Source organism: Sander lucioperca, chromosome 13 (genome assembly GCF_008315115.2).
Source record: "Sander lucioperca isolate FBNREF2018 chromosome 13, SLUC_FBN_1.2, whole genome shotgun sequence".
Lineage (NCBI taxonomy): Eukaryota > Metazoa > Chordata > Actinopteri > Perciformes > Percidae > Sander > Sander lucioperca.
In genome coordinates this window covers 33,230,227-33,500,841 of record NC_050185.1, presented here as the reverse complement: position 1 = coordinate 33,500,841, position 270,615 = coordinate 33,230,227, and the positions used below count along the sequence as shown (strand labels likewise).

Below are 270,615 nucleotides of genomic sequence, written 5' to 3'. Positions count from 1 at the left end.
ACGAGGTGCTCAGACTGAAAACCACCCTAAGTACAATGAAGAAAAAGAAAAAACTCAGCATGAGTCTTTTCTGTAGGTGCCCCCAAATGACATATAGCCCCTTTCACACATGCACTGCAACCCTGAAATTATAGACAATACCCGGAGCTGTATGAGAACACAAATGACCAAATCAGTTGGACCAGACATTAAACAGACTTAACCCTCCCGGCTCCATAGTACAAAGGAGGTGCAATGTCCGATTGCCCATTTATGAATAGAGCAGCTCATTGTGGGGAAAGTTAGGGTGCTTTTAAACAACCACAGTGGAATTCACGCTCAATGATACAGGTATTATCAGGATCACAACGCATTTTTTACCTATCGCGTGTCATTACACGCATTTAGACGCGTGTCATTTCACACCTTTTAGTCTCTACTGACTTATTTTATGACAAAGTAAAAAGTTCCCATGTAAGCGGTTGCTGGTTAGCTCACCTGGTTGAGCGCGTGCCCCATGTACAGAGGCTCAGTCCTTGTTGCAGCGGCCGCAGGTTCGGTTCCGATCTGCAGCCCTTTGCTGCATGTCATTCCTCCTCTCCCTCCCATTTTCCTGTCTTAATCTGTCCTATAAATAAAGGCAATAAAAGCCCAAAAAAAATCTTTTAAATAAAGTTCGGGGTGGATCAATGGGTCAGACAAACACAGGACTTTCACACAGGAGACCGCTGTTCGTGTCCTGTGCGAAAGCAAAAGCACGAAAAATTGTGCATACCTTTATCATATAAACCGTTGAGGATGAGGATATGTTGATGCTATGAGGTTTTTACATTGACTCCTAAACTTACATACGTTACTTACTAACGTCACAAACATACTTATTTTAACCCCAACCTTGATCTTATTCTTTTCCTAAATGTAACTAAGTGTTTTTGTTGAATGTACAACTTTAACCACGTGTTTATAACTGACGAGTTGGATATGAAATCGGGCGACGTTATATGACACGTGAAAAGCTTAAAATGTGTAGACATGACACGCAAAATGTCTTAGTTTATACGCCTTCCCATGAGATCACGTTGAGGTTTCTTTCCTTCTTGTGTTTCAATGGGCAGAATTACCACTGTTGCTAAAACTGCAAGCCTCCAACAGAACCTGTTGGAATAATACTCAACAGCAACATTTGGTCACGGTGGCCATCATCATGTTGTGGAGGTTCTGTGGATGAAAAACCTCCAAAAGAAAAATTAACTCACAGACATACGTAGGGCTGGGTATCGAATTCAATACTTTTTAGGCACCGACCGAATTGCCTCTAAAGTATCAAGTATCGAAAAATGCCTCGTCATTCAATACCCAATTTCAATACTTTAGGAGTTAATCTCATCAGCGTCAGTGAGCCAATAATAATAATAATAATAATAATAAACTGAATTTGTATAGCGCTTTTCATGGACTCAAAGTCGCTTGAACTCAAAGTCGCTTAATAATAAGCATGCAGCATGCTTCTACCAAGATCTTATAATGTTTGTGATTGGCTGTCTAACGTTACATATCGTAGAGCCACGCAGGAAAAACTCTACGTTACACAGAGACGGGCTCACGTAGTAGGAGCTGAAAAATCAATAAAAAGATTTGTGCCCTAATGTTGTCATTTCTTTTTGTTTTATAAAATTGGTGTCAAAAAAGTATTGTTTAGGAACCGGTATCAAAGTCACAGTATTGGTATCGGTACCTAGACATACTTGGCTCAGAGCTCATGAACAGGGCTGGATGCATATGGCTGTATGGCTTTCACATACTGCATTTGGTGTAGCAGAGAAACCATTGTCATGACTGAAATCTATATTTATCTCCTACTGTGAATGGACGGCAAGCAGGGGACTGATGAAGGGGAAGCCAGGAGAAGAAGAAATGCCAGAGAACATGGACTGGACAGAAAGGGAAGAGACATGAGCTATTATAAACCACAGTCGTAACAAAGCTGTGCTTTCTGAAGCAGCAGCAGCTCATATGACAAACTGCCAGCAGCTTTATGACCTTCAGATAAACTTTGTTCCTAGTTTTAGAGCTGCTATTGTTTCATCCACAAGACTTAGGGCGTCAACTCCACAAACCGCAACCACGGGCTCCATTAACAGTCATGAAACAGGCCACCACCCTGCAAACCAGCTTGCCAACAGTAATGATAAACACTTACAGGGTGGCTCAATCTAGATACTTCCAGGAGTACACTTACATAGTAGTGCGCTGTATACACTATGTACTCACTTGTGTAGTGCTTACATTTCAACAGGATAGTGTGGTCTCAAATCGCGCACAGCCGTTATGAACTAACCCAAAATTACTCTTCTTCTTCTTCTACTGTTTAATCATAAATTGCAGCCGGACGAGGCACTATCGCCACCTATTGTCATCCGCTGGGCTTGTTTTCTCACTAACGGACGGCAGTATTGTAGTAGTTATCCGCCCCCCCCCAAAAAAAACATGTCTAAATTACATTTGTATAGTCTGTGTTTCGCCGTTTCAATAGTTAACGCTGCAGCTTCCTCGCCCCCCACATTCACAAGTTTGAAAATACGTGGGTGGCACCGTAGCTTCCACTCCGTAGCAAAGATGACGACCGTTTTGAGTGCGATTAGTGTCCAGCGTTCCACACTCAACATTTTGACCGCTTTCAGTGCAGCATCCGGGTACTCGTAGTGCACTGCAGTTGGCCATTATTGTTAGCAGCACGGACATCACCTCCCTTGTCACGAGGTCAGAAATCTCAATCTCAAAGCCCGTAGCAAATAAAAATAGAAAGAAATCCACCTCAGTGAATCTTCAGTGTAAAAACACAACAACAGTTGTGGGCCGTGGGTCTTGTGTGAGCTCACCGTTAGTCACAGGTTGGTCTATATCGATGACGTTCCACTTCCGGGATTGTTCAGGTGCCGCTGGAAATTCCTCCGTCACCTTCCGCTTTCTTTGTGTTGGCATTTTAAACTCCGGTCGATTCATGAGGACTATGGTTAACTGCTCCTCAGATCTCTGCAGGGTAAATCCAGACAGCTAGCTAGACTATCTGTCCAATCTGAGTTTTCTGTTTTGCATGACTAAAACAACTTTTGAACGTGCACATGTTCCACCAAAACAAGTTCCTTCCCGAGGCTATTTTGCAGCGGCACCGTCATTGTGTCTGAGGCTTAGCGCCGCCCAAGACGATTGTGACTGGTTTAAGGAAATGCCAATAAACCAGAGCATGTTTTTCTCCCATCCCGGAATGCTATGTGGACAAGGCGAGACTAGTCACAGGTAAATACTGTGACCAACAGTCTGGTGTTAAGGGTCAAACACATGCTGAATATGTGCTCCTTATCCCTCGTCATGCATGGAATGTCTGTGTAAAAGTGCACTTTCACACAGTCAGCCAGTAAACTAGGAACTCAGTCAGACACTGTACTAGTAAACAGGCCAAAGAGCTAACTGATAGTCATTTAACAAGTCTGCTAATCAAACGGCTGAACAAGGCAGTCAGTTAATGACTAACAGCCAACAAGTCAATACAATTGCCAGAAAACGATGATTGAACCAGCAGGTCAATTTAATCTAATCTCTCCCTCCATGAAGAGCCAGTTAACAGTAATGATGCTGATGCTGGGATGGAGCAACGAGGACCAGACAATGAGAAACCATGACCCAACCTTACATACAGTCTATGGACCCAACAGAGAGGAGGAGGAAGGGGAACAAGAACAAGAGTAAAGAAACGGACAAGTCTTTCCAAAACAAAAATGAAGCCTTTAAAGTTTTGTTAGACAGAAAAAAACACTAGTCTATATCCGCGACATTCCACTTCCGGGTTGGAAATTGTTCCAAATGACATATTTCATCCTTTTTGTTTTGCTGAATTTTTTGTTACCCCCGCCAAGCAGGTAATGTTTTGGCTCGGTTTGTCTGTTTGTTTTTCTGTCCGTCAGCACGATTACGGAAAAACTACTTTCCCAATTTTCATTAAACTTGTTGCAAGGGTGTAGCACGGGCCAGGGAAGAACCCATAACCCACTACATAATGATTATATCTCCTTGGTTCTCTAAATACATCCATAAGCATGTAAACGATCAGGAACAACGAAAACACAATGTTTAACGTTAGTGGGAAAAAAATGAAACGTTGAGTTCATGAGTTAAGAGAATGACGTATATACTTGTAAAAGACACAAGAGAGAAGCTCAAGAACGCACAGTGTTGCTACGACAACACAAACAAACTGTTGCTAGTGCGCATGTCCATCGTGACGTCATGACGTCAACGCGGAAGATCGAGCTCCATGACTGCGGAAGATCTGGCTATTTTCAAGCTCCATGACTGCTTTAATGCGCTTTTGAGCACTCTCATTGGAATGAACGGGGCTTCGCACCTACGCTGTATCCAGTTCTCTTAATACATCCATGGTTTAGACGCTCTGAGCAATAAAATACTACACATCTTCTTTGTAGCGTCAATGTTGTTTCCACATTACGACTTAAAGCTCATGAACACATCGGGAAATGGAACCATCCTTGGAGCACATGAATGCACCATGGGCATTGGCGGAGGTCTCTGCTCTCTGAGTGCCATTCTAGTTTTAATTAGTGTTTTAGTGCACACTTAATTTTAACAAACATTTTAAATACTTTTTTTGTAATTTTATATTTATTAAATATCATTTTGCAACTTCAACTCCCCAAGGTTTTTTTAAGAACACAATTTCATTACACCTGTATACTAAGAAAACAATAGATTCTACCTTGAACCTTGAAAAACTCATGGTCTGGTAGCTCCCTCATATAAAAACTCTAGGAAATGATGTGTTCCAGGTTTGTTTGGAATAAACAGGACAACTGGAGAGCTAACATGTTGCCAGAATCACCAGGAAACATACAAGTATGACAGATTAGCACATTAAGACAGACATAGTTAAACTGTTACTTCAATGTATAATCAACACAGATGGCTACTGGGCCAGCCAAGCTGTTGCAAGGAACTCTGTGTGTTTGGACCTGTGTGTGTGTGTGTGTGTGTGTGTGTGTGTGTGTGTGTGTGTGTGTGTGTGTGTGTGTGTGTGTGTGTGTAAACAACAGCGTTTTTTTTGTTTTTTTTTCCATCTCTACCACCACCTTCTTCAGTCTCTCTTCTGCATCTCAATATTTCAACCGACCTTCTGCTTTTCTTGTCATGTTGGTGATTGACGGACCAGTTAAAGAGACAGACAGTCTGGGTGTGTATTATTCACAATCAGCTGCCACTTACATGCCTGTCAACAGCTTTTGTCCAAACAAGCCAGCCATCTATTCAGGTTAGCCTGGCAGTAAACTCCAAACCAAATCAAATTTAGGGTTTCCATGGGCAAAATGGCAAAACCACAACCAAAACACACACTGCATGTGGCTTTGCCTGCTACAGTGTCACAAGCTGGCAGCTTGAGCTTTGCCACATCTTCAGTTTTCCAACGGTCTCATGTGTCAGTGCTTTTCCAGACTTTCCCCATCTCAGACTTTTTCAACAATTCAAATAGGCGTTAACCCTATCAACAACAAAACGCTAACCATTCTGTTATTTCTCAAGCTCAAATTCCAAACATTTGCTGGTTCCAGGTTTTCAAATGTGAAGATATGCTGCTTTTCTCTTTTCTCTTTCTATCTTATCTTTGTAAATTGAATATCTTTGTGTTATGGATATTTAATCTGACAAAAATTGCAATTTGCAATTTAAAGACGACACCTCGAAATCATAATGCGCTATTTTCACAATTTCTTGACAGTTTATAGTCTAAGGTTTAGATTCTAAACGATTAATCAATAAATAGTAAAACGAAGTGACAGATCCATCGATGATATGTCCAGTATGTATTTATTATATGCATATCATTGGACTTTGTACATCCATTCGTTGTTCCAGCTTTCTTTTTATCTTTGTGATTGTAGCACAGGAATTATCTATGTGGGATTATCTATTTTAAATCTTATCTTATTGAAATGGATAAAAACATGAAGTTGGTTTTGTGTGGAGTTTATATCTGACAGTCAGTTAGTAAGACTATAAATGATTTTTACATAATATTACAAACATAGTATTTTTTTTGAGGCAGACATTTTATTATTTTCAATGTCACCTCCAGATGGTGTCAATGGTAGACTGTAGTAGTGAAAAATAAGTAGGAGGAGACCTGTAATAGACAGAGCTGCAGTCTGCCTCTTATCCGTGTACCGCAGCAGTGCATCTTGTAACAGATAGTCTATCACGACTTCAACGACCAGTTCCACCTAAACTGGTTGATAAAACTAGTGCCAGGAGTCGAACAGGGAATTATTTTGTGTACAGATATGACAAATACTGAACCACTCCGCTCCTATTTATCTTATAATATAACTTAAAAAAATAAGGCAAACAAGTCCAGCAGATTAATTGTACTAATAGAATCCAACCCACATTTCCGAGGCTAGCTGTGATTTGTTTCTCCATCACTTTCACTGCATTCACTGTACACACTGGTGACAAGATGACACCTTTTAGTTTGTTTTTTTTGCATAGAGTCCAGGTCTGAATCCTTTTTAAAAGGTGATGAAAAAGATGAGACTCTTTATAGAGAAATCAAGGTCAGATCAACAGCTCAGTATAGACACTCTGTCTTAGGCTGGCTCTACACACATGCTTGCTCTTGTTCACTGCGATATGATATTTGTAGTAGGCAAGTTTAAAATGTTAGTAGTAATGGTGTTCAGGGTCAAATTTTGGTATTGTAAAAAAGAGAATCAGCCAGCTCTGTTCTGCTCTGCCTTCCACCATATAAATGGTGCTGCGTCTCTATAAATAGCGCTAAAGCCCGGGGGCAGGCCAGCCTGAGAAAGGCCGCCCAGCAAACAGAGAAAAAAAAAAAGACACCGTGACACCACCAACAACTCCACCCCCCCACCCTGCTCTGCTGAATCCAGGGCAACAAAGTCTCTTAAACCCTCCTCCAGACCCTGCAAGCAATAGTGCAGAACATTGGCAACAAGTTACCATGTTGTCTTACCTGAATAATGCAGACACTGTGGGCACCAATCTGTATCAAGATGTATCATGCCCCAGATTTGAGCAAAATCAGACCAATTCTTAATGCAACATATTTCTAGTTGAAACAGGAAGTTCTGCCCTCTCCTTTTTTTACACTAAATGTAAAAAAAAAAAGTATGTGAACACCCAAACATTACACCCATATGTGATCAAACCATGGGTATTAATATGCTGCTCTAGCAGCCTCCACTCCTCTGGTTTCAGGTTCTGCCCAAGACGTTTAAACCTAGCTGCAGGGATTTGCTCCCATTCAGCCACACTGATTGTGGCAATAAGGTCTGGCTCCCAGTCGGTTCCACTTCATCCCAAAGGTGTTGGATGGGGTTGAGCTCAGGGCTTTGTGTATGCCAGTCAAGTTCTTCCACACCAAACAGGTACAACTATTTCTTTATGGAGCTGGCTTTGGGTACGGAGACATTGTCATATTGAAAGAGTTTCCTTTCCAGGCTATATCTTCCTTAGATTCTTTTTAAATGTATTGCTAGATAATTGTATATTATGACATGACATATTATTTAACAATGTCTTTAACATAAATTGAGTCCCTAAGAAGATATAAAAAATTGCATTTCTATGCAGCTCTGTACAGCTCTATAGCGGTATTCAGACTAATGAAAAGCACAGATCTGACATTTATCTCCCCTCTGCTCTCCAGACTTCCTGCTTCCCATTAATTCTCAGTGATTCAGCTGACTGAATGACCCGACCAAAGCGCCACCCGTCAGCAATGACCCTTGTGATGGCCCTAACGCACTCAGTCCATTCCTCACACAATGTCTACCTCGCTCTCATTTATCTCTTCTGTGGTACATGCGCTTAGAGACACCCCCCCCCCCACACACCCACACACACACACACACATGGGTTGCACGATATTGACAAAACGTGATATTGCGATATTGATTATGAATATTGCAATCTCGATATTAATTTTAATATTTTTAAACATGTAAAATTATAAAAGTTACGGGAAAACGCATCAAAATAGATTCATAAAAAATTAATTGTGTTGTATTTTCTTTCAACACAAGGTTTATTTCAACTGACAGTCATATTGGACTGGTACAACATGAATAAATAAATAAGGACCATGTCTACAGAACAGGACATGTTTTACTGGTTGGACAGTATAAAATATATAAATAAAGAGAACAGGACACAACTTTTCTTTCTCTTCTCTGATTCGTTCCGTTTTGTTGTCTCTATCTATTTCTTCACTTACACTGTCACTCTGTCGAAATATGCACACACGGTAGTGGTACGCTCCATAGGGTTCGTCACGTAGTGGACCCGTGCGCTGACGTGCACTAACATGTGCAAGTGGCACGGTAACTGGCCAATGAAACGTGATTATTATAGCGTTTCAAGCGGGCTCTAAATCAAACACAACTTAGCCACACAGCCAACGGACGGGACGCAGCGCTCCACAATATAAACTAAATATTGCATACTTATCGATATACTGCGATAATGATATTGAGTCAATATATCTTGCACCCCTAGATATAATATTGCACAACGTGATATTGCGATAACGATATTGAGTCGATATATCTTGCACCCCTAACACACACCCACACCTACACACACACACACTACCACACACAGACAGTCAGGAAACCAGCTGGCCAACTAACCAGTCACCCACTCAGCTGGGTTGCTTCCCCACTTGATACACAAACACATATGCATGCACAGGATGCAGAGAAGTGACAAAAACTCTCCATCTCATCTGGTGGCCACAGAAACATTTCTGTCAGCACACCTGTCATCTGTCATTCTGGCATCCAACCCTTTGCACTCGTCCCTGCCACTAGCCTTTAATGTTGGCGATCAAGGAACTGAAGCTTATTGTACTGCTGCACACGTTGTAAATTGCTCTGAATAAGAGCATCACATTAAATGGAAAATGGAAAAGGGCAGTGAGCCAGTTAGCTCCTCGCCACCTGGAAAACACTTACAGTACGTGTATTAGAGCGCCCTTAGCTCAGCCAGTGAAGCATGAGACTCCTGATCTCCAGGTCACAAGTGCCTCTAAATTACAAATGCACCCCTGGATACTTCTAAATCATTAAAAGAATCAATCTTTGACACATGCCAAGTTCTTCTTCGTGATCAGGTGTTGTAATGTGTTTTTCAGTGCACCTACTTTCCCTCAAACTACCTCACCTACTTCTACAGTACTTCATTTAGGGTCTTTCTACATTTCCCTAAATCCTGTCACACACTTATGGAAACTTATTCAACCAGAGACACGTTGCAAACCAGTGCAAAACATTTTCACATTGAACACACCCCTGCTGTGAACTACTTTCATTCAGAAACAGAAAATTATATATATGCTGTGTGTGTATATATATATATATATATATATGTGTGTGTGTGTGTGTGTGTGTGTGTGTGTGTGTGTGTGTGTGTGTGTATGTGTGTGGTTGGACTTTTTCCAGTGAAGAAACAGTGACAGTTGCATGCTGCAAAACTCACTGTTTTGCATCATGCATGTGTTTGTGTCTCTTCTGACAGATTTCTTGCTTTATTTTTTTTCTTCATTTTTCTAAAGAAAGCCATTTGAGAAAGATGCCCCTGATTCTACTGTACTGACACTAAAACATTACATATACATTGATATTTTAGATCCCTAAAAAAATGTCTGGTATGAAACTCCATGTACTCCCACAAATCCAATTCATTTAAATGGAATAATTTAATCATGAAGGCGAAGTAAGCCTGCAAAACTTTCACATCACGATTAAAATGCAGGGAGCTAGCATTGTAGCTAAATCATTATTCAATTTAAAAACTTTCCTTGGAGGCACATTCAAGGATGCTCCAACATTTGAGAACTGTAACTTGTTCTCTAAAAAGCACCAATTTGATGAGTTGCATAGTTAAAAAAATAAAACCCGCAGGACAGGACAAATAAGCAAATATGAATGTTGAGGCTAATTGGAGTTAAGTCAATTCTTGCACTTAGAATGTTTCAATTTTAACTGTCCTGCATTGCCATGCAACAATAACAACCCTAGACAAATGGTGACTAATGGTTCATTATAATGGATTGTCTATGCATAGCAGTTTCTACAAGTCTCATCAAGTTGGTTTTTATTGATGTGCAGAAATGTATTGAAACCAATGGCTGTATTGAAGCTACAAAATCATTCAGCAAACATACGGTACTAAATGAAAAAGGCATACTGCAGTCAGCAACGCTGTAAAGTATGCAAAACAAAGTGTACATAATGAGCTGAAACATGCAAAATCACCAGCACAGCTGTGTCATTTATCATACAATTTAAAAAAAGTTCACAGCAGTTAAAAAATGTTCCTGATGTTGATGGCAGATTATTATTTTCCCACCATTTCATGCAACTGAGATAACCAGGAGAGTAAATCTGGGTTAATCAGGGAACTGCTGCCCGGTTAACTGATTGGGGTGACAATGCTAGCAACAAGTGTGTGTGTGTGTGTGTGTGTGTGTGTGTGTGTGTGTGTGTGTGTGTGTGTGTGTGTGTGTGTGTGTGTGTGTGTGTGTGTGTGTGTGTGTTACACTTATACACAATAGCCACTATCTCAGTAGTTTGATCAAACTTTGTTCAGCATAGTTAATCATTGCCTACTGTGAGGCATCAGCTCTCTCTCTCTCACGCATGCACGCACGCACGCATTAACACACACACACACACACACACACACATCATCTCTCACACACACAGGCAGACTTTGTATTCAAGGGCCCTTTCCTGCTGATGCCCTGCCCCGGAATGTACAGCTGACCCTGCTCTCACTCTACAGCCCAGCTGATCCGTGACACACACACACACACACACACACACACACACACACACACACACACACACCCACATATACACATAATGCACAGCCATAAGTGTGACGGGAGGAAATGGATTTCCGCTCTCACAGCGTCAAAATCAGTTATCTGGGTCAAAGGTTAAAGTCAAAAGAGAAAGAGAAAGAATAGAAATAAAGTAAGAGCTTCATGAGTGTTTCTGCACATTCAACTAGAGCAAGCAATAAGAAAACAAACACTTATCTTACGACACTAATGTCTACAGTTACTGTGTGGTCTATTATATTCATCTTACTTGCTATTATTTGTACAATATTACACTGATTTATTGTGTCTAAACAAGTGATGGTGCACCACATCATTTAAAGTAATAACCCACAATATTTAGAGTGTGTAAATAAATGTCTGGTTTGCCACTATCGACTGACTGCTGTAACATTAAAATGTGTTTCACTGGTCTCATTATAGTTCATTAAAGCGCTTAGAGTTACTGTTGTACCTGTTGTCTCACTTTTTATGAGGGAAACATTTTCCAGCCTATAGGAAGTGATGTGTTTTATGTTTCTTGTTTGTTTGGAGGAGACAATTATAGAAACTCAAACTCTTTCAACTTAAAAAAGACAACCCAGCAGTTAAAGTCTGGGGATAGACCTGAGGATAATTAAACCCAATAAGACCAAAATAGAGAAAGAACACCAACACAAACACGCACCACATGATTACAGCTAATAAGGAGTCAGCTCGGATCCACTTGGGTTTTATGACACATATCCGAAACCCAAACAATAAAAGGAGACACTAGCCTTCTTGATTAGACAGAAAATAGCAATTTGGTCCGGTATTGGATCTCTGATAACTGGAATCCACAGTACAACTGAAGACCTCTACATTACAATCCCACCTGATGAAGATGCAGTCAGTGCAGAAAAACCATAGCAATGACCTCATAGCATCAACATTCCAATGCTGTTGCTTTGACTTTTGGTCTTAAATGGGTTTCAGCTTTAAATGTCTGCACGTAGCATTATAAGCAAAGATAGCTATCAAAAAAGCGCTATCATGTAAATACAATTATGCCAGTGCTCTGCTTGCACCCTTTTCACCTTATTTGAGACCTGAGGATACATGTTGCCCTTTCAGTGCAATGTTGGCTTCAAATTCCTGCAGATTTACTGTATTTGGCAAATAAAGTGCTTGTGACTCTGATGCTGTTGTTCATGCACATTTCCTGGGTTGCTGACATGCTGCAGTGGATTTATTAGGCCTAATTATAAATGTACAGGGGGAGTCATGACAACACCTTACTAAGTTTATTGCAGGCTGAAAGCTATTTACTGTGGTTACTACTTTTAAAATGGAAGGGGTAAAAGCAGTCTTCAGTCACAAGGCCACAGACGATCTATTAATTTCCCCTTTCACTTAAAAGCCCTTCATTGAGTTAAGCAGTCACATATTTGCCCTGGAGCCCAAAGTGTTTTGACCTTTCATACAGATTTTACACAAGTCACACTCAAACACGGTACTGCTAACTAGCTAGCTTTGCTAATCTACCTTTACCTGGAGGCGGCGCGGCTCTACTGAAGCTCAGTGAAAAAAAAGGTGACGGCTAGAGAGGAGAAAATGCAATGCTATGAAGACTAGCATTCTTGTTATTAATTGAAGAAATGCTTCTTATCAATGTCTATGTTAGGATAGAGGAGCTAACTAAGTTCAAAACCAGCACTAATAGCCTGTAATATTAGCTATGAAGATGCATTTGTGGTTTTCGCACCACTAATGAGATTATTTCAACTAGTAGCTCTACCTCTGAGTAATTCTTTTTTTTACTACACTTCCCCTTAGCTGTCTTACCGTTTTTCCACTGCATGGTACAGCTTGACCTTAGCCTGACGTCGTCATACTCAGATTTTAGTCAGAATATGAGTCTGATACTGCTCCATTGGGCTGTGATAATGGGGCGTGTTTCAACCGAACCAGGAAAAAAAAATGCCTCTGCACTCAATTGGATAGACCAACGTGGCGAAATTAAATACTTTTATTATCATCACCAGGAGGTGAAACTGAGATATAAGGTTGATTGTAGGCGATAATACTGTCGTGGTTAGCTCGCCGAAACTCTACTGCCGAAGCTGCTGGCTGGCTCAGCAATGTTAGCTAATGTCTGCTAGCATACGTACAGGCTAACTATAGCCAATTAGCTTTGTATGTAACGTAACAAAAACCCACCCATCTCGTAGGAGCCAAGCTTAATATTTCATTCAATAAAATTATGGTACAAAAGGAGCACTAACGCCACAGGTCTTATGTTCGGACTTGAGTCCAAGACCGGACTCGAGTACTACAGCCCTGGTTACCGTTCTCTTAATACAACCATGCTAGCTACTAGCTACCGCTGATGTTAGCTACTAGCCGATAGCCCCGGCAGTTGTGCAATTGAACACATGGTGAATTACAGCCATTAGCTATATCCATTATTACAGCTACAGACCTCGGGAGAACCGTCATATGTCCTGCGGGTCTGCTCCATGGATGTATTAAGAGAACAGTTGGGGGGCAGCCTCTAGCTCACCCAGTAAAAGCGTTCGCCCCATGTTGGCTGAGTCCTGCAGCGTTGCGGGTTCGATTCTGACCTGCTACCCTTTGCTGCGTGTCATCCCCCATCTCTCTCCCCCTTTCTAGCCTGTCCACTGTCACTGTATAATAAAGGGAAAAGCCCCAAAAAAATAATCTTGAAAAAAAAAGAGAACGGTTGGAACCATGGATGTAGGCTATTAAGAGAACGGTTGGAATGCGACATTCAAAGGAATTCAACACAAGCGCTCTTTGGTGACATGATTGATTACGTTACTGTTGATCATCTGTCCATCAAGCCCGCCCTGACAATTTGATTGGTGCAAACAGCTCTTGTTCGAGCATAGTTGCTCCACAACGGATCAAGTCCAGACCGAACTTCCCGACCTCAAATGTTGTGGGCGGGGCTAAGGTCGGCTGGTATCCAGGCTAGCTTGACCTGACTCTACTTGCTCTTTTTTGGTTTTCCATTAGCAAAAGTTGTGGATCCTTTCTTTGGTACCACCTTGGTCAAGCTTCAAACCGATACTAGAAGGTGGAGTTAAAACACTGCAGAGCACTGATTGGTCAGAGAGAACTGTCACTAGTGCGACACGGCACATCCTGCACAAACCCGCCATTTTTAAATACCTAAGCAATAGCGATTGTTATATTCACTCAACCCAGTTTTTTTTTTTAAATGACAGCCCGCAAAACTATGCCGTACACTAAGCTGTACAATTGACAAAGTGAAGACGTTCCTCTAAGTTTGGTTGCTGATGAAAGGATTCAGCAAGTGTCACGTTGAACATTATGTCCCGGCAGTTTTCATGCGGCGTTGCTAAGGCGATCAGCTGAGAATCAGGCCTACACTGTGGGGGTACTATGCACAGTGGTAACAAAGTAGAGAAAAGTGCTGCTACCAAAAAATGTAGTCGAGTTCAGCAGAGCCGAACCATACAATACTTTTTTAACAGTCTACATAACACTCGTCAACTTTACGTGTGTACATTTGAACATAGACTACTCTAAAAGAATAGAGATTGGACAGTGAAAAGTGTTGCTCATAGGTGTGAAATACAGCATTGGCACAAGGCAGTGCTTCATCAAAAAAATAATCAACAGACTATAATTAATTAATAAATAATCAATAGAGAAAATAATTGTTAATTGTATCCCTAGTAGAGTTAAGATGTGTCAAGTCTCCAATGCTGGTAATTATAAAATATTGAACAGAGCAAAAATGAAGTCAAAATTAAAATAAAATAAAAACAACAGAGCAAGAGTGATACTGCCACAGTCCATAAAACAAGCCATGTTCAAACACAATACACATCAACTGGTCAGCCATGCAAATTTGCAGGTCGAAATTCACTTCTTTATTGAGGAACTTTAAAGTTGTGACCCAAACTGTAACTTGTTTCCTGCATCTTTCTTACAAACCATCAATATCCAATAACCATCATAAACATCTGGAGCTGCAGTGAAGAAACTGGTGTTTGCTCTCAGCTCTGTGTCCCATAACAGCGTAAGACTGAATTTGCTTTTGAGTCTACTGCCAGCCTAACTGACACATATACATACTATGCTAAAGCAAGACTCATTTAAAGACACAAGGGCCCATGCAGTGCAGCTGGAGGCAGTGCACCTGGCTGCTTCCCAGGGTTTTGCGTTTCTGTAGAGGCTGCTGGCCCTTTAAAAGCTAAGATGGTGTCCTACAAGCTGCAGTTTCTGCCTTCCGTTTCCTTCCTGCCTCTCAGAGATCACAGAGCATTTAAAATTGAACCTGAACTAACCTCGCACAGAGAGAGACTGAGAGGTTTTCGTATTAACCGTGCGAATGACAGCGCTTTGAACATGCTCTAAACATAATGTTCTACAATGCAATGAGGTCGCTGTTACAAAACTCTTACACTAATTGCAAAATAAACTGCCCGCCTGCAAGGATGTACTTGTAATTAACTGTTATAAGACATGAGCCTAGTCACTGACATTCCTATTTGGCACATGTACAGCTGACAATGTCAACTCATCTACACATATAGATGTTTCTTTTTTTCTCATTGACCAGGGCAAAGTCAATAACGTACACTTACTTTCTTGTTACGGGTCTCCGTGTGCATCTCGGTTGCCGGAGCGGTGCAGCGGCGGAGGGGTGGAGCAGCAGGAGCAGGAGGGGTTCGGTCGGGGCTTTGGGTAGCGCTATCTGAATAAGAACGGGTAGGGAGATAGGGGGTTTGGGGGGGGGGGCTAGTTTCCACCTTTACAGTGAATATTCGGGATATAGGAACACGAACCCTGTGTTCTTTTTCAGTTCATATCCGCAGCGTCGAAGGCTCCCTTTGCTCCCCCAAAATACAGCGAGTCTCTCTGTGTCTCTCCCTCTCTCTGTGACGGCGTGTTGTTGCCGTGTATTCAAGGGCTGGGCTCTCTCTCTGCCTTTTCCTCCTCCGCCTCTCCCTGCTTGTGACCCCACCCTGCGTCCCCACCCCTCATCTCTCTGTCAGTCAGGAGCTGCGCAGCCCTGCAGAGGAGCGGAGCTGAGCTGCCGGCGACCCGACACCGGCAGCAGGCAGGCGGGCATGAGGAGAGGAGCTGCAGCAGAACCGCGCAGTAATGCATCGGGAAATTTGAATTGCATGCAACACGCTGCTCGCATCGGTGTACAACTATCTATTAATGTCATCTATGTTGCAGCAGCCAGCTGCTTATTTCCCAGAGATGGTGAAGTGAAACATCCATGCCCCCTTACTGACGTCAGCCAGCAGACTAATTGAGGACACTTCTACTAGGTAGGGAGGGTATGAGTGGTTTAGACTAGAGTATATATCTAGCAAGGCTTTGCAGCATTACATTTGATAAATATGACACCACCGTAGAGCAAGGGAAGGCAGCCAAGTCGGATGATTGGCATGGGGTAAATAGCATAACCACACCCCTTCTGATGAAGTAGGGTGTGGTATCCTACATGCAAATATTTGTATGTGCTTTTTTCTTTATAAGATATTTCGCAACATTAAAAATGCATGGAACATGTTGGGTCTGTTGTGGATATTCAAACCGTCTGCCAAACAGCTGAAAAAACACATTACATCATATAGACTTTTTCTTTCATTTGTTATATTTTTCTACTAAATACAATGCACGTGGCTCTCTTTTCAACCCAAAACGCCATAAATATATGTTGTGACATTATTTTCCTCAAGTGTAACCATGAAACATATCTTATAGTTCATTATTGTTTATGTGGGGATTTTACTACATTTCCCATGATTCCAAATGCCGGAACTGGAAGCACAAGGCGGAAGCATGCGAAGGTAAACACAACATTCAGTTATCAGTATCATTATACCAATCATTTTAAAAGAATTGTGGCATTTTAAACAGAAGTATTTGGTTCAACACCTAGTTGACAGAAAATACCGGTTTTAAGCTCTTACGTAGCTCTTACTTGTAGCTTTTACGTCGACCATTCGCCCTACTTTAGGCTGGAGGTCTCAAATGATCGCGTAAGGGTACAAGCGTGTACTTGCCAGTTAAGGCGGTTTGTAAACCTCTACTAGGGGAAGGCACAGTCATAATATCAGAGTGCCTGAAAAAACACATGTAACGTTAGCTAGTAACGTTAGCTATAACGTTAACTATGTATTTTCGCTGCCCGCTTTTTATTTGACACCATAAAGTTCACCGTTAGGGGCGGGAGAAATCGATACAATTTTACATTACGTAGCATGTAATTTGATGATATAAATATATATATGTTGTTATTCAGTGAATTATCTGGAAATTCAATGGAGAAAATGTTTATAAATGAAATAAAAGATGGGAATGTATGCCTTTGACAGAACATTGATGAACACATTCAAAAATCCTGTGAATCCAATGTTATTAACCAATCCTGCTTGATCATTTAACTGTATGTCTTTTATTTATATTTATATATATATATATATATATATATTAAATATTCATTAGTTCCAGCTTCTCAAAGATGACCAGTCTTGTTTAAAGTACTTGAAAGCAATACTTGAGTAAAAGTACAAGTATCTTATCAGAAAATTAAAAAAGTTAAAGTCACCTTTTAGAATATTACTTGAGTATTAGTCTCAAAGTATCTGATGTTTACTGTACTTAATTTAATTTAATTTTAATGTTATACTTTGTATTGATCCCCAGTGGGGAAATTATTATATTATAACATAATATAAGACAACACAGAGGGCTTTATGAAATTGGGATGGCCATTTTTTCACAATTTCTCTATTTTATAAACCAAACAATAATTAGATTTATCGAGAAAATAATCAGGATATTAATCAATAATGAAAATAATTGTTAGTTGCAGCCCTGATTCTATGGTCCATCCTTAGACAAAACGTATTCACTTCTGTGAGTTAAGACGCATGAACAGTTTAGTTGTGGTACTGTAAGCCTATACTGTGAGTGTCCTGTGTGTCCACCAAATGGCAGAATACTGTCATACTGTTACCTGAAAGACTTAGTGGTGACGGTGGATGTGTCCTTTACCTACTGTTGTATAAGCATCCACTGAGTTTTTGAACTTATGTGTCTGTGTTGTGTTGGTTAGAGTGAGCCGGCAATCCTGTGAAGACGGCCCGCTGCTTGAGGAGCAGGAGACGGAGGGCCAGCGGCAGCTGCACAGCCTCCTGCTGCAGCAGCTCCACACTGAAGTTGACATCGACCGGTCAGAAACTTTCTGTTTGTATCATCAAAATATGGCATTGTATTGTGTAAAGAAAGTGTGACGTGTGTGTGTGTGTGTGTGTGTTGGCTGCAGTGATGCATGTGTGACTAATACTACTAAATAATATTTGTGGTACTTATCATTATGATTACAGGATGTGCAATGCCTGATAGAGTACTGTTGCAATATTTATATGCTATTTTATATTTCATATGGTATTATGCAATTGGGCATTGTGCAATACAGAAGTTATTGACCACAGCATGAGTTAACAGGAAATGTGCAATCATTGTCAAAATGAAGTGCAATACGAGGGGGAGGATGTGTTGTGGGTTCTCTTCTGTTCTTCTGTGATTATTAGGAAAGGTAGGGGGGTATTGTGTGAGGTTTATTAGATGTTCATTGAAGCATTGGATGAGATCATGTATGAGTATGTTTCTATGTAGGTAAATTGTATGTTTATTGTGTGTTTATGCACGATGTGTCGCCATTTCGTTCTCTCGAATGCCCAAGATGAATTTCTCCTATAGGAGACAGTAAAGGCTTATCTTATCTTAAGTTCAATCCAAACATCCACGGACATTACTTGATAATAAACTTTGGAAAGATTTTTGTTTCCATATGGATTTACAGTCCAGCGCAATTTAGCCCTATATTATATCCTATGGCCAAATTTTTTGTACTTCCAACAAACTAGATTTTTCTTACAGTGTTGCAGACACCCACTGGGCTTGGGACAAATTTGAGATACAAAAATATACCACAATTCAATCCCTTGTCTAATGTTATCAGTACAATGGCACCAATGTAGCAAAACATTCTGCAACACATCCCCCACTACTAACAAGCAAAATATCCTGTAGTGATATATGCAGGAATTGATAGCAGATCTTGACAGTGCAAATTACGGTTAACCTCTCTCTAGATGAATTTACTGCCACACAGTAACAGTAAAGAAAGACAATGAATTGTGTCAATAAAAGCTTTCTGTGTAGAATTGTGTTAATAAAACTTGCCTGTGTAGCTCAGTGGGAAAAATAAGCAGTGTCTGCAGTTGTATTCTCACCGGAGCTCTCTGTGCTCCCACGCTCTTGTTACTGTGATGTGCTTTTGGATAAAAGCATCCATCAAATGCTCTGTTACGTTTCCTCCGCAGTGGCCCACAGAGCATCCTGGAGGATTTTCTTTTATACAACCCCCGGGGCTACATATTCTTACTCACTCAGCCATGTTTTTATCAGTAAATACGTTTAGGATATGTGACTTTGTATGATATGTGTCTGCAGCTGCGTCTGCTGGAGCACAAAAAGTCTTTGTGTTATTTTGAAATAACTTCTGTCCTACAGATGTGTAGCCAAGAGGCAGTGCTTCGCCCCGGCGGCGCTCTATCTGCCGTTTGGGGAACAGGCAGCTGGAGTGAGAAGCCTCCCCCAGTTCCAGGCCCTACAGGATGGGGAGAAGGAGCTGGCCAGCTTGCGGGAGCTGGGCCTAACCGACACTGAGATCCAGCAGTGGCAGAGCAGAGACGTACCGGAGGCAGCAGAGAAGGTGAAACCTGCCAGAGAGACAGAAGGAGCTGGGTTTAATTCCCGGCCCTACATATGTGGAGTTTGCATGTTCTCCTCATATTTTCTCTGGTTTTCTTAATACAAACACATTCAGGTCGCATGGATTAGAAACTCTAAATCTGCTTTAAATGATGAGTTTCCTTTTTTCCCATCTTCTACTAGATTGCATGCTTGGAAGTATAAGGCATCAACAAATGTTTAATACCTTTTTGTTTTAGATCCATTATATTTAGTTTTTATTCCATTCACAGCTGGTGAAAAATGTACACCACATACATACATATATAAATATTCCAAATTACTTTCCATTTGGGGAGAAGTGGCAGCTGATTTTTATGCTTAAAGGACAATTCTGGCGCAAAATGAACCTAGGGGTTAATAACATATGTGTACCGAGTCATCCGTTCTCTGGGACATGTTTTCATGTTAATCTAATGCGTCTCTAGCTTCAAACAAGCTAGCACAAACCGGTGATTAGCTTCTAACGCTAGCCTTCGGAGGGTAAATCGCTATTTCTACACCACTAACAAGGCTCAAAATAGCACCACACTTCCACGGTAGCATAATGAGGGTCCCTACATGTAAACCGAAGCATTGAGAACTTTGTAAGTGTACAGACAGTTCATTAAAAAGAGCGCCATCCAGGCGCCATCTTGGGAAAACAGTCATGACCAGTCGAACCAAGAAACCCGTGCAACCAGTAACATAGCTGATGCAGGGTGTTCGTGGTTCGACTGGTCGTGACTGTTTTCCCAAGATGGCGCCTGGCTGTGTAGTGAACCACAAACAAATAAAACATACAAATGTATAACTATTTATGTAAATCAGATTAAGCATTAAAAATACTTGTATAATCGTGTCCAAATGTGGGCCAAATCTAACTTGTTAAGCTCTGTGGTAGCACTGACATATATATATATATATAAACCTCATCCCACCAACTAACATCTGACCCCCGACTTTGTGCCCACACAGTCCCATGGTGTGTGCGCAGCTCCAGGTGCGAAGCAGCAGCGCCTGCAGGTGATCAGAGACAAGATTGAAGCCAGGGCAGAGCTCCTGTCCCGCCCACAGCGCTTTGCCGCCAGCCGGCCGCTGTCACGCCGGGAGATGGAGATCGAACGAGCGCTTTTCCAGGGAACTGACCGCCTGGGTTTCCTCACTGCACTCTACCATAGAGGTACGGAGTGCCAGAGCGCCGTCAACTAAACAGTGTTATATGTCTTCCGACCAGTATGAGGGACATGCTGAACTTGTTTTTGAAATGACAAAACAGAAAGGTGAAGATGAAATAATAAAAGTGTTGCATGTGAGATTGGGTAATCCCAAGAATTGTTCAAAAACATCTCACCTCCAAACAGGAGACACATTGACAGAGACAGTTACTAACACATTTCTGTGGCTTAACAGATTGTCTAACCCAGAGCAGCTTAGAAAATCTTAAAGGGATAGTTCACACCAAAATCAAAAAATACATATTTTTCCTCTTACCTGTAGTGCTATTTATCAATCGAGATTGTTTTGGTGTGAGTTGCCCAGTGTTGGAGATATACCGGAGTATAAATAAAATCTGTAATTTTAAAAAATTTTCTGTTGGCCTATATTTTGATTGGCAACAGTGCTTTCATTTTCCAACTTTTGCAATGATGTTATTGATCAAAGTTTTCAGCAGAAATCCATCCTGCGATCTTGGAATGAATTTTGTTTTCAAAAGAAATTAGAATGAGTAAAGTAGGAAAATGTAAAAACAGGACGATAAATAAAACTGTTCAAAACAACAGATCAGAGAGATACAGTTAAACAGTAACTGTCATGTCCCATAAGTCCATGTCAGAAGATCTCACCTGTGTTGTTGTTGTTGTTGTTGTGGTTGTTGTTGTGTTTCCCCTCACAGATGAAGATAACCCAGAGGGCAAGGAGGGGGCGTCGTCCTCTGACCCGATGGATTCTCTCTACAGAGACGTTCTCAGCAAGGAGAGAAAACAGGTTTCACTACAGGAGAGAGAAACGACCGAAGCATCACACCTGTCTACACACAGAAACATACCTGACCAATTACAGGACTCGCAGAGAGGCAACAAACAATCAGAAGAAGCCTCTGACCATCAATCAGAACTGCAGGGTGAAAAAAGTAGCTTGTCAGTACAGTCAGAGTCAAGTTCAGACCCTGCAGAGCAGCAGCTTGTTCCGGACAGACCGGGGCCCCCACCAACGGCTGCTCCACCACAGATAAATATAAGCCAGCCAATCGGCAGTCTCTGTGGGGCGGCGAAGGCCAGGTCAGGGGGACCACTGACTGTCAGAGGGGAGATTGAGACAATCTCAGATGAAGAAATCCTGAAAAACCGTGACTCTGAAGAAGGGATCCAGAGCATCCCGAGGTTCCGAAGCTACCAGCCGGGAATACCCTCCAAGGTATCAACAGCTGCATCTACAAGCCACAAAGTGTTTATTGTTACTGTGTAAACCAGATGATCCTGATGGATAGCTCAGACGTTTGTTTTAGGCTAGCTACAATGCTAATGGTTTCCAACACATCTAAAAAAAAACCTAATTTATCGTTGGAGAAATAGTTTTTACCAGTGAAAACCAGTCCAGAGTTAAAAAAAAAAATCTGATTAGTTAGTTTAGAAAGTATGTCTGAAAACAACAGTCTGGCGCCCATATGAACATTGAAACAGGCTGTGCTTGCTGTAATCATTACTTTTATTCATACTGGCCGTTAAAGTATTTTTTTCATAATCTGCTTCCAATGTAAGTGATGGGGGACAAAATCCATTGTCGTGGAAGTTTACCCGAGGCTAGTCTGGCGTTGCCGGACCTACCTCCACACGCTGCGGAGCGAAGGAGGGTCTGGCTAGTCCACACAGCATTCCGGGATGGGAGGAAAACGTGCTCTAGTTTAATGGCATTTCTTTAAACCAATCACAATCGTCATGGGCGGCGCTTAGCTCCACACGGAGCCGCTGTAAAACAGTCGTGCGAGAGAAAACTCAGATTGGACAGAGAGTCTAGTTAGCTGTCTGGATTTACCCTGCAGAGATCTGAGGAGCAGTCAACCATAGTCCTCATAAATCCACCGGAGTTTAAAATTACAACACAAAGAAATAGGAAGGAAACGGACATACATGCATCCGGTGGAATTTCCTGCGACATCGGAGCAATCCCGGAAGTGGAACATCAAGGATCTAGACTAACCTGAGGCTAATATGACACTTTAGCAGTCTAACTTAAAAATAAGTGAATATCCTCTAAAGTCTTTTTAATACAAATTTCACTCATTGTGTTGGTGTCCCTCCTAAGCAGCACAACAAGGAAACACTGTCCTAGGATACACAAAGAGAGAATGTTGTGCTAAAAACGCTAACTTTGGAATATATCCACTTGATTTGTTTTATTCAAACTGCTGAAGCCTCATATTACCTTCAGAGAAACTTTGGAATATATGACATAATGTTTTTGCACGGAAGGAGAGCTGTGGATATTGTCCCCCATCACTTGAAATTGCTTTTGGGAATGGATCTCTTGGCGGCCAGTATGAGCAGGAGAAATGATTACAGCAAGCAAAAACTGTTTCAATGTTGATAGGGGCACTTAAAGCAACACTATGTAACATTTAGCACGAGCTCTAGTTCCAATGAGACAACCTTGGTGGGGGGGGGGGGGGTTACATAGTGTTGCTTTAACGCTCCTAAAATTAATCGTTAAAATTAAATAAATCATCTCACAGCCATTTAAAACCTCCGAGATCCACAGGTTGAGGAAGTTCGACTTGTTAAAAGAAAAAGATGATTGTTGTAAACTTCAGTTGTATCTCCCTACGCCACATCAAAAAGCTGCAGTTGTAAACAGAACGCTACACCACATGCACACTGAACACAGTAGGACAGTGGTATGACAACAGTGGTGTTGTGTATTTGATAATGCATACAGCTGTCAAAATGCAGTGACTATATATATATAGATACATAACCAACTCCACTAAGCATCTGCAGAGACTTAATGAGGATTTGTTTTGTTTTTGTGCGTCTCAATGTAGGTGTTGTGTGTAAAGAACCTGAGTGCACAGGCCTCAGTGGCCCAGCTGGTGGCGCTGTTCTCCAGGTTCGAACAGGAGAACGGGCCGCCAGTACTTTACCGCCTGCTGACTGGAAGGATGAAGGGTCAGGCCTTCATCACTCTGCCAGGTGACATCTCATTAAGGTGGTGGATGTGGTGCAGTGTTCTGCCTCTGTAACCAGGGAATTGTTGGTCATGATGTTTTTTTAACCAGAATTGACAACAATCCATTTCACTCTGGACCAAAGTGACAGACACACTGACCAACCATAAATACACTGAGCTGTGTACTTTCCATTATACATTACAAATCAGATCTGTTAGTAGCTGTATTTGTTTTCTTTTGGCAGATGCTGAAACAGCCAAGAAAGCCTTGCAGTTGGTCCATGGATACCGGTTGCTAGGGAAACCTTTGGTGGTTGAGTTTGGCCGCGAGCGACAGGAAGAAGAGAAACAGAAGGAGAAGCAGAAGGAGACGAAATAACATTAAAAAGAAAAAATGTATTCCTGACAACAACATGGATACTCCAGAGTTATGAATAACTGAGATGGAGGGGATTGTATATATTGTGTATATGTATATTATTTGTTCTAGATAAATTAAGTGGTCATCTTTGCATTTTAATAAATGTCTGTTTTGCATCAAACTGCAGTTTGTTATGAGAGTTTCAGAAACTTTTGTTAACCTTTTTATCTTAAAGTATGACAATGTCAGCAAGCAGGCTTAAAAATGACATGTCATAAAAACAAAAATGATATATATATAAAACTAACAAATGGAGACAAAACTAAAGAGGATAAACAAGACGTTGGTGGCAAAAGTGCATTAATACAAATCACTTCATGGGACATGCTATACCTACAGTACCTATTAAACAAGTTCACAACAATTCCCCTTCTTAACTTCAATGCAGTTTGCTCTATGGTTGGATTTTGCCTATAATCCCAGTTTTGATTGAATGAATGGCATTTCTGTAACCATTATGCAGTTATAAGCCTCAGGCCTTAGAGCCATATCATTTACAGTAAATATAAACTTAGCACAAAAAATAAGGAAATTTGTGTTTGGTAGATTATTTCTCTGTGGTAACAATGCTTTTTGGCAATACATCTCATACCGCTGGAAAGCCTGTTTAGTTCCCTTTTAAATGGTGCCACATTTGTAAGGAACATGCATTTGTGGGATGAGCAGCAGCGCTGAGTATGTGGGTTGCGCCCATGAAAAATTTGCCAAATCTTCACTGACAATGCCAAACAGCTTATTCTGCCATTGACTCGTTTGGTGGATTGGATGATTGAAGTTTGAAATAACAAGACATATTGGCAATTTAACAATTTATTCATTTAACAAACAGGAGCCTCAGTAGCGTGTGGAAGAACCATACACAGCCACAACAGCCTGGCACCTCCTCCTCATGCTGGTCACCAGCCTGGTCACATACTGCTGTGTGATGGCATCCCATTCTTCAACCAGCATTTGTCGCAAGTCAGCCAACGTGGTTGTCTTGGTCACTCTGGCACGAACAGCACGCCCAAGCTGATCCCACAAGTGTTCAATGGGGTTGAGGTCAGGACTGCTAGCAGGCCATTCCATCCTCTCCACTCCCAAATTCTGGAGGGGGCGAGCGTTGTCATCTTGGAGGATAGAGTTTGGTCCCAGACTGTGGAGATATGGGATTGCCACTGGTTGCAGAATCTCATCTCTATATCTCTCTGCATAGAGATTGCCTCCAATGATGACAAGCCTCGTTTTTCCAGTGAGGGAGATGCCGCCTCACACCATCACACTGCCTCCACCAAAAGGTGTTACTCTATTGGTGCAGCAATCAGCATAGCGTTCTCCGCGTCTTCTCCACACTTTGACCCTACGATAACTGTCGTTTTCATGGGCGCAACCCACATACTCAGTGCTGCTGCTCATCCCACAAATTCATGTTCCTTACAAATGGGACACCATTTGAAAGGGAACTAAACAGGCTTTCCAACGGTATAAGATTTATTGCCAAAAAGCATTGTTACCACAGAGAAATAATCTACCAAACACAAATTTCCTTACTTTTTGTGCTAAGTTTATGTCATTTTAAAAGGAGATTCTGTAGGAATTGTGCCAACTAATAATCGTAGATCAAAATAAAAAGGTAAAACATGTTTTTTTTTTTGTTTTTTGATTACTCTCAACTAAAATATCTTCATAATTATGCAAATTGTGTCTAAAATTAGGCCAGATTTTTACCACTTTGTCTCCAACATTTTTGAAGACACCGACAAAGCTTTTCACTCTAAAATTGACTGACCAGGCAGTTCAGACAGACACTAAACCCTCTGACATTAATAAATCCAGACATCTACTTGTTCAGTCAAAGTACTTACAGCATGTGGTATCGTGAATGAATGTGGTTAGATTTTACTTATTTGATTCTATAAAGATATATACACACTACAAACAAGACGCAATGTTCAGTTTTCATTTGGGTTGATACACAATGACTTATAATCAGTCTTCATGTTAACCAATCCAACTGCAGCGAAATCTACTGTATTTAGGTGACTCCTGTTTAAACTCAATGCTATTCTTCTTGTGGACACTAGATGGAGCCATTCAGCCATTACAGGTTAGTCTGCTCTTTACAGAGTAATGGCCAAAACAACTGCATCCATAGAGGTTAGTTTGTTTAAAAGACATAACAAACATAATCCCTACAGTGTCTCTTCTTATCTTCTTTCCTACCCTCACACTGATATCATTGATGTACTGCAGCACTGAGTGCTGCGTTGTCAGGCAAGAAATCTAAGCTTGCATGCACTTTATGTCTCTCATGCATTGAAACGCTGATGTCAAAAGTTTAACTCTTAAAGACCAAACTGGTCTTGTTTTTGAGGAAACTAAAATCTTCACTGAAATAGAAACTCTTGGTTGTATTAGTTTTGACATAGTTCCTGCTGCAGAAAATGAGATTTTATTTAGGTCATGTTGACTTTTTCTAACAGCCTAATATGATTTGTCATGCAATTTTATGTTTCATATTTCTTTAAATCCTCAGATATCAAAGAGCCATTGCTTATTTACAGACGACAAATGCTGAAAACTGGTATACAACCTAATATCATGATTGTAACAAATTACTGCAGAGTTGTCATTTGGTGTTTACCTTATTTGTCTAACCCCTATATGTTGGTTACACAGACTGTATCTGTGACAAAAGGTGCTCAGGATCATCTACTGCATGTTTAGGGGATTGTGTGTCTTTCCCACAGGCTCTGTATGTATGTGTGTGTGTGTGTGTGTGTGTGTGTGTGTGTGTGTGTGTGTGTGTGTGTGTGTGTGTGTGTGTGTGTGTGTGTGTGTGTGTGTGTGTGTGTGTGTCCAGTCTACTTATCTCTAACGTTCTCTCGGTCAAATGTGTGTGTTGGTTGAACCAGTTCAGTTCCTGGCAGGATTCCAGTTGCCCTTTGGGTTTGACCACCAGGAATCGTGGTCTGCAGGATTTTATGTTTGAATTGAGGTATTCCCTGGTCTAAAGAACTGCACCCTTACCTATCACCCCACAGTAGGCTTGTTCACTGAGAAGAACACTGTATATACACAGACTTCAAGAGGCCCAACAGTAATAAAATAAATGTGGTGCCTCTAATTTATCATAAGCTCACACAGACTGCATTGCATTTTTGCAATGCATTTGCATTTGGGAAAATCACACAATGAAATTAAACTTGGAGTTAACTGGTACCCTACATTCAAAACAGCCATTTCTGTATGAAAGAAAAGTAACCTTACTCTCATTTGTTGTTTTTCTGTGACAGCAATGCACATAAAAACCACATCTATGTACATACAGTCTTATATGGAGTCTTTCAATGCTGAACTCTGATATGATGGAGCCTTAAGACAATGCATAATCTACTGCTCATTTAATAGACTGTTGGCAAGTCCTCTCAGAACCAATAAAAGGTTAGCACAGACCCAAGACCTGCTCTAGTTCAAGTGGAACCTGTGCCACAGATAGCTAGTTGAAATAGAAATCATCAACAGCCTTTCAAGCCACAAATCTCAAACGTGATACACAGTTTTGTGACTGTACTGTAAGCTGAAGCAGTAAACATGAGGATTTGGTCTCACGGTCCACCGGTGAGTCATACAGGCGCTGCATATTGATCGGACTAAACTAGTGGCTGTGTTTGTTTTGGTTTGTTTGTGTCGATCTTCTGTTTGCCTTCAGTTCAGGGCTGTGATCTTTTCCCCATTCTAGACTGTGAAAACACTAGCAGAATCTCACCTCTAACAACAACACTCTTTAATTATTACCAGCTGCTCTATAAAAGAGCCTTCATGTGCCAGTTATTCTATGTAAGCCTACATACTTTAAAGTTGTGTTTTCTAAGAGCAATACTTTTATATAATACACCACCAATCTGATTGGTGTTGTGCTAACCCGGAAATAACGAGCGGGATGAGTGACTAACGCCTCTCAAAATCTGACAAAAATCTTTTAAACTGACCTTTGTCGATCGGAAATGAAGACAGATTCAGCAGCTGTATGGCCAATTTCTCGCTTAAAATGTTTTCAGAAACACGTTACAGTGAACTATTTTCGTAAAATACGAGATTGTATTTTGAAGCCGCCATTACTATCGGCTGGAGAAGCCAGACCCACGTGACGCGTTGTCATTTCCGGTTTTCTTTTTTTTGTATTACATCTTCCGCACGTGCAGAACGTACACTCAAGACAGCGTCGCTTCGGTGTGTTCCAAGGCACGTTTTGGACCTCAGGGAGCCGACTAATCAGTCCGAATGCCTTTTCTGCCGACGGTCAGCCGTCCGGTTGGTATGTCAGGGACGATTCTAGGATCAGACCATTAGGGGGGCTCAGAGGGGGGGCTAATGAGAATGTGACACAGATACAGTGCCTTGTAAAAGTGTGTTTGCCCTCTGTAACAGACAAGTTCGCAAACTCTAACTTGAAGCACTAAAATTGATTAAATAATAATTTGTTTTTTATTATTATAATTTTTTGGGGGGCTGAGATGAAATTTAGGGGGGTTTGAGCCCCCCTAAAAAGGGTCTAAAATCGCCACTGGCCGTGACTCAGAGAAATAAAACATGTTTTTGCCGATTCATCACTACAAGTGTTAATGTAGCAAGCATCTCACTATCACTAACGTTATCTACATTTATATTTAGACGCAACAAATGATATATCCAGCTACAAACAGCCTGGAAGTCGGAAGAAGAACGGAAGTACAACGAGGCATTGTCATGGAGATGTTACACTGTCTAAAAAAACAGCCAGAAAAAATCTTACCGTGGTCCTCAAAGCGTCCACTTCCAAGATATTGACAGGAGACAGAAAAAGGTAATGATGGGATGCCCATTACCAGAGTCATTCAGCTGAAGGCCTTGGAAATATTTAATAATATTTTATTTAAAAGATGTTAAAAACAACAGCCTACCTTGTGTTTCTATTAAAATGTTTTCAAATAAAATTATTTTCTTTATGAAAAAGGGGGGGGGTCGTCTTATAATCAGGGTCATCTTATATTCGGACCAATACAGTATATAAAATAGTGATTTGGGGGCAAAAATTCAACAAATGACAATAAGAAAAGTTAGTGTTTATTTCCAAATCAAAAAACAAGTTTTGTGGTGCTTTGTTTGAATCAGTTGAAAAAAGTTGTTTTATGTTCTGTAAATACATCCCTGATAATCAGCAGGAAACATCAGATATCATGAACAATCAACTGAGGGAAAATGAAACTACCAGACCAAACCTGGCTTCATTATTATTATACAATTATACAATGTATCCATGTCGTGAAACACATTTTGCATCATGACTCAGGAAGCAGGTGCGTTGACCCTCAGACTGGTAACAAAAAAATGAACAAGTGATCTTCGTACTACTGACAATATGTATAAATATACCTCCAAGATGTGCCAAGTGCAGGCCTGCCCCCACCGCTGAGGAAAATCCTGCCAACACCCAGCAAACATTTTTCGGTTACACTTTACTTGAAGGTATCTACATAAGAGTGACATGACACTGTTATGAACGTGTCATAAACATTATAAACAAGTCATAAACGTTTATGACATGACGCTTCTTTTAGTAAGTGTCATTAAATTTTTGTAATGACAAGTTATGGTTAGGGTTCATGTCATGTGTTCATGACAGTGTCATGTCACTCTTATGTAGATACCTTCAAGTAAAGTGTTACCCATTTTTCTTATTTCAGCCTGCAAATACCAAACTGAATGTCAGACCAAATACACATGACATTTTTACACTATAATAGTGATAATAAGGCACAATATTTATTAATATGAAAACAGCATTATAAAAATGTCTTTCTCAACTGTACTTAACAAGACAATTACATTTTGATTTAGTAACACTTCCAGTGTCCTGTAACTAATTAACAATGAATGGACTGTAATGTGTCAATAACATGTTTGAGCTTTAGATGATACAGTACTGTGAGAAGTGTATATAAATATCAGGGTTGGGTTCAGGTTTTACATTGAAAACAAGGGTGAATATTTAAACACATGCAGCAAATAGTTATCAACATTGAACTGTCCAAATAATAAAGTCACCAAAAACCAAGTGAAAGTCAAAATGTTCCCTAGATATTACTTACATGTTCAAACAGTCCAAGAGACCAAATCAATGTATGTATGTTTCCATAACCCATTCAATTTTACAAAGTACATTTGCCTTTTTATTTCACACAAACATTTAATGCATTTGTTGGCTCTATATATAGAAAAGAACAGGTGTATGTCTATAGCAAATTTCTGCAATGTAACATGGATCTTTGGAAATGTATTTGTGAAAGTGTAGAGCTGTGTCCCTCCAATCCAATTCATCAATGGGCACCAAACCATTAGGCACCGATGTTTTCATAAAAAGCATTTTAAAATGGGAATAATATGAGCGGAAGGACTCTCAACTGTGTTTACTGTTGCAGCAGTGAGGCAGTGAAGACTCTTGACTTGTTGTCAACTAACTTTTGAACAAGCAAGATTCTTGTGATACAGTTGACTCGTTTGTATTTCAATTGTCCTCTTGCTCTGTCAAGTATATATAGTGAAAACATTCAATTAAATACATTACATAAATACATGTAATTGAAAGTAAGTTGTCAGGGGGCCGTATTTAACAGTGTGATGTAGTTACAGTAACCTCACACGTATCCTGTGATGTCATATCCTGCCGCAGTGGGCTTCTTGGCTCCCTGGATTCCATGTGCACTCGACTCGGAGCTGTGACTGGTACCGCGGAGCAACGTCTGCCCCCTGCTGGCTGCGTTGATGCCGCCCACCTGCAGGGTGGGGTTGTGGTAGGTCTGTGAGGTTGTCCGTACCCCTGTGCCCGCCACGCCGCCTCCCACTGGATATGGATACCCTCCGCCGTGCCGTCTCCCACGACCACCATCCTGCTCCTCACAGCATGACACAGACAGCATCCCCCCTCCCAGCATGGAGATAAGCGCAGAGGCCAGACCAATGAAGAGACACTCCCCCAGCTCAAACTTCATACTTGAATGCAAGTTGGGTTGGTAGAAGGTCTGGACCACCTCGTGTGTGGTCCATGCCACCGGAATGAGTGAAAGGAAGCCGGAAGCAAGGAATAAGCCCCCGCTGGCGCCTGCCACACGACTCTTAACTGAACCTGTGCCCTCCAAACAGAGAGTGCACTGCATCCCCAGGGCCGCCATGGCAATGGCGAGTACAGATAGCACAATGGAGATGACCATGAGGGCGCGAGAGGCCTGCAGGTTGGAGGGTAGGGACAGCATAGAGTTGTAGGTCTCACACTGAAAGGCCCCTGTGCTCTGGTAGACGCACTCCATCCACAGGCCCCTCATGTTGGCCACAGCCGTGACAATGTTGGAGCCGATGTGGGCGGAAATCTGCCAGTAGGGTAGCACTGTGGCGACCATGGTGCCCAGCATCCCCAGCAGGCCCAGGAAGAAGCCCATCAGCTCTAGAGCTGCTGACGCCATGGCAACAGCTGTGATGGAGGAGACCCAAAAGCAAACACAGAGAAGAGATGAATAAACTGACCCAGAAACTACAGTAGTTAGCTTGCTGACAAACATTTTCCTCTTTTATGTTCTCAATTATTTTAGCCATTCCATTCATGAGATCATTGATTCATTCCATTTTGATAATATGGTATGGTCCTCCATACTGGAGTTTATGCTGCATTCACACACAGTCTGCAGAACAGAAAAACCTTCCTTCACACACCTTCTCCCACTCCAGACATGTTTTTAAGTATGTAAAATACTCTTCTGTGATAATTATTTTGTTTAACATGTTTTTTTTTCTCCTTGGAAGCACATCTACTCTTTCTCCCTTATTGCCCCTACTGATAAATTCTGTATCTCGCCTCGCTCGTCTCACTTCGCCCTCCACCGTCAGCCAGGTTGACCGGTGAAAGGGCAGTGAAGATAAAAAGTTAAGATGGCTAGAAACATCGGAGAGATTCGGCCATACAAGTTTGAGCCACAGTCATAATCAGACTCAAATGAGGAGGTCTGTTGTGCACCAAAAGTTGACGTATCAAAATGGTAAGTGTAGTTAGCATTGTTTATTTGTTAATGTTGTTTTTTAGCTTGTTAGCTTGTTCGCTTGTAAGTGGCGGTGGATGACAGCTACAATGACAGTGTGTCTTTCCGGCTTTTGCATATTAGACAGCGATTGGCTTTTGAATCTGTGACGTACCAAATCTAGCTGGCGCAATTTGAATCTCAGATTCAGAAGTCAGTATTGTAAGGGTCGGACATTTTAGGGGACATGAACATAACAGAAACACATTTTGAGTGGAGGGGATCTTTAGGTCAATTATCGTTATTGGTTAAACAAACCAATACAGTTATTAGCACACAGTAACATTACTTTTAGTACATTTTAGCTATAACTAGCAGTTTGTTAACAAGTGAAATCACATACACACAGTATAACAGGTACTGTAGCTCCTTTTTAAGGCTCCTTTGTATTAGTGTTGATATACAATTGTATTAAGGTGTAAATGCCAGCAAAGGCGTTTTTCATCAATTTTGCCACTGGTTTGTTGATATTTCTGTAATTCTTTTCACCAAGAGAGCGATATTGCAGCTGTCAGAAATTTCTCTTATCTCTCACTCAAAATTACTATTTACAACTAGGAGGCTGACGTAAAAGGTCTTTACTTGACTGCTCGTAATTACAGTTTGTAAGATAATAACGTTAAGGTGGCGTTACCTGTGTCTGGGAAACTGTCTCGTTCTATGTGGCAAAGTCCAGCCAGCTGGCACAGACTGAGTTGACATTAAGCTAAAACAACCCCAACAAACAGTGATATGACTAACACGTTTCAAGTCAGACCACATACTACTTATAAAGAAGATAGGGTGGACAAACTAATGAAACAGAAAAACATCAACACATAAACATCAACACCTTATGACAAATGTTAGTTAACAGCATTTATGTACAGTATAGATACTGTATTACGTTTGTCATATCACTTATTGGTTACCTTAATTTTGTTCTTAGTTGGTGCAGGTTGTGTTTGGTGAAAGATTACAATATTTTTTTCAGATTGTTCTCCAAATTATGCATTGCTTTTGACCAGTTTAGCTGCTGCCGATGATTTGGCTCTTTTGAAACTCCACTAGTAGTCTCGTGTTGATCTGCAAACTCGAGTGCTGATTGCCAGACATCATTTAAATGCTGACTAATACATCCATATTTCTAATGGTGTAACTGTATTCATTCAAATGTAAAACCCTTGTGTCCACTTGCTTGTACCTTTATACAGTCAAAACATCTCGCCACCTTAAAATACAGTAATATGTGCCACACACACAAACATGCAGTCCACTTCCATGCATTACCTGAGACTGCTGCAGATTGTGGAAGAGCCAGACGCTGGACTAGTTGAGGATTTGATTATGTTGGTTTGCTACAGGAGCTGAAGTTGCAGCTGGAGCAGAAGATGAGGAGGTAGAGGATGAAGACACAGTAGAGCCCGCAGCCTGGTACAGATTGTATTCACCTAGTATTTTCTGTTGAACCTACTCCTGCTTCTACTTGCTGTATCAGACTCTGACTGCTTCCTCAGACCTTGACATAGTCGCAGCTATTGTGCCGCTGCTGTACTTTTAATAAGCACTTACTCCGCTGGCTGCTTTGGACCAAGGGAGCCAACAAACAATTTTTGGGCTCTTGAAGATGAAATACAATCCTTTGAGTTTGATATACTGCCTGTTGCAAAACACTTTCCACTTAAAACACCAATAATGCAGGACAATTAGGCACAGTTTCTGTCCGCACTCCTGCACATTGTCTCTCGTCTTGGTCAGATGCTCTGCTGTCTTTGTTAAAGTCTGTGATCTCTGTCCCTCATCGAGACCATCACCTACTGTCATGTATACACACCCTGACAGTGACACAGACACACACACATACACACACATGCATCATCATTGCCAGCCAGGTTAATCATTCTCTCATCGGTCAAAACCGGTGGTACACTATCGTCAGCAGCTCGCTCCAAACATTAAACGTTCAGCAGACCCCTGTAAGAGTATGAATATTTCAGGATATTAGTTCTCTGTGTAGTCGGGTGAAAAATGTTTTATTCAGCAAAAGATTTAAGTGTCATATTACTTTAATGAAAAGAGCTAAAAAAAAAAAAAAAAACTGTTATCCTTTCATGTTACAGGGAAAGAGCCTCTGTTCAGTATAATCCCCAAAATTGCTTGTGAATTTTTTTTGTATTTTTAATTAAAATCAGCTATGGAATAAACTAGCCTAAAGCAAGAAAAATGAGGAGTGATTATAACACTTTTGAAATAATTAATTTAGTTTTTTGTTTTATTTCGGGGGGGGGGGGGTTCTCAAAAGAGACATTTCCCTCTGTGTGACACGTGATGGTGAAGAAAGGCTAAACGTAAATAATGTGTTAGTCTGGGCCTTACTTTTATTTTCATTTTATGTTCCCTTTATTGCTTCTTCCTTCCTTCCTATATTGCTTCCTTCTCTCTTATTCATTTGTTCGCTCAGTCAGTGAATTCATGACTTTGTTCATTGATCAGTCCATATTCATCTGTCCATTCACTCATTGTTGTTCTATTTCAAATGATAGAGTGAACCCTAACCATTGGAGGTTTTTTTTATCCATTTCCAATGACTCAACAATACATTTTTGGCACTTTAAAACAATATTCAGCAGGGTGTTCTTCAGGAATTACAAACTGATTTCTTTTTATATAATCAGTGTATTTTAAATTCATTTCATTCATTCAATCATTTTTACCATAATTGATTTTAATTAAACACCGTACATGTCTACAATTATTTTTGATGCCACTTTCCAGACTCCATACAAAAACCTGCCATAACATATTGTAAATTTACTGCTCATTTAAGCTAACACCAAACTTGGCTGCCTGCTTTACGTCATCATCCATCAACTGTTTGCTGGGTTGTCCATTTGACTGCTGATACTGAGAGCTACAAAAACAGCAACGCAGAACAATAAATAATACATACCATGCCAGTGTATCTTCATGAATATGCCCTTTACTTGTTTGGTTAGTGGCAGTGTCATCTAAACTGTTTACATGTGCCATTAGTGTCTTTATCAATGTTAGTAGCTACAGTCACCCAGTTTGCTGCTGATCCTGTCCTGAAGCTCGAGCCTTTAGTTTCTAATCCCTCCAACCGGCCCTCACATTGCGGCAGCATCATAATGGGATTAACGCGTAATCTGGTCACTTCCCCTACGAAGCAGAATGAGAGGGCAACGTCCACACACTCAGAAACACTGAGCCATTCTTATAAATCACAGAGGGGCATTATCTGGACACACTGCATACTAATGAGGCAGCTCAGGTCGGCCTGTGACCATTTGTCATATTGTTGTGACTGACTGGTGGTCAGTTACTGTGGATGGACGTGAGGAACATAGAATATAATGGTGCGTAATGCTACCATTCAATCAGACATACTTTTGGTGGTGTAACTTTGTAAAGTAGTCTAAAGCATGCACGATATGGCCGGAAATATGTAAACATCTGAACATTACACCCCTATTTCATTGTTAAAAATGTCATTCCAAAGCCATGGGCATTGATCTGCTGCTTTAACAGCCTCAACTCTTCTGGGAAGGCTTACTACAAGATTTTGGAACCTGGCTGCAGGGATTTTTGGGAACACTTTATAATAATGGTACATGAATTATCATGAATTCATGCATGAAAAGCATGGATTCATTCATGTAGTACTTCATGAACATGAACATCAGTAATGTATAAGAATTAATAGTATATCATGCAGGAACAATTTGTTAATTAATGCATCAATTAAGTTGTTTGAATCATCATGATTTCTGATTTATTAATGATGTTCATGTCTTCTTAAAAAAAATGACCAGTCAGAGCAGTGTACATATATTCTGAAGAATTGTAGTGTTGTAATCATGGTTAACTAAACATTACTTCTTCATTACTTTGTCGTGTTTGTGGCCCTTCAAATAAAGTGCTGACCTGTTCCATCTTTAACATTGATAAATAAGATATGAATTTTATTAATTATGGGTCCTTCCATTCCCCTACGTACACACAGAATGCAGGCTATCTAACTATCTCCAAGATTAATAAGCACTAAACTGGCAGCAGAGCATTTTAATTCCGAGCTCCAGACTTGATCAGAGAGGCAAACACCATGAAAAATTCAAATTCAATTCAAATTCAAATTTATTTGTCACATACACAATAATACACAGTACAATGTGCAGGGAAATCCGTTGTATACCTTGTTCCAGCTCAATAAAAACAATAACAATAAAATCCATAAGAAATAAAGTAAGAGAATAGAAAAGACCTGGGAATCTAGACTGAAATTCTCTTTTCACATGCTTGAATAATTTAACCCTGACTGTAAGACCTATACCTTCCTAAGCATTGTTTTCTGTTCTGTCCTGAGTGTCTAGTATATTGTTTTTTATGTGCTACAATGTATTTATTTGTACTGAGACACTTGTAATGTTATACATTAAATAATCTTACTTACTGATAATAGGATTCCCCTTCATTAGAACTAAAGGTACTAGCCCATGACTAAACCATGAAAAACAATCCTCAGACCAAAACTCCACTAACGTATGTGGGCAGGAGCTTCCACATACTTTTGGTTATTGTACTAACTACGGGCCACCAGGGGGCCCCAAACTTACACATCAGTCATCAATGTTTTCACTTTTTGGGAAGTAAAAAAAACAAACATTTATTACTGTTGTAGTAGGCATTTGAGAGGGGTTAAAGACCCTCAAAAACCTCAAACCAAAGAAAGGCATGTAATACTTTAAATTAACTGAAAACATTAAAATGACCAACACCAGGAAAACAGTCTAACCACTGAGTTTTATTATATTTAAGCAAAGGAGTGAGCAACTTTAAGACGGATGAATATGAAAGAAAAACAACAACAATGAACAATTTTAACTGCTCTGAGACAGTGTTTGGCTACTTAAAGGTCCCATGGCATGACATTTTCACTTTATGAGTTTTTTTTTACATTAATATGCGTTCCCCCAGCCTGCCTATGGTCCCCCATTGGCTAAAAATGGCGATAGATGTAAACTGAGCCCTGGGTATCCTGCTCTGCCTTTGAGAAAATGAAAGCTCAGATGGGCCGATCTGGAATCTTGCTCCTTATGAGGTCACAAGGACCAAGGTTACCTCCCCTTTCTCTGCTTTGCCCACCCAGAGAATTTGGCCCGCCCATGAGAGAGAGGCATCATGGCTTTCAAACGAGCAAAGTGGCAGTTGGTCAAGGCCACACCCCCACTCTCCACCTTGCCCCCCCCCCTCTCTTCTCCTCAATAGCTACAGACACAGAAATGGCACATCCTAAGTAAAGCTCATTGTGGGACTGGCTCTAGTGGCTGTAATTCTGCACCAAGGCTGAATTTCGGGAAAGAGACTTCAGATACAGTATTAGGGGACCACTAAGGTCTATATAAAAGAGACTTCAGATACAGTATTAGGGGACCACTAAGGTCTATATAAAAGAGACTTCAGATACAGTATTAGGGGACCACTAAGGTCTATATAAAAGAGATTTCAGATACAGTATTAGGGGACCACTAAGGTCTGTATAAAAGCATCCAAAGAGCTCCATGTCATGGGACCTTTAAACAGCGGTACATGTCGATTATCTTCGCTCTTTGGTAGCTGCTTCAGCTACCTTCCTGAAAAAATGAACCGGCAGGCTAACTGCTAAGCCATCACCGGTCTATTGCTGACACCGTGCAGTTGTTGCCATCATCCACTGATCCACGCTGACTCTCTCTTTCATCTAATTACTACATTAACTTCAGGTGTGCCAAAACACATATTCTGATGTGGTTTAGCGCATACACAGAAATCCTGTCCATAAGGCTCACACAGTAGACTCAATATAGAACTGGAGAACCCTCTAGTGGCCAATAGAAAAAACTGCAACATTTCATCAATTACCAGCTGCTTGAGAGTTATTTTCTAACAACCTCCATACATTTGGTTTACAAGCTCCTTCACTCTCATTGACCTTCCTACAAATCTGTTCATTTATTTGTCCAGAAGTGTATTGTTTCCAAGTACCAAGATTGCAACTGTAGTCATCCCTGCTACATTTGAGAGTGGAGTATAATGTATATTGCTGTATAATGTATGAGGTTGTGGTGGGACATTGTTAGAAGGCCTCTGTGTTCCCTCCTCCGGCAGCCAAATGGACTTTATGGGCATGACCAGCAATAAGTGCCAAGTTTCTGTCAATAACCATAACAATGCAGTGTACCAGCTGTACAATGTACTTCACTGTACACTATTAAATATGTTTAGTACTGGATACCATATCTAGCAGACATTAGCATGCATGTTATTGTGTCTCTGAATGTAGGCATACAGTTATAGTTGCTAATTTTCTTGCTGAAAATAGCAAACTCCTGTGGCTGGAAATGGGGTTTATAAGAGCAGTGAGACTGAACCAAATGAGCTGAAAAATGCTTAATTCCTCTGTAGAGCTATGGGAACTGCATAGTTTGATTATCTGTGGGTTCACCTTTAACACTTCATAGACCTACACTTTGGTTTTTGTACGAATGAAATAAACAACATAGACAATGTATTTTAATAAGCTTAAGATGTGCTGGTAGGTGGATTTTGTCCCTTTTGGAGAGATCCATTCTAGCTGTTTCAAGTTTGTACCATATGCTAAATCATAGCTAAGCTAAGCTAACTGGCTGCTGGCTAAAACTTCATTTTCAACTGCCAGTGATGGAGTAGTAGCTATCTTTTATCTAACTCTCAGCAAGAAAGCAAATTCATATTTCTAAAAAATTTGGAAATGTCCCTTTACTTAAAATAAGAAGATGAATAACAACATAGGCTACAAAGCTAGAACAAATGTGCAAAGCATATTGTAAGGCAAAGAACCCAAGAATAAAACGTTTTTATATAAAAAAGTGAAGAATAAGGTACTAGAAAACTGTGTGCAGCCAAGCAGTAGAGGTCTCTATTTCGCGGTAGAGCTGTCAAACTGGGGCAGTGGCACTCCCAGTAGAAGACAAGCTGACCAATCCCACGTGTTTCTCAGTGTGGACTTTTTCACTCCACTGACCAATCCGAACGTTTTAAAATGAGCCGGAAAAGGCGATGTGATCCATACATGGACTGGATCCATATGAAGGTTTTGACCCCACCCACCACAGACACATCAGAGAAATATGAGAATGAATCGCCCACGCGTTTAAATGGATTCACGTGTTGACAGTGGACATTGAGTGTAAACCGCTAAATTGGCTCTAACATTCTTCCATAGATTCATTAGGTTTCAGATATCTTCTCAAATATGCCTGTTAGCTGTCAGTTTGCCTGTGCTCGAGCTCAAAGAGAACCCTACACCAAACTTGAATTAGAAGTTTCGCTAGTTAAGGTTTCATTACTTATTAACGAATGTACGAGGACTTTTTGTGAATTAAGATCTTATAATGAAACATTAGTAACCAGTTTTCAGTTCGGCATACGCAAGATTTTTCAAACAGCACTGCATTCGTGTAAAATGTTAACTTGAATTACTGGCACGACAGATGTTTTCCATTTGAAGATGCATTGTCAAAGGCGGATAAAGAACACTGGGAGCCGTGTCATGAATGTGGTATATTATGGCGAAAAACGTTATTTTGTAGATTGTATTGATGCCGAACAACAAACGTAGTACCAATGATTGTAAATGGCATTGAGTCATGCGTTTTGAGTCATGTATATTGAACCGATAAAGACGGGCCAATTTAAATCCCCCTCCTTTTAAACGGAGAACGTCACGGAGATGAGCTAGACTGTAGTTTACTCTCATCTTTCCCCCAGGAGGCTCTGCTTCCCAGCCCCTTTGTTCAGTCTAGCCGGTGGGTTGAGTCAGAGGGAGGCTGTGCTAACCCAGCATATCCATACCACTGTGGGAACACCGACAAGAGTGAGAACGGGCCGAAAAAAATAGCTGATTATCCGGGAGACCAGACTGAGACTGTTAGCTTGTTTAATCAGAGCCAGACAAGAGAAAAGTTGATTTAGAGTGTTGCTGATGCTGCGTTTCGTTTCGGGAACCGTCAGGACCTGTGTGCCAGTGGTCGGCTACTTAAACAGCGGTGTACATGTCGATTATCTTCGCTATTTGGTAGCTGCTTCAGCTATCTTCCTGAAAAAATGAACCGGCAAGCTAACTGCTAAGCCATCACCGGTCTATTGCTGACACCGTGCAGTTGTTGCCATCATCCACTGATCCACGCTGACTCTCCCTTTCAGTTTCTGCTCAGCATCCATATTTGCATCCCAGGGAGTGGCAACCACTAGTCCCTCTCTTCTGGCAAGAAAATTGAAAGTTGGCCGGTTGTCGGACACCCTTCGGACGCTCCAATTTCGCATAGAAATGTGAGTATTTTCCTGTATTGATGTGCTTTTATGTCATTTTTGCTGGGAGGAACTCGGGGTTTAAGTGAAGGGCAGTCTGGACCACGTTGCCGCAGTAGCTACAACAATGGATCAAACTGGCGTTGTGTTACATTTTGTTGAGGTGCGCATTGTCATCCCAACGCTTTCATCCTGTTTTCCCTCAAATCAGGTGTCGATTGGAAAATGAATTCAGGCCCATATGAATAAAAGCCTCGGATAGGATATGAAAATCCCAGCAGTCGACACTCAAGGGCCTTATTTTTGACTTCACTTACAGGAAAAACATCATTCTCGACAGGTTTATTGAATTGATTGCTCTACAATGAAAATGCCTTTTTTTATCATCTGGATGAGAGTGTAAATATTAGGCCTATGTAGGATTTAGCTATGCCTGGAATCTGCTTGTTTTTCCCCCTGTGTAGTTTAAAACCTCAACCAGATGTGTGTTGTTTATTGTAGCTATAACAGCATTATATCTTCTTAATGGCCTTTGGGCCAAGATTTGTAGGCCATGCTGCACTTGGGCACCGGCCTACATTAACTATCAGGCATATTATTAAATTGATAAGTTGACCATGAACGAATGTATGAAGCAATGGGGTGTTATTATTAATGCTGAATTTACTGCGACATAGGTAACGATTATCACAATACTAATAGGCTTATTGTAAATAGGCTACTTTTAAATGTTACTGTTAGATTGCCAGGTGTTGAATAGATAACCTGGACAAAACTTATATAAAAACTGTCAAAAACAGACATTGACAGAGGTAGCCTAAATATAACTAGAACAAAGAACAACTGAACTTAAAACATGTCAGCTTCTTGATCTGTAAGTGTTTCGCTGTGCCACTACAGGGTTTGGTTGTTCATTAAGGAGGTCCTCCAGCTGAGGGGCACTACAGCAGTAGTGTAGTAGTGGTATTACAATTTGGGAATAGTGCCTACATCTCATTTATTTCTACATATACATAGTTTTGTCATAATGAGCAGCCAACAACACAAATGTGAACATACTTGTAGCCAGAAATAAGGCCAAAGTGCTTGGATATTTTTCTGTCACCGTTACCAGTGAAGCTTCTGACATTATTGGTGCCACTTAAGCATGGTATATTGGAGCATTTCAGACTCCGAAATGTACACAAATCCCAATATGATTCTTTGTTTCCTTTTTGTCATTATATTTGAGTGTAAAGTAGGACGAAGACCAGAAATATAAATAAAAGCTCCGTACTGTAAACAAAACAAAAAAATCACACCACAGGTCCAGGTCTGCGGCTCCCAATATTTTCCTATGACTGGCAACACCTTGTCACGGTTTATGGCCTATATTGTGACACGAGAAGCCTGAAAAGGAAGAAGTACCAAGAATTCCACAAGAAAAGAGGAAGAAAAAAATTAGAATACAAGTCAGAAGAAATATACTTTTTCTTTCTTTTTTATCGATTATGACCCCTCAGATTTATCTAGTGACTCCTCAGTGGGTCCTGACCCCCATGTTGCTGCACTAAACCATGAATCCCTGAATCTAAAGTATGCACAAAATATTCAAGTCATGGTAAGATAAGAAATTTCAACAAATGTTTGAACACCTTTTGGAAAAATAACTTGCATTGTTCTGCTGTACAAACAGCTACACATTTCCTGCTCCCTGTCATCTTGTATACTCCTGTTCCTGTGAAAACCAGTTTTGAGTTGTTCTCCTTCAACAGTCTGGGTCCATTCATACAGATTTGGAGGCTGGGCGAAACACATAAGCATGCCCTTGTGCTTATTTACCTATTATTTCTCTTAACTGTTCCTGTATTTATCCCAACAGCTAAACATGGAGAGCGACAGCCACCACTCCCACATCTAGTGCCTGATCCACAAGCCTTCATCACCCAGGGAGGAGCTCTCAGGTCCTGGCTGTCTCCTTGCTTCTGTAGAATGAATATGCTCAAGTCCAGTGGACTGAAAATCCCTGGCCGGGGAACCAAGCATTCCAGCCCAGTGGGAAGGACCTCAGCGGGAGGAACCTCCAGCCCTCTTGTCCCTAGAGACAGTAAGTATCACCGGAAGTGTCTTAGACCATTTATTTGTGTTAATGACTCAGTAGAGCACAGCTGCATCAGATTACACGCACACGGAAGCTGGGAAGTGTTTTCTTAAGCTTAATCTTCCAGCGTATTTATTGGAAGATCTCCCAATGTAACTTTTTTTTCTTGTTAGCTTTCGGCAGTTTGAATGGGTGCCACACTCTCTCCGTTTAAAATAATGTATATTAATATATATGTATATGTATTTATATATTTGCCAGAGACTTTAGACTCAAACTTCATCCAACTTGGCCAGTGAAAAATGCCCCTGTTATGTGTGCCGATCGTTAATTTCATACTTTGTGGTTCTATACAGTTTTTCTCTTGTGTAGGGATTTTAAAGCTGCACTAACCATTTTTTAAATATTAAAACATGGATTAAATGTTCGTGAAATGTAACAAACCCACACTGAATCGTCACCTGACTCTTCAGCTCCCCACTGGGTGGGTGAATATTGGACTTACGTGAGGTGGCCAGAAACACTACTCCAAATAAATGCTAATGTTGCTCTGTCTACTGGATGTGTAAATAAGCATGTTTCCTAACATGTTGCGTGGCATATTAAGTTAAGATGATAATATATCAGAGTTGTGTTTACAGCTTGTTGCAGCTTTAAAGGGGACATATTTAAAAACTCAGTTTTTCAGTGCTAGTGCATATACATTTGAGTAGCTGGAGTGGCTACTAACCCACAAACTGTGAAATAAGACAACCCACTCAGTTTTTTTTTGTGGGCTGCCTGAATCAGAAAACATGGGATTCAACAAGCAATTCAGATTTGGCTCCCCTTCCTATGTCACATGCAGGCTCATGAGAGCGCCCTCCCCCCCTCCAGTCTGAGTACCCCCCCCCACAGCTTGAGAACAACCTTTGCAAAGGTGTGCCATATTTTTCTCGCAAGCCAATCAGAGCAGAATGGGCTTTTTCAGGAGGGGGGCTTAAAGAGACGGGCGCTAAAACGGAGCGTTTCAGACCGAGGTATATTCAGACAGACAGTATGGGAAAAATAATGTGTACCAACGTGTAAATATGTTCTAGTAGAAACCCCAAATACAGGTATGAACCTGAAAATGATCATGATATGTCTCCTTTAACAAATTTTAGAATGCATTTGCTAAAAAGCTGATTAATTATATTCAGATAGCACTTTTTGTGGGAAATGGAAGAAGACATAAAGAAAAATACCATTTCAATAAGGATTTTTCATAACATTTAGGGAAATATGTTTTATGATCCACAGCACCAAAACACAGCATTTGATTTTATGTGGATCCATGTTTTGATATAGCTTGTTATATATGTTAGAGCTCCATCATTGTCCAAAAACTATTAAAAACACATCAATGAGCCCCACTGTTGCACTGGCTGACATCTTCCTTTTATTAGGAAAGCTGTAAAGTATTGAGAGACCAGGTAGTAGCTTAATAGTATTTATTGCCAATAACAAAAATATAGAATATCGCTAGCCTTATCCTTAATCAGAAATCTAAAAATGAAAAGGTGAAATGTGGACTTTTACAACTTTGACATTACAGCTACTGAAAACTGACTACTCACGAAAATTAGACCTCTCTGAAAAACACTCATCAAAACAACAACCCCTGCCTGCAAAACGTAATCACAGCTGTTCTCACTCTTAAATGCAGCCACACTGTTTATCCTCTCCGGTTTTAGCTCACACGACAGCCCCATCCCACAAGCTTCACATGCATATGTTAAAGCTGTAATTAAGCAGAAACAGAACTAAGTGTACACAACAGAAGAATAGCCAGCCCTCTTTGGCTGATAGTACGCTTGTTTCTCATTAGCGTCAGCGGTACGGGAGGCAGCTACAAGTGTGTCATGGTTCATGTTAACTGTGGAATGTCATGGGAGCGAGGGAAGAAGTTGCTATGTAAGTTGTTCCAACACAGGAAGGCTTTCATTTACTGAAACTTACACTGTTTATAATTACTCCAGTGCACTGTCAGCATTTTATTTAATATTATGTTAATGGTGCTTTTAGTTTTAACTATCAAAGTGGCCAACCTAAGCTGGATAGAATAGCATTAAACTCATTGACTTCTATCCTACTCCAGTTCATAATTGTTCATGCGTAGATAGAAAGTTCTAAAGATAAGAAGGAGCTTTAACTTCTTTTAAAAAAATATTTCTGCCTTCCAGAAATTAGTTAAAAAAATACAATTTATTACAAGCTGTATTATTACTTTGACAATTGAATCATTTTTGTTTCTCTCTGTGTGAAAGGCAGAACAGCTCAAATTGTATCTTGAATTATCCTGAACTCGGCCATTACCAGCTAATCCCTTAATGCTGCCCGTCAGCTGTTAGGTAGCTGCCCTAATTTGAAGTGCTCGTCTAAATTCCTGCCTGTGGTTTAAACAGTTTGTTTCTACCACATATAAACTCATTAGTTTGCTCACATCCTGTTTATCCACACAAATAAAATACATACAATCATGATGCATGTAGCATGTTTTCCTTTCCCAATGTTGTGCTTTCTGCATGTTATTTCAATTTTTGAGATATCTACAATGATATCATATACATCATCGCACTGTTGTATTAGACTAATGAGATTCACATTTCAGATATTCACAATTTACTTATTACTAATGGCAATTTATTTGTAGATAGCCAGAATGCAATTGCAGATATCGTTTCTAATCTTTCTCATTTCAATTCTCACTGGTCACGTTGTAGTTATGACTAGTCAAAATGTATTTGTAGATATATCAAACGTAAGTTGTGATAGTCACTCAAACCTTTACAGTTTGGAATGGCTTCCCTAAATAACTTTTTAAATCATATCCAAATATCTTTCTAGATATTTTAAAAGAAATTAGGACTGTTATTAACTTCAAGATCAAGATTAAATTCAAGATATGTCAAACTCCATTTTCAGATATCTTCTCAGACTACACTTTTAGATATAAAAATATAATTAAGATATCTTGTATCTAAATGTGCTGAATGAAAGTTATCGAATAGACATTTTGTCTAGTCAGAACTACATTGAAGATATCTTGACTCTTTAAAGAATTGAGTCAAGTCTGAATTATAGGTTCATTGTTACTAGTCAAAATATAATTAGAGATATCTTAAAGGAAGAGTGTAAAATCTGCGTATTCGCTTTCTTGCGAATTAGATAAGTATATTGGTATCACTCTCATGAATGCACTTTAAATATAACGCTGGAGCCAGCAGCTGGTTAGCATAGTGGAAAAAAGACTGGAAAACAGGGGGAAACTGCAAGCCTGGCTTTGTCCAGGTTGAAAACATCCTCCTACCAGTACCTCCTAAAGCTTAATTAACATGTCAGTCTTTTTAAATTAAAGGTTTGACTAGTCATGAATAGGGTTGGGTACCGAAACGCGGTGCCAATAGGGCACCGGTTCCGACGTAAATGGTAGTAACGAGACCGAATAAGAACGAAATTTTGTTTCTTGTTTTTGTCGTTTACCAGCAATTTACTGGTGAAATAAGTCATTGTTATAAGTTATTGTCATTACATTATTAATCAATCATTTAATTGTGACCATATGGCCTTAGCAATAAACAAGCCGTTCTTTAATGTCGCCAACTGTCGTTTTGTGCTACTTTTTTATATTTTATATTATATACATTATAAATATATTATATATATTTCGGTTCAGGCACTGTTTAGGCACCAGCGCCGTTTTCAAAGTATTGTTTTAGCACCGGTATCGGAAAAAACCCAAACGATACCCAACCCTAGTCATGCATGCATGCATTGCAGATATATTTATTGTAAATTATGTTAATATTTAATATGTTCACTTGCCATACATTTAAAACAAACCTTACAATTTGTGGCAGTCCATCAATCTGCACTTCAGAAATCATGTAGGGTAGCTGAGAACAGGTCTGTCCAATATTCAAAGAGCACCTAGATCACACAGGAGCCTTTTTTGAACACTAGTTAATTTCATAGGTGACAATTCTGGTGTCTCTGTCAGCTGGTCAGTCAGTCAACCTTCCTGTTTTTAATAGGAGGATGCCTTGTACCCCTGATTATCATGATTGGTGTATTATTTGCAGTTATATCCCTCTTGTTAACTCAAGTTGGCTATTAACACTAATAAGATGTCGGTGGGACAATACCGATTCCTCAGATAGTAGATGGAGGGATTAGTTTCCTGCCCCAGATAGTCTAAACACTGACCTGGCTTCGTACTCCAGATCTCAACCCTCTGTTTGTTGGTTTTATCTGGGAAGATTGTGAGAAGGGGCCACTATGTCGGAATTTGGCAGAGTTTACTTTGCTGAATTTAAAGATCTGTTTCACCCTTTGGAAGAAGCCGTTGTCAATGAGCGAATAGAGGAACGTATCTGAGCCTTCCTTCTATGCTTTTGATGTGAAAATAACAGAGCTGTGCCACCGCTCCTGATGCCACGTCTCCTGGGACCACGGAAGCAGGTTTCTCAACAGGAATATTTTAGTCACAGTCGTAGGCTGGGCGTTTTTGGAGACATACAGCTTCTGCCATTTGTTTGACTCTGTGGAGTACCCAGTCCTCAGACAGTATACACTTACTGCATCTCAAATGCCATCAATCGTGTGTGTTTGTCATTTGTGCTTTAAACCTGCATTAATTTATAAAAAAAAAAATGTCATTGATGTCAATGTCAATGATCATTGGGATATTAACACCCTATATAGATGTAATGTGTTAGCAAATAGTTGCCTATTTACACATCCAGTAGACATTGAGCAAATTAGCATTTATTTTGGGTCGTGTTTCCAGCCACTAGATGAATTTCCAACATTCACTCTCCTTTCAGCTCTGTTTTGTTTTCCACTAACTCTAACATCTGGCTCTTTAGCGGCTAAATGCTGAAGTATGCTTACCAGCTAGCTTAACTTTTTCAGTGAAAACAGCTGCCTGCTGGTAACAGGGGCGTTGAGGGCGGTGAGATTGAACTAAGACAGAAAGTTGCAGCTGTAAAACCAAAACAATGACCTGAAAGATGCTAAAACTCTCCATAGTGATGAGGGGAACAGTAGAGTTGGGTTTTATTTCTCTGTATAAGAATATTGATTAGTGCAGCTTTACTATGAACTTTAACAAGATAAAAAAAGATCAACACGTTTGCTATACTGTACTTAAAGGGATACTTATATTTCAATCCAGCTCTGTGTCATCTTTGTGTGGGCGTTTCGCGGCATCTGGCGGATTTCAGCAGACCTGTTTCAAGCTCCGTGCATTGGCACCATGGAGGAAAGACACACACCGTTCATCTAAACGCACTGGCAACACTGCCATGACACAGAGCTGGATTAAAATCAGCAAATTATCTCTTTAATGAGGGGTTATATGTATTGATCAGAGCAACTTTAGATGAAAGCTTACAGGGAAATAACAGTAAGAGCCTGGAAAGGTGGCAGAGAGGTAGATGACATGCATAGTTATCATGTTATATTGAATTGTATTTCAAGATTTAAATTTGAATATTCTGAATTTTGGGGCATGAAAAATCAAAAGAAGGAAATATCTGCTTTAGGCTAACCGAGCAAATTAAATACCTACCAAAGCATGGGACTTCATCACAGTGATGCAACAGTCCTGTAAATCCAACATGGACATTGCGTTGTTCAGTTCTGCTCCTTTATTTGCAGCATTGCTCACAATGATCTGACACACCCAGTGATATTAAAGGGAGAGCAAGCTCATTAGACACACCCAAATCCACAATTGATTTTCACATCTGATGTTTTCAGTCCTTTGGGTGGATCCCATAATAGTTATTTTACATCAGTTGTTAAATGGTGGATTACCAGGTAAGACCGTACAGTGCAGTACAGTCCTTCTAAATAATGTTACTAATGGCAAATTCACTCACAGAATAGTGGAGCTATTTATCTGAAGCACCAAACTACTGAAAACACTGGTTTCTGTCCTCTTTCAAGACAGCCATGGCATGCTTTGTTAGAAAACACTGTACCCCAAAAGCGAGGTTAACTGGTTATAGAGTAACTAACCCCTTAACTGAGTGTCAAAGAAGGTAAATAATGACACAGAGCTCATGCCTATGAAGTGACAAATCTCCTCCTGTAACTTGGCAGCATTAAGCTAAATCAACCAAATACTGAAGGTTTGCCCTCAAGATGATAAATTGGTCATTTGAAGAGATAATAACACCACAGAAAAAACTGTTTGTGCTCATAGGAAACATCTTAAAGGTTTGGATCTTTTCTCTTAAATGTAGGACATGGCACTTTGGTCAAAAACAGTAACCAACAGTCAAAACCCTTCAAGCTCAACCCCCTCCATCTGTTAGTGTCTGTGCTGCTCGGCCTTGCACAGCTGCCACGAGCACTGCTGAAGACAGCAACACAATATCAGTCTTGATAAGTCCAATTTAAAACAAAAAGAACAAGATGATAGCCATTGTGGGAAATGATCATAAATAGGCAGAGTTAAAGAGGCCAAAGAAAGAGGTGTGTGTATGTGTGTAACCAAAGTAGGGAGAGATGGGGGGATAATTGGGGGGTGGAGGAGGAGGGCCGAGAGGAAGCTGTGGAGGTTTCATTGTGCAGAGCTGATGAATAGTTGGATTCAGATGGTGGTGGGAGGTGGCCAAGCACAATGGTGAAAGTAAGGGCTGTGTTTCCAGTCTTCCTTCTGCCGAGGATCCTTTTGCCTTCACTCTGCTGTTGCCTCAGCAACCCAAAATCATGGGTTAGCTCAGGTTTGAAACGCTGGCCAGGATCACATGTTGCATCGGTTGATCATGTGTAAAAAAGAAAAAATGTATTCTGCCATCACTGTGCATGCAGAAATGTGCACAGATGTGCAGTAAGAGAAAACACACAAATGTTGAAGATGACAGATTTCCTTTGAGCAGCGGGCCCATATACAGAGGCTTAGTCCTTTCCGCAGCGGCTGCGGGTTCGGTTCCGACCTGTGGCCCTTTGCTGCATGTCATTCCCCCTCTCTCTCCTTTCATGTCTAACATGTCCTATCAAATAAAAGGCCTGAACATGCCACATTCTTTATTTTGTTTATAATAATCTTAAAAAGAAACTGTGAAAACAGAATTGGACAAGAAATTAAATTATATTTAGTAAAAACAAGAAAGCAATGAGATTCTATAAACAAGAGTTAGACCAGCAATTATTGTAAAACATTAACTAGTACAGTAACAAGAAAACTGGATTGAAAAAAATTAACTGTCAAATTAGTTACATTGTGCTTCATGTCGGGAAGAAACAAGGTATTGTCAGTAAATGATACATAAAGTCCTCATAGAAGTACAGCATTGAATTAATCTGGTAAACATTCACATAGAGTCCATGAGAATAAAGGTAAAAAGAGGAAATACAGTCAGTACTCCTACCTGCTTCTCCAAACTGTGTGCCAACCACCATCTACTGTAGGTGATACACTGACTATGGATAAGTACCTCATATAACCCCACTTCAAAAGATCAGAACTATACCTTTAATTTCAAATGTGTTTGATATTTGTGTGGATGTGTGAACCTAGGAGGAGGAAAGACAGGGATTTGAAGTTGATCTAAAGACTGATTTACAGTATTCCAATATATTCTCAATATTTGCTGTTTAAGGGTATTTTTTTAATAAAATCCCCAAAAAAATCAAACTGAATTCTGGCAAAAATGTTGGACCATTACCTTGTTGGCAGGAAGGTTTCATTTCCAAACCATCTCTGGTGCTTTGGATGGAGTGCATAATCCAGCTGTGAATCCAGCTGCAGATATGGGTCAAACACAAAGTGACTTATGGCTGATGTTAATGCTGCATGTCAGTCTGCTCTGGGCGATATTCATTTTGACACATTACAGATCAGTGAGGGACCTGAATACTCCCACAATATGTTCTGATTGTCAATATCTTTTGGTCAGTTGATATGTATGATGTTTAACAGTACAAGAACAGCAGCAAAGAACAAACATGTCACCTGATTCAGACAAAAGCAATTGGACTACCTTTTCAAATGTCTCTCCTAAAAGCCTGCAGCATACTGTAGTTGTGCAGTTCATCTTTAAGATAATCACTTGGGACCAAGCAAAATTGTCAGCAAAAGTTTTCCCCTACTCTTTCTACTGGAAGCAGCACATTCCTAAAAACTTTCAAACTGTATCATCAAGTCAAAACCCCTTTTGAAGTTGTACCCATTTGCATTTGTGCCGAATGTGTCTCACATCACAACATATGGGAGCAATTGAGGCATAAAGCACAACCATTGGGGCCCACAAAGCCCCAGGCCCTCTCTCAGGGTGTCGGGGAGACAGCCCTGGCACCAACTATTCCTACGCACACATACACACACACACACACACAGAGATAAACACAGACTTTTACTGGCAGTGCAGTGCAGTAGACCGCGTGCTAATAGTGCCCTGCTCAGTTTACAGGCTGCTGTGGAAAGAAACAGAGAACCAGCTCATCTATGCATGTCAAACAGGCGATATCACAGGGCTGCATGGCCGGGTTATTCACCAGCACATTACAGATACCGTTTCTCTGACCCACTTTTCAGGAGGAATTAGAGAAACGCCTAATCTTGCACAAACTGCACTGTTGTGCTGGATGCTGCCACACAAGCAGTTTTCTTTTTGCCGGCATGCCACGGTCAAATGGGATGAATAGTGTAAAGGCAATTCTGCTGGACCTTGAATGAGGATGATCTCACAATGTATGTAGTGTTTACTACTTGACGCTCCAATAAGAAATGTTGTAGTGAAGAGAATGTGATTACAATAAGACATACTGATAATTTCCATGCACGTTTTACATTAGTTTGATTTCAGTAGTGTTCATGTTTTTTGCTACGCTTACCTGCTTTTGTTGTTTTTGTTATATGAAAGCTTTTCCTGCTCTACAACATTTAATATAATATGTAATGTTTTTCTTTTTCTCTAGACGCTCCACTCAAGCCCACCACACCAACTAAAATCTCTGAAGAGGGCGACGAGGTTTTGGGGGATTACACAGTGGGTGAACAGGTCTGGGTCAACGGTGTCAAACTGGGAGTTATTGCCTACCTAGGGGAGACCCAGTTTGCCCCGGGACAGTGGGCAGGCGTGATACTGAATGACCTAGTTGGAAAAAATGACGGCTCAGTGGGCGGCGTGCGCTACTTTGAGTGCCAGCCCCTCCAGGGCATCTTCACGCGACCCTCGAAGCTCACCCCACAGCCGGTCGGAGAGGGAAGTGACAGCCACTCCACTGACTCGCTCTCTGCCCAGAATCTGACTCAGCAGGGCGGCAATGGCGCCCCCCACGGCCAGCGGGTGGTGGTGCCACTGAGAGAGGGCCTGGCCCTGCTCAACAGCGCAGTGAAAACGGGCAACGAGTCGGGGTCCAACATGTCTGACAGCGGTTCGGTTAAGAAAGGTGGGGATAAGGATCTTCGAGTTGGAGATCGAGTTTTGGTGAGTAATTCTGTGGCATTCTGTTGCATGACAAATGGTCTGTTAGACAGGGTTTCCTCTAGTGATGCGATTTCATCAATGAATTAAAAAAATTTAATTCCCAACAGAAAAATCGGAGAAGTTAAAATAAAACGTTTCTCACAACTGACGCTTGTGGGAAAGTCATGGAAATTTACGCATGTGCTATGATGGAAACCTTGAGTATCATCCGTCTGTCACTGTCTATATGTGCTTATCCTGTGCAGGTATGCTGTTTCTCCCTGTTTCCTAGTCTTTATGCTAAGCTAAGCTAACCGGCTGCTGGCTGTACCCTCATACTTCACAAACATTAGAGTGGTATTGATCTTCTCAACGAGTCTGCGACAGAAAGTGAATGATTAAATATCAATAATTTCACTATTCGTGCCAATCTGACAAATACAATTTAATATGTTTGAAAGTGGACCTATTATGCTCATTTTCAGGTTCATTTTTGTATTTTGTGTTTCTACTAGAACATGTTTACATGCTTTAATGTTGAAAAAACATTATTATTATTATATTTTTCTCATACTGTCCATGGCTGCAGCACCTGTATTCACCCTCTGTCTGAGATGTAGGAGCGCCTGTGTCTTTAAGCCCGCCTCCCGAAAAAGCTCAGAAATCGGGCATGGGTTGACATCAGCTTGAGCTGAGACTAGAAAACAGTTGGAAGCGGAGTGTTCAGAATGGTCTGAAATCTGAGGTTTTGCTGACAGGGATTTCTTTAACATGTGTTTACCTCATTATTTTAAGCTTTGGCCAGGTTTAATATGAACATCTGACATTGTAACATTATATACATATATGACAGAAAATAAGGAACGGCATAATAGGTCCTCTTTAACTTGATTTTCTGTAAATATTTGAGACTAACAAAATCCATAGGAGATGAAAGTAATTAGGTGAGAGTCCCAGTGGATGGCTAATTACAGTGTTATGAAGCCCTCAGTAAAGATGGATTAATGCAGTGTAATGTGATACGTGGTTGATCCCCACAGGAACGTTCTGCTTTTCCTCATTCTGCCTATGAGTAGAATGCAGCCTTCATCCATTGTACATTTTATCCTTTAGTCTACCCTTACCCAACAAAAGAAATAAATGTCTGTGGCGATTATATAAAATGTCAAAGAAAACCTCTGAGGGAAGAACATTTCTATCTGCATTTTGCTTATTTTCTTATTGACCCCTATTAGTGTACAATGTTCACTTCATGGAATTATTGGCCCTGGGTCACATTGCTTTCCATTTACTGATGGGCACAGGGGATAGTTACATCAGATCCTGTGCAGTTTGAAACTGGGAGCTCGAGAAGCCTTCCTCCTGGTCAATATCGTAAATCACTCCGGATTACTTTCAGCACTTAAGAGAGGAGAGACCACTGCTGACACATTGATCAGTGAATCCATCTATTTCCTAAGCCTCTCCCGTGTAATCTATCTCACTGCGATGGCCATCCAGTTGTGTCACGCCCCTCCTCTGCTGTTGGAAATGAAACCCTGCCTCCAAAATTTTGTGAAACGAGCACAAAGTGTGAAACTCAGATTACGCATTGTGGACATGAAGCAAAGACTATTTTCGTTTTTAGTTGAACCGGAGGCATCTTTGGCACCACAGTCCTGCTTTTTTGCAGAGGAGTTATCTTGAACTAAGGTCAAACTTTGGCAATGTTTGTGTGTCAGTGACTAAATAGCAGCCATCTAGACATTGCCTAAAGAGGTACTCAGAATATTTTAACTGCAGAAATGTTTCCCCACAGAGAGACAACCTCAGAGGCTAAACACATGATGACTGTCTCCATTTGCCTTGGCACCCTTGATGTCTGAGTACCCACAGGAAGCACAGAACTGCCTCTCCTCTGCTGGCTTTAGTATTTCACCAGAGGCCGTCTCTCTCTGCTACTGTAGAGTTTGGTAAAGGTTAAATGAGAGTTCCCTTTCAGAGTGGCTGCATGCAATGTGACTGGTGTTTATTTGGATAGTTTGAAAGCCACTCCAATGGCCGCTAGTCGATGAACTTGTCACATAACACAAACATACCACGGTTTAAGTAGCATCATTTGGGTGCAAATGGAGTCTAAATGACTTTATTAAACAGGATAAACGAATAAATGTTTCCTTTCCATATCTGATTTCATGTGGTATGAGCCGTATAAACAACCATGTTAACAACCAACCAGGATTTTACAGGCTTATCCTGTTTCATTATATGCTCATTCACTTACAATAACATGCTTTTTTCTAAGTAACAAGACCAAGAGTCTACATTGATGCTAGTGGCTCTGTGAGGGTGTACTGAGACACAGCGGTGCTTTGAGCTACATGCTAACAGGCTCACAATGACAGGTATAATGTTCTTAAGATAGCAGAAGCCAAGATGGGGCTTGTGCTGACTGGCTGTCTTAGCACTGCTGGCACTTTGACACTGAGTCACTGAGACATCACACAGTCATGCTGATGGCCAACCATCTCAGTTTAATATCTTTTGACACCACACTGCTTCTTCTTATTTGGCCTCAGTGGTTTAGGAGCTGGACAAAGTCAGAGGAGTGGAATATTAATTTGACAATAGAAAGATGAAGAGTGACTCACCATGCCTTTTTTGTCCTTGTGGTCAGTTCCATCCGCTACTAACTCCAGTAGTGAGGAGTATGTATTTATATATGGGGCCTTTTTATGCCTCTGTGCTGACGACAGCCGTGGCCAGAGGCATTATGTTTTTGGGTCTCTCTGTTCGTCCTATTCTCATGAACGCAATATCTTGGGAATGCCTTGAGGGAATTTCTTTACATTTGGCACCAACGTCCACTTGGACTTAAAGCATTAGTGCGTAAGTTTTTGATATTAATGTACGTCCGTTACATTCAAGCCTCTGCCAAATGAGTTGCTACAAAGCTAATTAAGACTATCGGCTCCACACAACTCTCTCTGTATTTCTCAGTATGGCTATATTCAGAAGATTGTGGCGTCCGGTGACTTAGATAGAGATAAATAGATAGTTAAAGATAATCACTAGTGCTGTCAAATGATTACAATATTTAATTGCGATTAATCGCATAAATGTCATAGTTAACTCGCAATTAATCGCACATTTTTATCTGTTCTAAATGTCCTTTGATTTCTTTTTGTCCCATTATTTTTTTTCTCATTTTAATGCTCTTATCAACATGGAAAAGTGGATCGGCTTGCTTTGTGCTTTTGTCGCCTGGCTTTGACGAGGGGGCGGAGAATTTGCATCAGCTGTGTGCTTGGCCATCAAGTGGTATTTCAGACTGGACGTGCTGCGATGATAGCTCAGTTCACAACGACAAAACCCACAGATCACTTTGGTCTTGTCAATAGAACCATTTGTCAACTTTTTAAAAGTAAACTTTCCATTCAGAATCTTATTGGCATCCATTTCGTCTCGAGCTCGCCATCTAATCAAAACGTAACGTTAGCCTACTACTCTTTGGCCGGCTCGCGAGCCCAAACAAGTGTGTGCGGCGTGCCTGTTGTTTTGTTTCCGGTCTAGCTAGATCCGGTGTGGTGTCGTAGTTTTCCTAACGTTACTAGTTGTTGCAACAGCATGTGAAAAAAAACTACAAAGTTTGCTAGGACAAAAAGAACGTTAATCTTGCAATAAAAAAAATTGACGCCGTTAAAATGGGTTTGTGTTAACGCCGTTAATAACGTGTTTAACTGACAGCACTAATAATTACCTCTTCTGAAGAGTCCATCATGTTTTTTTAGTCCTCCGTGTCCTCCTTGGCTACTAGCAACTGCAACGGTCTAGTAGGATAAGATGATGAATTGACATTTTATACCCATAAGGTCAAAGGTCAACTTCACAGTGACATCATAATGTCCTGCAAAAACACTTTTCTGGCCATTATTCAACGCCATAACTCAGAAACAGAAGGGGAGACATTTGGTTGGTTACTGAATTGTTGTAAAAAAGATTGTTTATATACAGTATATATGTGTGTGTATATATATATACATAAATTCCTTCATAGTCTACATATATTATATGAATTTGGACAGACCTGGATGGAAACTGCAACTTGACTGGTTGGCGGAGGCATACAACCGCGAGGCTGTAATTCTAGTTTTGGAAGGTCATGGTTCTTATATGTTAAATGGATGTTTAGAATTATTAAATGTTTATTGTATGGAAAAAAAAGATGAAACATATGCTCTGCTCTGTGGACTTTCCCACATTGTGTACATTCTGTGCATATTAATTTGACTGCTGCCAGAGAACGGGATTACAGTCATGTAATTAGAGAACACCCTGTTACAGGTAGAGATGCTGGTGATAAAAGTAGAGCTTTAATGATAAGTCAGCAAGTGGCCCGCGATTTTCAAGTGTGAAGTTTTGCGGCTTTTTATTGTTATGTAATTGTAAATTTTATATTTTTTTGGAAAATAATTTTTTGGAAATTGATCGGATGAAACAAGACAAAAAAAAAATGAAACAAAGAAGGACACAATGTTGTTTGGAGGAAAACACAATTTGAACAAGTGATCAGTGAAGTCAAATGTAATTAAAGCTTATTTGTTCTGGCTGTAGTGTGATGTCCTTGGATTGGTATTGTATTTCTGTTATAATAGATGTTTCTCTTAGACATTTAAGGATATTGTGACCAGTGGGATGTTTGTACATGTCAATGAGCTTTTGTGTCTCATACATGTGGTCACCATGTGTGAAAGACATTCAGCAGCTGTACTAGTCAGTTTTGCATGTTGGCTGACCCCAGGGCCAGTGGGCGTGGATTTCTAACTAACAGGAAACCAGTGTTCCTGACTGGGAAGCACAGTGCTGTAAGATGTGGCTATGTGGCACCCTAGATATGTCACCAAGGGAAAATGATTTCCCCTTCAGTCATAGTTCACATTTCTTAAAACCTAAAAAGTTAAGGCATTACAACTTAAACTTTTTATCTGTAGTTACTGCTCTCTGCCTTTGTAGGGCAGCACAAGTGTCTGAAATGTCATTTATTGCGTCTGTATACTGAGTGTGTATTATACTGGGAGAAATGAACGAGGTAGTGATTTCATACACAGCCCTGGAGAAATAGTATGCTATGCTCTAACATTTTGGGGGGAGAGTTAGATGAGAGGATCAACATCATTCTCATATCTCTCGGTTAAATATAAGGCTACAGGCACCAGCTGGTTATCTTAGCTTAGCACAAATACTGGAAACGGAGACAACGAGCTTGCCTTTGTCGAATGTTAACAAATACCAACACAAAAACTAATGTGCAAAAAGGAGGTTTTATTGGGGGTTGTGTGCTGGACTATATCTTAGATGGGAGCAGTAACAGGCTAGCTGTTACCCCCTGTTTCCAGTTTTTGTGCTAAGCTAAGACAAGCTAAGCTAACCGGCTGCTAGCTGTAGTTTCATGTTAACTATACAGATAGTCTCGCATTGCCAGACCTTCCATTGTCTTCGCATTGCTAGTCCACACAGCATTCCGGGATAGGAGAAAAAAACGTGCTTTGGTTTATTGGCATGGCTTTAAACCAATCACAATCGTCGCACGGAGCCACGATGCCGCTGCAAAATAGTGTCGGGAAGGAACTTGTTTTGGTGGAACATGTTTACGTTCAAAAGTTGTTTTTGTCGTGCGAGAGAAAACTCAGATTGGACAGATAGTCTAGCTAGCTGTCTGGATTTACCCTGCAGAGATCTAAATCGACCGGAGTTCCGGAAAATTCCAACACAAACAAAAGGGAAGGTAACGGACCTCCGGCCAAAAAGAAGGACATACGGCGGAATTTCCGGCGGCAACGGAGCAATCCCGGAACTAGAACGTCATGGATATAGACTACCATACAGATATTAAAGTGATGTTGAGCTCATCTCTTCTCCAGAAAGCGAAGAAGTGCATTTAACAAAATGACAAACTCTTTGTTTATTCCAACTAAATAAACTATATTAAGGTTTATTAAGACAAGTAATAACCAGCAATGGTAATTCTTCTACAATCACTTCCTGAACTTCTTTCTTTCTGCATGTTGTTTTTATAATTGAAAGACCTTTTACTCTGTTGTAGGTGGGAGGCTCTAAGATGGGAGTCATACGCTACATGGGAGAGACAGACTTCGCCAAGGGTGAATGGTGTGGGGTCGAGCTGGATGAGCCCCTGGGGAAGAATGATGGTGCAGTGGCTGGTACAAGGTAGACACACACACACACACACACACACACACACACACATTATGTATGCATCAAGCTCCCCAAATTCCTTTGCTTTTTCCCCTAAAGGGACATTGAGGGGAAGACTGTGGCGCCATCTGTTCAGTTGTTTGTTCTTTGTTCTATCATCTGTTTGTCCATGAAATTACACTGTCTGACCCGTTAGCCCAGAGCTGGTCTGCACTGTTGGTCTGGCATTTTTTATGCTTCATATTTATCACATTTATTAAATGTAGGGTTTGCATTTGCTCACCTCCAGTAATGGAAAATGTTTTAAATAGCATTAATACAAAATCCCTAACCTCATGCCCCTCTCCCTGCAGGTACTTTCAGTGTCTTCACAAGTTTGGCCTGTTTGCTCCGATCCACAAGGTGATTCGCATCGGCTTCCCTTCCACCAGCCCGGCCAAGGCTAAGAAGAGCAAGCGGATGGCCATGGGGGTTTCCTCTCTGGCCCACAGCCCCAGCAGCTCCTCCATCAGTTCAGTCAGCTCGGTGGCCTCCTCCGTGGGTGGACGACCGAGCCGAACTGGGCTGGTAAGATGACGGCAGTGTGCCTCAAATACATACTGAGAGAAAAGGGGCTGTTCATACAGTGTAATGTTGCTGCTTAAAGGAATTGTTCGACAGTTTGGGAATTACACTTACTCGCTTTCTTGCAGAGAGTTAGATGAGAAGAGTGATACCACTGTCAGACATTAGAGTGGTGTCAATCTTCTCATCTAACTCTCTCCAATAAAGCAGATAGTATTATAGTAGAAAGTATTCCTTTAAAGTAAATAGGTGAGTAAGTAAACTACAGTTTACAAAATTTCAATACAGAGTTACAAGGCACAATACCATAGCATTTCAGTGAAATTGAGGTAGATGTCAGCTATGGTAGGGAGAAAGACACCTTTCCGCAGTTTCCACTAATTTCTGCAGGGACCTGTGATTTGAGAATTTCCGTACCAGATAGAGATAGTTTATTTTTGTCTTATTTGTGCAGGTTTAGCGGCCGCAAAAGCCACGCAATCCTTTTGTGAAATCGCCTGTCAGTGTCTTTTAAGACTAATAACCTCAGGAATGGTTGGCAACAAACTAAAATGAATGGAACATCAGGGTATCTCACATTGATTTCAGCTTCTGGTTGCAAGCCAGATCTTGGATGGAGAACCCTTGCCTTTACTTTACTTAATTGTTGGCACCAGTGTCAGACGGCGCTGCAAGCAGCCATTCTGAATTGTCAAGCTGATCACCCTGCACAAACTATTCACTGTTATTTATAAAGATCTTTGGTGTACCACGTTCATGTTGTTAAATGTTAGGAAAGTATGCTCTGTCCCTACAGAAACTTCTTATACCACACATGAACGCAGTGTTAAAACCTCAGTCAGTCGCTGCATTATTGGCAGTGAAATATTCATAACATCCATAAAAGTATACATGACTTTTTCTGCAGTCGTTGCTGTAGTACATAATAGATGTGTCCACACAAAAGCAAGAATTCATGACCTTTGCAACATCCAGTAACCATGTATTTGACATTTCAGCTGTTAGGGTCTTCAATGTTTCTGTATCAGAAATGCTGCAGACAAAAGAATGCAGGGTTATTTGTGACATGTTAATGATTTTATGTACAATATAGTATCATTAACAACTACTTTGGTTTTCAACTAGAATGTCCTTGTTGAAGAAAACTCCATTATCATTATTATTCTGTTCTAAACGAAAGGCTACTGAATTGAACTGATTTCAGGCAGGAATCCTTTCAAAGAGCACACTCTAGTGGTCAAAGGAAATGTTGCATCTTTCAGGACTTAATATTTCAGAAACAACATGACATCATGACTTCGTGTAAACATACACGCCACTTTCCTAAAGCCAAGTGGCGTGTTATCTGTACACACTTTTAGCTATCCGCGTGTATATCTACGCTGTATACAGCAGACGGCAGTCTACTGTATCACAGCGTAAACATACACGCCACTTTCTAAAGCCACGTGGCGTGTTATCGCGAGGCTACGTGTTATCGCGAGGCTACGGTTGGTTTTAACGTCACACGTGGGGGTAAAAGAAAAACCGGTTGGAATTAGGTAAAGAAGAACTGGGTTGGGTTTAGGAAAAGAAAAACGTGGTAAGGAAACAACACACGCAGAAAACGAAGGAAACATCACACACGGGACGCAATCCCCAATCTCCTGGGTGAAAGTCCTGTGTTTTACCCATCTTCCACCCCGACCAACCTCCCTACGCGGATTTTCGCCCTTTCATACTACTCGCTACGGCGTCAATTCACACGCGAACGCAAGGTAATGTATGTCAGTGGAGGACAAACGGCGTTGATAAACACGCTAAAAAGCGAGTGTGCGTCTTCATAACACGCCAATAACGCCATACCAATTGGCGTGTCATACATACGCCACTTCATTAGAACAGTCTGTTAGAAAATAGTTTAAAAAGTTTAAAATGGTCGGGCGCCCAGATAGCTCAGTTGGTAGAGCGGGCGCCCATATGTAGAGGTTCACTCCTCGACGCAGCGGGCTCGGGTTTAACTCCGACCTGCGGCCCTTTGCTGCATGTCATTCCCCCTCTCTCTCCCCTTTCATGTCTTCATCTGTCCTGTCAAATAAAGGACTAAAAATGCCCAAAACATAATCTTAAAAAAAAAAGAAAAAGTTTACAATGTTTATGTCTAAGTTCACTTCAGTTTTACACAAGATCTTACTCTTGTCAGGATGAGAAGGCTAGATATACAGAAGGCTGGGTATTTGTAATTTTTTTTCTTCTTAGGGATAACAAGCTTTGCCTTTTCATAATCGTGAAATAATTAACCTGTGATTACATGAAAGCAGTCGTTATGTCAGGTTTACTAAGTCATTTTTTCCATGATCATGTTGTAAGTCATGAAACTGGTTTTGACTAGATGTTTTCACGTAATAATGAAATATTAAATAGAGATCCCAAGGAAGCAAAGCATATTACGTCGAGATCAAAGAATAGCTGCTTTCCCGTGATCATTAAATAACTATATTATATGAGCTCAGTGAAAGAAGAAAGGTTGATGTACAGTAAGAGAAATAGATATTTCGATCTCAACCAGATGTGTTCTGAGGGAATCCGTACTCATTCCTACCTCATTATTTTCTCTCCTAGCACTTTGATTGCCCCTGTCTCTCCACACTTCCCTACATTTTTAAACCTTTCGTCCAACCTCTCTTCCCACTTCCTCGCTGTTCCCTTGCATTCTTTTCTTTCCTGCACACCCTTCATTCTGCTCAACTTTCTTAATGTTTTATGTCCTTTTTGTTTTTCAGCTGACTGAGACATCTTCGCGCTACGCCCGTAAGATCTCGGGCACCACCGCGCTCCAGGAAGCCCTGAAGGAGAAGCAGCAGCACATCGAGCAGCTGCTGGCCGAGAGGGACCAGGAGCGAGCCGACATGGCCAAAGCCACCAGCCACATCTGTGAGGTGGAGAAGGAGCTTAGCGTCCTCAAGGTGCAGCACATGCAGGTACCCAATATTATACATTTCTGCATTACTGTTGTTGTGTTCGGGATACACCAGTCCGCCCAATACCTTATGTAACAATAAATCTGTTGTAGGTCTCATAAATGCCTTCCTTCTTACTATCCACAGTATGTAACGGAGAATGAGAGCACCCTCCAGCAAATCAAAGCCATGTTGGCCAGCACACAGAAAGATAAACTGGAACTGTCCAATCAGCTCGAAGAAGAGAAAAGGTAATGACAGAGTTGTGCTACTTTCACTCTCTCATGCAACAGTGCTGGTACATAAATCTAAATGCGAGTCATTGTTCTGTGTTATATGTTGAAGTGTCCACAGGCCTTTACAAAAATATCATTTCAAATCATCGTACATTGAATTTTACTTTTGTTCCTCTCATCTTGTACTTCAAACTTGGTTTTACGCATCATCACATTTTTACATTATCATTATTTGAAAACAAAACATTTTGTCTGAAATGTTGATCTCTCTTTAGACTTATTTCATGAATTAATTCCACTGTAGTTTCTATAGAATGTCTCTTAAAGGAATACTTCATCCCCAAAATGATCATTTGCATATCAACTTGTGTCTGTGCATAAGAAAACGCACGTGTCTGGGAAGTACTGAGCATACGACTGGATAAACGAGATTTGGATTATACTGCACGAGTTGTTTGAGAATTTGTAAACGGATGTTTTGATAGTTTCGCTGTTGTTAAACATGGCCCCCTGTTACTTCAATTTAACAAGAATGTTCTCCGTATTGGGATTTTTTTATTCACCATTGAGGCATGTGACAAAAACAAAGTTTTCTCAAAGAATTCACAGGGTGAGGAATAAATAAACAAATGATCATTTTGGGGTTGGAATATTCCTGTAAAGAAATAGTTCAACATCTTGGGAAATAAACGTATTTGTATTCTTTCTGAGGGAGATTAGAAGATTGGTATGAATCTCATGTGGGTGCATTATGTACAGAGCTGGAGTAAGGACATGGTTAGCCTAGCTTAGCATACAAACTGGAAACAGGGGAAAACAGCCAGTCGGGGCTCTGTCCACAGTGAAAAAAAGCCAAGCAACACATCTAAAGCTAATTAATGAACACATATCTTGACATGTGCAATACCCAGCGAGGCTACACAGAAGTACTAGGTGGATGGATAAATTGTCGGGTTTTTACGTTTCTGTTTGTGTACGGATTAAACAAATGAGACCCGTTGTGTAAACGAGACAGTTATAGAGTTATTGGTGGGTTTGTTTTTTCACTTATGATAGAGCCAAAAAACAGTCTTTGCTTCAGCTCCATACTTAACGCACAGAACTGATTTATCCATCTTCTAATCTCGCTCTCGCTAAAAAAGCAAAGAAGCAGATACGGTTAATGCCGACAGTTACGTTTTCTCTCATGACTGTTGGGACAAAAGTTGTGATTTCTACAAAAACAGACGGATCACAAGACAGTGTGAAATGTGAGGTTTAGAAATAGATGTATGTGACCATGTTTACACACAGTCTTATTATTCTTAGTGATTTAACAGTCCATGATGCTTTGACGTTTTCATCCTCTGTGCCACATCTCGCACAACTTTTTTGTTTAACAGGAAAGTGGAGGACCTCCAGTTCAGAGTAGAGGAGGAATCCATCACCAAGGGAGACCTGGAGGTATTTATCAGCTTTATTTATACCTATAAACTGTATCAATCATGGAATATATGTGCTTCCTCATGCTAAAATACAGTGTATCCTTTAATATCGTGGGACCTGAGAAGGTAAAAGAAAGACGTATAAGGGGTTCAAACATCCAGTAAAGATGATAATGTCTTTGGGAGGATGGCTTGGATGCACAAAAGCAAATGTGTGCACCTCAATATTTTCTGTAGACCACATAAAAAACCCCATTTTAAATTGGTTTCATGAGAGGATGATCTGGACCTGAACCCCTCTCAACTGTTGATTGACAGCTTCCCCAGTCACTATGCTTACCCCAGCAATACAGATATTTTCATGAAAGGAGAGCAGTGGTTTTCAGTGGCAGCATGTTTTGGGGGCAAAAGTCAAGCAAAAAAAATGTGAGGATTTAAAAACCACGAATAAATAGCTGACTTCAATGAAGGTGTTACTTGCACCTCATTTTAAGTTATGTGGAGCTGAAGTCTGAAATCCATTAGATAAGGTACAGCTATCTGTCCTCTCTCCTGTATGTCCCTTGAGAAAGAGCCTGAATGTAAGGTGAATGGAATTTTTTCACTTCAAATATGCTCTTGGCTTTCCCTGCATTTAGCCTCCAAATATATAATATATACACCGAGAAACACATTTGTCATTGCGCAGTCAAGTATTCTACATTTCTTTAGAAAAAAAGGCTAGAGACTATTTGAGAATACAGATGATTTTTTTTTAAAACTTTACTATAACTACAACTTTTGCCTTCTTTACAATAGAGCAAAATGTTCCAACACTGCATGGAAGCCATCTTTTAAACAAGGATGTGGATAAAGCACAGTAGGCTGGACTGATAACGGATTAGACTAGTGATGTTTTTATAATTTATTTTTTGTAAACAAGTCGCAGAAAAAGACAACGCTTTCTGACTTCCCTACCTTGTCTGTAGCACTCAACCTCAAGCTTGCAAGGTTCCTATCAAAGACTAAAATCTTTGAAAAAATGGTTACAAATATATACTTTAAATTAAAAAAAAGCATAAATTATATTATAGAGAAGCAGAGCACTGTAGTTTTTTTTTTTTAGCAACAACGTGACTCAAACAGGAGTAAATCGGGCATTTATTGGGGACTATTTTCAGCCGTGGATTAATACACATTTTGTGCTGTAAGGAGTATGTACAGCAGCAGGATGGTGTATGTGGGTTTGAATCAATATAAACTACACTGCACATAGTCATGTAGTTGAAAGAACAACAGTGTGGCTCATTGATGTGTTTTTTTGTTATTTAAGTTTTTATTGAGTTTTTTTTTAAGGAACATTAACACAAATGAGCAAGTACAAAATACAAAAAAAATAACATCTTACATGCAAAATGAACTTCACCTCAGAGCCTAAAGTTTAACTGACCTCAATCTCCAGCCTCTCCTCGTCGACTCTCCTCATCATACGATCAACTCTTTTCAGAGTCTCTATCATTCCCCTTGGATCTGTATGGGTCTCTTTCCCTTGGAGTCTTTTCTTCGTTTTCTTCTTTTCTATCAGTCTTTTGTTCCTTCCTGTCTTTCTCTTTGTTTCTTTCTGTAGACTCAGAGGAAAATGGAACGTGCCCATATCCGTCAGCTTGAGCAGAGCCTGCTCCTCGAAAAGTCGAGAGCAGAGGTGCTTCAGAAAGACTTAGAGAAGAGGAGGGTAAAAAAAGCACGAGCCCTCTGCCTGTAGCCTGTGTGCTTCTGCACCTGTTTGCTTCTTTGTTGATAGTAACACAACTCATAAACTGCACAGGTCATACAAGTCATACTCCACCTGTCTTTGGTGTCCAAATTTACATCGAATCAAACCACAGATATATGAATAATAATTTCAAATCAATACACATACTATAAAAAAGATCACTACTGTTATTTTTTGTATGATTTGCTGAAATAATATAAAAATACAGAACATTTCCAGCCTTTTCTTTTAAAGTATGTCTGATATACGAATCGCCCACTTTATTAGGTACACTGGTTGAATTGCTCCTTAACGCAAATGTTTAATTAGCCAATCATGTGGCAGCAAGTCAATTAAGATTAAGATATACTTGATGATGATGATCCGGTAAGGGGAAATCTCTTTTCTTTTTTTTTTTGGAAGAGGCATGTAGTGTACTTGGTCATGAGGAAGTTTAAACCAAGCATCAGAAACTGCTGATCGATTGGGATTTTTACGCGCAACAATCTCTAGGGCTTACAGAGAATGGTCCGAAGAAGAGAAAACATCCAGGGAGCAGCAGGTCTCGGGCCAATATGCCTAGTTGATGGCAGAGGTCAGAGGAGAATGGCCAGACTGCTTCGAGCTGATAGAAAGGCAACAGTAATTAGTTGTTACAACCGCGGTATGCAGAAGAGAATCTCTGAACGCTGATCTTTGAAGCCGATGGGCTACAGCCGCAGAAGACCACACCGGGTTAAACTCCTGTCAGCAAAGAACAGGGAAACGGAGGCTACATTTGGCACAGGCTCTCCAAAATTGGACAACAAAAGATTGGAAAAATGTTGCCTGGTCAGATGAGTCTCGATTTCAGGGCGGCGTCTAGCTCATCCAGTAAGAGCGTTCGCCCCATGTTGGCCGAGTCCTGCAGCGGTGCAGGGTTCGAATCCGACCTGCTGCCCTTTGCTGCGTGTCATCCCCCCTCTCTTTCCCCCTTTCATGTCTAGCCACTTTCAAATAAAGGGAAAAGCCCCAAAAAATAATCTTTAAAAAGATGAGTCTCGATTTCTGCTGCCACATTCAGATTTTAAGGTCAGAATTTGACGTAAACATTTGGCGTAACAACATGAAAGCATGGATCCATCCTGCCTTTTATCAAAAGTTCAGGCTGGTGGTGTTGTAATGGTGTTGGGGATACTTGGCACACTTTGGGCCCCTTAGTACCAATTGATTGATGCCCATCCCTTTGTGACCACAGTGTACCCATCTTCTAATGGCTACTTCCCGCAGTATAAAGCACTGTGTCACAAAGCTTGAATCATCTCAAACTGTTTTTCTTAAATATGGCGATGAGTTCACTGCACTCAAATGGCCTTCACAGTCACCAGATATCAATCCAATAGAGCACCTTTGGGATGCAGTGGAGCGGGAGATTCGCATCGTGAATGTGCAGCCGACAAATCTGCAGCAACTGCGTGATGCTATAATGTCAACATGGACCAATCTCTAAGGAATGTTTCCAGCACCTCGTTGAATCTATGACACCAAGAATTAAGGCAGTTCTGAAGGCAAAAGGGGAGTTCCGACCCAGTACTAGCAAGGTGTACCTGACAAAGTGGCCGGTGATTGTATGTTGGTATGTTTTTTTTATATATATATATATATATATATATATATATATATATATATATATATATATATATATATATATATATATATATATATATATATTCTTTTACAAAGTAATCAAACAAAGACTAAACAAAGTCAGAAAAAAAGCCTGAATGTCAGTAGTGAGTCCAGATATCCAACGTGCCACAGATTATGTTTGTATGTTTATGTACCTTATATAATATTACATTATCACATAGACATATATGCAGACTGACTTCATCCGTCTTCTCCTTCATTCCTACACTATCATATCATGAATCGCATTGACCATGCTCCTCACTGTTGACCCAGAGCTTCCCCTGAGACATCCGTCAGCTGCTTCAGCTTCACACACACACGTCTTCTGTTGCAGTAGCTGCTGTTCATGTTTTTTTAAATTGCGATTTATCTTTTTTATTTAAAGGGTGGCTTTCAGATCAGTTGCCAGCTGCATTTTTGAGATGCCGGGATGTGACATTTATGACGTACTTCCATTTTAGCTCTGGGGAATTTAGTGGATGAAGCTCCATACTAATGTTTTGAGTAGTTACATAATTAGCAACACATGAGAAATGGCTAAATTGTTAATGGGATTCTTCACTGATTCTTAGATGAATGTTTCAAGACAAATCGTTTTGGCAGTGCCCATTTATATCACTGGTTGAGTGTGTACACCACTTTGACATGCAGCGCTGAACTTCAGAGAGAAAGCCTCTTCAATAATAGACAACAGTGGTATCACAAATCAAAAAAGCTTGTGCTTTCGATTTTCAGGCATCAAAAGATAACAAAACTCTTTCAAAACGCTACATTTCTATATGCAGTAAGGTCTGCTTCTGCCAACAGGGAAGATGCTCTCATGACGCAGTATCCTTGAGGTTGGGTAAGAGAACCAAGGTGAAAAAAAAAAAATTTGAACTTGTTTTGGCTTTGATCCGCTGCTGAGCTATCTCAATTCTTGACTTCAAATTGACATCAGATGCTGACATCGACGTCCGATGCTATCAAGGACATTAACCTGGCATATTCTCTTTTTTACTCTTCTACTCCTGTGTGATGTGCCATAATCTGAATGCTATTCAGGCAACTTCTTTGATATGAATCAACTAGTCACTCTGATGTCTGGTAGATTGTTTTTCCCAGATGGTTGAAATTAACATCCGTGCACTGTGCAGCAGGTCCTCTTTCTTAATCTCCTTTTTTATTTTATTTTTTTCTTGGGTGTTAAGTGTGTGGAGGATGTTTGCAGTTGTGTGTATGCGGTGTCACTGTGTGGAGGTTTGCTGCTGGCTTTATTATATTTGCTTGGCTGCTTCTAGATGGTCAGAGAATGGCTGTGCTCTCCTCTCATCTTCCACTTCTTTGCATATACAGTGAGCTTGACAAATATTTGGACATTGACACATTGACCCCTTGGCTCCTTGGTTTTATGTCTTTGGGTGAAAATGATACAACGAATGATCGGCTGCCAACTTTAATATGGGACAGCAGTATCATAAAATGAGGATAATAGTTTGTTTGGACTTTTTAATCTGTTTGGGAAATGCAACCCCCCCCCCCAAGCGGAACGTGGTAAGTGAACTGTCACAAAGATCATAGATAACATTGAGTGCCTCTGTTACATTCACGTTGCAAGAGTGGACAATACCCATCATCCTGTGCATTATACAGCTGTCGGCTCCAATGCTCTGAGCTGGACAGCGACTTCGTTGTGTCTCTCACACCAGAAGCAGTCCTGTCCCAAACAAATCGGTTTTCTGGGCGCCTACCAGCTCCTCTAATGGTCACAAATAAACACGTACAAACCGAAAAAGTAAAAATGGACAGTTTGTAGTTTTAGGGGGGTTACGTGTTTCTGATTTAAAACACATTAAACACTGAAGTGCACTCTGAAATCTGGGTACTAGGAGTACAGTCAGTCTTTGTATCATCTTGTATCTAAAGAGTACACCAAGGAGCCAAAATGTTTGTCACTGTCCACATGCTTAATGTTATTTATTTGTACCTTATATTCACTGGAATGCACTTGACTGTCTCTAATCCTTGCAAGGGGTCTTCAGGGGTCTCCCTCTGATTTCTGCTCTCAAAGTCGGTGTCCCCTTTTCTTTGGAATGACATTGTTCAGTTGCAGAGTCACCTGTTAACTTCATAATGTCATTCTTTTGAAAGGCTGACATCTTTCTGCTATGGTAATCACCAGAAAAGAAAACTTTCAGTAGCAGTGATGGATGTTGTTTTATTTCTCTTTCAGCAAACCACAGTTGAAGAGCATAGTCGTATCATGCTGCTGGAGGAGGAGCTCAGCCTCAGGAGGGCTGAGATGGAGAACCTCCAGGCCAAACTCCGAGGATCTGACACAAGCTCGCAGCAAGCCACCGACAGCGACGACGCCCCGGGGTCCGACACCCAGCCGGAGGCCCTCGCCCTTCGCACGCAGCTGGTGTTGGCGGGCCGCGAGCACCACAAGGAGAGCAGCGAGCTTAAAGAGAAGTACGAGGCAGCATTAGCAGCGAGCCAGCAGGAGATAGACTCGCTGAAGGCAGTGGTGGAGGACAAGAGCCAGGAGGTCAGTAGGATGAAGCAGAAAGTCCAGCAGGCCAACAAGGAAAACATGGAAATGATGGACACCTGGAAGGTATTCTGTTATATTTGTTTTAACCCAATGCAAACTGTTCAAATAACTTTAGCAAGAGCAGTAGGGTCACTTCAGTGGAGCTCCGTGAATCACTCAGTCATGAAAGTATGTACAGTATGCTGAACTGGTAAGAGGTTTAAAGGCAGAGAGAATAGAATAGATCTTTGTTGTCATTGTTTTCAACAACAAAACACAGTTTAGCAGCTCTCAGTATGACAGAAATAGAAAATTGAAATAGTAAAATATAACAATCAAGATAAATAAAAACGACGAGGTGGCACTATATACGTAATGTTATTAGAGCAATACGTTTTGATGAATCTGTTCAAATTTGATGATTTCCATGCTGAAATAGTCTGTGAGCATTGTGAAGTTTCAGTGTTTCCAACAAAATTTGCGGAAAAGCATAGCAAACTTGAAAAGCAAGGATAACAATAATTGAATGAATGGTTTCCCAAATACTACAACCAGTATAATATAATAATTCTTCTCACTTCCCCTCTGCAGGTTAAATTTGACAGTTTAGTAATTGACCACCAGCGTTCCTTGGAGGAACTGAAGGCCTCATTGAGTGGTGATCGTCCTACTCCAGCAGGCACGGAGCAGGACGCCCAGGAGCTGAGAGCCGCTCTAGAGAGCCTGAAGACGGAGCACCAGCTGGAGATGGAGAATCTCAAGGCCAAACACAAGATCGAAGCCGCCATTCTGACCATGGAACGCGAAGACCTCTGCACTCGTCTTCAGGAGGCCAAAGACCAGCTGGCTGAGGGCAGCCAGACGTGGAGGGCCGAGGTACACACCAAAGGCGGCAAGCAGGCCCTGGAGGAGGCTACCGAGAAGCTACAGAAGGCGGAGCAGCGGCTGGCGGAAGTGGAGAAGCTTCAGACGGAGCAGGACCAAAGCACAGAGGAGCTGAGAGAGAGACTGGAGCTGTCAGAGAAGAAGATGACAGACTATCAGGCTCTGCAGAAGGCCCAGGCGGAGAGCCAAGAGGAGATCCAGAAGCTGGAGGAAAAGCTGAGGGTGACGGCGAACCAGCTCCAGGCCATCCAATCAGACCGCTACACATCCCATGATGCAAATGTGAGTGGCTGAGGAGAACTGATAAGTAACAAATCAGAAAGCCAGTACCAATTATTGATATGTTGTCATTGCTTTGATTTTAAGTCCAACTCTTAACTTACTTTATCCTTTTCCAGGTGATAGAAGATAATGAAATTTCAGATGAGAAGATGAAGCTGAAACAGAATATCGAAGGTATCACTGTCCATCTATTTTAATACTAAGTACAATTTCATAAAAACAAACCATTCATATAATATAAAAAAAAAAGAAAAAAAGTTGAAGAAGAATTAAAACCACTTTACTTTTCAGTATAGATTTTACATATAGTTTCTGATGATAATGATAATGCATGTGAAGAATGGAAAGAAATGCACTATTCTGTTTGAGCCTGGACTATTTCTTGGATTTCCTTGAAGGAAAAGTTTGACATTTTAAGAAGTATGTTATTCACGTTCTGGCGCATTTTGTGAAATTCGGTATCACTTTCATATCCATCTGTTCAATATAAGGCCACAGGTTACCTTAGCTTAGAAACAAGACCAGAAACAGGGGAAAACAGCTAGCCTGACCCTATCTTAATGTACCTGCACCTGTAAAGGACTACTTTTTGTTTCATTTGTCAGGCAAACCGCTCTGATTCCAGGAAGTTACTGTGCTTGGCCAGGAAATAGTCTGGTACATAACCCCTTTAAAACAGCAAATTCGTTTTCACTGTTTTATTTTGTATGGATTAAACAACATGTTCATCACCAAGCTTTAGGATATAACCGTATTTCCCAACTGTTTTTTTAAGGGAAACCAAAGCATTTGGAATAAAGACTCCACAAGCTTTAATCTCTATTTCATAAATCAAACATAATGTTCATGGTCTAATGGCTGAAATCACCACTGAAATCACAATTCCTCGGCCCAAAAGAAGTTCTGTCCACCACATATCATGTTGTCATAAGATTTTATGATATCCTGCAGTAACATTAGGAAATAATATGTAACTTTAAACCTACAGCATGCCCCTTACCGACTTTGTTAAATAGCCCAAGAGCCTGTGTCAGTGCACTTGAACATTGCATTCTCCAAGCAAGACACTTACTGTTGTTTTTGTTTTTGTTCAGAAACTATGGAGAAGTTGTTGAAAAGGGAAAAAGAGGTCTCGACTCTCACTTCCCAGGTTGAAGTCCTCAAGTCCCAGATGGGAGGTAAATGTTATCTTCCAGAGCATGTCCAAGAGCAGTCAGCGGCCTTTTCCAAGCTCTCATGTCTTTTTCTCTAAGGTTTTTCATGACAAAAAATACATAAAAGAAAAAAAGAAACCTTATGTCTTTTCACACGCAATAGCAGTGCAAAGAAAAACTGTAATTTTTGTGTAGACTGTAGAGAAATGGCATCGGTAAACAGGTAATGTTTGCTATGGGCTAAAGCATTTCCTCATCAGCCAATTTGGGTTTTGGTTTGGAAAAAATATGACATATTTTGGTATATATAAACTCGTTATCTGTGTCATATTTACATAATGGCCTTCATTAGTGTCATTCTATCATTGTTGCCCTGTATATGCAGTGACTGCTGAGTTCACTGTGCAATGGATTGTGTTCATCTTCACAGTTCTATTCTTTGAACATCGCAGAGAAATCTGTCAACCGGCTGTCTTTTGAAAACATAAAGTTCCATCACATCAAAAGGACCCAAAAAAAGATAATCAAATTGACACACTTTGAAGAATAGATTGTGAATAATTTAAACAATATGAGACACAAAGTGAAGAATAGTTTTATTATTCTATTCTGTAAACCTCAGCCGCATGGTTCAAGTTAGGGATCCCTTCCTAACATGCTTCCAGCATCAGTTATGTGAGTGCCTTGGAGGCAGCGGTCGCAGCGCTGCCTGGAAGGAGCTGTTGGGGGCAAAAAACACCATTGAGCAACTCTTAATGGCCAGTATGGACAGGACAATGATTACATGCAAGCAAAACCTATTTCAATGTCCATGTAGGCACCTAAATATTGTGATACTTTCAAGATACTAATTGGAAAAAGTGTTAGTGTATAAGTTAATTTTTTTAGTGTTAATTTGGAACCTTTCCATATCGCATTGTACGTTACATATTGGACCACACAACAGTTGTGATGTCACAAAATCCTGCTTGTACATTTTTGTAATTTAAATTTTCATTTGCAAATATGACAAACAACCGCTCATACGGTACAGCTGACAGAAGACAAATAAGATGAGAAGGTCAGATAGTGAAATAACATTTCAGTCAAAGCACAAGTTATCCTGGTCACAAGGAATGTGAAAAATGTAGAAGCTGAGTAGACAAAAGGTACAGTAGTGTTAGTTAAATAAAACAATCAAACAAAATATCAGTAAATTAAATAAATATGGCATAAAACAAAATCTGGTTACAATCTCATACTCAGGCTACTAGTTAGAGACCAATGGTGGACCATAAAGTAATCCTAAATCCCCAGTGTCCCAGGCTCTTTGCCCCTTATTCTAGCCAGCATAACCTCATATGATGCTGTCTGACTCATGAGGAGTTTCCACTCCAGCATTGTTGGGTTTATGGGTGATTTCCAGTGTCTCAATATAATTCTGGCAGCAGAAGCTATCCCAACCTTCAGGACTGAATATGTGCTTTTTTTTTTTAGGGTGGGTGTTTCTGTTTCATCTCCCAAAAGGCATAGTCTTGGAGATACTGGCATGGTTTCTCCTGCCCATGTCCCTAAGAATTCCAGTATGTTATGCCAACATGGTTTGACCATAGAGCATTCCCAAATGAGATACAAAAAGGTGCCCATCTCTGTTTTACATTTCCAACATGTGTTGGTACTTATTAGTCCTATTTTGAAAAACCTATTTGGTGTCCAGTAGTACCGGTGCAATATTTTATACTGAATAAATTTCCCTACACACACTCATTTTTAAGACGAGACACCACACGCAGAAACATCGCTTTTTCATGCAATTTTGAGATTTAAAATGTTTGGAATGTTACAATCCATATCTTTAAAGGTTTTGTTCTCATACTCTGAGCCAGAAATCTCCACTTCAGTAGCACTTACATACACCAAACGTTCCAGTATCATTCCTACCTATATTCTAAAGGTTATTACAGAGGGCAGACCCGTCGCCAGACCTCAGTCTTAAGGGGGGCATATGAAATGCATGGGAGGGCACAGTTATTATTAGCCTACAGTACGTATATTTATAATAATCGTATACTCTATTCGCGCAGCACGTAATCATCAAGTTAAACATAACCAACAGCAATATGACCAGGTAGCCTATAGCCCACATCACATTACATAGAAGCAATGTTATGAATATCCATAAAACACTTGACTATACAACATATTAGATGTAACACCAGAAGCATCTCTCAAACATTGCATTTTAAAGCAGTCAACAGAGGGATATGCATTGCCATGAGACACACACACACACACACACACACGCACATACATACACACGCACAGAGACTTTGAACCTTTTGACTTTGAGTGGAGGCAGCGCTGTCCTCTCTCCAGTCCCTCCTGTCAGTAGAGCGGGAGGCGGCGTTTCTACGAGCAGAACCTCCCCATCAAAGTATCTTTCCACTCTGACTTTTCAACCACTTACGGATATCCCTGACGAACTGAAGCAAGTAAGCCAGCGAAAACTCATTCAGCTTTTAAAAATGCACGGTAACTGTTGAGCGGCTACACTGATGTAGGCTACGTCACGTGCGTAGCCTAACTTTCTTTTTAGTAAGGCCGTGACAGGCTGTTGCAGTGTAGATTCCCATCAATCAAACAAAATCACACCATTGTTTCTTTATATTTTTTAATGTTTTAATGATAAAGAATGCAACATTAATGCAACACAAACTTAGCAACTATGATAATATAAAATTAAAATGAAAGTAATTTTTTTAAGAGATCTGTGCCTCAAGTGGGGGGGGCACAAGCATTTTTGGGGGCGGGCCCGGCCCCCTATGGCCCGCCCATAGCGACGGGTGTGACAGAGGGGTTTGTTCATAATGTATATAATTCACAGCCTGATTTCTACATTTTATTCTGCACAGTGAAGCTCAAACATCCGGATGTTATTATTTCACTGTTTATTCTGATGTACAAATCATTCACAGGTGGGCTAAACATATAAAACGTGTTCAAAACTAATGAAGACATGATGAGCTTCAAAGTTTAATCTTGATCACGGATCACACGTTTTTAACTCTATAATATATTATAATAACTCACGGTCCTTCCTAGAGTTCCTTCAGCACTCTAAGCCTTTATCAGCGGATGGATTTGCTCTTTTTTATTGGCAAGTGAAGTATTTATGCATAGATAAATACTTGATCAAGAAGTATAATTATCATCATTATTATCATATTGTGTACAGCTTATTCTTGCATTTTTAAGTATTACATTTTTCCTTTATTGTGTTACTGTATTACTCTACGTGCCTCTCCAAATTGCCCCCCAAGGACAATTGAAGTGTTTGAATTGGATAATAAGAACTCCATTAATAAATATAAGAATAAATAAAAACACATAAAAACGTAATATTTCATATGCGATTACAACTGTAGGAGGAGTTGCTGGAAGACACAAACACTTAAAAATGCGGTTACTACATTATACAGTATAATAATACACCCATTATAAATGCTGAATAAAAATTCAAATCAAATTCGCAGCGAAAATTTGGTTCTTATTTCTCTTCCACCAGCACTGGAGGGCAAAGTTCGCTCAGCAGAAAAGAAAGCCGAAGCCCTGGCCAAGGAGAAGATGCGTGTGGAGGTAGAGCTGGAGTCCATGACCAAGAAGTCCCATGATGCCTCGGGGCAGCTGGTCAATATCAGCCAGGAGCTGCTGAAGAAAGAGAGGTATGGAGACAAGGCTGTATTGAATTTATAATCTCCCTCAGCACTTACAGGGAAAAATGATATCTCTGCATGTGCAGGGATGATGCACAAAAATACATCATATTATCAATTTGATAATTGACAGATACTTGGAGCCCACAGGCAATGTATTGATTATTATTGGATTGGATTTCATTTAAATGACACTATTTCATTTTGTAATGTTTTATCTGGATAAAACCCAGTTGCATTACTATCAACATAAACAGCATTTATCTTTTAGCATTCTTTTAGCATTTATCCAGCTGTGTGTGTGTGTGTGTGTGTGTGTGTGTGTGTGTGTGTGTGTGTGTGTGTGTGTGTGTGTGTGTGTGTGAATAAAAGCACTATAAAAATGTAGGCAATTACTATTTACTATGCAGTCCTGCTAAATGATATAACACATCTCCTTCTGCCCTCATGACACACGTTAGGCATGATCTACAAACTTTTATAAATATTTGTTTGCCGCTATACTAATGTTCTTAATGTCGAGTACATAATCTTTAATGTTATTCATTGTATTAATAGTATGATATTTGTAAATGCTACAAGGCACTTAAAAATAAGTGCTTCTGGCTATAACAGACTATTTTCATGTGCATCATCACTGCAGCGATTATGTTGTATGCAATAAAAATATATACCATCCATCGAGAAATTCAGTGGGTGGTGGCCCTTTGAGTTAGTATTATCGGATGGTAGCATCATTGGCTTCTTTAATGGTCCTGCTGCTATTTCAGTCTGTGACATCCTTTTAGCAAAACAAACTTTAGTGCATTGCCACTTGGAACATTGTTACACATTTTTATCTTTGGAAGTTGACAAGATTATTCAAGAAAGCCAATTACTAGTGCGGTAGAAGAAGTTGTGAGGTAGAAGAAATAATGATGTTCAGAAGAAAACAATAATACAGTCCAATGTAACTATGCATGTCACTGAAAAAAAGTCTGTTACTGAGCACACAGGCTGTGGTGACTACGTTTGGTAATGGTCAGAAGTGTGTCTTGGGCCCTGGAGGCAACAGTGATGGAAAAGGAGGAATACATTATTAGTAAGGTGGAGGACATTTCTTTAATAATGAAAAATCAAACAACCTTTTAACTTTTATTAAACCTGCATTTTCTTCTTTTTTGTCCACTTGAGGGCAGCAGAAACAAGCTGTGAACACGACTTTGGCATATTATCACCTTATAAACTTCACATGTCAAACCTGCTAGCAAACACTTGCTTATTTAAACGTTCTACAGCCCCTTTACTGTGTTGTGAGAGGGAACAAAATATTGAATAGAGCAGCTTGAAAAGGTGCTTTAACAATTTCAGCACAAAGAAACAAATCTAGCCGTAAAGATTTTTTATAAAAAAAAAGAAAATGATGCTGTCATTTGTGAGCTGCACAGATGAACATACAGCACCTAAGGGCATATGTTAAAGGAGCTTAGCCCTTTTGGGCAACATGTGGTGCCCAGTGTAAATGTGTTTCACTGATATTAGTATGCGGGCAACCAGCCAAATATGCACAGACATTTTGACTATGGGAATGGGGCATCAAGCCACCAGCCAATCTGACATGTACAGAGATAAGGCCGCCTCCACAATCCCCACTGGCCAGACTGGCTAATATGTTATTCACATCAAGGGCTGGTAAGCTTTTAAGCTTTGTGCAAGGTCTTAGCAGATGTACCACTCATATAATTCTTGACAGCTTCTTTATCATTATTGCTCTAGGAGCGGTCAAGTTCATAGCAACACTTAAGTATTGCCAAAACGTTTTCTTTTCTTTCATTTGCTCCGGGGGCCATTATTGTATCAAAACTATTTGCAAATGTGTGTGGACAGTTGTGCAACTGAATTTCAATCTGTGTGTGCGTAATCAGATTTGTAAATGTGTAAAATGAATGAATGAATGAATGAATGAATGAATGAATGAAGAAATTTATTTCAGACATATCAAAAATGAACCAAACAAAACATCAAAGAAATGTACAAATAAGTTAAATAAGCAAAACAGTCAATAAACAATAAGAAACATTAACCAACAGAGACATGTCTGAAAAGGAGTAGGAAGAAGTATACACTTATTTAATCCTACCCCTTTTCCATAGCTCAGTAATTCATTATTATTATTATTATTATTGTTTTTAACTTCCCTTCCTGACCCTTAGTACTTTGGAACACTCCCATGTAACTATATACAGTTTGGTGTTTTGAATGTACAATCCATATACAGATATATATATATATATATATATATATATATATATATATATATATATATATATATATATATATATATATATACACAAAAGAATCTCTAAATGTGTACTGGGATATGTGAATGTGTACAGGAATCTGCAAATTGTGTATTCACAATCCATGTGTGTGTAATCAGATTTGTAAATGTGTAGACAAATCTGTAAATGTGTACACATTAAGATATTATTTTACACATTTACAAATCTGATTACGCACACAAAGATGAAAATACAGTTGCACAACTCTCCACACACATTTGCAAATAGTTTTGCTACAATAATGGCTCTCTATAGGTTTCTTTGTTTGTTGTGTGTTGATGTTTTGTCTTTTTTTTTTAATTCCAGGAGTCTGAATGAACTGAGGGTGTTACTCCTGGAGTCACATCGCCATTCACGGGACATGGAGAAAGACCTGAACCGAGAAGTGCACAAGGCTGAGTGGAAGGTCAAGGAGCAGAAACTTCAGGATGACATCAAGACCCTGCGTGAAAAATTGCTTCTACTGGTGAGAAGGAAGAACTTTATGATGATAAGATAATGCTGCTTTTGGACTGAATCAACCGCAACAGTTAATCTTTATCAATTTTTGAGACATTTGCCCTTGTTCTGTCCCTGTTCTAGAACATCGTTGCTAATTCCCCAGCAAGTATAGTGTAACATCCATAAAAGGTTTGCGCTATATCCCCTAGAAATCTATTATTTGCTTACCAAGGGGTGATTGTAATCAAGAAAGCATACTGTATATCAATTGGGAAACAAGAAAATATACAGGTCTTACTGGACACGGACAAAATTCAGCTGCCATCAAGCTTTGTGACTTTATCTGGCCACTCCGTTCAGTAGGAAATAAATATAAATCTGGTGGCTTTTTGATTGGCTCCAGCTTCATATTATACTGACAAAGAGTGATATTGATCTTCTCATCTTGCAGCACATCCTTTTAAAATGTACTGCCAAAACAATTTGTATGTCAAATCATATTGATTTCTGGACAACGATTAAGCCACCCAATACTGCATTAGTTGAATACCTCATTCAGATTTGTTCATAGTTGTAATGGGACCTTATCCAGGTTATAGATATAATTCTACTGCTAGTCAGTCTATGTTTAGACAGACTGCTAAAAGGGATACTCGCCGCATAATGTGTGCCAACAGATGATGCCTGAGAGGAAATGTGTTATGTTTGAATATGAAAATGTGCTCCTTATGAAATAATCTTTTTTCCAGATGTTAATCACACAAATACTGTAGCATGATGATTTAACAGCAGGCGTTGGCTGATGTCTTGCTGCCATGTGTGTGTTTTAGGGTCGGGAACACTCTTCACCTGACCACCGGCGGTACTCCATGCTGGACCCCTCTGTCCTGGACTCAGAGGTGATCCGCCTCCGCCAACGGCTGCTCAGCACTGAGGACGCCCTGAGGAACGCCATGGAACACAACCAGCAGGTCGACCAGCTGGTCCAGGCCATGCGCAGGCATCCAGATAAAAGCCCGGTAAAACAATACTTTCACAGATTCAACTAGGAAAAGCATGAAGAATGATTTTGATGTGAGGCAGCACTTGGGAAGAAGTACCCATATCAGAATGGATGAAAGGGGCGTCTGGGTAGCTCACCTGGTAGAGCGTGCGCCCCATGTACAGGGGCTCAGTCAAGGCTGCAGCGGCCGTGGGTTCAATTCCGACCTGCAGCCCTTTGCTGCATGTCATCCCCTCTCTCTCTCCCCTTCCATGTCTAAGTTGTCCTATCAAATAAAGGCCTAACATGCCCCCAAAAAATCTTTAAAAAACAAATGGATGACAGGATGCTTGTGCATTTGGAAAAACTAAGATGAGTGGGTTTAATGTCAGCTTTAAATTACATTTACATTACAAAAGAAGTGATGTGTGCAGTAACGTGTGTTATCGTACAGAGAAAATGGATTTTAATGTTTGCGGTATATCATAGACAATTTTGAAAGAATAGAAAATATGCTTATTCGCTTTCTTGCGGAAAGTTACATGAGAAAATGTATACCACTCTCATGTCTGTACAGTAAATACAGTATGAACCTAGTCTGACTCACAGGATGTAAACTGTGCATGTAAGCCTGCCATGAGCTGCCTAAACAAAAACAAAAAAACTCTGAGCTAGCAAACGGCAAGTTTTGATGAAGATTTAAATCCTGCAATAGTGGCATGTGCCAGTGACATTGACCAATGTATCGATAGTTAAATCCGATATCTGTTTAATAATGTTCTGCAAGAGACACATACAGCTAGAAAATTGTCCAGTGAGCTCCTAGAGCTAAACTCTAGTCAGGCTTCATCTCTAGGGCATGAATGATCAAATGATGTTTGTCTTTTTTAATAACCCTTAAATTTACCCTCTGTCTGAAATGCTCTGTTTTAGAGCTGAAGATCTTTGCCCCGACAGGTTCGGTCGGCGGGTTTGGTCTTAATTTCTATAATTTTACACGGTTTACACGGGCTCGGGCTTGCGCTCTGGGTTGCGTGGTAAATGAGTGGTCAGGTGATGCGTTTCGATTAGCACGAAAATGGATGCTGAGGAGGTGAAACAGAGGCTGGCCTCTGGAGGACTTATTTTATTTTTTTGTTCCAACTTCCAAGTGGCCTATAGCCTACGTTAGTCATGAATAAATGATGTTAAAAAATGTATAAATGACTCATTCTTGACAAAAGGCAAAAGAGCTGTGTGCGTGCGCACATTTGAATAATGTCGGGCTGTAAACGGGTTCGGGCTTTTAAAAAGCTGTCAATCAAAATGTACTTGTCGGGCTCGGGCTGAATTCTGTCGGGCTCGGGCCTTGTCGGGCCTAACTTTTAAGGCCGATTACAGCTCTACTCTGTTTTAGTGCCTGTCACTTTAAGCTCCCCCTCCCGAAAAAGCCCTCCCATCAAGAAAGCGAATAAGTGAATTTCCTAAAATGTCGAAATAGTTCTTTAATTACCCTTAAAACACAGCTGAATCATGTCCAGAAGGGGGCTACATTGACGATCGGTGACTGTGTTTTTCAGGTGCATGGTGCAAATTCAGCCAATGGAATTCATCATCAGGAGTCAGGAGGCACTCAAGATGTTGGTATTATTTCATTATATTTAAACAATTAACATGGATGTGGTGATGTCATTAATGCCTTCCAGTGCTAAGACATCTTGTTTTTTTGGGCTTTTCAGGAACAACACTGATATGAGCAGAAGGGATAAGACTGAACTGGGACATGCAGAAGTCCATCTTAAAGAAAAGCTCATCCAACGTTTCTCCTGATCCTGCGATGGATGCCTGAAGAAGATTTCAGTTTGCAGTTAATACCAAAACAGCGAATCTCTATCTTGAGTGAATTTATGTGTTGTTGCAGAAAGCACCTATTAGCCAATCATGAAGACCGCTTAAAGTACTATAAAATAATAAACAGGAAATGGCACATGGACATGAAGAGATATTATCGGTATAACTCCTGAGAACGTACAGTATGGCAACTTTTGATGCTTTACAGTAGTTAGAAAATTTCAATCTACAAGTTGCTGGGAACTCTGTGACAATTCTTAATTTTGAACCAGAAGGAAAAAACAGCTGATTGACAACGATGTGAAGAACTGAAGAACTGGGTCTCAGTCGCTTTGTTTGTTTAATTTATTACTTTGACTTTGCTCCTCAGCCACTTGGCCAGTGATACTCTTCATGATGACTGATTTTTTACTGAGTTTGGCTCATTTGTCACTTTACCTGATGAGAGAATTGGTTGCAAAACTCATTACAGTCAGCTCTGTCCAGTGTTTACGCTCCCGCTTTAGTGTACAATATGATAATAATTGTGGGTGACTGGTGTTAATGGAAGTATTAAAAAGAACCTTTTTAAAGTAATACTCCACCCATAAGTCTTTTGATTAAAAAATACAAACACAGTAGGCTTGCAAAATAGCTGTAAAAAGATTTGTATTATCCTTCATTGTTATCAGGCTGCTTACATTTGTGTTACATTGGATTCCAATTTTGTTTTTAACTGTCCACAAAACCTTCTTAACCACTTCCTACAACATAATCCACTTCCCCAGGCTCCATTAATGTGCTGAGTCTGTTCCAAACTTTTTCTTTTTTTTCCCGCCAGGACACAGCTAAATACTCTGCTTCTGTCTCAATCCTAATGCACCTTTGATACTTAAAAGTACTTTTTAAGCAGTCCAAATTTGTTTTTTGTCTGTTACGAAAAGTTTGCAAAACCCTGCGCTGTCTCGGTAACATCAAAAGCAAGTTACAGTACTCTCGAAGTATCCTGAATGAATATTGTTTAACTCTGTGAAAACCGTTCCATGTTTAGATTTGGGTCTTTACGTAAGCAATCCAGCATAGCATGATGAAGAAGGTGGAGGCACAACACAAAGCAGAGTGGTATTCCCTCTGGCATCCTGTGAGAGCATTATCACACTTCTATTATGGTCACTTATCAAAGACAACATTATAGGAAAATCTAATTTTGTTTATTTTTAGCTAACATATGTAAAATAGTTGGTTTAATCCTTAGTGAACTTAACTATTAACATGCTCTAAAGCAGCATTACTGTTGCTACTGTACTGTATGATTACTATTATCAGAACCTGTTGAACTATGTTTGAGGTGTTGGAATCCAACAAATTACTATTATTTCTGTGCCAATGACATAACGTGACTGGTCCAGCCTTATTAAAGCTGCCACAAGTTCTTGTGAATCACCAACAACTGCCTATTATGATGTATTCTAAATCATACATGTGAATACACTACTGTATAAGAGAGAGTTATCTGTTGCAGGACTGACAGACATGATTTCAACCACCAATCCTCTCTTCAGGTATCGGTTAAGGTGGCTATTGGGCCAATCTTCCTAAAAAGTAGTCCTTTTTAGCCATTGCACATCAGTGGACCCCCTGCTAGGACTTAATGAAACTGGGAGGCCTCCTGAATTCAGCTCTGAGTAATGTTACAGTATATTTATAGAATTAATAATACAGTTAATTATTACAGACTTTTGCGTTCTCTTAAACTCTGTCCGACCCCGTACCAATACACCTTATCAGTAATTATCAGCTATTTTATTTACTGTGGACTATGTATCAGTGCAGACTCCATCCATATAATTTACTTATATATGGTACAGCATAGCAGTCCTATTTTATGCCCATTTTAATGCTGTATCTAAATGTCCCTGGATTACTTTACTGACATTTTCTTATGTAGGGCTACTGAAGGGCTGTCACAGGAGCTAAAAACTCAAACAATGGATGTAAAATGTTACACTCAACCTACCCCAGGTTGACAACTTTTGGATTTCATTTGCAAAAATGTTATCGACACATATGGAACTTATACTGTAAGTTTTCAGAATATTGTTTTATCCATAACTAAACTATGAGATCCTGTTTGTAGTTGGTCATAGGTTGCTATTGCTGCACAAGATACATTACACAGAGGTGAGTGGTGTGTAAAGTTTGGAGAAGTGTCTCCTAAGCAAAACATGTAGGGCAGGCGCTGGTCAGCAAAGATAAAACCTAAATTTTCCATTGGATATTGTACATGGTCTTTTCAGCTGGAGGGTTCATACCCTTTTATTATTGCTGCAATGGTTTCGGAGATTGAGTCATTAAATATTAACAATGTGGGCAAGGGCTGGTGGTGTTTTATTTCACACTCTTTCATACTTGTGTCACTTCTGTATGTTTGTTTTTGAGGGTAAAGCACACAGAAAATAGGTATATTTCTCCAGAGTTGACTCAAAGTGGTGTCAGATTTCATACCACTAAGACGTTGGTGGTTTGGGAAATTCTGCCAGTAACCATAACCATTTATCCATTATACACACACACACACACACACAAATAAATCCTGCTGTAAATCTCTCATCTCAGGCAAATATTTGGTGTTAGAATGACTTGTTGAAAAGAGGAGGCAATAATTCATTAATGTGAAAAAAGGACCAAGCTCCTGACACCCAGACAAATGTGTATTTACAATCTCTGGATTTCTAACCTCCACACCTTTTACTTGTTAGCCTTGGCAAATGTCAGGTTTTATCCACACGTCCCAGTTTTTTTGCTAGAGGGCAGATTGATTATGCCGGTGACATTTGAATAAATAAATAATTACTTATTTGCAGAAGCAATCAAACAGTAAAACATATTATGTGAAGCACAGCACAAATCAAATTTTTGGTGTTGGTGAAAGAGTTCAACTTAATATTTTATAGTGGTTTAGGGGTACATTTATGCAAAAGTAACTGAAACTAACCAGATTACAGTGATGTAGTGGATTATATACATGGTTCTTATAAATGGTTTCTGACTAAATTTATTGTAAGAGAACGTGTTCCTTTCCCCTAGGATATGAACTTTACCCTATATTAAACTGACAAGCTATTTTAGGCAATCACAAGAGCTATGGCATAACTGCCATGGCCAGAAAATCCATGTAGCTATATACTATGTGTCCACGTTGGACAAATCCTAAAAATAATTTGGATACTCAACATCAAACCACCTTCATGCAGTCTATGAGGGATTTAAAAAAAAAAAAAAAAAAAAGCAAATCTGACAGTGTGAAGTTGCAGGCAAGTGGCAGACAGTGATATAAAGAGTCACAGTCCTGATATAATAAGAATAAGAATAATAACAATAATATATTTTCCTTTCCATGTAAATTTTGTACCCTGAGGGTATTTCCAGAGGTTAATCCTGTATGTAAATCGCAGCCAATAGATGCTGTTGTTGAGTTGGGCTGGGATTAGCAGGAGGCGAATGAGTTTCAATTTTACTGGATTACAGAACAAAGAAAGGGGAAAGGGACACCCTGCTCTGTTAAGGGAAAAAGAGAAATAAACTAAGAAAAAATACACAAATAATAGACTGTAATACGTGCGATCAACATTGTGATGTTCCGGATTACGATGTTTTAGCAGACGCTACGGCTACATTGTGGATGTGAATTGTGAGCGTTTGTGATGGATTAAAACGGGGGAATAAACCTATTCCGGGATTGACAGCAGCAACAAGGCTATTTAATCGCTAATTAAGGTGAGATTTCGCTGCCCCTTTTAATATTCATTAGCAGTTACATAGTTTGCTTTTATGTAATGGGTTGCTTTTGGGAACTGTACATTTAGAAAGTGCAGATTATAACCTAATTTCTGGACTGGGGAAGGAGATGAAAGGAAAGTGCTAGCGCTAGCTGTAGAGCTAACGAGTGTAAGCTAGCTTGTTAGCTAGCCCAACGTTATTATAATACCGTAATTAGCCAGTGTTGATTAGTTAGCTAGACATAACGTGACGGTAAGCAGCGAAGACAGGTTATTGTTGGTTAGCAGTGAAATCAGCCTAGACGGACGTCTCCCTGTAACCTTGCGAGTACTAGCCCGTATTTATGATAAGGATACAGCGTATGTCTGCTTGCTAAATTATCCCCCCATATATTGCTATCACTGATACGGTTACCGAGCTAGCGTTAGTACAACAAAGCCAGCTACTGTAGCTAACGTAGCAAGTGTAAACGAGAAAGGAAACAAGACATTTGAACTTCAGCAAAACAATATTAATATTGAAAGCTCAAAGCTGTTAGTTAAAGTTTAAGGTTAGTGACCGTATTATTAAACTGCAGTACATTTAAACAATGGCTTACTAATTGCCTTATCGTTAATTACAATGAGCACGGTTAGAGGAGTGTTTCTCAAACTAGGAATTTCGATAAAGCCAACGCTTGTGTGCGTTATTCTTAATCCAGACAACGTTAGTTAGAGTGCTGTTATTCTTATTTTTGACCTTAGCTGACTGGTTGTAGTTGGTATGAGAAACGTCAAAGTTTATAAAAAGCTGTCTGGGATAAAACTTCTGTCAGCTGAAACTGTCTGGCGGATTGAAATCACAAGACGAGAAAGAAATAAGAAAGATTTGTACACACACACACACACACACACACACACACACACACACACACACACACACACACACACACACACACACACACACACGTATTTCCTTTGGAAGAACAGACCTTGACTTTATTTATTGCACCCAGGTCTCATACCCTGTGGTTTAAAGCTATTTTCTCCTGGGTCCAGCTTTTCAAAGTAATTCCTCTCATGCAATGTGAACTCAATAGTAGTCCTGCCAGCATTTTCCAGTACAAGAAGCTCTCACCACAACTCCTGGGTTAGGGTTAGGTCCCATATTGTAAAAAGTGAGATTTACATGTCTTTTTTTATTATAAAGCAGGTTAAGGTGCTATATAAATACTATGAAAGTATCAAAACGCTCAATCCACAGAGAAATGCACACAACCCGTTTTCAGAATCTGTGTCTTTTAAACGAGCCGTCATGACTTTGGTACAGTTGTGATGTCACTGTGTATAAATGTGCATACCATGTGTATATACTATATATTGGTAGAGAGTGCTGCTACAGTGCCGTTACAGTCATTCCTTGGCTGCAATGACAGTTCAGAGACATCAAGAGCATAGATGTGGAAGACCCGGAAATGCGGACCAATCAGAGCAGACTGGGCTTTTCCGGGAGCGGGGCTTAAAGAGACTGGTGCTAATACGGAGCATTTCAGACAGATGTGAATACAGGTATTATTCAGACAGACAGTATGAGAAAATTATGTTTTTGAACATTAAACCATGAAAACATACAAGTGTGAACCTATAAAAAAAATAGCATAATATAGACTAAAATATCTTTTATGAATACAATTTCACGCAGACTACCCTTTTGTAAATATACATAATGGTTACAATAAGTCATATGACCAATTATGTATCAGTTTTCTATATATCATAATATCCAATGATCCCAAGTACAACAAATCAACTGTTACTCCTATTTGTTACTGATGAATGAATTGACCGTTTTATGGTTATATTAACCATGTCATAAATCCACTGAATTGTTTATATGTTATAACACAATTACCTTATAAATATAACATGTTTAAAGCATTGTGAAATGTGTGGTCCTTATATATTGCTTGCTCGTTTCCAGACAGTTAAAGGTTTAAGGCCTCAGGCACAGGGTGTAAACAAAGCGGGATTATGTTGTTTGCTGTATAATAAATTAGACAGTAACTGTCAAACTACATCCTGACTTACTGTTTAAATTAATAAAAAGTTAAGACTGATGCTCAATGTGATTTTTCCAGGTGGATGAAATTTAAGTCATTCAGTTATTTTAGCCATCTACTAAAACAGGCCACAGACCTCTAAAAGGTGAGCAAGGTTTTTGTTCCAAACATTTGTCTTAAGGACCCACACATAATCCCGCCTAATTGGATGTCTTCTGAGGACTGTGTGGGCATGTACAGACTACACTTTATTGACATCTCTTTGACCCTCCTATTAGTTTTCTTGCAGCTGTTAGTTTCACTACAGAACCCGAATGACACAGTGCCAGTTTGGGCCAGTTGGGCGTAGTTTTTCCAGTCCATTTCAAAACGGCATGCTGACCTGAATCTATCTAGCACTGTGCAAACGTGTACCAACAGCATGATAAACAACACAGACAATTAAAAACATACAGTACGTTCACATGGCTTGTCGTGGCTGAATCCAAATAAAAAGTATACTCTACAGTCTCTGCCATGCCAACACAAAAAAGATTAAATGTGGAGTTATTTTGTCAAAGTTTCTGACATTCAGTGCTTCTCACCCAAATGGATTGTGTGTATCCTTGAGGCACCACAAAGGTGTTGAATGCATGTCCTTTCTCATGAATAATTAGCAATGCCATTTCTTGGTGTCTTACTGCCAACTGTACAGAGGAATAGTGCAAAACCATTGGCAGGAATGTGTATTGTGTCACCTGTGTGCATCCTCACTCCTCATTCACATGCACAATATACAGACAATACAGGGATCCACTCATAAAAGTCTCTAAAGCTTACCACAGTATCTCCACTACCTGCTGCTGTTTGAATACCAGCTGATAGAGATTTACCATCACACAGCAGCACAGCCAAATGGAGTGCAGCCAGACATGTATAAAGTACTAGAGACCCATACTTGAGTAAAAGTACAAGTGCTCTATCAAAAAAGTGACTTGAGTAGAAGTTGAAGTGCTCTTTAAGCACCACACTTAAGTAGAAGTACTAAAGTATTCAACATTTTTTGTACTTAAGTATTGCAAGTAGTTTATTTTAAAATTTACTACTCAAGTACTGAAAGTAAAAGTACAAGTATTGTGTTATGTAGTTATTAAAGAAAGCAGTCAAAAGTTTGAATATCATATTGTTTATATTATTTGAAATGTTTAGCCAAGGCTGTAGCCAAAGGAAGTAACAAATATAAAATATATTATATAGTAGTTAGTATAGTAGAAGTAAAATGAACATCCTATCCAGCACAGTAACAATTAAAGCCCCAAAAAACGTATCACACACTAGCTAGTAACGTGTGATAAACAGGAAAGTTAGCAAGCTAGCAAAATACAGATAAACTAACAGCTTCACATCACAGGGTAAAACGGTTAACATTCAGTACTCATTGCAGACTGAAACAACTCAGGAATAGCTTAACAATAGCTAAATAGAAGAGAGTACAAACTTACATAATTAGCGTACGTAACTAACGTAGCCGTAAGTACACACACTGTAACCTACACGGTCTCCGTAACGTGAGGAATTCACAACAGTAACGAGTAATGATGCAGCACATAACAAATTTATCGGAGTAGAAATATTAAACTCATCGAAAATATGTACTCAAGTAAAAGTGGAAGTAGGAGAAAAAAATAATACTCCAGTAGAGTACAGATACAGCCTTTTAGTACTTAAGTACAGTAGTGAAGTAGTATTTCGTTACTATACATCTCTGAGTACGGCTATTGATTTTGGGTCTTGAAGTTTGTGACTTCACCTGATTTTAGCTTTGCCCTGCCCAACAGCAACATGAGCAGATGTCTAATTAGCCAGACTAATTGAAAACACCTGTGCAGGTGTGCAAGGTGTTTAAAGTCCCAATAATTGGAATCTTGGTATACTGTAACATCCTGTGAAACCATGTATAGGCAATGGTGACCTTGTGTGTTAACCACATTATCCCCGTTTTAAAAGATATACAGTTATGTATACTACCAGCACATCTTGTCTGCAGCAGTCAGAAATGTTTGTCCATCCGAAACACAGAATTCAGAGATTGACAGATGACTCCCATACCAGGCCAGCAGTCATTTTTTGTAATTTGACTAAGAAAGCAAAGTTAGAGCTTTTTTTTTTTCTTTTTTTTTTACTTATTTAAAGAAAATTACTATTATGTAAAGTGTAAATGTAAAAAAAAAAAAAAAAAAATAGCTTAAGTAAAAACCTTTGTTGATTGCTGGTGTAAATGTACCCTTTTTTAATCTATGTGGTCATGTTTTGCCCCACTTCAGAACTCCAAAGACCCAGTCCCTAAATGTTGTTGTTGTTTTAAAGACATCTGACATAAAGCTGTGCTAGCTACCTGTTTTATTTTTCTGTTTTATGATTTTCATTATTTAACATTAATTATTATTAACAGCTTCATCTTATCACAGATCGCAGTGCGTTAAAAATATCAGTCCCTCCAGGATTTCGCGGCCTTTTTTTGAGATTGTTGCGGCCCAAAATGCCTGATTTCGCGGGAGCTTTTTTAAAAAATTGCGATAAAAGTTGCGATGTCTTTTGTATGTTTGTTGCAATGAAGTTGCGGGAGACAGTGAAAGTTGCAAAAAAGTTGCGATTTTTTTTCTTCTAGTTCTTTAAAAATAAAAAGTAAACGTATTTTGGGGAGAACAAAACTACTCTGGGCTGAGATTTCCTAGTAACCTTACCAAAAAGGCTCAGGTGCTGCAAATGTTGGTATAATATGAAAATGGCTGGTGGATTTAAGACAAAAAATAATAATTTATTGAATTAATCAAATTTGAACATATATGTCAGTGGCTTGTTGATCTTTATATTGTTCATTTCCTAACCTGACCTGGGACACACATTCATACGGTTTGATAAAGTACTGACTTTAACTTATCATTAACGTAGAATAACGAGTGCAGCTGTCCTCAATTTAGGTCATTGTGTCGTCTCACCTCCTTTTTTCCTGCATCCACCGTGTGTGTTGTTTGTGTGTGTGTGTGTCTGTCTGTGTGTGTGTGCAAGCGTCAGTCGCGGGGGGAACGGAGCAGCAGCCCCACCCGCTGCAGAGAGCCGTCAGCCAGGATTGAAACGGCAGCAACTTCAGCGACTTTTAAATCATTACAGTCTACATTGATGTTAAAATGTATACAGGTTGGCAGTACGGTCTGATATGTTTTGCACGTCTTTCGCTGTATGTTTTGTTGGTAAATGTGAGATGTTCGAGTCACACACACGTCTCGTCTTCATATCACAAACAGGGAAATGATCAACCCGTTCTCACTCCCGCTTGGTCATTGGCTCTCAGAGTGCACGTGGGACTGCTGTGATTGGTTGAAGTCGCAGGAAACTTCAGGTTATTGGTCAAATTTGCAGAAAAGTTGCGGTGATTGGTCAAAATCGCGAGTCGCACCAAATTCACGGTGATTGGTTGAATTTGCGTAAATTGGCACGATCGCGACATTGCGAAATCCTGGAGGAACTGATATATACTGTAGTATATTACCACTGTATGCATGTGATGTGATTGCTTTATTTTATTATCTAGTTTGACAGGATTATTTTTCAGTCATAACTGAAAAATAATGTAAATAAATAAATCTAGAAATAAATAATTCCCAAAAACAGCTACTCTTAACCCTTGTATTGTCTTCGGGTCAAATTTGACCCGTTTTCTAAATGTCTAGCCTATATCAGAAATATGGGTTTCTTTTTAACGACCTCATTTTGATGCGATTACCCAAAAATAACACGGACAGATGATTCCACACAACGCGCTTCACAATACAACAGAAGATCGGATCTCTACTTATATTGAATTTGGGGTGTTTTGTTACATTTTTTAGCATTTGAAAAAGACATTGAAATGTTTTGAAACAGTATCCTGACTGAACATTGACCCTTCTGTGATTGTCCTTCCTTTATTAGTCTAAATAATTCATAATTTCAGCCTTTCTAACTCAAGGATTAGGTATCATTTCCTTAATAAATTAAGTTTATTGACCATGAAATCCAAAAAGTGTAAAACTAGTAATGAGATGGTGTTAGTGGTGTTTATACATGGTAGTGAAAAGAAGTGTAAAACGGCAAAAAAACGGCAAAAACATTGTAAAAAGTGCCTAGAAAATAGGGACAAAAGCGTCGACAAGTGCATGGTCCAATGGAAGACAACACAAAACACAGGTAAAACAGGTTTTATACCGTTTCTGAGCAAATTTAAATTCACTTAGGTAACAGGTAAAAAAAAAAATAGTTTAAAAAAGTGGAAGCTGTTTCTAGTTTGTTGGTTTCTACTAATCATATTTTTAGCAAACAATTCTTAAAAGCTACCTCAGTGCGTTTTACATGCTCATAAAGTTACCAATCTGAATGTGTCTTGATATTATACTGAACAGTTTCTGAAAGACAGAATCCAAAGGAAGTTCCAAAACCTGTAGCTCCCACTAAAAAGCCCTGCTGGCTGGTTTTTGTGGGCTCATAGAATAAGTGAGCTTTTGTCAAAGCGATGTTTTGGATGCAATCACAGTGAATAGTGTTGGTATGTCCACAAAGTTTGCGTCAATCATGAGAGCAACTGCAGGATTTGCATCTAATAATCTTTGGTTTCTTTGGTAATAATCTCATGGTTTCGTTTTCTTTAGCTTCATAGTAGACTCATAGTTATACTCAGTTGCTTTATTTATTAATTGTCATTCCACACTGAATAGTTCAAAACTCACAGAGAACCATAACAGGACCGTGACATTGTGCTTGTGCTTCCTCTTGCAAAGCAATTGACATTGCATTATTCTGAGCCTGTGCTTATCCCCACCTTTCTCGTCCTCGCTACTTTCCTTTTAAATATGTGAGGGAAAGAGGCCATCTATTTTGAGGCAGTAATAATTTAGGGAGTGGGGGGGCTAATGTTTGCTGTGGCCTCAGGGGAGGCAGATTTAGATGGCCAATAGACTTGGCATGTTCAGACTGGTGCAGCTAAACCCCACCACACCCACCCTCCTCTTTCTCTTCCTGTCTCTGTCTATCTCTCTCTGCCTTTATGTCCTCTCTCTATTGAGTCAGTGGTTTGGGCTTGCCAGAGGCTAGTATAATGGTTCCCAGTGTCTGGAGAGATTAAAGGCCAGAGCTGCATTGTTCAAATGCCCCGAGATTAGTTTCCAAGGAGACTGGTTTTAGTTGCCATGAGAACATAGTGTCTGGCGTTTGCTGAGCAGAGTTTTTTTTTTTAAACAATTCCTATCTGTTTGCCTCTTTACTTTGATTTCCAAATGTCTATTTTGTCATTTGGAGTTTAGGGGAAGTTTCTGTTCAAATGTGTTACACTATGGTATTCTACTTGCAGTGGTTGTGGAAACTTAAGGACTTATCTTAAATCAGTATCTCTTTTTCCTGCGCCATCTGTCAAGGAGAGAAAATAGAGTATAAAGAGGCTCACATGACATCATGCAAGCGCTCTAATTAGCCCCAAATGACAAACATAAGACCATTAAATCATAACTTGCTGAATTCAGATGGATTAGCCTTTTAGCCATGCTAGCAGTGCGGCTCTAGGGATGTTCGTCGTTCGACCACTTCGGTCCAGACTTGAATATCTCAACAACAGTTTCTTTTTCTGGAGCAGCACCGTTTTTTTTAATTGCCTTGAATATGCATCACCCCCCTCCCCCAGAATGATTTGTAATCAACTTTGATGAACCCTTTTTTTTTTCGTTCTCGTGCCACAATTAGGTCATATTTGTCTAACACTTTGGTTTACGACCAAACACCTGCAAAACTAATGATGAGTCCCATCAACCACAGCTGTGCTTTGAGTTTAGTGCTAATTAGCAAATGTTAGCATTGGAAATATTACCTGCTAAACATCACCATGTTAACATGTTATTGTGAGCATGTTAACATGATGATGTTAGCATTTAGTCCAAAGCACAGCTGTGCCTAAATAAAGCCTCACAGAGCCGTTAGTATATGAAATATGCATCTTTGAGGTAAGAAAAAGCTTGTACCCTTTCTTACTTCATTCATCTCCCAGCCTCCAGTATCAGAACAATGACCTGGACGCACACTTGTATTTGCTTAAAGTCAAACCAAATGATGTCAGCAGAAACTGCTTTGAATGTGTCAGTCACTGCTGCAGTGTGTACATGAATGCATGCTCATGTACGGGTTTTGTCTGTGTCGCACTGTGGCTTCCTGCATAAACTGTGTTCGTCTGGTCCCTGCAGAGGCATGGCTCAGATGAGGAAGCTGGCATGTGACGGCATCAGGACGAACTCCCGGGGGGACTCGCAGGCCCCACTGGTGTCGGCCAGACAGGAGATCCTCACCAGCCTGGTGTCCGCCCTCGACTCAGTGGTATGTCCCAGATCAAGCCTCGTCGTATTCTGTGGCGTCAAGATTTTTGACTGCTCTTGGCAAATGTTTGAAAATCCACCCTCAAACATGTTCCTAAACAGCTACATTGCATTTATGAACCAGTTTCGTGGTGAAATGTTCTTGTTAATGTGAATATACATTAGGGCTGCACGATATGACCTAAAATCAAAATCACGAGGAATTGCACATTTTATCTCGATAACGATAAATGAACAATAATTAATTTTTTTGTGTTTCGACGACGGACACTGCGTTTTTTAAATTTTTTTGTATTAAGTTTCAAAAAACGTCTTTTGCATGATAAAAAATGTAAATAGCCTATACAATCTATTTCTTAAAGGTCCAGTGTGTAACGTGTTTAGTTGTTCATTATCAAAATCGGTGTTGCCCGTTCACAAACTTGTCCTTTTTCATGAATATTTACCACCACCGTTAATTCCAAGTATTCATTTTGGCTTGAAATTTTACATTGGCATTTGCATGAACTGGGGTAGATGCTCCGTATTCATGCGCCATCTTGAAATACGTTAGCCAGTAAGGGACATACAGGACATACTGATAAACTCACAGGTGCTGGCAATGCTGCTAATGGGTATCGTAGCTTCCCGGCCCCCGGCAAGTTTGAAGAAGGAAACATGGAGGACCACACGTATTCAAAATCCAAATTTCAGGAACAGGAGTCTTCTTCTTCGTCCAGTGAAAGAAAAAGGATGTTGAAAAGAGCAAGAGACCGGCTTTTTGATGCGTGAAGGCTACCGTAGCTGTAATACGTACTTTGAACTGCGTGGTGCGAGAGAGTTGATTGCGATATATGATCTCAACGCTAGATGGGACAAATTCCTACACATTGGACCTTTAACCGCTAATTAACTTGTTAGTCCTAACTTTGAACCAGCAAGTAGCGTTTTAAGCTCCTCTTTTTTCTACTTGTGGAGAGCTGCGTGACACATTAAACTATATTGATGAGGGCTGGCGAGTTAAATTGGCCGTCCGAGAGTATACCAGGCAGACACACAGCTGACAACCTGCAGGTGGAGGCGCTGGAGACAGGCTCGGACATACACACCGCGGGCCACTGTGGACTTGTGTCAGTCCCGCAAGCGGTTTCAGGACAGTGGCCGCATGTGTCCGACAATGCACAAAACATCAACACCGGATGAAATTTACTCGCCAAATGGAAAACGTACCCACATTTGGCGACTGGCGAGTGTTGATTTCGGACCCTGCACACGTGGTAGAATGTTTTTAAGAAGAAAGTAGGCCTATCAACAGAAATAAATTATCGAAATTATCGTCATGGGAAAAATACGTCGGTAACAGCTTCAGAATTTCGATGTCGATACATTTTCAATTAATCGTCAAGCCCTAATATACATTCAACACTAGAGTATCTGAGGGTGGAATTAAAGTGGCTATATGTAACTTTCAGTCTGTGTAGATTCTAGCGGCCACTTTGGACAAAAGCGGTAGTGTTTTTACCACACCTGCCATCGTAAAGGTCTTTTCTTTATGGTGCTTTATTACCCACTGTATATTACTGAGTTAGCGTTACCGGGAGGTCATATCGTCGCGATGAACATTTTGCTCAGACAGAAAATCATTCATTTACAATAAGAGAATAAGTTACAGATGCATCGTTGCATTTCAAGTGTTGCATACGGTGACTTAGCCTACTCTGGATGTATCGTGAGCTAAACTGGGTATCCTTGTCACTGTGTCACGAGCCAAAGCGTTAAGAGATTGTTGTAGCAACCAATGTAATAACAACTTATAAAGCGCATTCATTTGATGAAACCCACGGACGCTTTACACAGGTATAGGGGGACAAGGGAAATGAAAATAGTAGGCCAACACAAACTGACTGAAAATAAATAAAAACCAGGCGCTAAATGGAAGGAGGACGTAATTTAATGTAGGCTACTGCCTACAACCACATTGCACATTGTAAAGTTATTTTATGAATGAAATAGACATACATACCTGAGGGCCAATTCGGGGTCGATTTTGAATCATTTACAATCCCGTAATTGTCTCCATCTGTTGAAAGCCCGACCGAGAGTGACTCGGTTTCGCCCGGTGTCTTTCACTTTCCCTTTTAGCTTTTGGTTGTTCTTCGTTTAATTTCCTTCTTTTCTGTGATGGCCCTTCCCCCAGTATCAACCATAACTACAGCAGATAACTTTTTAAATAAAATTTAAATACAATTAGGCCTATATAAAGATATCTCCTGCTACCTTTTACCTGGCTGGATACACTAACACTTTGCGGGAAAAATCTAACCTGGGCAGAGGCATTAATAAAAACTATATAAAAATAGCATTTTTTTCAGTGTTCGGGCCCTATTTTAACGATCTAAGCGCACGGCGTGAAGCACGTGGCGCAGGTGCGTTTGGGGCATGTCCAAATCCACTTTTGCTAGTTTGACGGCGGAAAAAAGGTTCCGTGCACCGGGCACATGGTTCACAAGGGTTGTATTTAGTGTCTTCATTAATTCATAGTTGTGTTTTGGGAGTAACGTGCAATAAACCAATCCTCCCATTCCCTTTAAAAGCCAGGCACATTTACACCTTGGCGCATTGCTATTATGGTGGCAGATTTGCACCGTCATATTTTTATTTGTAATCTTTTGCATGTTTGTGTGCTGCTGTGCGTCCCTGTATGTGTAACAAGCATAGTGTGCGCGCCCTGTGCATAAGCCTAGGTGCATTTTACTAATGTGCTGTTAAAATAACAATGAAATGCTGCGCTATTGACTTTAGACCAGGTTTTTGTTGGTTAATGGCGCGATCACTTGTATGACCAGCACGCCCATGGGCGTAAAGATGGGCACAGGTGCATTTGCTATTTAAATGACGTGGGCGCTGGACGGGAAACTGACAACTGCGTCGGTCTTAAACTAGCAAAGACACTTGGGTGCAAGATTAAGGGTGCCTTAAGTCTCGTTTGCTGTTGCAGGTCATTTATGATCATCAGATGAAAAATTGCACAGTTTCAGAAACATTTAAAAGTTACAAATAGTAACTTTAAGTATCTTGTTTCATCAGAAGAGAATCAGCATGCAGCTCTTCTAGTTCCTAGGTTTTCTCAACGAACTCATGAGTTGCACATGTCTTCCATGGAGTTCATGCTAATAACTTTGTATTGTTTTGCAGTGCATGGCGATGTCTAAGCTCAATGCTGAGGTGGCGTGTGTCACTGTACACGAGGACAGCGTGATTGCTGTCGGCACAGAGAAGGGCAGAGTGTTCCTCAACTCCAGGAGGGAAATCCAAACAGACTTCTACAAGTATTGCCGTAAGTTCTGCTCTCCTGTGCAATTGTGAATGTTGCTTTCCACTGTTCATTCTTGATAGAGCATTGATCATCTTATTATAGCTACAGCTGTGAGGCAGTTACATAAAATGCACTTGTGTGAGGCTTGTCCCTGTAGGATTTTGCAGTTTTTGTGATCGAACAAATGCAGATTCAGCCAAAAGCTTCAGTAACTGCAGCAGCTGGCAGTTTTTCCTCAGTGTCGGATTACTTCGTAGTTGCAGTTTCACACATTTTATCACACTCTATTAGATAGAACGATATATCAACAAACTGTCTTGTCACATCTCATTTAGCAAAAACATTTAATGTGCTACATTTGCAAACTAAAAGACATCAAAATTAACAGACTTCACGCCTTACAACTCTTGTTCTTTTCTGAACAGTAAGCGTATGAGAGGCTTGTTTAGGAGGTTTAAAAAGGTTCAAGTTAAAGTGCCCATATTATGCTAATTTCAGGTTCATAATTGTATTTTGAGGTTGTACCAGAATAGGTATACATGGTTTAATTTTCAAAAAACACTGCACATTGCTGCAGATCCTCTTTTCACCCTGTGTGTTGAGCTCTCTGTTTTAGCTCCAGAGTGAGGCATCTCACTTCTATCCCATCTTTGTTGGGAGGCACACATGAGGAGTAGCTAGGTAAGGATCACATCATCTAGCTGTTTGTTTCTACAACTTCAGTTAGTTAGTACAAGGCCGGATTAGGAGACTTCTTCTAAACGAGGGCGCACTTCCAATTTTGCGTGGAATACCTGCAGAACAGGGACATGTAAGTAGTTCTTTTGTAGATTATGGTGAACTAGTGTGTGTTTTGCCATTGAGAACGAGCTAGCATGCTACGGTTAGCCACCTCGTCTCGGCTAGTGACGTAGAAAACCCTGCAGATTTTGAACAGCTCACCCGGAGACTGAAGGCAGAAGACATTCAGAAACCCGTATCTCACTCAAAACAGCATGGATGTTTTTTTTTTTCCCAAGTTTGTATGTGTGTGGAAGCACCAGAGACACAAAATAACACCCCAAATCCCAGAAAAAGTGATTTTTTTCATAATATGGGCACTTTAATGTTGCAATTCCTACTTGTCACTAATAGAGGTTAAAATCAAGGTAAATGGACTGCACTTCTATGGCGATTTTCTTCCTTCAACGTACAAAGTTCTTTACAATTTTCCTCTCGTTCACCCATTAACACACACTCACACTGATGGTGACGGAGCTGCCTTGGGAAAAATGATTTCAGTATACCTCTTACCTAAATTGTAAGTCTTCATTTCCAATAAACAAACAAGTATGGAAGTTTGTAAGCTGAGCCATATTTCAGAAATAAGCGTTGGGACATTAAGCTCCACCTGTTGACCTTGAGCGCTGAAGTAGAACAGCAAATATTATTCTAAGACTCAACAATGTTCCCCTACTAATAACACCAATTTGATGGCTTGGGACCTCCCATCACAGAGTTTAATTTTATCAGGCATGTTATTCAAACTGAAATTAGCTTTTCCTGCCACTTAGAGGGAACAGTAGCTCCAGTTTGCTTTGTTTAGTAAAGAAATAGAATAGAAATTAACCATTTTTAGGTTTCAGGTAGTTGCATAGCATAGTAGCAGTAATACATTTTAAGCGTTACCTTTTTTTCTCAGTGCCCATACACTTTGGTCATTTCTTAGTTGTTAACATGAATAGAGATACAGATAAATGTACTCTTAAAGTCAAGATACTGACTCTGTTAAGAAAACAAAGTAGTAAGGAAAGCTAAATTGACTTTCTCCAAAATATTGCAGGTCACTTGGACATACAAGCATCTGAAATGTTTTTTGCACTTTTTTTTTATGTTTCCGGAATTTGCAAGATGTGACTTTTGTCATTTGGCTTTAGGGGGGCCATGTCTGCAGAATTTGACCACAGCAAATGCCCATACCAAAGACCAGGAAGGTGATCTCAGTAAACTGAGTAAGGATGTTGAGCATGGGAAACCGAGAGCGCCATCAGATGCTCAATCTAACATCTTTGTTCTGAGGAAGATGGTCGAGGAAGTCTTCACTGTACTTTACAGTAAGGAGTCACCAAGGCAACATGTTTTCCTGAGTATTCCTTTTTATGCCATAAAACTCTTACCCTAATTCATGAACCCTATTCATGACATTTATCATCCTAAACACTATCTATATATGGAAAAAATAATCATTAGCCTAACTGATCAAAGCAAAGATTTATCTTACCCAATTCTAATTATTATTATTAGTTATCCAAGAGCAGAGCAGACGCTTTTTAATTTTCTGCCAGTGGTTATTTTTGAAGATATATTGCACAGTATTCACACTGCCTCGTGCAATACACAGGTGAGGCTGTGGGGAAGAGCAGCCTGGTCCCTGTGCCTTATGAGTGGATCCAGAAGGACCCCGGCTGTGTGGTGGCCCATGGTTTGCCTGAGGGAGCCACCCTGAAGAAGCCCTCTGAGTATGACACCAAGACACTGATGAAGATTCTGGAGCAGAGCCACCGTATCCAGTTCATAGTAAAAAGGTAAATCTGGAAAGTGCAAACGTCTGTTGTCTGATATTCTTGAATGCACTACTGTTTGAACGCTTGTATAAGATTATGAAAACCAGCTTTTTAACATCTGATTACTAAATAATGAAGTTTGGCATTTCAGCTTAGCCTCTAATGCTTTGCAGAAATAGATACCCGTGTATAACGGATAGCACTTAGCTGTCCTGGCTTATTTTTGTAGCTCGTTATTGGTAGCAGACAGGCTGTCGTGTATTAGTCTGTATATGTCTCCAGAACATGTTTGGAGTAAGATTCATGTTGACATGTGGGTGCCAACGCAGAGTGATCCAGCAACAAAGTTGAACCTGGCAAGTGAACAAGCTGTGATGTCTTTATGTACAAAGCCTAAGCCTGGCTAGTGCTACTTGTCTTCAAGTTATGTCAAAAACCATAAGCTTATAAACAGAACATAATAAACAGGTGGCAGCAAGGACAGTTGGAATGTCATGCTGGGATAGTTGGTGTGGATTTTGAGTCTACTGACAGCCAGACTGCTCTGATTATATGTAGTTTGTGGTAGAGCTGGGCAATATATCGATATTATATCAATATCGTGATATGAGACTAGATATCGTCTTAGATTTTGGATATCGTAATATCGTGATATGACATAAGTTTTGTCTTTTCCTGGTTTTAAAGGCTGTATTACAGTAAAGTGATGTCATTTTCTGAACTTACCAGACTGTTCTAGCTGTTCTATTATTTGCCTTTTCCCCACTTAGACATTATATCCACATTACTGATGATTATTTATCTAAAATCTAAGTGTGAAGATATTTTGTTAAAGCCCCAATAGTCAACCCTAGAATATCAATAGCAGAAAACATTTCTCCTTAAAATATGAACCAGTTTCACCAAAATCAGTGACCTAGTGCCGTAAAGTGTTGCACACTTCTCCCTACATAGTGCAAGAACACGCGACCGGTGCACAGAGGGGGAATGACAGAGGCACCATTAATTTGAACAGTTATTGGCTTCCTTTCAGTTTTACCTACTCTGTTTTGGGGCATAACAGTTGTTTAAAAACCCTCTTTTCTGTGTTTGCTTCATTAACAACAATTTGTACCTGCCTTTGCAAGTGAGTGAGGGTTTCCTGTGTCTACAACTTTATAATGAAAGTTGAATATAAACAGTCTGAAAATACATGCAATACTGTGTAAATTTGTGTTTGGTCTGTTTGCCACTTTTTCTTGGAAAAGCACATAACTAGAGGTAGGGAGAACAAAACAGTAGAAGTGAAGGGAAAGGTAAAGAGTTAAAATACCAAATATGCCTTGTCATCTCATTGCATTTATCTTTTAATCACTTACACAGGGGATGTTGGAATAGATAAATTGGTCCTACTCAAAATGAGTTGTTGCTGCAGCAAATCTTGATCTAAGCCAAGAGGCACTTGGCAAGTGATGCAGTTTGCAAACAAAAAGCTCAATGTCATGCTGTGATGTATGGAACCCTCTTAATTGCTTTCTTCTTGATTTTGTGTCTGTGTGCAGGCCATCAGAAGATTTGTCTCGAGAAGCCAAGTCCAGCACTGATGTCAATCACAACTCTTCCACCGCCGCCATGACACCGAGCAGCCACGGCCCAGGGAAGACTGCTGGCCAGGTAGTCACGTCATCAAGTCCCGCCTCTTCCAGCAACTCTGTTCTGTCAAACTTCCTGTACGGCATGCCCATGTCCTCCAAACCTCACCCGGATGGCAAGCTCGATTTCAAACCCATGTCCCTCCTCAACCTGGGCAAGGACAGACTGGCCAACTGGACAGCAGGGACGGACAAGATAAGCACGTCTGTCAAGGACTGTGCAAACAATGGTAAGATGTACATGTGCGGAGGGGGGGGGGGGTTAACAGTGGAATATGATGTTGGGTGAGTGTTCCACAATCATAGCATTAACAGTGAATAATAATAATAATAATACATTTTATTTATATAGCGCTTTACATGGTACTCAGAGACACGTCACAGTAAAACCAGCACATATAGCATATTAAAAACAGATAAGCAATAAAAGCAACACATAAAACAAGCATATTAAAAGAAAACAAAAACAATAAAACCAGTAACTATCAGGTGAGAAATGTAAGCCTATTGTATGTGGAAAGCTAATCTGAAGAGGTGTGTTTTGATTAGTGTTTTGAATGTGTCCAGGTCAGTACAGTCACGGATGTGTATGGGTAGGGAGTTCCAGAAGGAGGGAGCTGCAATGGTGAAAGCTCGGTCACCCCAGGTACGGTGCTTGGTCCTGAGTGGTGGGGAGAGGAGGTTTGCGTCAGAGGTTATGGGGTGTTGTGGCAGTGGAGCAGGTCTGTGAGGTAGGAAGGAGCCTTGTTATGGAGGGCTTTGTGGGTGAGGAAGAGGACTTTAAACTGGATGCGATAAACAGGGAGCCAGTGGAGGTTCTGAAGGACAGGAGTGATGTGATCACGGGAACGGGTGTGGGTGAGGAGACGGGCAGCAGAGTTTTGGATGTATTGGAGTTCATTTAAGGCTTTTGCAGGTGAACCATAGAGGATGCTGTTGCAGTAGTCAATTCTGGAAGTGATGAAGGCGTGAATCAAAGTTTCGGCAGCAGAGAAGGTGAGTGAGGCAATGTGTTTGAGGTGAAAGAAGGCAGTTCTGGTTATTTGGTTGATGTGGTTTTCAAAAGAGAGGTTGCTGTTGAAGATGACTCCCAGGTTACGGATGTGTGGGGATGGAGATAGGGTGGATTTGTTGACAGTGAGACCAAAGTTATGGGTGTTCTTCGTGAGGGATTTCAGGCCGATGAGCATCAAGTCGGATTTATTGTAGTTGAGTTGGAGGAAATTGGTTTTGTAAAGCAGCCAGAGCTCGACCGCAAGCGAAACACTCAGATAATATAGTGGGTGCATTTGAAAAGATTTGTTTTATGAATAGAGGCAACATTCAAGATTGACATAACATTCACAACTATGATCATATTGATAATGACAAGTAAAATCTTTATATGAAAAATGTAATTGAAACTAAGTGCTTCATGCTATGCCCCCAGTGTGCCTAGAAAAGCAGTACATTTGCAGTGTGCTTTTAAAGTCTGATTATTATACCGCTCATTATTTCATTCAAAGCAGCACTTTACTTTTATAGCACATTTTCCTGTTATACTCATATTTTTAAATGACTCACTTAACTCACAGCCACCAGTAGTCAGGTGGACTTCCTTATCTATATATGAAAATGTAGAAAACACTGCAAAGAAGACCCACACAGAATGATTTCATTCTTTATCCTTTTGCTTTTGCATTTTGGCAGTTGTTTAGATCATTTAGCCTAGTATCTATCTGGGTGCTAATTGAACATCTCTGACTGAAATTAAAGTGAATTGAACCGAATAGATCTAACTTGTCTGGCACTTTCAGACGAGACAACAAGACTACCTGGTGAGCAGGGCCAGAGCCCTACTGGAATCCACATCTCCAAGAGGCTACTCTTCTCCATAGTGCATGAAAAATCAGGTAAGGGTGAACATATTACCTAGAAGATAAACTATTGGCAGTAATGGCCTCATTTCGAATGCATTCTTTAGAGACAAGTTAGACAGACTGAGCAAGTTCACCCCGATCAGCCAACAATTGTATATTTAGATGTATAACTAAGTGAGATAAATTGATTGACAGATTATTTTGTCCTTGCTTTGAAAGTCATCACTAAAGAGCAGCATTTCAATCATATTTAAAGATGACAAAGATTTTAACTGCACAATCCCTATGGTTCCCAATATTTCCCTTAGCTTTCCTTTTAATAAGCTTCAAAGTTAAATGCCAGTGCTTCACGTGCTTGCAACCATTAACACGTTATATCTTGTAACATGTGTGGACTTGGTAGGAGGATTTTGTGCCCTTTGGACAGCTTTATATTTACAGCCATGAGAGGGGTATCAATCTTCTCATCTATCTCTCAGTAAGAAAGTCAAAATGTGGATCTATTCCTTTCAAACGTGTGCCATGAGATTTGAGATCCAGATAGTCTAAAATGTTTCAGTGCTATATGGTGTTAGGTCTTTAACTATATGTACATGTAGAGTATTATTATAATTTGGTATTAACTTATCACAGACATATTGGTATCAGCGTTTATGTCGGCTGTTAAGTATTAAGAAATTGCTGCACAGAAAGATGTTTGAGGTAGTTTATAATCTGTGACACCAAAATAGTTGGTCCTCCACCAAGTTTATTTGTCAACAGTAAAGTTCAGCTCATAGTGTCTTGATCACAATTCTTGATAACCAAATTTAAGGAATCTTCATCAAAAAAGAATGTAGGATTTCTTATTTTTTTACTCTCAAATATCGATAGCAGAATCTGCCTCAAGAATTCCACATCAGTTGGGCTATAATATGTTGTCAGAAAAGAATATTCTAAATAATGATAATAGTTGAAATCTCCTATCCCAGAGGAGGTTTTTGTGCATTTAGTTTTCCCTCTTTCCTTATGTTCTCCTGTGCTCTGCTTGGATTTGCAGACTCATACAGTAGCCAAGCATTGTTTACTGAACAAACGCTAAATTATACTAAACCTGAACCATTTGAGGGCTAAACTACTAAGACGTCAAGAGTAATCCTGTAAGAAGTTTGCACTTATTTCCCAAGTTGACATTGAGTAGATGGAGAAGGTGAATTTTAGGTCTTTGAGACATGAAAACAGCTCATTTGAATGTTAAAGCTCCGATAAACTTTAATAAAAGAAGCGGGTTTCTGTTTCATTTTACGTAAAGCATTGACAGGAGTTGTTTCTTTTACTTCTTCTCTTGCAGAAAAATGGGATTCTTTCATTCGGGAAACTGAAGACATCAACACGTTGAGAGAGTGTGTTCAGATCTTGTTCAACAGCAGATACGGTAAGGACAGGCTCTCTCTTTGCATTTTGATTTTGTAGGGCCTCAGTATATAGGCAGCAATTTTCAAAGGTATCCCTGCCTCCTCAAGCAATTGTTCATGCACAGTGATGATTCCGTGTGTGTCTATGGATGTTGATGGATTGGGGTCAGTGTTTTGGTTTGATCGTCTTTTCCTCAAAGATACAGAAGACATGTATTTGTACACTGATAATACCTACAAAAATGTGTGAAGCTTGAGCCAGAGGAAAAATACAGCTGATTACTAAATCACTTCTTGAAATATTTGCATTGTATGTCACTTATTTGAAAGTATTCAAAAGATGCTTGCAAGCAATCCGACCGCAGTGTACTTGTTATTCAGTGGTTACTTTGCGTCTACAAGCAGTCTCTACAAATTAAGGGAACATTACAGCTCATGGGATCTGTTTTCAGAATTTTCCAAGCCAACAACAGCGATTATCATTCCCTTTAAAGTTTAATTTGTCATTTAGCTGGAATTATCTCCACTTCTGTAAACCTTCACATGGGGTGTGTATTGCACTGGAGGCTGATTTTTCTTAATGTTTCTAGTAGGGGTGTGCACAAAAATCAATTTGAATTTGAATCGAGATTCAAGCTCTACAGATTCAAAATCGATTCATAGAATTCCAAAAATTGATTCATATTTTGTTTTCTTCGTTTTGACACTATTGTCCTGAAATGACATTACCTCGCCATTCCCATAGATGGCGCTGCGCCGAATTCACACGCCTGGGCACTCTTGTCATAATCAGAAGAAGAACGAGTGCAGCGGAGATAGTTTAGTCGGCACAAACAATGGCAAACCTCACAGAAAGAATTATTCAACCTGCTCCATCCCATGGGTGTATTAAGAGAACGCTCCATCCTCATTGAAGGCGAGAGTTTGGACACATTTCGGCTTTTATAACCTCGAGGGGAAGACGGAACTTGATAGGAATCATGCTATATGCAGGCTTTGCAAAGCGAAAGTTAAGTATTTTGGAAACACCACAAACTTGAGAACTCACATGGTACGCCATCACCCAGAGCTTAACATTAAAGACGTGGACGAACAACAACCTAAAGTACCTAACATGCCAGTCAACCAACGCACTCTTTCAATGCTCTAAACTCCCACCGTTGCGTCAGAGAGAGTGTTCTCAACTGCCGGAGACATCGTAACTGCACAGCGGAGCATGCTCACTCCAAAACACGTAGACCAGCTTCTGTTTCTGCAAAAGAATGTACAGATTCCAGCCAGTGGTGGACTATGAACTGGTTACACACACTCACACACACACACACACACACACACACACACACACACACACACACACACACACACACACACATACACCTAAATGTGTATCCATTATGTGATTCTGACACATCACAAAAGTTCTGTTGAATGGACTGTAGTTGCCACAGTTCTAAAAAGAAAGGGCCTAATTTTAGGAAGTTCAGTGTGCCCAGTCGAGTTCACATTTCAACAGTCAACCTGGTAGCTGAAGTACTCCTTAAACCACATTAAGCAGTATTTTTTGTTTGATCTGAGTACAGCACTTTAAAGCTAAATGTAAAAGATATTTTTATTTAACAGTTTTATACTTGAATTAAATGATATTTGAAAGCTGGCCAAAGCTTTGCACTTTTGCAGTTTTTAGTCGCAAAAGTTTTTATTTTTGTATGAAGACATATAAAGTAATATCAAACTACATTTAATTAGTTGTGTTTCTTTTCTTTTAAATTGTATGTCTACTGCAATCACATGGGAAAAGTAACTACATTTACATACTGTGAATGTTTTTTTTGAATCGTGAATCGTTTTTGAATCGAAAATCGATATCGAATCGTGAGCCTAAAAATCGGAATCGAATCGTGATATTTTCTGAATCGTACACCCCTAGTTTCTAGCTTAGCAAATGAATTAAAAATGAATAAACCACTATTACTTATAGTTAAAGTGCATCTTAAAATATCTAAATTATATTCCTAGTAGCATCACATTGCTTTTCTAGAAATCCTGGTTGCTTATTGTGTTCTACCTCCAGCTGAGGCCCTGGGTCTAGATCACATGGTGCCTGTCCCCTACCGCAAAATAGCCTGCGACCCAGGGGCCGTGGAGATCATTGGCATTCCTGACCAGATCCCCTTCAAGAGACCCTGCACCTATGGAGTTCCCAAGCTCAAACGCATCCTGGACGAGCGCCACGGAATCCGCTTCATTGTCAAACGGTAACCAATGCCTCAAAGGGAAACACCACCTAAATTAAGACTTCCAATAGGTCATTCCCATGACCTAGGACATCATTATTATTTTTTTAACATGAGCTGCTCTCTCTTAAAGCCAAACATCTGTGATATCATTAAGTATAAAGTCTATCAAGATAATCCACAGTCCTGGTTGTGAGCAGTTTCCCTTTAGTTTCCTGACTACAGAACTACACCCGGAAACCGTATCACCGTACAGAAGGGAGCATACTCATGGACGAGAGACTCCTGCTCTTTGGCTGAGCTGCTAACTGTAGCTGACAGAGACTGCTAGCTCACCTGAGGCTACAGCTCAGCTGAAGGGGACACCATTAATGTTTACATCTAAGCACAAGCCTCTCGTTCATGAGTACTTCCTTCTGTGCGGTGATACGGTTGCCGGGTGTAGTTCAGAGAAAGAAATGATATCTGGTAAGAGACATTGCTCTTGAGTTTTTCAAATGTATGTTTTTGCTTTGAGCTTTGATTGATACATGTCACTGCAGGTAGGAAAAAAAAATTGTATTTTTTGATTTTGGGGTGAACTGTCCCTTTACGATCAGATGTACTATTTTCTGAATGTTTATTAGCATGCTGTACCTTTTTGGGCAGACATGAATAGAAATTCAAAGTTTTAGGCTGATTTTCAAGGGAACGCTTTCTTCTGTGTCTAATGAAGTCTTATTTAGTCACTGAGTGCCAATCATAGTTTACCCACTTGGCACTTAATTATCGTCCACAAAAGCACAGTATGGAACTGCCTCTGAAACTTTTATTTTGAAGAGATTTTTAATAAGCAGCCACCAAGGAAGCCAGCCTATACCATCTGTCTGTTAAATGTCTGTGTTCTTCAGCACACTACGTCCTGCTGACTGGTAAACCATTTCCATTCGTGTCCCAAATGACTGTCCCTTTCCAGCATATTGCGCTTACGGTTGCTCTTCCCTCCATTTGTTTAAGCTAATTTAAATGAGCCACCATGCCTTGTTTGCGATAACACATCTTTTTACCAGTCCTGCAGGCAGCTCATTAGTGTTAATAGAATTAGGAAAGATTGAAAATGTGATTGATTCAGAATTACATCACATTCCCATTGTCAGTGAGAAATGTTCCAGATGCAGGCCCTGATGCTTTTTTTTTTTGGCAGGCTCTTTGTTGACAGACGATGTCTATTTTTAAACTAAATGATCGTTAATCAAAATGGTCGTCTGCACTAACTGGAACCAAATCTTTATTCTCATTTAAAGCTGCAGCCTCGTATTAATTATGCCCAGATAATATCACATGTAATAACAACCTAATTATAAATCCATGTTATGAACAGTTCAATTTCAAAATGATAGGCCAATAGATCATCACTCGCTGGCTTTTGTTAATAATGAAAATCTCATAGAGTTTAAAAAAAAAAAAAAAACATACTAGAGGTGTGGCTCGAGGGAAAGTGATGTGGTTGGCAAGTTTGTTTTTTGGCCCAATGCATGAACACACTTTGTCTCGAGTGAAATAGCTTGACAGCAAATGAATGGATTACATTTGGCACAGTGTGGATTTTTATCAAGTGACAGCAACTTCAGAATTGCCACTTTTCTAACACTTTATGTCATCACAAGACATCCTATTAGCCTCAGCTATACTTTGAGGTAAATGCTAGCATACTGTAGAACACTAACATGCTAAAGTTAACATGCTAACAAGGTAACAATGCTAAAGAATAAGAGTGACGGTATTGTATATTTTTCTTTTTGTCAACAACTCCCATGAAAAGGCTAAAATGAGCTATTTGTTACTCCGTCTCTCTGTATTTTCCTACTCCCCTATCGTGACTGTGTCACTCAGCCCCAAGCCCATTCATTCCTACTGAAGATGTAAATCTTCAAAAGCAAGTCAAAAAGATATATATATATATAGTTTCTACTTAAAGAAGGCTCAGTAATTTCCTAAAACAGCTGAACATTGTTTTTAGCTCTAAGAGTAAACAGTAAATTTGTCTGGGACAATTTTAAGCTGCACATTACTCCACATTTTGTGCTCTATTCTTCTGCTACATGTAGCTACGTGCTGATGCCAGAGAAAGCTGTAATCGATAACATGTAACATGGTAACTGTAAGCAGTAGTTTAGTCTACAATGTCTGACATGTCCTAACATGGCCATTGTACAGAACATAAACCCTTTCGATTTTGGTCCGGGACCCTTAGGTGGTCCTCAGAGTCAATACAGGGGGGCCTCCAAATTCATTTTTTAAATTTTTTTTAAAAAACTGAAAAGTCTTAACATGAATCCATCATATTATCAGCAAATATAAATCCCCACTGCTTACTGGCCTGTAGGTAAGGTAAGGTATATCCTAAGGATTCAGTTTGCCTGTGCATGTATGTTTAACATTAAAACATGATTTATAAAATCATGCCAACAATTATTAGGCATTTTAATAGCTTAGTATTCTACGCACTAAAAAGGTATTTATAAAGGCGTTAGGCCGCCCACACATAATTGTAGGCCCAGTTTAATGTTACCCTGAGACCAAACCTATTTACCCCACTAGTAGACTCGCTTTGCCAGAACCTCCTCCACAGCGCACTGCAGGAGGGTCTGGCTACTCCACAAAGCATTCGGGGATGGGAGGAAAACGTGCGCTGGTTTAATGGCATTTCTTCAAACCAATCAGAATCGTCATGGGCGGTGCTAAACTCCGCACAGAGCCGCTGCAAAATAGTCGTGCGAGAGAAAACTCAGATTGAACAGATAGTCTAGCTAGCTGTCTCAATTTACCCTGCAGAGATCTGAGGAGCAGTCAACAATAGTCCACCGAATTTAAAATTCCAACACAAACAAAGCGGAAGGAAACGGAAACTACATGCATCCGGCGAATTTTCTGCAGCACCGGAGCAATCCTGGAAGTGGAACGCGAAGGATATAGACTACCCCACTAGTGACAAAGAACTGACAACAGCAATGTTGTTTCTCAGTGTGTTGTTCTGTGGTGTTATGCTCAACACCAAGACCCAACACCAGCCCCTGCCCCGCCCCGCTCCGCCCCCTCTCCTTTTGCACATGGACTATGGACTGTCTGATAATAAATCAGGTAGTTTATTAATTATAGAAGAAAGTAGTACCCATAAACAGTACTATTCTTCACCAGCTTGCTTCAGTTTCCGAAGTTTAATCTTAATCTCAAACAGTTTTACAAATAGATGTGAATAAACACGACTTAAAGAAATAGTTGTGTCTAAAGATGAATTATGATCACAGCAGGAGAGGGTTGTCTCGGTGGCAGACAGAGCAGTAGCATGTGGCAGGAGGAGGGGGAAGCACTCCAGAAGTATAGTTCACATCCACAGCGTTATTGTTAGTCTGAGGGAGTCACTGATAACAAAGGAATGACTCATTTACTTGATTGTTTAATGAGCAGTTAATATGTTTAAAAAGCAGTTAATGATGATGATGTGCTGCACAGTGTTTGCATCCCTGAGAGCAGCTGAAACACTCTTTGATCTCTGTGACTAACGGCCCATTTTTTCTTTTTTTTTATATTCCAGAATGTTTGATGAAAGGATTTTCACTGGTAAGAGTGTGATTAATACTGTTTTTGTTTCAATGCCATTTTCTCACGCATATGAGCAGTGATTTGGTTATGGATTTATTATTGAACCACTGCTGATCTTTCTCTTAATGACTTATCACGACACTGTCTCTAATTATAATTTATAATGTGTCTTTCTAGAATTGCAAGGTTTCTGTTCTGTGCAAGCTGGGAGGAGAGATGTCATAGTTTACCAACCTTTTCTAGACTAAATGTTATGCCTTTATATATACAGTGTGTATATATATATATATATATATATATATATATATATATATATATATATACTGTATATATAAATATATTATTTTCACTGGCTAAATTCATCATATAAGTACACTTGTGTCTATATTGCAGGATATATCCCTCAGTTTCCAGTTAATTATGTAGCTGATAGAAGTGCATTCTTTTGAGACAAAATCAGAGCTAATTTGGCTCATTGCCCAAGTGTAGCCTGCATTTTCATTCAAATGAAAAATTATCTACATCTTTGCAAATGTAATTATTTGGGGTAGGATTATATGTGTGCTTTGGGTGGAACTTGAGCCAGGCATTTAGCTGAACAAAATTGGTGAGAATCTTTACAATTAATTACAGTAACTGGCTAGCAGAAAATGGTTCTGTCATGTCTTTATTTATATATTTACGCCGCACAGATGTTCTTGGCTAATGGGACGCAGTGTTTGTTTATCTTCTGTGTCTTGTTTGTTGAAGCTGCTGGCAAGATTGCAAGAGAGGAGGGCAAGCATGACCTGGGCTCCATGCCTGAAGACGGCTTCCTTGACAATCTGAGCATCCCGCCCACCACAGCTGAGCTGGTCAGCAATCCTCACAGCAGCAGGTCAGAGCACAGCCCACACACACATTTAGCATTACCTTGCACACTTTGTTTATATAGTGGAAATATGAGATAGTGGCATGGGCCAAATTATAGTGCATTTAATACCGACATTATTCATAGTGTGGACTGAATTAAACAGTTTAAATATACTGTTTTACGGAATTATTAATTATTAATTAATCATTGACAATTCTACCATGACACTAGCTGTAAAAAAGCGACAGCCCTTAATTCATATATATATATTAGGGCTGTCAAAATAACGCGTTAATTTCGATTAATTAATCTGAGAAAAAATAACGCGTTAAAAAAAATAACACAGATTAATCTATTCCATATTGACGTTTGACCCGGAGCCGTTCTAGCCACCATTAGACTGTAAAATGAAGGAGGGAGACGAGAATGTGCTGCCTGGATCATTGATTGGAACATTTACTTGTAAAAATCTTCTTCCTGCCAACCCTGGCTACCGAAATCTGGTGCCACTGATATGTCTGCTCTTCTCTCTGATGCTCTTAAACAGACGGCAACACAAACACCGCTGCATGTGACGCTAGTTAACACTACACTCGACAGCAGCTAACGTTAGCCTACCGCTAGCTAGTAGCTGGATTAAAAACGGTTAAAATGCTGACAGCTAATGCTAAACGGTGTAAAGTTTGACTGTGTTTTACTGTAGAGGATTCAACACCAGTATGTAACAATCTGCAGCTGCTGTTGTCGGAAAAACACAGACGGTGCATTCAATGAAACTGGTAAACTACACCCTCGTGGTGCATTCGAAGTTATTGTTAAATGTCCTTTTCCCATCTGGTGGTTGTTTTTGTCGTTCAACAGCAATTTACTATTGAAATAAGTTATTGTTATACATTATTATTAAATCATTTCATTTTGACCATATGGCCTTAGCAATAAACAAGCCATTCTTTAATGTTGCCAACTGTTGTTTAGTACCTTTCTTTTTTTTTTAAACTTTCTTAAAAAGTATCGGTTCAGGCACCGTTAATTATGTATGCGATTAATTTCGATTAATTAATCACAGAGTATGTAATCAATTAGATTACATTTTTTAATTGATTGACAGCCCTAATATATATATATATATATATATATATATATATATATAGGGATTTTAGAAAATCAGTGCAGGTTACCTCAAATCTAATCTGAGTAGTCGTCATATAGCCTTTGGTGCTTAGTTTACTTGGTTTTTCAGACGAAAACTTAAGCCATATCTGCACAATTTCACAACTCTCAATAATTGTAAGTGTCTTCGTACAGTAAGTAGCCAGCTTTGGACCCATGAGCAATTCTGTGTCCCACCACAACATTGCTTATGTATTTTTAATGAATCAGTTTTGTAATTTGGTAGTCACCTGAGTGTGTTTTATTTAATCTCACAGATCAGCAAGTGCATGCGTGAGTCCCTTGGCTGACTGTGAAGCAGGTATGTGCAAATAATAGCATTTCTGCATTATTAAAACTTCTTCTTAAGATTTTTTTGCCATCTGAAGTAACAAAAGATCCAAGCCCCAAGTATCAAATTAAAAGTTTTAAAGCAATGTTAACGGTCCTTGGAAGTCTCTCAAGAAAATTTCCCATCATGTTTTACAGTCCAGTCAGTTCAAACACATTCTATTACCTACTTAAATCTGTTTAACACAGCCATAAAACACAGTGCCAAACACTGATAGGAACTCATGCAGAATAAACTGTTCAATCCCTGCAGGTCCTTCAGGAGATTGCATTCCTTTGAAAAGGATTAAAACAGAGCCTCCAGATGGGGAAATCATTCAAGTAACAGTGCCAGGTAGGTGTGCACATGCTTTGCAGCTATTAGTTTTGAAAATTGTTCACTTAAAATATAAACACAGTATCTGGCGATGTAGTTTACATAGATTATGACGTACATATCACAGGTGTGTGATACAGTGTCACTAGTCCAAAATGTAAACATATAATGTCCTCTGCAATAGAGATGTTCCGATACCGATACCAGTATCGGTATCGGCTCCGATACTGCCTAAAACGCTGGTATCGGTATCGGGAAGTACTGGAGTTTATGCACCGATCCGATACCACGTAATAAAGCCCTAAAGAAAGTAGTTTATTTATGTTCTTTTTCCGTTATAACTGACTGTCAAACTGCATAATAAAAGAACGTTCTGTGGCATTCATGTTTCACAAAGAGTTTAACCTGAGCCAGACCGACAACAAAGATAGAAATAATATCACATCCATACAGGGATAGTAGTATACAGTTCTTAAAACATAATCAAATGTATGACACACTGGTATCGGATCGGTACTCGGTATCGGCCGATACGCAAGTTCAGGTATCGGAATCGGTATCGGGAAGCAAAAAATGGTATCGGACCATCTCTACTCTGCAAGACTTTAATATGGTATATTAGACTTCTGCTGAGAGCCGCAGTTGCAGCGGATACCCCATCGGTGGCAGCTAGGCGTATAAGAAAGCAGGAAAGAAGGCGACACACTCAAAAGCATACTTGGACAGGCCACACAAATAGTTCTTTTACACTACAGGGACCTAATGTCTCCCTTTTAGAGGCGCGTTCCTGAAACTACATTTCGGCACTGCTCAGGAGGTGGTACAAAAATTCAAGGGCCAGGTAGTCTCAGTATTTAAATGTTAACAAATGAGTCTTTCATATGTAACGTTTTAATTCTCCTGGACTTGGCGATACAACAATCTGAACTCTTCAGGCCTCTGCTCTAACTAGCTTGGTTTGAGGGCGTGCCACACTAGTAGCTAGACGAGTATTATAACGTGTGTTACAAAGTGACGCACGTTTGTCACGGAAGTAAAGGCTGGACTACAATAGAGCTGTCTGGAGCAGTTTGTGAACAGTGTTTTCTGTTGGAGATGGTAAGTCCCTTTGGGGTGGACTTTGGGCTTTTTACTTTGTAAACCTATTACATGCACAAAATATATATAACACAATACAGGAAAGGGCAAAAGCCAAAAAGCATAATATGAGCACTTTAACCATTGATCTACTGCGTCTGCTGCAACCAGAACCAAATCGTTTTAAAAGAACGATCAATCCTTCTTGTTGGCCCAACGATGATGTCCAAGCCCTCATCGGTGTTTGAGGAGAGGCTGACGATCAGTTGAGCTCTCTGTTTGTATTTTAAGTCGATGGCGTATATCTTAAAACATAGTGGAAACACACAACAGAACCCAGAACCAAAAGCCTTACCGGTTCTTACAAAGTTCAGGTTATGGGAAGCTCCAGGTTACGGGTCGTTAAGTTTCCATGCCATTGGAGCTCGGTGCCAGGTTTATGGTTACGGAACATTATGTTTTTGCTTTTACAAGATTAAAAACTTCAAGGATGAGGACTAACTGATTGTTTTGGCAAATGTACGTCAGGTAAACTTCCCCAATATCCTTCCTGAAATTTTACAATGGGATACGTTGGACGTATTTTATGTTTTATCTTTCACACAGTCGATGAAATAGTCCAACACGGGGCTGGTTCTGGGTTTGTGTAAAACCTGTGTTATAATTACAAGCTAAAACCAGCAATACAGGAAATATCAAAATGTCACAGGAAATATCAGCAACCAGTTATTTCCTGTTTATAGTGAAAAAGTTTGTTTTCCCCAGATGCTGGTACAAGTGGGGAGGAGCCCAGCGAGTCTGTGGCCGAGCCGGTCGCTGCCGCAGCGTGTCCAGCCACAGCCTCGCCCTCTGCTCCCTCTGCGTCCTCTGCTCCCTCTGCTCCCCATCACCAAATGGAAAACCACGCAGGTAACCTCAGCCCCGTCAGCCCCCACCTCCATTTCATCTACCTCCTTCTCACCGCAGCCCCTGGAATGACCGCTCCACCCACAGCCCTTACAGCCACCGTGGTGCCACCCAGCACCCACCACTGCCGCCCCATACTCTTGGCTGTTTTTTTAGGGAGCTAAAAAAAAGCTGCCACACGTATGAAAACACTTTTCTCACGTACTTTTTTCTTCCACTCTCCCACTTCCCCACGACCAAACCTCTCCAGCCACTAGTAGTTACAACCCCAACCTTAACAATCCCTACTCCCCGACTCTTGGCCTACTGTAGCTTGTCTCTTCTCCCAGTCTTACAAATACTAGCTCTCATCTGTGAAAGGCACCATGTATCAGCTGCAGCTGTTTGACTCACTCTGACTTTCCCTTTGGGTCTCTGAGTCACCTTTGTCATTATGTCAGTTTTATAAACTGAAACGTTTACCTTTTGGTCATTTTTGCCCTGTAAGTTAAGACGCATTGTGCATATTTCCAGATTTTGAGTTACATTATCCTGTAGTCCTACTTCCCAGTATAATTAGAGATAGTTAATGTATTTCTATTAGAGAGACAAAACTGCTCCTTAAAGATCCTTTCTATTCTCCCAAATCCTACCTCTATCTAACATGGAACTGTTCGTCTTGAAAACAAAAGTCACTAGAGTAAGGTTAACAAGACATTTGAGTAGACTACTCGCTCTTTCTCAACCGCACCGGCCTCATTTATCAAGTGTTATTAAACATGGTTTGCAGACAGTGATTTATTTATTCATTTTTCACTGTAAAGGATTGGTTCACCCAAATTACAAACACATTGTCTTCGCTATCTCTACTGGTATCTAGCCAAGCAGATACTTTTGGTTTTATTTGTCTTAAGTTTTGAGATACAGCGTCTGTCACTGAGATTACTGTCAATGCTGTAAACACCACAACCACAATTCTATTCAACTTCATTATATTGGGGTGGCTGCAGAAATCTTTGCTCTGATTTTGGTGAACTGCCCCTTTAAGGTGTACTGTGCAAACCATGCATTCAATAATGATGAAAGGATGGCAGCGTAAAAGTCATTGGGTTGTTGGGATATGTGTATAAAACCCCTAATTAGAAAATGAGTTCAGCACAAAAATCCCTGCACTATCACTGCAAATGTAAATGTCAAACATGACTTTGATCTGTTTTTTTTTTATAAACCTAAATTAACATATAAATGAGGCAGTTCGATTGTAGTGCTATAACAATGCTACAGAGAATGAAGAGTCCACTCAATGTGATCTTGAGCCTTAGGCACTCAATGCTTTCAGGAGGCGTTTTGTTTTATTTTGTTGATTTGATTGTGCTTTGTTTAAGTTTTCTTTTCTTTCACAAATGACCACTAAAGGAGAGAAAACAAAGGTAAGTGCAGCAAATGTCACATTTAGAATGATTTGCTGGTACAATGCGCCTTTTATTTAAGTATTCATTTGTTGCTGTTTTGCATCATGTAGTCAAGTAAAATAGATAGGGATTTTGCCTAGATCTGCATACAGTACTAGAGGTTTCACACAGAAGAACTCCTTCCGTCATGCTTCTGCAGTGTTGGTCACTGTGGACTGACCAACTATCTAAAGCCCCTTTTCCACCGCAGGAACTTTACCCCAGGAATTTACATGCAAGCTTTTGAGGAACTCATTGCGTTTTGACCACAGGGACCAGTTCAGTTCCAGGGACATTTTCCAGGGACATTTTACACCCCAAAACGTACCTGCTCGGGGAGGTATTACTTTCTTACCCCATTTACACGTACATGGTTATTTTGAAAAACTGAGACATTTCCCTGAGTTTGTGCCCTTCGTTTACACGCAAACGGAGAATTCGTCTCTGAAAACAATTCTTTCTAAAAACTCCGGCCAGAGTGGAGATTTTGAAAAACTTGCACGTTTGCGTGTAAACTGAGACAAATGGAGGTTTAGGCAGCCGAGGAAGTGAGGAAGAGAAGAGAGAGGAAGTGATTCGTTGCTGTTGTTGCTATTTTCGGGATTCTGATTGGCTAACGTGGGATTGAGCTTCTCGTTACACTGCCACAATGCAAGTGCAACAATAAACCATTTAAATAACATACATATATAGCATTACTAATAATTGGGTAAACATGAATTGTCATTTCATATTTTGTTAACAGTAAAATAACTATTAACTGTTTACCATTTATTAGTGATGGTCATTATAAAGTGTTACCATGGATTCTTGTAAGTCAGGGGATCCTTACTCTCTTTCTTTTTTTTTGCTTCTTCCATAATTTAGCACCAAAGTGATGCCACAAAATAAAAACTCATACGTATATTTTTGTTTAGGAACATACCTGAGAACACGGTACAGACTGGAATAAAATAATATATATCAGAATTACCTATAAGGAGGTCTCTTGAGCAAAAGTGGTGCATAGTGGTGAAACTTAACAATCATTCGCACAATATTCAGCTCTTAGCCTGTTGTTTGACATCTGTGGGATGTTTATGTTGTTGAAGGTTTTTGGCAAACGAGCCATACCTCCATCAGTTGTCATCAGGGCCTGTGGTGATTCTGTTGAGGTTACATCATCATTCCAGGTCTAGATACACCTGTCAAATAACAATGGTCATGTGTCACAAATAGTGTGTGTGCCCTGGGATGTAAATGTCAAAGACATGTACAAAGTAGGTGAAAATCTTTCATTTTAATGCAGTCCAGTGATAGCACTCTGCAATATAAATTACATTTGTCAACTTTATAATGTTCAATTAATTGCATTGTAATAACACTCAAACTGATGCAATGCAACTGTATAGCACTTTTGCATTGTGCAAACTCTTCAGAATTGTATTAATGGCTTATTTTGTGAGTTTTAATTACAGTTTGTTTGGAATTAATAATTTAAACAACTTTGTAAAACAATTATTCAATATGATCATGATGAATCCTACTAAAAGATGTCCAATAATATTGAACTATTGAAGCTGTATATTGGGTTACACTTTACTTGAAGGTATCTACATAAGAGTGACATGACACTGTCATGAACGTGTCATAAACATTATAAACAAGTCATAAACGTTTATGGCATAACGCTTCTTTTAGTAAGTGTCATTCGGTTTTTGTCATGACAAGTTATGGTTAGGGTTAGAGTTCATGTGTGTCACGTGTGTCATGACAGTGTCATGAACACATGACACTGTCATGTCACTCTTATGTAGATACCTTCAAGTAAAGTGTTACCGTATAGTGTAACTTGCTTCTGTTATTTTGTCCATCTCCAGTATATACAAATAGACATAAGCTTTTAATAGACAGTTTTCACAAATGTAATAATTAAGCCGCCTACACATGATCCGCAGTAAAACCGCTCTGCTCTGGCCGTTCCATTGTTTTCCTATGGGGCACAACTAGGTGCAGCGCTGCCCCTGGCGTCGTGCACTGCTTGGAATCGCAGCCGAGCGCTGTGCTTAAAGTTTACATTATTTCAACTTTGAAACCTATTCCAGAACATATACCTGCGCTGGGCTTCGCCTCTCTGCTCTGTGCCCTACCTCGCAGTTTTGCCACGGATCATGTGTAGGCGGCTTTACTGCAGAAAATGCTTGGGAATGCTTTAGTCAAAGTCAGTCCCTCCAGAAAAACGCGATTATGCGATCGCATAATTCAATGCATAATCAGCCAAAGTCCGCTTATTTATGCGGGGGCCGCATTTTTTCAAATACGCCGCACTTTCGCCGCATAAATTGTCGATTTCCGCGCAAAATATGCGGGGCTTGCATGATTTCATAGTCCCCGCATTTTCGTTGCAAAAAAGTCATATATCTTAGCAGAAAGTTAAAAAATATTGCGTTTACTTCACACAAGAGCAGCCATTTTCCCCTGTTGCCATGGGAACGTTATGAAGTGACGTAATTACGCGACGTGAACATCATCGAAAAGCTGTAAACCCTGTGATGAAGCCATGATGAAACCGCAGTTTTTGCAAGTTCCCGCAATTTCATCGCATCAAATTGCATAAATATCCCGCATATTCCATCGCATTTTTTAAGAAAACGTGCCGCATAATCAAGGATTTTTGCCCGCAACAATCACAAAAAAACTCTCATTTTTATGGAAGGACTGCAAAGTATGACCAAACCCCACTTACCACACTGTTAATTCACACTGACTCTTGTGCAGTAAAGTCAATGAAAATGTTTCTTTTTCTTGAGCTCAGTTAACAGTGAACCATTAAGATATTAAAACCTTTAGTTTTGTCTTTTACCTTTTTTACCTGGATAATACATCACATATTTGAGTTCTTCTTTCTTGAAAGAAGCTGTATGTTTGCCCTCCTCATGTTTTTCTTTCATCTTGCAGCTGAGGCTGTGTCACCCAGCGCGGCCTCCCAGAGCATCAGAAGATCCTCTGAAGGTACTCACTTATTCAGTATTCAGTTTTGCTGAATCCAGTGCACCGTGTGCAAAATATTATCTTGTTGGAGAGGCAGACTGGAATTAAATAAAAACAGCTACAGACCTTTGACCCAGAAAGGCCCCTACACAACCCCCCTACAGATACTCCAAAGATAGCCCTAACTAACTAAACGATATGAATGCTATTTTCAGAATTTTTAAAATCTTTTTTTTTTCTTTTTTTTTCTACAATCTTGCTTGGACTGCGATTTTGAACTTGTATTTATGCCAAAACTGATATTATATGCATTTACTTCAGGTGCAGCACAGTTAATTTGTGGCTTTTAGTCACATTCACCTCAAAACATATTTTGTTTTTTAGCCCCATTGTGCACCTTTACCATTCTTCTTTCCAAAATCCATTTGTTATGGTCTCCGGTGATTAATACACCACACAGTCAGTTTTTAATTACCAGGTCAGTGTAGGGCAGGTGGAATTTATCAAAATAAAGTTGTCAAGGGGAGAAGTAGTAATGTTCATAGGTGGCACTAACTGAGCTGCCCTCATGTAATAATTCTCTTTTAATGCTGTTGGTGTAAATGTTTTTCATATTTTTGACTCATTTAGCAGGGAGTTTGGTGGAGGACATTGGTGAAATGATTCTTCAGCTTCGGAGACAAGTGGAGAGCCTTTTCGACATTAAGTACGGTAAGCTACATGTAGCGGCGGAACTTAACCCTCATTCATACAAGGGTAGGAAGTTATGTCAGGCCATTTCATTTTGCAGTAAGGCTTTAATCTCCTCCTTCATGTACACACCCTTTACCAGTGTACAGCAAGTGAAAAGTCAAGCTTTTATAGTCTATTCAAATATTAATATTGTAACATTTTAGTTTTTTAAATTATTTAACACATCAGAATCTGTCTGTTAAGTGTGGGGCAAATAGAGGGGATGAAAAAGATGAATTGCAATTTCATGTCAGAGGAGTTTAAGCAAAGGGGTACCAACCGAGCATTGGTATTATGGAGCAGTTTGTACTGTTTATGTTACTGTATGTAGGAAACAGTTGATCAGCAATATCATACTACTGTAACTGTGAGCAGTGGAGCCTCAAAACTATGTGACAGCTGGGTGCCTGGGTAGCTCACCTGGTAGAGCGGGCGCCCATATATAGAGGTTTACTCCTCGACGCAGCGGCCGCGGGTTCGACTCCGACCTGTGGCCCTTTGCTGCATGTCATTCTCCCCTCTCTCTCCCCTTTCAAGTCTAAGCTGTCCTATACAAATAAAGGCCTAAAATGCCGAAAAAATAATCTAAAAAAAAACAACAAAAAAAAAACTATGTGACAGCCAAATAGCTAAAAATAATTAGCTTGTTAAGACAGTATTTGTGTAGCAAACTAGCAACCACTGAGCTTTTATCTCCTCGTCCTCAGCTGATGCTCTGGGCCTGCCTGAACCAGCCAAGGTGCCCTACTCCAAGTTCCAGATGTACCCGGACGATCTGTACGTCACTGGGATGCCAGAGGGAATCTCACTCCGAAGACCCAACTGTTTCGGAGCGGTCAAACTGCGCAAGATCTTAGCTGCTAGCAGTCAGATTCAGTTTGTCATCAAAAGGTGAGAGCAAGCACAGTAATGTACATGTGAAGTGTTGTAGTATACTGTATATCACTTCAGGTGCAAATGACATCCTTTATTAACACTAATTTATCATTATCCACTACCTTCATATTAACCGTTAAACAAGGTTTTAGACAAGGAATTGACTATTTCATTTAGGGATTCGCTCGCTACTTTGTAACTATTGTACATAATCTTTTTGTTTGTCTCCAGGCCAGAGCTGTTAACTGAGCAAGTAAAACAAGAGATGCCTCCCATGCCCATCTGTGATTCAGGTATGTCAGCCTTATACTTGTGTTATGTTTGGCTTGTATAAATTATGTATTTAAAGGTGCTCTAAGCGATGTTACGATGTGACGTCACTTCTTGTTGACGTTCAAAGTATTGTCAAACAAAACGGAGACTAGCTTGCCCCTCCCTCCTCCTCTCCCTTCCGCGCACTAACCCCCCAACCCCCACCCCCAAATCCTTCTTGTCGGTTATTGGCTGGAACACTGTTTGTTATGTTTGGTAGTGCAGGTTGGCCAGTTTGTTTTTGTTGCCGTTTGTGGAGCCTGGGCTGTCTACAGAGACCGCGTTTTTTTACAGTGTGTTCAGGGGACAGGCAGCTAGCGGATAGTGAGGAGATGTTTGCTGTATGTGACAAAAAATGTTGTAGCCTAAAAAACGCGTGACATCGCTTAGAGCACCTTTAAATGTAAATAACTGAAAAATAATCATCATGTTCTTTTTTGCCCATTTTCGGCAAGGTAGAAAGGCTTTGTAAAGTTGTTTTGTTTAAATTCAGGCCGAGATACACTCAGGTTTTGTTCAGAGGATAGTGCAATACCACAACAACAAATCCAGGAAGCCATGTTATTCCCTCACCCTGTGCAATAATGACAAGTTAACCTTAAAGCCCTGTGAAAAAATAAAGCCACTTTGTGCATGGTCCTGCATATTTCATATGTAGTTATTTATTTATGTTTATTATATTGTCTTCATTCGTCATTTAGATCATGCACATATTTGCAGTAGCAGCCACACTGAAGTGTTTTTTTCTGCATGCAAGATGGCACAGTGCTTGCAGTTGCTTGCTCTTTTTGAGGTTTTTTTTGGAGAGGTCAAAAAGCTGTGCATTGATCGCCCTTTACAGTATCCCTGAGTCTTCTTAATCCGTAACATTTACCCCTTCTGCACACAAGCAAAGTCATTTTTTCATTTTTCTACTCTACATGCAGTATACATTTTAAAAAGATGTTGCCATTCCACATATTGTAATATTGAAAGCGCTGAAGATAAAGTAGTATCTTAGCAGACAGCAGGAAGGCTGTATGCAGAATATTCTACCATCTGGAAAGCTCATAATGCACATTTAAGATGCTATTTGCTCTGTCCTCTGCATGCTTGAAATTATGAGGTTAAATCCAGTTCATGCGCTGTTTTTAAAACAGCTCTTCTAAGGGGAAAAAAAGAAAGTTGTTGCAAGGATTTCCTGCAGCTATCTCTACCTTTTTATTTGTGACAAAGCTCAGCTTCTGGAACAAGGAACAGCTCTTAACGTTTGTTGTTTTCAGTAAATCTCAAGAGGCGACAAAAACAAAAGTTTAACCTTTTAAATGTTTGTTTTTTCCAAAGAGCTGGACGCCAAGGATGCAACACCAGTAACAGAGGACACTGCAGCTATATCTAAGAGACCTGGATTCTCAGGTACGTTCGGGTTCACCTTCAGTCACTGCTTTGAAGCTTAGATTTGATGCTGTATATTAATTAAACATTGGCCGTTGGGTTTTGATGTTTATGATCCCCCCCTTATTCAACAGTGTGAAAAGATTGAAAAACTACAGCAGACCCTAAAGAAATTCAGCTTGTTGGAATGGAAATTTTAATAGAGTACATTTCAAAAGTGCCTTCTGTCTCCAGAGTGCCTGGAGTCTAAACTGTCCAGGATCGACCTGGCCAACACGCTGCGAGAGCAGGTCCAAGATCTGTTCAACAGGAAGTATGGGGAGGCATTGGGCATCAAGTACCCCGTCCAAGTGCCTTACAAGAGGATCAAGAACAACCCGGACTCGGTCATCATCGAGGGCCTCCCCCCCGGCATCCCCTTCAGGAAGCCCTGCACCTTCGGCTCCCAAAACCTGGAGAGGATCCTGGCGGTCGCTGACAAAATCAGTTTTACCATCACCAGGTGGGAATCCGCTCATCACTTAAACACCAGTTACTCATGTTCTGTCTCTCCCAGTAAACCTGTGTTTAATTGGTCCAAATCACACCCCTCGGCTGTGATATTGTGGCCTGTCATGCTAATACTATTGCTTGATGAACACATAATTAAATTACATATTACACAGTCTTCTTTGTTAGTTACAAAAGGCTTTTGATACTGTTCAACACACCTTTCATGAGTTGAAATTGATTTTGAATCCTGACAAAGCAAAACTCATGATGCTTACAAACTCAAAGAAAAAGCCTCAGAACCTTTCATCTATTATTACGTTTCAGGGCATTGTGATTGAGTCTGTATCTTCATATAAATACCTGAAAAGGGCTTTTAGGGACTCTTAAAGTAATTTCTAAAATAGATTGAATGAGTTGGAGGCTGTAGATGCTTTGACTGAGCCATTTGCCCCTATGTGATGTAGGATATGAGGACCTGTGTCTTATTTTTGGTATACTCATGCTGCGATCTAAAATGTTATTGCCTATAACTGTTATACTGTTATGCTCATAAGTTTATGAACCCATGCTAAAGTTGACTAAAAAGATGAATTAAAAAAAAAACATCTTTTGGAAATTGATCTTAATGCCTTAATTAAGAAAATGAGGAAAATTCCAACCTTTAAGGACACCAATTTTTTTTGCGAATGAATAATGTATCATAAATAAATACATGTTCTTCCTTAAAATACAGGGGGCATAAGTAAGTACACCCCTATGTTAAATTCTCATAGAGGCAGGCAGATTTTTATTTTTAAAGGCCAGTTATTTCATGGATCCAGGATACTATGCATCCTGATAAAGTTCCCTTGGCCTTTGGAATTAAAATAGCCCCACATCATCACATACCCTTCACCATACCTAGAGATTGGCATGGGGTACTTTCCATAAAATCATCTCTCAATGCAAATCAAACCAGCTATTAGGCTAACTGAAATAAAACCATGCCAATCTCTAGGTATGGTGAAGGGTATGTGATGATGTGGGGCTATTGGTTAAATACAATACATTTTAAAATTGAAATCAAATAAATACTACTACTCCAGGAGAGCCTTCAAGTTTAAATTATAACAAAACATTTGAAAACATCTGTTCAACCTTTAACATGACTCCAGGATGACCTGCTCATATCACTTTGTTCTTCGCAGACCTTTTCAAGGACTCATTCCTAAACCCGGTAAGAACAGAATTTGGTTTTTACCACATACAGTCTGATCAAATAACCATAATGTAGCACAGAAAATGAATATGAATGTCATGTGACATTTGTAATAAAATTGAATTCACCATTTTTATCAGCACCTCGACGCGTCACTTTACTAAAGAAGGCCTACGCCTCAATAAGTGGTGAGTACATTTTTTTTTTTTATAGCAGACACTTTCCTGTTGCTGCTTCTTCAGGAACTTTATTTTAAAAAGTTGTCAGTAACTTAAATTCTCTTCACCTGACAGATGATGACGATATTAACCGCATGGGGGAGAAAGTAGTCCTTCGAGAGCAAGTCAAGGAACTGTTTAACAAAAAATACGGTAACTAGACTTCTTGTGTGACATATCAACTTGTGTGACATTTGAGCAGCTTCCATTACGTTTTTAAAGACCAGGAACAGGTGGCCCAATATATGGGCGGTCAGTGAGTATTATGAATTCAAATATATTTGAATTGTATAAAAAAAAATATATATATATATATTTTTGTAATGTGTAGTTACATAGATATTTTAAACGAACCTACGTGTTTTTGTGAAGGAATATTTGGGCGTCAATTTTGACAGCCCTACCTGATGTGTGTGAGTGTCGCTGTATGTTTGCACTCGAGTAGTAGTGTCATTGTCCTTCTGTACTCATTTACATGTGATTAATAGCTACTGTTAGCTTCCCTGAGTCACTTAAATGAACAATGATTTGCTCCAGACTAAATATGTGAGCAGTATCACATTATAAAAAAGTCAAAAAAGGCCTGGTATCAGAACCAAAATGCACATTGTTTTTGCAGCTGCACAGATTGTCATTAGAATAATTAACTTTACATAAAATCACCTCATTATTTTTCCTCAGGCTGTTCTCTTGCCCACAGTAATAAGTAAAAGTAAAAAGGAACATGTATATTTCATATTTATTTTTTAGTAGAACTGTCAGGAAAAACTGCCACCTTTTTGTCCTTGTGTTAGCAACTCTTTGCAGGTGATCAAAAAGCTTAATTTCTGTCTCGCTGCGTGTTTTTGATCATATGGACGTGTTGTGTGTTCAGGTGAGGCTCTGGGCTTAGACCGCTCCGTCGTGGTCCCGTACAAGCTAATCCGTGGCAGTCCAGAGTCTGTCGAAGTTAGTGGCCTTCCAGACGACATCCCCTTCCGAAACCCCAACACCTACGACATTGTGTGCCTGGAGAAAATCCTTCAAGCCACAGATAGAATAACATTCAACATCAAGAGCCAGCTACAGTGAGTGTTGAGACACCTGAATATTCAGCAGCCTCTTCGCTGTCACCACGTTGTATATTTCAGTGGGAATTTAGGGGTTTTGCTTCTTGGTAGTTAAGCTTATTATGGTTTATTCATGCTTTGGATTTAAATCCAGCCTCTGCGATGTCAAAGAATAAATCTTCCGCAGCAGCAAATGTAAATAATAATATGAAATAGTGAACAATATGTTGACGTTGAAGCAGTTAAGCTATGATGAAATAATGGAGGCAAAGACCTATATCATGCACACTTAGGTATGAAATGAGTGCAGTCTGAACAGCAGTCTTATGCAAATTACCCTATTGTTTTTATATTGTAAAAAAAAAAAAATTGTCAAAAAAATTGTTATTTTGATTTTTGCTCCATCATGAAATTGCCTGGCTTTTTCTCTCTCACACAGACCTTTTGCAGAAATTTGTAGCCAAGCTTGTAACACAGGTAGGTGTTTAAGTTCCTTGTGTTACTAAGTAAGTAGAGCTCTGTGCTTAAAAGCCACATGGAAGTAAAAACCATTGTGTCTCCAGTAGGGACAGACGCCTCCACCAATCGACGAAAGCGCAAGAGAGTCCAGGAGAGCAACCGAGTGCCTGCCTCCTCCGACATGGGCATATCAACCAATCAGATTCCAGTGATGGTAAGTTTGAAAAACAGGAGGGCATCTGTTACTTACCAAGAGAAACGAGAAACTAATGATTGATATAACATGATGATTGATAGGTGCTTTATATGGTAAATCTATTCTGCTGGTATCCTGCCAAATTTGACCTGTTGGCTTAAAACATAGCATGCAGTGTTTAGGCGAACAATCCTGACATGGTCTTGTTTGTTTAAGGATAAGTCTGGTGATATTCTATATTTGTATTATTGTCACCATAACAATTAATTGATCCTACTAACAAGGATTGCCATTGTGTTTAAAGGAGACCTAATATATAGCATTTTCAGGTTCATATTTGTATTTTGTGTTTCTAATAGAACATGTTTACATGCTTTAATGTTCAAAAAACACTTTATTTTTCTCATACCGCCCATGGCTGCTGCACCTGTATTCACCCTCTGTATGAGATGCTCTGTTGGAGCGCCTGTCTCTTTAAGCTCCCCTCCCGGAAAAGCCCAGTCTGCTCTGATTGGTCAACGTTTCCACATCTCCGAGTCTCCGCATCTGTGCCTCCGCTGTTGCAGTCAACAGTGTACAGTGTAACGGAGTATATAGCAGGACTTTGTACCGTGAAAAATCACAAATAAAGGCTTCTAAACCAAATACAACACAACCAGACGTGTTTTAGTAGTAATGTGACCCGAAATTGGGGTGAAATTAACAACATTGGCAGCCAAGATTACAGGTTTCGCTGACTGAGCATGTAGCTACATGTGAGAGTGTAAACACTGCAGTAACGTTAGCCTTAATAAAAATTTAAAAACGCTGCAGTAGCGGTAGCCTGCCTGGAGCAGATGACCAATCCGCCGGCTCGGTGTGATGTGACCGTTAGGTCCCCTTTAAGACGTGTACCTTCAGTAGGAACCAATGGGCATGAGGCTACAGACAGGGTAGGGAAGTCAGACAGTGTTACGAGACGGACTAACACATTGTTGGTTTTGGTCTGTTCGGGGCATTTGTTGACAAAAAGAAAACGATATAATAACTCCAGGCTTATCCTTTAACAGTAGACTGATGCTTTCCTCAAAATGTGGAATAAAATCCTGCTTGAAACTGTTATTTAATTTCACTTCTTAGTGCCAAATCTCTGTATCAACACATGACTGTGTTGAACTGTAACTACTGAAACCGCATATTAAAACTGTGTTTTGTGGCAAGGTGAACAACCTCTTTGTACTCATGAAAGCATTTTCTACACCATTACGACTGACTTTCCTCTATCATTGTGTGTGTGTGTGTGTGTGTGTGTGTGTGTGCCTGCCTGCCTGCAGCAGTGGCCCATGTACATGGTGGACTACAGCGGAGTGAATGTGCAGGTTCCCGGGAAAGTCAATTACTGAAGGACAAACCTGGACTGCAGCAAAGGGATAAAAGCAGGAGTGTGTCAAAATGATATTCATGACTCTTCCACATGCGACACTAACACTTTGTCAGAGTGCTCAGACTAAACAATCTCTCCAGACTGAATATAGAGAGTTGAAGGTTTGACTTTGTGAATGGCGTCCTGAGTGTTGAGGAACAACAGAATGTATGTGCATCAAAATGTTGCAGGGCAAAAGCTTGGCTTGTTTTCTGTCTCCCGCCTCCACACAGTGGCGGCAGTCAGTTTTTGTTTTCCTTCTAAAGCTGATCATAAAGTATCACCATCAAGTAATATTGTTTTTTTTTTTTTTACATAGCTAAAGACATTATGAAAGTCATATTTGCCCTTGCATTTACAAAGTGTCCATCCACTGAGTCATGTTGTATCCAGCATTTGGTTGCAAAAAAATGTCTTTGATAACGATCTGGTTCCATAATATTCAGATATTTGTACTTTTTATTTATTATATTTATTGAAATATAACATTATGTGCAGGGATGTAAAATACATTATTCTGTTATACAGTTTCTTGAGGAACTATCACAATAATACAGATGCTACTAGTAACTACAGGTAACCGCTGAAATCAAGTTAAACAGCAGCAATGAAGTGTCTTAATTGGGTGTCGTGGCAACCACAAGCCATCAGAAATTAAAGGAGATAAAATGGACTTAAAGTTTGCCCGATAGGTAGAACCTCTGCTCGCACAGCGGCAGGAAGCAGCCTACCTGCAGTAAATACAAGACCTTCAGTACAAAGCCTTTTTATGTTTGCACCACATTAACAATATGTAAAATATCTCATTTAAAGTCAGCTTGAATGTATCATGTAAAGGAAAGAATGGTATGTTATTCTGCGATGACCGTCTCTGGACTAACGATATTTAATATGCTGTACCTTAACGCCAATTAGGCCTTTGAAATAAAATGTGTTGCCTTGCACTTTCATTTTGTTGTTTATTTTTGATGTGCAGTACTGTACTTTCTGATCTACAGAAGGCCATCTTTACCTCCAAGTGTTTTGTTCGTTAATATCAGTTGTTTTTTTTGTGGGTTTTTGGAAAATATGAAGAATAAGCTCTGTAACAAAGACAAAGGTAATATTACTGTCTGATCAGTCACACTGAAAGGTGTATGTATATATTTACTGAACTAATTAATGCTGGGCAAATTATTATTCTTTACTTTTAAAAGGTTGTCACATTTCCTTCAGATCACCTTTTTAGTGAAGAAATTGCTAATAGACCTTTTTCACAGCAGACATGTTGACATGTCATAGTAGGAAAAGCACAGGTGTATTGACAACCATTAATGATGGCTACATTCCACTTAGGAGAGGCCCTGGTATTGTGCATGCTGACTCACTGAAATAGCTTACTGGGACACTTGATGGAATTGAGCCATCATTAAGGTTATCAATTTCAGCTGTGCTTTTCCTACTATGACAAGTCAAAATGTCTGCTGTGAAAAAGGTCCATTGTGTGCTCTGTTGAGGTATTTTTGATGACACTCATGTCAAAGGTCCATCATTTCCCAATAATTTCCAAGGACGTTTTCTGGAAATATGTTATAAATATTGTTATAGGCTACATATTATAATTACGTCATTGTGGGGAAAAGGTTACCATTATTGTACCTCGGCACTGTTGAAAAGAAGAAGAAGGTTGCAGCTACCTTAATTAATCACTGATTTAATGCACCACCTGGCCAGCAGCTAAGTGACCCTAATCAAACAGGTGCATGCTTGGTGTGGCTAACATGCTAAATGCTAAAATGCTCACGGGATTAGCTCCTCCAGCGGTGACTTCTACCTTTACTCAGGAACTGTTACCTTCAGGGAGGTGTGTGAGGACTTTCTGCTGTTTGCGACCGTTAATCTCTGTAACAACTGTGACTGCAGAGTCTCATTTAGCTCAGAAGTGTATGAAAACTTTGAGGGGCGCAGCGACAGAGAGGTTGAGGTTGAGTGGAGCGGTTATATGATGCACGGGAAAATAAAGTAGCAGTTGAACCTTTTGAAGTAGTAAAAAAAAAAAAAATAAGATTTGGAGGACTTTGCGGTGCACAAGACTCACACAGGTAAGTACAACAACAAACTATTTAGTGGATGTTTGTTCACAACAGGTTGTGCTAAAACTCCATCTTTTTTTTTTTTTTTTGCACACGTTACAGCCGCTGTGGAGTTTGTTCATACATGTTTGTGTTGTCTGCTTTGGTAATGTTTTATTCTGCTGTTGATTAAGAACGGTCGGTTATTTCATTTGTGTAATATAAATGTTTGTTGCACCCGTGTAATGTTAGTTATTTATTAATTTTTGTTTAATTGTCTCAATTTCTGCCTAATTCCAATGAGAACGGCTGTTGAATAATTGATAATCAGTTTTATGCACTGGCTGCTTAGTGTCATCTATATATATATATATATATATATATATATATATAGATATAGATATATATATATATATATATATATATATATATATATATATATAGATATAGATATATATAGATATATATATATAGATAGAGAGAGAGAGAGAGAGAGAGAGAGAGAGAGAGAGAGAGAGAGAGAGAGAGAATAAATGTACCGTTGGTTTGTACTGAGGGCTCTGTGGTGTGATGCGTACTATTAATACATTAACATGTTAATGCACTTTTATTACTTTATCACTTTTGTAGCCTAAATGTTTTTCACTTTAATAGGTCTATACCTTCATTCTATTTTGTTTTGTTTGCACCCTTTCCCACTTTATATTGCAACTGCTACAACAATGTAGAGTACATTTTAACTGACCTACTTTTTACTTTTATCTGACATTTTTAAAGCAGGCTAATTTTACTGTTAAAGCTATTGTGCATAGTTTCTATCGCTCCCATAAGGAATTCTAAGTAATGACAACAACACTGTCGGCGCGTCCACATGATACAAGCCTTACGTGATCGCGCATGCGCCCCCACCCCTCCTCCACGCAGTTGCTAGTAGCCAAGGAGGACACGGAGGATTAAAAAAAAAACCAAGATGGACTCTTCAGAAGAGGTCATTATCTTCACTCGAGTTTCTACATGGGAAAGTCACAGACACCACAATCTTCTGAACATAACCATACTGAGAAATACAGAGAGAGAGTTGTGTGTAGCTGATAGTCTCAAAGCCATTTTACAGTCACCGTATCCGAGCTTGCGCGTGCCAATGTGACGTCAAAATGACGTAGAGCTCACTGGCGCGCCAGGATTTTCAGTGTGCGTCCAGCGGAAACAGGAAGCCTGAACGAGCTCCAGGGTAACCAGATGCCAGGACTCTCAGAGTGACTTCAAGTCTCTCTTGTAAACTTACTGGGTTAAGAGGAGTTCTTTTATGGTGAATGAAAGGCTTGATCCGACCAAGTAGGTCATCGAATCAAATCAAAGCATTGACGTCAATGCTGCTGCCAGTTCTGCCGTTGTTTACCTTTTTTCTTCTTCTTCTAGTCCGTAGAAATAGCAAAGTCGGTAGCCTTTCCTCATTAGCGGCACCTCTGTTCAGGAGAAGACTAACTAGTGTCGCGCTCCCATGACGTCACACTGGCGCTCGACAGCTCGGCTGCAGACGTTTTTAATTAGCTTTGTAGCAACTCATGAACTTGAATGTAATGGATGTTCATTAATATCAAAAAGTTACACACTAAAGCTTTAACTTGAGTAAAAAGTTAATTTTAAACTTTTATTTAAACTTTGTTTCACACACTGGGGAAATGCTACACCGTAGTGCTATCATGAACAGGGATATTTTTGTAACGCAAAACCACACCACAAAATATTGCAAAGAGTTTTAGTGTGAAATGCTTCTTGGCCGTGAAAGTAACGTTACTAACTGTAACTTGAGCTTAACATTTTAATGTTCGCAGAAGAGCGTGGTGCTCTGCTGGTCACATAACTTTTGCATCTGGCATCAGCATTTAGCAATATAATCAACCTGTTGACAGTTGTGGATGGTTTGCTTATAATATATAAATAGGAACTCAGTGTTTTCTTCAAATGGCTTCTTTAGTCATGAATAGTTATAATATACATTGTGTTATACAAGCATTGTAAATGTATTAGTTATATGTATACAAATACAATACAGCTCAGATCATACTGTATGCTTACTGGTGACTGGAGCAGTTTGCAAATGCCACAAATGCATACATATACACTTCATTTAAAAACAATGCTCTACCTTTTCAATTTAACTTTTCTATTTTTGAGATATTAAACTTTGTCAACTTTTTTGGGGTTCAGTGCAGGTCTGCAGGTAATACAAACATGACTTCTAGGCAATCTGATATGCACTGAGGCGCTAGCTTTCAGCTAAAGCAAGTCCACTCAAATGTATCCTAATACAGTGCCTCGTTTTATTTACTGCACATTTTCTCAGAGGATTTTCTGAAACGTGTGTTTGTCTTAACATTCAATTTATCTTTCTCTGGAGGTCAGGACACAATTACTGTAGGTACCTCTCAACAAGATTAATATAAATCTATAATGCCACAGGCCTACTTAGAGCCATTAGCTCTGATGATCACTCTGAATGGGCATACAGCAGCCAAGTAATGAGGCCATTTAAAAGGACCAGCACCGTGGGGTTTTAACACTACAATGTTCCCCTCCGTATTCAAGGATCATAAGCCCCACATGAGGAATGAATTCACACATTTTTCATGATCTAGATCAAAACATCACTGCAGCATTGTTGGAAGTAGATTGTCAACTGTAGGCCTTTTTCTTCATAAAGAAAACTTAAATGTAAATAAAAAATTAACTATAAAAAAAACTGCATCCCTCAGACAAAACTCAAGTCAGAGGCCAAATCAGGATACATTTTGACTTTTCTTTATTGCAGACTTGTTTTTGTTTTCTTCTCAGTTTTGCTTGTATACATGTCAAGAGTCAGTCCAGCAACTGTACTGAGGTACTGTGAGCAGAACAATGCATGTGAATACAGAAGGTGAGTTTGCAGCCGGCGGGAACATAACGTGCTCGCCGCGGCTTCGTGTGTCTTGTTTAATCAAGACGAGTTCGATGACCTTGATTGTCACACCGTAAAATGTCCTTAACCAGAGCATTTTCTATCTCCGCGTTCCTTCCCATCTGTTCAGACAAAAGGATTGAGGTCGTCGAGCTATATACGATGCAACCTTGTCCCTTTACACAAACTGTTACAGACTACGTGACAAAACAATCCCAGCAGAAGGCCCCGTGGGCGCATTTCCTGCAAATTCAAAACATGAAAAATCACTGAGTGCATTAGACATCTGCTTATCAAATTAGGGTTAGGGAGTAAAATATAACAGATGGTCAAATCAGGCGTAGTGTAAAATGTAGGGCTGTACCGAATATTGTTTTTTTCTTTTTTTTTTTTTTCTTTACAAACATTCAAAGCTTCGATTGAGGTTTTCGTTGTCTTCGTTGTCTGTCGTCATATTTTGAGGTCATCACCCTAAAAAAAAATCTTAATCATTAATGTAGCCAGCAGGCCAATCCAATAAGAGCATAAAATAATAATGAAATGATAAATGCGCCCTAAAGGCTGTTTTATGCTTCTGCGTCGAATTGGCGGCATACCCCCGCAGACCCCTCCGCGTCTACGCCGGACCCTACGCCGTAGCCTGACGTGCACCTCTAGAAAAATGTAACTACACGTCGCTTGGCCGTGGCTGGGTAGCGTTGCATTTCCCCCCCCAACTCATTTCCTGGTTCTCCTTCTCCATAAACAACATGACATCAAGGAGAGGGTTAACTTTTCCTGCTACAGATTTCCCACCTTGGTCAGAAAGCACAGGGGAGACACTTTGTTTCTCTCACTATGACTCTAGAGTTGGTATTCGCTCCGAAGCTAATCACCGTCACTAAACTCACTTCTCCCTCGCTCTATCACGCACGCACACGCTGGCTCGACGCACACACCAGCGCACAAGTATAAACATCAGGCCACTTACGTAGGCTACGGCGAAAGCTCTGCACGGAGCCTCCGCAGAACCATAAAACAGGCTTTAGGCTTGTAGCAATGCTATGCACTAATATTAGTGCTAGGGGGCGGCGTTTGAAAAGATGTCATACAAACGGTTTTCCAGATTGGATGTCTACACTAGAAAATGGAGAAGGTACTTTCCGTAGGGCTCCTAGGAAGCTTTGTGCTGGGGAGAGCCGTGTATGGTGTTGTCATATACATACTGTATGTTCATTTGGTTTGTCTATTTTGTTTTGTGTGGTCTTCAATATTTTAGTTACTGTGTCATCTTGGGGGGTGGGGGGGGGGGGGGGGGGTATGTTAATATTTTGTTGGGGTGCCTGGTTAGCTCACCTTGTAGAGTGTGCGCACCATGTACAAAGGCTCAGTCCTTGTCGCAGCGGCCGCAGGTTCAACTCCGACCTGCAGCCCTTTGCTGCACGTCATTCCCTCTCCCCTTTCACATCTTCAGCTGTCCTGCATAATAAAGGCCCACAAATCTTAAAAAGAATTGTTAATCATAACAAACGATTAGTGTAGCCTAATCTTTATCTGCAACTGTGCAGAAACAGTGTTCAAATTTATTTTGCATGTGTATTCATTTTGTTTGAAGGTCAACGTTATGAATGAAGCTTTGAACTATTCGGTACAACCCTAGTTAAATGTTAAGAAATGCACGTTATTCTCCTCAACTGGCATTTGTGGACACAACCGCTTTACTTTATTTTTTTTTTTTTTTTTACAATATTTTTGTGTCATGTTTTTTTATTTTATTTACATCAGTTAAGTATTGCCTCTTCTCATCAAATAGGCTAATATATACTCACTTTGCTACTTGAAGTTTCAGTGTGTCTTTGTGCAAGACACAAAGGCTTTCAGCAGAAACACTTTAATTGCATAACTTCCCAATTTTAAAACAAGTTCATTGCCCTTTACCGGGAAATCACACATCTTGTCAGCTAAATGCACCGTCAGAACTAAAGTGCTTAATGAGAGGGATTTTTTTATCCCCAATGTTAGCTGTTATTCTCATGGTAACTGGACAAGGGGATACACATGAGGCTCTTGAGGGGGGGGGGGGACAAAACGAAGAAAAAACACAATCTCCAGTTTGTGAAGTTTTGATTAAAAAGAGACTCGAGTACGAGCAGCTCCATTTTTCTCTGAGTTCAGTCTCCAGGAATATGTGATGAGCAGGAATGTAGTGGAGCAGTAACCATTCTCAGCAAGCATTCTTCCAGAGAGCCGTCAAGACGAGGGATGTTAATGATTAACCGTTTAACCGACAATAATTTTGACCAGTCAAACAGTTAAAAAAACAAAATTATTAAAATAAAGTAATTAAAAACTTTTTGTATGGTAAAATAGGCTATACAATCTATCGTGCTTACAGCGCATAGCTATGTGACACCTGCCACTTGGACTGGCAGTTGAATCGGCCGTCCTACACACAGTCTGCCAGGCAGACGCACAGCTGACAACCTCGCAGGTGGAGACAGGCTCAGACAGCTGCGGACTAGTGTCTGTCGCACGCAGGCTTAGGTATCGTTTGGATTTCAAAGATTTTGATTCTGCTTATCGATTCCGGTTCTTAAAGAATCTTTATTCCCGTGGCGCCTGGGTAGCTCACCTGGTAGAGCTTGCGCCCCATGTACAGAGGCTAAGTCGTTGCTGCGGCGGCTGCAGGTTCAATTCTAACCTGCGGCCCTTTGCTGCATGTATTTCCACTCTCTATCTCTCCCCTTTCATGTCTATGCTGTCCTATCAAATAAAGGCCTAAAATGCAAAAAAAAATTTATAAAAATAATTAAAAATTGATTCCGATTCTTTGAGGGGCGGGGTAAAAAACGGATCACATGCTCACAGAAAAACGCTCTTCTCTCTGAGACTCTCCTCCGCTCTGCCTGTGTCTGTCTCCGTGCAGCGTGCCGAGAGACACAGGCAGGCTTGTTTACTTTATACATGAAATGGCGGTCAATATAAACATACGAGTTAAAACGCAAAGGAACATTAATTGCATCTTGGAAAAAATTATACTGGGTTGAGAATGACGTGTGTGCGATTGAGAGAGGCAGCCGCTATTGCCGATCGGAGCAGAGTAGAAAACCTGCGGTCCATGGCGCACAGCTGACTCGTGTGCTTGCAACTCTGTCTAATCTTGGCCATACTGCCTAAACAAAACAAATTGTATCACTTTGCGTCGTCCAGTCCAGAAAAGAGCGCCATGTGTAGTTGGAACCGATAAGCAGAACCAAAACTTTTTTCTTTTTTACGGGTACCCAGTTGTTGGCATTTTGGAAGAGGTTCTAATTTGGAACCGGGTTTCGGTTCCCAACCCTAGTCGCACAGATGCATGCGCAAGCAGTTCCAGCAAAGTGGCTGCATGTGTCCACGACAATACACCCAGTACTGGGTTTATTGCGTGTCTGAGCATCCTGGATGGGTGAACTGGGACTCCGTTGCCTGCTTGTCCGGTTAACGAGGGTTGCCTATCGTTCAGAGAAAAATTTAATTAGCATCCCTATTCAAGACCTTTTTTTTATTTAGCTCACTTCTCCCCCTTTGCTCACTCAATGAGATTCGGACAGATGCTGAATATACTTAAGAACAGAGAGAGGTTGCAGAGGGTCCACCTGGCCACAGAGGGGGATTTGAACTCGGTGGTCTGCCTTGAGTGGAAGTGTGTGGAGCACGGAGCTGTGACCTAGCTGCTGCTGCTACTGCTGCCTGGAGGTTTGAAGCAGTCCTCTGTCACGCCCTGAGAGGCCAGCTCAGACAGAACATTGTCCAAATAGTTGGGGTCGGGGTAGCCGTGGCCCGACAAGTTGGACATCATCTCAGTTTTGTGGTGGATGCCGTTCCACACCACTGTGTCGGGCTCTCCGGTGGTGCTGGACGTTCCCACGGTGAAGATGAGGCGTCTCATCCACGCCACCTTCAGCAGCTCCAGCACCTTTCCAATAGAGAAGAGAGACAAGGAGTGAACATTAGGGAGCTCTAATTGAAAACCCACAAAGCGCTTATGCATATACGTTTTGAGTGGAAACAAATCGATGCAAAAAATTAGCAACTATTTTTGTATCATTGATCTTATTATTTAAGTCCTTTTTCAAGTAAAAACATTCTTCTAAACATTTTCTGGTTCTGCCTTCCTGCATGTAAGAATTAGCTTCCTTGTCTTATACCCCTGTCGGGGTTCTAAAACACAACACTGACTGGCTCGCTCTACATTATTCCTTACATAATGCATGAAGTTGGCGGTTTGCGGGTCGTGTTTGGGTGGTTGATTAATGCATATTTTTGCGGGAACGCGGTGCCGTGTAACACATCACACCTCTTTTGCTTCCGGAATGCCAGCATGCTATCTAAAAATCACACACTGGGGCGGAATTATACCACCGTTGTTTGTTTGGTTCAGTGTAAAAAAAGAAAAGCCAGCACGACGACGGACCTTTTGTCACGGCAATATTGAAGAATCTTTGCACGAAAAAGGCCTAAACTTAGCTGGATGAGACTACCCTTGTCCACAAATGTACTCAAATACATGACTGTACTTGAATATACTGAACTTTGCTAATTAAAAAAGCATGTAGAAAAATCACAATACAAAGCTTATCAATGAGTACGTTTTACATGCACACCAATATTCCACTATTATTCCGAATGACAATTTTCTGAATTTGATACAGGTCATGTAAACGGCATATTCCGGTTGGATATTCCGAATAAGGCCTTTTTCCGAATATAGCATTTTCTGATTAAGACGTGGGATAAACTGCTTAGTCGGAATATCGTCTTTTTCGGAATAAGGGCAAACCCCGGAATATTATGTGCATGTAAACGTAATCAATGTAGACATCTAGAGAGGAGGCAGTTGCCATTAGAGACCGGTCTAACTCAGTCTACAATTTATCTGAAATGGGATTACGTAACTTCAGTTAGGCTATGTTTACACAAAAACGATCTGAAGAGAAAATGCAAAAGTGCCGTTGCATTCTCACTTTTTAGACAAATATTATTTGGGTGGGGTGGGGTGGGTGGGGGGGGGAGAGAGAATCTGCGTGCATATGATGACGCAAAAGTGTGCCAAATGCGATCCACCAAGTCCGCGCGCCTGCGTAGAATCTTCCTTCTACTTGTCTTCCTCTCCTCTTCCTCTCCCTTGTAGCGCGAAGTGAACAACAAAAACTGACAATTTTGTCTGGACAGACGAGGAGGTGGAGTTATTGCTCAATGCACGCACACACGCAACGGTGAAGCATTTTTAAGATTTCCACTCTGGAGGGTGGTTTCACTTTTTTACGCCGTTGCCATCTAAACGAAAGGCACATCTGATCAAATATTTTGTCATTTTCACCCGCGAGCGTATTCGTGTAAACAGGGCCTTAATCATGAAGATGGGCTGCCTAATTGACGGAAATGGAACAGTTTCTAAACATTCTGACTAGAACTAGTGAAAGGCCCCTGCTGTTTACTGCACTACGGGACAAGCTGTGTCCGATCTCAAATATACGGGGAACATCACGCTCCGATGATGGAAGTGGGTCTGAAGCACAGACGCTACAGCTGGAATGAAATCCAATTTTCCATTATTGAATTACATCAGAGATTGTTTATAGAAACTGAAGTGTACAGCCCCAGTTGCCAGCAAGCAGGAAATGAGCTACTAATTCACCATGGAAACGACACAAATTTGTAATGAGCACAAAATGTTCCTAATTTAATCACAGTGAAACACTACAATCCTGATGGAGCATTAAGCAGAGTCTTGTGTTAATGGTATTGAGCTTTATGCACCTGGTGTGTCACTTTGGCTCCACTCTGATGCTCTAGTAGTGATGTGACTGAACGTATTGATTGATTGTACCTGTGGTAGGGTATAGGTGCCGATAACCTCTCAGTGCTGTTCCATACACTGATGGCACACCGAGGCGTGGATTTAATTCCCCTTCAGCCATTAAACATGTATCGTGTGGACCTTTTTTATAAATTCTTCTTGATTGAGCTGTAGGTGACGACTGTGGTTCGATACATGGACACGGACGCAGGTGGAGCCATAACAATCTCTGTATATGCAGGCGCGACTACGCATGACGGTAAGCATGATCGGTTTGCGTACTTAAAGGCAACGAGTCAGCGTTACCTTATTTGACAGAAATCATCTTCCTGTAATTTCTGACAATTTGATAAACTGTATTATGCTTGAGAAAATAAAACCCCAATTAACAAAACTGGTACAGACCGGTTTTGGAAATAAAACTGAGATTAGCTCTCATATATTCAAGTTTATGTTCTGCTTGTTTAACGGTTTGGTAAATTGCTCCGAAACACATTAAGTGAGGATTTGAATTACTATTTTTTATTAAGTCTTATCATTTTGGTGCTGGTGATTTTCCTTTGGGGCTGGCTAAAACCAAACTTTTCTCTATGCAGAAAACCCCCCTGAAATGTCCTGAGGTCTGTATTCCTGTACTGTCTGTATATGTCTGACCACAGTGTACAAGCGCCTGAAGTGTAGATTCAGGCCCAGATGTGATATGTGTTGCTTTTATTTACCTTCCTGCCCTTGTCGTTGTCTGGTAGAAAACAGAAGCGAGGGAAGCCTCTACAGGTGTACGGCTGTCCTGGGTTGGGATGTTCCGGGCCCTGGAAAGATATTAAGTTTTAATATCAGAGACCAGTTGGAACAATACAATAATCAAATAACTGGGTTTTAAGAGATGACGGTGGACAAACGGCTCAATACAAATCTGATTCCAGTTCTTGTAACTTTAGATCAGCGATACATATGCTGCAATCTATCTGCACGCATTGTTACAGCAGGACACGGAAATAAATTAGTTTTCCCACAAGACTAGAACAAATGAGGGTGTCACAGTGAACCCCACACAATGGGACAGAGGAGAATGCTCTTCTATAGTCGAGCCTGAACATCAATCTGTATCACTGAATGAGCTTCAGTCCAGACTGCAGTTTCTCCTCCAGTCATTTCATGTGTTCAGCCCCCACCCCTCAAACTTGTTTCGGATGTACCATATTGGCCCACACATTAGACCACCCTAATTATAAGACAACACCACCCTTTCCAACACTTGTTTTTAGAAAAACACTTTTTTCAAGATGGGGAAACACTTTCAGAATAGTCTCTCTCTAAGATACTATTTCTCTCGTAAAAGTGAAACCTGAAATACTTAGCTAGAAGTATAACAATAGTTTGTCTATCGGTCACATACTCTCTCACTCTTCTGTCAGGCTCATTATTTTCTTTTGGCTGTTAGCGTTTCTCAGACAGCTTTATTTTTTAATTCCTTCTCGTGACATTCCGTAATACTGTTAATTCTTGATAAGCTTGATAAACGATTTGCTTCCCGGTCCATTTTGTCAGAAAAGACACCTGGAGACACTTTCGACTCGTTTTTACTTGTCAGGAAATTTCCTCCATCGCAGCAAAACAGGTTACACGAGCTGTTGGAAACTCCTGTGGGTTCAACTGTGCTAACTAAATACTTTTTAGGGCTAAGCAACTCTAAAAGAAGCAATATAAACAGACTTGAAGAAACTTCCCAGCCTTGCAATGAATTACATTTATTTTAATGAGTGCTAGCTTTTCTTTTCTTTTTTTAATGTTGAACAATGAACACATTTCCAATGCAGAACTGAACATTAAGGCTACAAACAACCCATAATGCAACACACTCTGTAGGTGCTAGTACTCTCTCCATTCAAATAGAATATCTACTGATGTCAATCTGTAATTGTAGAGTCCTTGACTGTAATGTGACCCCATGTTTTCACTTTTGGTTCAGGAGAAGAAATTGTATCTGGTGTGCTAAAAACCCCAATTTTTTATGCTCTGATTTTGCAGCCCTGGAAGAAAATTAAGGATTACTGTAAAATAAAGACAGCTGGATTTACACCTGACATACTTGGCAGAGCGCTCAGCATGCAGACGTACCTGTATGCCAGGTGGTATGCTGTAGATGATCTGGATGGTGCCACAGTCTGGGTGGCCTGGCAGCGACTGGGCGATGCTGTAAATTTCCATCTTGCCTTTGGGCTGGGTGCCAGTCTTCTCTCCATAGATTGTCTTGCACGAGGGGCACTGCAGACTGCCGTCCTGAGGAGAAAACCCAACCAGATAGCCTTTAAAACAATCAATGTAAACCTGGTTAAGTGCTGACCAAATATTTATCGATCCAATGATGAGACTTTTGTTTTGTGTTCTTCACCCTCACAAAGTCACTATCAACCAGTACATTTAGTGATTCTGCTGGGGACGGAGGTAACATTTTGCTCACTGGCAACTTTGGTAAAACTATTTTTATTTTTTATTGTAAAAAAATAAGGGAGATTTTTGTATTACACTAAACAAATACTTTCCCAAAAGGCAACAGGTCACAACAGGCTATAAAACTAAAAAGCATCTCTTATGCTGTGAAATTGAAAATACTAAATAGAATGATACAAAATAAAGCTTGTGCATGAGGAGAAGTGTTACAATTAGTTCCACCAGGGCTATAATTAAACATTCAAAGCACCCAAACATTTATCATCCCGGTGATCGGCACGGGATGTGCATTAGCATGTTTGATGTGTTTTCATTCACATTCCCTGCAACGGTGGAGCAATGGCGACACCTCAGCATATGTTGCAAACGCCGTACAGCTGAACTTTGGTTTCACATGTCCACAAGTAGTTATTGGATTGTGTGATTGGTACAAGATTTAAATTAGATGTGAGGTAGTTTTGAAAGCTGTCAAGGTAAACTTTATTATTCCACAAGGGGAAATCCATGTGGTCATTCATTACGCGCCCTTGTCACAACATATTCTTTAACAGTAGAGCTTTACAGACTGATATCATAAGATGATGATGGATACCACATTCATGGTGTCTTATGTAATTCACTAATTAACACGTATGTTGTTTAATCTGTGAAAAATAAAAACGACAAGTATGGAGTTATATGCTGGAAATATTACTTGGCGACCAGCAGTCGCCGCAGTGACTTTCTGGAGTCTTGTCATTACCATGAGGTTGCCAGGCAACCAGTGGCTTCCAGTCTTTATGCTAAATTAAGCGAATCACCTCCTGACTGTAGCTCTGTACTTAACTCACAGACTGATATCAATCTTCACCGCTAACTCTCGGCAAAAAAAAGCAAATACCGGTAAACAACTTTCACCCAAATGTCGAACTACTATCCCATTGTAACTTTGCCAACAATTTGTCCACATAATAAAAAAAACAATACTTTCCATGCAGTCAACAACGGTTCTGTACCTTTGTCCCATTGTTGTACATGGCCAGCATGCAGAGCATGTGCAGGGTGTGTCCACATTTGATGAATTTCCCCACAGTGTCTGGCAGGATGCTCTGGCCTCCCTCCTCTGTGGACGGTGTCTCATAGCCGGATGGATTGGACAGTTGATCCATGCAGATAATGCAATCCTGAGGGAAACCCAGGGAATGTGTGTTTAATGTCACAATAACTAAAACAGCCCAGTTTAGGGCCAGCAACGGCCATATCATTTTACGAATAAACGTTTACCTCATCTGGTACTCCGGCAACTACCTCCATGTAGCGCTGAATCACCTCCTCAGGTCTCTGAGCTGAGGCTAAAAGAGAAAGCACAGTGATGAATGAGCTGTAACAGGTCAGACACTAAAATGGTGATTCCAACAAACTGCCATAGAAATATAAGACCAAATAAGACTTTGGTGAGATGAAAGGAAATGATTTTCTTCCCAATATCAAGTAATTCACAATCTAATTTTAGAATTTTAGCCAAATAAGCTCTGGATTTCTACCCATTCTGCCTCTGCTATATACAAATAAATGAGTCCAGGTTGCTGCTAATCGAACATCCTAAAATCAAGAAGTAGCCAATGTGCATCTGACTGCACAGGATGCAGAACATGCAAACCCATTAAGCCACAGAGACAACTTGAATGCATGATGACAATGAACCATACAGTGTTCACCGTGAGGGGCAGCATGAGCGATGGATGCAGACAATTTAGTGCATGCATCTCCACACACACGGGAGTCTCAAGTCTGTTTAGGAAACTAATATCTAAAATTTCTGAAAGCTAACTAAACGTTCAAATGTCTTTGAGTTTATAACACAAGGCGGCTCCATTTACTTCCAGATTTTTAGAAGGTTGGCTATTTTCTCCCAGCAGAAGAAAAATCTGCAATATATATTCACGGATTAGTTTTTGATGTGTCTCCTGTTGATTTCAAGAGCAGGAATACAAGTTAAAAGCGGCAGACAATGAGTGTGGAGGTGTAATTTATGGTTATGACAATGCAGAAAACTGGCAGCAATGAAGCGAAGCTTAATATTTCAAATCCAATACATTGCCACGTTGTACAACACATACTGCTACTTGTTTTGGTTGCTGTGGTTTTTTGATGGCTAACAGTAACTTCTCAATAAGCAAACTTCCTTTAATAAAAAGCAGGTTTGACAATTAATGATACATTATGTCCAAAGGTTGATTTAAGCTGGGTTGATACTTAATGCAGTAGTGCTGCAACTGCTGCACTTATGCAATTATTTTCATTTTCCCATTTCAGATACAAGCTGGAACCAGAAAAGTTTTGGCATTTTTGCTTGAAAAATGTAACGACTAATTCACCATCAAAACATAATATAATAAATAATTGATCATTTGACTAATACTGTAGCAGTAGCTCATGGGACATGTCTTTGCGATCTGTTGGCTGTGAAAGCCATAGAATATGATTCACATAAGTTCTGTTGAATATTCTAATGCTACATTTACACCGCTGTAGGCAGCGTTTGCACTATTCCACATTTTTCAGATTCCCGCACAATTTTCTGTTAAAATGGTCGGGTTGTAAAAAAAAAAAAAGGGGCTGCACGTTACATCTTCAAGAGCTAACAAATCACTGAGGAGAAGCAGGATTTTATGGTAGGTAAGCAGCTGATCTTGACAACTGGAATGAAATTGGGAGGCGGTAGCAGCAGAGAGGTCAGTGATAGCTGTGTCAGACATGTCGTCTTAAAAAGTCAGTTCAGAGCACAATCACACGTAGCTTTCTTATTTGACAGTTGTACAAAAAGCAGTTGCAGCAGCACTTTCTTCAACTAACACAAAATTGGAGTAGTGCAAGTAGTGGGAGCACGCCCAATAAACAAAGACAAATGAAAGTGAATGGATGCAGCAGAATGAAATGTTCATCAAGCCTGTGTGATAACTGGACCAAAATAGAACGGTGGAGAAAAAGAGGTGGAGGAAGGGCCTTGTTGCGTGGTAGCTACCTCTCCTGTGCTGCCTCTTTGCTCTCCTAACTGAACTGCTGCTGCTGTGGGGCTTGCTGGGCCTGCTGGCTGGGGGGAGGAGAGGAGGAGGAAGAGAGAAAGGAGCAGGTTGCTGCTGCTGTTGCTGCTGCTGCTGCTGCTGCTGTTGAGGGAGGGGGGCAGTGGTGAAGTGCACGCCGAGTCCCACTGCTGACATCAAAATGGAGGCCATGCCTGGAGCGGGGGGGGGGGGGTTGAGGTGGGATGGGGCGGGGCAGAGTGGGGCAGGTGAGGGTTGAGAGCAAGTGGAGATATGCAGGAGTAGAAAGGAACAAATCAAATGTATGAGAAATGTAGCAGCAACTGATGTTTCCAGTGTGTCCATTCATTCATTCATTCATTCATTTATATACACAAACAGCATTGGAGTTAGACACAGCATGAACACAGCAAGTACTTTCAAATTAAAACCAAATGGATCATGTTTAACATGTGGCCTTGGTTCATTCATGTGTTCTTCTCTACGATATCTCCACTTTGATTCATGAGTAAAGCTGTTTTTGCAATCAGGATTTCTGTTGTAAAACTAGCATTCATCTCATTAGCAAAGTAAAAACTTCAAGTTATCTTGGGAGTCTAGAAAAAGATCCACTGAGAATTGATGGTGCCCAGGAGCTGGAAGTGAGACCAATCAATCAGCAGACTAGAAGGAATGATGAAAACCACATTCCTTGTGAACAGCTTTGCAATGCAGACTATAGCTCCTTTCCCACATGCACTGCAAACCTGAACTTATCTACACCTGCAGAGCTGTATGTGAGAACGCAAAGGTCTGAATCAATATGACTGGACATTAAACAGGCTTTACCCTGCCAGCTTAAGTGTACAAAGTCTGTGTAATGTCCGATTGAGCCCATGTGTGCCCGTGTCAATGGAACAGGTCATTTTCCAGAGAATTTACAGCGAGTGAGTGGGCGTGTTGATGATATCACGCGGCTAGCACGAAAAAGGAAGAAAACAAACACCTGAGGGTGAAAACTGTGATTCACAAAGGCTCCAGTAAAAATGTCTCAATTGGAGAGACGACAACATTCAGGAACTTCTGACGGTATGGCCGACCCCGAAATTGTCAAACCATATCAAGGAACAGCAAGAGACTGTTTATGACCAAATTACAAAGCGGCTACGTGACCGTAATCCGCGTCATGTCCTGTCTGCTGCACGCTGCTCTACCCAGGCGCCACCCCTCACCTAAACCAAAGTATTTCCAGTAAGTGAGAATGCGTCTGACACGGACTATCTCCTGTTGCGTGCTACATCTGTGGAAGGGGAAACTCCAGACAATGAGTTCATATGAGAAAACAGATTTGGTGTTGCAGATGTAAGACTTAGCATTACCATCTAACGCAACACTATGTACCCTCTTACAAAAAAGAAGTAGAACATCAATTGTTTTACAAATGAAAAGTTGAACATGAAGTGAAGTTACATAAGATCACTTTGGCCTATTTTTCACCTCAAATCGATGGTGAGACTTGAAGTAGTGTACTTTAGTGGACAGTTTAGTTGAAACCTGACAATGTTTCCAGAATATCTGCTTTATTTGCCAGTTTAGGGGAAAATAGAAACTCAATGCTAGCCCAAGGAGTACAACATTCATGTACTCTTTGGTCACTTGTAAGAGGCTGATTCCCCTAGAAAGTTATGTTGGTCTACACCTGTGTACTTAAATTCTACATTAAACAGTAGTGGATGCAGTAGTATTTCTTGTATGCGTTTAACATTGAAAAGGTTGAATAAAGTGTTTAAATAGTTCTGATTACCACTATTGTTCATTTTTGACTTATGATCATTAAAACGGTACATTTGGAGAAGACGGCGCATGATTGACCTTCCATTTTAAATGATTCACCAAAGTCATGGTACGGTGCTTTTCACTAATGAGGTTCTGGTCCACAAGTTTCCTCCAGGCTGATTGTATTGATTCAGTCAGCTTATCACAGCCAAGAAACCGAGGCATAATTTGAGAAGTGTGCAGCAGAAAAAAAGAGACTGAGTGAGCGCTCACTTTGGATGTCAATTTTGCCATTTTATGACAATTACAACTTGCCTGCCTGCTATGTCAGCCTGCTGGTGTGAAATTCTAAAAGACAATCATAATGGCCCCGTATGCAATCATTTCACATTTTAATGTACATTATTATAAAAATTAAATTGGAGTACACCTGCTGCATCTTACAGGTCATAGGTTAAACAGAGAACAAGCTTAGCTTCACACATGTTAATAAGCGCCAGACTGTAACGAGGTGCACAGAGAATACAGCATCCAACCTCATGGCACCAAATTAAGTCAATGGTATTAAAATGATTTACTCAAATGCATAAATCAACATAATTTTTTACTGTTGAATACATCTACAGTATTAAGATTCCTTTGTAATTTCTACCACCTTCTTTTTTTTAACTGAGTTGCCCATCTTGAGCTAATATTATATTCTGCTTCACAAAAAATACTCCATGAAAATGAACTACTGATATACCGTAGACGCATCTGATAAATATGCATACTTGGAATTACTGTGTTAGCTCTTCAAATAGCTCTACCTTATTAGCACAGAGTGGGGCTCAGATTCTCCTGAATTAGACTGAACTTCTTTGTGAGATCTGATATTTAAACTTGATGAAATGACAGTGATTTTGCTTCATGCTAACACTAGTGAGCTGGGCGCAATGAACAGGCAAAGCATTATAAATGGTTTATGTGGAAGTTGAGACACACTGTGCAGATTTAATTTCAAGACAGATTTGATTTTGAAGGAATCTCCATGATGCTACAAACAAGCATGTGTGAGGATAAAAGAAGGCCTTTATAAAAGCAATGCAGAGCATTAATCTATAAGTCACAGGAAGCATGCAAAGAAATGTGGTGAGAGGAAAATGCCAAAACACACATTGATGTATTTGTCAGGTATCTTAGGATTTGAAAATGTATAACGGCATCAATATATAACGGCAATTATGGATATTCAATTTACAAGTAAAACGTGATATCACTCAAATTCACATGCAACACATTCAACTTTCCATTAGTCATGATGACTGCTGTTAGTGCCAAGAACCTGCTGGCTTATTTTTGCCATCATAAGATGTTTAGTAGTTAGTAGTAATATCACTGATTATATATATTTTTTTTTTCCATCAACAGTCCAAGCTATTTGAAATGCAAATCACCTAAATGAATGTATTCCCACTTATGGAGGTGTGATGTATTTGTTAGTAGTAGAAGTCTCATCCATTATGTTGTTTAGGGTTGAGCTTTCATACAAAAACCAGTGCCGGGTGGAGCTGTGGGACAATAGCTGTCTTACAGGATAAAGACTGGAAAAACTGAAGTTAATCAAGCTTTTGCATCCAGGGCCAAATGCTTTGCACAGCATGATGGAACTTCTGTTGGCTCTCAATAAAAACTAGCCTGTGTGCAGGCTGTTTTATGTATTGTGTTGTAACAAACAGGATGTTACTTTTGTTTGGTTTAAATTACATCGTTTCCCCCACTCTTTTCAAGTTTGCTTGACATTAAGGCTGTGTTCTATTTTTATTTATTTTTTTTAAGCCCCATCTTCCAATTTTTTTGTGACAGGCTGTTCCTAAACAGACTGACATTCACAAGACAAATGCAGAGAGAAAGGCACATAAACCACAAATATTAATGAAACCTGCAACCAACTCAAAAGTGTGGTGCAGAATAGAGCAGAGGTAACAGTCAAATTGGATGGATGGTTAGTGAGCCGTTTACCTGCCAGGGCAGAGCTTACACTGGTCGATCCATTCAGCTGCACAGAGATGGAAGGAACACTGCAGGACAGGAAACAAGGACAGTGGCATTCAGTCAGTAAAAACGGCAACAATGAACCAAGCAGGAAAAACTAAACAAAGACTACAAACGACTTCAGTTTCAAATCCACTTCACAGAATTGGAACATTGAAGTACATTAGGAATAGCTTTGGCACCAGATCAAGACAAGAAAATACAACCTGCCTGTGAATTAAATGCAAAAGGTTTTATTTACCTTTTTACTTAAGCTACTTACTTTAGCTGAAACAGTGACCACATTCAGACTGGCCAGTAAATAACTAAGAGATTCTGAGATTGATTAACAACAACTTAATATTGACTGACTGTGCATAATGCAACTAGGGGAGCGTGACTCAACACCCGATATATTGATGAACATGCCCCCAAAAAAAACGGTTTACTGTGCAAAATGGCCTTCACAGAAATGAAATGAGTAATTGTTAGTACTTAGGTATAATGGAGTTCTAAACCAAATCCAGTTTAGGGCTGAAACTAACAATTATTTTCTGTTCTGTTATTGATTACATTTTTGTCAAACAACTACTGTATGCGACTTTTTCGTGTTTTAGCACTAATCCTGTTAGTCTTCATTTTTGTAGTCGGGGAATCCTATGCTCTAACCACCAACACACAAGCACACAAAATGACAAAAAATGAAGACATTCAACATTCAAATAACATAAAAATCACTGAGTGGATGTTTTACCCTCATAGATCACCTATCAGCCAAATAAGAGGACGTGGTCACACAATAGGAGGAAATGTGTGACTGATTTATGAGGCCATTTCGACACCAGCTAGCCTACAATCAAAGGGGCCCTGAAATAGCATTAGAAATCCCTGTATGGAGTAAGAAAAGTAACACCTATTTTAAATAACACAGCTTTACTTTTTTTGCTGACATTTCTGCAAGTGTCTTTTCTCACTAGCATATAGTAGCATTTTGCTATGAAATGCGGGGGAAATCGAAAATCGGATGTATTGTGATTTTTTTTTTATTTACCAGTGATTCATCTAAATATTGTTTATACGGTATCGCCGACGTAGGGATGTAACGATTACCGGTGTAACGGTAAACCACGGTAAAAATGTTGACGGTAACTATTACCGTTTTCATTTAAAATATCCTTATTATCGCGGTGGATTAACACGGTGTGTGTCTAATCCTTCCCAGCTTCATCCGAGGCTCCTGAAGTTGCCACGCAGGCGCACTGCGCTCAGACAGGAGAAGAGGGACAGAATGTAGCAGCATTTTAACGGACTTTTTTCTTTATCATTCCTTTCCCGTTTTCGGACTTGTTGAAGTGATGTGGGTAGCCCAGAACGTAAGTTAAAACTATTCTGTAGCTTGCTAAACTGTCATGGGTTTTACTGCCTCGTTATCTTCAATAAGTGTTCTGCTACGATGTGTAAGTTTAGCCCGTGTTACGACGTGACATTATTTGGAGAGAGAGAGAGAGATATATTATCGCCTTGATAATATTGCTGTTGCTGTGTTTCTTATTACATAGCTGATAGATGTGTAGATTGTTTAATATTACTTGTGCAGCCACGTGTTGATATTCAGGTTGTGTTAGGGCAATCTGCTAGCAACGTGCAATCGCCAGTAAACTGACTAGCCTGTGGAGCCACGTGCTTAGCTATTATTATTGCTCCGTTATGGATATGTGTGTTGTAATAGATGTGGCTTATTCTCAGTTTGTGTTACTGAGCAATATGTTACATTTATGTTAATTATTACAGAGCAATGAATGTAATTCTTAGTATTGTTTCTTGTTATATGCTGGTGGCTATAACATTTAGTTTTGGTAAATAATGTTCATAGTAAGTCAGATGGTTATTAATGTGCATTATTATTTGCTTATATTTCAGAACCACATCCAACTTCACATGTAACGTCAAATACAACTTCATAGTTAACTCCATGTTCGAGTTGTAAATCAATCTTCCTGGATCTCAAAGTCAGACATCTCTGGTTTCAAGTTCTTACCAGACACCCTACAGCCGGCCGGTGTTTCAGCAGCCGGTTTTCAATAGTTTTTACAAGCCTATTGCCTATATTTTTGTAATATAATAAACACTGTTACACTTTTTGAAACTATTTCAGCTTGTGTAGGCCTATCAGTGCTTTCTGAACATATTGAACACACTTTTAAAAATACCGCGATAATACCGAAAACCGTGATAATTTTGGTCACTATAACTGTGAGGTTAAATTTTCATACCGTTACATCCCTACGCCAACGGCGACTACATCATATCCGTTTCCAGCAAAACTGACCGAAAGCAGAAAATCCAGGTTATGTACTTGTTTACAAATTAAATAAATGTCAGACTGACACGTGATGTGCATTCTTTTTTTAGAAAACAATTAGTTTTTAGAAATGTCTCATGATATATTGTCTCTAGAAGTGTGTTATTCAACTTTTGTCGCAATACTCCGTACTATCGAATCGCGATACTTCTAGAACCGCAATAAATGAAAATCGCAATACAAATCAAATCGGCACCCATGTATGGTGAAATAATCAAAACGGGACAAAAGCATATTGTCCCAGCACTACTACCTAGCCTTCCAGAGAAAGAAGTGTGAGCCATCACTGCAAAAATGAAGAGGATGAGTTCATAACACAGATCACAGTGTGAGCTAGGTAGAGAACATCCAGCATTTTACCACCCTCTTATTAATATAATTTCCCAGTGGCTGAGACTACACAAAATGAAACCTATTAGAGCCCTAGGAAACTAAGTTAACTGTATATTTATTATACCACTTCAGTAAACAATTTTTCTTTCAAAGCAGTGTTTTATGTTAGGAACAGAAAAAAGGAAGGCTGGAGATGAGACACAGTCACAGGAACTGAGCCAAAATAAACATACCACTGCAGGGCTGGAGCTACAGATATTATTCCTGTTTTACAAGATAGGTCAAAGTGGAGATAGACAGGAAAGGCAAAGGAGAAGGGTAGGAAAGGGTGGAGAGGGGCCCATGACATGCATCCCAGGTCTGCTGCTGTAACTGAGCCACAGGGACATCTCACCGCTGTTGTTTCACTCTAACCTGACTGCATTACACTGCAACCCAAATCACAATCCGACACACACACACACACACACATACATCAGACACCAACCTTAACCCATTGGCACTGGTAGAGCTGGTCATAAGCGGTGCAGAGAGTTGACTACCAGAGGGCGGTGGAGGCCAGGGGCTGCCCCAGGACATTGCCCCGACAGAGAGGGGTCTCCTAGGGTACGGCGAGTAGACAGAAGTGGGATGAGCTGCTGTAGCCCTCCCTGTTGCTTGAAGACTGGGCCGGTTCAGACTGCCTGATGAAAAGGAATGTCGTGAACGGCTGGGCATGGGTCCTGTGCTGCTGTGGCTCAAACACTGCTGGCAGGAGCATGCAAGGCCCGAGGGGATAGCTGGGGGGCCAGAGGAGGCCAGTGGGTAGGGGAGGTTACACTGCCGTCGGACCTGCCGTCTGAAACCCGTTGCTTTGTTAACTTGGGCCAGAGATGTAAGATCCACTATGTAATTGTATCCATGCGGGCCCAAGTCTGCTGTGCCTTGGCGGGCCTGATAGCTGTGCTCTAAAAGGATAGAGGTTCGAGTCTCATATGGAGTCCATCCTCCTTCATCGTTGAGCCATTCCCAGTACACACCACTGCCGAGGCCTGAGGACTGGGCAAACAGGGACCGACGTACTGACCGTGTCTTTCCTGCAAATAAAAAGATGACCATCATTTAATATACTAAATTAAAGTTACATTATGCAAGCCTTATGTGTAAAAATAAATCCACATTTTCTGCCTAAGTCCCAAAGTGGGACCATTACAGAGAAAAGTGCCCAGCAGTTGAGGTGTAACAGCAATAGAGGTCAATAATGTAAATGTCTTAAAAAAAAACAGGATATCCAGAGGTCAATATCACAACAGAGAGCTAAACTCTGGGGCCAAACAATAGCAAGACAAAATTGGGGTAAATAAAAACAAGACAAGTAACAAAACATAGTAGAGAGACAAAATAAACTATAAAAAAAATTCTAAAAAAAAGGTAAAAGCAATACAATCAATAAGTAAAATAAAAAGCAATAAAAAAGACATCACATGAAAGTCAGTCTATAAAAATGTTTTTATGATACTAATGTTACAAGCGTCAGCAATGTGACGAGTTACAGAAAGGTTATGTGGAAAAGTTAGCTAACGTTAGAAGACACAAAAGCATTTAACAGAGTCGTCTAAGACCATATTGTCTACATTTCATAACTTCACCCTGGGTACCTGGCTGATCTCAGCTTGAAGCTATGTAAACACTAAAAACAACAGAGCCCCTGTATGCTAACGAAGTAGCTAGCTAGCTAGCGTTAGCCTGGCCTGATAACTGTAGCTAGGTTTCCAGACACAACATTTGAAAAAAGATTACGAATGTAACGTTACGTTAACGTGGCGGTATTACATGTCATACTGTGTGACATGGCTCACCTGTGTCCTGCCGAAACTGTTTCAAGCTTGGTATGTCAATGAGATAAGGCGACAGGCTTGGGTCTGATTGTCCGAGGCAGATGCTCGTTGAACCGGGTCCTCCACCTCTCTGGCCCCGCGATGCCAAACACCGCTCGATGTAGGCGCTCACTTGGCCGCTGTAAGGCCGCCAATAGCCCAGGTCATCCTGCCATTCCCATACCGCTATCATGGGTTGAGACTGTCCAACAGATCCAGAGGGTGTAGCTGACACAGACGGCCCATTTCTAGAGCCGTTTACCCTGGCACAAGAGCCAGACACAATCGCCATATTCACCAAGCCAGCTTAAGCTAACAACAACTCGTTCTGGTTAGCTGGTCGAGTGATTGTGGCTACGACGACGAAAAGGTCTGCTAGCTTGGCTCGTTAAAAAATGCCATTGTAAATCTGTTATTACGCTTTAGAGGAAGCTACGAAGTAAATATCAAATGGTAGAGAGCCTCGGTAAACATTTAAGTGCATGTTGTTGACAAAGCTGATGCATTCAGAGGGCTTAGCAGTGCGCGGATAACGTTAGCTTTGTGACAGGCTGCGTTGCCACGGTTCCTTCCTCCTCTCCTGCGGCTGCCTTCAGGGACCACCAGGAAATTCGCAATACAAGGCACGTTTGTGGCAACCATAGAGAGACGAATTCCCTCCCCTTCCTGTTCCAAAGCACATACTTTTTCATTTTACTTTTAGTATGTACTACAGCTGCCCTTACAAAGTATGCATTGTTGCATGTAGTATGTATACAATTGGGGCATACTATTTATTCATAACATTGCTCCTTGAACTTTGACCCTCTTGCTCATATATGCTGCGCAAGGGATTGTGGGTCGGAATAGCCTAAAAAGTATTCTGGCTGGCTTGCATACTGCAAAATTCGACTGGATGCAATATCCAGTATTTTTGGCATACTGCATTTGACATCAGGTAAGATAATTGTCAAATGTTGCGGAACATAGCTAAGCTAGCTAGGTAGTGAACAAGCCAAGCAGCAAGCAAGGTGACATATTGTGCAAGACGTGATATGTTGCCTAGTTCACGGAGCAGTTTCACACAAAACTAACTGGTACTACGACAAACTGTCTTTCTCGACTTGCAAAATTATGTTTTAAAGCTATAGTGCATAGTTTCTGTCTCCCCCAATAGGAATTCTAAGTAATGACAACAATTCTGTCGATGTAGCCACATAACACAAGCCTTCCGTGATCGCGCTTCACCCCCACCCCTCCTCCACACAGTTGCTACGTAGCCAAGGAGGACACGAAGGATAAAAAAAAACATGAACTCTTCAGAAGAGGTAATTATCTTTACTCCAGTTTCTGCGCACGAAAGTCGCTCAGCCATGCTAATAAATACAGAGAGAGTTTTGTGGAGCCGATAGTCTTAATTAGCTTTGTATCAACTCATTTGGCAATGGTGGTAACGGACGTTCATTATTACAAAAAGTTACACACTAAAGCGTTAAATTGACATGAATCATATGTGTAATTCATGGCTCAATTCAAACAGGATACAAAATGATGTCTCTCCCCATTCACTGCCGTAGGCTACAAATTTCTTTTAACGAAAAAAGGTCCCACGGGGTCAGAGATGTATAACTACTTCACTACTGTACTTAAGTACTAAAAGGCTGTTTTTAGAATAATAGCTCTGTCAGTAACACATGATCATTCTTTATTCCCAATTTATGAGAAACGCCTATCTGGCAGACCTAACTAATTATAGGCCTATATCTGCACACTTATTTCCATCATATAGCAAAAATGTATTTAATGATTTAACAGACAAAAGAAAAAATCCTTCTTTACTGCTGTTGGCAAGAGCTTCGAGCACACAAACCTCATCGTCTCTAAATTAGTATCTTACAAGGTTTACTTGAAGGTTAAATTCTTCTTCTTTTACAACAAACTCTTTCATTGTCCATCCTCCACTTCTTTCTCCACTTCTTTATTTGAAAGAGATTATATCCCTTTCAATAGTATTGCCGCCCTCAACTGGAGATTAATGGGTATGACACAAATAACACAAAAAATGCTTAAAGTGAGCATAATATGAGCACTTTAATATATCAGTCAAAAACTTCAGAATGGTTGTTAAATAATCTTTAAAACCCATCTTCAAATATTCAAACAAAAAAATACATACTTCAACGTAAAAAGCTGGACGATGTACTTTTCATGGCCACAGTTGTCAACTAAGATGACTTAAGATACAATATGTTTCAATTCATACTTATCAAAACCAAAGTCTGTGACCTAAATATATATAAAGCAGGCTAAACTAAATTGCATTCTGTCCACAATACCCAGTACAACTGATTCAACATGGATTATATAAAATACTAAAGATTAAAATGAAGTGCTTTCCAATCTTTTTTCCATGGCCTGGGAGAATATTATATAATGTATTATCTTGAGGGTGTTCATTAAGTTCACATAAAAGACGATCGAACTTGGCAGCTCTGATGCCAGTTGAACATTGTTTAAACAAGAGCCCAAGTGGGATTTGCGGATGAACCCATAAACTGACACATAATCAATGGCTAAGCCCATGCCAAGTTGTCTCAAAATGACAAATGTAATAATGTGAGCTCATTTAAAAGTAGTATATGATGTTGGCTGGCTTTAATTTATCGTTTTGCAAGGTCTTCATCTCCAAGGTAGAACATTTGCAAGTATTGGGGTCTCATTTATAAAACTGTGCGTACGCAGATCTGTAAGCAATGTTCCCTTTATAAATCACAGATTACCTACAAGAGTGCGTACGTGAATCAGCCTCTTATCCCGCCCTGTACACGCCCATTTTTAACCATAAATAGTCAATGCAAAGCACCTCATGAATGCTGATCAGCATGTTAATGACCCTGGCAGTTATTTTTTCATTATGCTGAATCATGCCGAGTCTTGATGACTAGCGGATAAAAAGCAAAAAACTTCTCAGACGTCCAAAACGGCAGGCATTACGGCACTCGGGACAGCTTCGATATACCAGACCTAGATTTATCAGAACTATATATTATATCCAAACAAGCCTAAGCGATAAAGTTGAAGATTATATATAATATTTATATAAAACACTTAGCTGTCTGCCATTTCCCTCCGAAAACAGCCGCTTGCCCCCAGAGTGGCGAGGACCTGTATTTGGATCGGAATGGACCGGAATGGCATGGTTCCAGCGCGATGCCCTGTCTACTGGACCCAATTCAGTACATAGATCCAAGAGCACAGCTTTACATTACATTACATTTACATTACATTACATTTTGACATTTATGTCAAAACCTAGAGACTTTCAAACATCAAAATGTCATTTATGAAATGTATTTGTGTCAAAATGACATATAAACATCTTTTCCTATTCTATTTTGCCTGGAAACGCTTCCAACACGCTTGTGTGTCGCGTAAAAATTAGGTGTTGGTCCTATTTCTAGCAGGCACGCGTTTTCGGTGCAGCTCGAGCCGCGCCTGAGATGTGCGTGTCACGCAGGCAGTGTGCAAGCTCTAACCTGTTAACATGGGAGCCGAAATAAAAACGGACACGCCATGCAGCTGACACGCTCACGCCATGCAGCCATGCATCCAATGTGTAGCCGGCCTAAGTGTAACGATTGCGCGAGAGCTTAACGGCTGTATTTCCAGACTTTGACATTTGATGATACATGCACAGTATTAAAGACAGATATTTAGTTATTTACACTGTGTTCTGCAGTTATCTAATGCTCGGGTATTTGATGCTATCCTGTATTCCATGCAGTCAGGCCATCTCCTCCTCCTGCGCTCCTTAGCGGACAATGTGACAGTGAGACAGCGCCGATTAAACATTAAGAACAATTTTTTATTTAAGATTTGAGTTGGAGTTGTTTATGGAACAATTATCACTCAGTACAAGCGCAAATAACACTGCTGGTTAATGTCAGCATTAACGCGTTAATTGCGATGCGATTAAGGGCCGAGCATAATGCGTTAATTTTTTTTAATCGTATTAATCGCATGCCGCCATTTATTAATTTATTTTCACTTCACTCGGCTTTGCGTCGTGCCTAACAGGCTACTATTTTGCGGTACTTCCTCGTAACACATCCTGCTGCTGCAGGAATAACAACGCGGATTTCGGTGCCTCATTCTGGTGCCACTGATATGCCTGCACTTCTCTCTGATGCTCTGAAACAGACGTTACAGGAAACAGAAACATCGCTGCACGTGACGCTAGTTAACACTATACTCGACAGCAGCTAACGTTAGCCTACCGCTAGCTAGTAGCTGGATTAAAAACGGTTACAATGCTGACAGCTAACGCTAAACGGTGTAAAGTTTGACTGTATTTTACTGTAGAGGATTCCGACACCGGGATGTAACGATATGCAGCTGCTGTTGTCGGAAAAACACAGACAGTGCGTTCAATGAAACTGGTAATTTACAGCCTCGTGGTGCATTCAAAGTTGTTGTTAAATGCCCTTTTCCCATCTGGTGGTTGTTTTTGTCATTCAACAGCTATTTACTAGTGAAATAAGTTATTGTTATAGTGATTACATTATTATTAAACATTTAATTTTGACGATATGGCCTTAGCAATAAACAAGCCATTCTTTAATGTCGCCAACTGTTTAGTACCCTTCTTTTTTTAACTGTCTTAAAAAGTATCGGTTCAGGCACCGTTAAGGCACCGGTACCGTTTTAAAAGTACCGCTTTAGCACCGGTATCCAAACCAAACAATACCCAACCCTAATATTGACTCTAGATTCAAATGTGTGACTAGATTAAATATATAATAAACAAATACAAATCTAAAATCAAGTTCATAAAGTCATTTTCTTTACATTCATTTGATTCCCAATCAAGATACACTAGTAAGAATTGCTTTCCATTGTTAATATGTACTTAAAAACAGTTCTGAAATGCAAAATAATAGAATTTTAATCGTGATAAAACGTGATTAATCGCGATTAACTATAGAAATTCAACGATTAATCGCGATTAAGAAAATTTAATCGTTTGACAGCCTTAATTTTTCCATTTACCCCTAGTGATATCTATAGCCGCGCAAACAGATTTGGTTTTTATTTATCCGGCTTGTAAAATATGTGCCTCTGAGATTTTTGCCTTATCTCCAATGCAATGAAGGTGGAGGTCACAAGCATTGAGAAATTATCTAAAAAAACAAACAAACAGCAGCTTCCCTGAAATAATCTTTAGACCTCACTGTCAGTAGGTTTCATAGGAACTTTTTCCTCTAATACTGGTTTAAACAATCTGGGTTATTTTGTAGGTCACGCACTTGGCAGTGAGTGCTATAGGAAGCCAAAATAATGGTATGACAGAAACACTTATAATACTGTAAATCAGCTAAATCAGGGTGAAAAAGTTAATGTGGGATATGGCAGAACAAGTAATGAAAAAAATGCTTCCCACTCCAACATACAAAGTATAAACAAATAAGAACCACAAATCTCCACACACATATTATCTGTATTAGTTTTTGGTACTAATTGGTACGTAAATCATGCGGCAGATACCAACATACTAACATTTCACCTAATAGCACAGTGACACATTGCACACAGTGGAGCATTTGAATAATGAGTCACACACACAAACACCTGTATAAATGTGGGCATCTGATCTTTAAGACAATCAGATGATGCAGATGCCTGCCGCAATGGAAATGTCAAATCGTATGTACTCGAGTAGCTACCTTGAATGATAAAGCAGCAGTAGTCCTCCTTGGTGCAGCTGATCAAAAGACAAGCTGCAGAGGATACATTACTGCGTTTACAGGTAAAACAGGTGCAGGTATGTGCATCTCCTGCCTGGTGTGTCTCTGGGAACACATATGAGAGTTGCATTCAAAAATGTTGAATGAGGATGAATCTATGGACATTGTTCAAAACTTGATCTTTGTTTGACTCGCACATCCCCAATCTCTTTCCTGAAGGCATGCCACCTCCATCACGGTCAACGCAGGCGTGATTAAGTGTAGTTCAACAGTGAACGTAGTGATGGAAGTAGGAATGTGAGGAATGTGGAGAAAAGAAGTTGAGGATTGTTTGGAGCTCTGCCCATGTTTATGCCTATGCATATATGGCAGCTGCTGCAGTGTCAAGTTTGAAAAGTACAACAAATTTGGTGATACAGATCTCCTGTGTGTACAGTCTGAATGCTCCTATCAGACAAACAGCATATTTGAAGGAGCATGTGTCAGCCTAAAGGTAGTCCATATCCACGACGTTTCACTTCCAGGATTGCTCTGTTGCCGACGGAAATTCCGCCGGATTTCACTCATTTAGGCCGGATATCACTCATTTAGGCCAGATATCCATTGCCTTGGGCTTCCTTTGTGTTGACATTTTAAACTCCGGTAGATTTATGAGAACTATGGTTAACCTTTTCTCAGATCTCTGCAGGGTAAATCCAGACAGCTAGCTAGACTATCTGTCCAATCTGAGTTTTATGTTGCACAACTAAAATAACTTTTGAACGTACTCATGTTCCACCATAAACAAGTTATTTTGCAGCGACACTGTGGCTCCGTGCGGAGATTAGCACCGCCCATGACAATTGTGATTGGTTTAAAGAAATGCCAATAAACCACAGCACGTTTTTCTTCCATCCCGGAGTGCTGTGTGGACTAGCCAGACCATCCTTCGCAACGCTGTGGAAGAAGGTCTGGCAATGTGAGACTAGCCTAAATGTCTGTTTGCCTAGTTTAGAGCAGTACTATGATGGCGGTGGAGAAAGGAGGCACCAAAAGGCTATTCAAGTGAGAAACCTTTTATTATGTAATCAGAGAATGGAGACTGGGTGTGCAACCATAAGCATTCTGTGTCTCACTATGGGTATATAGTACTCTCGCATTGCCAGACCTTCCTCCACAGCACTGCGCAGAAGGGGTCTGGCTAGTCCACACAGCTTTCCGGGATGGGAGTGAACTGGCTGTGGTTTATTGGCATATCTTTAAACCAGTCACAAAATTGTCATGGGCAGCGCCGCATGTAGCCCCGGTCCTGCTGAAAAATGGCCTTGGGTAATAAAGGCTTATGTACGTTCAAAGTTGAAAATTCCAACACAAAGAATGCGGAAGGTATCCGGCCAAAAAGAGTGAAATCTGGCGGAATTTCCGGCAGCAACGAAGCAATCCCAGAAGTGGAACGTTGTGGATATAGACTAGATATATAGTGACCCAAAGGTGTGGATCACTGCATATTTGCATGCCTGATGCCTGATTTGCCTGATTTCTTTTACATATAGGGGACAAGCATACGGCATGGATCTATTGATGCACGTTCAATCCAAGATGAACCCACTCACACAAAACTGCTGTTACATGTTCATCTCTGGCTGTCATCGTTAGCAGAGACTCTGCAGTGTAGCTCCATACACTTCACCTCTAAACCATAGAATTGCGCAGAACTACATTACACATTTACTAAATGAAATTATGTTCTTTTCTTGCTCTCTCACTCGCCCACACATGCACTCTTTCTGTTCTCTCTGTGGGGAGTTGGTTAAATTACTTTTACATGTCAAGAGCATCAAATCACACCATCCCTAGAGATGCCTGATTAACACAAGTAGGCAGCGTCCAACCCACAGTTCAGTAGATGGGTCGTGAAGATCAGTGCCAACATGGGTTTGATCTGTGTGTCTGGGTCTGAAAGGTGAAAAAGACTTGTCCTCCTTATCCAACATTTCCTGGAGAAAATGAGAATTGCTGTCATGGATCAGTGAAATAACCTCACACTACAGTTCAAAAACCTGCATGTGGTCATGGCCCTTGCACTTTGAATAGTGTCAATGACATGAATGAGCCCCGCTGCATTCAAATAAAACCTTTCATGGGCCAGGCTTATAAGGCGATGCATTTCAGTTGAGGATAAAATAATGAAATATCTCCCCTCGGGGAACCAGGTCCCGGAGTAGCAGAAAAGACCATAGCTGGCTCCAGAGGAGCAGAACAATCTCAACTAACCAATGGCTCCTTGCCCACATTGGGGTTATCAGTATCAATGAAAAGTCATCTGCCTCACATGTAAAAGTGTAAAAGACTCACTGCCAGTGGGATAACTGCTCACAACAGAACCTGTGGCCACTCATGCTAAAAATACATTGGGCACTCATTCATGTTTGAGAAAACAGGTTGACCAGCAGCTGGCTAAAGCATGCCCAAATCTAGCAGAGGCTAAAGGGCAAGATGATGTAGTTGTACATGTTGCCACGGTATGCAAACCTCAACATTTTCAACACAGGTGTAATTGTAGTGTGAAAATATATCCTTCAGGTCTGTTGGTATGACATATTGTCAGGGCGTTGTCTTCTTTAATCAAGGAGATCTGATGCCCTTCATGGAAATTCTGGGTGCCTACCGAGCATCTGACAGGCCAACTTGCCAACAGCTGATGTCAGCATCATCAATCAAGAAAAGATTGAATCCATCTCATCTCCTTAGCATAGCCAACTTGACGTCATAACTGAACAACTCCACTGGAGCCACACTCAGATCCTTGTTTGACAGACTTGGGTGTCACACTGTGACGGAGACTGTTAAATGTATAACGGGAGCGGTGTTTATATGAGCCTGGAATATCCATTCCTCAAATTGTGCACCACACTGACAAAATCTTGCTGCAGGTTTAGCATCTCCTATATATTAAATACATGCAAAATCAGTATCACCATTATAGAATTCACTTCAAAATTTTTGACAGGTGGATCTGAAATGTTTGTTGCATGCTCATTTGCAGAGACCAGCATCTGCAGTCTACATTCATTGACAGCCGCTACAATGGATTCCAATGGCGACCCAGATTCATAGCAAAAACTTGTGTTACAAAAAGCATGCCAAAATGTCCAGTTTCGGCATGATTGCAGCTGCACAGCATGTGGCTTTTATCTTAAATAACATATCCATGGTATGACTACTGTGCATCCCATGTGTAAGCTGCTTGTCTATGAAAATACACGAGGACCATGAAACAAGTAAGGGATAATCAAGAGCAAGCGGGTCATTATTGGGAATTGAACCCCGACAGGGTGATGCAGGACCCCGTCTACTTATTACACTGCTACTTAGCCTAGCCTACTAAAGAAATCAAAAATTTGACAGAAAATATTAATTTAAAATTGGTCCGCCAGAGTCTATGATCAGAACTGTGTCCATAACAGTCTGTTATTCAGAAATAACAGACCAAAGAATGTCCTAATTGACCAATCAGAATGGAGGATTCAGCAAAACCATGTAATAATGTAAGTATACTGTAGTCTAGTCTTCAACAAAACTATTTGAAAATAGACATTTATTAGCTTTCATAGGACATGGGCGGATGACGACATTTAGGTCATGGGGACCCTCTCGGACACGGAAAGTATGAAGCTCGCTTCAACCCCAGTCTAGGAAGCTGCAATGCAAAACGCTGCTGATTCAGGGTCGCAGACTATTTTTGTTTTCTTTTGGCATTGGGAATCTATTTCAGCAAGGATTTTCTGTGCTGTTCACTTTGCGTTTTTATTCATACACTGCCTCTGAGCGTTCAACAGGAGGTAGCCCTACACACTCACATGGACAAAATTCAAACATGCCAGAGCTCTGTGCCAGTGAGCATCGTCCCATCTTAAGCACTGGCTGGCATGAGGACTCGGAGGCTTCTGAGGATAACTCTGAAAGAGCATACCTTTTTAGTGAGACACAAAAACAAATTTCAGAAAGAGAACAGTTGGCTTTGAACAAAGTGTTCAGACGTAAAGTCTCATCAACCAAGCATTGGCATGGAAGGGCTGACAGCTTAATGGGATTGTTAGTTCAACTATGAGATGCATGAGTGTATTATTGGAAAAGCAATGAAAGAGATGCTTTGCTAACAAACAATATGACACAACAATATGGCTAACCCCTTGTTCACAGTTCAATCTGTCACAGTTGGATCTGTCACACAGAGATGACGTGTTTGCATGAGCTGCACATACAGTATGTAAATAAGTTTAATTATGGCAGTTTCTATTGTACATACTTAGTCAAAGCAAGTTAATACTGGTATCTCCGTTATATACAGTATGTTTTTCAAAATGTAAGTAAAATGTGTTTTCTACTATGCTTTAGAGCAGGGGTCTTCAACGTTTTTTAGGCCCCTAACCTGAAAGAGAGACAAGCAGGGACCCCCTATTACATATTTTATATTGTATAAAATTGAGTTGCATAATAAACTGAGCCTACAATAACATGTAAGGCAGCGTAAAGCCTTTACACATACCTTTTTAATGGTGCCCTACAATACTGAGCTATTAAAATAATATTTTTTTACATATTCATATATCCTCATGTTTTTATGTCAGACATACTGTACATGTGGAAGGCACAGTGAATCCATAAGCTTAACTGTATCTGTGGATGGCTACCATAGTGGCTACCATACAGGCCAGTAAGTGTATCATCAATGTTATTGAGGTTATTATACGAATATGCCGATTTGTCTTTGCTAATAATATGTTGGATTCATGTTAATATTTTTGGACATATTTAGATTTTTTGGTAAACAAACTTTCAAAAAAAATATTTCAACAATAATCTGGCGGCCCCCCTGCGTTGATTCTGAAGACTCCCTAGGATCGCGGACCCCCTGTTGAAGATCACTGCTTTAGAGTATTGCTTTTTTTTTAAATATGCATTTCCAAGATGCTGGAAATCCATGGATATGTTGATAGTTCTGTTATGAATCATCAGTTTCTTTAAGAGATGCCACCACATTTTTGTAAATTAAAGATACATGGTGAATACACTCCCAAGGTGTACCAAAGAGTTCCACTGTGACAAAATCTTACAAAGGGAAGACAAATTAATAAAGTTGTTAGTGGCATAATGAAGAAAATAGGTTTTTGGTTTGATGAATAAAAATATAAAACATTTTCACTTTAAGATTTGGATTTACTTGGATAAATTGAACATACTGTATTGTTAGGAAATATCAATGTGATAAATGCCTGTGGGGGTCCAGGCTGGTGGTACCCAAAGGTTTATAACGGATGATAGAATTGATCGATGGTCACATTTAGAAATCACTGTTTAAGATAAAAATGTTGTTCTTAAGGACATCTCAGTACAAAAAATAGTGTCTTCAGAGCATGAAGATAAACACAATCCACCACTTTGGTTCTCCTGGTAGCAGTGACCTTGTTTTATACAACTAACCCTGTATCACCAGAGTTAACCTCTGAATCCTAATGTTCGCATATGAACTTCTAAGCCTTGCATTTTCTTCACCACTGAAATTGCCTCTGTCAAAAATGAGAATTAGAATTTGTCTGTTTACCCTTAAGATGCTTCCATATTTGTACAATTTATATTTCATCTCAGCACATTTTACATAATCATCTTAAAATGTACCCTCTTTATATAAAATAGTGCATTTGAATGCTTTCTTTTTGTATTTCTTGTATTTGTAACCTTGATGGTGTCACATCCACTTTGATCACTCCTCCTTTATTCACTGCTGATATGCCCTAACCCAGTGATACTCAACTCCTTTAGTGCTTGTTAAGCCTGACAGGTCCCTGCGTACATCTGACCTCAGTTAATTTGAAGAAAGAAAAAAAAGAATTGCAAAGACAGAAGAGTAATGGGCCTTTACATGTTTAATCATTTTAGCTGATAAATATTATTAATCTTTGTTTAATAACTTAATAAATTGTCATTTTGCAAAAGTGGTGCTATTTGAGTATCCCTGCCTTAACCCAATCCATATTTACAACTTTTAGTAAAGGCTTATTGTTACCAGATATTACAGCAGAGGAAGAACAGTGAAGTGGCACTTCTGTGGAAATACTGAATTAAAATGCTGTTTTTTCTCTATTCAAACATTTTATCATTTCAGGCAGATGGTAGACATCTGTGTGATCATAAGAATACCTTTGAAGAGGCATCTCGCCGGAGGATAAAACGTAAAAGGTACCTTGTGACTTTTCTCCTGAGGTTTATGTATGGGGCTGAATCATAGAGTAACTTACAGAGTGCTGAGGTCACAAAGGTCAAGGTGAAAATAAGTGTGCACAGTCTTTGGAAACCTGTACCTGTAAAAGCATGAGATCCCTGTAGAAGCTTGAGCATTTCTTTTGTCACACCTTGACATATGTGTCACAGTAATATGTTGCATTGGGATACATTACTCATCTATTTGTGCCAGAAATGGGCTGACCCAGATTAAAGGTGTTTACTGCACTTAGTATAGTTAAGTAAGGCTTTCAGCAAATTAGGCTTCCTAATGGTGCTCCTCTTCCTTCCCTTACACTCCTAAACTATACACAGCCTTTATTACCTTATTAGCTATTGGATCCTGTTGAGATAGAAGCCTCATGCAGCCCAGTGCCGGTGTTTTTTTGGTTAACGGAGATCTTTTGCAAAATTAGAGAGGATGCGATGTTACAGATGAGATGTTCAATGACATTTCTAAAATGATAACTCCTTCACTTCCTGTTCGTGATGTATGGTACATTGTGTGCATACGTATCTTAGCATTCGTCTCTGTGGAGAAAATCAGGAACTTTTCATTTTGTTCCTGAGAGTGACCAAACATTGGATTCACCACTTGATAAATGGCCTTTAATAAAGTTCTGCAGTTATTGCCACTTTCAGCAATAAGATTACTAACACATTTTCTCTGGCAGCTTGAAAAGCAACATTAAATCGTCAGTAATTCCTTCATGCGCAAATGAAAAAACAAGTTTATGTTGTGCCTTACCACAATCTCCTTTTAATAGCACAAATCTGCTCATTGAACCACAGACAGCTGTTGACATTATGCTTTTAGCTGCATTAAAGAACCGTAATATCATCTAGCGCCGCCAAGAAAAATATGTTAAATAGTAAAATATAGTAAATTAAAATCTAAATTACTAGCGACTGAGAAGTTTTATTGCATGTCGGGGTAGTAACAGTATCACATGCTGAAAATCATAGATGCAAAAGACTGAAAAGAAAAATCTGAGGGCCATTATCTGTTGTCTAGTTCCTTTTGGAATAAAATGCAGAGCAGATATAGATTTTTGCCATTCAAAAATAGAATAGAAAACCTTTATTGTCATTGTACAGAATACGAACGAAATTATGAGCGCTACTACTGATCAGAGCAATAAAACACAGTAAAAATATTACAAAACAAACAAATTGACAAAAATAACTTAAGCAAACAAATATCCTCAGACAACAACACAGGTTCAAACATGATAAGTCAAATTTGATTGTGCACTAGAATTTGTGTTTCTTTTGCACTGTGATACATGTAAACATTTCACTGGTATGTAGTCTAGAATAAATTAAGTTATTGCACCACTATGAATGCAATTATTGCACAAGATCCAGTAGCTTGTCCCTTGAAAAGACAATAAACAACATAATGCCCATGTGGGGTCATTCAATTTTTGTAGGAGTTGAGCGTGCTCAAGGCTCAGGGAAAGAAAGGACATGCTTTGTGGATGTGTGGAAAGCTATCTTGAAATAATGAGCAAATTAATCCACAGATGACTCATGAAACAAACGTGTCAGCCTCTACACCTGCCAGGATCTCATAGGTCGTTGTTATGACACAAGCAGCTCAGGGCGAGATCAATTTGTTTCACACAAATTTCACACTGTGCTACGAGTCCATCCGTCAATCCTACAGCAGACTACATGCTGTGTACGGGCTCTACACTTTGTGTACAGTCTTTGGCAGTTTTGTCTTTTAACTCTCCAGAAGTACAAATATGCTTCCTTTCATGAGATAGATAGACAGACAGACAGACAGACAGACAGACAGACAGACAGACAGACAGACAGACAGACACTTTATTCACCCCGAAGGAAATTTAAGGACCCAGTAGCTTAGACAACCTTAACACAACAAACCCATATACAAACATATATCACACATACATAAGAATAAAAATAAAAATAAAAATCATGCACAGAAATGCAATGACCATGATAAGGTGCTATGGTAGATTGTGTGCAATGGCGATAGTGCAAACGTGAACAGTGCAGGGATTGAACAGTGCAGTAGAGTATTATTAAATATTAACTATGACTATGAAATATTAACATAATAACATATTACAATATAACAATATATAACAGGGAATACATTATAAGATGTAGTTGTTATGACCACAGTCCAGATTGTGCAGGAGGGCTAATATAGCCTATAAGACAGTTGTACAGCAGACAAAGTGATATAAAGGTAGGGGCTGAGAGAGACCTCCCCCTTTGTGTGTTATTGAAGAGCTGGATGGCCCTGGGAACAAAGGACCTCCTTAACCTGTCTGTTGAGCATGACAGTGACAGAAGTCTGCCACTGAACATGCTCCTCTGTTGGATGAACATGCTGTGTAGTGGGTGGCGGTCATCGTCCATGATCGCCAGCATCCTACTCATGGTCCGTTTCTCTGCAGGGCGACTCCAGCTCAATGCCAACAACAGAGCCAGCTTTCTTTACCACTATATGCCACTATACCACTATTGGCCTCCTATAGTGGAACTGCAGCAATGTTGGGTTATCAAACTGTGTCACAAACCCAGTGTGTGAAATGTGAAGCAGAACTAATGTATTTATCTGCTTCATGTGGTGCTTGGTAAGACTACCAAGATTTAGACACATTGAGACCTGTCACCCCAAAAACGTCAGAATCACTCAAGTATTTGAAGAGAAAACTCAATGAACACCAGCCAGGAGAAGGGAACTCCATTTTAAAAGCTGGATCAATTAATTTTAAAGCACAAATGGCCTTACAAATTGACACTGTTGCACGATGAAAGAAACCCTCACAGGTGTTACTGTAATACTCCCAACTGGTTGGGATATACTGTATGCTGTCAAACATACTTTATTTTAACCCCCTTATTAGCAGTATACACATCTAATAAATGGTTTATAACACACTATAATGTAGGTGTACATTACATTTTAAAGGTTTATTAATGTGCAGTGTTTGTCAATACTTATATTGACATGAACCCTATTACTGCTGTCTTTCCTCCTATATACATGATCCTGACGTTCCATGTTGCAATGTTGGTAGATCGTCTACCTGTCAGAGGATTCAGACGATATTTTCTGTGTACATCTTCATATTCTCTTAAGCTTGGGAAACTGAAGAGAGACGTTGGAATTTTTTGGTTTTAATTAGTTTCTGTAGCATGTATGTTGTTGTTTTTTACAGGTTGGGGTTGCTGACCCCAAGCCCAACCTTCTACCATTTCTGGTTTCTGGTGTGTTTTGGAGTTGGAATTGTTAGTCCCCTCTGCTAGTCTATTGTCCTCCAGGTAATGGATTACAGTCTCATACCATGGGACCAGACGGACTATGGTCTTGACACGTCAAACCTAGTCTATATCCACGACGTTCCACTTCCGGGGTCGCACTGGTGAAATCCGCCGGGGAATTCCGTCGGATTTCACTCTTTTTGGCTGGATGTCCGTTACCTTCCGCTTTGTTTGTGTTGGAATTTTATACTCCGGTTGATTTATGAGGACTATGGTTAACTGCTCCTCAGATCTCTGCAGGGTAAATCCAGAGAGCTAGCTAGACTATCTGTCCAATCTGAGTTTTCTGTTGCGCGACTAAAACAACTTTTGAACGTACACGTTCCACCAAAACAAGTTCCTTCCTCCGCCCGGTGCTTAGAGCCACCCATGACGATTGTGATTGGTTTAAAGAAATGCCAATAAACCACAGCACGTTTTTCTCCCATCCCAGAATGCTGTGTGGACTAGCCAGACCCTCCTCCGCAGCGCTGTTTAGGAAGGTCTGGCAATGCGAGACTACGTCAAGCTCAACCAACTCCTGCCGCTGTGTAGTGAAAGCTGCAACCAGTACAACAGTGTATCTATTGCAGTATTTCATACCAGCAGCGTGAGACAGAACACTACAATCACAGGACATACATTGAACACTTTGAATGACATGGGAGAACAACTTAATGACAAACTAAAAGGCAAATGATTCACCTTACAAGTTGATAAGGCCATTGACAACAATAATTTGTGATTTTAGGTGAAATGTTTCTCAACAACTATTGGTTGGATTACCATAACATTTATGTCCTCCTTAGAATGAGTAGTCATAACTTTGATGGTCTTCCTGCAAATATAATGACATTCCCATCAGCCTCAGCTGTACTTTACTACGTTTACTGCTAATTTAGCAGTTGATAAAATCTGCAGCAGCAGAGCAAAGGCAAGCATCTACAGTACATTATCTGGCAGGAAACCCCTTCAAAGACCTGTTTCTGTAAGATGGAGTTTTCTGCTGTTGCCTCACTGAAAACAAAGATGTAAGCTCAACACTAAACATGACTGAGAGTGGCGAGCAGTATGAAGCCTTTTTGAAAATCTGTGCAGTGCAAAAGAGGCTCAGCGATGATGGATTGTACTGATGTTCTTACAGAGTGATTGCACTTTCATCTGACTTGCAATGTGACTGCAGTCGTTCTTTTTTACTGATTGCTGATGTCTCAAGTGATTGCCATTTGTCTCCTAAACATATGTATATTTACATTTCCTTTTAGATTTGTATTTTTCAAACAGCATACAGACAGGCAGCGATGTTATGACAAGAGAAAAAATGTTGAAGCATAAAGGAAATTTATTGGTGTTTTAAGCCCCCAACGTCGTCTTCCAATTCATGTAATTCATGTTCTTGATAAGAATATTAAAAGAAAAAAAGTTACATTGTAATTCCAAATATTCACTGTTAAAGAAAATTAAGTTTGTTTACCTTTTGGTTTATCTATTCTGCTTTCATAGGAGGTCATGACAGAAAAAACTTTCAGAGGGTTATTTGGCAGCTCCTCTTGTTTTTCCAATCCATGCACAGCTTTGTTCAGTCTCAGGCAAGCGTGTGGAACAGGTTTCCATTGGCTATCTTCCTGTAGCATAAGAACAGCTCCTAGCCCCTAGTGGAATGAATCTGCTGAAACCTTAGTTTTAGCACTAGCCCTATACTGATCTCTTGGGGGCTCCATTTATGCTTTAATTACCTTGAAAGATTCCTGCTGTGCACTTACACATGTCTACTCGAATAGGTCTCTGAAGGCTAGAGATGTCTGTAAAATATGAAAGGAGGAACCTGCATATATATGAGGCAAATCAAAGGAGGCAGTTGCACCTCCTTTATTGTGCCCTTTAAAAATAATCGATTAAATTAATATCCTATGGAGTTTTTGATCACTGATAGGCAGGTCCCTACAGTTTGTATTTCGTGTTCTAGCAGAACCAGCAAAACAAACACACATTCATGGCACAAATACAAGAAGCGCTGTGACAATGCTGCTTACAACAGAGCAAGATTACATTCTTTATTATTTTGTGGCGATAACGCAACCTAAATAAAAGGTAGCAATAGGGGATAAGAAGACCACAATTTTTGGGGGACAGTGCAACAATTGGAAACACAACATATTACCACTGTATTAAATGAATATGGCTAATGTGTTAGCAAACAGTTTCTCATTTGTTGCCACCTGATAATAGTCCAATATGAACTCTTCTTTTAGCTCTATTCTACTCTGGGTCTTCACCTGTTAAATCCTCCACTATATTCACCAGCTAGTTGCTAACTGTGTCTGTCTGCTGTTTGGTGCTGGGCAGGTAGTGTACAGTGGGTTTATCAGAACTTTTTCACTGAAAACAACTGTCTGCTGCGGCTGAAAACGACGCAGATGGAGCTGTGTTAGTGAATCAAACAGCTGTAAAATCAAACGAAAAGAAAAAAAGAGCAGAGCTGGGAACGGCACAGTCAAGTGATATTTATCTGTAGGTTTATATGAGGGAACCCTTTCATACTACACAGTAATTTCATACATTATTAATATATATATATTAAAGCTTTAGTGCTTAACAGAAGATCCCGTGCAGAAACTCGAGTGAGGGTGCGTGATCACGGAAGGCTTGTATCATGTGGATGCACCGACAGTTTTCTTGTCATTACTTAGAATTCCTCATGGGGGAGACAGAAACTATGCACTATAGCTTAAATTACAGAATCTTTAATATAAACACTGTTTCATTATAACAAAAACCATTGTGCAAAACAAAGCCTTTATTTTCAATGGAGGATGCAGATGTTGCAGGCAAAAGTGGATTAATATTCTTCCAGGTTTTGTGTTCTAAGTGAAAGTCATTTCAACTTTGGCACCTAGAGGCAGAATATTGCAAAGAGATATAACTCACCTTAGCTCACAGTCATTGTGTGAACTTTGTACATTTTCATTTCTTGCCCGTTATCCATGGGAATCCTCCCAGATTAAAGTTAGAGAGACCTGGTAAAGTTTGAATGGCAGTAATCTGTTTCACATCCATTTCACACTTACCAGATAGAACCTGTATTGACAAACTAAAACTATAGACTAAATCACATTGTCAGGGAAGCAAAGAAATCCACAAAAAGGAAAATAAAATCTGTGGTGCCTGACTCTTTTGACATCATGCCTAATGAAGAGTCCACACATTGACTATAGCAACTCAGCTCTATTGAAAATTAATGGAACTGATGACTTGATTATTTTAATTGGTCAGTGTGGACATTGGGTCATTGGCCGTACACTGTTGTGTCAGTGTAATTTAGGTGACTGTAGATCTCATCAGTTTTGAGGATGCTGACTGGGATGGCGGGTGCTGTTTTCACCTACACCCATTTTATTCTCCACAATTCTACATCAGCTCTGAAATAGTTCAAAGCAAAGATGCATCATATCTTGCATACTGGTAAAGACAGCAATCACATAATATATCACATGAATACCAGCAGAGCTTTTCCTACTAAAAGGTAATACATTCAGAAAAGTATGTAGTTCTCACATCATTAGGTTTTGGATTATACAGTTAAAGTGTGGTTGCACGCAATCATTCTGCTGGAGCATCTGCAGCATTTTAAACTAAACACTACTTTATGTGCCTTAAAGCATGTAGCCATTGCCTAGATTGCACATAAATTAAGTTGCACGTTTTACACAGAAACCTCCCCTCAAAAAAATAATTTTGCTGCTGTGACTGCAGCACACAGCCGTATCAAAATGACCAGCGCTGTCCTGAAAAACACATTTGTTTAAAGATTTTGCAAAAGTTAAACTTTTTGTTCAAATTTTAATCATTTCTCTATAACATTAAAGCGCTAGTGCATAACTTTGATATTAATGAACAACACATTCAAGCCATTGTCAAATGAGTTGCTACAAAGCTAATTAAGACTATCAGCTCCACACAACTCTCTCTGTATTTCTCAGTATGGCTATGTTCAGAAGATTGTGTCGTCCAGTGACTTTCCCGTGCAGAAATTCGAGTGAAGATAATTACCTCTTCTGAAGAGTCCATCATGTGTTTTTAATCCTCCGTGTCCTCCTTGGCTACTAGCAACTGCGTGGAGGAAGGATGGAGGCGCGTGTGTGATCACGGAAGGCTTGTATCAAGTGGACGTGCCGACAGTGTTGTTGTCATTACTTAGAATTCCTCATGGGAGAGACGGAAACTACGCACTATAGCTTTAAATATTCATGACTAAATGGATAAAATCAATATATTTTTTATTTTTTTATCTACTCTCTAGGGTGTAGGCCTATAGGCTTGTGTGTTGTATGTATGTGTGTTGTCTATAGCTGCTTTTAACTAATTGCCCCTTGTGGAATGAATAAAGTTGTTGAATGAATTAGCAACAATCAAAGTTAAAAACAAATTGTCTACAGTTTACAGCCATGTTAGTGGCTCTGTGAGCCTGCACAGCGGTACTTTGAGCTAAATGCTAATGTCAGCATGCTAACATGTTGAAGTGAAACAGGTATAATGTTCACCCTCTTAGTTTAGAATTTTAGTGTACAAACATTTTTGAATTTTAAAGTTTAGTTAATTAGTTTTGCAGTGTTGGACACATTGGAATTTGGACCAGATTATTGTGCTTTAGCCTATGTAAAGTGAAGGTATCTCCAATGTTATTACAATTCCTCCCGAGGGCGGCATGAATGTGTGTTCAAAATGTCATGCCGTGGGCCCCCGGATAGCTCAGTTGGTAGAGTGGGTGCCCATATATAGAGGTTTATTCCTCGACGCAGCGGGCCCGGGTTCAACTCCGACCTGCAGCCCTTTGTTGCATGTCACTCCCCCTCTCTCTCCCCCCTTTCATTTCTTCAGCTGTCCTGTCAATAAAGGTCTAAAAATGCCCCAAAAATAATCTTAAAAAGAAGAGCACAAGTTATAATTTATTGTCATGGCACAAGTTTACCATAGTGGAAAAATGTGACAATGTTTGTCAAAATATTGCACAGGCTATTGACTGGCTTTTTAATATTTTCTTCTACAAGAGTGCCTTGGTTTTCATGCTGTTCTAGTACTATTGGATCACCCCTGCACCAAAGAGCACCTTGTTCATCCACCACCAGAAAGAAGCGCTCCTTTTCTCTGTCTTCCCATATTGACTGGTATAGTTGCATCAATGTATGGTCCTTCTCAGACAGCATTGTCCCTTGCTTGCTAGGAAATAAGAACTCACTGGATTATGAGCAAATATGGTGGTAGTTTGGGCTTGTGTGTATGAAAAAATGTTTTTCGGCAATAATTACAACATCTTAACAACTATAAAGGGAACTGAGGAGAAATTATAGGTATGTTGGAACAAATGTAATCGCTTTGTGATGTGAGTGTACTTGACGTACGTCTGTGTGTGTGGGAGCAGCTTTGGGGACAATATGATTTCATAGCATTTATAAAGTATTTAACAGTGCTTTTGACATAAGACATAATATTCATGTTCAAATCCAAAAACTCTGATCCAAAGAATGTGCGTATTCTGGAAGAATAAGATACGGACAAATTGGGATGGCAATACTTTTGCAGGGAACATTTTTTATTCAAGATTCAGACCATCAAACAGAACCCTCGTTATGTTGTTGACAACAGAAAGACAAAGATGTGTCAAACAGCTGAATGAGCATAGACAATGTTGCTGAAATAACAATGCGAGAGCTAACGCAGTAGCGTCGGCATCAAACAAATCGAAAATCCATTAGGCTCCCTCAAAAGGGACAACATCTGATGTGCAAAACTGTAAGCAAAAGCTTTTCTCACATGAATGTGGTCCACACTTGGCAGGAGAACTTGTTAGCACATTTGACTAAATTAATGTATTAAACTTGAGAAGTGACAATGTAAAGGTGTAACAACGGGGGACAGTTTGATTTAAATGTATAGCCGCCATTTTTTCAGTATAAAACAAGCCAATATTCAGGTATAATTCCAGGTGGTATTAAATTCCCAGTGAGGCACATCCTAATTCATCACCATGAGAGACTCTTATGTCTTCACAGGCACAAGAGTTTGAAGAAATAAGTTCTCCATTTAACAATAAGTCTTTTTTAAATGTCAGAGGATAAAACGATAAATTACAAAGTCAAATGCATTAACAAACCATTAATAGTCATCTCAGAGCTGCACCAGTGAAGCCTGCGGCAGCCTGTCTTCTCCAGGCTACTGGCTGGTGCAGTGGGGAACCACAGTCTGCTCTCTCACCTGGCTGCCTGCTGCTGCTGCTGCGCTCAGGTGTTCTAACTGGAAAATTGCAATTGACTTGATTTGCATAAGTGGTCCTGATAGATTAGTTGCTAAAGCAGAGAAAGCTGCTCTTGTTAAGTTCTTGGGCACGATGGGACTTGCCTGTTAGCCCCTTACTGCAAGAGGTTATTCAAATCAGACAATGAATTCTGCAACTTTCTGCATTACAGACAGGCTACAGGGAAGAAATACATACAGTGAGGAAAATAAGTATTTGAACACCCTGCTATTTTGCAAGTTCTCCCACTTAGAAATCATGGAGGGGTCTGAAATTGTCATCGTAGGTGCATGTCCACTGTGAGTGACATAATCTAAAAAAGAAAATCCAGAAATCACAATATATGATTTTTTAACTATTTATTTGTATGATACAGCTGCAAATAAGTATTTGAACACCTGTCTATCAGCTAGAATTCTGACCCTCAAAGACCTCATGGCCAAGACCAAAGAGCTGTCCAAAGACACTAGAGACAAAATTGTACACCTCCACAAGGCTGGAAAGGGCTACAGGGAAATTGCCAAGCAGCTTGGTGAAAAAAGGTCCACTGTTGGAGCAATCATTAGAAAATGGAAGAAGCTAAACATGACTGTCAATCTCCCTCGGACTGGGGCTCCATGCAAGATCTCACCTCGTGGGGTCTCAATGATCCTAAGAAAGGTGAGAAATCAGCCCAGAACTACACGGGAAGAGCTGGTCAATGACCTGAAAAGAGCTGGGACCACCGTTTCCAAGGTTACTGTTGGTAATACACTAAGACGTCATGGTTTGAAATCATGCATGGCCCGGAAGGTTCCCCTGCTTAAACCAGCACATGTCAAGGCCCGTCTTAAGTTTGCCAATGACCATTTGGATGATCCAGAGGAGTCATGGGAGAAAGTCATGTGGTCAGATGAGACCAAAATAGAACTTTTTGGTCATAATTCCACTAACCGTGTTTGGAGGAAGAAGAATGATGAGTACCATCCCAAGAACACCATCCCTACTGTGAAGCATGGGGGTGGTAGCATCATGCTTTTTTTTTAGATTATGTCTCTCACAGTGGACATGCACCTACGATGACAATTTCAGACCCCTCCATGATTTCTAAGTGGGAGAACTTGCAAAATAGCAGGGTGTTCAAATACTTATTTTCCTCACTGTATATTAAACCACTTAACATGGGAATGTCCACTTATTTAAATTTTTTCATTGCTTTGCTAGATTGTTAAAGGACAAATCCGGCGCAAAATGAACCTAGGGGTTAATAACACATGTGTACTGAGTCGACCGTTTTCTGGGATACGTTTTCATGCTAATCGAATGTGACCAGTTTTAGCGCAAACTAATTAGCTTATAAAGCTAGTCGTCGGGGCACGGGTAAAGTAAAAAGAAATCGCTATTTCTATACCACTAACAAGGCTGAAAATAGCACCACACTTTCACGGTAGCATAATGAGGGTCCCTACATGTAAACCGAAGCATTGAGAACTTTGTAAGTGTACAGACAGTTTATTAAAAAGATAGTTTATAAAGACAGTACCGTTCACGTATACATGCGGGCGCCATCTTGGTATGGATTAACACAACGTTTATGCATTTCTGTCACAGCTACTGCAGTCAAATTCGCTGTGTCCCCTCGGTAGGAATAACTGCACATGGGCAGGCACTTGTAATGACATTTCAAACATGTTTAGAGGCTAAAAAACAAGTTTAAAACTTGCCCTGTTTAAGCCTGTTGGGTGCTAACACTAGCAGGAGGATAACACGGTGTAGGCATCACCGATTGTTTTCATTTTTCTCGCTACTGACAGCACTCCAAATTTACAAACAACAGACATACGGGTTGAAATCGACTGGAATTCTCCTTTAAGCTTTCATTTAATGTAGGAATGACTATTGAAAGATGTTTTAATGATGAGCAATTTACACAAGAGTGAAAAGGTGTGACAACCAACCCCGGTCTTCGTGATTTGTTTTTTCTTCTTAACAGAACAAAGAACTACGTAAAGTTCTGCATCTTATGCGTAACCGGAAGTTATAACGTAACAGATGATTTGATTTGAACAATTTGTCCAAGTCACATTTAAGTCACTGCATGGTTCTTACGGTGGACTCCGCAATCTCTCGATGACACTCACAAACCTCAATAAATAAGTATTGAAGCTGACGCATGAAGCCAGCTCATGAACATGAAATATTGCAGTTCACGGCTATGCTGACTGTGCGCCTCAGACCTTTTTCACAGCAGACATTTTGACATAACATAGCAGAAAAACCACAGGTGTGGTTTCAGGACCCTGTCACTGTGTACATTGGCTCACTGTCATGGCTTACTGCTACACTTAAATGGAACAGAGCCATCTCGTTTTAATCACACCTGTGCTTTTCTTGCAAGCACAGGTGTTTCTTGCAAGTCAATATTTCTGCTGTGAAAAAAGGTCTACGCTTTGTTGACGTTTGGCTCGTTGGTCTACCCCTACTCCTGACCCAATCACCCTGTCTTTTTCGTCAACTTCCAAAACACGTCCGCAATCAGATAACCAACGTATTAACAGACACGAGAAGAATGAAGAAGCAGAGAGAAAAAGACCTCAAACCTGGGATGTTGTTGTTTATGGTTGCCGTCTTAACCCCAAAGCCATGGGGGCTCTCTGCTGTTGTAAGAGTTTTAAAGTGCTCATATTATGCTCATTTTCAGGTTCATAATTGTATTTAGAGAGGTTATATCAGAATAGGTTTACATGTTTTAATTTTCAAAAAAACACCATATTTTTGTTGTACTGCACATTGCTGCAGCTCCTCTTTTCACCCTGTGTGTTCTCTGTTTTAGCTACAGAGTGAGGCATCTCACTTCTACTCCATCTTTGTTGGGAGTCACACATGCGCAGTAGCTAGGTAAGGACTACTAGCCAGTCAGACGCAGAGTATGAGGGTGTGCCACGCTAGCAGCTAGGCGAGCATTATAACATGTTACAAAGTGACGCACGTTTGTCTCTGAAATAAAGGCTGGACTACAATAGATCTGTTTGGAGCAGTTTGTTAACAGTGTTTTCTGTTGGAGATGGTAAGTCCCTTTGGGGTGGACTTTGGGCTTTTTCACTTTGTAAACCTATAACGTGCACAAAAAAGAGATATAACACAATAAAGGAAAGGGAAAAAGCCCAAAAGCATAATATGAGCACTTTAATAAAGAAACGTCACATGCAGCTTTTCCTGCTGTCATCTTCTACAGCGGCCTGGCTGAGACCTTCACAAACCGGACCTATAACATTTAACATGTTAAAATTCTTATCATGTCTGATCAGTTGCACCTGTGATTGTCAGATCAACATATGAGCTGTGAGAAATCTATAAACATGTGAAGTTTTACAATGCTTCGTAGGCTACCGGACTTGTAACTAAAGAACAGACAAGTGTATGAAGTCATGACTGTGCAGGAGTGAAGGCTCTTTCTTCGGGAGATTTGCCGATGAGAAGGAGGCGGGTAAGCCACTCACGTGATTAATTTTTGTCTGTGATGCCCGGTTTGAGCTACAAAAAGTTCACAACACTTAATATGGACACGACCGGACGTTAGCTGTGTTGCCTTTAAAATAAAAGCATACAAACTGTATCATGTAAAAGTAGGATACAATGCTGATATTTAGACTTAAAGTAATTCCAGAGGTCTGGAGCCAGTTGATGCATGTACAGCAAGCTTGGAATATCAGCCGAGGCCTGAAATAAACTTACAAGTATAAAAAATACTTTCAAGTTTAATAAGTCTTTAAACGTAAGGTCACCATACAGTAGGGATCGTTTAGGATCCATCTTGAACTAACTGACTGCTTAAACACATGCTTTGGTCTAATAGTTTTAATATTTGTATTGCAACATCTTTGCTTGTAATAAGGTATACTTATCTTGTATGAAATTACATTGTATTTTCATAGCTACTGAAAATAATATTTATTTCACTTGACATTACCCAAAATAAAATATATCGTTGCTTAATATTTATTTCTTATTTGATTTTACTTTGAAGATTATTACCGGATATAAGCTTTCATATTGTGGCTGTCTTAACGAGCGCGAGCTGCACATTTTAAGGTGCACGCGTTTAGTTTGGAGCGGAGTTAAAAACCGGACAGAGGCAGCTGCGGAGAAGACGGCGTCTGAATAAACTCCGTCTCCCCTAGAAACGCCGCACACAGCTGCAGTGAAGTCGGCTAATTGGGATTGAAACACACAACCGGAGAGTTGGTCGGACTTGGCTGTGTTTCAGACTCCCGGTAGGCAGCACCGACGATGCTCAGCTCCGGCTTTCTGGCTTAACATCACAAAGTAAAGCGAACAACAAAGTAGCAGGACTTTTTTGGATATGTGTGCTCTTCTAATGTTCGCGTAGTGATACCCAGCTCAGTGACTGAGTCAACACGCTGCGGTAGGTGAACTGCTGGAGACCTCAGAGAAAAGCGGCTAGCCCGGACATTTCTGGCTTGTTTAAGGGTGCAATTTCGCCGTTTACAGCTGAGAATGTATTCCCATTTTCTCCTCTCGGCTGTGGATTTCTAATGAACATCCGAGAAGTCAGTGACAGCTGAACCAGAGCGGTGCGGATCCCGGTCGGATGCCTTTTCGCCCTTCTCTCCATCACTGTTTCCATGATTTGCGCAAGGAATTTCATTTTTGAATTCGTCGTTGGAGACTGACTTATCACATTAGACCCATTCTGCTGCTCTTTCTCGTCTGCTTTTTATTTACACTAGTCTAGCCTTTTTTTGTTGCGGTAAGCACGCAGGATTTCCTGTGTTTTTTAGCCTAAACCAGAGCGCGCGTCATCTCTCAACTGATGTCCATTGATTTATGGTTTTTGGGGGACGGGTTTCGCGCAAGGACTTGGATCCGTTTCAGGAACACTGGGGTTCTCTCTTTCCCCAGTTGTCCAGTTTGGAGCAGCAATACTTGCAACTTTCTTCTCCCGTGTGGGGAAAAGAAACTCCCTCTTTTTGCCTGGAGAAGACGCGGTTTGGCCGTGCCTTAGGTTTGCTGCTCGCCAAGACACTGTAAAGACTAGCTGGACAGTCACATTTTCCAAGACCTCGACGGGCATCATACACACTGTTACACACACACACTCGCTCAAATACTCGTGCAGAAACATTCATATAGCCTATCTATTACCCATTATCCAAATTAAGACACTCGGAAGAACTGCAACAGCATCGCGTGGAGGCTAACACCTGCAGAGAGGTTTATTTATCCACCATCGGCTACTGGAACAACTGGGATTTAACATACGCCTGCTGGGATTTCTACCATGTCAGGTGTACGGGATTGCAGATGGACTCTCCTCATCTGTGTGGCGGCGCTTTCATATGGTGAGTGACCCCCCACACACACACACACCCTACTCTACTTGAATTGAATTACCCTGTCCCCCCTCCAGTAGGCTTTCAGGATCATAATTGTGTTGCATAGAAAAGTGATGGCCAATTTTCTGCAACATGCAACTGCAGCAGCTGTTGTTCTGATTTGTCATTTTGGAAGATGCGCAAACACACACACACACACACACACACACACACACACACACACACACACACACACACACACACACACACACACACACACACACACACAGAGAACTAATCCTGTTACACATGTATCTCAGAAAAAGTAAAAGTCCCTGAAGAAATTTAATTTGGTACTGTGTTTTTCCCTTTAAGGTTACTGTAAATTCAATATTGACAGTTGCAGCCACATTATAAGTTACAATAGCAATAATGCAGGAATCTACACAAACATAAGATTCAAATATTAACCATAAGGCGACATAAATACCACTCCCAGTCACGATCACACTATTGAGCACACCAGAAGCAAAAATACACATAATATGGGAACTTTGCAGGGATAGATACGATCAGAGCTGAAACACCCTTAGAACGTTACAGTCGCTCACTCCTATGGACTCACAACATATTACACAACTGTCTACCATCTCCTTTTGATTTCTTCTTGTGCGTGCAAAGTCAAGGGCTCTTACATAGTCTGACATTAGCACAGCAAAGTGTACAAAATCCAAATCAAACATCCCAAAGATGATTAATCCTCCTTAAATATCAAACAAGTTTTTATTGATGCAGTAGCAGCAACAGCACAGCACTGTTTCCAGTTTCCAATCTCTCTTCCAAGTAAGCTGCATTGTGGCAGAATGCAATTCATTCCATATTTACTGCATAACCATCCCTTCCATCCTTTCAGGCATTTTGCACAATATATTCTCTCTCAGACTCGTTTTCAATTCTTGCCTCAATTTCATTACCACAAAAAAGAAACGCCTACTTGTGCACTAAAGATTATACTCTCCTTGATGGCTTCACCGAGGCTGCGAAGCAAGCGTGCTGCATTACTCTGCCTACACAAACCCCGCTAACGCCTGTGGTCAGCGTTGCTCAACGCAGGGATACCCACCTATCTGGACAATGAAGGCGCTGCTGTCAAAAGTAATTGCACTAACAGTTTGGCGCATGGCCGGCTGCCTCCGAGGATGGTTTCACAGGTTCTTGGCCTCAGAGACCTCAAGTCACACACACACACACACACACAGAGGCCTTGCTGCACTCACCCTAGCAGTTTAAACCACTCTGTCCTTGTCAAACTCCTATGCTAAGTAAACAAGTAGCCCAGTAAGAATACCTGAAGAGAAATGCAGTAGACTTGCTGAATGAACCGCTAAGCACACAAATCCCCAGGTGTGAAAAAGCAATATCATGGACTTTAAGACTGCTCTGGGGAAAACATTGTACTGTAATGAATCTATTATTCTTTGTTCTTCTTGCCTCAAATTTCTATTGTCATACATATTGGCTCACGCATAACATTGTAAACAAGCTAACGATTCAGTTTTTCTGCAGGGTTGATTTAAATTAACTTGTGTTGACTTCGGGTCACATTGGCCCGTTTTTAAATTTTTGTTTTATATCAGAAAATATTGGACATAGAAATAAGTGCTGAAAATGTGTGGAAGAAAAATTTTAAAATTTAAAACGTTGGAAAAAGCAAAAACAAATTGTGAAAAGGCGTCACAAATGTCTTTTTTCAAGGTTGAAGGGAAGACAACACTAGGGTTAAAGCCTCACAGGGATTTGTTATCAAGATGCCATTGTGATCGGTCACTCACCATATGAGCTAAGGCAGAGCTATATAGCAACTACCTCCGCTTAAATGTGACGCTTCATTGATGCCTAAAGGGAAATCCACCTTATTTTTCCCGCCCATTCTCCTCCACGTGAAGAGGGCTGGTGCAGAGCAGCATTCGTGGCGCTGATGGGGATTAAGGTTTTAGCTCAAGGACACTTCAGTTAGACATGTTTGCTGATAAGAGCGTTTGAAGCCGAGTTTTCTGGTCACTCATTGTACCATGATACATCCGTGTTTTCTCTCAGTCAAAACAAATCAGACATCAGAATTTAGGTCTATGGTAGGGTTGCGTATGTTTTTGAAATTCTTTTATAGTAGTGCTGAAACAATAACAGTTTTGGTTCGGATAGCAGAATACTTTTTTGATACCTTTTTGTACAAAACCCTTTCTTTTCATTTAACCAAAGAACCCAAACTTTTAAAATGTTGTCTAAGCAGCTGTACAAGAACTTTGTCTAAATATAATGGGTAAAAGTAGCAAAAGCTTTTACTTAAATTGGAACCATCAAGTTAAAGAATACATAAACAGGATTAGGAATCTGATGCCAGCTTTTGGTATTTGACCATTTTCTATACTCGGTGCAACAGACACACTTTGGTTGGTGCCGAGAAAGTATTGAGGTTTGTTACCCAGCCATTCTTCAGCCAATATAATATTACATACTTTATGCTACTTTATCCACTCACTTACTTAAAGCTTTAGTGCGTAACTTTTTGATATTGATGAACGTCCGTTACATTCAAGCCATTGACAAAGCTAATTAAGACTATTGGCTCCACAAAACTCTCTCTCTGTATTTCTCAGTATGGCTATGTTCAGAAGATTGTGTCGTCTGGCGACTTTTGCTCGCGGAAACTTGAGTGAAGATAATTGCCTCTTCTAAAGAGTCCATGTGTTTTTTAATCCTCCGTGTCCTCCTTGGCTACTAGCAACTGCGTGGAGGAAAGGTGGGGGTGGTTCGCGATCACTGAAGCTTTGTATCATGTGGACGCGCCGACAGTTTTGTTGTGATTACTTAGAATTCCTCATGGGGGAGACGGAAACTACGCACTATAGCTTTAAAATAAACTTTGGGTTTCTCAATTAACCGTTTGGTCTATAAAACATCAGAAAACAGTGAAAATGCCTCTAGAGCCCAAGGTAACATCTTGAAATGTCTTGTTTTGTCTGACAAGCGGTCAAAAACCCAAATATATTCAATTTACTAGAATGTAAGCCAACGAAAAAACAGGATATTTTCACATTTGAGAAGCTTGAAAATGATTTTAAACGATCAACCGATTTAAAGTAGTAGTTAATTAATGTTTTGTCGATGGCCTCATCAATTAATCGAGTAATTGTTGCAGCTCTAAAAGCATTACCCTTAAGGAATAAGAGCAGAGGCAGTATTTCACACAGTACATGTCATATTTAATAGGTGATTATCTATTTTATAAATTGATCAGGAGACCTGGGAGGTTTACCACCTTGGCTAAATGATTTCCTGAGGGAAAGCTTTGAACTGACGTGTTGAAAGAATCTACTGTGGTTAGCCTGGGTGAATGGGTTGAATAGATTATGACTAACAGTGTTGCATGGAACTAGGTGTGTCAAACGTAGTGATTGAGTACCACTGATTGCTGGGAGCTGCGTCTGCAGTCAGCTGCGTAACATGGCCTGTGGAGCAGTGTTTGCCCAGTCATGGTTTGTATATAGTTGGCAGCTTTCCCAGCACCAGCCTATCTCTGAGAGTAGACACTGGACAGAGAGCAGTGTGACACACCACCTCTCATGTTCTAGTCTAATTGATTTACATGTGGTGAAACGAAGCCTTTGCTCTATCGCTGTGTTTGAAGAGCTTTCCTTTTCCCCGGTAATATTTGTATGGAAACACTGCCCTGTACACAATAGAAAGCTTGCTGCCTGTCCATACGCATCAACACCTGGGGACTGCGTTTGAGCCAGTGTAGCTATTCATTTTTTTCTGTTTTTGTTCTGTACTCCGGTGATGTCAGGTTGTTGCATTGTTGTTGGGACACCTGCCGTTGCTGTTTGTGTTCGCTTGCATGAAGCATATGGTTTTTATATTTAGCTAGCAGCTTCCTAGTCAATGCTTTGTGGCATTGTCTGTCGGAATCAGAAAATGGTAAACCCGTTTGCAGCATGGCACCAAGTTGATTTTTTTATTTATTTTTTTATTTTCAGTGACAGTTGGGCTCAAGGCTAAAATCAATCTGTGCTCTCTGAACAACAGGGCATCCTCCTACCGGAAACAGTAAGAAAAAGAATCTGTTACTGGAAAGACAGGTCCTTGTTTTACTCGTGGCCTTTATTTGTAACTACACTCACAGATCTTCCGGTAAGGCCTGCCAATCTGTTTTAATTGATTTTCTGTATGTAATTGTTGGAAAAACGCTGGATTTCTTTAATTAAAGACACGGTCATTAAAATCTCTTTGCTTGAATCCCTTCAATGATCTGAACTGTAATTCTGCTCTTGCTTGGCTGTGGTAGAGTGAATTGTAAAGATGTTGTCCTTTATCAGCGATTGAAAAGAACCTTTTGTGAAGCACTGGTTCCCTCAGATGTAGCGTGATGTTCAAGACCTCTACCAAGGAGCTTCAGGGTTTGTTGCTGAAAGGAGGACACCACTTGTTTACAATGCATTACCCCTTTTCTTGGCAGACCTTAATGTCCGAATCTTGAAATACTTGAATCATGAAAGCATGCATGTTTTTTTTGTGTGCCAATGAATGCCTCGATATAAATCAATTTACCACATTGAATATACCCCCACTTGTTTTTTAATCGGCTAAAAAGCCCCATTTCTTAAGAGAGAAGATTAAGTGCAGTAAATAAAGCATGCATTATAGGTTCATGGATCGGTTTGAATCCTGAGCGAGTCTGTGAAGACCTTTTGAGACAAAACCTTTCCTGACTTGTTTAAGGCTCCCAGCACCACTCCAAAATATATATATATCTCTCTCTCTCTCTCTCTCTCTCTCTCTCTCTCTCTCTCTCTCTCTCTCTCTCTCTCTCTCTCTCTCTCTCTCTCTCGTGTCCGGTTGAACCGACACGCGTAAAAGAGTCGGTTGTCCCATCACTACTTCAAACTCTCTTACAAATCTATGGAGGACTGTCACCATGCTCAGCATGAAAGCAGTCTGTCTCCACATTAGGCGATCACATATCGGTTTAGTATGAAATCAGTTGTCATGCACAGCACCTCGCACACAGATTCCACAGTGCCTTTGATTTGAAATAGCTTTCTCTACTGCCTGTAGTATTGTGAGTCAGACTTAGGAACATTTTTACCAGCTAGATTCCACATTTGCATTGTAGGAAAAACACCTGTAAAATAGATTGAGCTGCACAATAATGTATCATTGCTTATGAGGACACCTTCTGGGAAGGATGTGAGCTCTGTCGTCAGTTGGACTTTACTTAACACCTTATCAGGTTTTATTACCTAGATGTGATGGCACCCATGGTGGCACACTGCCTTCTTTCTGTGGTGTTTTAAGGGTATAATCCGTTTCCTCTAATTTCATGAAATGGCAATATATCTTTCACTTAATAAGTTGTCTCTCCTGGCACTCTGAAAGAGAATGAGATTTCTGAATGAAGAAAAGGTTACACTGACACTCATTCTTCTAAGAAGAATACAAATTTGAACAGAGGAAATGGTATGTGATATTTTGTCTACATATGGCAGATGACACATGCCCACGAGGGGGGGGGGGGGGGGGCGAGACCTCCTGTTGTACAAAGTGCTTGGGGCTTTGCAGCAAAAATTGTATAACATCACAGAAGGTCTAAAGAAGTGATAGCAGTTTTAACACCCACGTACTTCTGGCTTTTGTCTTTAATGGGAAAGGTTACAATCGACATTCATTCCCGGGACAAATGACTCTGCAGTAGGCTCAGGTATTTATCAGCTCCAACTCCGATCGGCAGTAATGGAAACATGACACCCAGGTGGACATGCTAATTTTCACCCCTGTTCTGGCACGATGCTATGATGCGTGCTGTTCCTGGCGGTAACTTCCGTCGTCTCGGCCACAAATTCCGTCTCCACCCAAGCAGCACATGAACATCAAATTAGTTTGCACCGAGTTTGAAAGAGATGTTCAATAAGTAACCGATATGAAAAAGCATATACATGCTGATTTGGGTGGAAAAAGGGTAATATTGTATATTCAAACCCTTTTGAATTTTGCTATCCACTTTTTTAAAGGAGTACTGCAACGTTTACTCCTAGTTGAGCAGATAATGATGTGAATGGATAATTTAACCCAGTTCATTCATCAAACAGTGCACACTGAACTTGACTACTTGTTGTAGGATTCCCAGGACAGTAAATTGAAAGAATAGTTTGACGTTTTGGCAAATGCATAACTAAACATGGCTCCGACAATGTAGAAGGCAAAATGTGAAAATGCATTCTTTAATAGCATTAGACATTGGAGATGTGGGTGTTTAGAGATTAGTTATACATACAGTACGTGACATTTGTCTGACCATTAAAGCTGGGGAAGTCAAAACAGATGAACCCTCTGGTATAGAGGTGTTGGCTATCCTGCCCTGCATATCATCAGCCATTCCCAGTGGACTGTTAGCCTCCATATGAAGTTTGTAGATATCAGTGCAGTGGAAACTGAAGAAATACAAACAGAATTTTAGCTTTCAACATATCTTTGCAGTATCTCTTCTTCCCACACTGATTTCCTGGTGCTACAAATCTGCTAAAGGACTCAGACATGCATTCCCCAGTCTGGCCACCCCAGCTTCCTCCTCTACAATCGGCCAACACTTAAATCTTTCTCAGCGCAATATTGTTTTCAGCTGTGGAATTGCTTTTCCTGCTGCAGTTCAGTGAATCTGGCTAGGGCTCTAAAAGTTCACGACTGTTTCTTATTGTCAGCATGGCAGATGTGGATTTGTGCATTTGAAAAAGCTACCTGTTCCTTTAGATTAGTCCTGGTGTTGGACTGCTGTCCATTATTTCTATGTAGGTAGTTTGTGATGACAGGACATTAGAAAATGCCATGCAAGATTTACTGTAAATACAAGCTGCAGACTGGAATCCCACTTTAGACCACAAGTTGTAGAAGTGTCAACACATTCTGCAATGAATCCACCGACTGTCACTTATTTTGAGATATAACTGTCATAGTCTATTTGGAATTTGCTGTATTGCATTTATTTGTCTTCTAAATGGAATAAGTAAAAGGAAGTAAGCTTACCTTTTGTCTTATATGATTGTAAACAGACTATTTGCTGTGGGACTGTTGGTTGGACAAAATAAACAATTTGATATCTGCACCTTGGACTTTAGGAAATGATGGTCGGCATTTCTGTTACATATTCCGTCCAAGTCATATTAAAAGATGTTGCATGGACAGTGAGAATGTAATAACAAATTCTGACATTAGCAGGTCTGTTGTGATTTATGATGAATGTTTCTACCCGTATACCTGCCTCCAGATGTAGCTGTGAGCTCCTTTTGTTAATCCTCTGAACATTACAGGGTGTCGGCATTTTCATGTCTTCTTTGTCTGAGTGACAGATTTTCCACTTTGTGCAGAAAAGTTTGTTTGTGTGTAGCGATCACTCCAGGGGCCTGTTTCACAAAAGCAGAATATATAAATCCAGGATAACTGATAAAGCGAGGCTTGACCTAGTCTAATCTGTGCATCCTGGCTTGGTGCGTTTCACGAAGGCCAAGCCAGGCTGAGGAGGAGCGACTAGTTCGAGCCAGGCTGAAGTAATTCAGATAGATGCGCGTCCACGGCTTTCCTCAAAAGACCGCGAGGTCGATCACAGATTTACTGATGCCAAAATGGAGAATACGCATTATTCATACTTTATACAGAGTGAGCAGCAGCTTCTTGTGGAAGTATGATGACGTGAAACACATTATTTGTATAAAAAGAAAAGAAACACGGCTGCTGTAGTGAAACAGCGAGAGAAAGAGTGGCAGACGATCACGAACCGACTGAATGTGTAAGTAGCCTAAAAATATACATTAACTGACCACTGCTCTGAATTGAAACCGTCATAATCATACCATTCAAGGATTAGGCTACTAATCATTTGCACAAATTAACAGTTGTACTCTTTGCCTTAAAAGTAAGCAGAAGATAATGTTACTCAGAAAATGTACCATGAAGATCAATTTTCTACAACGCTAGAATATGATGCGTAAATCTCTTTCACTCTGTTCCTCCCTCTCTCTCATGGGCTAAAATATACATTTCCTAAGTCATATTAACCTCCACTGCTCGCTTTTAATGCAAAGTGTACAACTGTTTGTTTTTGCAAATGATAAGTGACTCATTGAATGGTTTCAGTTAAGAGCAGTAGTTCATAAATGTATATTTTTAGATATATCATTCAGTCGGTCCGCTATTATCAGCCATGCTTTTTCTCGCGTTTTTTTTATTTTTTTAAAAATAGTTTCCTTCTCTACATATTCCTTGCACCCTTGTATATATGGACATAGAAAATAAAGACACTGAAGAAATTGGACTCTAAAATCTAACTATAAAGATAATTAAATGATACATTCCATGCACACTGTAAACATGAATGGAACAGAGTATATTCATCAGTTATTTCCCCCCCAGCAAAATATAAGGTCAAAAACCAACGAGGTGTCCTCTCCCTGTTGTTACATGAATGTACAGTAGCCTACATCACTAGATAGTTACTGGTCCAGTGCACTAAGACTATAATTTGGGAGGATTGTACAATTAGGATATGTTCTTTAAATTGTACAATCCTCCCAAATTATAGTCCCAGTTTACTGGACAACACACTTTGTGTGCTAAGAATGCCAAATACAATGCACATGGAAGAGGAACAAACATGATCCTTATAGTTAAAGAATTAAAAAAAAAAATGAATCAACTAAAATAATTCGAGGTGCATTGGTCAACTATAGAAATGTACAGCATCGTATGTATTGCCCTTAGTAACAGACTTCATTTGAAATTGTACCAGCCTTTTCTAATTATCTCAACAACTGCCATAATATAGTCATCAAACTTCTAACAACAATATGAACAGCAGTCTTCATACAGCAATATAACAGTAACAATGACTGTCACATGAATAATTATAATTTAAAACTTTAAATAATAACAGTACTTAAATGAACAGCAATATGCACCTGTTGTATTTTAATCAAGGCTGATAACAATAGGGTAAAACCACTGCTGGGTGATCAGAAAAGGCTCCAGGATTAAATAAATCCTGGCTGTTAGCCTGGTCGGGAGCAGGCTAGCTTTACAGAATAAATCTCCATGGTGATTTATGTGCCTCCACTTTCGTGAAACCGAGTCAAGGCTTAAATCATCCAGGATAACTGATAAATCCCGGCTTAATCCCTTATCTTGGTTTTGTGAAACAGGCCCCAGGTTTTGAAGTCGATGTAAATAAACATTGCAGTTTGGTGCGTAGTCTGGCCATGAGTTCTTATTCTGTTGGAGCGCTTCCATTCCTGAAAGCTTGTTTAGCCTTGTATCTACTACTACAAGTTCACAGCACTGTTGTATTTACTTAATTCAACAGTTTTCATTTATATCTGGCATTTTCCATTTAAACCTGGCTTTTTTTATTGCTTAAAAATTGTAATTATTAGTACTTGTAGAATTTCTAAGGTTTCTTCTTTCATGGACTGTGAATTTGATGAATTTGTCTAATTTAAGAGCAGAAGTCAGATTCTCTGAGTGGAACATTGTGGCATTCTTTGAAAAATGTTATTTGCTGCAAAAGTTGTGAATTTGATTAAAAGAAATGCGTTAATTTGTTATTTGTCAGCGTGTCCTTGGTGTGTGTGCAGCTTTGCCAAATACACATGAGAAACAAAGTAAATGAACCGAACTGTGAACGGAGCACATGCCTCTACTTATCGTGTTGCGTTTGTCCTCAAAATAACTCCTATCAATCAATAATGTTGTCTAGGCTTGTTGAGGGTAGAGTGTATTGTGCATATCTGCTAGCATTACAGTTTGAATCTTAGTCATATTGATTTTAACGCAGGAAAACAAATGCTTTACAAATTAGGCCACCATAACATTGACTGCACTCGATATTGCCTGACTTCAGTGAGCATGTGTACAAAAACAGGACTCTGTCGTTTTGTCAAATTTAATTCATACGCACTTATTGTTGGTGACAATGGAGAACTCATAAGCATTCAAATCTAAAAAGAAAACAGCACTGAAAAGTGTCAAACATGAGAAAACAAAATATACAAATGCATTATGGGCTTTAGTGTTAATTAGTTTTTCTACTTCCACCTCCCGCCAGCAAGCCATTGATTTAGGATGTAATCCAAACTGTCGGAACGGAACTTCATCTGGACCCGTGAAATCATTACTAATTAAATTTCCAATTAAATGCTGGCACATTTTTCCCATTTATAAAAATAAAAATAAAGTTACGTCAGGCACATCAGTACACTTTTAAGTCTTCGATTTATTTAAATTTTTTTCCGCCCCAGGTAGAAATGAGAGATCTTAATTCATTTGTGAATCCCATTCAGTTTTGTCTAGATATGGCAGAACACATTGGAACCACTAACTCAGTCAGAGCCAGTCACTCACAGTGCCATCCATTTTAGAATAAACTCCAGTCACTGTTGGTGTTTTTGGGAACAATACTGATAGCCTATTTCATGAAAGCAGACTGAAAGCCATCTGTGCTTGTACAGATCAAGCTGAAATGAGTATTGAACTGTAACACAATCTTGCTTTACATATGCAGTGCCTTTAAGGCCAGCTCAGAGTTCGGCATTGCAAACGTGCCTATGGGCCAGTTGGAAAAATATAACTGGTTCACTTATTTTGCTACAATAGAATTAAAGGTTCTGCCCTGACTTGACTTGGGTGTATATTTTTACTGTGTGCTCTGTGGTCTATGAAAGCTATTATTACGGCAACATTTTACCATAGGCTGGAATTTTCATAATACGTTTTCAGTAAACATTTCTCACTCGCTGTCTTTGATGAATAAAAAATAACTTGTAGCACTTAAACCTGTCCTTAAGCAGTTATGTTAAATTAGTGAAATCCCTTTTCCACCCTGCCCCTCAATTTCTACATTTGCCATGCTTACGAATTCTGCTTGTCGAATCACTTTGGTGAATTTGAATCTTTAAGGTCCACTCAGCTCTTAACCTGACATTGAAGTAGTTGACACTGTCCATGCAACATACATGCGATCACCTGCTGGAACTCCCTAATGGAGTAACGTGAAACAGGAGAACTTGCATCAAAATAAGCTGCACAGTCCTCATACCATTTTTATTCTCCGTCTCCTCATGACATGTGGACGTGCGTTAAGAACCTGTTCAATTAGCGCTAGTTTAATCTTTTGACTCTGAAAGTGGGGTATTAAAGGCGTCCCAGGGGGCCCCAAGCAAAAATGAGAAATTGATTAATTTCGCTGTCATTTAATTCACTAGAAAAGATACCAATTAGAGTATGAAAATTATTGTTCTAATTGATATCGTAATGGTAGGGGGCCACGTGAGCTCCACGTGCCACACTGCATGTAGTGAATACTAAATAGCAGAGTGCCTTTTACCAGAACAGTGAAGCTGATTTGTTTTATGTTGTGTAGTCAGTGTGCAAAACACGCACATCTTTCTTGCAGGTGCTTAGTCCGAGGGTGTTGGGGGATTTCTGCATCCCAAGGACTTGCAACACTGTCGAATTCCTTCTTTTTAAATTTTACTTTACTAGTGCAGTGCCTATGTGGAGCGCGTGCCTGTTCGGAACGGGCCGATTGCTTGGTTCCCAGAATTTTTCTCCTCATGAGTGAGGCGAGCGTGGCCGGTCGTCATAGCGACGCCGCAGGAAACTGCCGTGACCTAACGTGACACACACAGAACGTGTGTGAAGGTGTGTTGTTTTTGGCATGTGGCTGTTGCCACTCCCAGAAGACACATTTTGTTTCAAAAGAAGCTGGAGGCAGCAAAACAAAAAAAACACTGCAGGCTAAACTGTTTTTAAAAATGGCAAGTCTGCAGGTTTTCACGTCACCTTTTGGTATCACCTCAGCTCGCTTGGAACCTCGACGGAGGTGATACTAAAAAAAGTACCTGTTGGCAGGTACCAGGTACTTTTTTTCATAATGGAAAACCAAAAAAGGCAAATAGAAGCGAGTCGAGCAGGTAACTATCAAACATCTAGGCAGTGATGTGGAACATGCGTGGCCTGGCTCAGCCTGTTGAGAAAGCTGCTACAGCGCGCAGAACGGCCAGAGAAATGTGCGCCATCTCCAGCAACAAAACAACGTACTGGAAAACTAGGGCTGAACGATTTTTGAAAATAATCTAATTGCGATTTTTTTCCCAAATATTGCGATTCGATTATTTTTTTAAGCTTTTGTCTTCTGTATTATTCAACAAAGACAAACAATAAATCATTTTATAGTATGAACAACACACAATTACACACTAGACAGTTAAAAAAGTAAAAATATAGTACACACACACACACACACACACACACCAGTGTATTTTTTTTTTTTACAGTGCACAGAGAGGAGCGGCCTCCAGCCCCTCCCCCTCGTGAAGTTGCCTGCTGCCGTGTGCACTTGCTCAGAGAGGCTGTCGTTACGTTAGCTAGTTGCTGGTGTTCTTGCCGTGGGATTAACTGTACTAATAAAACCGTTGAAACACCGCGGCCGCGCTGCTGTGAAAGCTCCCCGAACGGCATTTATCAGAGTCTGGTTGTTACCCCTCTCAGTGGCAGCTCCTCCACTCCATATCTTTATAACGGAGCTAACCGGAGCTAACCGGAGCTAACCGCTAATCAGAGCTAGCAAATAGTTGCCAACCGAGCCTTCAGTTCTGCGTGTCTGTATCCATTAACTGCACGTATGGACTCGAACCAGAATAAAACCCTTCATTTTATTAAAATGGCTGTAAAAGTTTTAAACTACAACTCAGAGTTGTTTGAATAACAGAAATCAGCTCAAGGTACAGTGTAGCGTTAGCGTGCTAAGTTGATGCTTTCTCTGCGGAGTGCAGACTGATTTGCTCTCGCGAGTCATGTGACCAAGTCGCAGCCTTTGCGATTAGGAAATCGCGTTTTAACATATCGCGATATTATCGCAAATGCAATTAATCGTTCAGCCCTATGGAAAACCCGCCTGGGCGTTTATCGAACATGTTTTGTGTACCAACCCGTTGTCATTCCCAAGTCATCAAATACTGACGCTTGGTCAGTGGCTTTCAGCGTCAGATACCGACGCAAAAGGCACCCTTTTAGCGTCTGTATGGGACGCGCCAGGCATAGCAGCAGCTTGACCGCGGCGCTATAAGGATACGTAGCATGAAGAGCGACAACGGTAAAAAGTAGCATAAAAGGCCGATAATCTACTTAAAAGGCTGGTTGAGGTGGTGGATGGGTCAAACAACACAGGACTTTGACCCAGGAGACCGGGGTTCATAGCAAAGCCCGTGAACCTCCATCAATGAGCTGCCGTCTGGGATGTAGCAACTTCCTGCACCTGCTGCTATACTGTGCATACACTCAGAAATTCCTCAAATGTATAGATATCATCATTAACAATACTTTATGTTGTGTAGTACAACCTGCACGCACATGATTTTGGTGAATAATGCCCCATATTGCTAGTTACATACATTCAACTACCAATGATTCAAATTGTGCTTTTAGAGGTTAATCATTTGCAGCATGTTTAGAACCTTAAATGCTGCTGAGGCAAACGTATAAAGGTACTTATTTGGTGAATTAAATCGGCCACAAAAATGTCCATCAGCCTAATATTCAGCCAAGGTCATTGCTACCATTGAGGACGCTGAGGTCATGTCCTCTGCATTGATTTTTCAGGGAATGTGTGGGTTTTAGCGACCGCAGGGGTGGGGGGGGGGGGGGGTCTACAATTTTAAAGGGGAACTCCACCAATTTTCTACATCAAATTATTTTTTATTAAATAAAAAATGGTATATAACCTTAATTGGATCCAGAGGGAGAATGTTTCAACTGAACTGTTGGCATTGGAGTTGCATTGTGGGTAATGTAGGCGCCAGGTTTGGACAGGTATGAAGTATGCGCAGAATAAAAAGAATTAATTTAAAAAACTGGCCATTGTGAATTTAGCTTTTGCAGCATATGTATGTATTAAAGATGTGGGATGAGCTCTGATGTCATCCGAATGTCCGCAGAAATCATCCACCCGCCACCCACCCGAAATGCTTATCTTCCCCAATTTAGAGACCTGCACCAGCATGGACACTCCACCTTTACTGGTCCCTGTGGGATATATAATCCTATACATACAGTTCATAGCTGTTGCATATGACATGCCCAGCACTTCAATGGTCATGGTTAAGTACTTTACTAAATCGCTCCCACACGGAACTTTTCTGCCCTTCCTTTTTACCAATCTCAGCTGCTGGCGTATTGTATAGAGTAATTGAGTCATTGGTATTAAAACCCTATCAACCTCCCCGGATAGATTAAAAGTTCTTTTGTGCCATGGGGCTGGGAAATCGTATTTCTTTTTTGGACTTTTTTTCATCTTTTGGTTTGATTTGTAATTAATTAGAGAGTGTAAAATATACAATTGGTTATAACCAAGGTACATTTCTTCATGCAATACAGTCTTACAGAAGTGAAATTTATTTATTTATTTATTTATTTATTATGACCCTTTTTAAGCCTTGGATATGAGAGGGGTGACTGAGTCTTGGCTGCTACCATCCCAGTCTTGGATAAAGATGAGGTGGAGGCTGAGAATGTTTAAGGATGCAGTTTAGTGCTGCATTCACCTATATATTTAACAGCGCCAGCGTTTGTTTTTCACATTGAGGCTATGTTTAGACGGAAACGCTCTGAAGAGAAAACGCAAAAGTGGCGCTGCGTTCTCAATTTTTATTCCGCGTTTTTGATGACGCAAAAATGTGTGAAATTCAATGTAGTATGCACGGCAAGCGGCTAGGTGGGTCCTTCTCCTTAGTAGTGTGAAACCAAAACATGTCCAAGCGAACAACAAAAGCTGACAATTTTGTCTGGACAGACGAGGATGTGGAGTTGCATGTTTGTCTGATGATGACGGACACAGTCGACCGTGATAAGCCACAGTACAGCACCCATGGGAGCACTACCAAAAACACTACACTCGCAGCCCTTCAGCCGCTGCTTGAGAGCGAGAGGCAGCGCTGCCTCTCTTTCTTTCTCTCTCTCTCTCTCTCTCTCTCTCTCTCTCTCTCTCTCTCTCTCTCTCTCTCTCTCTCTCTCTCTCTCTCTCTCTCTCTCTCTCTCCATCCGCAACATTGTAGCCTATTCTGGCAGCTGGCTCAAATGAATAGTCTACGTATGGTCATCGAACTATAACAACTTTATCCACATTGTCGAAATCATTTACATATTGAGCCATTAGCCTTCATTGAAAATCTTTTAGATAACAGGAGCCTATAATTTCTGTAGCCTACTCCATAACAACAGACTACCTGAACGCCTGTTTCTCGACTCTCCCCACACCGCTATCTTCAGACTTTTGCGTTTTTACCCTTTAGACGGAAACATGACGGTGGAGCGTTTTTTAAGATTTCCACTCTGGAGGGTGGTTTCACCTTTTTGCGTTTTTAAGCCCCAAAAACACCGTCGCCGTCCAAACGAAAGACACATCTGATAAAATATTTTGTCGTTTTCACTCACGAGCAACATTGTGTAAACAGGGCCTTAATTACACAATGGGGGGAAAACAGACTGGTAAATCCAGAGTAAATTGGACTAAGAATGATAAAGTTCCACAATCTTTGTATCTGCTCTCACTGATCACACAGCTTTTGAGTGCCATCCTTCGAGGCTTAGAATAATGAATTAGTCATAGAGATCTCTGAGGAGGAGAATAGAGTTTGGCCTAAATGCACAAGTCTATCAGTAGCAGATAACAGTTCACACAATTAAAAGTTTTACATAGACTTCATTACTCTAATTCTGAAATACTTGAAATCCATTTTACTGGATGTTGGAGGTTTGCTTTGCATCAGACTGAATAGAAAAATAGTGTAGGGCACTATCTAATGGCTTGGGTTAGAGCCTTATAATTGTATTTATTCGTGTGTGTTTTTTCTCTATCCGTGTGTGTGTTTTCTCTATCCTTTTAACAGGGAAAGCAGACTATTAGTAACTGCCTTATAATTAGTATGATAGTTAAAGTTATTCTGCAGTCTCTGGGCAGGTGGCTCAAAGACAGACTACATTAGCTAAATAAAAAGCCAATGTTAGGCCAGTATTGGCGTGATGAGAAATATTTGCTGTTTTGCTTATGGCCAACCATTATCATGTTAGGCCAACACTGGCATCTTGCCTATGGATAAAGAGTATATTGGCCCAATATATAGATGGTTGGCTGGAACTGAAAATTCTTTTAATTAAAAGTTTGCCTTAGTTACTGTTTATCAGTGAGGTAAAGAATGAGTCCAACAAAGACTGTTTTGATTTCTGACTGTACAATGTGTTAATTTGCCATATAAAGTAAGCCAAATGCTACCGCTCATCCTCCCTTACTCATACATGAGTCAATTACTAATCATCATGCTCTTTATTAACCCAATCATTTATTCATGCAGCTGCCTCAAAATGATAATTCCAACCACCTTCAGAATCGGTGTGATGATTGCCAAACTGGGGGGTTACTTTGCTGACCAATTATGAGGATCATTCCTGTAATTGGGCATTAATGCCAGATGTCCAGACTGAAAATTGTATCTCTTGATTAATTGGTCTGATGCACACAGGGCAGACAGTTACACTGTCTTTAGGCACACTGCACCTCGGGCCAGTCCACATTATGTCAGAGTAGGTGTGTTGCTAACATCACATCTTGACCAGGGTCTGGCTGCATTACATGTAAGACTGGTCTATAAAGTTAAGGCAGTCTTAATTGTACTCTCAGATTAGTCTAATGCAAGTTAGACAGCACTGATAGGTCAGCCCTCCTCTTGGCTTTCACATAACTAAGAGCTCTGTTTCCATGCTGGTGATTAATGGTGACTGATGACAAAAGCAAGAAAATATATGATGTGCAGTTGAAATCAAGTCTACCTTAGGAAAGTTGAACGGCCCTTCTGCAAAGTGCTACCTTGCTGCTTTGACCTGATGTCTAAAGAGTGGGTATCGTGGTCAAATCAGACAGTATTCCACATGATCTTCAATTGAGTGTGTTGGCTTGGAGCTGTGTATTTTTTATTTTTTTAATGGATTGTGGTTTGACAATGTCTTGTACGCACGACACAAACACACAAGATACAAATGTGATTGAGCCACGTCACACCCCGGTTAGTCTATATCCTTGACGTTCCACTTCCGGGATTGCTCCGGTGCTGAAGGAAATTCTGCCGGATACATGTATTTCCGATGTCCGTTTCCTTCCTCTTTCTTTGTGTTGGAATGTTAAACGCTGGTGGATTCATGAGGACTATGGTTAACTGCTCCTCAGATCTCTGCAGGGTAAATCCAGACTGCTAGCTAGACTATCAGTCCAATCTGAGTTTTCTCTCGCACGACTATTTTACAGCGGCTCCGTGCGGAGCTTAGCACCACCCATGACGATTGTCATTGGTTTAAAGAAATGCCAATAAACCAGAGCACGTTTTTCTCCCATCCCGGAATGCTGTGTGGACTAGCCAGACCCTCCTCCGCTCCACAGCGTGTGGATGGTCTGGCAAAGCGAGACTACACCCTGGTAAATCAAAGTTGTACCCTTTTCCACAAACTGATTTTGTGTTTATGGTGATTATGGTGCAAATATGCATGGCCTTTTACTCAAACTGATAACATGATAGTACTTTTGTTCACACGGTGAAACTGGGGGTCGGTATGAGCTGACCCTGATCTGTCCTGCTGTCGTCAGTCTATTTATTCATCTGGCTGTCCGTCTGTTACACGCAGTTGCATTTCCAAGTTGCGCTGATTGGCCTAAGGGGGGTGCCACAGCATATGTTTGTATGTCATGCATCTTTTACGCCACTGATTGCACTTCAAGGAAATGACATCTCTAAGACTTGCGCTTGCTATTTGCAAAAGGGATGTTACAATTTTTCTCCCTTTTCTCCTTTTTTTTTTTTTGGCGCTGATCTAACATTTAGGGACACCATTTTCTACTCACTCCACCAAACACATTGGTTATTTTGGGAGACATGCTGCATTTGTAGTGTCTACTCGCCTTTATAACTTCCTGCGTTTTGATGGTTTGTTTAAGGTTATGTGTACTGCAAGTATTGATTCAAACGAGACCATTTTGGTGTAGTCCTTGTGTGGTTTTATCGTTCTGCCAGTGTGATGTTGAAACAGTGCTGAGATAAGCACTGATGGGAGTGAATAAAAAGTGTAGCTGTATCTGGAGTGGAGCTTTGAATCATTTTAGTTATCATTGGTGGTGATGATGATGTAGCTTTCAGTGTGGCATATCACAAACTGCAACAAGGGCCTATAGCTGTCATGGATTCAAGGTTCGTACAAGGTTTTCAGCCTTTGTGACTTGGCAGAGAGGAGGTGTATAATATGAATGACACCCATTGTTGGTATAATAGAGCTTAGATCGGCCCAAAAAATCAAGCCCGAACCTACCCGAGCCCGAGCACGTTGCGTCCGAGACCGGCCCGGCCCGACACATTAACTGTAATTATGAGCCCGAGCCCGATTTAAACCCGACATTTTTTTAACACGTGGGCCGTTATAACTGACGTTCTCAACTACAATTCAGAGTTGTTTGAACTACAGAAATCTGTTTAGAATAATACAACAAGGACGAAGCATGTAAACTGCGCTGTTTGTTTATTCAGAATGGAACGGATCGCAAATGGATCTGAATGAAGAAACGTAAAAAAAAGAAACCATGATGAACCACATATTGTTGTCACCGCCCACGACTTGTTTAAACTGCTTCCATACCTCCGACTTTCCTCCACACGCTCAAAGGTAATTCTCCTGTTTTTCTTTTTTTCTTTACATCTTCAAGCTCCATGTTGCACTAAATTATAAATAAAACGATTATGGCATAGCTTTCTCCCCACCCAATTAGGCTAAATAGGTAATGGATAAAAAAAAAAAAAAAAAAATGCTTGATCAAGGGTCCGGCCCCGGCCCGGCCCGAGGATAGTGGCGGAAATAACGGCCCGAGCCTGACCCGAGGTTGTGTCGGGCTCGGGTCGGACTCGGGCTTGGGCCGAGAATCTAAACTCTATGGTATAATGTTGTATTTACACTCTCGTGTATAAAGGGCTTTTATCCCACTGCGCTTTCTGGGGCTTGACGATTAATTACGGCCAAAGTGTGAAAGTCAGCCGTCTGTTCCCCACTGTCCTCACTGTTGGAGAAGTTGTCAGTTGTCAGTGGTGCGTTTGGTTTTTATTCTTACAGACTAAAGCCATTGAGACATCAAGATTCAAATGAGTAGAGACTACATACACAAGCTACAAATATGTGAATCTACAAATGATCACCTTCATTTACTTCCATAGTTTTACAAACCTGAAAGACAAAAGTTTCAAAGCATTGTTCTCAATGGCCAGAACTACATAGTCTAATAGAATATAATGTATGGCATATGAATAAAGATTAGTCTGTTGAGCTAGTGTTTGCTTTGGAGTTTAATACTACTTATTAATTGTTATTTTTATACTTGATAACTTCTCACGAAATAATCTCTTCTTTCTTTGACAGAATAGATTGATTTGCTTACCCAACCATCTTCCTCCTCCGTGAGGAAAAGTTCCTAGTGTGCTATGGCTTTACCCATGTACAAGAAGATAGTAATACAACTTTTTGCTCCAAAATCCAACTGAGCAAGAACATGTGACATTATGAGCCTTATTGTTCTGTTAGGAAGTGTGGGGATCTGACAGCCCTATGCTACAAGTGGAGGTAAGCATGATCCTTGATGAATGATGGGAGGTCCAACTCCCTGAAGCAAGCACTCTGACCCGCTGGGAAATCAAACAAGGAGCACAGAGCAAAGTTCATTCTACACTGTTGAAGAAGTCATTTTTCATGGCGGTACTCAAGTCCCTTTGCTTAAACATGGCAGAGGTGAGCCTGTTAACTGAACAAATTGTGTGTTCTGGGTGATTGACCCCTGAACAAACTTTTATTGAGGATTGAATGGGAGTGTGAGTGTTGCTCCATTTTTTTTAATGAATTTTCAATGTCAGGGCCTCTGACCTTGTTCCATGTTAATCGTTATGACTGTATGAATTTGGGGGAAAGGGACTTAACTTCTTAGATGTTTTTGTATTATTACCCATTTTCTGTCCAGTTACAAACATTTCTGTCACCACCAATGCCAATTTTCCCACAGTTCATTATATGGATTTGTGCTGCCCCCACTTATGCCAGAGAAATTGATTACGTTTATGGAATTTAACATCAACCTATAACCTTCAGCAACCAGAACAGAGCCTCAACTGTTCAGACCTTAATCTAGCAACTAAACTGACCACGAGACAAGAAGCTCATTAAGAGACAATCATTGATTGACCACAATGTATGTTTGCTGGAAAAAAGAACTTTCTGAGTTTTTACCAGCCGGGACAAGTAGAGACGAATCGTTTATAATCTGATGGGAATATGTGACGAAAAACTCCTCGCATAAGCAGAGGAGCGCAAGCAGCAGTACTGTTCAAACACCAGGCCTCAATAACTAGGGTTGTGACCGACATCATGATGGAGAGCCACCATTGTGATGCCACGCCCCTCACGCTGTCAGACACACACTAATTCTAGTCTCTTCTATAGTTAACCTAAAAACTTTGCAGACAGGCGCGGGGCTGTGGGGGGGCCTGGAAGGGCCTGGGCCCGCCCACATTGACAGCTGGCCCGCCCAATCAGAAATTCAAAGTCGTGTGTTGGTGTGCAAAGCGCCGCAACAATCACAACACCCATGGATTGCTGTTGTGGCCAACTACTTTGTCTGCTATTTCATCACTAAATTCACTTCTGAGACGTTTTTATGCGAGAAATCAACTATGTACCTTGTCAATTGGGTGACACTCCTGCAGATAAGTAGACCTGACTCTAGTGGTGGTGTTTTAGTTCTCTATACCATTCCAGAGTATTTAAATGAATATGAACACCAGTACTTCTGCTGAGTTTTCTGTTGCCTGAATCTGGTCGGATACAACCCGTGTATTTGGATGGTGTGTCAGGATAATAACCAATATGTGGTCGGAAAATCTAAATCCCATTTCCGCAGCCGGCCACTTATCTTTTAGCTCATTTGGCCAGTGCATGAATAATAAAGCTTTGGATAAAAGTTGTCTCTTGTTTCCAGCTTCAACTGCTGTTTGGCAAGGTCTCTGCAGTAGTCTGTTTGTGTTTTCAAGTGTATGCATTCGTGGGGTGATGTTTCCAGATGGGGCCACGTGCCAGGAGCAGTGTGAGCGTGATGTGACTTTGCTGTGAACCTTTTTCCTCTGGGCTGGATGGTTGGTGTCACCAGCAGAGAGACACACAGCTCCTGCAGGATGAGTGATTCCAGGTTGTCGTGTATTCGGCCCAGTCAATTGGTGGCCCGCGGGCCACATCCGGCCCAGAAGCAACCTCCATGTGGGCCTGCAGAATTAGATACTGTAATTTATATCCTATAACTATCATATAGGCTATCCTTTTATATAGATTCTCAGTGTGTTTTCTTGCCTGATCAGCTCGCGGCGCGCAGGGGAAATAGACCAGACGCCGAAATTTCCCGGCAGATTGCAAGCCGACCGGGGAGCTCCATGCTGCGGCGCATCCTGTTCGTCTGAACAGTCGAATTGGTTAACGTGGGCACCGAAAGGAAGCAGACGGAAGCATCTGTGATGACATACGCTGCTCTCTAAAATGACATAAATTTATTTGAGCCATGTGATTTAAAGTTTTTAGAGTGCCAAGTTGAAATTGGTGTTTATTGATCCAAACTTGAAATGGAATTAAAGAAAATGCCGTAGATCATTAATGGCAACATGCAATTTGAGGGACCTTCTTCATGCACAACACTTGGAAATAAATGATCTTATGTTTATCAACTGCTAATTGCTGCACCTGGATTTATGACTGCAAGCTTTAATTATCTCCCAAATGTCTCATCATTTTCTGTGAAATGCATGATGGGATTCATCAAGTGCCAGCTTTAGGGACTTTCCACGATGGTGTTATATCCAAAACTCAGATCAAATTAAGGAATATAATGAGGTTGAGGCTTTTCCATCAATATTATCTTTTAGAAGGTACTTTGGCTTTTTGCTGATATGGCTGCCATATCAAACATAGTGAAGTCTTAGGAAAGTAGCAATTTCCATTAGCATTTTGTTGCACACGATAATTCAGGGGATTGTCAAAGAAAAAATACACTTATTTATATTTAGGTAGCATTCTATAGAAAACTATTGGAAAAACGATTTGGAACAACAAGTGTGAAAATACAGAAACAAGTACTAGGAGTGTATAGAACTTTCTATAATTTTTGAAACAATATTAATTTCTTGTATTTAGAAGTGTTGCGTACCAAGCAAAAATGACACAGGTGTAAAAAAGAAGCATTACTTACATTTTTTATCAAATAAAAAAAGTGAATAAATCCGGGCAGAGGGGTGCTGTAAAATGGCTCCGGGCCGGGTGTCTTCGTGAGAGAAGTCCCACCCTACACCGAGCTGACCCGTCACTATATGTCAAAGTATTCTCCTCAAGGAGTGCAAAAGGTCAGATGAGTAGAGTAAAAGAGATGCAACAGAAGATAATCAGCAGTAAGTCTGAGTCATAAGATCAACACAGTGCGATACACAGTGGATATAAAAGGCAGGAGGTTGTTCGTCCCTGGGGAAACGGCATTGATTTTTTTTTTTTTTTTTTTTGAAAACTTGTTTCTCGGCTGAAGTCTGCCTACAGAAATAGACTGAAGTGCTGAAGTGATAATCTGGGAGATCCTAGTATTCTTGATACAGCCAACATATGTTCTATCAGGTCATTACTGTTGTGTTTTACACTACTCTGGGTAGAAAGAATAAGGTCCCATTTCCACTAACTTTAATCCTGAGTTCATGTAAGAGCAACTTTCTTTTAATGTCCCGTTACATAAAAAGACATGTCTCATTTTCATTACCTGCTAATTACTCTGTTGCACTTATTCATTTAAAAAAAAAAAGGCATTTGATCTTCCACCAGAAACACTCAACAAGTCCTCCAAACGGGCCTAGGTAGAACACATTACATTTTGGAGTGGATCTGAATCACAGGACCGATACACATTGTTTTTCTTTTTTGTTAATGTTACAAGATAGATCATGTGTGCTGCATTCATGTCAGAATAATCCTAAAAAAAAATACTGGAAACGGCTATCAACGTGTTGTTTAAACGCTCTGAGCAAAAAAATATAACGCATCTTCTTGTAGCGTCCATGTTGTTTCCACATTATGACTTAAAGCCCATGAAAACACCAAAGTCAGGAGAATGACTTACCGACTTGGCAAATGGGATCTTCCGAGGAGCACTGGAGTGCACCATTGACCTTATCCTGCGTTCTCAGAGTTCCATTACAGTTTATATTAATTACACATATAAAACTGACAAAAAAAGTTATGTTGGTTAACGTCCATCACCCTCACTTCGAAAACCTTGCCACCAACCATAATCCAGGCAGCCCTTACATTTTTCCACAAAACATACGGTATGTGGCAATATGAGTGAGTAATGTTTAAACTTAGTCTGTAGGAAACGGGGCTGGCTCTCAAACTGCGCATTGAAAATTTGGATGGAAAATACATCCCACAGGATGTTATCTTGCCCCACACACACACACACACACACGCACACACACACACACACACACACCCTTTCTTGTCCATATGGTTATGGTTTGTCCTGGAAAACAAATTAGCCTCTGCAGTTCTGGCCGCATTTCCACAAACCTTCAACCCATCTAGCTGTTCATCCGTCCCGCAGGCTACACAAGCTTTGCGGTCACTATTTCCCAAACCCCGTCCCTTCCTTCCCCCTCGTTGATTTGTCTCTGTTTTTAAATGTATCTGGGAACCCCTGATTGAGATCAGTAAACCACCTACATTATCATATTCTGTGTTGTACATCAGTGCAAACCAAAAGCCAGGAGCACATTTGTCCCATTACTGTTGGGAGGGGGAGCAATGACATACTGTCATTCTGACTGCACTGTTGCACCATCTGGTTGCATCTATTATAAGTAGGCATTAGAGTACTCAGTTGATACACACCTGGCCATTTAGCTCAGTTATGGATTTTAATAACAATGTATACTTTATTAATCCAGAATAGGGACATTCAATTTTTTCACTCAGTTCTTATTACACACATACACACACACACACACACACACACACACACACACACACACACACACACACACACACACACACGCACACGCACGCGCGCTCAAATACACACATGCACAAACAGAACCTACCTATACACATGCATTATCTATGGAGAGATGTCAGAGCGAGTGGGCTGCCTCACAGGATGGTGCCCCAAGTAGTTGGGGGTTCAGTGCCTTGCTCAAGGGCACCTCGGGAGTGCCCAGGAGATAAACTGGCACCTCTCCAGCTACCGGTCTGCTCGCCATACTTGGTCCGTGCCGAGACTTAAACCGGCGACCCTCCGACAGTAGCTTAGTCCCTGCTGGCCCCAAAAACACACAAACTAGTATTACATCTTCAGTACCATGAAGACTGCAACAGTTAGGCTTCACTGCCTTTCTGAACATGCTTTTCTTTTTCAAATCAACTAATGAAAGAGTGTTGCCCTGCAGGAGTGTGACCATTATGAATCCATCAAGCAGTCAGTCTGTCAAAATAATTGATCCTGACATGAACAGAAGTGCAAAATCGAATTTATGACTACCTTCATTTTCAGCATGTAGACATGTTTAGAGGAACTGTGTGTGGAAAATAAAAACTTTTTGGAACTTTCCTAATTAATCATGCAGTACTTGCAAACAGCACAAGTACATAACACTTTTTGGGGAGTAAAGATTCATGTGAAACTCGGTATAGCGACACAAGCATCAGTCTTTCAGTGGTTGAGTCAATACCCTTTGACAAAATTCCACAAACCAAAACTTCACTGCTGAGCAGATCACTTATCGTTAACTTGTGTAATCATTAATATTTTACTTCTCGAGAAACCAAATATTTTTCTTAAGGCTTTTGGTGTTCAAAATGCATGGCTACCACAGAACTCCACTGAGAGGGTGTGACAGCTCTCCAATCTCTGAGGGGAGCGTGTTCAGCACTTTACTGAGCAGCATTTAACAAGCCATTTTATCCTTTATCTTACACTTTTTATTTTTCAAACTATGACTTTAGTGCAAATTGCAGTGCAAGTTTTAGATCATCTGCCCGTGCTCTTCCTTAAAATGTTAAAAACCACAAAGGGATTTTCAGCTCAACTGTTCTGCCACTTAATGCGACTATTACAGGAAACAGGATGTGTTTCTCTTTAAGCGTTATTAGACTACAGGGCTTTCACCACACTGTTTGTCTGATCATCGTTTCAAACAGCTTGCATAGATTTCACTGTTGATTAAACTAAAGCTCAAGAGATAACAGACCTTATTTTTTTTACATGTAAGACATTGAATTTAACATCAACACAAAGTCAGTGCTTATTCCATGAATACGAACGGTGGCAATTAATAATCATTTTACAAATATCAGAATCAGAAAGGGCTTTATTGCCAAGTACGTTGCACATACGAGGAATTTGTCATGGTGTTGTTGGAGCATGTCACACATACAAATATAAGAAGGATAAAAAGATATAAACAATATAAGTATTATTATTATTATTATTATTATTATTATTATATTGGCTTACACATTGGGAGACATTAATGCGAACAGTCTAAAGACTTAAATAAATGCATGCAGTCCAACCAGAGCTTAAACATCAAGACCTTTCATGCCATATTGGTGTGATGGAACCCCTCCCAACCCTTTGAAATAGGAGAAGACACCCAGACTGTGGCTTTGCACCTCTTTGTGGCCTTTTCGTGTCCTTGTGGTCGTTTTATATCACATTCTGGTCATTTTGCATCTCTTTGTGGCCATTATGTGTCTCTTTGTGACCATTTCAAATTTTCTTGCGGTCATTTTGCTTCTCTCTGTGGCTGTTTTGCATCTCTTTGTGGTAATTTTGTGCATTTTTGTATTCGTTTTGCGTCTCTGTATGGCTTTTGTGCTTGTCTTTGTAGTATGCTTGCCACTTTAGTTGGTGTTTCCCGTGTTACACGGTGGTCAGGTATACACAAATACATTACTTGCCCAGTCATCGCCCCCACCGTCATTTTGTTTTATACATATAAAACCCATTTAGATATTTTCGAATATCAGTGCCCACTAAGATACTAAGGGCCCTATCTTGCACCCTGTGCAGCGCAGCGCCCGATGCAAGTGTCTGCTAGTTTAAGACCGACGCAGTTGTCAATTTCCCCTCCAGTGCCCACGTCGTTTAGAGTAAATGCACCTGTGCCCATCTGTGCGCCCATGGGCGCGCTGGTCTTACAGGGAGGTGTGTTGAGGTGCATTCTTGGCATATTGCTATCTTGAGGCAGCGGAAAGTGATCGCGCCATTGACCAACAAAAACCTGGTCTAAAGTCAATAACGCAGCATTTCATTGTTATTTTTACACTGCATTAGTAAAATGCGCACTCACACTGTGCTTGTTACACACATAGGGATGCGTAGCAGCACACAAACATCCAAAAGATTAAAAATAAAAATATTTCAATGTAATAGTATTATTGTGTATATCTATATATTTTATATTACATGTTATTATGGTTACTGGTGCTATCACTTCACGCATGAGCAGATCAGTTTCTTTTCTCCTGAAAATCTCTCCTTCCTGCTTAGAAAATCCGCCATCATAATAGCAATGCGCCAAGGTACAAACACGTCTGGCTTTTAAAGGGAACGGGAGATGACACTCTGGTTTATTGCATGTTATGCCCAAAACACACCTATGATTAATTAAGACACTAAGTACCACACTTTTGAACCTGGCGCACAGAACCTTAACCTATGTTAAAACACTTACTGGAAACGACCATAGACAGTATATAAACGACGAGGGGGATGAGCGTGACGAACGCAACACATGGCAGCTGATTGGACGAACGCGTCACGTGGTTCTTGCTGCTCCCGAATTTCAAAACACTCTAATGCCGTCTCGTTCTGAATACGATCTCGTATTTTACGAAAATAGTTCACTGAGAAGTGTTTCTGAAAAAAAATTTAAGCGAGAAATAGGCCATACAGTCGCAGAATCTGTCTGGTTTTTTGATCGACAAAGATATTGATATTGAGAGGCGCCGAGCCGACCGCTCCTCAGGTGGAGTGTGGAGTGCTGCAGGTCACGTCACATGCAGAAATGGTAAGTGGGAGAGATGAGGAAGGCTGCCTGGAGTTGGAGGATGCCCCAGCGTCGTATATAGTCTGGTGTGTGGGAACATTTTGGATTTCATGTTACCTATGATGACAGCAGAAATAAAACAATAGATAGAACTGCCACTGTGTGCATGTATTGTGCAACATGCATTCAGTATGCTAATTTTAGCTATATATCATATGCTGAAGTATATTTCTGGAGTGTTAAAGATTAAAAGAAAAAATAAGAACCGTACAGAACCTAAAACCGTGATCCGAACCGTGGATTTTGTGAACCGTACCACCCCTAGCATATATATATATATATATATATATATATATATATATATATATATATATATATATATATATATATATATATATATATATATATTCTAATGTTTTCTTTGTGCTGCACAGAGAGCTCAGTAGATCCTTAAGATTATGCTAATTTTTATTGAGAAAATCTATCAACAAAATGATTACACATACTTAGCTGAAATGACATGTAACTACCTTATAATCAAACTCTTACCCCACAGTTAATTCAGTGCTTATCCTTTTAGCTGGCTATTCACCGTTTGTGGGTTAAAAAAAAAAAAAAAAAAGTCCCCCTCTCATGTATGTGATTTACTTGTAAATGTATCTGTCATGTAACCAGTGGAGCATCTGTTAATTAGCACTGATTTAACAGTTGGATAATCTGCTCTCTACATGGCTCTAGTTCAAATAGCAAAGTGCCTCAACAGTTGCCCTGCTGTAGCCTCTTCAGTGTAATACTTTTTGTACATAATTATTTGACTTGGCTGTGTTTTTGTAATTTTTTATTTTTTTTGGTTTGGTAACCAAGGCGTGCTTTAAGACTTTTTTTTTTTTTTATAAAATCTTGGCACCTATTATTTAAACCATGCATCCTTCTTCATGTGTAGTTGTGTTATGGTGTGGCTGCTTTAAACCTTTCATTTCTTCATGACAGTATCACAATCTCTCTAGTCTCAAAATATTCTCCACAATGTCTAAATTAATAAAAAGATTTTACTTGTTGAGGCTTAAATCTAAAACAAAAGAGAAACAAATAAGACACTGAAGTCAATAGGCACAGTCATTAATAGCCTATGGATATACAGTCTCCATAATTGCTTGAAGAAAAAATTCAACTGATTAGTTGCAATAATTGGAACTTATAATAAAAATATGAATAGTAGCATGTAAATTAAATTATACTCTCAAGACACCATTTCAATTAAAATTGAAATCACCTGGGCGGCCTCCATTCAATCAGGTGCTTTAATTGGAAAAGTATTCACTGAGGTCCCTGATGTACCTATCCAGTGGTTCAAACTTTACTGTCCATGGTGCATTATAATGCAACACCTATAATAAACATTCTGCTGTTTGCATTTCACTGCTTGATTAAAAACGTATCTGGGTTTTGTGTATATACTTTCTACCTATACACTATTCTACCTCACTCATGATGTGTTAAATATTGTCACATTAGATTAGATTAGATTCAACTTTGTCATTGTGCAGAGTGCAGTTTATTGTCTGAGAGACTGTTACTTTGTAAACTGGCAGCCGTAAAGTATTGTATGGTGGTGACATGTTCTGTTTTTTTTGTGTTGTCACTGTTGTAAAATTGAAATCTGAAAATAAAATATTGAAAAAAAGAAGAGGAAAAAAAACGTATCTGGCCTTTAAAAAAAAAAAAAAAACAGATCAAAAACCCAGCAATTGCCCTTTAAAATAGCCTGTTTATATTCGAAAAGCATAGAAATTACTGACTGTACAAAGTGGCAAGATTGATGGTTGAGTCGGACAACAATGGTAAGAAACACATGCAGACATGGATTGATTAACCCTCTGAGTACCAGCATTGGGCTTACTGTTTATGTGAGGTTTATGTATGAATCTACTGGTGAATCCTGCTGACGATCAACACGTTGTCTCTTTTCCTTATTAGCAAAATGAGCCAACTGGCTTGGTTATAACCCGTCTTTGCGTGTTGTTATCCAGGCAATGTGTGCATCAAATTTGGTGTTGTCATGTGGTATATGTTAATTATTGGTTAAGAGACTTTTGTACATAATTCACATTCAACCAGTTTAACCCTTGACCCTAATTTATACAAAAAGATTAGTGGCATAGTTTAACTGGAGTAAAAGTTACTTTGAGTAAAAACATTTGTTTTTGATGCCAAAGACAAAATCCTTCTTTTTAGACTAAAGAAATCATGAATTAGCGGAAAAATGTGTTGAAAACGGGGCTGTATTTGGACGTTTTGGATTTGGTTTTGTCAAGACAGCGTTGCTTTGTTATTTATAACTTATGATGCTGTCATAAGACCATCAAATTTCTGTGTCACCCCATAAATTAAATTTATGTAAATTAATGCATTTTGTAACTTAATTTTTTCTGCATGAACTTAATTTCTAAATACATCTTGAATGCAACCAGTCATATCAAATGTTGCTTGATTTTCAAGCCCTGGTTATCCTAAAAAAGTAAAAAAAATCCATTTTGAGATTACAAGAGATGCAGATAAATAGAAAAAAACCCCAATGTTACGCCTGACACTGAAAAGAATAATTGTTAATGCAACCAACATTAGCTTATGGAGGGGGCTTTCACACATGAAAGTCCGGACCAAGGTTCATGTTTTTGCATTTGATCCGTTAAGTTTTGGTTTCACACTGCAGTTATGCAAGCGCACTAAAGATCTATACGTGACAAAACTACAACCTGCCGTCATCACATACATGAGCTGCGTATCCTGATACTTATAATTGATTGGTTTGTAGACGGTCTTCCCCGTCCTCTCGTATCCCCTCTCCGTGTCGGAGTTTTTTCAACTGACTGCTGCTCTCGCCGTGCTGCCGCGGCTCTTTTTGTTTTGTTGCGATGTTGAGAAGCGAGACACGGGAACTTTCTTTCTGAAGCATTTATTCAGAGACAAACCTACAACCTACACTGTACATTTACTACCAAATAACAAGTAAACTGCTGATGTATTCTCAGCTCTGATAGCCGACAGCTGTCTGCTCTGAGCGCGTTCAGCGTCACACGCTCTCTCATGTACACACTTAAAACTGAGCTATTCCTTAAAGGAGCTTCCCTGGTCTTATAACATGATGACAGCCTGCCAGAGCTTGTATTTGGTCCGAAAGTCCGAACTATCCAACTATCCGGCCGTTTGGTGCGGACCGTGGTCCGGGCGAGGTTTCACACCTGTAATTTTGGTTTGGATCAAACTAAAAAGTCTGAAAGTCCGGACCAAACGAGGTAAGTGTGAAAAGCCCCTGTGTGAAAGTAAATCATTTTACTTTATTCCTTTTACATAAAAAAGAACGATAAATGAATTACTCTGACCCCAAGACAACAGCCCATACATACAGGAACTTGGCACAGTAAATGACACTGCACTTTAAACATTTAGAGTACATATACAAACTTTAAGCAAGTCACATTACCTGAGACAGTTTCCAAATGCTTTTTTTATAAGAAGGTATTCAAGATATAATTTAAAAAAGAAAGCAATAAAGAGAGCTTTATACCCTAGGGAAATTTAAAAGCACATTGAAGTGAAAACAGCCTCTCACTTGTGGCCAAGCTCAAAGTCAATACCGTCCGTAGTGGCTGAGTCGCTAGAGCTGCTGTGGAGAGGTTTTCTTGCCCAGTGTCTGGTAGCTCTCCCCGCAGACAGCCCACAGTGTCTCCAACTAGAGTTAAACCACTAATTAGGCAGCCTCTCTCCACACAGTTTTAAGCTGCTAGAGTTAAATTAACTGGACAGACATTAAGACAAGGAAAACAAAAAAAAAATGTGTTCAAGCCAGGACTGCCAAGGAGTGGACCTGGACTGAAAAGAATTTTTTTTTTTTCTTCATCACAGGATGTGGGAAAGCAACAAAATCAGTCATTGGTAACTCTTAATGAATTGCCTTATAGTCTAATCTAACACACTAGCTGTAGCTCTCTGTTTAAAGAGGCGCTATGCAGTTTTGGCCATTTCTTCGCTGTTTGCTCGCAGGTTTCTCTATAGCGCTCCCCCTACAGCTTCGGAATAGATATTTGGCTGGATATCTGACTCCTCGCTCGGTCAGTCTGCCGTTTCCTCTTTCTCTGTTCCCCCGACAATGCTTTCCTAGCTTTCTGCTTCTTTTTAGCCGGCTCAGCCATGACAATAGTGTGAAAAACTCCATCGCTACCTTGTTAGCCGGTTCCTGAATGGGCGTATGTGTGCAGTGCCGTGAAACAATTCGTTACATCGCGAGACCTGATATCACGCAATACTTCTTGATGCTGAGGCTGGCGGCCGAAAGTTGCAAGGGTGGTTTTTCCGCTCACAGGTGCTAGGGGGAAGCAAGACGACCACCATTCAACACGAAAAAAAGTCATAACCATTCCAATGACTCCGAAGCTGTTCAGTTAAGGCAAATTAAGCTAAAAAAACGGCATAGTTCCCCTTTAAGTGAGCCTGTTTATGTGTTGAGTGCATTTTCAACTGACACATCAGTTGCAGCATCATCTGAGTTTATAGAATAAAACCTTTGATGGTCGTTATTAATGAAATCACCCTGACAGTTATTATGAGTCAGTAAATATAAAGGACTTGCTCCTCCACATGTCTCGAGGTGGTCACTGAATTCCAAATTGCTCCCATGGCTCTGCTGCCATTGGTGTGTTTGAATGAGAGATTTTTTTGGCAATTTTTTGGGGGCAGGAAAAGAAGCTGTAAACAACTTTTTTTATGCCTTTTTAGAGTTGATGTGGGAAACGGTTTCCTACTTCCACATCCAGCAGACCTGGAGTAGAGTTGCACGATGTTGACAAAATGTGATATTGATTATTAATATTGCGATATCGATATTAATTTTGATATTTTCAAACACGTAAAATTACAAAAGTTGCGGGAAAATGCATCAAAATAGATTCATAACAAATGAAACAAGTTTTCTTACAACACAAGGTTTATTTCAACTGACAGTCATATTGGACTGGTACAACATGATTCGTTCCGTTTTGTTGTCTCTATATTTCTTCACTTACGCTGTCACTCTGTCAAAATATGCAGACACGTCACGTGGTACGCTCCATAGGGTTTGTCACGTAGTGGACCTGTGCGCTGACGTGCACTAACGTGCAAGTGGCACAGTAACTGGCCAATGAAATGATGATCATTACAGCGTTTCAAGCGGGCTCTAAATCAAACACAACTAAGCCACACAGCCAACGGACGGGACGCAGCACTGCACAAAATAAAATAAATATTGCATACTTATTGCATACTCATACTTATACTCACTTTCGATATATATTGCAATAACGACATTGAGTTGATATATCTTGCACCCCTCGATATATTGCGCAACGTGATATTGCGATAACGATACTGAGTCAATATATCTTGCACCCCTAACCTGGAGGCACTAGCATTCTTTTGGAGGTGTGTTTCTGGCAATACTCCCTCTCCTTTTAGTTTTCAGTCTCTACCAACTCCTGAGAAAAACATCAGGCTCTTAGCTGCTAAATGCTCTAATATGCTATTTTTTTTGCTGTCTAGTGTTGGTGAACCAAAATTGTAAAGTTGAGGGCTGTAAAAAAATAAAAAATAAATAAATGAGCTGATGAATGTTTTGGGATCTGAACAATTTTCTGGACAAACCTAGCACTACCTCATACTTCAATTTTTGTGAGGGTGGAAATACTTCAGAAACGGCACTTTTACAATCTTGGGTCACTGCAACTCTCTGTTTATTGTAATGAAGTAGTTTTGTTGCGTTTCACAGACTGAGTAACATCGTCAGCACACTGGAATGATGCCTCTGGTCAGACAGATAAAATAAAAGTAATACCAGTAATAACATTCACTTCCTTCATAATGGTGGTGGAAGACTGGCCAGCATTTATTTTGGAATACAAGGCAAACTGATAACATCTTGTAGTCCTACGACAGCGATGTGAAGTCAGGGAGCTCCTTCTGCCCCTTTGTATGATTAATAAATCAAATCCCCCTCCTCACAATACGAACCATGCGTCTGAGGCCCTCTTCTTTTCTCTGTGACTGATTTTACCTCCCTCCCTCTTCAGCTCTGCCTTCTCTCTGTGAAATCCTCTCTACCTCACTATCCCTCCCACCCCTCACCCTGCAGTCAGTGCCTGTCCTAGATTTATTGCTCCTCCCCTCTCTCTATCTCTCACTCTCTCTCCATTCTCCCACTTAAGCTACTTCTCATTTTCTCCAACACTCTTCCCATATGATTTGCTCGAGCTACGTATGCTGTAAATCCCAGCACAATTAGCAAACAAGTAGACTCTCATGACAATATAACACTAAGGTGGTGTGATAATGTTTCTCCCCCCAGAGAAACGTCATTAACTTTTGCACAAAGCCTGTCCAGAATTCATTCTTTTCCTCAAAAGCACAAAGCTTCCTTGAAATATAAGATGGTGTAATAACCCCAGTAATAGTGCTTTCCATTTCTGAGAGGTATTCCTTTTCCAACTTGGGCCACTTCTGGCAACAAAACAATCTAAGCCTTGTGTTGACTTTGGGTCACATTGACCTGTTTTTAAATTTTTGTTTTATATCACAAAATATGGGACATAGAAATAAGCGCTGAAAATGTGTAGAAGAAAAATTTAACAATTTAAAACGTTGGAAAAAGCAAAAACAAACGGTGTAAAAACTGTGGGCCCTGAAATGAACTCAAGCCTGCTGAATCAGAAGGTATCCATTTTAGTTTATCCTCTAAATCTCCTCAGAAATTATTAGTGATACCTCCTGTTCTCAGACTCGCATAAGGAAAAGTATAGCTAAATGTTTTGGGTCTGTTCTAGTAATGTGTGACATTTAAAACCGCATTAATGCATTTTTGGCCTTTTTTTCCCACGTTTTGTGTTTCTTTAAAGTTGGTCCAGTATTGAGCGAGAGTGCTGCAGCTGACAACTGCGAACCGTGCTGAGATGTTATCACACGGCGCAATATTGCACCCTCAATGTGCATGCCACTGACAGGCTCAGATTGTTAGAAGTGATTTGTAACATTATGGAAAGATGGAGAAGTTGCCGTTATCCTGCCATGCTTTTGTGTGTACCGATGCCAGGTCAACACAGTAACTTTAGCTATTAATATTACCTCGATCTGTCTGCAGCTCTCCACTCTTGGAACAGCATTTTTCTCTAGGAAAATGTGCTTTAGTATAGGATTTCTTCTCCTCTTTAAAGTATTAGGATCCATTTGTAGCACAACTAGCCACAACCTGTCCGTATCTGAAAAAGGTAGCTTTAGTCTATGAAATGTGATGTGTTTAATTGAAAATCTTTTTGATAAAACTAAGCTACGCTTTCTGTACTCCAACACAACCACGCAGGCACGCAAACACACAGACTCAAGGTAAAAAAAAAAAACAATCTGAGCCTGTCACTGGCAAAAACAAGCACTGTCAGTGGACATACATTGACGGTGCGTAATTGCCCCATGCGATTACATTGCAGCCCGGTTTGCAGTTGTTGGCTCTAGCGCTTTTGCCGAATACTGTCCCCATTAGTCACTTACACACGTCCAGGTTGGAAAATACTGAAGTTCCCCTTTAAGTTATGGTGAATGTTTTAGCAAACAATTGCTTTTTTACAAATCCAGCTGACCACCATACAGTCTCCACCAACTCCTGAGGGAAAAGTTTGGCTCCTTATCTGCTACGTAGATGCTTCACTGTGTTTCATGCTATTCCACTGGCTGTACATATATAGCGCTTTTATCCAATTTGTCCCTCATTCACCCATTCATACACACACTCACGCACTGATGGCAGCAAGCTTCCATGCAAGGTGCCGACATGACCATCAGGAGCAATTGGGGGTTCAGTGTCTTGCCCAAGGACACTTTGACATGTGGGGAGGAGGAGCTGCCAACCCTGTGATTACAGGGCGACCAGCTCTACCGACTGAGCCACAGCCGCCCCAGAGCCACACACCCACAGCCACAGTTGGTGGTAATGCACTAAGAAACAGACCGACCTGCCAGGAAAGGCGGGGGCAACGAAGACTGCTAGCCAGCAAACCTGGCCTTTTGAATTGGCCGCCAGCAGGCACATCCGGACCAGAAGCAACCTCAGAGTGGCCCAGCAGGATCAGATAATTCATATCATATATATATATATATATATAATATATATAATAATAATATATCCTTGATATCGTTTATAATATATTATCAGTGTGCTGTGCTTTCTTGCCATCTCCGGGAGATATGGACCTGATGCCCAAATATCGCTGCAGATGGGAGCTCCATGTTGTGTCCTGTCTGAACAGCCCAATTGGTTAACATGAGCACCGAAAGGCTGCCTCTTGTCTGCATCTGCGTCTGCATCTGCGTCTGCCTCTCCTATAATTATTAGACATAGCCTAGTACTGCTGTTAGTAATTTGGGTTTTAAATGATGTACTTATTCCATTATTGGTCAGTTATGTCTAAACAGAGACGAGCAGACCCACACGCACACACACACGCACACAGACATGTTTTAAATAGGCTGAAAATGGCCCATCTAAATTTTTGTGGTTTTAAAGTCTGGCCCAATTAAATGTGCTGATAGCCCTGATGTGAACAATGCATTTTATATTCAAATATCAGCTTTGAAAAGATTGTATGAAGAAGGAAATGCTCTATGGCTGCAACTAATGACTAATGACTCTCAATTAATCGCTTTGACTATCAAATGTAAAAAAAAAAAAAAAAAATTGTGAATTTAAACATAGTATTAAAGGAATAAGTCTGACTTGATCTTCAGCTGTGCAGTGATGGCATCAATGCTGAGCAGTGCAAAAAAAAAGATTACAAAACGTCCTCAACACAATTATTAACCACAACGTGAATCACAAAATGAAAAATATTACCTCACTGATATACTTCTGTGAGTCATGGATGGATAAAACTACTGACAGTACTTTTTTTGGGGCATTTCTGCCTTTATTGGATAGGAAAGCTGAGATATGAAAGGGGGAAGACAGGGAAACCATCACAGGTCGGACTCAAACCCTGGACCTTCTGCACCGAGGATTAAACCTCTGCACATGTGCGGCTGCTCTACCAACTGGCTAACTGGCCACAACAGTACCTACTTTTTTGTCTTTGTGGAAATGTTCATTCCATAAATGATGTAAAAGAACAGTTTTTAAGAACAACTCCCACTCTGCAGTTACAGCAGGAGTAACAACCTCTCACGGTTTAATTTGAGCTGTGTTTAGTGATGACGATCACAAGTTAAAATGTTTCTTGGCTGTCTTGATTTGAGTCTTACGGTCAGTTATGTGCAGTGTTGGCCACACAGGAGGTCTAGCTGTTACTGGTTTATTTGACTGCTGCTTGTAAAGTAATCTGGATCATGTTGGCCAGATCCGAAAAAATGTAGAAATTCAGAGGCGTCATCATTCGTAGTCCGGCCCTCTTCAGTTATTTGGGTATTAAGGTCAGCTGTTTGGAGCTTTCCAATCCTGACTGATAAAAGTCTCCCAAGTCACTCATAATCTTGAGACAAATCGGCCTATCTTATTTTCTTCAATTCAATTGTTTTCAGCTTTTTGTTTTTGAGGACTTGCACTTGCAGTTCAGCCCTGCTTCCCCTGCTTAAAACATTGATTCCATGTTCTTTCAATTCCAATTTAAGTTTGGATATTGGAGGAAAATGAGTGACTAAAGTAAATGTCACCTGACATTGTAGTCCGTTTTTGTTAAATCCTAAATTTGCTGTAACAAAACACTGGGGAGTTGTGTGTGTGATGCTTTAAAGTTTTGAATAGGTCTCCAAAGGCTGCACTTATGTTCACTCATGATCTACATTTACGATTAATAGACCTGTCTAAATTCATATAGAAAATGTACATCAATATTTACAATAACACAAATGATTTGGTTTCTGAAAGTAAGCTTTGACATTAAGTGGCACATTTGAAGATGTAATGTTTTATAATCTGCTTGGAATCCACTGCAAATGTTGATAAATGTCAAGTTTTATACGTCTGCATCTCATTTATGGGACACAGCTAAATGCAATGTGTTGCACTTCACAATAAAGCTAAATCTAAATGAGGATTGAAAACTTGATCAAGATACAAAAGAGTCCTACCATATCATATACATGGTTAGACAGAAGGCAGTGGAAAAATGCACAGATCCTCATCCTTTAACTTCAGATATTTATAGCCCATATTTGAAATATCAGCGATTTTCTTCCTCAATAATACTCTACTTTTTATTTTTATAGTGGCTTTCATTTGATGAGCCACGAAGCTGCTTTGTTTTAAGGATTTCTTCCCCTCAGGATCCCTCATATTGCTCCCCTTTAAACAGACAATTTCTTATTGACTGGCAGGTAGCTGAAATTGTTTCCAGCTTCTGCCATTTGCAATTACGAACCAAAAAATACTCTTGTGACACTTTGAAAGATTCAATCATTAAGGTATTTTGCTGAAACAACAAGGAGCTCTAATTTGCTCGGTCATCATTCCCATCTCCCTTATGATACACTCCACAAATGCTTATTTAAATGTTTTTAGAATGGCATCCTACGAATTATATGCTATTGAATAGTTTCCCACTCATGCATAGGAAGCTTCAGTATAGAATTGCAACATTTTAAGATGCATTTTAGGTCAACAAGATGACCGTTGAGCTTGCATCTTTTGTGGGTCATGGACTAGCAGAGTGTTATGAAACAGCGTGAGACATCTGCGGCTAATCTAAATCCATATTAACATGCTCTCGGTAATGTGTGTTGCAAGAAATAGTTTGTTTGGATGTTGATAATTTTTTTTCAGAATCCATATTCGCATATTTAGCAAGTATTTGTTACACATTTCCTACTGGTATGCTGCAGTTTTTCTCCACAAGGCTTTCCTGGTCACTCGATTCCCCAGGTATTAAGTAATCCCCGATCTGGGTATGTGGTATAGAAAAAAATCTCAAGGGGTGTCTCAGTGGGTGTCGAGTTGAATGTGCCATAGCTGAAAGCAATATAACATGATTGTAACTCTACGGTGGGCTACAAATAGAAAGGGGAAATTGGTTAATTACTGAAATGTCAAAACACCCAAGAGTAGAATATGATTTAGCATGGTTAAACAGGCACAACAGAAACACGTTTCCAGGCTTGCCGGGGGGGGGGGGGCGCGGAGTTTGACAGGGTAACCGATGCAGTGTGAAACAGTAACCTATCTCAAGAGGCCAGACTGTTCATAGCTTTGAAGCTAGGTTGGGATTCAGAGACTCCCGCTCCCGTCTGAACTGAGGAGGGGGGTGGGGGGGAAGAGAATCAAGAAAATGAGATTATACATAAAGTCACGCCTGAACTGATGAGCCTGACTGCTTCACTTTAGTGGAATACGTTATCTGGGCCATAAGTGGCACTGTTTGAAAGTATGTGACTGTTGTTGCACCCTTTTTAAAAGTGTCCGTGTGATGTGAAGTTCTTTCAGAGTTGGTGTATTTTTAGAGATGCTTGTCACTCACTGTTACAGCTTCATGTTTTGCAGTCTGTCGTCCAACATTTGGCCAAAACACGAGTAAATGGGAGGGCAGAGTTTGATGAGGTGCCACTTCAGTGAAATCCATAAACATAATCTGTCAGTGTTGGCTTTTTGCCCTCAGCATTAATCCTGTAGTGCACTGGAGTATTCAGCGGTGCCTATTTTCAGTGTTTTTTAGTTAGGTAGATGGATATATCTTTGTTGTCATTGTGCTCAGAGTACAATGAAATCTGTTTTGCTCTATAAGTCTTTTGTTCTATTTATTTAACTTTAGTTCTTTTCATTTAACCTTTTATAGACACTGCCGAAGAACGACTAAACAGATTTTCATTGTACTCTGAGCACAATGACAATAAAGATCTATTTATTTATCTACAGGACTCTAGTCAAACCTTTTCCACTACGAGCGATAGTGCTTAATACTTTGCTTCAATACAATTTTCACTGAAATCGACATCATCCGCAGAATACATATAATAATAATAATAATAATAATAATAATAATAATAATAATAATAATAATAATAATAATAATAATAATAATAATAAACTATTTATATAGCACTTTTTAAAACAAGTACATACAAGTTAACACAATACAAGTTAAAATGGAAATACAATACCCCAAAGTAATATGAAAAAATATAAGGCAATAAAAAGATGTTATAAATAAAATGTTATCGCATTAATACAAATTTTTTTTTTAAATTTTTTTTTTTTTATATAAAGATACGTTTTAACAAGTGATTTGAAAGATGTCACTGATTCTGCAAGTCTCAGATCAACAGGCAGGGAGTTCCAGAGCAGAGGGGCCCTGACTGTAAAAGCCCAGTCACCTTTTAGTTCTGAGCCTGATATTAGGAACAGCAATTCAGCAATCTTACTGGGAGCTGAACCATGAAGTGCTTTAAAAAGTAATCAGTAAAATCTTGAAAATCAATTCTAAAACATACTGGAAACCAGTGAATAAAAGGGCTAAAACAGGACTGACAAAAGCTGTGTTTTGTACCAGCTGAGCCTTTCCCTCTTTCGTGTGCTGATCAGTAATATGCATTTTACACAAAACAACAATGCACTCTTTTATGTTAATTAGCTACACTTGATATGATCCGTCAATGTTTTTCTTCTTATTTCAACCTGCAAAAAAATTAGTGTTAGTCTCTGCTAAAAAAAAGCCAGCCAACCTAGAACCAGATCCAGGCACTTTTTACTACAGTGATTAAAGTCATACTTTACAGTAGCTGTCCACACACACACACACACACACACACACACACACACACACACACACACACACACACACACAAACACACCCCAATTCCTTCTACCCTCAAACTGATCAACCAAAAGGAAAGCTGGACAAAAGAGAGAGGGCACATTTACCAGGTTTAAAGTTTAAAATGTGACTAAGTGGTTGCAGTCTGAAACAAAGTGCTAGGATTGCCATTTGGAGTGTCAAAGCAGCACGAAGCACCAGCTCTAAGCTCGGCTGCATGTTGAGTGCTGAGACGATTGCATGGAGAGTTTTTGTGGAGGTGTCTGGAGCTGCAGTGGCCTACTTTGAGGACATGATCCATGTTTAATGTCCCTCCGCTGTGTTAGGTTGCAGGCGGAAAGACGTGTTGTCACGGCATCATCTGCGTGTATTCGAGTGATTATTTTAACTGGAGAATAATTCATGAAAGAATGTCATTCAGGCAGTAACAGTTACACCCCAGATCCCCCCCCTTCAGAACTGATGAGATCTCATGTATTTGCATTTTTAAACTGTCTCTTAATTTTGCTTGCTGTAAATATCTGCACTTCATATGAATTCTGTTCATGTCTTATGTGTAGACAAGTACTGTATGTATGACATTGAAACATTTTATAATGAATGCCGTAATTTGCCTAAATAATGACCTCATTGGGATAAGTGGTTGTTTTGACTGTACCGTGCTGATTATGGTGGGACATCAGGCAGCTCAAATACTTTGTTAATCAGGGTGCTCTTTTTTTTTTTGAAGGTTACAGACGGGAAGGCTGAGGAGACATAATCAACAAAATAAGCAAGATATGCTTTAACGTGACTCAAATCTACAGCTCAAAGATAATTTAGCAAGTAGCGAGCTGTTTTTCCAAATACGTGAAGAAAACAGAAAATATGTACTTTGTAAAGAAAACTTTCAAAACTGCTGAGAAGCGCATCATGCAAAGTAATAACCAACGAATAACAACAGCTGTAAAAGGTTAATACAGTACAAACAATGCAAATTTAAGTTGAGCTGTATTTATAATCTGTTAAGTAACCCAAGAGCTGGCCACAGCACGGGGGGGGACACACACTCTCTGCTCTTTTAAAGCACAAAACTAAGAGGCTCTTGCTTTTAGAAAATGTTCTATTTAGTAAACCAGTATATTCCTCAAACGCTATCTTAACAAATTCACTTCAAATGTACCACCAGTGGTGATCGTGATCTGATATTCAAATGTAATGTTATATAGTCACACAAGGCTACTGATGATCATTTTGGATGAATATATATATATATATATATATATATATATATATATATATATATATATATATATATATATATTCATCCATATATTATATATATATATATTCATCCATATATTATATATATATATATTCATCCATATATATATATATATATATATATATATATATATATAGCCCTTTAAGAAACAAAGGATCTGAGTGTCTTGACCACCTACACAATCCAAGGAGAGTAGAAAAACACTCATGTTCCTTCCAATTAGTGGTCATTAATCAAGTTGCCACTGTGTGTTTCCAAGGACTGTCTGACAATCTTTGCTACTGAAATGATGTAATTAAGATGTCATTGCTTCAGGGTCACTGATTGAACATGTTCTTTGAAACCCACATCTAGTGTTCATAACCATGTTTCTATTACCAAAGTATTGACCTAATGCAACTACAGTATTTTGTATTGGACACCTGTGATTTCAGTGAATATTGTATACATTTGCATTTAATAATAACTTATAGCACCTTTCTCCCACTCGAGCTGTTTAGAATGAGATACGGTTTCTGAATGTGTCCTGCCTTCAGTCTCTGGGTGAGCTGTTCAAAATCGGCACGGCTTGTGACGTCACAAGCCGAAACGAGCAGGCTAACCGCAACCATTAGCTCGTAGCGTTAGCATGCTAATGCTAACGCTAGCATGCTAACGCTAGCATGCTACCTCGTTCTCAATAGCAAAGCACTGCTACAACACACACAAGTTCACCATAATCCACCAAGGAACTACTTACATATGCGCCCTCATTTAGAAGTCTCCCAGATAATCCTGCCTTGTAAATGACCGAAGTTGTAGAAACAGCCTTTCTTTGACTGTCTATGGAGCTAGCTAGCTGACATGATCTACATCTGAGCTACTGCACATGTGCAAGTGCAATCAAAGATAGTACAGAAGAAGAAGAAGAAAAGAGGTCTCACTCTGTAGCTAAAACAGAGACCAGGTGAAGAGAGGATCTGCAGCAGTGAGAGAGAGCGGTGCGGTACAACAAAAATATGGTGTTTTTTGAAAATTAAACCATGTAAACCTATTCTGGTACAACCTTAAAATACAATTATGAACCTGAAAATGAGCATAATATGGCTGCTTTAAAGGTCCCATGGCATGAAAATTTCACTTAGAGGTTTTTTAACATTAACATGAGTTCCCCCAGCCTGCATATGGTCCCCTAGTGGCTAGAAATGGCGATAGGTGTAAACCGAGCCCTGGGTATCCTGCTCTGCCTTTTGAGAAAATGAAAGCTCAGATGGGCCAATCTGGAATCTTGCTCCTTATGAGGTCATAAGGAGCAAGGTTACCTCCCCTTTCTCTGCTTTGCCCGCCCAGAGAATTTGACCCGCCCATGAGAAAGAGAGAGAGACATCATGGCTTGCAAACAAGCAAAGTGGCAGTTGGTCAAGGCCACACCCCCACCCTCCACCTTGCCCCCCCCTCTCTCCTCCTCAATAGCATTTAAAGCTACACACACAGAAATGGCACATCCTAAGTAAAGCTCATTGTGGGATTGGCTCTAGTGGCTGTAATTCTGCACCAAGGCTGAATTTCGGGAAAGAGACTTCAGATACAGTATTAGGGGACCACTAAGGTCTACATAAAAGAGACTTCAGATACAGTATTAGGGGACCACTAAGGTCTACATAAAAGCATCCAAAAAGCAGCACGTCATAAGACCTTTAAGACGTTTAAGTTGTTTAAGATATGTTAAGATAAAGTGTGCTCTTAGCTGTCAAAGGTGTTTAGTGTTCTTTGGAGTGATACATTTATTCAAAGGCAGGCCACATATTATTTGGTTTCTTTAAGTTTTTAATACACTCCATTTATTGAACTCCACATTAGTAAAATATCTGTATGATTGTGACCCAGACTTGGTATTTGTCAATATTGCGCTGCTGATTTGCACTCACTCTGGATCATAAAGTTACTGATTTTGATATTCCATAATCTCAGCAGAGCTTATAACTAGGGCTGCACAAAATAGTTTTTTTTATCCTGATTGCGATATCAACTTGCGCAATAAACACATATTAAACACATTCGGCACATCGCGAAAGACACTTAAGGATTTTTTTTAGATAGTTGAAAAAGTGTATCAGTCAAAAACACATTGCACATTAATTTTTTTTTTTTTTATCTGTGCCTTTTTGTGTTCAGTTCATATTGTGCAGTCCTACTTTTAACACAATAATCCACCAGCATGACATGTTGGCTACACCTGTTCCATGTGTGCTCAGCAGCTGGTGCTAATATTCTCTAGGTTTCTGTGGTCTTCTGATTCATGTATTTATGCATAAAACTAGAACGTGTGGGTCCAAGCTGTTTTTATTTATTCAAAGGATAAGTCTGGTGATATTCTATATTTTTATTTGAGTCAATCCCACTACACCACATTGTTGATGTTAATACTCACTTAAATGCAAAATTCTGAAAATATTCACCATTTTTTCACATATTTTTTTTTTTACAAAAGGTTTAAAGCAGCCATATTATGCTCATTTTCAGGTTCATAATTGTATTTTAATGTTGCACCAGAATAGGTTTACATGGTTTAATTTTCAAAAAACACCATATTTTTGTTGTACTGCACCGCTCTCTCTCACTGCTGCAGATCCTCTTTTCAGCTGGTCTCTGTTTTAGCTACAGAGACCTCTTTTCTTCTTCTTCTTCTGTACCATCTTTGATTGCACTGCACATGCCCAGTAGCTCAGATGTAGATCATGTCAGCTAGCTAGCTCCATAGACAGTAAAAGAAAGGCTGTTTCTACAACTTCGGTCAGTTACAAGGCAGGATTAGCTGGGAGACTTCTAAATGGGGGCGCACATGTAAGTAGTTCTTTTGTAGATTATGGTGAACTTGTGTGGTGTTGTAGCAGTGCTTTGCTATTGAGAACGAGGTAGCATGCTAGCGTTAGCATGCTAACGCTACGAGCTAATGGTTGCGGTTAGCCTGCTCGTTTCGGCTTGTGACGTCACAAGCCGTGCTGATTTTGAACAGCTCACCCAGAGACTGAAGGCAGGACACGTTCAGAAACCGTATCTCACTCTAAACAGCATGGATGGATTTTTTTCAAAGTTTGTATGTGTGTGGAAGCACCAGAGACACAAAAGAACACCCCAAATCCCAGAAAAAGTGATTTTTTCATAATATGGGCACTTTAAGTCCTGTAGGAACCAATGGGGTTGGGGCTGAGAACCCCACACAGGGTAGGGGAGTCGGAAAGTATATATAGATTATTTTTTATATTGATTTATATATTTATAGACTAATGCATTGTTGGTTTTGGCCTTTTCATGGGATTAGTTGAAATTTAAAAAAAAAAAAAAATGAGACTGGCGCAATACCATATTTTGTGACTAACTTCTGAGATCAGACACAGAATGGCAGGAAAGCACTAATGACCAATGTCAACTAAACTCAACAACTGCACACAACTCTAATACGTCTTTCACACAGGACACGCGTGTAGTACACAGGTTAATTCCAATGTCACCATTAAACGCATTTGAACCGTTAACTGTGGTTACACACACATCACTGCTAAATCACAGAGCTACACAGAATTACATGAAATACTCTTAAGTGACAAATGAAATTTCAGTTTCAGTTCTCTCAACACGCTTTCTCTCTGTGCTTGTCTCTTGCTTCGTCTCTTTTTAAAAATGTTCCTGAGTCATTTACATTTTTCAAGCCTCAAATGACTGAAATTCCATCACAATCGCCAGTGGAATCGCCTGTTAAACAAAGCACCTTTTTGTTCGGATCATTTTGGTTTAAGAGGCCTGGTCAGTTGAATTATTTAGAGCAACAACCAATGCAAGGTTAACCTGCTTCACTGTCAATGATGATAGATTTTTTTAATTGCTTTAGACCTATTAAAGTGACCTCAGAATTGTTAATATAAAAATGTGAAATAATTCAAATAATTTGTGTGCATCTCGAGTTTTGTGGTAGGCGCACATTCATGGAAACACCTACTGTCATGCATCATCTCTGGTGCGCACCAAAGCAGACCTATTAAGTCAATTTTTAAAAAATATATCCTAATATCATAAATCACAAATTTGCCTCTAGGGGCTTCACAATTTGTACAACATACGACCCTCTATCCTATTAACCTTTTGACATGATTCAAACCATCTGTCCTTTAAGCCTGACTGCAGATGAATCCATCTGTACTGATGGATGTTTTTGACACTATTATCTGACAGTCATTTCTTGCACGCTTTTGCAGTTTTCCCACAGTTCACTTACACACACTTGCTGTGAAATTGGAGGCCAGAAGTTATTAGCGGTTTCCTGCCCAGGTGTCAATCCCACTACATGCAACACCATCCATATTTCACTCACTCAAGGGTTTCCTGTGTGAGGAACAGTCGATATCACCACACTTCATATTTGTCAAGTTTAATAAGTTGTCTAACAATAATAGACCCCACGGGCCTTCGACAGCGGCTCAGTATTGATATCTGGATATGTATAATGTTATGTATTTCACCGTCAGTTAAAGCTTCGCTTTGCCGTGTCTCTTCGTTATGAAATCAGCTGGTTTGGCTGTGTTTTTTTTTTTTTATGCTCTGCATCCTGCTTTGTCAATTTACTGTCTTGCAGTAGACAAGGAAAGGAAGAGGAAAGAAAGAGGATGGCGGAGACAGTGATTTGCTACTGTTAAAATTTCAATTTTCCACCCCAGAGAAGAGTTGCTCCACATGAAAGAGAACAGAAATGCTGTTCTAGGAGAAAAACCGTCTTGAAAGCTATTTCAAGTTCTTGATTTTGAAGTACTTTTTGCACAATGTAAATTATCCCTCTTTAATTTAAGCATAAAATTGATGGCTTGCAACCTGGAACAGACATTTTGTATTATTCCTACAGACTGGTTAATTATGATTTACAGTACAATTATAGGCTCCCTAATGATTTGTAATTTAGTTCGAGGGAATGGTCTTTTTGAACATCTTTCGGTTATCACACATGCTGCATAGGATGCAGAAAAACACGTAACCGTGAATCAAAGGTCTCTCATCTAATGGATGTAAAACAAAAATCAGCATGATTCATGGCTTATTTCAGATCATGTTCTGTATTTTTGCTGTTAAAACCAATTGTCTAGACATCATCTTGTTGTTTTTGCCCGTTGTAGTCCTCTCACATGGCTGGCTTTCTCCCCCTTGCTGCCCTTCTCATCTTCAGCTATTCCATCTTCTCCCAGCTCACAGTTTTACCACACTTCTCCGACTGCTGTCTTTCTCAAATGATATACAATTCAAAACCTTAGTGCTGGCGCTCACAACTTCAAAGGCATCCAAAGCCCTCATAACCCAAGGCGATGGTCCACTTCCTGCATTCTGGGCGAGGTTCTTCATTCTGCCGATGCCGCTGTGGTCATCAATCCACCTACTGTCGAGTCTTTCTCCTTTCTGGCTCATAAATCATGAAATGAACTTCTCACTCCAGTAGAAACATCAGAATTGACTTCCAATCTTCAGTGGGGGCGGAACATCCTCTTTTCAAGAAGTATAGTACCTTAAATGATTTTCTCCACACTAGCTCCTATCACCTCCTCTTCTCACTCCTCTTAACTCTCCTCACCTCTGAGATCAGGCTTAAGCAAAACTGCTGAGGCACGGTAGCTTGGACCCCTATTTATGACCATGTGTATCGTGATGTGTATGTGCCTATGTGTGCTATATAGTATTTCTAAAATTGTTTTTGTTGTAATTTTAATTTGAACTCTTGGGCGGGACTAGCAAAGATCTAAAGGAGATGCAAATTTTTGCGAGCTCATCTGTTTTAACATCTGTTGTAACAATTACCATAAAATTCTTCAACTTCAACTTTTTTTGTGTCCCCGAAGGGCGATTAGGTGTGCAGAAAGTATAAACACATACAAGACACATAAATACATACAAGTTCTACACACAGTCCAACTGGAACACAATCGTAACAGTACGAGGACAAGTACCAGTACAAGGTAGCATGGATAGCAGCGTCAAAGTAACCTACATAGGTTAGGAAAATATCAGCCTACAAATTTGACACAATATAATCAACAACGACCATCGTCAACAACAACATCAGCATCCATTACATTACATCACCAACCCCTTTCAGTTGTGCTCAAAATGTTGGTTTAGATTATAGGGTACAGATTTTCCCCAATTAATATTCACAGAAACTTGTGCCAATCGTCTGCTGGCCCCTCATTGCATGCGTTCCAGCCATAATCCATGGAATTTTACATTGTTTTTTTTTAAGATTTTTTTTTTTGGCATTTTAGGCCTTTATTTTGACAGGACAGCTGAAGACATGAAAGGGCAGAGAGAGGGGGAACGACATGCAGCAAAGGGTCGGAGTCAAACCCACGGCTGCTTCGTCGAGGAGTAAACCTCTATACAGTATATGGGCACGCGCTCTACCAACTGAGCTATTTGGGCACCCACATTGTCTTTTTCTTTTGTGTTGTAATATATTTCATACCAGTGGACTTTGGTGTGCATAAAAGTTGGCACTTCAGGAAAACGATTGAAACAAGTGGTTACATTATCCCATCAGTTGTTAGTAGCCTATTAGTGTGGGATGCTTAGAAATGTAATCAAAGAATTTCTGATAAGGGAAGAAGTTTCACTCTCTCGACACTTCCGGCTTCTGAACTGGTTGCAGTTCCACTCTGGTTCCATTAGAGGGCGCTCACGTGCGAGTGCAGAATGAATGGGACTCTATGGAGCTATACCCCTCAAAATCCACTTTTCTCAGGATATCATTTTTTTGTCTAGTAATTTGAATGTTGCATTCGAAAGGGGAGGCTAAGAAAATACACACTGCTGGGTGTTAGATTTTTTTAAAGTGGCTTTTTTGTTCTAAAAAGCCTTTTAAAATGTCAATGACGTCATACACATATACGGCCAGAGATTCTGCTTTACAGCAAGCTCTGAGTCGCTTCCTTTTTTCTCTCGAGGCATCGGCAACACAGCTGACAGGTTAGACTCTCCCTGTCAATACACGTGCTAGAAAGAGGTTTGCTAATGTTTTAAAGACCATGCCGAAATATTCACTCTGACATTCTGGTTCTGCTTCGGATGCCGTCAAGCGGGATCTCCGATCGTAATCAGTCCTTCACTGACCAATCAGCATTCATTAGCAGAATGCTAGCGTGTTATGGGTGACGACTCAACCTGTAACAAATCAAAAGGACATAAGTACTCGTTCATTCAACTTTCAACCTATAATCCATGTTGAACTTGCAAAAACTACAATCAAATCTAAGATTTCTCAACGACAATCAGGCGAAAGAGACAAATTTAGCCGTCTAGCTCCATGGAGTCCCATTCATTTTGCACTCGCCTGCGATCACCCCCAGTGGAACTCTGGTGGAACTGCAACCAAATTAGGTACAATGGGGCTGAATAGGGAGTGAAAAGGCTTTCCGTAGACGGGCTTTGATATAATTGATGTGATTAAAGCTCAAGTGGGATGTTTGCACTGATTAACTCAAAAAAGTCAATTAATCATCTCCAGCCCTATACAAGGGACAACAGGGTGTTTTATTTAGTGCTAAAGAGTGTCAGATACTGTTCATGGGAATTTTCACGTAACCTCAAAGGTCATTGGTGTCATGCTTTAAATTGCCACGTCAGTTATGAAATTGCATCACATCTGTATGGGAAAACAGAGGCAATGTCAGTGCTAAGAACACCCATTGCATATTTATGAACGTTCTCTGTTTCATATTCCCATTTCCCATGTCAGAGAAAGTTTTACAAGAACGCTTCATGCCTTGACAAATTACAGTGTGCCCATGCAATTTGGTATTAGAAGATGAAGGCATAGCTGTATGTAAAAGCACATGTCTCTTTTCAGTTTTGCCAAGTTTGAGACTTAGTTGAAATACTTTTCTCTCAAAGAGTGAAGGAACAGTGGAAAAGATTGACATGTGTGGCTGTCAGGCTAAAATTAAACTGCATCAAAACAACTGCACTATACCCTGCTCTGAATTCTCTGAGCCTTTGTTACAAAGTATTGACAGCAAAAAATGTTAGTCGATATCTGTTTTGAAATGAAGCAGTCTTTTATCTTGCCCTCTACCATAATTGAGTGTGCGACTTCCAGATGAGATAGTTTTGTGCAGTGAAAGTTGGATTACATAACTCCAGAAGTCTGTTCACTTGAAGTGGGGGGGAAAAAAGGACTGTTGTCGTATCTCTTGGCAAAGGATGCAAGTTTGCTAGCACGGCCGGCGTAATAAAAGGGTCGGTCGCTGCACTTGTCATCGTTTGGTTAGAAAGCTTTTTAATCCCGCGTCTGTTAAGTGTTTGATATGAAAACAGATACAGGGTATCTCCGCTTGTTTGTCTTTTTTGGGAAAGATGGAGCTCCACTGATGGCCACGGTTAGGTTTTGCTACCAATCAGATGAAAAGCCTCCTCCTGGCTCTCAGCTGCTTGTCACACAGCAGGTGTCCCATATTTGCTATATTGTGCTCTTTGCCAGCATGAAGACAGGCTGCCATGTTGTCTACTTCAGTGAGATTTCATCGTGCTTGTGTGTAGCCGATCACCCCAAAGAAACCTCCACCGTTACGCCTCAGTATTAAGACTGAGCCATGTCGGGCTAATGTGTCTCTGGGCTGCATTGCTGTGATTATGCAAAGATTTCACTTGTCATGTACTGTAAGGCAGGAAGTATTTTCCATAGACAAATGCCTCCACATGTCTTCTTCAGTCTGTAGAAATTGTCTGCCAAGTATAGCAAAGTTATCAGCTGGCGTCCCTTGATCAGTCATAGTTAGTAGCATTCCAGGAAGCTTTAGCTGCAGGACAGCCCACTGGGACTCTGCAGGAACTATGGCCCCAAGACATGAGGAATTAGTCTACACTTATCTCTCATTCACAGCCATATTGGCTAATCTTATCCGAGCAGCTCTGTGTTTAAGAACAGACTTGTGAATTATTTGCTCACCCTTACTGAAAGCCTTGCAGGTAGGAAGTATTCAGGAGCATGCTTCATTTGGTTGAGAAAAGGATTAAGGATGGAAAAGTCTCTCTTTGGTATTGTTCTTTCACATGAATATCTTTTTTTTTTATTTTTTATTAGCATTAGATGTTTTTTCTTGGGTTTTGTGCTGGGTTACAGCACGGAAAAGGTGTTGAAGTGCTCATTTCAGACAGGCCGTCCTTAACTTCCCTACTAGCATGCTAGACACTGAAGTACAATATCTTTTGAAGACATTGTGTAGAGACTAATTGTAGGACACTTGTTTTTGAAAGTGTTAGATGTCTTGAGTTCTCTTATGTGAGGGTGGTAAAGTCCTTGAAAAGCTTCTTATGTAAGATATAAACCTTTATATTTTAGTTTGCAAAGCCACATACAATTGTGTACTTCTGCTCTGTAGCTGTTCTTCGTGGTTTGGGCTTGGTCCCTTCGTTCCAATTAGGGAAAAGCTTTGTGCTTCAGCATACAAAGATATTCTAAGGTACTGATGAACTCACAGATAATTATCACCTGACAGTTCCCCCTAGCTTTATACTTTTTGGCTTAGTGTTTTGGTTTCCTCACCAACAGGAAATGTTTTCAGTGAAAAACATCTCAGAACTGACTGTAAAACACCTGCTTAGCAGCATACAGCAGACAAAAGCCGTTTTTTACATACATATGAACTCTGGACAATGTCCGAGTAATCAGGTCCTGACAGTCCGGATTTTCCCTTTCACACATGTAGCATACAAAAAGAGATAGTCCGTGTTAGATGCATTCTCACTTACTGGAAATACTCTGTTTGGTTTAGGCGAGCGGTGGCGCCTGGGTAGAGCGTGTAGCAGACATGACATGATGCGGACTATACCGCATAACAGAACTGTTTGCAATTTGTTCACGAGCAAACAAGTTTCTTGCTCTTCTTGAATTTGTATGACGATTTCGGCGTTGGCCCGTACCAACAAAAGTACCTGCATCTCATTGTCTCTCCAGTTAGACATTTTTGTTGCTGTTTTTATTTAAATCACCCTTCATCACCCTCAGGTGTTTGGTTTCTTCCGGTTTTGTGCGAGCGGCATGAATCGCCATCAACACGCCCACTCACTTGCGGTAAGTTTTCACACTTTAGGCTCATACAGCGATAACACAGACTTTGTACTAGGGATCTGGCAGGATGAACAACGTTTGAAGCCCAATCCAACTGATTTGGGCATTTGCATTCTCACATACAGCCTCGCTGGGTCATGTCTAGATAATTTCAGGTTTGCAGTGCATGCGTGAAAGGGGCTAGACACAGTTAGACTAGTGGTAAACATAGTGAAGCGTTCAGCAGCTAAAGAGACATACAGTATATTTACCTCAGGTGACCAAAACAGAGCTGAAAGGAGAGTTAATATTGGACTTTTATTCGCCAGTTGTAAAGAAACTCCAAATTAATGCTAATGCTGCTATGTATCTGCTTGGTGCATGAATAGGAAATTGTTTGCTTGTTGCTGGTTATCACAGGTTTGTTTGTAGTGCATTTCCTTTCTGATTTGAACATGACAATTCCCCCCATGCACAAAGACAGCTCCATTAAAAAAATGGTTTTCCTAGTCATCTACCAAGGGGAATATAGGGGATAATAATGGAGTGTCTTTCCAGTCTTTTTAGCTTTTACTGTATGTAATAAGGATCAATTCCTGATCATACAGTATTTAGCTTTGGCTCTCACAAAGAAACTGCTGCATAAATGAGTAAATAAAGGTCAGATTTATCATGCAAGCTTTGAATTACAAGCTTGCAGCGACGGAGTTAAACAGAACTCAATACTGATGTCGTTTTTTTTTTCTGAATGGATTTACAGTGGAGCTCCACCACCCATGCCCTCTCTAATGCACTTTACACTCTGATGATATCTGGCAGCTTGTTTGCATCTCTCCTACCGATGATTTGATGTTGTTTTCATCCATTCTGGCACCTCATAGATAAACTTGTACAGAGATGCAGCAAACTGTAAAGATGAGATTCTTTCTGCCATGTATTAGATATAGAGAATATCAGATGGCAGGGCGTAGGAGAATGACAAAAGTTTCCCTTGTGCTTGTCTGTCATTCAGAAGAAAAGCATGCCATGTTCCACTTAACTATTTATCATTCATCTTTTCTGTGAAATCCGTTACTGACATCTTTAGGCTCACTGTGTGTAGAGACTTGATTTTTTTGTTTATCCTCCACTGTGCGGTCTGTAACTGGAGGTGTCTGGCTCAGTAAATATTTGTCTCCCTTGACAGAAAGGAAGCAGCAAATAGACTTCGGTTGTGACTGCGCTAAATAGAGCTGGCTAGATTTTGATGAGGATGCAATTAACTTTGTTTTTTATTCGAGTCAGCTGAGAGAGTGCAAGTTAATAATGGAATAGACGGTGACACAGAGTCCTCATCCCCCATTTCAATCACATGCATGTTGGGCAGGAGAGCTGTTCAGAGAGCCGCTAAGAGTTTCTCAGTTGAGGAAAATTAAATTATGACCCCATTTCATTGCGGTAGTTGTTCTCATTCCTATTCTAGAGACAGACTGGAAGCATAATAAATCTTGCCATTTCACAACAGGTATAGACAAGTTTCCTTGAACCTTCTCTTGTCAAACTCTGAATCCCATCTTTCGTATGTAAATCATTTAGTTTGGCAAAGCATCCTCGTTGGGCAACAGATTTGTTTGCCTGTATTGTTAGAAATGTTGAACTTGTGTAGGATGTGAACTGTTGTTCTGAGTCATTCTCCAGCAGTGATAGGAATAACGGCGTTATAAATAACGGCGTTAATAACGGCGTTACTTTTTTTCAGTAACGAGTAATCTAATTGATTACTCTTCACATCTTAATAACGCCGTTACCATTACTGCCAAAAAATGCGGCGCGTTACTATATTTGAAGCTGTTTTTTATATCAGACCAACTAGATCTCTGAGTCTGAGCCGAGAGGCAAATACTTTTTTTTACTGTTGTTCCTTGGTTAGTGGGCAGTGCACGACGCAAGCGCATAAATGTTGACGATTGGCTGAGGTTGAGTAAAGTGTCATGGTAAGCCAATCATAGGTAGAGTTGGGCATGTGTTTGAAAGCACGCGTAGTCGGACACACAAGAACAACACAAGCGAGTCAGTCAACGAGAGAGAGACAGGTATGGCGTTATGAAATCAAGGAGAGGGTTAACTTTTCCTGCTACAGATTTTCCACCATGGTCAGAAAGAACAGGGGAGACACTTTGTTTCTCTCACTGTGACTCTAGAGTCGGTACTCGCTCCAAAGCTAATCGCCGTCACTCTCTCACTTCTCCCTCGCTCAGTCACCTACTCCACACACACACACACACACACACACACACACACACACACACACACACACACACACACACACACACACACACACACACACACACACACGCCGGCTCGACGCACACACCAGCGCACAAGTATAAACATCAGGCCACTTACGTTATTTGCACTACAAAGAGTGTATATATTTATTTATTTTTGGTATAGTGCTTAACAAGCATAATTTAATTTTGCCCAGTTGTGGCCTGTTGAGGTGCTGTGTTATTTGTATGGATCCACTATGTAAACATAATATCTACATACATGGCATTTGATTGGAGGCTAGTCTCACCTTGTCCCACAGCAACATTAAAGTAGTTTAGATTTGTGTACATTGTTTCTGTTAATAATGTATTGTATTAAGTGTCCATTTCATTATAATATTCAGATTTATCATAAATAATTGAACATGCACATGTATTTTAAGTTCCATTAAAGAGGGGTAGGTGGAGGTGGAGTCACATTTGAGCATTTAAAAATGTACTTGAAAGTAACGCAATAGTTACTTTCTGAAGTAACTAGTTACTTTCATAATTTGTAACTGAATAACTAATTGAGTTACTTTTTGGAAGAAGTAACTGTAACTAATTACTTTTTAAAAGTAACTTGCCCAACACTGTTCTCCAGCCCTTAATGCTTCCTCCCATGATTGTTATTGCTGTCTTGTCCTCTGTTCTGTTTACATTAAACTGCACGTTCAAGTCTCGCGCCACATTTTATTTAGAATCCTAAGGTTTCCGATATATATGCTATGCATTCCCTTAAAGTGGCATTAATTGATTTTGGGGGCACAAGGGTAAGAAAAATGTCAAAACAAGCTGACACTTGCTGTATTACCAGATTATAAAGTTCATACAGGTTAGCAAATAGCCAACATACAGCAGACATTTCCCCACCATATACAGAACAACATTATCATTTGTTTGGAGCTGTGTTGCTAGTCACATAAAAATGTAAGTCTAATATTCACTCCCCTAATTAGAGCTTTTGAGCTAAAAGAGGCTATACAATCTCTGTAGTGCAGCTGAGTTGAGTGTTGAATATCTGTCAATTCAGCACAACCATTTGACAGTAAAGTCATTTTATTCAGTGTTAATATAAGAAATAGTAATGCAAGTTTAAATATGAGGTTGCGTATGAATTGGAATATGGAAATTGAAATGAAAGATGATAGTAGCCTTAGAGTTGATTCCAAAATGTTTCCTAAATGATCTGGTAAATACAATTTCCACTATTTTTTTCCTCAGCCAGCACTTTGTACCTGAAGTAGTGCTGAAAAGTTTACATTTCCTCACAGAAAAATAAATAAATAAATGATAACCAGGTTTGTGCTGTTTGCAGACATTACCTTTGGTGTTTGTTCCACTTAAAACGCATGAAGAAAAAGCTAAATTTAGGCATTGTTCTATGTATACTGCTGGACTGATGTTGTCTATTCTCTCTGAATAATTAGACCGCACACTATAAGGGTTAGCTGTAGTTTGTTACTTCTAATTAACCAAACCACTTCAAAGAGGACAGAGACTGTACTTTCGGACAACACATGTCAGTGCTGTTTACAGAAGATTATTTAATTCATGTCTCTCCGTTACTAATTCAAACATTTGTTGTTCATTTTTACAAAGTGCATCGTTGAATGCTATTATAATCCCTGAATAATTCTACTTAAAAGACCAAACTTCTTCTTTCTTTTCTCCTTCTTGAAGCTACTGGGTCATAGTCATAGAGTGTAATGAACAGTTGTAGCCAGATCACTACACAGCTTTTGCCAAATAAGCACGAAGAAAACACACAGAGAATAGCATTAATTATTTATTAATTTCACTAAGGCCTTGGAAACTATTATTAGCACTGGTATGGCCCCAGATGTTACCAAATGGGATTTAAAAGAGTATTTAATTCCATCACTCTCCCGCCTAAGTGGACCCTTTTTTCATCTAGTTTACATCATGTGCTCGTAGGGCAAATCTACATGCTTGCGTGCCTACTAAGTGCACAAGAAGAAAACAAATCAGATGCCTTTTTTCCTTTAAAATTTGTAGTTGCCCTCCTCATAAAAGTACTCATACTTTGAGCTCCTCAGGCCATTGTGAAAGTATTGTCATTCAATGCTTCTTTTCTGAGCACTTAGAATTTGAACACTTAAATCCAACCCTATTTCTTTCTTCTGCGCCTCTCCATAATGGACTGGCCAGATTGGACATTGTCACTATCTTTTTGTCTGTCTCTTCTCTCATCCTCCTTGTTGAGAGCAAGTGGAGCAATCCTATATCCTGGAGACTGTATCCTGTTAGTATTTAGGGTCCATGTCCCATCAGAAATCACAGTGAGGCATTTAAGTCCAGCTAAAGCCAAAGGTAGAACAGAAGTGCTCGTAGACAGTACTTTGCCTCCCCTGTCACTGACCGTCACGGATTTCTGAATGATTGATGGCACATCTCATTTTTGAAGTTTGATGATATTTGTCTCTATTTTATTTCTGCAGAATAAGATTATTTTCACTATCAATTAATCATGTCAGGCCCACAAAATGTCAGAAAACAGTAAAACATGCTTGTTTCCACATTATAAAGTGTAAAGCAAAGTTTTTGTTTTAAATCATCTGATGTATATACAGTATCAGATTGCCCAACCCTATGTCACGTTCCGCTCCTATGTCAAGTTATTGTTTTGTTGTAGATTCTTATTTTTTCGGGTTGTTTTCACATTTCCTGTTTTATTTTTTAATTCCCTGTTTTCCTTGTGTTGTCTTTGTTTTACTTCCTGTTGTTTCCTTTTCCCACCGTTAGTGATTACCTGTCCCCGCCCTAATGTTTTGCACCTGTGTCTCATTGTCTTCTCTGTTTGGTGTATTTAAGTTCAGTCTTCCTCTTACCCCAGTGCGAGATTGTCTGCTTCCCCCGTGTACAGCCTTCGAGCGTTTTTCCTTGTGTCCTGAATTATATACCTGATTGTTTCCCTTGGATTTTGACCACCGACTGTATTTTGGATTCTCCCTTTTGCCTGTCGTTTTTGGACACTGTTGCCAGTAAGTTTATTCTGTCTTCTTTAATAAACTTTTGGCATTCCTACGTACCTGAGTCGTGCATTTGTGGGTCCATACATCTGTGAGCCTGATACCCTAATCTGGAGAGATTGTTTATTTATGTCACTCTCATAATACATTTTTTACTCATCATATTTATTGTAGAACCACAGGGATTCAGAAAACACAGTTAGACACAAACAATGCCAGACAGATTTTTTAAATAAATTAGGAATGTCAAAATTAAACGCAAATTCCTTTTAACGCCCCTCATTTTTTTGATGCGCGATTAGCACACGCGTGTTCCGTGATTTGGGCCTCGGGCCGCTCCGTAGTTTGGAAAATCAGGAAGCAATGCAGCAGTAACGTTGTGGATGGATAGCAGAACCAAAGCTCCTTGAGCCAGAAATGGATAAAGAAAAGTGTCTTTTGAATGAAAATTCACATCCATCCATCCATCCATCTTCTTCCGCTTATCCGGTAACGGGTCGCGGGGGTAGCAGCTCCAGCAGGGGACCCCAAACTTCCCTTTCCCGAGCCACATTAACCAGCTCCGACTGGGGGATCCCGAGGCGTTCCCAGGCCAGGTTGGAGATATAATCCCTCCACCTAGTCCTGGGTCTTCCCCGAGGCCTCCTCCCAGCTGGACGTGCCTGGAAAACCTCCCTAGGGAGGCGCCCAGGGGGCATCCTTACCAGATGCCCGAACCACCTCAACTGGCTCCTTTCGACGCGAAGGAGCAGCGGCTCTACTCCGAGCTCCTCACGGATGACTGAGCTTCTCACCCTATCTCTAAGGGAGACGCCAGCCACCCTCCTGAGGAAACCCATTTCGGCCGCTTGTACCCTGGATCTCGTTCTTTCGGTCATGACCCAGCCTTCATGACCATAGGTGAGGGTAGGAACGAAAACTGACCGGTAGATTTAGAGCTTTGCCTTCTGGCTCAGCTCTCTTTTCGTCACAACGGTGCGATAAATTGAGTGTAATACCGCACCCGCTGCGCCGATTCTCCGACCAATCTCCCGCTCCATTGTTCCCTCACTCGCAAACAAGACTCAAAGGTACTTGAACTCCTTCACTTGGGGTAAAGACTCATTCCCTACCTGGAGAAGGCACTCCATCGGTTTCCTGCTGAGAACCATGGCCTCAGATTTAGAGGTGCTGATCCTCATCCCAGCCGCTTCACACTCGGCTGCGAACCGATCCAGTGAGTGCTGAAGGTCACAGGCCGACGATGCCATCAGGACCACATCCACCCCGACTACGCCTCGATATCCTGTCCATAAATACTACAAACAGGATTGGTGACAAAGCGCAGCCCTGGCGGAGGCCAACTCTCACCTGAAACGAGTCCGACTTACTGCAGAGAACCCGGACACAGCTCTCGCTTTGGTCGTACAGAGATTGGATGGCCCTGAGAAGGGACCCCCTCACCCCATACTCCCGCAGCACCTCCCACAGTGTCTCCCGGGGGACCCGGTCATACGCCTTCTCCAGATCCACAAAGCACATGTAGACCGGTTGGGCATACGCCCAGGCTCCCTCCAGGATCCTTGCGAGAGTAAAGATCTGGTCCGTTGTTCCACGACCAGGACGGAATCCGCATTGTTCCTCTTCAACCTGAGGTTCGACTATCGACCGAACCCTCCTTTCCAGCACCTTGGAGTAGACTTTACCGGGGAGGCTGAGAAGTGTGATACCCCTGTAATTGGCACACACCCTCTGGTCCCCCTTTTTGAAAAGGGGAACCACCACCCCGGTCTGCCACTCCTTAGGCAACGTCCCCGACTTCCACGCAATGTTGAAGAGGCGTGTCAACCAAGACAACCCCTCCACACCCAGAGCTTTAACCATTTCTGGACGGATCTCATCAATCCCTGGGGCTTTGCCACTGTGGAGTTGTTTAACTACCTCAGCAACTTCCACCAAGGGAAATTGACGACAATCCACCATCATCCTCCAGCTCTGCCTCTACCATAGAGGGCGTATTAGTCGGATTTAGGAGTTCCTCAAAGTGCTCCTTCCACCGCCCTATTACCTCCTCAGTTGAGGTCAGCAGCGTCCCATCCTTACTGTACACAGCTTGGATGGTTCCCCGCTTCCCCCTCCTGAGGTGGCGAACGGTTTTCCAGAAGCACCTTGGTGCCGACCGAAAGTCCTTCTCCATGTCTTCTCCGAACTTCTCCCACACCTGCTGCTTTGCCTCTTTCACGGCAGAGGCTGCAGCCCTTCGGGCCCTTCGGTACCTTGCAACTGCCTCCGGAGTCCCCTGGGATAACATATCCCAGAAAGACTCCTTCTTCAGTCGGACGGCTTCCCTGACCACCGGTGTCCACCACGGTGTTCGTGGGTTGCCGCCCCTTGAGGCACCTAAGATCCTAAGACCACAGCTCCCCGCCGCAGCTTCAGCAATGGAAACTTTGAACATTGTCCACTCGGGTTCAATGCCCCCAGCCTCCACAGGGATACACGAAAAGCTCCGCCGGAGGTGTGAGTTGAAAGTCTGTCGGACAGGGGCCTCCTCCAGACGTTCCCAGTTCACCCGCACCGTTTGGGTTTACCAGGTCTGTCCAGAGTCTTCCCCCACCCTCTGACCCAACTCACCACCAGATGGTGATCAGTTGACAGCTCTGCCCCTCTCTTCACCCGAGTGTCCAAAACATACGGCCTCAGATCAGATGAAACGATTATAAAATCGATCATTGACCTTTGGCCTAGGGTGCTCTGGTACCAAGTACACTTATGAGCATCCCTATGTTCGAACATGGTGTTCGTTATAGACAATCCATGACTAGCACAGAAGTCCAACAACAAACAACCACTCTGGTTTAGATCAGGGAGGCCGTTCCTCCCAATCACGCCTCTCCATGTGTCTCCATCATTGCCCACGTGCGCGTTGAAGTCCCCCAGCAGAACTATGGAGTCCCCTACTGGAGCCCCATACAGGACTCCATTCAAGGTCTCCAAGAAGGCCGAATACTCCGAGCTCTTGTTTGGTGCATACGCACAAACAACAGTCAGAGTTTTCCCCCCCACAACCCGCAGGCGTAGGGAGGCGACCCTCTCGTCCACCGGGGTAAACTCCAACGTAGCGGCGCTCAGCCGGGGGCTTGTGAGTATCCCCACACCCGCCCGGCGCCTCACACCCTGGGCAACTCCGGAGAAGAAAAGAGTCCAACCCCTATCCAGGAGTATGGTTCCAGAACCGAGACTGTGCGTAGAGGTAAGCCCCACCAGATCCAACTGGTAGCGCTCCACCTCCCGCACAAGTTCTGGTTCCTTCCCCCACAGAGAGGTGACGTTCCACGTCCCCAGAGCCAGCGTCTGCTGCCCGGGTCTGGTCCGTCGAGGCCCCTGACCTTAACGGTTCCTCCCACAGGTGGTGGGCCCATGGGTTGGAGAGAGAGGTGCCACGTAGCTTTTTCGGGCTGTGCCCGGCCGGGCTCCGTGGCAAACCCGGCCACCAGGCGCTCGCTGACGGGCCCTCCATCTGGGCCTGGTTCCAGACGGGGGCCCCGGGCTTCCTCCGGGCAGGGTCACATCATCTCTACCTCGTTTTTTCTGAGCCACAGCCGCCCTATAATATTAAGGTTAGTTGTTGTGTCCATCTTCAAAATAATGATCTCAATAATCATTGTGCCTGTAAAATATAGTGAGCGGCTCTAGACCAACCAGTTAAAAGGAAAATATAAACATAAACCTATCATTTCAACATTAAACCTCTCACATTACTTCCTCCATCTCTTTGTCATGTTTGAGTGACAGATTGAATGCTTCATGTCATTTCAGTTGAAATGACACACTGAGCTCTCCCTGCACCTTTTGGCACACAGGATGCTCATGCTTTACATTCTAAAGGCATGGCATAGGCTTTTATTATAAATCAAGATGAAGTAGGACTGCTGCAGAACACACGCAACACAGTAGAAAGTGTTTGGCATCACGTAGTAACTGTGTAATCAGTCCTTCTTTAATTTCTTTACTCTCTGATTAGTCTTTCCTTGAGTTAGCTGGGGAGTGCTGCAGCATTTGCAAACACTGATACAGATGGAGTTTGTGGGGGAAAAAAACACTACATTTTCTAAAATGATGCACTCACTGAGGATCTAATTCTGAGAATATTAGCTTGCCAAAACAATTTTGTGCCAGAGAAAAAACAATTACAACAGAGAGCCAGAGCTGTACTTGTTAAAGACAAATCTTTGTTTTGCTCACAATCACTGATTATGTAATCCCTAATAGTTATAATCCATAATCCTGCCACTTTTATAAAACATCCTAAAACTACAAAAAAACTACATCTTGTTACGTTCAACCTCGGTTTTATTTTCCTTGTTTTGGTGATTATGTTAGATGGCGTAGAGCCTTACACAAGCTTTAGTAGTCTGACAAACATAGCCAACTTAAAGAGCTAGCTAAATCAGCAGTGAGAATTTCATTAAATACCATTCACACTGCTGTAACACGCTTGGACAGCTGTCACAGTTCTCAACCGTTCAGTTATAGCCTTTTTGACAAGTTGACGGTTTTTCACTTTTCTCATTGATTTCGCAGGCTGTCGGTTTCTACGGCATTCATGTTGAATGTGATATAGAAAAAATAAAAAGACTTTGTTTGCTTTACAGTAGATGCATCTTTGACATTTTTCTACTTACTGGCCCCATTCAATATAACTTGAATTGGAATAAAAACTATATTATAGGATATATTCTTGTTTTTCTTCAGCAGAATTGATATTTATCAATGTAAATGCAACGGATAACCTTTTCATATCCCGATACATTGGTTCTAAGTTCAAACATGCAAGTCGGCCTCTTGGAGATTTGTGAAGGTGAAAATGAATTACAACCAATTGTTTTCGCCAGTTTTGTCTTTATGACTTGTATCAGTGTGCAGTGTGTTCCTGCATCAATAATACATTAATGTCACTGCAAATGCGTCCAAGATAAATCCCTTTGTTCAATTGTACTTTGTGATAAACTATCTCTGAAAACAGAGCTGAGAATACCAAAAGCGTGTCGCATGGCAGGATAATAGTGACAAATCAAAGCGTATGTAATGACACAGAGGGAATGATACAATGACAAACACATCAGTCTGTAATATCACCTCAGAGCTTTAACTACCTCAAGTAAACAAAGAAGTGTTGTGTTGTGTTTGTAGTACAGTAACCTTTTGCAGCGAACACACACATACACACACCCGCTCTTCAGCTCAATGACCTTTCCGCCTACATCAGACCCCGCGCTAAAAACCCGGGTGTTATATTTGATGACAATCTAAGTTTTAGCAAAAATTCCGTTGTCAGGTCCAGTTTCTTCAAACTCAGAACCTTTTCCAAAATTAAACATTTCTTATCAACCTGTAAACTAGAAAGAATCACTTATATCGTCCAGGCTTGCAAATTCAAATGAGGATATGGGTGCACACTTTAGGACAGTCTCTTGTCAAAGGCATTGATGGTATTGTACTTGGTTGTACACAGCAAAAGTGAAGAAAGTACTTCAGGTAGAGAGCTTGAGAGTTAAAATTTTCCTGGCAACGTAAAGTCCTGGCAACGTAAAGTTGCAGAGTCCTGGCAACGTAAAGTGTTTCTCTCTCTTTCGATCAATTTCAGAAGACAGAATTCAAATACAGGAAATTTGAGAGGCAGCCCTCCCAATGCTGGAAATGTGTGGGGCGAAATAGGGTTTCAGACAGTATTAAACCCATAGATATAGAACAATGATTAAACCATGCCACAAGCATTGTGATTGAAGCATATGAACACGATAAGTCCTGAGAGAAGTGTCCGTCCTCGTAAGTATGGCCAAACGAAACTTTATTGTTATTCGTCACATACAGTTGACAGTACACTGTAGTGAAATTCAATTACTGCATTTAATCCATCCTAACTATTAGGGGCGGTGGACAGCTATACATAAAGCATCTGTAGAGCAAATTGGGGTTCAGTGTCTTGCTCAGGGACACTTGTCATGTGGCACAAGGAGGGAGCCTGGGATCGAACCGCCAATCTTGTGGTTGAGGGGCGACTACTCTACCTCCGAGCCACAGCTCAGAAGGTCAGTTTGACCTTCCATTGTGTCAGATCGTGGATTACAGACTCCACCTCATGGTCAGAGCAAGAGCCCATCCTGAGTTGCAGCTTATGCCTACCATACACTAGAAAACTTTGAACAGACTTTGAAAAGACTAAAGTCTGACACCATCTCACATCTGAAGACAACCAATCACAATATGTAGAGACTGGGGGTCTTGCAGGGTCACAAATTGCAAGACTACAACTAGATTTGTTTTGAAAAAAATGTAACCAGGCTAGCTAGCTACCGCTAGCGTTAGCTGGTAACTTAAGGGAACATTTTCTGTTCTGCTGTAGGCCTACATGCAGATGAATGGCAGCAGTACCCCGAGGTCTGCGTTTATCCGCTGGTAAAACTCCTGTTGGATGACGCGCTTAAGAAGGGTTGAAAATCGGCAACTTTCCCTATTTAGCATTTAGGTTAGTGCGGCGCCATAGCAACCATAAACAACACTGGCTCTAGCTGTTTGCTGCTTCTTGTTTAGTGCTGGAGGGAGTGCACCCATTGGTTGTTGACAATGTTCACATTATTTGACTTCACTACCAAGACTTAAAGATAATAAACCTGTCAATACGGGAAAAAGACTCAGACTGAGTTTTATGACCACCTTACACCAAACGATTGAGAGGAAAGGAGCGCACCCCAACTCTAGCAAGACTGTCATGATTTCAATCCAATATTGAAAATTAGTCTGCGACAATGGAATTGCTTGAAAAGTCTTTGGTGTTAGATCGGCATTATTTTGCGGCTCCTCTGTAGTAAACCTCTTGCATTGATCTCTCGGGATTGCTGGAACAAGCTCTTTTTTGCATTCATTTCCCAGCGGATGGACCTAAATTACCCTCACAAGTTATCATTCTGGTGTTGCCCTTAATTCCCTCACATTGCTCCGTCGACTTGCCACAATCACAAGGCTTTCAACAGCTTTCTGGCCCTCCACTGTGCACATTTTGACAGGAGCTTTCTACAGCCTATAAATGGTTTTCAATTCTCATGTAAGTGTCTTAGCATTAAAATAAGAACTCTGTCTGGTACAGTTAAAACCAGTTCTGTTATGGGAATGGTTCTCGGTTCCTAAATCTAACCTAGGCTGATGTCACGTCAAACTTCACTACGCCTGTCTCTCTTCATCTTCCTCACTCACACATTTTTTTTCAAATAACTTACCTCTCACTGATCCACTCCTTCTTTGTTTTTCATTCTCCTTCCTTTTATCTTTCCCCTCTCCATGATGAGTGTTGTTCTTTTCCACCCTTTTTTTTTCCTCTTCTGAGCATTTCTCCTTTTAATATTCTAATCATGAAAGCAAAAATACTTGGATTGCTTAGCATAATGCTTTCACCAAAACAATGTTTACTGAATGCAGTCTTGGTGAACAGTAGTGTGCAGTAGGCTATGTGTTGGAATCTGGAGATGGTCTGAATCTGTTAAACACCTTTTTTATCAGGTAGTGTACACCAAAAGCAGCATGTGGTTGATAAAATAGCACGCCTAAACTCCCAGCATCTTGCAGCAAAATTCTGGTTTTGTCCCCTCCACTTTTTCAGGCGTACCCTGATATTGAGATGCCGCATCTGAAATATTGCAGCCAGCATGCAGCCGGCTTCAGGCTGCTATTTCAGCTGTTGGAGTGATAGGGATGGCACTCCCAGGGTCAAGTGGCGAGTGCCTCCCCCTCAGCTACAATGAAAACGTTGAACAGATGCTGTGCTGTCGGGTCCGTCTGTCTGCCTCAGCATTTGATGAGCCAGTGTTTAGTCAGTCTGCATTAGCCTTTAAATGGGCTAGTGTTTAGTCAGTAGGTCTAAATATTTAATATGCTAGTGTTTAGTTAGTCTTTCTCAGACAGACTGACTGAGTAAGCAGAAGTTAGTTAAACACTAACGGCTGCTTTCCCCGGAAAGGGTTTAGGTCTAACCCTTGACTCATGTTTGGTATTGCTATTTAAAATGACAGTATGATATCAGAGTTTCGGTTTCAATATCGACGTGATACTTTTTTCAACACCTTACAAAATCTTCAAAAGGTAACAAAATTCACCTGTCAACATCTCCAAAGCTCACTTATTAACACCTTATATCTTGTATATCATTGCTATCTTTTGGTACTTTGGAATTTTCCATACTATGTGCTTCCCACCCACTGTCTCCCCCCCCCACCCCCAACCCCACACACTGTCGTTTAGATTTTTCTTTTTAAATGAAAGAAATAAAACTTAATTTTCGTGTATCAGTGCCCATGTTCATCAAAAAAAAGTGGTAGTGTTAAACACCAGGGAGCGTGGAATCAATTATAAACTGAAAGTGTCGTACAGCAGTGGCAGCAGAGTAGCAGGAGGGAGATGAAGAGTTGACCGACAAGACGATGGCGGAGGATTTGATGTCAAAGTGAAAAGCAAAGGTGCCTTTTTGGCAGTATTTAGGATTTAAACCCAGTCTACGGATATATTTCCTTGTAAAATTGTCGGTGTAATCCGTAACACCTTTGTAAACTATTGTAATTCTACGACTCTCACTAATACTGTCTCAGTATTTAAAAAGCTGTGTTTTACTTGTTTGTCTCTATTAGTATATGTATTGGACCAAATTTTTGTCCAGTCACACTTATCTCGCACAATATTTAATGAGGCGGTCTTTAGTAGTACTGTCTCATTTATGTATTGGGCAAGTCTTAATTTGTCACTCTATCTTGGCACTTAAGTGGCCAGTCTGTTTGTAGTTAATCGACCATTATTTACTCGATCAGTGTTTATTTTTTAATGGGCCAGTCGTTGGTCTGTCACTTAATCACTGCATTTAATGGCTCAGTGTTTAGTTGGTTTGTCTTCCATCTATTTATTTGGCTGTTCTTGACAGTGTAAACCTGCCATGCTAATGTAAATATGCTGTCATTTCTAAATATTTAAGTCATAATGTCACACCAGGCCATATATTCACAGTGCTAATGAATTCAGAAAAACAATAAATATGCAAATTACAGATGTTGAAAGTCATTTAATGCAACACAACATGTGTTGACCCGTTTTGTGGGGCTATATCAAATAATAATAGACTGGATTTCCACAGCAATGATCTGCAGGTGTTATCGCTACATCATGTTATATAGTGATGATAAAAGTGTGTATTGGTGTCCACGGGTTCATGTCTGTTTGTCCAGTGATGTGTGCAGGAGTGTGATTTTTATTGACTTTTTCTGTCTGCCTGGCTGCCTGTCTGATGGCTGTCTCTATGGTTTGACTGTAACTAGATTAGAGGTTTGAATTACTCAGGGCCTAAATGGATAAGACCACAGTTGTTTAAATATACCTCTTAAATTGTAAATTCAATTCAGTTTTATACTTTATCCATGTCCAGAGGAAAATGCACGTCACAGCAGCCGTACATGAGCGAAACCACATTGAACAAAGAATAGTGCAAAGTGTAAGTTAGACCTGTAATATCATAAAATTCATTATTACACAAAGTCGTCACACTTGAAATTATTTTAAATATCCGTTGATTCTGATGTAGTCTCGCATTGCCAGACCTACCATTCACAATCCACTGCGTGGGTCATGAAAGTGGACTGCGGCAGTCAGCACAATATCTAGCCAAGTCAAACAGCTGACGTGACAACAGCATCTGACATTACGCTGTATCTCGGCCTTAACTAGACGGCAGAACAGGTGCCAGGAGTGAAACAAATTAGTTTACAGAGCTGATAAAAGGACTCATGACTAATAAAAGTCCTTGTGAAAAAGTTGCGATAAAACTGCTGAAGTGACTGTGACAGATGATTTTAAGTAAATCATCTGATGAGCGTTTGATGGTTATTTAACTGTGCTTAAGAACGTAACTGGCGTGAAACAATCAGAAAATAACGTTTTATTTCTCTCATTCCCAGCACCACCTCTCTCTCAGCTGGCTCACGCTATCTATCTCTCTTTTCTCTGTTCTCTCATTTTTTTAAATGAGTCGGGAAGCTGACAACTAAGCCTAAATACCTGTGACATTTTCAGTCTCCCTTTCCGCCTCTGGTTGTCTCTTTTGCAGCGTTTATTCAAATATCACATGCTAAAGGCAACTACAAAGAAAAACATGATAATGTTATTTCATGCATGAATAACTCCTCAAACAAAGCTGTCCTGTTTAAAAAAAAAAAAAAAATCAAAAAAAAAATCTGTAATCGGCCTATTTGACTAATCTTCACCGTCCTTCAGACACTGTGGAAACACAACAGCAACTTTTGGCTCCTGATTTAGTTTGTGAAGGTTCCTTTGTTCCTGGTGCTCTTTGGTCAGAAAGGTTTCGGTTGGGTTAAGAGGCTGTAAATTTTCTTAGGGCATAGACACTTGCAGACCCCTCATCCTCCTCCGGATCCGGGGAAAACACTGATGGAGGCTTACACGTAGTGTGTCACGTTTCTCATTAATCAGTATTCTTCATTAGATTGAGTTCAATTCCCAGGTGAAGCAGAGAACGGAGATAGCAGTCAAACAAGCAGCCAAGGTTAAGTATGCAGCCTTGGTTTTTGGGCTTATTTTAGCAAAAATTATTATATGCATCATATTTAATTTAGCAGAACTAAGGCCTCCTCCTGCTGCAGTTCAAATCACAGTTATGCATTTTCTGAGACTTTCTTAACGGTGACAACAACCCAAAATAAATGAGTTGTTTTTGCACTCGTGTACCACATTTTGGACTAGACATTTTATTGATTGAGTGTGGCATTGCTGAATTCAGCACTTCCTAAGCCTTATTACCGTGGTAATAAGGCTCAATCAAGGTCAATCAAACTAGTCAATCAAGTATATCAATCAAAGGTCAATCAAAGTATATGGAAAAGACATCTATTGAAATCTATTCTATGTATGGGAGTGAACAGATAACACGAAAATCAGTCGGTCACGGACGTGCAGGTTCGCAGCCACCTGCAGAGCACATTGTATTTCAGTATTCTTTCTGAGAATAGTCATTTCATATAGCAGTTTCTGTCTAGTTTTAGGTGGAAGTTTAACCGGCATTGTCCACACATGGAAGCAAACAGTGCAGTACTGACAGTTTGGGAAGATGTCTTGCTAAATTGAGTGGAAGTGGGACATAGACAGTGCACTCTCTCCACTAATGAACAGAAGATAATAAAAGACTTATAAATTAATAACAATTCAGTGCTGCAATTATGTATTATCTCAGCTCGCCTGGCAAATATAAAATATATAAAACATTTGAAATGGGGAATAATCTTTTTTTGAAATTACATTCGAGTCATGTATGTCACATAGGGTTGGCTGTTCCACTCTTAAGGGCTTGGGCATCTGTGGGTCCTTAACATTGGAAAAAGGCTTTGTAAAGTATTAAAATGCCTGAAATCATCACAATGCTATGCAGGTTTATTGAAAGCATGACCACAGAGAATACTCCTTTCTGAATGGCCAGAGGGGGTGCATTTTATTCAGATAAACTTACGGCTCCAACGTTGCAGCCTCAATGAAATATTTAATGAAAACCTTTTTTTTTGCGTGTTATTAAGCTACGCCTTCTCCTAGTTTCAGTGTAGAAAATAATTTATCATTCCAAAATTGACCAAGGTTGTGACAGCAAATTATTTTTTATTTTATTTTTTACATATGATTGTGCTGCCTTGAAATATGAGTAAATGATACATTACCAACAACACAATATGATGATCTTGGATTGTGAATTTTTAATTTTTATATATTTACATGCAAAGGAGGATCGGGAGTACCTCAACTGTAGATCACATTTCTGTACATGTTCTAGTCCAGTATGCCTATTTTGTGAAGATAAAGATTTCAAATTGGAACAGCAAAAACATTTTTTTTAATCACATCAAAAGAAATCATCCCAAAAAACATGCTGATAGCCATTATAGCAATCACAAGAGTGCACCGTCAGCCACGGACAAAATGTCAGAAGAGAGAATGACAAGAATTACTTTTGGGAAAGGCACTGCATATTTTTCTCTGTTATGTGATTGTAATTGTTTTCATGACAACTGGCTAGTGCAGGCCATGCCAAAGAGATTGCAGTAATACCTTTCTCAGTAACTTTTGTTTTTAATTGGCTACTTTGACAAGCTAACAAATAGGCAATTAGTCTGTTGACTGAGGTGTTATTAAAATGGATTTCAAAAATGTATACTGTGGGCTTAATTATTCCTCTTATTCTTTCACTTTTCTATGTTCAGTTATACACAAAATACACCTTGCATTGTCCCATAACTACTGATGGCACAGGAATAAAAGTAGAATACAAATGAAACATCTACATTTTCAATTCAATTTTATTTGTAGTATCAAATCATAATCAAGAGTTATCTCGAGACACTTTACAGATAGAGTAGGTCTAGACCACACTCTTTAGATTACAAAGCCCCAACAATTCCAATAATTCCCCCAAGAGCAAGCATTTAGTGCGGCAGTGGCGAGGAAAAACTCCCTTTTAGGGAGAAACCTCGACAGACCCAGGCTTTTGGTAGGCGGTGTCTGAGAGTGCCGGTTGGGGATGTGCTGAACAGTGGCAATAATAGTCACAAAGATAATGTAACCGTGACTTCAAATGGTAGTCGTAGTAGTTCACGTCATAGCAGGGCACTGCAGGGTGTTACAGGATGTAGCATGGCACAGCAGAGCATAGCTGGACGCAGCAGGACACTGCAGGGCACCGCAGAGCGTAGCAGGGTGTAGCAGGGAGTGCAGCAGGACCATGGCGACAGCTGCAACCAAGATCTTGGTGCCATCCTAATCCAAGGAAATATGCTGGGCGAAAAAAACATAAGGACTCCGGGGAGTAAACTCCCCAGAGCTAGGTTAGTAACAAGCATTTCTGGGACAATGCTTTGTCTGTTAAATAACATTACGTGCTTTTTACTTGGTCACTTAAAGGATATACGAAGAGTTCACTCCACGGCACGATTCCAGTGTAAGGCTTCAGCAGTCTGAGTTAGTCAAATCAGGCAGGTATCTTCTAAAGTTAACGCCTTTTTTAGTACTAAATTCCCTCTTTGTGTTTAGGCGTTTGAGTATTATATTAAGGTAGACTTGAATAAATCTGAACCTACCCTTTTAAGTTTGATGTATATGCATTCAACAGGTTTAAAGCAGAATAAACTTTACTGTCACAGAGTACCTATTGAAAATCAACCACACACTGTACACATTGATGAACACAATTGGACATCATGTCTCTCTGTGATTATTCACATATGCTTTCAGAACTTTCTTGTGCAACTCTGCACTGTAGATTGGCTTTTCAAGGGGGAATAACAGTGAACATGAGGCTGTAAATGTTCATCACAGGTGACTTGTTGCCTTTTCTTTCCTTGGGACATTACCACTGCCAGCCTGTTTGCTAAACTGGTGAATTGATTTGCCAGCCAGTATTCCCCGAGTGTGTCTGTAGATTAAAGCAATACAGCCAGCGCTGTAGAGAGTTTGTTCACCATTCATCGATCAAGCAGTGCAAACAAGATAGAAGAGTGGATGCTGAGTTTCCCACCAAGAACAGACACTGACCTGGTTATAAACCCAACAGCCCTGCTGACCCACATAGAAGACAGTTTGAAGCTATTAGGGAAAACTTTACAAGATAATAAGTAATTCCTATTCACTCAATATGATTGAAACAACACAATTTAGTGCAAACCACGGCAAAGGCTTTTATTGTGAAGGCGCTACAGGATGTGCAGCAGTAGTCACAGAGGGTAGCAACAGCGCTTACTCAGTGTTTGAGTAAAAACATCAAGATAGAGACTTTAATGACTCTTTTTGTGTCAAAGTTTAATCAGTTAAATATTGCAAGGGTGGAATAGTAAAAAGAAGACGCAACCACAGTGAGTGATGATGGTCCAATTTGTGAGGGTCCTTCTTGCGTGAATAATTCCATCTCTAAAAAGCGAGTGTAAATTAGTGCAGGTGTAATAAAAGAAAGTCGTGGTAGGGCGAGTGTCTAAATGTAAAAAAAGGGAAGCTGCACTTAATTAGTTTAGAAACAAGAAGTGATAGTTTCTTAAAAAGACGAATGAATGATGATGTGAACATGGTTTCTGTCGAATTGTGTACACAAAAGAGAAGGCGTGGAGTTGTGGCTGTGTGGCAATTAAACTTTAATTAGATTTTTTTAGTAACCAGGTGTTTTTGTGGCTTTCTTTGTACATGAACCGCTCTCTTTTTCTGTTTAATACTGAAGATTCAACTATTTGTTCCTTTTTTTGGCAATCAGAAAATCCAGTTTTCCAGTCCAGAGTTTGAGTTATGATTTCGACCACATTAACATAGTTAAATGCAGTCAAATGTGGCCCGCCACAGTTTCATAATGAACCGAAAATATTTTCAAGCTTCTCAATGGGTGGCAGTCCACGCAGTCTGCCCGGGGGATGAAATTCGGCCGGTCAGGGACTGCTGCTTGGTGATGGAGGATTCCCTCATCTCCCTGCATTTCCTTTGTGGCGGTGCCCCGCTACTGGCTCTAAGCCGGCTTGGAAAAACTCGGGGTGAATGTGGCTCGAGGCTCCGTCTGTGATCTTTATAGCACTCCTCGCCCGGACCTTGCTGCTTCCCGGGGCTGTGGACTTAATGCTCGATGCTGCGGCGGTGTCAGCAGCACACCCGACTCGTCTTGAAACATAGAACCTCGTTTACCATGATTTGTGGGTGTGACTTTTTTGCTGTGTCATAACCATTCATATCTACAGACCACAGGAAAATACTGTTCAGCACGCTCGACCTGCTAGTATATAACAATGCAATGTAATGCACACTGACTGACAAAAAAAAGTGGTTACTTCAGGGTCACGACGAATAATTTGACTCATCGATTTTAAGGGTGCAGCCCTACAATTTAGCAATTCCCTATGCCTTGTATGAAAGCATCTGCCCTATTCAGGTTTTTCTTCTAATTTGGCACTCATTTCTATATAGGTTGAATGGTGGCTTAAGTAAAAGTTTGGAAACAGGCATTGAACCAGTGTATTATTATTCCAACCTCACAGATTTCTTTCTTTTCTGAAAAGCTTTCTGATCTTTAACAAATTCCACTGCTGAACCTGACCGTTTTGTATCTAACTACTAGGGTTGGGTACCGAAACGCGGTGCCAATAGGGCACCGGTTCCGACGTAAACGGTAGTAACGAGACCGAAAACGAACGAAAATTTCGGTTCCTCATTTCGATGCCTGGCTTTTTTTTTTTTTCAGAAGCATCACTGCACGAGATGCTACGTTACTGTTAGCTAGTAGCTGGATTAAACACAATGGTTAAAATGCTGACAGTTTACGTTAAGCGCTGTAAAGTGTGAAATGATTCCAACACCGGGTATAATGGTACACACTCTGCAGCTGCTGTTGTTCACTTGAAACTTGCCAGCCTTGTGGTGCATTTTGAGTTATTGTAAAATACCCTTTTCCCATCTGGTGCTTGTTTTTGTCATTTACCAGCAATTTACTGGTGAAATAAGTAATTGTTATAAGTTATTGTTATTACGTTATTAATCATTCATTTAAGACTGTCGTTTTGTGCTCCTTTTTTATATTTTATATTATAAACATTATAAATATCTTACATATATTTCGGTTCAGGTAGCGGTTCAGGCACCATTTAGGCACCGCACCGGCACCGTTTTAAAAGTATCGATTTAGCACCGCTATCGGAAAAAACCCAAACGATACCCAACCCTACTAACGACATTAAGCAAACAACAAATGCCTGATCATGATTAATATGTTCAAACAAAGGCAATGTACTCTCTTTGGCATGCATAAAGAATGAAATTAAGTTTAGTTGAAAGATTTGGCACCAAACGTTTGATACAATTGGTTCTAAAGTTGGAAACTTAAAGGTTGTTTGGGTGTTGGTAGTCAGTTCACTACATGTGTGATGCAGCTTAGTTTAGAAAATATGAATTGAACACATGCACATATTTTCTACCTCCACTTGCATGTTGATTTTGTGAGCTCCATTTCCCTGATACAAGGAAAATATTCTGCAGTGACAGGAAGTGACAGTTGCGCTGACTGCTCTGACAGCAGTAACTGACACTGGGAAGCAACAGCAGTGTTAGTTTATGGTCTATCAATAATGTCATGCTCAGCGCTTACTTACTTTGGTCCAAGAAACTGGGCGATGCCCGGGTAGCCTTTTTTATTGAGTTTCCCCTCAGGAGCCTTGAGAAGCTCCAGTCTGACAGATCTATTTGGCGGAGGTGAACACGGCATCAGTAGCAGATAAGTGATGTGTCCGTACACCCTCTCCCTCCCTGTACTCTTTATCACTCTCATTCACACCCAGCCCTTCGTTCTTTGCTAGCCTTGTTTTTCTAATCTGTGCGGCACTTTGGGAGGCTTTCGAAACAGTTTTGGCGTTTGGGCTACATGACTTTGCAGCCCTCTTGCTTGTGCTGATGCTCTGTATGTCGATGTAGGTACAGCTGTCTGATTAGTGTGGGTGGTTTGAGATTGGTGGAAAGGTCACAGTCCATTGACTCAAGAGATCATGGATTTTGTTTCAACTCTCCCTGTTGTATAATGGATTGCCAATGCTTATGAATAATGGCTGCATTCAGGCATGCATGTGGGCCTCTGATACAGACCTGTTCTGAATAAGTCTTACTAGGTATATAAACAGATTCTGCACACTGATGCAACATATGACCATCAATGATTGTATCACAATTTTTTTATTGAACCACACTGTCCATCGTCTCTATGGTTACGCTTACTTTATCTAGCTTGCTACCCGTCTCGATTACCAGTGGTACTGGTCGGGTACCACAGAGGAGAATTTCGCGCTAAACCCAAAAAGAGTCTGCAAGATTGTGGCAGCACATTAAAAGAAAACATTAAGGGCATGGTTTCAGTTAACCAGCCATTGGCAGATAGACCAAAAAGTAAATTGTGGACCCTGCATATAACTAAAACTAGTAACATGGATTTTAACATTAACTTAAGCTGTTTGGGTGACCATCAGGCAACAGTTTCTTTTCTGACTTTTTGAAATAGCAGTCCTTAGTGAAAAATCATGGGGATTTGCAGTGCTATAACTGTCACCCAACTTTGCATGACCACAAGAGGGTGCTTGTCCATTTTATTCAATTGAACCAACAACAGATGCTGCAGTTTTCCTGGCAAGGACAGTGCAACAAGTCCCTCAAAGTAAATAACAAAATACGTTGTTCGTCATTGCCTTCTAAAATGACCCATGTGAGTGCTTTCTTACTGTCAAAATGGCAGTGCATTTTGTCATCCCCTTCCAAAACTGTTACATATTACCATCACAATAATGATTCATATGAAAGTGTGATGTTAATATTTGGTTTGGTGGAGGCATGAAAACTACATGGTTATGGTTAAAAGAGACCGTTGACAAGATATCAACAGCAGTCTCCAGTTTTGTTGACACATCTATCCATCCGGCCTCTAATAACAATGTAATACTACGTGGCTTTGTTCCTGACAAGAGTCATAATTCATACAGTCACAAGAGATTCTTGTCTGAGGTCATTTATTTAAGGCATTGCAGCAAATGCAAAGATTTCAACATTAATTATAAAATAACGTGCAAACCCATCTTAGCTTACACTCGATATAAATGTAATTGTTGTCACCTTCATTGTGGATTATTACATCGACACACAACTAATACAGTGATCTTAATGACTTCATTTGCCGTCACCAATTTAAAACACATCAGTCACTGTGCACTGTTTACCACGTCATGGTAACATTAGACCGGACGTTAATGGGATTGGCATTGACATTGTCCGGCAAAGAATGATGTAATAGAGGCCAATATATTGTCAGAATGTGCTTTCAACAAGTAAACGTGATTATCCAACTGTAGCTAGGCATTGGATATCAAAATATAGAAATTTTCTTTAAAAAATGGCACACTAACTAACAAAGGTAAGCACACAGCATGAAGGCTGTCTTAAAGCTATAGTGCGTAGTTTCTGTCACCCTCATGAGGAATTCTAAGTAATGACAACAAAACTGTTGGCGCGCCCACATGATACAAGCCTTCTGTGATCATGCGCACGCACCCCTCCTCCACGCAGTTGCTTAAAGGATTAAAGGTCCTATGACATGCTGCTTTTTGAATGCTTTTATATAGGCCTTAGTGGTTCCCTAATTACTGTATCTGAAGTCTCTTTCCCGAAATTCAGCCTTAGTGCAGAATTACAGCCACTAGAGCCAGTCCCACAATGAACTTTCCTTAGGATGTGCCATTTCTGTGTCTGTAGCTTTAAATGCTATTGAGGAGGGGAGAGGGGGGGCAAGGTGGAGGGTGGGGGTGTGGCCTTGACCAACTGCCATGCTTCGCTTGTTTTCAAGCCATGATGTCTCTCTCTTTCTCATGGTGGGCCAAATTCTCTGGGCGGGCAAAGCAGAGAAAGGGGAGGTAACTTTTCCCCTTATGACCTCATATAGGGAAGATTCCAGATTGGCCCATCTGAGCTTTCATTTTCTCAAAGGCAGAGCAGGACACCCAGGGCTTGGTTTACACCTATCGCCATTTCTAGCCACTGGGGGACCATAGGCATGCTAGGGGAACTCACAGTAATGTTAAAACACTTCATAAAGTGAAATTTTCATGCCATGGGACCTTTAAAAAAACATGATGGACTCTTCAGAAGAGGTAATTATCTTCACTCGAGCTTCTGTGTTGGAAAGTCACCGAACACCACAATCTTCTGAACATAGCCATACTGAGAAATACAGAGAGAGTTGTGTCTTAATTGGCTTCAAAGCACAGGGCTCCAGACTGCGACCAAATGGTCGCATTTTGCGACCAAAATTTGAGTGTGCGAGTGAATTTTACATCCAGTCACGCATGTGCGACCAGTAAATTTTCCCCCTTTTATTACACGTTAAACGTCGAAATTTCGGTACCTGAGAGCGCGTAAGCTCAACTGATCTGTCCTCTCTGAAAATTGACAGAGAGCGGAGCTCTGACACAAACACACTCTCACACACATGCATAGCTGCGGACGGTGCAAACTAGTACTAGTTTTGTTGAAGTCACAGTGAGTCACAGAAATGCTGATAAAGTGGTTTCAAGTGTGGTTACAGTTTTTCAAAAATTCACGCAGACAGCGTTTGCTGCGATATGATATTAATGGAGAGCCGAAAGCGGTCGCGGTGCTGTTGGCGTTACACTTCCTAAGCAGGCACAACGGTGGTTTCTGTGCCCTGGTGACTGACTGACAGGCTGAGGTTGTAAGGCAAAGCAACTTTATTTCTACAGCACCTTTCAGCAACAAGGCAATTCAAAGTGCTTTACATGAAACATTGAAAAGCAATTAAACACGGTCATGATAAAAATAAAACAAGAATAAAAGTTACAGTGAGTAAGAAATGAATAATTATTCAATGTAATAGGTTGTAGGGGTGGGTTTGGGAGAAGAGAGGGAGGGGTTTTATTTTTATTTTTGTTTAATTTCTTTAGAGTATAACATTCTAATACAATACCATAATGTTCTAAGTACATAGGATAAATAGGTTTGACAATCATTTTTACAACTGAAATAATTGTTTTGTAATGATTAGAGATGCACCGATTACAACTTTCTAGGCCGATTCCGATTTTCTTTGAGTTAGGCCAGCCGATACCGATTTTATCCAATTCCGATTTCATTTTTTCTAACCATGTTACAGCACACACAAATATTTATTTTCTAGAACATTTTGCACAGAACATAGAACATTTTTTGAACAGATAATGGATCACTATAAAATAGAACTATATAAATTACTCCTGGTGTGGGAAATTCACACACATCTAAAGTGCAATGTTAGAACCATTTCCTTCTTTTCACATCCAATATCCAACTAAAAAAATGTGATTTTGGTTTTTGGTGTTGTCCCTCCATGCCCTACTTTTTCCTTGCAGGTGTTGCATCTATTATCAAAGTATTTATTAGTAATACAGTGGAAATTAGTAGAAATGTGAATATTTGGTTAGCATGTTGATTTACGGTGTGTGCCCCTAAATTTTCTGGTTGCGCCCCTAAAATTTTCAGTTGGGGGCCTCTGTGCTCCTAGTGAAAAAAGTTAGTTTGGAGCCCTGAAGCAACTCATTTGGCAATGGCTTGAATGTAACAGATGTTTATTAATATAAAAAAGTTACGCACTAAATCTTTAAATGCGCTTCTTTTTTTTTTTTAAGCATTGTGACATCTATAAATATTAAGTTACATTGGCCTTTGTGTGGCCTTACAGTCACTGTATTTGCATGGCTACTGGCAGGGGAATGGACTAATCACCGTTAAATGTATTTAATGAAGCACATAAGAAAGATATTTTAAATTTGATTAATGCCAGATATAACAATACAGCTGTCCTGAGCTACAGGCTACTTTACCTTGATCTAACTTATTTTACAGTGATTATGCCGGTGTATTATGGTGATTATAGTTAGATATCTATAAATGACACACATTTAAATGTCTATATGTAAGAAAAAACAAGTAAAAGAACAAAACATTCTCTAATATTTTCCCCATTACTCTTAATGGCTTCTTAGAGGGATATTCCAAGTTTGTGTTTTTTTTGAGTGTATGAGCCTGCTGTGGTCTGTATACACAAGGCTCTGAACCCTATCTTGTTCTTTCATTTCTCCAGTTTCTGCTGAATTCTGCATAAAACATCATCTCTTTTGCATTGCCATCCTGAGTTGTGGATGAGAAGCAGTGGCCATATATCTGAACTGCATTAATATTACTGCAGCCTTTCATTTGACTTTTTTGCAATAACTATCCAGTGCCAAAGGAACTGGCAACATAAATTTTGAATTAACCTATATGAAGTATAAAGCAGTAGCCAGGAGTGTGCGCATGCGCTTGTGCGTACACATGCACACTCACACACGCGCACACATAGACAAACTTCCTCCAGGGACTGAAGAATTAATAATTCACGTACATTTCCGTCACAACTCATGTGTTCTCTTTTATGACATCTCCGAAAGCCTAAGAAACTCAGCCTATGGGAGGGAGATCTGTGGGATCATTACAGCCCAGCAATAACGCTGCAGCCCCCTTAATGAAGTAGAAGATGGATTGACGCTGGGCTGGGTTATTGCTATTCAGAGAGCCCTCCCCATCACTCTGTGGAGGGTGAACAGGACACTGAGAGAGGCATGAAGAGAAAACAGAGGACACAGAGGCTAATGAAGAGACTTCTCTGGACATTGAGGCAGCAGTGGCCCTTTCCAATGGAGCAGATTCTACCTTCAGTCTGCAGCAAACACCCCCTCCTCGCCAGTGCCAGCAGCTCATATTTTCTGCCATGCAACAGTGCCTATTATATAGGCCTGCACACTGCTGCAAGGCCTTCTTTAGATAGGCCTTGTTTATCACCAAGATTTTTTTTGAGGACTCCACAGATGCACACAAACGCTGCCTTGAAATAAAGATGAGAGCTGTGTCCTTTCAACCTCATTAAAGACGGGACCGATTCCTGAACATACAGTGAGCTCCCATGCGTCCCGGCTCTTCACTGAGATAATAGTTGCAGGGTTTATCTTAAGAGCCCACAGTATCGTGGTATATTATATACAGATTTAATACTTAGATCTCGCTGATGGCTTAATAAAGTTTTAGATGCACACACGCAAGTTTTAGTAATGGTCAGAAAAACCTATTATATTCACAGATCGACTCATTCTAAACCCACTATGTCTCTACTCTCCGTTGCTTTGCTTGTTTTATAGGCTGCCTGCATAGCCATGTTTTCCCTTTGTTTACTTCCAAACTGCACTTACATTGAGTGAATGGCGCTTTCTTTCTTCAGCAATGGACATGACCCTGTGTCGTTTTTTTTTGGCATATGATAGAGGGAAGATGAAACAGGCGAATGGATTGTTTACTGAGCTGAGACACCCAAGGAATGTTTTACTCTAAATATCATGTCTGTCTTTATTAAACATGTTTTTGTAGCTGCAGTATTGTATAAATCTGTATACTAGACCGTTAATTTGGATCATGAGGGACCTGTACCTGGCAGCAATGCAAGAATCAATAGGTTTTAAAGCTCCATTAGGAACATTTTCTGTAAAAAAAAAAAAAATAAAATAAAATGAAAATTGAGTGACAGATTGAGGACTGAAGAGATCCTATAGATTAACATTATTATACCAAATTACATTTTGGTGTTGGAATTATCAGTGGTGGGAAATTCCACAATGAAACAGTTAAAGCTATAGTGCGTAGTTTCTGTCGCCCCCGCAAGGAATTCTTAGTAATGACAAAACTGTCGGCGCGTCATGATACAAGCCTTCCGTGATCGCGCACGCGCCCCCTCCCTCCTCCACGCAGTAGCCAAGGAGAACACAGAGGATTAAAAAAACATGATGGACTCTTCTGAAGAGGTAATTATCTTCACTCAAGCTTCTGCGCGGGAAAGTCGCGGACGCCACAAGTGTGGCACAAGAGTTGTGTGGCGCTGATAGTCTTGATTAGCTTTGTAGCAACTCATTTGGCAATGGCTTGAATGTAATGAATGTGGCCTGGGAACGCCTCGGGATCCCCCAGTCAGAGCTGGTTAATGTGGCTCGGGAAAGGGAAGTTTGGGGTCCCCTGCTGGAGCTGCTACCCCCGCGACCCGTTACCGGATAAGCGGAAGAAGATGGATGGATGGATGGATTGAATGTAACAGACGTTTATTAATATCAAAAAGTTACGCACTAGAGCTTTAATTCCTTTTGATAAAATGCACAACAGAGAGATTATTGTAGTAAATGCAAGCTGCTGTGTGCAGTTCATCTTGACCTGTTACTTTGCAGGATTTGTGCTTTTTAAGGATTTAAGGGTCAAAACTGTCACAGTCAAAACTAATGCAGCAGAGACGGAGATATCCTGACTTTTAGTCACTACCATGGTTCAAACTCAAAAAACTCTGCACAGTATATATTTCTCATAAAGTTTTCCCTGTCTGGCAAACGCCCATGACTTTCACTTTCAACTTAACACCTCCAGTTTGTAACACAGGCTCTCTGTTATAAATTTGTAGTCTCCAGGCCTAAACGGAGGAAACCCTCAGGCACAGGTATGTTGTGGAGCTGCCAGTGTGCATAGTTGAATAGTGTAGCTTTAATGTTTGAATCTTTCTTACCCTAACCTGACATACAGTTTAGAAATGCTAGTTGTCACTATTTACTTTCAAAAAGCATATCATGCAAAACACTTTGCAAAGGACATTACATAATGGATTGACTGCCTATGAGCCTATACCAGTGAGTTACAATTGAATTAAGGACCATACTAGTGATTTCCCACATCATAGCCCATTAACTACAAGCTGCCTGCACTTTACATCTTGCAAACCGTTTTCCAAGCATAACATAGGTTGCAAAAGTAGTTAAAAGGAAACACAAGTACACAGTTACTGGGATAGAACAAAGCCACTGATATAGTCCTTTAAGACTAAAATTCTCTATTTGAACATTTGAACAGTTTTTCATGATGTGGTTCATAAAGCTCTATAACATAACTTAAAATATAACAATTTATTTTTAGATAATAAAGAAGAGCCATGGTAAAGGAAGAACACATGCAGATGTTAACTTTTCTGTTGCAAGCAGCAATGCAACTTGACACTGGTGTTCAGTACTTTACAGACTACAATATGCAGTTCTTAAAGATCCTAGACACATCTTTGTATTTACCTGTCCTTCCAGCTGATCAACTTAAAAACAATGATAAATATTAATCTTTCACAAATGATTGCACAGTCCATATCAGTCTTTGAATGCATAATTTGATTTATGGCAACAAAGCTCTTTGTATTCATAAAAAAAAAAAAAAAAAAAAGAAATGTATCTTCCACAAGCCAAACAAATAAAATGTCTCCCCTTCATTTAGCCAGAGGAAAAATGTAGGGAATCATTCAGAGACAAATCCAGAGGGAGAAGGTTTCCAGCTGAATACATCTAGGTTTATTTATGTGGGAGATAAGCATGTATAACACTGGCATGATCTTCACTTTCCGAAGTAGGAACTTCTGAATAGTGGCATTCAGTCGATGGGCTTCACTGAATATTCTCAAGTCATGCCGATTGATAATATTCCGAGCGTGCACCTGAAAGCATCAAAAGGCCTGCGGTTCTCTCCTGTCCAAGCTCTCTAAAGGGATGGACGGCGGTGTTTATACCATCAACATAGCGTGGCCTTAGCTTCTAAAGCCTGTTCTATTTCCTTCAGTGGGTATCCAGCGTCACACCCGCCCCCGCCTCCTCCTTCGTTGTAGACACTGATTTCAAAGCTTTGCTGAAGCATTCATTTTTAAAGTGAAATCTTAACACAGGCAACAAATATTAATGCATTCTGCACCAGAAACATCAAATATCTTGCATAGTTAATATTTAAGCAGAGAACATGTTGCAGCTGCTGTTTACTAAATAAAATGCAAAGAGTGTTCTGTATCATTAGTCTAGCTAAGTGAGATTTCTGCATGCTCTACGTTGTGGTACAATCATTCCTGTAAATTAGGTTATTTATATATTCAAGCAAACATTTAGCATACACATTGTGTCATATGCAAGTTGTGTGCATCTAGTTCCTTAACAGCCAGTTGTTATGCATGATGGCAGGGTATGTAAATGGAATGAGGTGTATTCCTTAGACAGCTCTAACCTTTTCCCACAGACCGTTAGTTACCTTGACCTTTTGTCATTACGGGCATACAGATTCCCAGTCCAGGTGAACCTGAACTTTGTGCTCGCCCACTCCATCACCACTACGACGCTGATATCTCCTTTTCCCACCGCTGACCTTTTTAGACTGATACCAACTAGTTGTCAACACAGGAATTGAGATAATGTATGCCAACAGATGTCTGACAATCTTACAACCTGCGCTTGCTCACTTGATTAAAGAGTTCTTTTCCCCCCAACGTGTTGGAGAGACAATGTTTTATTTCCAGAGTCTCTGGTGTTTGACAACATGATTATAGTCTGTACGTTAGCAGAATATGTTCACAAAAGAAATCTCACTGACTAGTGTTTCTGACAGAATATTAGGTATACTTGTTTGCACAACCAATAACTGGCCTTCTAGATATAATTTCACATACATTGAAATTCCATTTATGATTTGACTGTGGCCAATATAAATGTAACCTTGTTTATTGAGTGGAATGTATCATACAGAGTAGTGCTGTTGCATTTAACTTGGATGGCTACAATGTTCTTTCATCTTCTTGCTTCTATCAGCACATTGTGTTAAACTAAATAGAAGACATTAGATCATAAATTCTAAACTAGAGTTTATATATTTTGACCTTGAAGCCCTGCTGGATTTCATTTTTAGCTATGATTTCGACCTGGTGTCAGATGAAGGCATTGGATTTGAGAACCAGTGAGGTTTTGTTCTGACCATAAACCAGTGGTTTACAGAAAAGATCGTCATTTATTTCAGTAGCTGTGATTCTTGTGTAACACGCTGACGAGTTGTGTATTGTTTAAAGAATAGTAAGTATAATTTCACTTGAGTCAGTAACAGGCGACTAAACCCAACAGATTCCACATAAGTCGTATCATTAACTTCTCAAACTGAACTAAATAAACTTTTTGAAATTACTTTAATCAATAATCTCACCTGATGTTTAATAACGGACGGATGTATTAAAACATTTTTAGCCGCTGTTACCAAATTAAGAGTGCATCAGGTGGTAAAAGTATTTTTATCTGCTTTTATCAACACTTTGTTCTATCAGTCCAAACTTAATCAATTGTCAAAGCATTTTCTAAAAATACTATTAATTAATGACCAAACAATTCTGCCATCTGTCATTAGTGGCAATAGCAGTTTCACACAGAAAAAGATTGTGCTTTCAGCACCCTGCTTACGATTAGGCAGATATGTTTCAAGTACACTGATTGATGTTAATTAATGTTTTCCTGTTTTCTTCTCTCCTGTCTCATGCTGATGTCCTCCTTGTTATACCTATGGATTAGGTGAGTACAATTATTTCTTCAGTTTATTATATTTATATTAAATATATAATTTATTTATTAATAACATGGAAATAACAAAAGTTCTGGATGTCTCTGTAATAAGGAACATCACGTCACATCAATAAGGATGTGATTTCTGTTCCCAGTCTCTTTTCCTTTCTGTTTATAGTTTTTATGTTCACATTCAAGTGTGATTATCTGTCTATCTGCCTTTCTGCTTTTCTGCGAGGGATGAAAAGCAGACTTGTTTATGGTAATTTCATGCTTCTGCCCATTGCATGCTGGGGATAGGCTTTAGCCCTTCCTGGTAAGGATTTGTGCAAGTAAAAAACAACAACTCAGAACTCTCTAAGTTCTGTCTTCTGCAGTCTGACAAGTAAAGGTAAATCTGGATGTGTAATAAGTAAAATTACATCAATTAGATGAGATTTCAATGTCTTGTACATACAGTGATAAAATTGGACCGGCCATTTGAATAACACTTTTAAGTTGTTCTGGTGCCATTGGTAACTTGTAGAAGTAAGTTTCTATAAAAATGTTGTGATAAGTTGTATTGCCACCTCAAATCACAGAGCCTCGCAAGGCTTCAAAAGATCTCCACTATGAAACGATAAAAGAAGTTCAACCCCAAATTTTGAAAACACATCTGAGACAAGGCAGGTGATGCAGTAGGTGCTGAGAAAGGTTAGGTAATGATCAAATGTTGAGACTTATCAAATTTGGGGTGATAAAGTCAAGAAAGCCAAAACATGTTTAGTAGATGACATATGTTGTAATGGAGAAGAGTTGTGTGGCCTTTTCTAAAAATACTTTCAATATCTAGAATGAAACATCTGGATCTAGCAGCAGCACCAGTTTGGTCACCATAAGTACTGCTGTTGTTGTTGTCGTTGTTGTTGTAGTGGTCATGGATGCCACATTTGGTGCAGAGATGTCGGCACCGTCTTGGTCACCATAGAGATGAGGTGTGTACCAGTAACAGGCACACCTTTTTAAAGTCACATCTGGCAGGAGTTGGAGGCCTTTTAAAGGATGACAGGCCAGCTGTTGCATATTAATGTTTTCCAGTTAGCAGCCGCATTTTGTTCAAGCTGAAGCTGAGAACAGATTTTTTGGCAAAACAAATGCACAAATCATCATGTCCTCTGTTCTTAGGTTAAAGTTTGGGGGTAGAATAGTAATCTTTTGCTATACTAAACAACAGAGAAAGAATGATTGACCGTATTTGTAGCTGGTTCTTTAACCAGCTACTCTGTTTGACACTGGATACACACTCTTAAGTTAAGGAATTTGAGAGGTACCAGTACATTGGTTCTACAACTAAACTGTGTTTCAGCCAGTGTAAAGCTAATAACACTTTTTCATAGGTTTTTGCTGAGAGATAGTGTCTGGCAACACCACACTTTACAGTACATGTAATACATCAAGGTCAATACATTTTCTTTGATAGTTGTTGAATATTTGTTTTATTATCTGATGTGTATTCTTACTCTATGCATTGCCAATGAGTGTGGTTTAAATGTTGCATAGTCCTTAGGCAATTAAAATACCAAAGTAACTTTTATCGAAGCTATCAAACATTGCAATACTTGTAGTGCATCCTTCAATCATTTAATTGTGGCAAAAAGGTAACACCTATGATACAGGTAAAAATAATCAGAATTACAGAACAAAAAAAAGAAATTCTACATTCTTAAACTCGAGTTTTCAGTGTTTCTGCCAAACGGTGTCGGGATCATCCACAGGGCATCATTGTCACTGACAGTAACTTTTGTCTTCTGAAGTCAGGGAGCAGTGTGCAGGGTCGTCTGACAATCTGGTTTCCACATCCCTGACAAATGTATACCAGCTGTCTCTTTATCTTTCTCTGACACCTCTCCCCGGAAGTGTTGAGTCTCAGGTCCCATCAGCAAGAGTGCTGAAAGAAAGAGGTCAGAGAGATTGACTGACTCAAGATTAATCTGCCATAGCAGCATTCGGGCTTAAATGTGCAGATAAGAGCTCAAAGCCCAAGAGTAATTTTACAGATTACTAGATATGTATAGATGTAGCTCTCTCTCCCCCCCCCCCACACACACACACACACACACACACACACACACACACACACACACACACACACACACTTTTTAAATGTGGTTAAAGACAAATGAAAACAATTCCATTTTTTATCATTTGATATGACATTAACCCATGTTCTTTTTAATTAGATGTCTGACTATACCAAAGTTAATAATCTGTCTGATCTGCAGGGTTAGTGGTATTATTGATTTACGATCTTTTGGGAAAATTCTTTCCTTTCCTAAAAGCCCAATGCTCTGTTGGCATGTGATCATTTTGGAACAAAGCAGGAAGGAATTGGGGAAATGCACACAACATATCATGCTGCAGTTGTCTATAGCTTTCAAACTTGTTTCAGCCCTGAGCAGGAGAGCTCCAGCAGTGCTTAGATGCTTGGCTCCCATGATTGGCTCTTTTTTCTAAGAAAACAGGCCTAACTTTGAGCTCATTAGTGTCATGGACAGACAGGTGTAGAGAAATGTAGTTGTTGTAGCTCAATGAAAATCTGACATTTTTTCTCAAATAGGTTTTATTCCCAACTCAGCTTTAGTACTTAACAGTTTATTAATTAGATATAAGCTTCGGGGTAAACAGTGAGGAAATCAATGCTTCTATGCTTCTTATGATAGTAATTACAAATACTATATTGAGGTCCTGTACGTCCCCTTTTCATTCTCCTCCTTTTTTCTTGGACTTTCTGTTGATTTTATGTTTCTGTGGGTAGCAGCACCTGCTGGGTAGGAAGCGAGCTGCTTTCATTGCCAATAGGCCTATGTCACACTTCCTGCTTCCGGAACGCGGAGTAGGGAATCAGAACTTCCGGTCAACAGTCTCTTTCTCCATAAGGATTTAGATTATCAGCCATAATGTCTAAACCATCCAAGGTAGACTGACCCCGAGCTACGTGGTTGTGAAACGAAGGTTTCTGCTCCTGTAGAAGCTTGAAGTCTGTATGAAATCGACCTTGTTTTAAGAAAAACATGTTTTATCCGCGATCTTATGGAGAAAAACTGCATTACCCACAATCCTAAGTGTAACAGCAACATCTCTGATTGGTGCAACTTGCTGTTATCATAGAAACATTTACCGTACCCGCGAAACCGCGGCTAGCTTAGACCACTGAAGTCTATGATAGTTTCTGTACACGGTCTTGTACCTTTTGCCTTTTTTGCCGCTTTCAAAATGTTTTTCCGAACCACATCGTTGTAGGTGACTTCAGGCAGGTTGCGGAGAGACTTGGTCCAGCAGTATCCATCGGGCTCCGCCATTGTAAAAAGCTAACTGGAAGAGCCGTATCCTCACTCAGAGACGTTCTTCCGCTCTTCAATTGCCAATCCCTTTGGCTTTACAATGCAACTGCTGGGGGACAGGCGCAGTAAATTGCTTCCTCCAGGACACCATGATTGATCCGTTGAGGGAACAAGAGCTCAAACCCAACAAAGCTCTCATCAGCCCAGCTCCTCCAACAACAGAGTTCAATCAGAGAGAGCCGAGTCTGAAAGAGGTAGAGGAGGTCATCAAGTTAGCTCGCTCAGCATCCACTCCAGGCCCCAGCGGCATACCCTACCTCGTCAAGCCAACAGGAGGAAAATGCACAAAGTACCAAGCGCTGGTGGAGAAGTGCAAAGACAGTGGCTGGAAGACTTTCTATGAGCCTATAGAAGTTGGCTGTAGAGGCTTTGTAGAGCGTTCACTGTGTAAAGCCTTCAACCGGTTGGGCTTTACAGGAACAACCAAGAAAAAGGCCATTAAGTCTGCAAGTGATGCTGCAGAGAAAGCCACAAGATGGCTTTGGTTGAAAAGGGCTGATCTGTGGGTTGCTGCTGGGATGCAAGTCAGGGTCTGATCAACCCTGGCTGGGTCGCATGGGAGAGGGTGTCTGATGTGAGACCCGAAACACCTGATGACCCCATGTCACATCACTGAGGATGCGTCCCAGTGCATCCAGGGGATGTTTGTTGCATAATGCATATATATTGTATTATACTTTATTTTTCAATAAGCCACAGAGGATGATTCAAAAAACCTTTGCAAGTATGAGATGTTTGACAAAGTAAGGTGGTAACTAAAGGTAGGTAGCAAATTTGTGAGCTCCTAATACAGGAAAGGAAAAATGAAGTGAACTTTGTGAGCGTCTCAATAGAGGTACAATAAACCATTTAGATTATCCTTAATGCAGCGAATCATTTACAAATATCTGCATGTCTGGTGGTAGATGTAACACTGATTTGTACAGTTTACTGGAAAGAAATTGTGATTTTGCTGATGGTGGATACAAAAGCTGCCTCATACTGCTGTAGAATCGCTTTCTCACAGCCAGGGAACTGACAAAGCTTGGACAGATTATTAATATTTACTCAGAATTGTGCTGAGCATGCATACTTCTTTCATTTGGTTCAGTGCTTTATCCATGTTATTGCAGCAAAGTACAGCTGTGTTTGTTGTTAATGGCTCAGTTCTTAAGGGGGTTCCCAATTAAAATCCCCCACTGTTCGATACACAACAGAACAGATGCAGGAGTTGGCCTTTCAGTTGATTTACATACTGTATGTAAAATACTGTGTAGGTATACATAATTGGAAGAAACAATATTTGTTTCTGTGCTGTTAAGGTTTCATAAACCAGATCCTGCAGGTAGAGCGCAGGTCTGGTTAGACGACAAGAACCCTTTAGATGGAGGTTAAGGAGGTGGTAGTCTCTCTTTGCCAGACCTTCCTCCACGGCACTGCAGAGGAGGGTCTGGCTAGTCCACACAGCATTCCAGGATGGGAGAAAAACATGCTGGCATTTCTTTTAACCAATCACAATCGTCATTGGCGGCGCTAAGCACTGGGTAGAGCCCCGGTGCTGCTGCAAAATAGCCTCAGAAAGGGACTTGTTTTGGTGGAACGTGTACAGAAAACTCTGATTGGGCTGTCTGGATTTACCCTGCAGAGATCTGAGGAGCAGTTAACCATAGTCCTCATAAATCCACCAGAGTTTAAAGCACCCATATTATGCTCATTTTCAGGTTATAATAATATAATTATTTTATATTATTTTCATAATTGTATTTTAAGGTTGTACCAGAATATGTTTACATGGTTTAATTTTCAAAAAACTCTCTCTCACTGCTGCAGATCCTCTTTTCAGCTGGTCTCTGTTTTAGCTACAGAGTGAGACCTCTTTTCTTCTTCTTCTGTACTATCTTTGATTGCACTCGCACATGTGCAGTAGCTCAGATGTAGATCATGTCAGCTAGCTAGCTCCATAGACAGTAAAAAAAGGCTGTTTCTACAACTTCGGTCAGTTACAAGGCAGGATTAGCTGGGAGACTTCTAAATGAGGGCGCACATGTAAGTAGTTCTTTTGTAGATTATGGTGAACTTGTGTGTGTTGTAGCAGTGCTTTGCTATTGAGAACAAGGTAGCATGCTAGGGTTAGCATTAGCGTTAGCATGCTAATGCTACGAGCTAATGGTTGCGGTTAGCCAGCTCGTTTCGGCTTGTGACGTCACAAGCTGTGCCGATTTTGAACAGCTCACCCAGAGACTGAAGGCAGGACACATTCAGAAACTGTATCTCACTCTAAACAGCATGGATGGATTTTTTTCAAAGTTTGTATGTGTGTGGAAGCACCAGAGACACAAAAGAACACCCCAAATCCCAGAAAAAGTGTTTTTTTCATAATATGGGCACTTTAAAATTCAAACACAAAGTAAGAAGAAGGTAACGGACATCTGGCCGAAAAGAGTGACATCCGGCGGAATTTCCGGCGGCAACGTAGCAATCCCGGAAGTGGAACGTTGTGGATATAGACTAAGGAGGTGGAGACAGTGTAGCACTAGTAGCAGGCAGAGCTGCACTGGCGCCATTGTAGTGGCAAATGGGTTTGTGAAGCGAGGATTCGTTGAGTCCGACGCCTTTGGTGGGGATTCCTTGCCAACGGTAGCCACCCCTCCACTCACAAAGCCAAGTGAACAGAGGAATGCTGTGACACAGGACTAAAGAAAAGGTCAAAAACAAGCAGGCAATAAGTATTGCTTTTCATCTGTGGTTGACTACTAATGAAAGTCCATACAGCTAAGACATCTTTGGCTTTTGGGTTTTTGTTGGTCTGACCAAACGATATGTCACCCTCACCAAAGGGACATTGCGATACACCATTTTTTTTCACTTTTCCAGTTTGTGTTAAAAAAACAAGGGTTCCAAGCTGTGTTCTCCCTTTTAAGATCTACTTTTAGTCTTTTAAAGATCTTTTTTTATCTCTGACAAATTATCTTTGAAAAATCTTGATTCACAAGTTATTAAGTTCAAAAACTTAAAATGTGGGGAAAAGCTTGGTTTTCGAAACACTTAAGTCTACAGTGTTAAGAAAGGGTTGAAATAATAATGTAATAAGTAAGGCTACACATTCAACAGTCCACACAGACATTTAAATTGTTAACAACATATCATGAGCATTTTATTTGAGCACCAAACCTTTGGCCTTATACATATTCATAAACGTTAATGATGTGTTGTCCACAGTGCTGGTAGCTTTGCTAAATCATAAATGCATTAATCATCCTTGAGATGTGGGTTTATGTCATTTTTAAAGATTAACCGCTATGACCAATAGCAGAGCTTTTTTTCATAATGAGATATTTGATGGTCATTTAGTGGTTTGGTTTTCTTTTTGCATTCTTGAATTACCTCAGAAATCCACAAAAGAATATATAATGGAGGCCATAACAGGAAAGCAGCCAATAGGACTATAATTGGCTCTGCATAGGCTCTGTTGTTTGTTTGAGTGATGGTAATAGCTCTGAAATGTTCTCTCCTCCCCAAATAACCAATAAAGAAAGCACTGAGGGCTAAAAAATATTATATTATAACTTTCAATGCGAATGACTGAAATGTGTTTTGCTAAATAACGAGAGCATTCGGTCAAAAATGTATAACTGCTTTAACTCCCATGATGAGATGGCATGCTTTGCTTTTATGAATTCAAACATATTAAACCAAGTATACTAAAACACAATGGGAGGGCACAGTGGACTCAGACCTCTCAATCTGAGGCACATTTTGTTTTATTATAATTTAACAAAAATGTATATGTTTGATTTTCAGTATAAAGTTTTATGCTGTGTGGGTTATGCCAAAATTAAACCAATATTAAAGCTACATTTATATATTTTTTGACCACTAAAAACACATTGACAGACAGTATTAGCAAATATTAGTCTAATATCAACTCACCGGCTCGTTTGGAATACGATCTCTTAAGTTCACCGAAATGTGTTTATAAAAATTATTTTATGCGAGAAATAGCCTATGCAGTTGCTGAATCTGTCTTCAGCTCGACAACGGTCAGTTTAAAAGATTTTTGTGAGCTTTTGAGAGGCGGAAGCCCCGCTACTCCTAAGTTCCCGCAACGCTACCAGAATGTATTGCACGGCTGCTCCCATAGAAACCCGTTCTCACTTCCAACTCGTAAAATGCGGATGCTTGGGCAGTGCCTTTCAGCGTCCGATACGACGCAAAAAGTGCCCTTTAGCATGTGTACGGAATGCACGCGGCAGAGCTGCAGCTCCGCTGCGCTTTAAGATGACGTAGTATTAAGAGCGACAACGGATGCAAGTAGTATGAAAGCCCAAAATTCATGAGGTTGGTTGGGGTGGTGGATGAGTCAAACAACACAGTACTTTCACCCTGGAGACTGGGGTTCATGTTCAATTCTTGTCCCACGTGTCACAGAAACATACCTTTTATAAGCCCACCCACTATCTTTCCCTAAACCTAAATATACTGTTCTTGTGCCGCATGCCAGTTAAACATACGTCCCTACCCAGAGTGTCCAAAGTGACGCGAATAGTCCGACCAAGCTTGTTTAGATGTGACACTAAAGGAGACTTTTTAGCGTCCATAACAACGCCAAAGGCACATGGCGAAGCGTCCGTATTTTACGCGATGGGAGTGAGAATGTGTTGCCCATAGAAATGAATGGGAAGCATGGAAATGACAGTGGACATACTCCCCAGACGGACGGGCGGTCTCTATGGCTTGAAGGGAATGCTTGTGTTAATATCTGGTGTTTTGGTGCCGCCTTTTCAGCCTTTTTTTTCTCAGTCCACAGTGAGCTTAAACTCCCCATACTCCCCATGCTCCCCTGGGTGATGACTCTTCAACTTTTGTTTTGTGTGTAGTAGCGTGCACGCGCCTAAGCAGCCATGTGCAGCAACCACGTGCAGCTCCTGGCCAATAAGGTGGGTGGGAGGCGGCCGCGGGAGGACTTCACTACATATGAACAGGCAATCAGGCACAGGCATGCAGTTATTGCATGTGTTTAACTATGTGTGTAGTAGTTAATTGACAATATTGGTTTTTACATAATAAATTACTGTATTACCTTTGGTACCAGACAAAAACTCAAATAGAAACCTGGTTCCTGTGTAATAACCTGTAATGATGGCACTTCTCTGCATAAAGTTGATAAGATTAAATATCTTGGTCTATGGCTTGATACTGAACTCTCATTCAAATTACACATCGAGTAAGTGTTACGTAAAGTGAACTTTGGAATCAATATTTTATATATCGATGTCGGAATTGCTTTACGCGCAGTGTTCTATAAAACTTGCATCACACTTTTTTAGTAAATACCGACCGATAATGATGGGCGGTCGATCAATCGGGGCATCCTTACTTTTCGATGTAATCTCATCGAATTTTGTCTTTGTGTGCGTGCATATGCATCCCACAAAAAAGTTATTTGTATTTTTTACACAGCACAGTACACACAAGCAGCAGTTGTAGCTGTGTTGTTTACCCATTTCACCTGCCCTGCAGAGCTGCAGAACCTTTTTGGGGTCATTTTGGTTGAAACCATGGAGCTCTGTGTGCACTATGTGCTTACAGTATTCTCCTTAAACACATCACAACAGTTGAGCTCCAAATAACATGCTGTAGTTTGTACTGTGCTTTTTCTAAATCTATCCTTCAATTGGAGCAAAGCAGGGACGAAATCCCTAAATCTGAAGATGCTGGATGTGTCATCGAAAGACCGATATTTCTATCAGGAGGTAATGAAAACTAAAACCGAGCCAAAAGCAAAGTGAATATTCCGTTGAAATTGATCAAGTGATAACAAGCACACCTCCAAATAAGTGTCTGCTGGATGTGTAAGAAAAAGACAGATACTTTATTAATCCCTCAAGGGGAAAAATAGATTGTTGTTTTCTAAGTTGATAACAGTTTTTCCAACTTGTTCTCCTTTCCCCCCAAGTGGCTAGT

General features: G+C 40.3%; 7 protein-coding genes across 21 annotated transcripts in view; 4 read left to right on the top strand and 3 right to left on the bottom strand.

Moving 5' to 3' along the window:
- Window positions 1–16,023, bottom strand: part of klf8 (Kruppel-like factor 8) — a 74,480-nt gene extending 58,457 nt beyond the window's left edge. The window contains exon 1 of one of the 4 annotated variants that reach the window (XM_036008649.1): window positions 15,514–16,023. In XM_036008649.1, coding sequence (XP_035864542.1) covers window positions 15,514–15,540 — 27 coding nt within the window. In that variant the 5' untranslated portion in view covers window positions 15,541–16,023. The remainder of the gene's footprint in view (window positions 1–15,513) is intronic. The other 3 variants (XM_036008651.1, XM_031308004.2, XM_036008650.1) reach the window with 3 other exon arrangements.
- A 459-nt stretch (window positions 16,024–16,482) lies between these two features.
- On the top strand, window positions 16,483–24,396 carry rbm41 (RNA binding motif protein 41). Its single transcript, XM_031308228.2, has 7 exons — window positions 16,483–16,734; window positions 18,006–18,122; window positions 19,469–19,670; window positions 20,666–20,870; window positions 21,585–22,105; window positions 23,730–23,877; window positions 24,100–24,396. Exons 1-7 carry the CDS (start codon window positions 16,697–16,699, stop codon window positions 24,231–24,233), a joined length of 1,365 nt encoding a protein of 454 aa, XP_031164088.1. The 5' UTR covers window positions 16,483–16,696; the 3' UTR covers window positions 24,234–24,396.
- Window positions 24,397–30,037: 5,641 nt separating this feature from the next.
- On the bottom strand, window positions 30,038–35,546 carry cldn2 (claudin 2). Of its 5 annotated transcripts, XR_004894928.1 has the most exons (4): window positions 35,292–35,518; window positions 30,817–31,761; window positions 30,746–30,777; window positions 30,038–30,704 (listed from the first exon to the last, which is right to left on the bottom strand). XR_004894928.1 is itself a non-coding variant. In XM_031308219.2 (3 exons), exon 3 carries the CDS (start codon window positions 31,751–31,753, stop codon window positions 30,932–30,934), a length of 822 nt encoding a protein of 273 aa, XP_031164079.1. In that variant the 5' UTR covers window positions 31,754–31,761; window positions 33,632–33,720; window positions 35,292–35,546; the 3' UTR covers window positions 30,038–30,931. The 5 variants fall into 5 exon arrangements, 3 of the variants coding, with proteins under 3 accessions (XP_031164079.1, XP_031164078.1, XP_035846825.1); XR_004894927.1 differs by having other exon boundaries at window positions 30,038–30,777; XM_031308219.2 differs by adding an exon at window positions 33,632–33,720 and having other exon boundaries at window positions 30,038–31,761; window positions 35,292–35,546.
- A 4,052-nt stretch (window positions 35,547–39,598) lies between these two features.
- On the top strand, window positions 39,599–83,418 carry clip2 (CAP-GLY domain containing linker protein 2). Of its 5 annotated transcripts, none has more exons than XM_036008929.1 (19): window positions 39,599–40,708; window positions 42,549–42,773; window positions 51,720–52,231; window positions 58,293–58,417; window positions 58,759–58,972; window positions 61,732–61,929; window positions 62,056–62,159; window positions 63,527–63,587; window positions 65,175–65,279; window positions 67,779–67,829; window positions 69,184–69,567; window positions 70,075–70,650; window positions 70,767–70,824; window positions 71,745–71,828; window positions 75,349–75,505; window positions 78,124–78,283; window positions 79,089–79,277; window positions 80,800–80,863; window positions 80,959–83,418. In XM_036008929.1, exons 2-19 carry the CDS (start codon window positions 42,659–42,661, stop codon window positions 80,973–80,975), a joined length of 3,174 nt encoding a protein of 1,057 aa, XP_035864822.1. In that variant the 5' UTR covers window positions 39,599–40,708; window positions 42,549–42,658; the 3' UTR covers window positions 80,976–83,418. The 5 variants fall into 5 exon arrangements, with proteins under 5 accessions (XP_035864822.1, XP_035864823.1, XP_031163812.1 ...); XM_036008930.1 differs by having other exon boundaries at window positions 39,600–40,708; window positions 80,800–80,859; XM_031307952.2 differs by lacking the exon at window positions 65,175–65,279 and having other exon boundaries at window positions 39,600–40,708.
- Window positions 83,419–84,549: 1,131 nt separating this feature from the next.
- gtf2ird1 (GTF2I repeat domain containing 1) lies at window positions 84,550–128,086 on the top strand. Of its 2 annotated transcripts, none has more exons than XM_031307954.2 (27): window positions 84,550–84,826; window positions 93,110–93,239; window positions 96,413–96,554; window positions 98,450–98,626; window positions 98,914–99,097; window positions 100,618–100,937; window positions 102,504–102,599; window positions 103,897–103,980; window positions 106,032–106,215; window positions 109,769–109,794; window positions 110,527–110,653; window positions 112,057–112,100; window positions 112,383–112,463; window positions 114,288–114,431; window positions 118,796–118,849; window positions 119,459–119,539; window positions 120,268–120,451; window positions 120,668–120,729; window positions 122,072–122,143; window positions 122,357–122,624; window positions 123,802–123,830; window positions 123,953–124,000; window positions 124,106–124,183; window positions 124,905–125,097; window positions 125,519–125,556; window positions 125,646–125,752; window positions 127,048–128,086. In XM_031307954.2, the coding sequence occupies exons 2-27, from the start codon at window positions 93,114–93,116 to the stop codon at window positions 127,114–127,116; spliced, it is 3,018 nt and encodes a 1,005-aa protein (XP_031163814.1). In that variant the 5' UTR covers window positions 84,550–84,826; window positions 93,110–93,113; the 3' UTR covers window positions 127,117–128,086. The 2 variants fall into 2 exon arrangements, with proteins under 2 accessions (XP_031163814.1, XP_035864901.1); XM_036009008.1 differs by having other exon boundaries at window positions 84,551–84,826; window positions 125,643–125,752.
- A 5,781-nt stretch (window positions 128,087–133,867) lies between these two features.
- dtx2 (deltex 2, E3 ubiquitin ligase) lies at window positions 133,868–152,414 on the bottom strand. 3 transcript variants are annotated; one of them, XM_036009020.1, is made up of 10 exons: window positions 151,719–152,414; window positions 150,368–150,956; window positions 147,174–147,232; window positions 143,399–143,611; window positions 141,658–141,725; window positions 141,390–141,557; window positions 140,062–140,223; window positions 138,663–138,752; window positions 135,778–136,059; window positions 133,868–135,744 (listed from the first exon to the last, which is right to left on the bottom strand). In XM_036009020.1, exons 1-9 carry the CDS (start codon window positions 152,026–152,028, stop codon window positions 135,811–135,813), a joined length of 1,908 nt encoding a protein of 635 aa, XP_035864913.1. In that variant the 5' UTR covers window positions 152,029–152,414; the 3' UTR covers window positions 133,868–135,744; window positions 135,778–135,810. The 3 variants fall into 3 exon arrangements, with proteins under 3 accessions (XP_035864913.1, XP_031164039.1, XP_031164040.1); XM_031308179.2 differs by having other exon boundaries at window positions 133,868–136,059; window positions 151,719–152,413; XM_031308180.2 differs by lacking the exon at window positions 143,399–143,611 and having other exon boundaries at window positions 133,868–136,059; window positions 151,719–152,409.
- A 24,928-nt stretch (window positions 152,415–177,342) lies between these two features.
- Window positions 177,343–270,615, top strand: part of tmem132e (transmembrane protein 132E) — a 380,117-nt gene continuing 286,844 nt past the window's right edge. The window contains exon 1 of the mRNA XM_031308032.2: window positions 177,343–178,639. Coding sequence (XP_031163892.1) covers window positions 178,579–178,639 — 61 coding nt within the window. The 5' untranslated portion in view covers window positions 177,343–178,578. The remainder of the gene's footprint in view (window positions 178,640–270,615) is intronic.

Coding starts and splice junctions, on each gene's coding strand:
- rbm41 (XM_031308228.2), top strand. CDS start 16,697: ATGCCGGAACTGGAAGCACAAGGCGGAAGCATGCGAAG. Junction 20,871..21,584: donor CACTGCACTCTACCATAGAG/GTACGGAGTGCC, acceptor TTCCCCTCACAG/ATGAAGATAACCCAGAGGGC. Junction 23,878..24,099: donor GGCCTTCATCACTCTGCCAG/GTGACATCTCAT, acceptor TTCTTTTGGCAG/ATGCTGAAACAGCCAAGAAA.
- dtx2 (XM_036009020.1), bottom strand. CDS start 152,028: ATGGCGATTGTGTCTGGCTCTTGTGCCAGGGTAAACGGCTCTAGAAAT. Junction 141,558..141,657: donor TTGCCGGAGTACCAGATGAG/GTAAACGTTTAT, acceptor GGTTTCCCTCAG/GATTGCATTATCTGCATGGA. Junction 140,224..141,389: donor TGTACAACAATGGGACAAAG/GTACAGAACCGT, acceptor TTTTCTCCTCAG/GACGGCAGTCTGCAGTGCCC.
- gtf2ird1 (XM_036009008.1), top strand. CDS start 93,114: ATGGCTCAGATGAGGAAGCTGGCATGTGACGGCATCAGGACGAACTCC. Junction 93,240..96,412: donor TGTCCGCCCTCGACTCAGTG/GTATGTCCCAGA, acceptor ATTGTTTTGCAG/TGCATGGCGATGTCTAAGCT. Junction 109,795..110,526: donor TGATGAAAGGATTTTCACTG/GTAAGAGTGTGA, acceptor TGTTTGTTGAAG/CTGCTGGCAAGATTGCAAGA.
- clip2 (XM_036008929.1), top strand. CDS start 42,659: ATGAATATGCTCAAGTCCAGTGGACTGAAAATCCCTGGCCGGGGAACC. Junction 42,774..51,719: donor CCCTCTTGTCCCTAGAGACA/GTAAGTATCACC, acceptor CTTTTTCTCTAG/ACGCTCCACTCAAGCCCACC. Junction 75,506..78,123: donor GAGCTGCTGAAGAAAGAGAG/GTATGGAGACAA, acceptor TTTTAATTCCAG/GAGTCTGAATGAACTGAGGG.
- cldn2 (XM_035990932.1), bottom strand. CDS start 35,349: ATGACACTGCCACTAACCAAACAAGTAAAGGGCATATTCATGAAGATA. Junction 31,762..35,291: donor CATGAAGATACACTGGCATG/GTATGTATTATT, acceptor CCTCCATCACAG/CTGTTGCCATGGCGTCAGCA.